The following is a 263,293-nucleotide window of genomic DNA, read 5'->3' as shown; positions in this document are numbered from 1 at the left end:
TACCTCACCTGGCATTCTCAGTATTTCCCAGCAAGTGCGTGGACTCCTGTCCAAATGCTCTGTATGTATCCCCTAGCCTCCCTATAATTGCTTTTGTTTAATTTGAGTGTGAAGCTCAAATCTAGAGGTAGAAGATCTGTATCCTGTTCTGACTCATGCACTGTCAGATTTAGCACTTAGAAAATTCAGTCCCAAACCTTTTTCTCTTGATTCTGATGAGTGACCGCACCAGGCTTCAGTGAGATTGCTATTACTGGCAGGGAGGCTGTTTGAGAAACTGAAACAATCTTCCTGAATAATACAAAAAGGGAGGAAGCAAAAGAATCTCTGCCATCAATAGTTTTTATGGGTTGTTTTTTTTTCATGTGAAAGCAGCCTGTTGTGGCAGGGAGAAGTGCTGAGAAGGCCAAAGCAGGAACCAGTGGTGTGATTTGTCACTTCTCCACTGTGGAAAGCACACAAAGTGACACAAAACCATACGAAGCAGGAATCTGACCTCGTCAGTACTGTGAGTTAATAGCTGTTCCTGTAAGCACTTCTGAGAAGTCTCAAGCAGGTCTGGTCTGTGGTGTTCATTGTCTGATGAAAATTTCACAGATCAAAATCACACAATCATTGTAAAGGACCTGGTCTTCAGTTTTCCCTCATTTCCTGAACGAAATTTTCTTTTTCTCTTCTCACACTGTTATCCACGCATCCATGGGCCCAGCACAGCATCAGCATCAATGCGTAATGATACTCCAGAGAAATATGCAAGCTACAGTCAATTTTGCAGGTATAATGAGGCTGCTAAAATATCTGAAGTGCCACAGCTCACAGCCTGCTCAGATATCTCTGTTCTTCAGCGCTGACAAAAGTATATGCGTGGCTATGGAAGAGACAACAAAACTGGCCTTTAAACCACCCCCAGTTTTTGAGGCTCATTGTCAATGCACCAATGTGATAGTAGTCTTCACATGATAACTGATTGTATCTTGTGATATTTTTGTACATATATAATTTTTAGTATTAAATAAAAAATCAGTCTTAATAATGATTTTTTTGATCTGAAAAGGTGGTAAAATGCCCCAGGATAAAGCGCATTAATTAATAAATAACTCTGTTTTTACAGATGCTTCCTTACTGACCTTCAAGTAAGAACAGAGTGTTCCTTGAGTTTTACTTTAGCTAGTAATCAATTACAGGAAATTATACTTAGGAAACATGCAATTAATTTGCTTTCAATATGGTGATGATGCAGCCATAAAAGGATCATTGCCAGAAAAACAGGTACAGAAAACAGCAACCTGATGACAGAATTTTTCAAACACCCTTTTGGGGCACTTTGTTTGTTTGTGTGTTTGTTTGTTTGTTTGTTTGTGGGAGGGTTTGTTTTGGTTTTGGTTTTTGTTTTTCTTTTGTTTGTTTGGTTGGGTTTTTTTCTGTTTGGATTTTCTTTTTATGTACATGAAGCATACTCCCTGTATAGATGAAAAACTACAAGCCAATCATAAAGTGAAAGTCGTGTGAATGAATGCATTCTGCTTGCTGTAAAACAGCAATGTATTCATTACTTCCAGCTAATACTAGAACCCACAGCTACTACTAGACAACCCTGAGGTAATTTCCATGCTGATTTACTCCTGAGAGAGGGCAGTCTCAAGTCCTGATTTTCAGGATGGGCAATATTTTCAAATTAAGTACTGGACTAGCATCTGGGAGATGAAGATTCAGCAGCACAGGTTTCTTATGTAGCCAACTAGGATTTGATTTCTAAAGACATCATGCAACCCCATTTTTCTATACTTTGTTTGTCCTCTAAGTTAAAATAAAGAAGCAGAGACAGATACAAGGACCAAAAGGAAGGATTTCTTCTTCCAACAATCAACATTTCTATACTTTGTTTGTCCTCTAAGTTAAAATAAAGAAGCAGAGACAGATACAAGGACTAAAAAGGAAGGATTTCTTCTTCCAACAATTGACACCTCTTCTCTTGTCCTTGCCTGTTTTACTACCTGATTGCTCATCTTCATCAGTGGTGCTCCTACAGGGGCAGCTCTGGGGAGATGCTGGTTCTTCTTCAGCTCCATGCAGACTTCTTTTATCAACCAGGGAGACAAAAAGACCAGGGGATAGATGGAACAACCAGGTACCTTAAATGCAAAACAATGGAGGAAAGCTTAACTGAGAAACTTTAAAGGCAGAAGTATGGGAAAGGTGAGATGATTGTCCCTGTGCCAGCAAGACCTGGGCCTATTAGGGGTGACCAAAGCAGAATTTAAGTGGTCAGAAATTGTAATACTGACAGTTTCTGCAGTGACTTTCTAGTCTGGAAGAAACCAGGCTGGCTTTTGAGGCTTAATAATTTGGATCAATGTTACTAAATTGGGTGTTATGCTGGAGGTACTTTATCTGGGGTAGTTTCTAGTCCATTTTTGCTCTTCCTGTACATAGTAACTACACTGTAAAAAGAAAAGAAACAAAACCAAAAGCAAAATAAAACAGATTAAAAACCCCCACCCAAACAAGAAGACACAAAAAACCCTAAAAAACCAAAACACTCTTCCATTTACCTGTCTGCATCATGCCAGGGACAAAATACAATACATCTCCTGTGCCCATGGTACAGCTGGTGGCTGCAGTCTCACATCTTTTCTGTAAGACAGTAAGAAATCCTAAATTTCCTCTTAATGTATCCCTTTCTAAATTTTTTTGTGTTTTACACAAAATTTTTTGTGTTAATCTTCAGGACAAAGTGATGAAAAAGTTTCTCCTGCTTCCTCACCAGGTGAAACTGCTTCTATAACTTACAGGTGGGTTTATTTGAATAGCTCAAGTGTAACTTTACAGGTTTTTGAAAAAGATGGAAACAACTCTGCTGTGTAAATATCTTTAACATTGGTCATTGCAATTTGCAGCACTTGCAGCAGTAGAACACTGAATAAATATCTGTAGATTTCTGAAATTTTTACTAAGAAGTCTTGTACCTGGCTTGTTCTGAAATAATTGTATTTATTTCAACGGTGCTCTTAAACTAAAATGTTTCCTTTTGGTTTAAGAAATCTATTGTGGCAACACAACAATAATTCTAAGTTTGTTTCTTTTTAAGGTAACATTACTTAACAATTGTAGAATTCATTCCACTCTGTTGATCGTTTTTTTCTCACAATTTTCTGCCAAGATGGAAAAATGAACTGACAAATGCCAGGCATCTATGTGTCTGCTTCTCCTCATGACACTGAGAGCAAAGCCAGTGTGCTCTAGGGAGAAGGAAGGCTGCTGGTGATTCCCATGGAACTGAGAAGGGATGTTGGGGGCTACTGTCCCCTCAGAAGGGAGGGTAGATGTAAAATTAATCCCCAAGTCTCTGTCAGTAGCTCCCAATGTTTTAAGGAGGATTTTGTTCCTCATTTTTGCTTCTCAGTTTCCTTTTGCCCCTTCAGAGTGAGCTATATCTATGAATTTTTAGACTTAAATTATTTACAAAATCTTTTCCAAAGTAGCTTGACCACTGCATTCAGTTATTCTGGAAGGGGAAGTTCCAGGCAAACCAGTTCAAAAAGGAGCACTTATTTTCAAAGAAGACAGCATGTACAAAAGGGTAAACATAAACAACAGTCAAAACTAATTGACTGGAATGACTTTTAAATATCATCTTGAAATGGTCCCATCTCTCTTCTGTTGTTCTGTGATTTGGGATATTTTACAGCAGCTGACTTTGTGTGGCTGCCCAGCATCACTGTGGCTCTGCTGAAGCTGTGGAAGCTGCCCTTTGTGCAGCAGTCCAGTGTGGTGTGTCCCACTCTCACTCCTGCCTGCAACCCCCAGTGCTGGCATGTCCCTGGCACGTCACAGGAGTCACAGAGGTGCTGTGCAGGGTGGCCAGAGGGAAACCTCAGTTCCCCCTTCCTGCATGAAGCCTGAAACTGCTGCTGCACATGGAGCTGCTGCTGTTCTTCTCACATGGCAACCTTTCTTCCTTGAGGGGGTATCCTCAAGGTATGCACAGGTTATTTAGGTTATTTATTGTAACCTTTGCGTTTAATGTGCAAGCTGCACTGTGCACTTCATGACTCTGTTTGAGCATCTGCAGACTATGTCTACATAAGCCACCTCTGTGGGCTCTGGGATAATTTTTTTTTTAACAGATTCAGCATTTCCTGATTAGTTTAGCATTATTCAGCTTGTGACCTGTAAGTTTCTGTTGCTCCACAGAACATCACAGGTGTTCCACAAAATTATTTCAGACTCTTCCTCCTTCCCACCTCAGAAAAGATGCCATAAACAACCTTCCTATATAGTCAGGTACAAAATGAAGAAACATGAGCAAAATCAAATAATAAATGAGATCTTTAAATTTAAACTGTTTTTCTGTGTTGAAAATAATAACTTTGTGCTGGAACTTTGTGAATTAGTCCTTCCCTTTTCTCTGCAAATAGTAGACAGTCCTTTAACTAAATAACTTGACTGACATGCCAGTAAAACAAAATTAATTTTCACTTTGTTTTAGATTTTTAGATACTTAGAAATGCTTTTTGCACTTTACTGATATTCCAGCTACAATATAGTCCCAAATTGGGTCGTTAAAATTTCTTAGCAGTGTTTTTTTGAAAAGTGTAGCTTGCTGATACCAAATATGCTAATAATGAGATTTTTCACAAGTTTGTGAGTAATAGATAAAACCTTCAGAAAATTCCTTTATCCCTAGTATTTCCATAATTACCAGCTATGATATAGCAGCTGCATTAGACTTTGCTTTCTGAAACAGAAAGAAACTATTGCTCCATTTCAGGCCTGTGTTAAGTACAACCTACGGAAAGATGTGTTAGAATAGCTCTTAGGGGGTGTGAAGGATAGGTGTTGTGCCTTTATCCCAAACAATACTTTTGTTCTCAGCTAGTATCTTATCAATACATCCTCAGAGAAAACTTGCAGTTAGCCCCAGATGCAGTTCCTGTGGATGAGCAACCTCTCCTAAACCTTGGGATGCTTCCTTCACCCGTGGCCTCAGAGCAGGGCAGGTCAGGGTGTTCACTCTCACGAGATGGAGCCCATCAGCAGCTGAGAACACATTTCCCTATGAAACAAAGCAGTGAGTGCTTGTTGTGTGAAAGCAGTGGATAGTGCAGTCCTTGAGGGAGGCTGTTGTGTCAGTCCCTGGTGCTGAGAGCTGGAGAGCTGGCCAGGCTCTTGTCTGCAAAGCCCAGCCTGCTCCTCTCTGCATCCCAGCCCCTCCTACGGCACAGGGTCGGCCTCCCTTTGTTCCCTTTATCTGTTTTAATCACCTGATGTCTTTGAAGTCACTTCAAAGTTCTCCTGATAAAAACTCATATCCAGTAGATGAAGCTTCTTGTTGTTTTAGGCAGGAAAACTGCCTCAAGTAATTGTCCTGTTCATATCTTGATGCTTCATTCAACATCTGGCTACATTTCACTGCATCTCCTTGCCTCCCAACTATGTGGTTAACCCTTCAGAACCTCTTACAAACAGCAAGCAGGAACGAAGACAAATAGTGAAGACAACGTGTTTTATTACATTTAAATGTGCAACTATTGTGCAAAGTTTGCCAGGCATTGTTTGTGAATATTGTGTAATAATGATTATCACAGGATCTGGAGAAAACTGCTTCTTTTCTTACTAGTTTTTGGCATCTGAACAAATCCACTGGCTTTCACAGTGATTTTCTTACATTTCAGTGATGTGAGATTGGACCGAAGTTTGTGTGTTTGTCCCTTGCAGAAGATTTAGTGTGCCATTGTGTAAGTCAGGATCACCCACACTGAAGTCATTACTCGTGGTCATAATCCATAAATATTCCTTTACTGCTGTTAATGTTGTTATTTTGTGTGAAGTTGTAATTATTCAATACTCACAATTAAAATCCTACTCAGTGTTCTCAAGGTATAGCTGTCAAATGTGTAATAGGGAGGTGGTTTTATAGGACCAAAGCTGAGATGCCTTAGAGCTATCAACTGGTGAGTCTTACCAATACTTCAAATGACTCACTAGGACAAAGAGAAAAAATTTAGGCTTCAGACATCTGTTTTGTCCTAGGTAATTTACTAGAAATGGCAAACTGAGGATTCCCTCAGTGTTCCTTCTACTCTTGGCAGTATCTGCTCCTGTTTCAACTGGGTCACCTTCCAGTATGGGTTTCTGGGAAGGGAGCAGAGATCAGAGCACCACTAATTTAGCTTTTAGTTCTCATGTTTCTCTCTGAATTGCAGCTAACCAAGACACCCTCTTGCTGTTCTCTCAGCTGTGAATATCTCAATCCTAGAGAAAATATGACTCATTGTGTTCTGGGAGTATTCATTTTATCACATCTGTCTGGGAAATTTTGTGCACTCTGTAATAACATCATGTTTATAAACAGACATTCAGTACATGTTTTGATATTTTTTTATACAGTGCTACACTGATTTATTCAAATCACAGTACTTCTCTTGAAAACACCTGGTTCAGATCTGACCTACAAATATCAGTGAAGTCTAATAAATAACTAGCCTGCAAGATAAACTCTTAAGGGAATGCAAACTAAGGCAAAGTGAACATTGCTCAATTCTTTTCTAAAATTTCTTCTCTGAATCTACCCTGAAATGACCTAGTAAATGTCTATGTTCCAATAGAAAGTGGGAGTTGGAGGTCTCCTCAGTGCAAAATGTTTACCTCTAAGGAGAGGAAGAATCAAGAACATGCCCATAGTAAAGACACTGACACAGCTCAAGAAAAGGTTTGACTGCAGAAAATAAAATTTAAATAAAATTTAAAGGGTTTTCACTATGACAAATGACATTTTTTATTCATCTGCTCTGAACTTTTTAGGCTCTTCTCAGAGATGTCACACCCAATGAGGACTCTGAAGTCTGCAAGCCAAGCCTCTTGATTATGGGCATGGCTATCCACTTAAGCACACTCCCTGCTGACTCACCTGAAAGTGCAGGTTACAAAATGTCCTCAAAGGCTCATATTCATTGAAGCAAAATGAACAGGCAGAATTTCTCTGGAGTGATTGTCTTGCATGCTGCACACCTGCCTAATAACAAAGAAGTGGAAGTCATTCAGGGATGAATGCATTCAAAACCTTCTTCTCCATGGAAATAGATGTAAGATTAGTGCAGAATGAGGAACAGGCCTTCAATTAAGTCATGAGGTATGAAATCTGACCTAAGTTAGCTCTTTGCAATACTTTTGAGGCATGTTCATTACTGAAGATGGAAGAAGTGTAATTCATTGGTATATGTTTATCTCTCCCTGCCTGCAAGCCTGCTTGGCTAAAGAAAGGAGTTTGTTTTCTGATGTCACGGGAAAATGCATAGTCCTTCATGAATATGAAAAGTTTTAGTCCCTACTACAGGTCTTCTTGAACTTAGCACATGCTATTTTCTTGACTGTGTTTATCTTCAGTTCTACCTCAGGAAAGAATGTGTAAATACCATCCTTAATTATAATTAAATTGTTCCCAAACTGTATAATTCCCAACATAGAGAAAGCTGTACTCTAAGAAGCAACAAAATTGGAGACAAGGCTGCCCTGTCTGATGTGATATCTCATTCCAGGTCTGCCAGTAAAAAGGAAGGATAGAGTGCAATACAACAGCAAAACTTCTAAAAACAACACAAGCACTGAATAGTTCTTCATTTTGTCTACTAACCCATCAGCCCATAAAACTCAAGCCAAGGTGTGTCATGAGGATAACACCAAGAGATAAACCATAACATTTCTTATCTTACTGATAACAGAACCAAGGTAACTTTTAAAGTGGAATCTCTGAAATGATGAATACTGTAGGATAATGAAGACTGATTACCATCATACAGAATCATGGAATATTCTGAGTTGGAAAGGACCCACTAGGATCATCAAAGTCCTACTCCTGGTCCTGCACAAGACACCTCATGCCTGAGAGCATTGTCCAAACATTTCTTGAACTCTGTCAGGCTCTGTCAGCCACTCTCTGAGTGAAGAAGCTTTTTCTAATATCCAACCTACAGCTCCCCTGATGTAAGTTCAGGTCATTCCCTTGAGTGTTCATGCCATTGAAATGACATGCAACTTGCTTGTTAAGACATTTGTCAGAGAATTTTAAAAAGGAGCAAGCTAACATGAATAAAAAATATTAATATATATATTTTGCTTTTAAAAAATTCATCTTGTACAGATGCAGAAGTTGTGGGGTTAAGAAAGGAAGAGTGGGAAGAGATGTGCACCATGTAACAATATTTCTACTACTCATGTGTGAGCATGTTTTCAGCTTCATATCTCTTCCTCCTGACTAACTCTTATGCTAGTCAGACAACCATGATTATGCCTGTGAAGAGCTGATTTTGGGTACATGCAGGCAGAAAAGCTGATGACTTTGCCTCTGCTTGATCCACCTATTTACAAAGAGAGATCTTAGATATGTGATGGGGTGCCAAGTGTCCTCAAATTTCACTTTTCAGAAGCCTCTGGAGTCAAGGCAATCTCTCTACATACCTATGAATTTGTGTGCAAAAAACCTGTTTGTGGCCAGGAAATATTAAATGCAACATGGTTGAATCCTGTCTTGTATGGATATAGATATATCATTTATCTCTCTGTGTCTTTGTTTATGGTCTACCTCTAACTCTCCAGATACCACAGTTAAAAGGGATAACTGAAACCTGTTACAGCAGACTGAAGTCCTAAACACCTTTGCTTGTATTGTTATATCATGCTTGTCTCAGATGAGCTACTTCTCTGCCCATTCTTGAATATTTTCTTTCTTCCAGAAAGATAAATTAATAAAAATTCCCTTTAAATAGGAAATAGATGGAGTTTAATTTAATCACCACTTTAAACCAGGTCCTTTCTATAACAGAATATTCTAATAGAGGCATTCAAATAGCATGCCATCAACTTCAGGAAAATTCTAGACAAAATCAAGGGAGTTTTTTAGTAGTTGTCTGTGTTAGAGTTTAGAATTCTGTAGATACATATATGTACATATATGCTACCCTGTGTAGAGTGAGCAGAAAGAAAGTACACACTGATTCATAACAGAAAAGTAGAATTTAAATAACAAGTGCTTTCTTACTGCAATCTGGAGATCAGTTTTCAAAATCAGAATGCAGAAGTATCTAACAGTAATTTGATGGGTTTGAAAGACATTTCATGCTTACCTTACACCAACTTAACTGCCATGAAATAAAAGAATTCTCTTCAAGCTAATATTTTGGATTCATGTGGCAGTTTTCACAAGGACTGAAGAGTCTTAAGATCTGTATTTTTCAAAGTCAGATGCTCACTGATGCAGAAAAGGCACCTGTCCCAATTTGGTGTGTGAGTAACTTAAATTACTTACGTATTTTCTCTCACCACCAATGCAGTAAGGAGAAAAACCCTTTAAGCAAATCCACACCCGTGAAATTTGTCCGAAATTACTTTAATTCCTCTCTGATACCAGAAGAAGACTGTAGGTCAGAATGTAAAATATTCTCTCTCTACAAGACGTTCACATCTAATATGTTAGTTCTTCTTAGTATCTGTGTTATGGTATCTTGATATTCAGCATTTTGGTAATGACATGTGCTGTTTGGATCTGCTGCTGGAATGGGCACATACTATTTTATTCTGTGGTGTAGCACTGCCCTGTCCTACAAATTGCCTACAAAAGTAGGGCTCCTGAAAGTTTTGCTCAAATAGTCTCATGTTAGGTGTGTTTTGTGGCCTAGAGCCTGGACATATCAAGCCTTTTTCTGTGATTCTAATAATTGTAATCACTGTAGTCTACTCTTATATTTCCTATTAAATGTGTTCCAAAATTTAATGTCTAAATTGGGCAACAAGTAAGAATTAGAGTCTTTCTCAATCATGAATCAACAGAGGAGAATGAAATATCATCTTTCATGAAAACAGAATATCAATTTCTTATAAAATACTAGGTACATTTACTACTTCACTCAGATACAATTTTTAATGTTTCCTGCATAGGAATGAGGAATACCTTCCTCATAGGTATGAGGAAGTCTGCCCCAATAATTATTAAAGGAAAAATACAAGGATTTTAAAAATGCAAAGTTTGTCCTGAAAGTGAATTAAGTGACTTCTTGTGCAAGCACATTGGAGCATTCAAGCTAGAAGTGGTTGAGCCAGCTCCAAGACTGGAAGAATGACAGATGCATGAAGGCAGTATGCACCAGCCTTACTGAATGTATTTACTTGCAAGGATGCAGTGTGGAGCAAATGCTGTAGAAATTTTTGACGCGTAATTGGTACATCCCTGTTGCCCTATGTGCGCTATATTTATATAGCAAGCACTTAGGGCTGATCTTTATACATTGTATTCACTAAGGCTCTTACGAAAATGTTACAAAAATTTGACCTGGACCACCCCTGTATTTATTGTGAAGCCATTGGCTTCTCTCATGCCTGTACCTCAGAAGCCATTGTCTTCCATCCCAATGATGAAGATGAGTATTGTCCACATCCAGTTCTTTTTCCCTGTCAGGGCCAGATCCCAGATATTTGTATCTATTTGGGCTTCCTTCTCTGTCTGTATGAGGGCAGGGTGCTCCTGTTTTGTGTGCTGCACAGGAATAATAACATCAGAGGACTCTGCTTCTAAAACCAAATTAAGGTGTGGATGCAGGTAGGTTCCCATTAGCCCTGTTGTACTCACACTGATGTCATAGTGACACTTCCAGCCTCTTCCTTTCCAGTTTGAAAGGCAGTTTGAGTTCCTCCCTCCAGGATCCAGTTTTTCTATACCTTTCCCATCCTTTATTTGATTGCAGTCTGCACAGTACTTCCTGGGATTAAGCCTAACTAGAACCTGTTGCACTATGGGAACTTGAAAGAAGTCAATAAATTTGCTATACATTTCAGAACACTAGTCTGTAGCTTGAACCACTGATGCTGACAGGGAAACCAGAGAGGTCATACATTGCTTTTCAATTCCAGCTATATATTAAATATATTTGAATATGCTAGCATATACTGTGACCCATTAATTCATATGCTAAATAACAGCATGTTACAACTGGCAGAATCTGCTGTCAATACTTATCATAATTCTTGCTGGCACGATTTATCACTCAGAGGCTGATAATTTTGACCTTGTAGTTCTTTACTTTAAAACTGTAGAGGCCTATCACAAGCTTTTCTAAAAAAAAGGCTCTGATTTCTCAAGTCTGAAAAGTTTGCTTTTATGAATGACCAAAGTATTTACACACCTTGTATTTTTCCCTGTATGGGTGTTCATGACAAAATAAAAGGTTTCTTTCCTTTCAGGCATTATTTTATCTCTAGGCATGAAGTATGCATCACCTAAATGCTGTCAGGTCTTAAATCTGATATTATTGCTGTCTGGATCCTCTTAAAGATACACTTTTCCACCCACAGTGCAGCACTTTGCTGACAGAAAAAAGCAACTTCTTGTGATTATTATATCTTAGGTTATGGCCAACTGTAAAGTTTGAGAACTGTTTTACTGTGTGTAGTACCACATCTTCTCAGTGTTGCCTGGAACGGCTTATCAAGGATGCAAATACAATGCAGTGTACTAATTAATGCCTTTCACAGTGTGTTATGATATACAGAATTAGGCCTTACATTCATGGCCTTGTATTCAGCAAAATTTATCTAAGATGTCTTCTTTTCTCCTTTGGCAGTTTGTGACTAAGTTGTCTGTCTTTGCTCTGAACTGGTGGAACTGTCCTCTTCCAAAAGCATTTCTTTTGTCAGAAGACTAACTCCCCTCTGTGACTGTCACACTTAGAAAATGGCTCATTAATTAAAAAGCAATTTTGAAAAAGGCCAAAAAATTCTGAAAATATTTTCACATTGACCTAAAATATTTATTATTTTTGTCAGTGAATAAAAGATAGGTTTGCTGTCTTCTAGTCCTGGATTTTTTTTCAGATTTGTCCTTATAAATTTTTGCTGTGTTTTATCAGCATCATAATTTTGACCATGGTTTTGATCTTTTCCTGCCAGTTCTCTTTAACGTTTGGAGGCAAAGCTCACTTTCTCTCAACAGGCTGTCCTAGAAACTAGACTGCTATACCTCACAAAATAAGCCTGTTATTAAGATTTCATCCTTGATTTTCAACGTGGATACCAGATTACCCAACTCTGCAACATATCCACTGTCTCTGCTGATTCTTGGTTTTAGTTTTAAAAGATAAGACAAAACAGTCACCCAGTTATCTCTCTGCAATCTCTCTCACCAAACACTTTTAGCACTGTTACAGTGTACTGAGCATCATTCCTTTGGCTGCACTCCAGATTTGTTTGTTTCATGAGTCTTTGATTTTAAAGTGAGATTGCAAATTGTTACTTACTTTTGTAAGGTGCAAAGAGGTTATAAAGCGTTACTTACTTTTCTAAACTTAATTTTCTGATCTTTATCTTTCATGGGCATATCTGTATTCCAGAATTCTTTGTAGCTCATAAAATCATGCAGCATTTTAATCTGCAAGACCAGTATTCCCACTGGTGTCATTCCCTGCAATTTATTTTCTCTGCTTCTCATACCTGTCTAGCTTCCTCATGGATCACACTTCCTTTTTTGCAGGTCTAGCTGAAATGTGTGATGCCAACAGCTAGCTAATAGCACAGGAGGAATCCCTTTCACCATGAGAACAGGTGTTTGATTTAAATGTCAATTTGCTACAGCTTAAGTTCAAGTAACAGTCATGAAGAAAAGCCTCTGAATACCTTCTTACTTTTGACTCCATTAGGATTTTGATGCTCCAGTTCACAGAGGCTGCAGTAATCCCAAAGCCAGTTGGCACTGTATCCTTTGGGCATTATGGCTGGATAGTTCAATGATCCAGGACATCAGTTTCATGTTGTGCCCTTCTATCTTCAATTGACATGCAAGTCTTGTTATGAAGTAATTGCAGTTTAATTAACATCTGTTTTCAGCTGTGCTCAGCAATAGATTAGACTATGGGCTTGGTTTCCTAGCTAAGCCTGCAACCTGCAGTGACACTCCTGAGTGCAAACTGGTTCCATGGCAGCTCTGTCAACGCACAGGGATAAAATAGCTCTTCATGCAAGTTGTTTGAATGCCAACAAATACCACGCACTGATGCGATTTTAATCCTTCAATCCCTTTAATCTGGGCATACATAAGCAGAGATCTGAGGAGAGATGAAAACATGAGGGCACAACTTGAAAGAGTTTTGTCAGCTGAGTTACCAGGTCTGTGAGATGGTATGAGCTGCATCTGCCATGTTTGAGAACTGGGCCAAGACTTCAGCAGTGATTTTGCCAAAGGAGGATGACAAAATATGGCCTATGTAGGTATTCTTTAAAAACTTATATAATGCTCCTTATTTCAGTCTGCTTTATACTCAGTCCCATGCCAAAACATAGAATACAGAATTTTATAGGGCAAGGGAAATTTTCCAAGACTTCAGCAGTGATTTTGCCAAAGGAGGATGACAAAATATGGCCTATGTAGATATTCTTTAAAAACTTGTTTTATAGGGCAAGGGAAATTTCCATCTTTGATAAGTAACTTTTCAGAGGATTACATAGTATATAAACTAGGGAGTTGTTATCGAATGTGGCTGTTAATCAGTGTTGTGCATTTGCAATATTTAGGCATCCTGAAGAAGTAAAAATATTGAAATATTGAAGGGGAGCCTGAATTTCACATGATGTTGTTTTATGGCATAATAACATTCAACTAGGAGGTCTGGAGTGGAGGTGACTCTCACAGAAAAATCCTATGGCTTGTGGCCTCAGTCTCCAAATATGAACCTGGTCTGGTTTTAAAGCAGATGCATTAACCTAACAAACATATTGTGTAGTGTTCATCTCTCTGAAAGAGCAGGCTCAAGGACCAGATTCTAGTGATAATTAGGGCTCAAATATTATTAAAATAACCTATTTTTTGATGGTTTCTTGATAGACTGGGAATAAGGTACAGAATAAAATAAAAATAGAGTTTTTTAAAAAAACAATTATTGTTTAGCTAAAAGAAGTGAGAAAATTCCTTGTCATATGCATTGACCTTTTATGCAGGTTCACAGTGGAAAAGAAAGATTCTAGTGATAATTAGGGCTCAAATATTATTAAAATAACCTATTTTTTGATGGTTTCTTGATAGACTGGGAAAAAGGTACAGAATAAAATAAAAATAGAATTTTTTTAAAAACAATTATTGTTTAACTAAAAGAAGTGAGAAAATTCCTTATCATATGCATTGACCTTTTATGCAGGTCCACAGTGGAAAAGAGGTACATCAATAAGGAAGTCATTGTAGGATCAGTGTCACAGATAATACAGGCAGCAACATAAGGGAATAAATACAAATTAAATAATTAAAAATTACCTCAAGCATCAAATTAAATAATTTACAACCATCATAAGATATTGCAATAAATTAATGCCATTAAAATCATAAGCAATGCAGACAGGCCAGATGCCAGGCATAAGGATTCAGCAGTGCCTCTTTGGCTGCACTTCAGATCAGTTTGTTTCATGAGTCCAAAAGCACAGACAGAAGCCAGTAACCCAGAGGAAAAGGTCTGACCTTCTCTTCTGCAGTGGCTCTGCTTTGCCAAATTGCTGTAATAGTTTCACTAACTACCTTGTCTTCCAGATAGGCAGGATCTTTTTCCTAGATGCGAGTTGACACTGAGCTGCAGCTGGTGCACTGGACACCAGCCACCTCTTCATCCTCTTCCCATTTTTAAACACAAAAAGTCTTCTTTAGGTATGCCTATTTAATTTTTAAACGTTCTTAGACTCTGATCATATCTGTTGTGAATCTTCCGTATTTCTGTACAGTGTGAAGAGTTTCTGTCTCTTCCCTTTCCACTTTCACCTTGTGGTTGTTTTGATATGCCCCCTCCATTTCTTTTGGTCTCATCACCCCAAAATATGGATAGGTAGACTGAATTGCTGGCACTCACCACAAATGAGGCTGTGAAAATTAAATGTTTCAGTATATTGATGGGTACTGAGTTGCATAGACAGACACAGAGACCTATGCATGTGCTCATGACTTAAGTTCCACTAAAACTCTGAAAGAGGAACATCCTTTTCCTGACATTGTATGACCTTCCCAGAAACAGAATACACTGTTTGAATGGCACTGTTTTGTCACTTGTGGGTGTTTTTTTGCAAGGTTTTATTATAATTTTGCTTGTTCACGTGTTAAAAAAAGCTGCAAGGTTTGCTTTGTTTTTGTGTCTATACTTAGCTCATGATGGGACCTTGTTTTGTGGGTTCTATTTTCAAATTCTTCCCTTTCAACATTGTGGCATGTCTGTCTTTATAAACACTGAAGAGGTCTCATCTAGGTTGTAGGTTCAGCCTCTGTCCTGGGAGCAGAAGTCCTCTATCTATCCTTCATGAGGACTAGAGGGAAGAAAACTGAGCATCAATCTTCCAGGAAGCTGAGCTGGGTACCTGGCAGAGCTTGCTGAAGCATGTATCTAGTGAGCAGCACTGTCTCTGCCTGCAAAGAAGCAGAAAATGTCTTTATCCTGGACTTTATCCTGGTTTACACTCACTCTCCTTGTAAAATGGAGACCAAGCTTTTTAATTTTTATTCTGTAAAATGTGTTCTTTAGGAATGTAAAAAATTGCAGGTAATACTAATCAAGAAATGCAAAAGAAAACAATTATGTTTGTCACATTACTTACTTTCCTCCATCCCACAAGGCAAGATACAGGAGACAAGTGCTTTAGCTCCATCTAGGAGGCAGAAAGACTATTACTGTATCTGCATGAAACCAGATCCCACAGGTTTTTCTCATTTCTAAACTGCATTTTAAAGGCTCCAATGAATTAGTCTTGCTGTATCTCCCCGAGTCAGACTGCCATTTCTGCCATCATTTTTGTGCATGAAATTCTGCAATGCAGAGCCAAAATTTTCCCAGTCTAGCAGCATGTAAGTTAACATTTTATATAATTCAGTCAAGATAATGGAACAAATAGAAAATAAAAAAGATATTTCAAAAAATGGAATTAATGCCTGAAAAGGGGGAAAACATTCTCATTACTTTACTGAAGGGAAAGATCCATTTGAATGAAAACATTAAATGAATGTGAATAAAGCATAAGAAGTACATTTGGCCTTGGATACCTCATTCAAGGTCACACAGAAAATAAAGGATAGAGATGGAGTCAGTCCCCAAAACATCAGGCCCCAAAAATCCTTCTCACACTTTACTCAGCAGGGAATCCATTCTTCCCAGTCAATAGGAGTCTCAAAGGATCATAGAATCATAGACTGCTTTGGGATAGAAGGCACCTTAGAGATCATTAGTTCAAACTGAGCAAATTCATTCCTACAAAGAGATTATATTTTCCATTTTTAGTAAGTTTATTTACTTTTGTGCTGCATTGTCAGTACAAAGGAATAGTGGATTTTTACCTGCCTGATGTAGTAATCTGAATGTCTTCTGACCATCAACAACCTTTTTTTCATTCTTTGTATGAAAATTTATCAATCTAATCAGTAGATCATGAACTTAATTTCCCACTTTTATGGTAGTCTTCCTGCTCCCTCCTCCATGCACACTTTCTACCTACAAGTACTGTCTGCTCCTTATACAAATAACTGATTGCCCATCTTTTGTTATTTTTTTCTGCTTAACAGAGACGTCATTTTGCAATTATTTTCTGAGCTTTAAAAAATGCCACAGAGAATCTCCAGTTCTTTTCACTTAAGCTCTCTGGTGAGCTAATCCAAATTGCACAAGTTTTTGGCAAGCCTAGGAGCACGTCTGCAGTTTTCTGATGTCTTAATAAAATGTAATACATGACTTCTAACACTAAACTCAGACAGACGACAGAGGCAGAAATAGGAAGGTTGCCACCTTCTGCCTAGTGCATTCTGTATAACAGTTCAGTCCAGACTACCTAATTTATTATCATTCTTCATAGCATGTATTCTGTATACACACAGACTCAAAATGTAATTCCTTAATTAATTAGGGATTTAAGGAGCTGTCTAATTTTAAGAACTGTTTCTGTCTACTAGCTTTTCCTTTCTGTTGCCTTTTTTCCCTTCTGTTGCCCTGAACCATGTGCAGAATGGAAGCCGCCAGGTGAAATCCATTGTTAAGTTTTGTCACAATGTTTAAGGTTTTGTCACAGACTTGCACAAAACACCATTCTAACTGAATATGTGCAGACACATTTAAATAGTAACAGCCAGATACCATTTAATTTAATTTTTTTCCTTAGCAAATAAATCTTTCAAACTTTCAGACTTTCATTTCCAAAAAATTGTGCTTTTACTTATAATGTTTGCTGCAAAAATGCATGATGTAGCCAGCAAGGGTACCAAACTGATAAACAGAGATATTAGGAATGAGCAAACCATAATAAAGTCAAGGGCAGAGGACACATGCTGAGAAATCATTTCTCCAGTGAAGCCATGACCTTTAAATTAATGCAGTAGGATTTCACATGTAACTATCCATATACTGAAAATGATCCAATTTACTGGAAGATAATTACCCAGTATGAAGATTTATTTTTCTACTTTTAAAGCCACAATCATATCTTTACATTTTGTGCAAAAGCGTCTTATTTTTGAAAACTTGCATAAATATATATTTTTCCACCTGGGATTTTCTGCGTTTGTTAGATTTGATTGAGTTAACAAGATAATTTTCAATTGTTTGACAGAGTGTCTGCTAAGGTTTAGCTTCTCCATGGTATGACTATGAAATCTTTACTGAAAATATTCAGCAAAATATTTGAAGATTTCATTCAAAGTTATTTGTGAGTGCTATGCAGATATTTAAATAGCTAAATTATCTTAAAATTCAATGTTTTTCACTTAGTTGCATGCAGTCATGGTTTCCATGATCGCTGTTTTAATTCCCACACAAAATCCCAGGATATTTCCCACAGGAAAAATCAGCTGAATTCAGTGAATATTTCAGTGTTCATCAGTATTCATTCAAGCCCTGAAGCTCTCTGCTTTCAGAAGAATGTATCTGGTCAGAGGGGTCATTTTCTTTTGCTTATTCTTAAGGGAAAAATACTGGGCCATACTGTCTCTCCTATTGGCAGCTATAGTGGAAAATTAGAATCAGGAGGTGTATTTGCTCTTCATCTTCTGCTTCTTATCAGGGATCACCTTGTGAGCATTAAAGAGGGAATCTGAAGGATGATGGCAATTTTTAACATGAGGGAAATACAGGCAGAGAGAATAGAAAGTATGACTACACCAGTCCATCTGATTCTGCATCGTGTCATCACCAATGGCCTTTGGGAGATTACCAGGACATCAGGATACTCTGAATGTTCACCACCCTGCAGGTCAAAACTCTCTTAGTGAATAGGTAGAAATGTATTTAATGAACACAGCTTACACTGCATGGAGAAGAACTACCTTCTCTTTTGGAATGACCAGCCACCCTCTGGGTTTATATAATTGCCCTCATTCTTTTGTTGGAAGACATGGTGAGCAACTCCTTATTTGTTTGCATTTTAATCTCTCATATGACTCAGGCTGTTTCACCTAATTCCTCTTCTTCCCAGTCATCTCTCTTGGGTCCTAAGGCCTGGTCTGGGTGCACCAAAATGCACCCTGAAAATAACAAAAGTAGGTACAGCATCTATAAGGGAAGCACTCACCTCTGGGGTTGTAGGGGCACACAAACCTTTATAATGCCAAAGGACTTAAAGTGACAGGAAGCAAGCTGCAACACCTCCGTGTTCCAACTGGTAGTTGAGAATGGATGATGAGTTTCCCATTCCATATTCATACTTTCTCTGGGCTGATTGTATTTGCCAGCTGCTGTTTTCATATAATAATAGTAAACTGAATTTTACAAGATGCTATTTATCATATTATTATTATCCCTAGCTCTTATTCCCCTTTTCTCTATTTGCTCTTCATCACTTCGGTTAACAAGCAACGAAATCAAGAAGTAATGTCTGAAATCAGTGTTGGCTTGTGTCTCAATTAGAGGTGTGTTTTCTGTGCTCTGAAGACTGACAGCTTTAAAGAAACTCTAGTGTACTGAATCAGGATTGCCTGAAGCAAAGTACTGCATTGCTTCATATGAAAATTAGCTTAAAATCCACTGATCCCAAATGGTAAACAGCAACAATAGTCTTCCTTTTGGAAATTCTAGTATGAGCACTAATTACTGTTCTAAGAACTAATAGCTGCTGATTCCACATTGAGCTGAATATTTGTAGTTTACTTTGTAAGTCATAAGATCAGATTTAAGGAATTGAGAGCCTTGAGTGTGATTTTAAGGGACTAAGAAGAAATGTATTTCTTCTGAATGCTGACAATTTTCATGCTCTCCACAAAGGTTTCCTCAATTTTTCAAAGAAAAAATTCCTTTATTTTTTAAGGAGCTGTAGCGAGGAGAAAGGGTTGTGACCTTGAGGTTTTTATGTTTTCCATGCTCCTTTGACATTTGGCCATTGGAAAAGAATAAGGGATGGTGACCTTGCATTTGTCTCCACAACTGATGTAGGAAAACTTTCCATAGTTCATAGACAGAAAGTAATTTGCTCTCATAAAGGAAAGGTTATATAACAAACCTAGCTAAATCAGGGCCAGGAAATACAAAGGTTGGACAAGTTGCTCAATTTTTAATTAAAGATTCAATTACACAATTGTGTAAAGTGCCAAAACCAATTTGTTTCTCAAATTGACTAAATTACTTTTAAAGTTCCTGGTTATTTGGTCATGAATACATCTCTACTATTCATTAACTGGCTAAACTATTTTGATGCATGTGAGTATAATTTCTGGGTACTGGTGGCCTTTTTGCATATACTTCTCTGACCTTATAAATGAGCAAATTTAAACATGATAGGTATATAATGAGATAAGAACTACCTCTTTGTCTCACTGAAAGCCTTTTTGTTGCTGTTAAGTGCCACTGTCCTTGTTAAAAACACATCTCAAACATCTCTAATGAAACCTACTGTGAATAGAAACGATCTAATACACCTGCAGATGATTAAAGAGGGCATCACTGTAAACCCATATGTTCACCAGTTGTGACATAGTGCCTTCTTTGCTAAATGGATTGTGTTAGTTAGCTCTAGAGCGTCCAAGATTCAGTCTGGTTTAAATATTGCTGGTAAGATCTTTTGGGTTAATTTCCTCTTTCTGGGTTTAGGTTCCTCTTTCTCACTCGTCAGTAATTTTCTGTATCTGCGACCTAATTTCTTGAGAGGAGCTGGATGGACACCATGCAGTCCTAACTATGAGCAAAGGAGTCTGGTGTCGTGTACTGGTCACTGCACATATTGTCATCTGTTGTGAGGTTGTTCTCATCTCTTGTCCTGAAACAAGAACATAGTGTCCAGAGTGATCTTATTAATGATACTTATTTCAAGTTGCTCATAATTTGATAGTTTCTGTGGATGTCTTATTAAATCCTTTTCTTCCTCATTCTCAGTCTCTTCAGGACTGCATGCAATGCCTATGTATTTCTGAAAATTAAACTCTAAATAACGTTCTGAAAGGGGCACACAAAGTGTATGACTTCTGCTTGAGTTCTATTTCATTTGGACCAGATTGTCCAAAAAGCTTGAGCAGGCTCCATCCCTGGATGAAATAAGGGAATGAGCAACCTGGTCAGACCTCAGCTGATCTGCAGAAGATAAAACTATAGATTCCTGAGATCCCTCAAACATGAGATATCCTACTTTGATCTACTATATCAGCTCTACTTGATCTAAAATCTTCTGAAGCTTCTAACAACTAAAGAAAACATGGGGTGTAAGCCAAATAAGACTATTTATGCAATCTCAGTTACTCTTAATCTTTCAGTTGAAGTAATGTAATTTTACAATTTATCTACCCATGTCAGCTAATAGCAAAAACAGCTAATAGCTGCTACAGAACATGCTTCTTATCACATACAGAGATTCTGTAACAGATTTTGGAGACAGAATTTGTTCAAGACTCCCATTTAGGTGTTTAGGTGTGTTTTATGTGTTGAAATTTTCTTTTCAGCAAGTGGAGTGAGTTAGTTGAACCAGTATTATGGGCAGGATTCAGCTGCCTCTATGTAGTCCCCTAGTGCCAGTTCAGACACACTGGGAAGTGCGTTATACCTGCTGAGGCACAGATTACATGAGACTTGCATCCCTCTAAAAATGGAAACCAGGTATTGTACCATACACCTACTGAGAAAATACTTGACATCAGTATCTAGGCAGCTGAATTTCATTGTTGGTTACTGCTGAAGGATGAGCTGCTTTCTCTACAGCTTCACCTCCACGGACCCTAACAAAGAATGAGATATGCCTACAGACACTTATTAATTTAAATATCTTCATCTTAGATTGAATCTGTGCATAGATACCCACCTGTTCTGAATGCAGAGAGGGGGCATGGCTTAGCACCATGTGGCATGGACAGGGTGCCATTCTATGCTACCCACATCATCACTGGGGATATGGTTTAAGGGGGAAGAAATGATGAATGTATCACTAGAAGTGTGATGTTTTGCCTTGCTCTCTCCATCAGGGAAGTTGTCGGGATCAACCCTGCAGACACTGTCCTCTGTTGCTGCCTGTACCCTTCCCATTCCTCCAAGACACAGCTCCAAGGAGTGGTGCTGAAAAGTGGGAAGTATCCATGGGTGACAGAGCAGCAGAGGTGAGCCCGATCCCAGCCCAGCTGAAAGGATCCACGCAGAGCCAAGTGGAATGGGGCGGAGCACTGCAAAGCAATGGCACCTTGTGGGATTGAACCAGGGGAGCACAGCGGCCTGGGAAACGACAGGTGGCACAGCACAGATGGTCCAGATTTTGGGTGTTTGCCAGTCATTGTTTTTCACTGTCTTGGGCTCAAGGTTGGGAAAACCTTCTGCAGGGAGCACCTGCTGTCTTGTCTTTGTCTGGAGAACCTTGTGGCGCTGCATGGGAGCACCACCATTCTGTCTTTGTCCCAGCAGCCACACAGAGCCAAGGCAAGGAGGTGAACAGCTTTTGTGTGCAAAGCACCTTCTCTTCCCCTATACTTTTGTCATCTATATTGCTGCTGCTACTCTGTGTTCCTCCAAGGCTGTTTCCTTTCAGTGAATTGTTACCTCAACCTACAGCCTCTGCCTCTGTCCCTCTCTTGTTGGAAGGGGCAGGGGGAAGGAGAGTGGCTTATTTGGAGTATAATTTCCAGCTGGTGTTAGACCACCCCATCATCTCAAGCTGATTTTCATATTTATCATAGTTGATGAAGTATATCTTTGTCTGGGATGAGTGAAGTATTCATAGGCTGATTAGTCTTTGGAGATGGTAGTCAGAAATAAGTGCAGAGACATGTTAATATGTTCTGCTTTTATTTTGTGATTTCTGAGCCATACGAAATGAGCTCACATTTCTTTCTTCGGAGTTTGCTTACACATTGTTATGGCTGAATCCTTTATCCTTTTTCTACCTGTTTAGACATGCAATTGTTTGGACATCCCAGATTTCATTAACCCAGAAATTATTTTCTTTATAAGGCACCTAAAGTAAAATAATATTTCACTTCTTGGTTTTGATAAGGCAGCATGCCCTCTATTCTCATGAAATCTCTGCTTAGCCTTCTGTTTATTTTTCTTGTTTCTGGGCTTCATCTCCTATTGAAAATTGGTGTATTGGCATACTCTGTTACCAGTCAGACTCTTAAGCTAATTCTCATGTACTTTATGGTGTTATATTACTATATAAGCACTTACAGAATGGAAGACGAAGGCAAAAGGAACAGCTGGGTAGCACTAACATTATAATACATATTTCCCTCATAAAAAGGCTGCTATCCAGAATAGCATTTTGAGTTTTGGTCCTCTTGAAACCAGAGAATTCAAGTCCAAAGTCACACTGAGTGTTTTCACAGCACTGTAATTTAATCACTGTAATTGTGATACTCTTAGTGTAGTGCTGTGAGATACTTGCCTACACCTCTAAGTGCATTTATTTCTTTAAACAGGCTAGAGGACAGACCCAAGCAGTATTTTCCTCACCATTCATTTCTCAGCATTGGCCCTGGCGTGGCTGCACATAACAGAAATGTCTCGGTCCCAGCTCAGGAATTAGTGCATGCTGTAGATCCATCCAGTGCAGTTCAAATGTGTCCACCTCCTGGGTTTGTGGAGATAAGGATTGAACTAGGTGTGTCAGCTGGCCTTCAGTGAATGCAGTATCAGTCAATCCATGTTATCAGCCCCTAAGTTTGCCAACACCATTTGCCAGGAACCTTGACTAACAGATTGTTAATGGTGTCAATTATGTCCCAGCACAGCCACAATGTGCTGGGAGCTGGCAGGAAGTTTTGGCATGGACAGCCAGGAAATATTTATTACTTTGAAGGGAGGAAAGAGAACAGGATTTTGGAATTACATTTCATAACAACAAGCTCTTAAAATTTTGCTAATTATTCCTTTTTATTGTTGTCTAATCTTCCTAATAATAATTAAAGTGTTGGATTTAATTCTCCTTTTACAGTCACAGGAGGAGGATTTTCAGCTGCTTTCCAACAGTCAGTTGTGAAGACTCTGCAAAAGCATTTTGTCAGTATGGTGTAGAAGGAGTCACTTGCTTTTAGCATACAACTTGAGCAGCTATCTTTTCACAATGCATGCAGTGGGAGATACGGTGAGGTTCTCAGTCTGAGAGGTGCTTTTGTCCAAAGACTAATGTGAATTACAGTGATAGGACAGAATTTAAAACAAGCCTACAGTGGTTCCAAATGAAGAGTTTGCAACAGGCTGGAATTATTCCCCCTGCAGAGCTATGACTAGCAGTTCAGAGAGCCTCAAGGCAGGACACAGCCTGCTCTGGTAGCACCAGGGACACTGGTCCATACTGGGGTCACAGCCAAGTTCTGGGCACAGGGCATGACAGAACATGAATTGAGGACTCTGACCCAGTCTGATGTGCCATGGCATTATACCAGGGCAGCTCAGCACAGAGAAACTCAGCTGGTGCCATGGGACCACATGATGGTGTGTGCAGGCTTGCTCTGAACACTGGCTACAGGATTGCTGCCAAGAGATGGATCAATGGCTGGCTTTTAAAATTAAATTCAATATCTCTGCAAGAGCTTAATATTCCCCCACCTCTTCTTATGAACTGCTCCAACATTTAATTTTCATCCTCAGGGAAGTGGCCTGACTTCAACTTCTAGCAACTTTGCTATCTCATACTCTTTTCTCTAGGTCTGAAATATTTATCCATATACTACAATGGAAATTACAAGCACACATTAATTGTTATGGAGAAGTAACCTCTATAGCTTCACTCTAAATAGCTGGATAGAGTATGCTTTTCAAGTTTTGCATCCCAAGGCTCCTTTTTTTTCCTGAATCTGCCCTCTTTTAAGACTGTGCTTTGAACACCTTGCAAGGGGTGAAGTGTGAGTATGTAGTCAGTCACTCAGTGTTGGTCAGTTACATGTAAAGTCACTGCTGCTGGCCCTGAATTAGCTATTATATTGTTTAGAAGTCATGCTACATTTCACCCTTTTTATAATATCTAAATACTGGAAATATATGAGCAGATGTCTTCCAAAGGGTTTTTCCCATATTCAAAGATTAATTCCTAATATATAATTCATTAAACTATATGATGTTCACAGAGCATTCTGGCTCCTTTCTTTAAGGCCATTAGGTGTAATTTGTCTGGGCCATATGATGCCATGACCTGAAACTGTTGCATCATGCCAGAACACTCTTTTTGCTCATAAAACAAAAATAAAAATTCATTTTCTACATGTAAATATAAAGTCTTATATTTCAGATGTTGCACTGGTCTACAGATTTTTCTTTTAAAATTTTTTAGACACTTTCTTTTGCCATTTTATGTACTGGTATTTACTTAGAGCCCTTTTGCTACCTCCATACTAGTAAATTAAACATGGTAAAAAATTTAAAAAAAAAATTAAATTAAAAAATATTTAAAAAATTAAAATTAAAAAAAAAAAATTAAAAAAATTAAACATGGTAAATAATTAAAATTAAGCATGGTAAAAGGAAGTCAACTGCCTATACTATTTAGTTGTTATAACCCTACCTGGAAGCCTCAAACAGTAATACTCTCCCAAGTGCTTCCCAGCGTTTAGGATTTAGTCTAGTCCAAACCTTTTTTCCAGAAGATGGGGATTTTTAAATAGCATGCCTATGTTAGTCTTGGAATCTCAAAACTTTTAGTTTGCAAGTTAAGAGGCATGTTTCAATATATAAATTTAACTATTTTCCCGCTTTTTTAATGGGGATATTAAACACAAAGTTAGAAGTGATGACTAATTAGGTAAGGACTAAACTTTTTTAAAGATAATTCAAATATTATTGACTAGTCCAATGACATGAAAAGTTCACAGGAAGTTAAAAAAAAAAAAGCAGCAAATATCAGATAAGTGTCTTGCACATGGAGATTATCAAAGCCATGACCTGTTATCTTCTATACTTTATGAAGAGAGGTGAAAGACTTATTTTAATCTTAGGATGTCTGCAGTATGACTGTAACATATACATAGAATGACTTACAATGTCACATACACTGTAGGTCCTTTACAGCAGGCTGCTATACATTCAGCTATTTCTCCACCTATTATTATTAAAGGATTATTTTTCTCCAGGAGCAGAACTTTGCCCTTGTTTTTGTTGAACTTTGGGAGGCTTCTCTTAGCTCAGTCCTCAAGCCTCTCAAATCTTCCCTGGATTAAAGCCCTCCAGTTTAGCCCTTTATTTATCCTCACCTGGTAACCTACTCACAATCATATTGATTAAGCAGGGTTTGCTGGCTGCCTGTTCCTTATTATCTTCTTGTCTCTCAATAAACTGGAAATAGATTGCAAGAAAATGTGCTCTGAGGCCTTTCCAGGGAATGAGGTGAGGCTGGTCAGCTTACTCTTCTCAGTGTGATTCTTACATCTCGAAGATAAGCATATCTTTAAACTTTTTCCACCTTGCAGAGAATTTCTCTGTCATCTCTGTTATTTTCAGCTGTCATCTACTTTCTGCAGATGATCATCAACCTCCTCATAGCAATGTGCCATTTCAACACTCGAATTAATCTCTTACAATTCCACGTACCTCACAACTTTCAGCTTGTCTAAGTAGCCCCTAACCTGCTGATTCCCCACTTCAAGTTGTTCTCTATCTCAGCAATTTTGCAGAGACACCAAGCCGAGTGGTGCAGCTGACACAGCAGGGGGACCTGGATAAGCTTGAGAAGTGAAAATCATGAGGCTCAACAAGGCCACATGCAAGGTGTCACAGCCAGGCTGGGGTAACCCCTGCTATTAGTAAAGGTTGGGGGATGAAGGGATTGAGGGCAGCCCTGCTGAGAAGGACTTTAGGGTGGATGACATGAGCGGGCAAGGTACATTCACAGCCCCAAAGAGCAGCTGCATCCTGGACCGCATCTAATGCAGTGTGACCAGCAGGGCAAGGACAGGGATTCTGGCTCTCTGCTCTGCTCACTGTACTCTTCCCTGCCCTGGTGAGACCCCACCTGGAGTGCTGCATCCAGACCTGGGGGCCCCTGCACAGAAAAGACATGTACTTATTGAAGCAGCTCCAGAGGAGACCATGAAAATGATCAGCAGGGCTGGAGTACCTCTTGTATGAAGATAGGCTGAGAGATTTGGGGATGTTCAGCCTGAAGAAGAGGATCTCTAAGAAGACCTTATTATGGCCTTCTACTAATGAAAGGGTACACATTAGAAAGGAAAGATGGGGATAGACATTTTAGGAGAGTGATGCAACAGGACAAAGGGAAATGGTTTTATGCTTAGAAAAGGATAAATTTAGACTAGATATAAGGAAGAGTTTTTTACAATGAGGGTGGTGGAACACTAGAACAGGTTTCCCAGAAATTTGGTAGATATCCTACCCCTGCAAAGATTTGAGGCAGGTTTTATAGGGCTCTGAGTAACCTGGTCTAGTTGAAGATGTTCCTGGTCATTGCAGAGGGCCTGGACTAAACAATCTTAAAATGTCCCTTCCAACCCAAACTATTCTATAATTCTACGAGTCTGTTTTCTCAGACTGTTCATGAGAATGACTGAAAGCCAATTTTTACTGTGAAGACTGAGACCCACAAAAAGTATTGAGTACCATTCAAAAAAGGTGCCATATTTTACCAGAATATCCTCTTATTACTAGCACACTGGTGTATTCCTTTCTTCTTATCCTTTAGTAAGCTTTACCTTTTTGCTTTTGTCCCCAAATGCCCATGCCTTTATGACTCTACTTTGATGCCTCTCCTTTTTTTCTCAACTTCTTCTATGCCTCTGGGGCTATGTCTAGTAATTTTGGCCCCTGTATGACAGAACTAGATGCCAGTATCTCAGTATCTCAAAGAACCTCCAAATTATGCCTTTTTTTTTTTTTTTTTTTTTTTTTTTTTTTTTTTTTTTTTTGTGGCTTGAACAGCTGTAGCTGACAATCAAAGACAATCAACTCATGAAGACTGAGTTGGTGCAGATGCAAAAGAAGGCAATCAGTGCAGCCCCTTCTCCAAAGAAAACTATCAAGAGACATCCAGGGTGAGGTTGAGTAATTTGAGAGGAATTAATTCCTGATATATTTGTGACATGATAAAAGTAATGGAAAAAATAATATTAGATTTCCAGTATCCTTCTGAATGTATCAGGATGTTTGTGGTATCAAATGCAATTGCCTCTACCAAATACTCTAATTTTGTCGATGGTTATAACCAGTGCTTTTATAATTTTACCTGTGTGATCTCTGATCTACTGGCCAAATATTAGCAACTCCAGCAGTGATGTCTCTTTTCTTTATGGATGAAGGCCAATACACAATTTTAAAAAAAATACTGTGTTGTCATATATTCTCTTCATATTTACTTTCATATTTTCATGGCTATCTTCCTATATTTGATAGCTGATGTGTTCAGCAGGAGCTAACAGAAAATCAGTTTCTCTGTGTTTTTGAGCAAATGCCATCAGATGGGAACAGAAAAGGAAAAGCAAAAAGTACATAATGTTCTGTTGTTAAATCTCTCTAAATTAGCTGGGTGAAGAAAGAACAACCATTTCTGCCCTGATTAATTTCTAGTCAATAGAAATGAATTTGACATCAGTGCTTCCACACAAGGCCAACATAATTATAAGTGCTATGACAGTCATATGTTTTAATGTTATTTATAAAAGAAAAATGGCATTTCAGTTGACCAGAGAACTTAACAAACCTTCAGAGAAAATTGTTGGTGGTGTTGTTGGTTGGGTTTTGTCTCATTTTTATTTTACCATTCTCTGTGAACTCAACCTGATTTGTAGAGCCTCAAGTTATATGTACCTTCACGCTGAGTCTTTTGATTCAGCATTCAAGTATATAAAATAAGTTCAAAATAAAGCAAACAAACACGTTTTCATCCTTCCTTGCTGAAACAATACTTCCCTATTTGCCAAGGACAGTAAAAGTGCTCAGGTCCCTGACCTGCTTGCAGTGGCCCAGTCCCCTGCAGGCATTTTCCTGAAAAAAGTTGGAGGTTTTGAGTTGTCTCTAGGCAACCTGTTCCAGAGCACCATCCTTGCAGTAATAAACTTTTTTTCCATGTTTAAATGGAATTTCCTGTATTTCTGTTTGTGCTCATTGTTTCTTCTCCTTTTACTGAATACCAATGAGAAAAGCCTAACTCCCTGTTCTTTATGTCCTCCCATGAGATTTATATATCACATCATATTGATGAGATTCCTCTTCTTCAGCCTTTCCTTCTCTAAACAATCCCATCTCTTTGAGCTTCCCTTTGTGTATTAGATATTCCTGTCTCTTAAACATATTCATGGTCCTGAACTGGACCTGTTCCATTATGACCACGTCTTTCTGGTACTGGAGAGCCCAGGACTGGACACAATACTTTAGATTTGACCTCAGCAGAGTTGGCTTGATGAGGGACCACTGTGTCCCATTGTTCAGGTAATGACAGTGTTGACCAATACTGCTCTCACTCTGACCCCTCCAGTGCACCACAAGTGGTGGCCTTGAGCTGGACCTCATGTTGCTGATCAAAACACTTAGAGCCAAACAGTTCATTTTGGTTACATAATCCAACCTTCACCAGTTTATTGAGAAGGATATTATGGAAGTGTTGGATATCTTAACAAGAAGATGAGCAACAACCACTGGTCTTTCCCTAGCTACTAAGCTGGACATTTCATTGCAGGAGGCTATCAGGAGTGTCAGGAGAGATTTATCCTTAGTAAATCCATGCTGACTAGATTTAACCAGCTTCTTGTAATATATATGTTTGAAAATGACTGCTCTGTCATGTTTCCAAGGAGTTGAGGTGAAGTTGCCTGGCCTGTAGTTCTCCAGATTTTTCTTCTTGTCCTTTTTGAAGACAGGAACTATATTTGGTCCCTTCTAGCTGTCAATAGTTTCTCTTGATTGATCTTTCAAAGGCAATTGAAAGTAGTCTTACAATAACATTGGCCAACTTCCAAATAATCACTGTTGTATCACATGAGACCCCTTAGAATCATGGATGTTTAAATATTGCCTAACCTGGTCCTCCTCCTCCAAGGAAAAGTCCTCCTTGCTCCAGATTTTCCCGCTGCTCTTAAGAACCTGGGAGAATCAAAGGCCAATCTTACCATGGAGACTGATACTGTCAGTAGTTCTTCTGAGATTCAGCTCCCCTGTTTCATATGCCTACAGTCTGATTTTATAGAGTGCTAAAAATTGGCAATTCCAGAAATTTTAAACTGAAGTTTTGCTGCCTATTTTTCACTCTTTCACTCTGCTGCCTCTTTCACTCTGCAGATAGGCATCTAAAATTCAGTAATCATTGTCAAAAATGTTAATATTCCTGCCTGGTGTTCTTAGTTGAACAATGTCTCATATGTCTTCAAGACTGTGGTGCTTTGCACCCCATTCTGAAGTGCTAAGGAGCTGTGCTGAAGAACACAACCATCAATCACACTACCCTGATTTACTTTTCATGTGACAGCCCTTGCATACCAAAAAGGTGTATTGTGCATCTGTAATTCATAATAAATTAATTTTATTAAGAATTTAATTAAGAAACAAGTAACAGAAAAGAAGACAAGATTAATATATTTCAAGATCAACAGTTGAAGCCTGGTCCCACAGTTCATCCCATATCAGTGGGCTGCACTCTGAAAAGAATGCAAGTTGGAGGTGATTGCTGTATTCTGTACATCTCCTCTAACCTGGATTTTAATTGAGGGTCAGTGGGCTGCACTCTGAAAAGAATGCAAGTTGGAGGTGATTGCTGAATTCTGTACAGCAATTCTATCTCCTCTAACCTGGATTTTAATTGAGGATTACATGATTGTACAGAAAGTTTAGTGTTCCTAAATGAGAGACTCAAGGTTTAGTAGGATGAACATAAGACTTTCTTTTCCATTCTTTAAATACTGTAGCATAAGGTAGCTCAGGACACTAAGAAAAGTAGCTATCATGATGCCTGTTAGGGTGTTTTTTCTGGTGTATTGCATCTGGACGACTGGAAAATATTTCTTTGATATTAAAGTAGAAGTGAATGAGAAAGAGTAAAAAGTATGTTTCTGTGTGATCATTTAATCTATGTAATGATTCCTTGCAGAACTATATTAATGAAACCAGAAACAATGAAACAGCTAATGAATCTCATAAAATGTAGGAACTTACTTTTTTCTATTCTGGTTTGGTGATAATTTCTTACTATAACTATTCAGTATACACTATATTGAGGGAATATTTATTTTTGATTAAACAAGCCTTTTGGAATTTGAGTCCAACATGAACTTAATTGAAAGCTGACATTTCCATTTTCCACAAAACCTTTCTGTAATTAGATCTATTGTAGAAATAATTACTTTTCCTTTTTCTTACGTATATAGAACTATATAATTATTCCTAAATATAAAAATTATGTGAACTAGTGTTTCTTGGAAATGTTAAATGGACCTTTCCAAAAGTCATTTTGGATACACATAAGTTAGACAGTACCTTAATATTGATTTTTTTTTCTCAAATAACTTCCAAAAAGAGGGTAATTATTCCTCATAGGCTAACAGAAAGATCAAAAATTTGTATTATTGACTATTGATAATTGATTACTGCAAAATTGACTGTGGTTATTGCTAAGAGTTGTTAGTGGCAGCTCCCACCTCCTGCAGGTCTGTCACAAGACTTTCTCCTGCCTGACGTCTGGAGCCAAACCTGGTGCCCCAGAGACCTGGGGTTTCTGCCCAGGCTCTGAGATATGGCTGCCCCTTTTCCTTCTCAAGTTCATCCCCTAGGGAAGCTGAACATTTGTCCCAAACACACAGGACACTTCCAGGACATGGACATGGCTGGCTGCACCAAGAAGCTGCACGTACACAGGACTCACATCACATCAGGGAAGCACAGAGAGCACCATGCCCTCCTCCCCAGGGCTGGCAGAGACAGCAGGTCTCCTGTGTGGGCACACACACATCAGTGTCCATGCTCACTAGCACACACACAGTCACAGTTAGTGCAGCATCACCCTTCTGTCCATTTGATGCCCCTGCCAGGACTCCAGACCTGATTACCCAGGCCTTGGGTCCTTGATTTGCCAGCTGGTCTAGCTCAGGGCTTGCTGCAAACTGACATGCAGACTCCCATTCTCATTGCACAGGCACCCCAAAGCCCCCCATCCCCATGGACTCTACCTGCCTGATGTTCTTGGTCCAACATGGGGCATCCGACTGCTGCTGAGTCCAGCTTGCAGTTTGCTGTTCAATGACAGATGCACACCCCATGCACACCCATCTTGAGATGATTCAGACACTTGCTCCTCTCACCAAACTGGTGCCAGGCCTGTGAGCTGTGAGCCATGGTCCTGCTTCAGCTGCCACTGCTGAGCCAGTGTCTCACCCAGACTGGAACCCCAGTAGGCAGCACTGTTCCATGTGGAACACAGGGTGAGAGCATGCAGAGCTACAGGATGTAATAAAACAGCAGGATGAATTGTGATGATCAGCTGCAGGGCTCCATCAGACAAGTGTGTTAATGGCTCCATTTTACATGCAACCAGCCCCTTTTATACCCCTTTCTATCAGTTTCCCCCTTCATTTCTCCCTGCTCCCCATTCCCGTGCATATTCCCTCATCAGCATGCATAGCTCCATTGACCCCCTTCCATCTTCATTCACCCTCAGGTTTGCAAAGTCAAGCTTTGCTTGCAGCTTCTTGATAGCCCACAAACTACTGAGACTGGACAGGTTTGTTTCTTGTCTTTGTCTCCATTATGCTTGTCTGTCAGGTTTGTGTCTCTGCATCTTCCATTTATTCTTATTGTGTCTTTTTTGCACTGAAAAAAGGTTTGTTTCTTGTCTTTGTCTCCATTATGCTTGTCTGTCAGGTTTGTGCCTCTGCATCTTCTTGTTTTGGTCTTCCATCTATACTTATTGTGCCTTTTTTGCATTGAAAAGGTCCTTGACCACACATCCTTAAGAAAGAAGGTGGTCTCTCATCCCACACATACTTGAAGTTTATTCCATTGGTTGGCTGGATCACATGTCTGTTCCTTAAGGCTTCTACAGAGAAGAGTTCAGACTATTGAGTGAGAGTTTAATTCTGAGAGTTTAATAAGATAATAATTGTAATATACAAATATGTATTTAACCTACTACTGCCTAGTGGTTTGGGCATTTACAGACATGAAAGAAAGCCCCTGACTTGAAGAGTTTATGGTATTTAGATAGACGGCAACTAGAAGAAAGGCTCACTTCAATGAAGTGGAGTTAATCTTTCCAGAGGCATTCTATCCTCAGTGAATGAAGAAGTGCCTTCATAAAGCTATTCAGACTTACTCTTATCTCCCCTGTAGGAAGTCCTTTCTCTTTCAGGAGAAAGAGCCTTGTAACATTAACCTTCCAAGACGCTGTCAAAACTACCAGACCGTTGTCAGTCACCTTTGGGAAAAAATAGATCCATATGAAGGGTTAAACAATGCACCACAAAGAAGGTGAGAAAGAGGAAAATTGTGGGAAGAGAAGTTAAATGGAAGTAATAGAGACTATTCCCAGTGTTTGAGGTACCAAAAAATGCAAAGAGCATCAGGGTCCCAATCTGGGTTCAGTAAAGGTCTGTTTAGACTGATTGTAAAGCATGCATCCTCACATAACCCTAGCTAGAATCTTCATCAGCAGATACTTCCATATCTGTCAGTCTCCATGGCCTGGTTTCTGAGGGAAGCAGGTTAGGAAAATGAAGCATACTTGTGCATGCTTCACTCTAATCAGCAGAGACACAACATGGGGGTAATCTCAGTCTTCCCATTCACACATATCTTCGCTCAGTCTCAGAGAGAATCTCCCTCTTTACTAGGTGGGAAAATTAATGTGACTAATCTCCTCAAGAAGTTTCCTAAAATACAGTCTGGCAGCATGAAAGCTGCCCTTCAAAATATAAATAAAAATATATTTTCTATTTGACTGTTTAAAAGCAGATGTTCTGGTGTGGTTATGAGGTCATATTCAACATACTGTTGATTCTGCAGCATTTGCTCTCAGTCAGTCCAGGAGTCTTGAAATAATTCACACTCCTGATGATATTTCAGGAATTAAATCTCAGGTTAAAGGAGAACTGATAGTTGAGCCACAGAAGTTATACTTGTCTGCATATGGTGCTGGTAAAGAATATTAGTGAAAAAATCAACTATACCTCCCTGCTATATTTGCCAATGGAAGTTCTAATATCAAGGAAAGAATATTTCTTGTTATAAATTAATGTTTTGGGGTTTTTGTACTAGTCATTCATTCTCACAAGGAATAATTGTTATACATTTAAATGACAAACTCCCTTCAGAATCAGCCTTTAAGTTTCTCTGTCTACAGTCAAAATTAAAGTCCAAACTGCTGCTTAGAGTACCCAAACCTGACAGTACCTCAACTTTCCAGTATCCTCTGCCACTCTGGCTGTGTAAGTGTCTAGTTTGTTGAAGCTGGGGCATCCTGCTAGTTTTTTTTCAATTTTAGACACTCAGTGCCACTTTTCTGTGGGAACCCATCTGAAAAAATGGTGAGTGAGAGTTTGTATCTACAGAGGCAATTCATATGGCATGCAACAAATATTCCTTAATACATGTTCACAGGGTCCAGCTTCTCTGGAAACAATAAATAATGATAAATTTCCTGATATTTTCTCTTCAACTGGGACTGAGGAACTGCTTTTACTCACCAAGGAACAGGAGATTTTGACTTCTTTAGAATGAAAGTTTATAATTCTGAGCTTCTTTTTTGCCAGGATATTTTCTTAGAGAAGGATTTTTTTTTCATCCACAGTAAAGCAGGGCCACTGTGGCAAAATAACTCATATCTTTTGTTTCAGAGAGCAAAAGAGCAGATGAGATGATCAGAGGAGCAGGATGATGTAGCCTACTGCTTCCTGCCATCTAAGATATGGAAACCATGCCCTTTATCACCACCACCATCCATGCAGCTCTTCAACAACTCTTCAAAGAATCCAGACTGTGGTTCCTTAGCAGGGACTAAGCCAGCCTATTCCTAGAAAAAACCCTCTGAAACATTTCAAGTGTGGATGTCAGATCCTCAGCACCAACTGTTTTTCTTGTTGAGGAAACCAGAATTCACTAGTTGCAATGTAGACAGATCAAAAATAACTTCTGGCTCAATTGTCAAAATTCTAAGAGGGGTGGGTTTTAAAACCCTTTCATTTCAGTGAGTTTCTTCTTCATTAGCTGTAGGCGCCTCCTCAGTGTGAGTGTGATTTTTTATAAACTATCCAGGGGCACAGAGGTGGGGTTTTAAATTTCAGGTTTATTGTGATGGCCTTAGAATTTATATCATGAGTACTTAAAATGTATAATATAGATTTCTAGCACTGATAGATAAATAGATTTCCTAGTTGTTCTCAGTAGCACAGGAGGACTCTTAAATGTTATTCAAAATAATTTATAAATATATTGCATAGACTCCAAAAAAAAGTGTAAATTATTTTTCTGTAAATTCATATGCTAATAGGTAAGAAAACAAATCAGTTGAATGTAGACATTAAGAACCCCACATAACATTCAATCTGTTTTATTTTTAATTGCCACATTTTGAAGAAAACTTTATGCTAACAACAAAAGATTGGGTTTTGATTGCATGTCTGAGTGAGGTCAGTGTATTTTTATCAGAGCCTCTGCAATGATTCATCCATCTGTTGTCTCATTGCTTTCTTATTCAGAGGCTTCTCCCCTGTACTTATTTTTATATTAAACCAAAAGCAAAAACTAGCCCATTTCTTTGATTTTCCCAATCATGTTACATTAATGAAAGATGACTTTAAAATGTCTAGCTCATAAATATTTGTAATTTAGCATGGACTTCTATATAAACTGACTAAATATACAAAGCAGAGCCACAAAAATTTCTATGTCAATTTTCATTCACTAATAATTTGAGAAGTCAATTAGTCAATTTGAGAAGTTACCTTTTAAGCAATTGGATTATATTCTCTTTTTGTTATAGAAATCTGATCTGTAAAACTCACAAATTAAATGACTGATTTCCTCTCCTATCTGTTGATACATTGGATTTCTATACCTTCATAACCTTTGGACACTACTTCCCAGAGCATTCTCCTGGAGAAACCAGCTGGTCGTGGCTGGGACTGGGACATGGCTGCTGGGTAAAAACTGGGTGGATGGCCAGGCACACAGAGAGTGGTGATGAATTCTGTGGCCAATCCTCAATGCTGTTCCCCAGGGCTCACTGTTGGGTCCAGTCCTGTTTAACGTCTTTATTGATGATCTGCATGAGGTGATCAAGTGCAGCCTCAGTCAGTTTGCAGATGACCCCAGGTCATCTGTGAGTGTTGACCTGCTGGGGGTTAGAAGGCTCTGCAGAGGCATCTGGACACGCTGGATCAGCAGTAGTGTGGCCAGGAGGACCCGGGCAGTGATTGTGCTTGGCACTGGTGAGGGTACTGCTCAAGTGCTGAGTCCAGTTCAGGCCCCTCATGAAAGGAAAGTCATTGAGGGTCTGGGGAGTGTCCAGAGAAGGGAAATGGAGCTGGTGAAGGGTCTGCAGCACAAGTGGTAGGAGGAGGGTCTGAGGGGTTAGTCTGGTGAACACAAACCTAAAGGGAGACATTATTGCTCTCTACAAATACCTGAAAGGAGTTTGTGAGAGGTGCAAGTCAGCCTCATCTTACAAGTGACAAACAACAGGACAAGAGAAAATTACTTCAAACTTGACCAGAGAAGGTTTAGATTGGATATTAGGAAAAACATCTTCAATAAAAGGGTTGTCAGGTATTGGAACAGACTGCCCAGGGAAGTGGTTGATTCACCATTCCTGAAAGTGTTCAAAAGACATGTTGATCTGTCACTCATGGACATGGTTTAGTGGTGCACTTGGCAGTGCTGAGTTAATGGCAATACTCAACAATTTTCAAGATCTTATCCAACTTGAATGATTTTATTAAAGAAGAAATAACAAACCTTCATGGAATAAGAATTTTATATATATATATAAAATAATTCTTTTTATGGTGTTCCACCTACAGATACTGCACACTCATTTAATCACCAGTAATCTAAAATTCAATGCCATTTTACCACTAAAGACACAAAGTTCAATCTCAAGTAGGCTGTAATGTTCTTAACACAAATAAATCTTTGTAATTATGCTAGATGCAGAATTTTGTAAAATGAATATCCAAAAAGTCAGTTTTATCCAAGTTTCCAAGGTTTGATACGTGTAATGAAATGCACTTCCCTTCTCAAACAGGAGCCAGATTTGGGCTGGGAGAAGACTTGCAGAGTATAACAGTGGATATTCCTGAGCTCTGTAGCCTCCTTTAAACCACTAATAACTATCAGATAATTTTTGCTGAAGTGGCAAACTCTACCTGCAAATAGTAACATTTCAACATTTCTGATTTATAAATAATCATTGAAAAATACAAATCCTTCTTTTGTTTTCTTCAGATGTATAATTTTTAATACTAAAGTACTTTCAGATCTATACATTTTAATACATTTTCCTTATAAATACAGCACCGCAATATGTCCAGCACAATATATTTGAAAAGGACTATATATTTTTCATTGATTTTTATATTAGATCAGAGTTGTGTTTAGAGTTTTACAGTTGCTAAGTTTGTTAATGTGTTAGTTGTTTTCTAAAATGCAAAATCATGCTGTCATGCATATCCACATGCATTAAACTGACGTATGAGTTTCAGCCTTTGAATTCATCAATCTTCCTCATAATTTGAACAATCTGAATAATCCAATTTTTAAAATGACAAATGTGTTGTTTGATTATTCAGCATTAAAATCTGATTAAATTCATACTGGCATCCTACCATGTTGGCATAACTGCAAGGACAAGTCTGCAGCAATGAAGGCATAAGACATCTCCATTCCTCTGGGGCCAAGAAGAACAAATTAAAGGGGCACAAAATTGCTGAGGCTGGAAGAGACCTCTGGAGCTCATCTAGTCCCGTCCTCTGCTCAAAGCAGGGTCAGGTAGAGCAGGTTACCTGGAACCATATGCAATCAGGACTTCAATGTCTCCAAGAGTGGAGACTTCAAAATGTCTTTGGGCAGCCAGTTTTGTTCCAGTGTTTGATGACGCTCATTAAAAATAAATTTAAAAAAAAGATTTTTTTTTAATGTTTCAATGGAATTTCCTATATTTGAATTCATGCTCCTTGCCTCCTGTTCTTTCCCTTCATACCACTGAGAAGGGCCTGGCTCCAGCTTGTCTATTACCCCTGACCTACACATTGATACATGTGTATAAATCTTCTGCAGTCTTTAACAATCCCACCTCTCTCTGCCTTCTCTTGTATAACAGATGCTCCAATCCCTTGGTCATATTTGTATCACTCACTCAACCCACAGCAGTGTGCCCATGTCTCTCCTGTACTGGGAACCCTAGGACTGGAAATTACACTCCAGATCTGAGCAGAAGGGTAGGATTTTCTCCCTAGAACTAATGGCAGCAGTCTTCCTAAAGTAGTTAGGATGCCACTGGCTTGTTTTGCCACAAGAGAACTTCATGGAGCTATTCTTTTCCAAGTGCATTTGACTTTTTGACATCCTTTTCCAACTACCACCACCTCTATCATGGTCCTTTCATTTCCTGTAGTAGTCTGATGAGAATAAAGCAGTTGCCACTGAACACTGTTACTCAGTTTCTGGCTTAATCTTTGTGTGTGCTGCTTGCAGATCCAAGTCCAATTAAGAGATCTGAGGCTTTTCCAATCTCAGTTCCTACTTGTGGGAGATAACTTGGGATGCAATTTTCTTCCTTCTTTTGATACTTCTTTCAGAGCAGGAGTTTCTTGCCCATCCTTACTTGGGAAAGGATGAAGAAGGAGCCTTCCTTCTTCTAGCATCAGGAAAAAACCCACGGAGATTTAATATGCTAAATCCATATGCAATACATAAATATGCTAAGTTTAATGTCTCAAGTAAAATTTGCAGTTGCTTCAGTATGGAATTAATTTTTAAGCCTGTGTAGGGGAAGTAGCTTGAAAAAAACTCATACCTTTCTTCCCACTGTTGTACCATTTACTTTGATTTGTCATGTTTTGTCTTTCTCAAACTTGGTTTACCTCTATCTTACCCTTGACTTCCTTTTCTCCAATCAACTTTGCCTACTGCCAGTGCAGAAGTGAGGGTATGCCATTACTGATTTACAGTCTAAGAGATACTGAAGTTCACAAAGCACGTGCCCTGAAGGCTACAAGGTCAGAAAAAGTTCCTATGGTGTCCTAAATCCCATTGCCTTCCCATTTCCCTGTTGTGACATTTATAGTCCTAGTGAAACAACCAATGCAAGGGCACCTCACTATTTTGTTGGTTATTTTTAAAAGGCTTCAGTCTTCTCTGTGGAGCAAGAACATGCCTTCCCAGGATATTTTTTAATGGGATGTAGGCAGCCCCATTAAAATTCCTCAGACTCATACAGACAAAGTGGTTTAAATGCTGATGACTGCAACAAAACAGAGACACTTTATATTTCTTCTGAATGTATAATTCTCATAAGATTTGGAAATACATTTCTAACTCTCAGTTAATTTGGAGAAAAAGTTGACAAAAAGCATTTGTCCAGTCCTGTATCTGAAACACAGTGCTCCAAAACAATGCAAGAATACTGAGTGTACTAATTGATCAATTGTGGGATTGGTGTTTGGAACAATAAAACAGATAACATGTGCATTTTAAAAATTCCCTGTGCCAATGATGCACTTGAGGAGTAGCGAGTGGGAGATGTTAAGACATTCTGAAAATGAAAAAGAAACCAAAAGCCTTCCTAAATACAGCATCCAAAACACCCTGTCTGTATTGTAGAATACTAGCCAATGTTGCCAGTGTTCAGGGTCTCATGTCCTTATGATAGATAAATAATATTTATCATTTAGTCTTCCACTCATCATAAGGATGCATGTTTGCTCCTGCTGAGATACATTTTCTTTGGTATTTTCACTATTGTCTATCAAACTGTGTGCTTATCTACCAGAGACACAATATGACTGGCATGACAAGGAGCAATGTGCGTCTTCATTATTCTAGACAAGTCTCAAAACAGTACCTTGAAAATGTAAATATCAATGTTTCTTTGTTGAAATATCAGATCAAAAACTGTTTTTAAAAAGAAAATAACCTTGTCACAAGATGAGGAAAGAGAAAGGTGGATGGAAGAAAGTCCTGTCCTTTCTCTGCAGTTTTGTCAGTTATGTTACACTGGGCTTCTTAACTTACCTTTGTGCAAAAGAAATGCACATCTTATGAATCACAGCCAAAAATTAGTGAAAATACCACATTGCAGTAATTTTCTTTCCCTCATAGTTTTGAATATATCACTGTATGAGAGGGAATTGAGTTTTATTCAGTCAAATTAAACTAAGTTTCCCAGAATGGTGTTTACAGTGACCTTATCCCTCTCTATAAGTACCTGAAAGTGCTTGTATCCAGGTGAGGGTTGGCCTCTTCTCCCAGGGAGTCACTGACAGAACGAGAGGACACAGTCTTAAGCTGTGCCGGGGGAACTTTAGGTTAGACATCAGAAAAAAACTTTTCACTGAAAGAGTGATTGAGCACTGGAATCCTCTGCCCAGGGAGGTGGTGGAGTCACTGTCCCTGGAAGTGTTAAGAAAAGAGTGGATGTGGCTCTCAGTTTAGCTGATGAAGAGGTGTTAGGTCATAGGCTGGACTTGATGATCTCAAAGGTCTCTTCTGACTTTGTTCATTCTGTGATTCTGTCATCCCAAGTGTTATGTGGATTTTCAAAGCAGTTCTGAAGTGGCAGTGTCAGCAAACAGCATGTGTGTGTCCCTTCACTGAGTAAGTTTTGTTATCAGATGAGATGCTTTATTTTTCAGGTTTTAGTCACATACTTCTAATTGATAAAATTTTGTGTACAGAGAAGAATATAAAATAGGACTGTAAGGGATCTTCAGAGATTGCCTGATCCAATACTATCCATGTTCTATTACCCCTCATCCATCCTGCTCAGATAAGGTTGTTAATCTTTTTTAATAAGCATTCTGAGATGGAGATTTCATACCCTATTAAGAGGTCTATTCCAGTGCTTGTCTAGCCTTACTGTAAGAACATTCCCTGTATCTGAGTCTTCCAGGCTATAACTCAAGGTCATTTTTTCCTTGTTCTATCCTGAGTATAGAAAGGAGCATAAAAATAGATGTTTTTCTTTTCTTTGACATAGATTTTTGTGTACTTGAATGCTGTTATAAAGTTTTCTCTAATTTACTTTTTTTCAGCAAGAATAACTTATTCAGTCTTCCTTCAGAGGTCACATAATCTAACCCTTTTAATTGTTTGTGGTTCTTCTTTGGCTCTTCCCAAGCTGATCCACTGTTTCTTAAACCTCTCCAGCTGGCATCTTGCCAATAACTAATGGAACAGGTCAATTACTTTTCATGTTGCTTGTGTTTGTAATACTAGGCTAAAATTTTGCCTTTTCTCACTGCAGGGTTAGTGCATTTATTTATTCTTTATGCATAAATTTCAGGCCCTGTTTTTAGTGTGCTTTTTATTATTCCTTTTCTGTCATTTAACTTCACTGAATTTTATCCTATGTATTTTGTGTCACATCTTTCTTTTGTTGAAGTTATTTTAAATTTTGATCCTAATTGCCAAAACATCTGAATCTATTCCAGTTTGACATGACCTACAACACTGATTTTCATAGGTTTGCGGGGATGCACAGTTTGTTCCCAAATTGTATGAGCAACAATTACAAGTCTAAAATTGCTGATGCTGAAAAATCTCCATCTCCCTGGAAATGTTTTGGAAGTTTGCCAGCTGACTGAAAACTGTTAGAATAAACATAGTTTATAGATGCATCACATGAATCAGCCTAATGTAGTAGCACAATTCAGAAACCCTTTCTGTTCCGAGAACTGATGGTAAGTCTATAAACTCAATATGTCCAAATTTGATAGTGCTAGTTATCCTAAAGAATGGCTGTAATATTAAGAGTAAATACAGAATAAAAAGGTGTATATATATATATGTTTTTGGGGGTTTTTCAGCTGTTTAAATAGAAGACTTCACAATTCACCTGTGTGACCATGAACTTTGCTCTACATGTGAGCCAGCTAGAGATCACAAAAATGTTGTTTTCTAAAAGCAATCTGTATCTATAATGACAAAATCTCAAAGAGCATAATAAATTTTTATAATTTTAAAATCCAGCTCTGTTGACTGCTGACATTAGTGGCAATGTGGGTTTGATCAGCTGTAAAGCAGATTGTAGGACAAGTTTCCTGTGCTCCTGGAATCTCTAAGTGGAGGGTAAGAGGGTAGGCTGGCAAAGTGAGAAACTTGCTTCCAGTTTCTGTATGTCCCAAGGAAGTTCAAGTCTACATATCTGAACACAAATCCACTTCCAGGGAGTTCCTAAATAATCTGCTTCCGTACCTCACAGAAATTTGATTAACAAGCAGCCAAGAGCATTGGTACTAGAATAGGTATAGAAAGAAGGAAGGTGACTGTAACCAACCAGTAAATTAAGGGTGTGTAGGAGTCTGAGGTCAAGTCCTGTCACCGTAATTTTTCTAGAGAGGCTTCAGTATAAAATGCAGAAATTATCCTAGCAGCAAAAAACAGAATGAGAGGTTTCTCTTTTGTTTCCTGCGTCTGAAGAATCTTGCTTTCTTGGATCAACAGGGCTAATTCTTAGTCTGTCAAGATTTTTAGCCCACTGATCATGTCTCTGTCCTAGGAGTTAAATACTGGTGGAAACCTCTTTAAACAGAGGGAGGCCAACAGTTAAATTTACCATTAAATAATAAAAATTTAATAAGGCTGGCTCTACTCTTGCCTCCTTTTCAAACAATGATTTTTTTTTTTCCTTTACTTAAAGGCACCTGAATTCAGGAGAAGACTTGCTATGTTTCTGTTTCATTTAAAAATGAACCTCAGGCCTCTAGGGAGGTAATTGACCTCAAGGAGAGACAAATTTCAGAAGCACATACATGCTGGGCTTGGCTGGCATAAGGTTAGCTTTCTTCATGTCTGGTATGGGCTGTGTGTTGGATTTGTGCTGAAAGCAGTATTGATAACACAGGGATGTTTTTTGTTACTGCTGAGCAGCACTTACACAATGTCAAAGACTTCTCTGCCCCCCGCACCACCCCAGCAGTGAGGAGGCTGGGGGAGCAGAATGATTTGGGAGGGGGTGGAATCCTCCCTCAGACTTCCTTCCTAGAAAGTCATCAGAGCTTCGGCGATGATTTGATTATAGACACTAAGCCTAAATTGTGTCATCACAAGCTGATTCCATTCAATGGAAAATAAAAAACCAGAAAGCTAAAGCTTTTTTTTTCCCAAGAAGGAACCTGTAGTTCATTCTATGTTATGAATCTTTAAGAACTTATAAAGAGCTTTAAGCTGCATCCTTCCTTTTCCTACCTTCAGTTATAGGCTTCTGTCCTTACGTCTTCACCTCTTCAGAGAAATTGGAGATACCATTTCTTGTGCCTCTAAGCTGGTAATTTATTTTGCTTTAAACTGGATCTGTAAAATGACACTATTCAAAAAAAAAATCTTTCTCTTGTTGTTAGAAGACTCACTGAAGTCAGATGGGGTCATTGATTAGAGGCTTAGCTGTAACCTGGCATAGGGAATTTCTTTTAAGCTGAATATAAAACTGTGATGCTTGCAGCTTGTGTCAAGAGGAAAACACATTGAGGCTCCATGTCTCCACAAAAAAAAAAAAAAAAGCAAGCCATTTTGTACAGAGTAGTGGGAATAAATAACAACCTAAAAGAACTAAGGAGAAAATAGAATGTAGTGAAGACAGCTGAGCAACATGTGGCAAACTGCAGTGAACCACAAAATGTTCATTCAAAACCCATAAAAAACAAATCAAACAAGAAAGGAGTAGAATTGGTCCTACACTAAGAATGAGGAAGGTAATCCAGTATGATGCTTCAACAAAGGAATATTTTATTTATCTTCAGTAATGTTGGTCTTTTTTTTAAGTATTGGTCTGTAACAGGAAATAAGGCTACAGAAACAGAAATACTGATTTTGAGGTGAAAACACAAGAGTAGTGCATTCTGTAATCTCTCAACACTGAAAAAAATAATCAAGTGAAACTAATACTCTCCAGGTAATAATTTATTAAATCACTTATTCAGGAATTTATGATGCAGAAACAAATATTAAGGCATATTCATCCATTGTCAAGTTTTTAGATCAAGGTTTAAAGGAGAGACAAGCTTCAGCAGATATAGTTAAACAAGTCCCTGAGCCACAAAACTGAACACAAACTCTTAAATTTGCCTACTCAAGATCCTGACCAGTATTCTATGTCATGAACCCATCTTTAATTGAAATTGATCCCAACAAGGGTTTAAGGAGGAAAGGGCATGAAAGGCCAATGTAGCTAATTAAGGAGTACGAAGAAAAGAAATCAATAGCACAAAATGCTCATAAACCAAAAACTGCTCAGTAGAAAAAAGAGAAAGTGTGACCACAGTAAAGATTTAAGCAATCTTCAGAACAGACAAGCAAAAAAGAATTACTTAAAAGGGATAGGCTAAACAATATTTTAAAGCTTTAAAACATGTTGGCTATGATTACTGTCCTCTGGGACAATGGCTCAGAGCCCATTATCCTGCACTTCTTTGAAGTTAAAAAAACACTTTCTAAATATTGTGAGTTTTTGCTTGTGTCTGTTGGCTTGTTTTTTAGTATTTTTGATTTCAGGCTTCTGGAGCTATTAAACCTTTTTCTGAATACCTTTCAGCTAGTCACATAAAAGGTTAAAGGTGAGAGAAATAACTAGTTCTCTACCCCACTGTATTTCTGAGCATGTACTGGTAACTAATTTTGATCCTTTAAGAAAACTGGCTGACTGGGAATGTGCCAAGTGAAGGTGGGGAGCTCTGAACTGCAAGATTTCTAGGCTGATTTTTTTGAATATGAACTTCTACAGCCTACATTAAAATTATACAGCAAGGATATAAAATGTAATTTGTAGTGTTAAACACAGAGTTTGGTTTTAAAATAGCAAACATCAAATGCTCACTGTGGGCTGCTCAGGGATATGTAGGAAAAAAACATCAGAGCTAGTGAATATATTGAGAACAGAAAACACTGAGTAATGTCAAAGTTTTCAGACATGGAATATATTTCTGTCTCATTGTTCAATGTCTAATTCCCCTGGAACTCCTATAATCTCTCAGATCATTCATTTCAGCCTAGTTTGGCAAACATTAGATGTCTAAAAAGGACTTTGAAGCAGTTACTGTATCAAATTATTTTTATCTAATGATAGCTGACCATATAATGTGTTTCACAAGATAATTCAAAGCAGTTCACTAGCAATAATGCTAGATTAAGCATGTGCTAAACTGTAATGATGTATGTTTGATATTGTGCCAGCATTCAATAGTCAAGGTTCAATAGACCTCTAACTGCTTTTCCTCTTAAACCACGCTTTCTTTTTAATGTATAGAAAAAGCCTTCTACAAAGTAGTCTAGTTTAGTCAAAGTTAAGAGTTTTCTACTAAACAATCTGTTAGTCAAATTTCCATTTTTACCTCATGCATATGCCAGACATGCTGATCATCCATTCCTTTATTTTCTAAAATAAAAGTATTTTTAAAACTAAAGGTTAGTATACTGAATGCCAGAAATGGCAACTCTGCAATTTCTGCAGAAAAACCACAGTATTTACAAACATTGCATTTTTTTCATATGCAGATCAGTGTTTTTAATGTATGGGCTATTTCTTTGCTGTTTCTTGTTCCTATTTTTATGATATTAAATGCAGCAATTGATTTCATTAAGGATACGTGAGACAAACATTAAATAAATTAGTTGAAAATGTCCATGTCATCCTTTTCTACGTATTCTCCAATTTTATTTTATCTCATCCTTAGTAATAACTGTTACTGACAGATTTTGATATCTTTGGCAGTCACACCATATTTCTTCTACAAGGCAGCACTGAGAGCATTCCTGTAAGGAAATACAGACAGGAACTTTCATAGACACAGCTCCTCTGTTCCCACTTACATCTCTCTACACACAAGGACATCTGATAGACCTAAACTGTATATAAATGGAGCATTTGCACACAATCTTTCACAGAGTAATTTCAACAATTGTATAGTATAGCTGTAAAGAAAGGAAATCCTTCTCAATGCAGACAGTGCATATTGAAAACACAATAGGATTAAATGACAATATCATGGAACAAAACCCAATGTGCTATTGAATACCAATAACCTAGCTCAGGAATCACTAGAAGCTGGGATTTTATGTGTGAGAGGTATCATTATATGCTTGTTGTACTCTGATTCTCTTCCTGGGCTGTCAGCAGCTGAGGAAGAGCACCACGCCTGGGGGCCCTTGCCTCAGCACTGCTGCCTGGCTTCCACTGTGCTGCTTAGAGCCTGGTGTGGCACTGAGACACACAAACATAATGTAGGGTACAGGCAATGTAAGGGCACTTTGTACCCTGCTGCTGCCTGCAGGGATCAGCTCTGGAACTTCAGAACATCCATGAGCTCTGTTGACTTAGAGTTTAGATGATCCACCAGTGTTAGCTGCATCCAAGGAGGGAGCAGCTGTAATCCAGTGAGGTCAGAGTGCCATCCTAAAGCAATTTGCTACTGATAAAATTTCACTCATGTAATTCATTCCATTGGATTTCCTGGGGTGTCTGGATGTAAAAGAAAACAGAATTTGATTCTTGCTTGCATGTTGTGAGTTGGGTTCCACATCTGTGCTCTTTGCATATAAAACAAGCACAAAGTCCAAATTCTACACACTATAGAATTATTACAATCACAGAAATAGATTTTACCCTAAGGAGGGCTGATGTATTACAAACATGGATAAGGCTCCAGACTAAACATGAATATAATAGAGGCTCTTGCATAAAAATACCTTTTATATATGAAAAAAACCCAGGAAAATTAGAAGGGAAAGAGAGATAGTGATAGACTTTCTCTTTTGGTTTCATAAAACATACACTTAGCCACTTTTTAAGAAGTTTCAAATAGCATAGTATGCATCAGAGAATGTTGGTTAGTTCTGAGAAAATGTCAGATATTTACTAAGTTTGTATTCAATACCCTACTTCTGAGAACAAGAAAGAAGGCAAATATATATATATTGATGGTATTGATTTTTTGTGAGGGTTTTTTTGTTGCTGTTGTGGAGGTTTTTTGTTTTACTTTTATATTATATGGGCATAATTCCCATAATTATGGGGGTTATCTTTAAATCACTGTGTTAATGACACACTTTTGGGAAGTAACTCCAAAACAAACAGCACAGAACCAGTTATTTTTAACTCCAGTTTGAACAGCATCTGTTTCTTAGATGAAAATCTACATGGCTAAATCATTATATCTACTGATAAGCCAAGCAGATATCCAAATAATAGAAATAATGAAAGGTTTGTAATGTACATGCAGGCATGTAATTTTCCTAATAATTACCCAACTATTCATTTTTCACCTATTTTATTTTCTTTTCCATGCATTTAAATTTTTTTAAGGGCGAATTTTTCATTGTAGACAGTGCTTTGCCTTCAGAGAACTGGCAGATCACAAAACCTATCAAATGTATTATCAGTTATAGATATGTTTGAATTTGTACAAGATATTCATATTCTTGACCATTTTCCTCATCTGCTTACAGTGAAAGTCATCTCATGATTCAGGATTAGTACAAGGTAACTATAGGCAACAAAAAGAATGATGCAAATCTCTCAGATGTTGATACTTCTGTATTTGTTCTGAGTAGTCTTGCATTTAGGCTTGCTCAACTGCCATTTCTTTTCTATCAATTAATTTTTTTGGTAAACTGTTAAATAAAACCTAGACAAAATACTGAGAAGAACACACTGTAGATTCTTATACCAATATTAAAAATAACAGTAAACTAATCAGGAAGTAAGACCATGAAATACCCTATAACCCATCAAAACCATTTTTACCATCGATTTATTAACAACAGAAATTCAAAGAACAACTTACCAGACAAGAGTATGCTGTACACATTATTTTGCATTTTAAAGAATTAATGGATGTAATATCATCACATTCTATTAAGTTGGTTTATTACTGATAAGACATCCACTTATCTTGTACAATATTTTGTCTTGCATGCTAATTAAAGTTGTCTGAAATAGCAGACTTTACCACATTTAAAAAGCAGAATAGTCTTGCAATAAACAAAAATGTCTAATGCTATTTTATCAGCTGTAACTGGCCAAATTAAAAATGTGAGTCACAGTAGAATGAAAAAGTTAGGAGAACAAGATATTTGCTACAAGTAGTTCAGAATCTCAGTTTAAAAATAGAAAAGAAAAATTAAACCTGGTTTCAAATATTAAATTTGTGTTCAATTATATTTAATTTTCAGCTTGTAGCTCTTTAACTCAAATATCCAAACCGCACAAACAGACTTAGACAGAAAAAAGGAAAATGTTTTAAACATATAGAATTAACAGAAGAAAAAGGGAAATCTTACATTGATGTCTCTGGATTAAACTGAAGGGAATACAGCTTTCTGCATAAGACAGGAAAACAAGATATTTCTAAAGTGGATTCAGAGGTACATTCTCTTCCAGATGTTAGTAAGAATTTGCTAGCTAACATTAGAAATTTCCACCTTTATTTCTGAGAGTCATCTGAGTTATGTGTGTCAAGTTCAGGTTGGGGTCTAATGATTACAGCTCTTAAAGCTCCAGATAGAAGGCACAGGACAATCCCTTATTCTCACTCGGCACCTATTCAAGGTAGGTAAAACTTTTCTGCCTATTTTTAACCAATTTACAAAGACACTACAGTTCAAAACACAGGTTCTTCCAGTTCCTTCTGTGGTCAGGGAAGGCTTCCAGACAAGTCTAAAATTTCAGCTCTTTAGACTTTTCTGCCGTGCTTTCTCTCTCCACTCTGACTCTAGGAGGACGACAATCCTGACTTGGATATTCCAGTTCAGCATCTAAATTATTTTGTTATGCCATAGATAAAGCATATGCCAAGAGAATGCCCTCTATTAAATAGAATCTGGTATCTGTGTTCTACCTTCAGAGGCAAATAGCTTAACCCATTCAGCCACACTTTGAACACTTCCTGCATCTCTCATGCATTCAGTGCAATGGGATTCCAGTGGAGCCAAAGGACTTGCTCACCTATTTGCCCAGAGGAGCTCCTGTTAATGCTTCCAAAGTTGTGCCTGTGTGAGCAATGAGCCATTCAATTTCTGATTAAAGGGAATGCTAGTATTATTAACTTTTAAGGCAAACAGAAATCAGGAGATTTTAATGATAATGAACTCTTCCAATCCCCATGCATGCTCCAGGTTCTTATTCTTACTTCCCCAGTGGCAGGTGCCCACATGGCCTTCAGAGTCACGCAGGCTTCCCAGGGCTTTTCTGCTGAGTTTGGGAAGCTGGGTCATAGCCTATGATTTGTTGGCATAGCAACTACAAAATGATGGAGTTTTCAAGTTTGGGTCTAGTATCAGGGATACCAGCAGAACTGCCACATTGGAATTCCAGCAGGCAGGCTTGAATTTAACCATCATCAAACTTGCAATGGTTTTCTTGCACCATAAATAATCACAGGAAAGAATGAGATCAGTATAGATATTTTTTGTACTGAAAGGTGTAACTGGTTTCTGTGAATGGCTCAATAGACAATAAAAAAAATCAGTTTAAACAAAACATGTCTAGTTCAGCCTTTTTTACAGGTTGACAGCTATAAAAATTAACAACTGCTAAAAAATTAGCCCAATATCAGAGCCAGGACAAAGATGAGCTACACTTTGTGAGAGGTTTTCCTCTGACTGGGTGGAACTGAAGAGGCCTGAAGACTCTTGAAAGAATGCACACTCATGAGGAAAAAAAAGGTGAAAAACAGTCATGCACCTGGTTCAAAGAAGGGTGCTCTACTGACTGAGAAGATGACCAGAGAAACTAAAAGAAACATCCTTTCCCTCTAGTACTGAGGGAAAACAGGCTTTGTGCGTAGGACAGAGAAAAATCCCATTTTTATCATTCATTTATTCTCAAAATGAAGACAGCCATGGGAGTTCCTGTCTACTATCAGCTCAAAAAAGTAATGAATAATGGAAATCACAGAACTCTCACTAGGTTGTCTAGGAAATAATTCAGTGAAAGTAGCTGATTGTCAGTCAGTGGAAAAAGCAAATTATTTAACACATACTATCAAACGTGCCAGAGTTTGAACCTTATTTTTGAAATATAATTGTGCTGAAGGTGGGAGAATTACAAGGGTTGCTTTTAATCATACTTAAATGACATTGTCCTAATGATAAAGTTAGATCCCTTGAGATCAGGAGATCTTTTTTCCTCCAACAGAGGAAAGCATCTTAACTATCAGCAACTGTAACTATTATTTTCACATGCTACTTACATATTCACAGATCTGAAAAGTAATTTTTCTGTGTATCAGTACAAAAGGGAAGACAGGGCCAGTTCCTAGATGGAAAGGTATAAAATAAATCTACCTTGGTTATATGTTCCAAATTTTGCCAGGTTGCATCTGTGTCAGCAAAGCAACAATGTCCAGGTTTATTTTCCAGTCCCAAAGAGAAGTGACAGGATGAGGCTGCCTTAGTATAGTTAAGCTGACTGCAGGATAGGAGGTTTCTTTATTCATAGACTCTACTGAGAATATTTATTTGCCTGTGCTACCTGCTGAACAATTCCCTAGATTTTTTTAGCAGAGGAACTATTGAGTGAAAACCAGTTCCAGAATATTTTTAACAATTTTGAATTGTGGACATTGACATTCCAGTGCCTGGACTCAGACCTTGGCATAGATAACTGTCTGAATAGGTTTTGTCATGGATAGCTTTGGTGAGATCTTTCTTCAATTTTTTAACCAACAGTTTGCTCTTCTAAGCCTGTATCCTAATGTATAGAAAGGCTTTTATTTTCAAATTAAATGGAGTAATGCTGGGTCTGAAATATGTCTGCCATCAGCATGCTGGAAAACTTTCAAATTCTTCACAAATAGAAACATGTTGTAAGCTTCCCATGAGTTGATGGTACTTCCTTCAATCTTCCTCTGTACTCTACCCGAGCATTTATGACCCAGGAGACATTATTGCCTTGTGTGTTATTGCCTAACACAAAAACTCTGTGTGCTGTAAATTTTTGCTGTCAGCCCAATACATAATCCCTTTGGATTCCTTGCCCTTTTTGGTTTTCTCTGTTGCCTCTTTTATACATAATCATTCATAAAATAAAAAGAAAATCACAGGGTTTATTTTCTTATTCACTCCAGATAATATAGGCTTGTCACTTGCACTCATGCAAGTACACTCATTTTTTAAGGTTTTACTGGCTAATCCTTAAGAGAGGGTGAAGGAGGGGAAGTAAATCTTAGTGTGCTAAATGTAGTATGTACACCCTTCTATGCCTAGAGCTATCTGTTTTATGTGACTCTCAACACTGATGCCTCTCTAGAAGTGAAGAATTATTGGGGATTTTGCTGAGGTTTGTTTTTTTTTTTCCTGTAAGGCATTGCCTATCAATTTTATCACCTGAAGTTTTCTATCCCAGAAGGAATCGGCACCATCCCCATCTTTGCCAGTACTTGATAAGGTGACACCTCCCATGGCTGGCTTACTAAGCTCACATCTTTGTAAGAAGTTATAATCCTTCAAAGAATTTGATAACAGTCCTTGGCTTCCTGGGAGCAATATAGATGTGAGAAAAATGTGGATTATAACACAGATTATAATACTCCTTCCTTATAGTTGAAGCTACAGACTAAATATTTTTTTTCAAGTTGCTCCTTAGGAACTTTGTGCCATCTCTTGTGGCACTGAAGAAAAATTTCCAGGATGCTTGGATGGGAACAAAAAACTGGCTTTAAGTCAAAACATTGAGAATGTTTCTGGTTTTTTAAATGGCAATTCCTTAGGCTTTACTAGACCCACTGACACGTTCCTGCAATTGTAGTTTCTGATATTGAACAAGCCTTGAGGCCAGGAGCAAGTGGAAAAATTTAAAGTGGCCCTAAGTTATCTGTTGCTCTAAGAAATTGTGGAACCTCTGTAAGAGAAATCCTTGAGTTATAATAGTTATCTGTCCAGTCATGCTCATGCATTGATGGAAATATTCATGTGATGCTGCACCACACACCGGTCTTCAAACACAAATGATTCTTTGTGTTTCACCCAAAATTACATCAAACTTCCAGGGACCTCTAACTGACAGGAGCTGCACACATTCAGACTATACCTGGGCTATATTAGTGAATTGAAATGCAGTTTGGACATAGTGCCCTGATTTGAAGAGTAAAATAGTTCAGTAGTGTCGATGCAATTTCTGGAGAATTGTGTCTGGAATACTAATTTGTTAGTATAGGCATAGCCTCACTTTCATGATAAATACCACTTGTTTACTCAGATGGAAGCTCCCACAAAAGGCTGTGAGCTGTTGGCGATGGTACTTGGCTGCCTGCCTCGAAGCACAGTGGTTTTCTGTACCAGCACTTATGATGTCTTACATTAAACATCACCCCTGTGAGCACCTGACCTAGACATAGCTAAGTGACTCCTCCATGTTCCAGGGAGCCAAACTGAGCTCAGGAGAAAACTTAATAGGTGCTGATTAAAAGCAGCATCTGTTCAAGCCTTTCCAGCATCTTTCCCTGTGTGTAACCCTCAACAGGTATCCAGTACAGGGAATGGAGGCTTTGATTAGCAGCTGAAATAACATGGCACACACGGTCATAGCTCTGATGTGATCCACTACTTCAAGGAAAGAATATACTTTCCAAAGAAAAGAATATATTAAAATGCTCAGGCTTGTGAATGCCTCTTTTTTTTTTTTATGGACCACATTGCCATACTGATCACAGTCCTGTAGCTCTGAGATGCAAAGGTCTGATGTATAAAATACTGGGAGACATGAGTTTGATTTCCAGCAGTGTGAGTGACTCTGGGTCATTGCATAGGTCTGCGCATCTCTATTTTCCTGCTTGCCCTCCCACATTTTTCTTCTGTGTCTCTTCCCATAATAACTTCTTCCGAGATGACTAGTTGTCTTTTAATTCTGTTTTTTTAATGTTTTCAAGGCTACCATGGTTTTCTTTTAAGGGCTGCATTTTGGAATAAGAACAAGGCAGTTTGTTCTGATTTTCAAGGGCTATGATTTATTACCTGCACTGCTTAATTTCATTTAACGGAAAACTCAGTCCAAACACAATGCATGTAGTACTTGTCACAGAAAACATCAAAGGCACATCTCTTCCAAGTAAAATCCATCCTAACTAAGTAAACAGTGTGTATTCCAGCAGGAAATAAATATTGACACAGCAACATGTCATATGAATGACAGGATGAGCAGCTGGAATCGACAACAGAGGCAACCAGCAGCTCCCTGCTCACCTCTCAGGTCCTTGTAGGCCATTATCCACAAAAGATCTGAGTGCTGTTGGGTCACCTGGCAGTACCAGCTGTACACAGATGAAAAATAAGGACATGAAGGCAGTGCTGATGATTCTGTGATTCGGTGTAGTGGGTTATTTATTAATGTTTTATGCTAGCTCTGAAAAATGGATGATGCCTGACCTAACTTTGAACTCCTCAAAAATTAGAAGCACATTTGAAGTTTAAGTGTTTGTGCAGGTTGAGCTTTTCACATCGGGTGACTGTGAACATTTTTATCATGTTCAGTTCTGAAAGCAGATTTACCATTGTGTTGAGCCATAGAAGAAGGAAATACAAAGAAGGTGAAAATTGGAATGGGCTACTTGAGGAACTATAGAGATATTGCCTAAACAGCTAGGGCTGGAGTTAGCAAAGTCAGCTGGAGCTGAAGCTGGTGAAGTCCATGAATGAAAATAAGAGTTTCTTTATGTACAGCAAAAGGAAAACCAAGAAAAATGTGGGTTTGCTGCTCAGTGTGCTCATCTAATGGCAAAGGACACAGAAAAAGCAAAAATATTCAATGACATTTTTCTCATAGTCGTTTCTGGCAAGGTCTGCTCTCAGGTATTTTGGGTCTAGTTGGAGAGGGTGTGAAAATGACACTATTTACACCAGAGGAAGATACAGCTTAAGGAAGTCTTAAAAAATCTATTATTTGAGATGGGATGAATCCAGTAATGCTAAAGGAACCAGCTAATGTCATTGACATTGACTGGCAAATTTCATTTCTCTATCATCATAAAAACGTCATGACAATCAAGGAAGATTTCTACTGAGTGTAAAAGTCAAAAGAGTTGCACCCATCTTCAAGAAGTGCAAGAAGATCTAGGGACAAATACACAAGCCAGAAACCTGGAGTGGCTCATGTCAGCAGAGTTTGGAAAATGTGTGGTGCCCTGAAAACTGTATGTTGGAAATGGCTCCTCCTCTAGTTCAACCTCCAAATGTACTCAGGCACTGCAAAGGTTTTGCTTAGTTTATTGTATAGATACAGCCAGTATCTATAGATACCAGCAGCGGCCATCAAAAGACCCAAAGCTGAGAGCAAAGTAGTGTTGACTTATCTAGCCTGTGACCCACTCATTCAGGACCAGAGAACAGCCCCTGGCCCCATTTAAATAAATTACAAATGCATTCATTGCTTCACTTATTAGCTAAATGCATGCATAGAAACTACAGGGGCAAGCACATAGACAAGCAGGCTGTAAATGCCTTGCTCACCTGAAGTCAACTTCTACTCTAAGCAGCAGAACTTTTCTCAAACTGGTTAACAACTATTTAGCAGAACATGTGGAGCAGAGGTGAACAACTGAAAGGTGCTGCCTTTGATCTGAGGTACATCCCTATGTGTTTGATATATTTTCCAGATGTCTGTTCAAACCATTAATTCTAAAACGAATATATGATTATTTGAGTACTGCAGTTCTGAGTACTTTGTTAATCTTTAATAACTCATGTTTGATTTGTTTATTACTGCTTAAAAATGTTTGCTTTTAAATAAAAATACTAACAGAAGTCAGCAGAGATAACTGTAAGTTTTTCAAAAATTATATCCCCTCTTAACTGTATTCCTTTCCACAGAGTAGAGAAATATTATATGGCTACGCTGTGTCTAGCAGAGTGAGGGAACAGTTTCTGGGTAATTAATTAATACTAGTTTCCTAGGAGATGGATTGATATACAGGAGGCAGTGTGAACCCTTTTCTTTCTAGGCAGTGTGCTCTCAGCCTACAATATTAAGCTCTGTCAATGGGTCTAGGAGGACGAAACTTTTCCTGTGCAAATACCTTGAATTGCTGAAGAGCAATATAGGACAGTCTCCAGGTATTTTATGCTAGCCTCTCATATTCTCTTTTGGAGAGCTGAGTAAGACCCAAGGAGAGACTTTAAGAATATATTGTTACTACAATTCTGTGAGGCTATTTTGCCTACTATACAGGTACAAATCTGGGGGGATGGGGGTTAATCTGCATATCTAAATTGAAATTTTTATGTTCTTGTTGCTTGATAGCCTCTAAAATTAAGAGCCAAGCAAGATTAAGATGATAAAATATGCACATGATACAGGGCTTCAACACCTTTATAAGTTTAGCAAATTAGCATAATTGATAAGAATCCTCAATTTGAAGTACTGTTATTGTAGTAATTCCCCTCTTGGTTCAGCCCCCTACTGAAGTCTCCCCTTTGCTTCTAGCCCTACATTGTTTATGTCTAAATAAATGGGAAAGTGAAACGACCTTGGTTCACTGAAGAAGCAAGATTAGAACAGGATTCCAGGAATGTGTATGTCTAACAGAGTAGGAAAAGCATTGGAGTTAGCTAAGAAACTATATAATTATACAGTAATAGTCTACAGAGCTAGAAATATATTAAAAAATCTAAAAAGCAAAATCTTTTGGCATCATTCTGATGTGTGCATTTTTTTCATCTTTAACCAAAAGCGAAGCCTGTTTTCTTAATTATTCACAGACATTGCAATCTTATGTTCAAGATGCAATATATTTTTCTTAAATTATTTTGAAGATAATAAGGTAACTTGAAAAACACTCAGTTCAGCTGTAATCATCCATGTTTACTGTGATTTTGTGACAACAGGAGATGTATAGTTTATCTGAGTATAATTGGCTTACTTACAGTAAGCTGATTTGTGGAGAAAAGAAATTTAGCTTATTTTAAGGTGCATCTTATTGCATTATTAGTGGACTCCATAGTGTGTTAATTTATGGGCAATAGGATTTCCACAGGAAACTTCAGAAATCTCATCTAATTTCTAACACAGCAAAGCTAAGCCAAACCTTTAGTTATAATTAGCAGTGACAAGCCTGGATTTTCTTGTTGTATTCATTGATTATGGGACCTTCTAAAAGGTAGTTAAATTTTTTACCTTAATTAATTTTATAGTCTATTTTTACCTTGTTGGAAGAAAAACTGTTGTAAAGGTCTATCCTTTATTTCCCACTACTATTTTCATTCTTTGATTCCTTCTTTTGCCATGAGTGAGAGCAGAAATACATACTTTACTTTCATCCTTCTGTTAATTTTTGACCTTTCTGATTTGTTTCCTATGGTAAAATATTATAATTTTGTAAATAAATTCTTATGGTGTTTATCCTTTTCACCACTTTTTTACAAAGATCTTCAAGACCTGCAATGTGCTTTTTGAGTGATAGATTGACTACCACTCCTGACATTATTACTGATGGGACAACACTGATCTGTGTAACTATACCATACCCTTGTATTTTTCCCCTAATTGTCCTTTCTCCCATACACATATTCATTACAGACCTTCAGTAAACTTTAACAACAAAGTAACAAATAATTTGAGGTGCATTTACAACAGCTCATTTTTCAGCGTAGATTCTCCATCTCACGATCCAGCTCAGTCTTTTTCCTCTAGGAAGAAAAATGGAAAACAAAGAGCAGTTTGTAAGTCCCATAAAAATATACATAAATATTTACACAGCTTTAAATCAACTCTGTTTAGGTAATTGTAGATGTGAGTAGATGTACTGAAGCCAGAAAAAAAATTGTGGGGATTTTTACGCAAATTGAATGATTAACCAAATTTACAGAAAGGAAACAAAATGGCTAAAGGAAGGGTCAGATTTCTCATGCTCTGACATTTAGTTTGGACTTAATGGACTCAGTCTGCATATTTTCAGTGCAGAAGTATCAGGATTTATGTAACTTGTATAAATTTAGGTGTCAAACTTGCCATCCTTCACCCTCTTCACTTATAGCACCTAAAATTTATGTTTTTCCAGGCATTGACACTAAGGAAATTCTGTGAACTTCGTTTGTAGATGAGTAACTAGAAGATGAGGTTAAAGGACAGAGATTTCTATAGATGATTGCAAGCAACAGACAAATGACATGTATAAACATACAGAATCCTCATAAAGCTGAAAATGCTGAGAGTTCATCTGTGCTTCACAAGAAATGGTCTTCACACCTAAAGTTTTGAAGTAGTCAGAAGAAAAAGTCACTAAAGAAACGGCGAAAAACATCTGAGAAGGTCTAAGCATTTAAACAGCCAGCAAACCTGAGAGGAAAAAAGTGAATAGTGCTTTTTCAAATGATACTTTTTCAAGCTCTGCTCATGCTTTGCCATGAGATGTTTAGATCTTTATTTGAGTATCTTGGTTAATCTGATCCAGGCGAAATTAAACTGAGACAAGGATGCCTTGTTTGTGAGCTGTTCTATAGGAGTAAATTAAAAATGTGCAGCCAATATAATTACATCTTAGAAGAGGAAAGAATGAAAAGCATCACAGACTCAGTCTTGTTTATAGTCTTGAATCCCACAGAAGTGGATTTTTTATCTTCACAATCACTGGAAGAATTGCAGAGACTGAGACATCCTCACCCCAAAGCCTTGCTGAAAGGAACTTAAAGGTGCAGGTCTGCTACAATCTCTTGGTTCATACTCATCACTCAAAGCACATAAGGCAATGCCTCACATTTTTAACTTCACAAGAAAATAGGTCTTTCTCCTTTTCAGTGTTGGTGCCTCAGTGTGTAACAGTATTGTGAGAGATTACAATAGTTTTTAATAATATGTCTCTGAGCTGGCAGCTTGCTTATAAATACAAGGAAAAGCAAGGAAAGTTCCTGTGCTGATGGATTTCTCTCTCATGGTCCAAATCAACAGTGATGTGTGTGTTGTCACACATCTGAGCCCATTCAGGCCCCAATGTAGTGCTGCACAATAGGTGGGTATGTCTGCATAGGCTTGGTCACATCAGCTTGGGCTGATTCTTTCAAAACTGCCTTTACCAGCAGCAAAGATGGTCCCCAAGTGACTTCTTCCTTCACCCTCCATAGATAATAGGCTCCTCCTGCAAAGCATACACACATCTTTACAGTATGAAAGGCAGAACCACAATTATCTGAGGCTCAAATACTGTCAAGTGGCAAAGGGAGGAGAACAATCTGCCCATAATTATAAGTAGTGGTATTCTCAGGCATGAGAACTGAAGCTAGATTTGACTTCTAAAATGCAAAGTGACTTGACTGAGATGAAAAAAATATGGGTTTAATTCACTAAAAGGCTCATCTGATATTCAGGCTAAGCTAATTTCTGCAGTACAATGTTGATCTGTATCTAGAAATTTTAACATTTCCTTTTCGTTTTGGCATTTTGGGGGCATTTTATTTTCTTAGTTTTTCAAGCTGAATTGTTGGCTTTCTTACAGTGTTTAGCAGACTAAAAAACTGAGCCAGCCACTGTCTAATAGGATATTAGGTAATAATAATATTCTTTAAAGCACAACCAGTTAAGGTAAGACTTACTGAATCATGCAACTGACAGTAAGAGATGAAAAGAGAAAGCAGTGACCAATTTTTGAGGAGCTGGAGAAGACCACTAAAGGTTTGAGGTTTAGTCAGTCTGTAGCACAGGCTTCTTTTTTTTTTTTTGGCCCAGTATATCTTACAGCCTAAACAATTTTTGAGGAGCTGGAGAAGACCACTAAAGGTTTGAGGTTTAGTTTAGTCAGTCTGTTGCACAGGCAACTTCTTTTTTTTTTTTTTTTGGCCCAGCATATCTTACAACCTAAATAATCAAGTTCTTCACACTGACTCTTCACACTGACTTGGTGTTGAGTTTCCAACTTCTCTCTAACAATATACCTAGAAAATATACATTTTATAGATGCAGTAGTAAAGTGTGGCAGAGAAACAAATCAGTGCAGTCTATGCTGGCAAAACAGTGCACTTTGGCCCCATAGGCTGAAGGATCCTGGAGGACAAGACTAATGAGGAGCAGCTGAAGAAACTGGGCTTGTTTAATCCAGACAAAAGGAGGTTCATGAGGGATGGTACTGCTCTTTACAAATAACTGAAAGGACACTGTAGGCTGGTGGGGGCTGGTTTCTTCTCCCAGGTAAAAGTGATAGGACAAGAGGAAAGGGTCTCAAGTTGTGCCAGGGGATGTTTTGATTTGATATTAGGAAAAATGTCTTCACTGAAAGGGTGAGAAACATTGGAACAGGCTGCCCAGGGAAGTGGTGGAATCACCATCAAGAAACATGTTCAAGAAACATGTAGACGTGGTGCTTGGGACATGGTGTGCAGACGTGGCAGTGCTGGTTTAATGGTTGGGTTTGATTATCTTGGAGGTCACTTCAAACCTTAACAATTCTATGATTCTATGACAAAATGTATAAGAAATTCTATGTTTTTCTTTTGGAATTGAATGCCGTTATGGCTTCAATTTATGATGCTCAAAACATGTTTTACTATCACAAGAAACCTTGCAACAATAAGGGAAATTATTGCAAAGTTCTGCATGTTGCAGCCCAAAGTAATGTATAGCCACCTACAATTTCATACAATGAATGAGAAAAATATTCCTGCAACAGTTCATTGAGAATAGGAGGAAATTAAGCTCTTCCTGTTACCTAAATGAAATATTTTATTAGGCTAGGAAAAAAATAAAAAAAAGCAGGCATGGAATAAACTGCCAAGGCAGCACTAAAATCTTTCAATGCCATGTGAAAATAGACATATCTAAACAGAATAAGAAATCACACCTTAAGAAACAAAATAGCAAGGGGTGAAAAATAACATGAAAACAAATGCTTTTGATTCTTTCTTGATGACAAAATACTTGTCTTTTCTTCTCTGAAAACTTAACTTTAAAATAGAAATCTCACGAGGTCACATTGTAGAATAGTAGCAACAGGTTATAGAAAATCTTTGAATAAAGATGACCTGAGAAGTGTTCTCAGTACCATGAACAGGGTTAGACACAGTGCAGTGTCAGGGTGACTGAGGAACAGCATAAAGAGCAGAGTCAGTTTGTTAAGAACGGGGAAACTTCAATAAAAGATCAAACTGATGTTAGGCACAGAGCCTATCCAAGGAAAAAGAAATCCATTGATGAAACTTTAAATTAAAAAGGGTAAGTTTTTAAACTTACTATCAGAAAGCCAATGTGCCAAAAGTGTGCCATCCATCTGGTAGTGAAGTTACAGAATGTTGTATTCAAATGAAGCATAGTGCATAGAGAAAAACAAACAAAATTCTAACAAGTGACAGAAAAAAACCCACTACTGAGTTAATTGGACCTTACTTAAACAGATCAGAGATGATTCAGGGCATGAATCTAAAAGGTAACAAAGCTTTCAGTTCTGCTAAGTTAATTAGCAAAAATGAAATGATTGTTGAAATGCAGATAGTTTCAAGGAGAACTTGACAGAAGAAAAGCGCATCACAAATGATATAGAAAAACTGGAAAGGGAAATACTCCATTTTTACACTGTATGAGCAACAAAACAAATATAATAAAATTATTTAGGAACTCTTTTAAAAGTAGAAAAGGAGGAGCACTGTAACAAATTGTGGACGTAATTGCTTCTAGTTTCAGTGGAAGTCAGAGGTTCAGATGGGCTCAGGAAAGAATTAAACAAAATTGTTGGGAAAAACATGTAAAGACCTATTTGTTAGCCAGACATAATGACTTGCCTCAGGAAGTTGCTAACTAGCAGCTTGCTCAAAGAGGGAAAGTTGGGAAGTTCATTGCAAACTTGCTTTACTCTTGTGTTCTCCTCTATTCATCTATTCCCGGCCACTGGCAGAGATGTAACCATGACTGGAGGGTTCGCTGGCCTTATGCAACAGGAGGGGTTAGAGACCAAAGTAAGAACTGGTTTGATGAAAGCAACAACACGACACAGTTCTCTTATTCTGGTCTTCTGTCAGGAGGCCAGTGAGCCCAAATAGAAAAGTACAGGTCACAGGCCTCTAATACATGTTGGTGTCATTTAGCTTTGGTAACACTGGAAGTGATAAGTCCCTTAAAGCCATTTTGTCACTGTTCACTTCCCATTCCTAATCTATCTCATCTGCTTAAAATGTCTGTGTTGCTAAAGGGCAGATCCAATGCTTTAATCACTATGAAAACATTGCAGTAAATCATACTCTCTTTTTTTGTGCTGAATTCATTTGAAAGGTCTTTATTTCCTTTAAAATAATCAAAGTATTTATTTTAAAAAGCTGTGTTCCTCTTCCTTTTTGTTTCTCAAAATACATATGAAACCATCTGTCCAGTCTTAGATCACATCACAGATCCTCTGCTATTTCCAAATGGGTCAGAAGAGCATTCCAGGTAAAATAATTTTAAGAAAAAGGTTCTATTTCAAATTATATTTTCTCTGTCTTCAGAGCTCTGGACTGCAAAGTAGCATTCAAACTGCTTAATTTAACAGCTTTTATGGACTTGTAATAAATTTGTCTTACCTTCAGCAAGAATGACTTTCAGTGCTCACATATATTTATGAAGTTAAGAAGACTTTTTTTATATATATTTAAACTTGCTGACTGAAATTAACATTGGGCATGCCTTGACTTAACAAAAAAAAAAAAAAAAAAAGAAAACAGACATGTCTTTTTCAGCTTCCATATACAGTACAGAGACATTTTCAGGAAAGGTGTCTTGTAATTTGTTCTATCTATGTTTGGATTTGTGTCCTGATCATTAAATGTGTTTGCTTTTAAATATTTGTAGACTTGGTGGAGGAGAGAATACTGCAGATGGTACACATTCATTTTCATATATCAAACCCTTTTTTGTTTTGTAAAAGAAATAAAAACAAGTTCTAAAACCCCTTTTAATACTTGGCTGTTTATAAGCACATGGACCAAGAAAAGCATGGTGCAGCAGTGTACTGTTTTATATATTTGCATTGCACACCCTTGGAAATGATGTCTTTAACACATAGGAATGATGTTAGGCAATTCTGTTCCCAGCTGGACAACAGAGATTTCACCAAGAGTTTTAATATTGCTTTCAGTTAATCTGAATTTGAACAACAATGTATTCTTTTATTCTAATTTTTATTACAGCAGCATAACTCTACTGACATGAATGAAGATACTTCTAATTTACAGTAGCATGAATGGGACTAGAATGAGAATTTTTCAAATATGAACTTCAAATATGTTCTGCATTGGTGGATATTAAAAATGAAGATGGCATGAGCTAACCAACAGCTAATTTTTCTTATCTGATCACTACTAGAAACAGAGCAAATTATCTTAGCTTTGACTTATTTTAATGGTGCTAGTCAGCTAATAAATCAATAGAGTGTTGCTCATAGTCTTATTACATTGGGGTAATAATACCTTTGCAAGTTTTTTAATTGTTTAAAACTAGATCCTGCTTAACAGGATCCTGCTTTCTACATTCAAAGAGAAAAATGCCTGAGGTTTCCTAAACAAGGGTAATTTCTGGATGCTTCTCATATCCCCAGTTCAAAAAACTTAGCAGAAGGTTTGAAGACTATCTCTAATATTAAAATTAGTTTTGAATCTTCAACCTACAATTCATCACTGAACCGATGCTAAGACAAGAACAGACCTAAAGGAAACATGATGTTGCAAATGCATTGTGTGATGGAACATCATTGTTTACTTATAAGGGTAACTGATTAATTCCTTCAAAAAAGTACAGTAAAATATCAATTTTTCTTTTGTGGTCCTTTTCACCTCACTATCTGATGGCCACTATCCATCACACCAATGAAATTTATGGCTGTATAGATTTCTAACCCTGGCTTTTTCTTTCAGTCTTCCTTTCTTGCTATTACCTTGTTTCTACTTGCTCATTTATCTCTTCACTATTTAGTTTATAATAGCCCATCTGCTTCTCAGAAACTACTTAGAACTGCTGCCAGGGAGCAGCACTTCCACCTTGAAATATCATTACAGAAGGAAAGATACCAGAGGATATTCATGGGCAAAATCTGGAATTTGACTGGCCAGGATGATGCAAATAAATAAACATTAAAGCAGGCGCTTTTCTACTCTTGGGAGCATATTTCATGAAAGATACAAAAGAACAGAAAAAACCTGTTACATGAGAACAGAGGAAGGAAGGAAGGAAGGAAGGAAGGAAGGAAGGAAGGAAGGAAGGAGCTTACACAGTCTGTCTCTACTGCCAGCACAGCAGGCTGTTTCTCTTAAGTGCTTGTGTTCATGTGGTTTGCTTCCCGACAACAAAATCACCTGCTAAAATGTTCAACAAAGGCAGAACAGAAACTCCACAGCTGAGCTGCCTCTTAAACCAAGTTGCAAAAAATTCAAATTAATTCTGGCCTGAGAAAAGGAGAAAAGGGCTCCTAATTTAATATGGTGTTTGACTAGTATGGAACTAATCCTCTGAATCAAATAAATTTTAAAATGAAAGGGCTAGTCTCTGACAGTGACAGAAGAGAAAAATGCTGCCTATTTGTGTGATTAATAAAAATGTATGTCTGCAATAAAATTATTGTTGTGGAGGGGGAAATGTGTTTGATGAAGTGATAAACTTGGATGCTGAAGTAAGGTTTGTTTATTCTCTATGAATGTCAGTTCCTGTGAGCTATCAGATGCAATAAAGCATAAAATTCTGTTTGATTTATATTCACATAGTCTAATATCATATAATAAGTGATACTGAAAGCCACAAGACATATCTTCTAGGGCTGGTAATTTAATTTCAGTATTTTTGGATTAGTGATGGAAAGTTATGGATTAGAAAAGATATCAATGTATGTGAACCTTTCAGATAAATAAAGTACCAGAAAGTACTCTCCTGAGATAAGAAGGTTAATAGATATACCCTTGAATTTAAGCTTTTTTAAGTGCTGTGTCACCAGTATATTCTTTGGTTATAGAAGTTTGCAAAACCACAAGTTAAGCAGGCTTTGAACTGGAAAAAAAACCCCCAACAAATGAACAAACCACCAGTTAAAATAAGACTTACATAATTTTGAACATTTGCTGTACACTTCCATATGAAAGGAACAGATTTAAATTGTTGCACCAAGCTTGATGCCGATAGTATAATTAAAAGAAAAGATAAATCAGAACCAAAATTCATCAGAGGAATTGATTTAGCTAACACACTTTCACAAATTACAAAGCCAGAGGGGGACAACCATAATCATCTAGTTTGACCTCTTGCATTCCACGTCATGTGATTTTTCTGAATTAATTTTCATCTCATTTAGCACTTATCTTTTAGAAATACATTTGATCTTGATTTTAAAATGCATAGTAAAATGGCTGCATTTGAATACCATGGAGATTTTGTACATGGTGAATATTTTCACTAAGTTAAGTTTCACTCATACTTTAAAACTTACTATGTTTTCACAGGTATACTCATTTATACAACCATGTGATGAGCATGTGTGTTTAGCTGACTACACCTGATCTTTGCATCACCTGCCAGCTTCTTCAAGGTCACTGAGGAATGACTATAACAGAACCAAGAGCTGACAGTAGGAATTCATAGGCTCAGCAATGATTCTTTGTCTACCTTTTCATTCTGGGTAACCCATTTTTCATCTTTATAATGTGTCCTACATTGATTTTTTTACTAGCCTGCTCCCTGATCAGAATGTGTGATATCAATCAAAACAAAGTCTTCCTATTCTCTAGGAATACTGAATTTAGGCAGCTAATTAATCTGCATATTATATTATTTATGTATTTATCAATCAAATTTGTAATCTTGTTGAAAAAATGAATGAGTTTCATGACAAGTTTTTCACAAATTCATGGTTTTTACAAATATTTTTGCCTTTTTAATTCAATTTCTTACTCTTCATAGGAATCATAGAATAGCTTGGGTTGGAACGGAAGCGACCTTAAAGATCATCTAGTCCCAACCCCTCTACTATAGGCAAGGAAACTTCCAGCAGGCAAGGTTGCTCAAAGCTCCATCCAACCTGGCCTTGAAGATTTCCAGGGATGGGATATCCACGACTTCTCTGGGCAGCCTGTTTCAGTTCCTCACCACCCTTACAGTAAACAGTTTATTCCTGATGTCTAGTGTAAACCTACTCTCTTTCAGCTTAAATCCATCTCCCACCTTTTCTTATCACTGCATACTTTTGTGAAAAGTCCCACTCCATCTTTCTCTTCAGGTACTGGGAAACGACAATTAAGTCACCCTTAAGCCATCTCTTTTCCAGTCTGACCAACCCCAATTCTTTTAACCTTTCCTGGTAGGAGAGGTGCTTCGTCCCTCTGATCACCTCGATGGCCCTTCTCTAGACTAGCTCCAAAGGTCAATGTCCTTCTTGTGCTGGGGACCTCAGAGCTGCATGCAGCACTGCAGGTGGAGTCACTCCTGGTGACAGAGGAAGAAACATTACGTCAAAAAAGACATTACTTGATTTTTTTGGAAACTTGAAATCAAATAGTGGAATTACAAACATTTTAGCAGAGGAAACAAGCTGGAGCATGAGTGTGATTGTCTGTTATTGATTACCAAATGGTCATTCTCTAAATCTCTTCACCACTAGTAAAGACCATGGCAAGCTCCTTAAATAGGGCTCTTTTTGTGTACCGAGTAATCCTGCATTCCCACATTGTCAGGAGAGTCTAAATCACTTCTCAATATTCATACCTCAACTCACTAACCTTAGGTGTTTTCATTAGCTGCAGACTAATCTTTCTTTATGGTGTTTTCAAACTCTACTCTTCTAATTTATGTAAGATAGATGCTGATCCCACCTGTATATCTGAGTATATTTCACTCTATAACATATTTAGACTAAAAGGTTCACTCAGGTTCCCTGTGGAGGAGAAAATAAATTTTTTCTTTGTTTTACACAAGGAACTAAAGCAAAGTGAGTAGGTCTATAGAAATAGGAGGAGGTATTCCAGGTGTAGGTATGCTGCATTGAACTTTGAAGGCAGTAGAGAAGGCTGCACACTGATAAAAAACAATTGGGTAGCCTAAAGCACTGTCTAGAGCTAAGCACTCTATGCACGGTGTTAATGAATTAATATCTGCCTCTCTATTATGCTTGTGTTGGAAGTGGCATCATAACACTTTTCTACAGACGTGCAGACCCTGCACTGAAATGCTTGACTGAGCTAGCTGTGCCATGTCCCAATAGAAATGGCACTTTTATCAGACTCATTAAATTATTCAGATATTTAGTGAACAGATTGCCTGAATAAGAGGGGATTTTATCAGTCACAAGTTCAGACCTGCCCCTTCTCCTTCAAAGATTGTACACTTGGCAAAGTATGAAAATATTTCAAGAAGTAATGACCAAAAGCCAGGAAACCTATCATGCTGTTTAACCAGCACTTCTGGGTTGTCTTGAACTGCTTTCTGCCAGCTGAGCCCCTTTCAGAATGGCTGAGGGGCAGTTGCTGTATCGAGATCCCACAATGGATGTTTGAAACATCCTCAGCGCAGTGAATGCATGCTAAACTCAACCTACAGTGAGGTCTCACAAATCTGCAAATCCAATGAAACCTCCCATTTATCTGCTCAGTTCTCTGAGGGATTTTCCCACCAGTGTTGGGAAACCCACAGCGTTCCTGCTTTAGCCTAACTTTCAAAGCAGCACAGAAATGAGGCAGCCTCATTAGCCACTGTTTTTTCATGGCTCCTTTAACCCTGCGCTTCCTCCCACCAAAGCCTTCCACAAGCTCGAATTTACAAATATCTTGATTATATCTGGAATCTAATGTAGAAATGTCTAAAGGGAAGTGCTTGTGTAAGAGAGGGTGAGAAACCGAGGAGAAGCAGAGTCAGAAGAGGGATGGGCAAGCTGGAAGTAGGGTTGGGGAGAGGTGAGGAGCTGGGGATGAGCTGAAGCGGGGGGAGGAGGGGGGGGGAGGCATGCAGAAATGCGGGGGTGCGTGAGGATGCGTGTGCATGGTTTGGGGAACAAAAATCTACATCGTCTGAAGCGGACGTGACTTTTCCGCCGGGGGCGGGTGCACTCCGGCACCTGAGGCATGCAGCCTACCCCGAGCAGCCTTTTCCACGACGGTGCAGGAGGTGAAGCCTCCCCCGCGGAGGCTGCACCCCTTGCCCGGTCGGGGAAAAGGCTCGTCAGGGCGGGTTGGGGACCGACGCGGATCCCCAGCCTGTTCCCGCATTGGTTCCCGTAAGTTCCCGCGTCATTTTTCTCCCCACACCCCGCTTTTCGCACTGGCAACCACAAGCCCCGATGGACGGGCGGGAGAAAGCTCGGATGCTCTGAGAGGGTCTGGGTTTGGGTTTGTTGGTTGTTGTTTTTTTCCCAGCCTCCGGAACAACCACTAGGGATGTCCGGGATTCAACCAGAGGATGGTTCCCCTCCGTACAGGAATTGGACGAGTGGGTCGGAACTAAATGAAACGCGGGAGGCTCTTTTAACCCCTTCCTCCGACTACGATGATGAGGAGTTCCTGCGATATCTCTGGAAGGAGTATTTGCATCCCAAGGAATATGAATGGGCGCTGATCGCCGGCTACATCGTCGTCTTCATTGTGGCTCTCGTTGGGAACGTCTTGGGTGAGTCGAGCTTCCCAAAACTTCCCGTTCTCCCTTCCCGAGATGGGTTGTGCACGGAGCGTGCTGGAAGCCGGGGAGGGTTTGGCACACCCCGCTGGCAAGGCGGCAGTCCCCAGCCGAGGGGGAAAGTTGGGGCTGCGCGGAAGGGGCCCTAAAACCGCTCCCCCTGCGCGGGCTCGGGGCTGCGGCGGCGGCCGCTGGCGCCCAGGGCCGGGCTCGGGGAGCGCGCTGGCGGAGCGCACAGCCGCGGCTGCCGGCCCTGTCCCCCGCGCCGAGGTGCTGAACCCGCCCGCCGCTCCACCTCGCAGCCCGCTCGCGAGGACGCCTCTCCCTCACGCAGCCCCGGCCCGGCGCTGGGGATATCGAGCGCGGGGTGATTCTCCGAACAGAGACAGGGGCACCGGGACGGCGCCCGGCCCGTGAGGGGGCGGCGGGGTCCCCTCAGCTGCCGGCGGACGCGGAACGCGCGGCTCCTTCCCGGCTCGCAGCGGCCGCGCTCCGGCCCCGCGCTCGGAGCGGAGCGGGGACGTGGGGCGGGGGCGAGGCGGCCCCTCCCGGGCGCTCATTGAGGGAGCGAGGCGGGGCGGCGCCTCTCCTGAAGCCCGCCTCCTCCTGCTTCCATTCATCCTTGAAGGAAGCGGCGGGGGCACCGCGGCTGCTCGGCAGCCGCCTCGAAGGGGCGCTGGAGTGTGGCGGAGAGCTGAGGATAGTGAAGGGAAGGAGGGCACGGGTAGGCTGTGGCGGCGGGCGGGAGCGGCAGAGGGGGCTGGCTGTCAGCAGCCCGCCCGCTGCCCCCACCGCTCCTCTCCTCTCCCCATCTCTCCTCTCCGCTCCCCCGAGCCCTCTGCCGCCCACGGCGGGGCTCTAGCCGGGCTGTGGCGCCTGTGCTTGTTTAGGAGAGGGCAGTGGGTGTGCCCACCCCCGCCCTGGGCCGAGCCCGCTCCCGCGGCCCTGCCCCGTCCCACGGCGGCCGTGCCCCCTCACGGGCTGCGGGCGGCCGGCGGAGCGGAGCAGGCGCTGCCCTCAGCACTCTGCGTTTGTGAATGGACGCGGTGTGAGCCGGGAGCCGGCTCCGCCAGGCGGATCCCTGGGCTGCGGCCGCGGCCATTGGCGTTCCCGGTGCCCATCCCTGGCATACCGCCGCGAACGGAGCGCGCTGGGCCCGCCCCGCCATACGGGTCCTTCATTCATGTTTTTCAGAAGGAATTGTGCGTGTCAGGGCTGTCACTGCAAACTCTACAGGCTTCCCGAAGTGGCATGCAAATGAGACTACAGCCAAAGGCAGTATTTTAAAGGCATTTTTAAATTTTCAACGGATTGTTATTTGATTTTTTTTAAGTAATTCTATAACGTTGAGTGCCTGTGTGCACGTTTGCTCAGTCCATTGCTCGGCAGCCAGCTTGATCGACAGTGTAAAGATAACAGCCCTGGCAAAGAGGCTTTATTTTAAACTAGGATAAAAGCTGTCCTTTTTCATGTGTTTCAGCAAAAACTTTTAGGAGAACCACCTGTACTTGCCTATTATCCTTCACAGATACTGTAGACAAGCTGTCCTCTCACCTGTAAAAATTCAAGGTCAAACCTTCAGCTATAGGAGCTTTCGCCCTGTTTACACTTTTCCCCTCTGAAGCCAGGAGGAGAAAAGCTTTTCTCTCTCTGCACTCACAAATAGAGATTATTCCAGTGCAGATGTCCAGCTGTTCTTTCCTTGCATGTGAGTACATTAACTCTTTGCTTGGGATGGAAATTGGCATCTGGCTCTGCACCCGCCTGGATTCCATCTTTTACTGGATGGAATGTCCACCGTTTGTCCTCTGAAATCTCTCTCTCCAAGTTGTAGTACCTGGTAGCAAATCTCTGTCTTAAAATGGACAGAGAAGCTGAACACCTTTCTATCCACTCTAAATCACAGTAAATCCTACAACAGATCATTCAGCTTTGCAGCTGCACTCAGTGTTCTTAAAGGTCTTTTCCAACCCAAATGATTCTGTGATCCTCCTCAAGCTGTTTGCTCCATATTGCTGGTTCCGTTCATGGATGAATTGTTTGTGGTCTCTGCAGGTGCTTGGTAACTGAATACTGTCTCATCTTTATTCAAGAAAGCTCACACTGCACTGATTGCAGGCTCATGTGATTCTGAGGAGAGAAATGGATGTCATCTAATGCTCTTTACAAAAACATTTTTGAGGAACTCTTTTACTACCAGTGGAATCTGAGGTAGAACAGTGCACATGTTGATATCTCTGAGAAACTGATTTCTGCTGCTTGAAAAATCCATATTCAAGCTTAATCTGGGATTTAGTCATGGACTTTCTCAAAGAGCAGGAGTGCTTCTAAAGAGCATTTTAGTGGCTACTAGTGCTTCACAGTATCATTCTTGTGCTTTATGGTATCATCCTTAATGATGCATTGAGTTCCTTTGCTTACATTTGTTGCAGAGCTTGTGGCATGTGGAGTTAATGCTTTGGTTCTATTTTTAACACATCCTATTCAAATAACACTTAAGCAACTGGGAAAACCCTTCCTTTCACTATGTGGTGCTGAAAATTACATTTCTGCTTCTTATTTTGGTTTGTGCACTCACATGGGATAAGGAATGTCTCAGAAATTGTATCTGTGCAAGTGGAAGGCACAGCACATTCCTTAGATATTAGTAATAAACTGGATTGAAGCACTCTGACAATTAATTAACAACCAAGGGTAGAATCAGAAGCTTGAACTTTGATTGACATGTATTGGGTTCTTGAGTGAGAGACACAGCAGGAATTCCACTAATAATAGCATATAACAAGGGCTGCATTAATATTAAGCTTTCAATTTAATTAGGACAGTTGACACAAACTGTCCGAGCTGTTGCACAAACCAGCTAAAGTGAAAAACATTTGCAAGTCTCTGTGTTTGAATGCAGGTTTCAGTATTGCACACAGTGCTTTGTGTCAATGATTCTCTTGTATAATTGGGTTGGCTGCTCACCAGGTATTTCAGTGTAAGTCAAGGAAAAGAAACAGATTTTAAGATGATTTTATGACATATTTACATGAATCTGAAATCTAGATGGAAATATCAGTATGATGATTTGTCCTATTTTCTTCTTCACTTGGTGACTATTTATCACTAGAAGCAGAACAAGTGTAGAGGGCAAGGATTTCCTGTTTTGCAAATAAGACAAAAAATTTTCTTTACTACTGCAGATCAATGAAACTCTTGCAATTTATTTGCACATCTAGTGCAAACGTAGAACTTCTTAATGCAGAATGTATGTTGACTGTAAAGATATTTTTCTTCTTTATTTGAAAACAGGTCATTAAAAACATTGATTGAAAATAGGAAACTAGATAATTAAAGAAGAAAAGGTATTTTTAGGATATCTAGAGATCTCTGGTTACTGATGCCATTCCAGGCTGATCAGTTGCAGTAGTTAATAACTGCAGTAAGACTACAAGGGATTGAAAGGTAGTGTACAGCTACATATATTTAACTCTGTTTATGCATATGGAGAATGCAAATGACCCTTGTTGAAGCTACTCATTCACGTGGGTCAGGATTTTTCTAATGAAATGGTTTCTCTCAGGGAACATGCATTCATCAAAATGAAAATGTGCAACAGAGATCACTTGGTTTGATCAAAGACTGAAGGCAAAACAAGCAACCTTGTGGCATGCCAGCAGCTGGGCTGCTGGGCCTCTTGGCAGGCCTTCTCAGAGCTGGCAGGAGCTGCAGTCCTTAGCACATACAGCCTGCCAGTGCCCAGCTTGAAAGTCCTCAGCACTGCTGGCTTCCAAGGGTAAGAGACCATGCAGTACATCAGTGAGAAGTCTCAGAAACTTTATTTACTCAAACAGTTTGGAGATACTTTTTTTTCATTCCAACTCTGAAAGAGATTGGGAGAGACTTACCCCTGTCTGGATAGATGTATTATTTATTATCTGTTTTACAGTAACTGCTAGTTTTGCTGAGATCTGTAAGAACCCAACTATGCTCCTTTCTTCAAAGAGTTCATAGTCTGACTCATAGAGTTCAACAGCCTCCATTTGATTTTTCTAGGGCTAGAGCAGAAAAAAAATCAGTGAGAACCCAACTATGCTCCTTTCTTCAAAGAGTTCATAGTCTGACTCATAGAGTTCAACAGCCTCCATTTTTCTAGGGCTAGAGCAGAAAAAAACAGTCTATGGCTCTAATATCAGAGTCCTGCTCAATGCCTATGAATAGGCAACTCTCTCAGATGCTACTCTGTTGTAATTTTAAAGATATCCAGTGAATACTGAGGTCTAGGCATACATGCCTATGTTGGTAGAATTGGATGAGTCATGTATTCTCTTAAATGATCTTCATGAATCCTATTTTGTTGCTGTAGATGAGGCATATTTCATTTAATTACATTTTAAATTATTACATTTCATTTTTTTTCAGATTCCTTGGGGAACCTGGCATTGAAACAACTTTGTTTGTAATATCAGCATGAGAGTCACCTTTATCTGTTGGATGAATAACTAGAATGGCTTTATCAGTGTTAAGAAGACAGCACATAGGAAATGAGACAATATGCATATTTTTTGCTACCTAAAATAGAGAAAGTATGAGCTCAGTTTATAGAAGAGTTTGAGTATCAGCTGAAGTACATTGCTATTTCTATAATATAGGGATTACTCACCATTTTTCAAAACAAAAAAAATTTTGAAGGGTTTGGGATTTTGTTGTTGTTGTTGTTGTTTATAAAGCATGTTTTATTTTTTGTGTTGCATGTCAAGTGAATCTTTCTTTGTTTTCTTGGACATAAGCAGCTGACTTACTGCCTGTCTCACAAGTGGAATGTGTCAGAAAAGAACTATGATGGACTGTTCCCCAGGGGAAGGGGTGCCAGGAGCTGAGGGCAGCAGCAAGACTCACAGGGCAGTGCACTCACCAGCACAGTCCCACAGAGGCTGAGAGCTTGGTAGGTCTGAAGATGTTTACCAGGTTTCAGTCACCTCCCAGCAATCACCAGACAAATCTATTTTGATGAAACAGGTCTGAGGTTAAGCCAGAAAATCAAGTCTGTGGATGAGTTTTACAATCAAATTCAGCAAGGCAAAAACCTACTTGCAACCTAGTCTTTGCCTGAGCTTAGTGTGAGAGCCTGAGCTTAAATGCAGCTCTGGGGCAAAAGGCTGACTCCCAAAAGAGTACTCCAAACTCCAAAAGCTCTGTTCCCAGGGGCCTGGTCCCAGCTTGCATGCTGACCCATAGCAGTGCTGGCCTCCAGCATGGACAGCCAGCTCCTGGGCAGGGGGCACAGGTTGCAGAGCCTGGGGGTGCACTCAGCTCTGACAGAACTGTGCTCTTTCTCCTGGTTCTAAGCACAGTAGGACTGCAAGAATTTTAGCCAGTTTGTGGAATATTATATTGACAATGAGGATCTGTGATACTGATTCAGAAGTTGTATAATATGCAAGATATTTGCTGGAACATGTCACTAGCATAGTGAATTGTATTTTCTTTGTATGTCCTCCAGACAAGGCACTCAGTCTTACATCTCCAGTAGAAACAGACATGGACAAGGAAAGGTTTGTCCTAGTCCAACTCATGTTGCAGTGACTGATGGATGCTTTTTGAAGCATATTTTTTTTCACAGCATTTCAGCTGTGAAAGTCCAACTCATGTTGCAGTGACTGATGGATGCTTTTTGAAGCATATTTTTTCAAAGTTGCACAGCATTTCAGCTGTGAAGCACACCTTCATTTTAATGTCATGCAGCTTTAAACTGATTCAGTCAAGTGTGAAATCTTTTTATCATAGTGTCATATACAATATGACATCTAAATTTCTGACTCTTCCACCTATAATAGGAAGTGTGGATAAAGATTTTGTAGGCTTTATTTGTAATAATACCAATTATTATTAAACATCTAGTCAATCAGTATAGTCAGCTCTGCAGAGATGACTGGGTTTGCCAGTTAATGCTGGTAATGATTTGGGGGTGTGGGGAGTGGATATTTTAAACCAATCTGTCTGTCTTAATCAATACAGTTAAATTAGGAAAACTCTGTGGTGGAACCTTTTGCTTCCTCTAGAGCTGACCAAACCAGGCCAGTCTGTTTTTATAGCATAGCTGATCCTCTGCTAATAACTTCCATTTCCATTAGACTGTTGAATGCCTAAGATTATGTAATGTGGCCGAGTTAGAAAATTATTCCAGTGCCAACTAGATGGTTGTGCTTTTACTCCCAGTTGTGATCCACAGAAATAAGCTTCCACTACACAGAATTCAGTTCTTGTTTTCTCCTCTAATGCCTTCATAAGCCAGTTCTTAAGATGTAGAAGTGTGCTGGAGCACACGAGTAACCCAAAACTTTCAACTCTTAACTCTTTGGTACAATAGAACATGTGGTAGGTAGAAAACCTCAGAAAACATATTGCTGCAAGCAAACTAGTGTGGAAGGGGCTAACAGCGGGCCTGTTAGCTAAAGGAGTAAGAAGAAGCTAAGAAGAAAGAAGAAGCTGATAAGGAGCTCTCTCCAAGGCTGTAACTAAGGAGACCAAGAGAATTGAAAGACTGAAGAAAGATAAGAACTTCACAGCTGTACGAAGAATATTTAGAAAGTTAATTAATTCACTGTAACTTTTCATCAATGGTGTTATGTTGACTTATTGTATCCAATAGTTAGGGTAGAAGAAGCATAAACAATTAAAAAGTGTATAAAAGGTCAGCCATGTTCAATAATAAAGTGTTGCCATCTGAGACTGCTTGTGGTCTCTGCTTCGTGTCGTGACCGCCTCGACAACGACAAACTAGTTGCTGTTATCTGGGTTTTTATTTATGTAGATCCTCACTGTCTTTTGTGGGTGACAGTTCCCCATTAGTACATTCCAGTGAAGCTGATATTCAACAAAATACTTTGGGATTTCATGTGTTCTTTGTTATTCAAATACATTTGTTACAGTTTTGATATTTTTCCTGTGTGATGGAACCTACATATGCACATTTGTTTATATGTGATACATAGGGAGCATGACCTAGCCACCTGCTCCTTTTGTCGTGTTTCTGAGAATTTCTTCACACATTTTTGAACACATCTGGTGTTTCCTGTTGATGAGGAGCTGTTGTCTCACTGATAGGCCATGTAATTCCTTTGCTCAGAGTATTGTCTGTCTTTTTAGCTAGCACATCATGTATTCAAGGACAGTCCTTATCTGCCAGGCATTGTTACCAGACACAGGATTTTTTTTTCAGTATTTCCTTTATAATAAACATAGTACAAAACAGTGTATTTTCTTTGTGCCATTCTTTCTATTACTTTTCAAGTAAGCCTGGTCTCATGTTGGTCTCCTTTCTTTCAGATAAAATTAGTTATGTAAAAATGAAGTCATGTGTGAGTTTAGAGCTTAATAGTGGGTAAGAGATGGACAGCCTAAGGATTAGATAGCTCCCTGTTCACAGAAGATATTGCTTTGTTTTAGATCTTTTCTTCTCTTTGCTGTTTTTAAAAACCCCTCATTAAATATCCTCTGCAATTTAAAATGCTTCTTTCTCCTTAATCAAGATCATCAATGAAAATTATTGAAAGACTCATGAGAAGCCTTCCTTAAATAAGCTTAGTGTTAAGCACCTAATTTTTAGACTTCTAAGTCAAAGCAGAAGAATCCCTAATCAGGAGTCATTCATAATGAAGGTAGTTTTAGTGACAGCATTTTTCCTTCCAGCAGTATACATTCAGTGTTTTCACAGGGGCTCTAGCTCTCCAGAATTCCCTTTGGTAATGTATCTACTTAGCCTTCCTTTCAATCTTGTGTTGCTTGACACTCCACCACTCAGATTTTGATTTGCAGGGGGTAATATCACCAAAAGAGAAGAAGAGGAAGAATTCCAAATAGAGAACCAATTTATTGTGAGAAGAAAACAATGTGGGTGGGTGGATTAAGAGATAGAGAATAAATAATGTATAATTCAAAACTATTTATCACATGTTTTGTCACTGGTTGTAAAATACTGTGAAAGAGTAAAGTTTTTTAGAAGCTTTCTGCCTAATGCATTTGGACATGCTGATTACCAGGTCTTATAATCACAGGCATCAGTTCCAAATAACTTCTGGATGACTATATTATGATATTTCAGTCAAACAGTTGTGAGACTGAATTACCAAAGCAAAATAAAATCACTGTAGCTTAGAATGAAATATGATAATTCTTTGTTTACTTCCATCTGGGATTTATAATTCATCAAAAATTAGATAAGAGATAAAGTCATTCCTTTATATATGAAAATGTCAGGTATTGCTGGTTATGGAAATTACATTTCTATTTTGGCCAGGAAGTTGCACTGAAAGATGACCCACTGAATAGGAGGTTGACAAGACTTCTGGAGTGTAAGGGAAATGATTTAGGGTTGAGATGTAGAAAACAAATTGACAGCTGACCCAGGAGTCCACCAGTGGAAGGACTGCAGCACAGTGTTTAATATGCTCAAGACAGCATAAATCTTCCAGGAGACAAGCAGCTGGAGCTGGTATAAAGCAAACTTTATACCAGATGGAGCCTTTTTATTGTTTTCATATTCAGCTTGAGATACAATGAGCTGTGCTAATTGATTAAACACCATTACAGCTTCTAATTAAAATGCCTCAGGACACTAAACCACAGGGACTAAATTTGTACGTGAAAAATACCAATCTCACTATATTGTCATATTAGAGAAGGTTTTTTTCTTCAGGAATATGAGGTGAAGCTTTATTGATGGATTTCTAACAGCAATCCATATTAAATTTTAACTTAGATTTTAACCTTTTTTTTTTTTTTGTCCTTGTTGGGACTTTCCTGTGAGACATTTTGGGGAGTGGGAGATCATCAGTGTTTGGGGAATGGGTCCAGAAAGCAGCTCCGTTATCACAGAACTGTCCTGGCTTATGAAGAGTCTCCACAAATTTTTCCAAATGCTTTCAGCCTGGCGGCTCTAGCTGGTTTCCGAGCCTTTACTGACACTGTGTGGAAGAGGTGGGAACAACAAGTGCTTCGCTTTTTAAAGCTCTGCTGAAGTCTGAAAAAGGTAAAGGGAGGTGTCTCCGGTGAGATGAAGGATCTGAGGCAGTCTAACAGGCATTAGAAAAACAGCTGCTCCTGGTGAAACCTGGCCTGCCTGTTGGTACGTGCAGGAATCATTCTATCTCTGACATGTTTTGTAAAATAAAAGCAAAAATATGGGAAATAATACAATACATTGGACAGGTAATTTGGTTCTATTAGCAGTAGGGAAAAGCATGCAGAGCAGAAGCATGTTTCAGAACTGCTTTTTTACATTTCTCTCCTTTATAATCCTCTTTTCTTCAGTGTCTGTGTTAACACCACTTTGCTCACTTTCTTTCTCAGTCCTGTTTATAGCTAGGAACATCAAAGGCTGCATAAAAGCTTTGCACATAATATTGAAATGAAGTTTTATTAAATTATTTTTACTATTTCACAGATGTTTTGATGGAGGTCTAAAGAGCTTAGTTTGGGCCACTCTCCTGTGCTCCAACTAAACAGGCGTCCTGCTAACACTGTGGTACCTCCCAAGCTTTTTAGGAAGGCTGCTGCTGGCCTCATCTCCTATTTTATTATTTTGAAGTACTTTTTGGTAAAATACACTTCCAACTGAGAATCTTTACTACCTTTCTTATCCTTTCTTCTGTTCATCAAGATAAGTGGACATTCACGGCTCTCTGCTATTTCTGTTTGTGTAGGCAGATGGCATTTCACCTCCATGGAACTTTCTTACTCTAATGTGTTCCTTGAGTGTTTCTATGTGAGCTGAGTGCTTCTCTGTAAAACTGCCTGGTATGAAAATGTGTAATCAGAGTGTATAGAGTGGAGAGCATATGAAATTCTTTTGTTCTGACACTTAACTAGCTGCACAATATTCAGTGGCTTAGTCAAACTGTTTTTCATGCCTTTAAAATAGCAGGTTTTGAGCACAGGCTAGAGAGTCTTTATTGATGAGCTGCTAGAACATTATCAATGAGGCTATTGTCCAAGACTACTGAGTAACCTTGGACTGTAGTAAACTCAGAAAAAGTGAGTCTGGAAGGAATGTATTCAACTAACCATGTGTCATTTAGGACTTATTTATGACTTTTTATCTTTCTGTCCTATTCAAATAACTTGTAGGAAATCCTCACAGTTTTTAGCCTTGCACTGAATGAAAACATTACTAATGCCTGTGGCAGGTTGAAAACAGTACTGCAAACAGCAGAGGGCAATAAGGGCAGAGCAGAGAAAGCTGACTTGGTTTTAAAATACTTCCTCTTCAGAGGCTTTTTTTTCACAAGCTCTCTTTTTTTTTCTTTTTTCTTTTTTCTTTTTTCCTTTTTTTTTTTACTACATTAATGGAACGAGTTTCTGGGATATTTAATTGTTATGGTAATATATAAATATTTATGTAAACTTAAAGCTGATTAAGGTGCTCTTGTGCTATGTGCCGTAAAAAGAATGGGAAATATTTTATGCTGCACAGAAGAGAAGAGGTCAAAAGGGGAAAAACACAAGAATAAGCAGCGAAATATAAAGTAACAAATTCTCTTGCATTTCTGTGCTTGTAAACTATTGGACTTTTTCATCTTCCAGGTGCCTATCCCTATGGATTAGAATTCAATGGAATTCAGGGGTAGTTTCTGTGCCTTGGCTTTCCTGAACACTGCTACACCCTGAGTAGCAAGAGACACAGTCTTTTATGTTACTCTGAGGAACAGCAAGTACTGAAGTTCATCTGAATTCCATCTGTGTTAGGCCAGTGGGATCTGTAAGGTTTAGTACACAACAGGGAATTAGGAGTCCAAGTTTCTCATTCTGTGTCTGATTTACTGTGGGGCCTTTAACAACTTCTGTTCTGCACTTCGCTTTCTTTGTGTCAGAGATGAAAATGGTAGTAATTCCTAGATCTCTGGGGTCTCACAAGGTTTCATTTGCTCCCACAGCCTTGAACTCAACATGCAGAATGGTATGAATTGATTTCTGATACAGCTGGTTGCCAGTGAGATTGACCTCATATTTGTCAATTTAATGGATTTGTTTTACCAAAAATAATGTTTATGTTCAGGTCTTTTTCACATGGACCAGCACAGGAATGGGAATAGGCCTGGTCAAAGACTAAACATATCTGCTTAAACCTTGCACCTTTGGGCAATGACATGCATGGCTGTAAATGATGTACTTGTCTGAACTGGGTAGAGCACAGGACTGTTGAAACCATAATATGACAAAAAAGTAGCCAAACTCTGAACTTTTAAACAACTTTTTATTAATTTTTGCCTGTTGATAAAAAGAAGTACAGAAAAACATTGCCACTTAATATCCAGATCTTCAAATTTTTAGAGTTAAATATTAAAATTATCAAAAGTGACATGGTTTTTACATTTTTTTCCCCAGCATTGCATTTCCAACCCAAACAACATTCCAGAGTGGGCAGCAATGTATTACTTCCCTAGTAGGTGCTGCCTTTGTGCTATCAGACTATAACTGGGGTAACCCCATGCACAAATGACAGTGATAAAGCCCTGATTTGTTATGTTGTAATTATCACGCAATTCTGTATAAATAATTACTTTGGTAGGTACTTTAAATCTTCCAAATGGGAAGAAAATATAATCAATATGATGTTTCCTTTAAGCCTTTAATTTATAAGCCTTGTCTTTTAGGTATTAGAGGCCAAAACTAAGAAAACCTGAAATTCTGTATTCAGGAAGAAAACAGTAGAAGAAATGTACACTGTATTCTTTTCAAAACCAGTGCAGGAACAGTGAAGATTTTTGTAGAGAGGTTTTAATTTGCATTTATGACAGCATGATACATATGTAGCAAAAATTGAATTTATACAAGCAACACAGTCCAGAGCTATCTCTGCAACACATTAAAATATATGAAGAGCATATGTTGCATCACAACAGAGGTTTTAAATGAACCTTGGAAGCCTGTATCTTAAGACAGCTTATAAAATCACCTGGTCTTAGAGAAACTGAAGGCCACCTAGCCTCTCCCTTTTTCTGTGTTCTAGTCTAAGTATGTAAACATAGTCCCCATGAAGAAGTACTTGAATCTCAGCCCCTGACGCTGCCCTGGTAAGATCTTGAAAGCATATTCTACCAGTTTTGGTCACTGCACTCTCACCAAAAAGGTTCAATTCCATCTGAAAGTGTCCAGAGAGCAGCAACAAGGATGGTTGCAGAAGCTCTAGCAATGACTGAGAGTAAAAGATAAAGAGCTCTGAAATTCTGCGGAAATATATAACAAAAATTCTTACATATGTGAAGCATTGCTGCAGGAAAAAAGCTCTTCCTCATTCCTGCCTATGTGCAGAAGAAAAAAAGTATATAAATAGCAGCAAAATAAAAGTAAATTAGACATGAGAATTTTATTTTTTTTTTGTAGGGAAGATAATGAAACAGTGCAACACATTTAAGAGATGTGTGGTATCTTCAAATATAACACATTTTCAAATGTAAACTTGCCAACAGTTGCTTAGTTGTAGTCTTGCTGTAGTTCTGTTGCTCTAGAGACATAAGACAAGATTTGTGGAATGAAGTAATATATTTTATGAGATCAACTGATACAGCTGGAAGATAGACAGAAGCTTTCAGGCACGTCATCCTTCTTAGGATCTAAAGAAGCATCTGATCTCAAGAGCTTATGTGCCTTAAAGTCTGTGTATTTTTTTCCAGCTGTTTTAGACAGTTTAATGACTATAAGAGAGTGTCTTAACTCTGGCAGATTCCATTTTAGATTTGGGCAACATCTTGAGGACCTTTTTAGCTCAATTTTTTAACATTCTCTGATCTGTTTAGCATATCTAAATTAAGCACTGTGCTATATCCTGACAGATTAGGAGACTTTGAATCTTCATCTAGATGTGCATGATGGATGAATAAGTGTTTGCAGGGAAGACCCTTTGATGTACAATGAATTGTATTCTTGTCTTACAAAAAGTATTGTGGTGTTTCTGGAAAATTTTGGGCATCAATTTTTAAAGATCTTTGGGTGAATTAATTTAAAAATCTAAATAATTCAAAAGCTTTTGATTGTACCAGTCACTCAGGGTTTGACTTCCAAAATTATTTTAAAAGTTACTTTTCTGCTACTTTCTTAGACTTAATTATGGCATTTTTAATTCAACAATTTGTGAATTTTGTGTAGTGATTTTAAAGATTGATTTGCCTCATTTCTAAAAGTCTTTCAGTTTGAAAAAGAGCGACATAAAATATACTAAACAAGTTTAAAGGCACATCTTATAAAGTGCCTGCTAGATGCTGCTTTTGATCATCATAAAAAATGTAACATTTAATGCAGCAAAAATTACTTTTATTAACTTAATTCAAATCACAGTCACCCAGAAAATTGTTACAGATTCTCTGCAGATGCAATAGAGATATTAAATCCAGTAAAATATTTTATAAAATTATATTTGTATAGCTTACAAGATTCTGTGTTGTAGTAATTTGATTTAAGCATCATGCTATCATAAGAAAACAGATTAACTTTTCCAGGTATAGATGTGTATTGCTGTAGACTAGAGCCAATGGCTTGAAAGAGAAATGAAGAAAGTTGTATGAGTAGTTAGTGAAGATTAACTAGCAGAGAATTAAGATTCTTTATATATTGGATTATTTCCCACACTGCAGTCTGTGGAAAGCTATTCCTTGTGTATCAAGAATCTCTCTACATGTACTCACTTCTTTCCACTCTAAAAGAAAACACATGGTTCTTGCACTGAACTCCACATTCAGATATTCTGTGTTAAACAAAGGACACAAACATTTCCTTAATTCCACAAAGTCAAATGTTTTCCTACGTGTTTCTAAGTCATTTCCATCTCACTAACTTGTCTTTCCAATTCAGTTTGCCTTGCAGTGTGGAAGAATCATCACATGCGGACCGTTACCAACTATTTCATAGTGAATCTTTCTCTGGCTGACATTCTGGTCACAATTACTTGTCTTCCAGCAACTTTGGTTGTGGACATCACAGAAACGTGGTTCTTTGGGCAGACCCTCTGTAAAGTGATTCCCTACTTACAGGTATTATTTTTCTGTTTGTGTACACATTATCCATGTTATGAAAACCATCTTCCTAATACTTCTTATCCAATGGAAGTCCATACCTGATACTGAGTAGGTATCTCAGAGTACATGCTGAGGTCTAAAAGACTGTTCCACTCGGGAATATGATTATGCATAATAAAGACTGGTTTTCATCCATCTGATTGTTGGACTTTGGCAATGCACCTTTTGGGATATTTTTCAGATGCTCTTTAATTTTGTGATATTTTTAATGATTCAGAAGAGATGTAAAGCAATAAAAATATCTGTAAATAGAAATAAAGTCATTAATATTCTCTCTGTGTGGATCTGAACAGCTACACAAATGTCCAGAACATAGAATCCAGCTTCTGAAAGCAGTATGGGATTTTTTTATGTTTACTGGGTTTGTGTCAAAGTATCCAGGTTCACTGGGACTTGTTCAGCTTGTCTGTCTTAAGCAATAATTGCTTCTCATTTACCCTTGGATGTAACTAGTTTTGAAATAATTTGCATCAAAATGATTGATAAATACCTTTTCTAAGAATAGGTGTATGGATGAACTGACTGGGTAAACTAGAATGACAAGTGCTTGGCGTTGTAGTCATTAAAATTCAGAAGAATTAAGCGGTACTCAGAGTGTGTGCAGATCATCAGCTCTGTGCCTCCAGCACAATTTATATTTGCAGAAGATACCTCAATGGCCAAAGAATCATATTGCCAAGGGCGAAGTTCTCCAGCAGCTATGAGCTCTGCTTGATACAATCAAAATCACAACTTTTTTTTTTTTCAAAACCTCCATTCTAGTGAAAGAAAATCTGAAGACTGAGTGATCACCAAGCATACAAATTCAAACAATAAAACTGAAGTGATAGGTTATTTCCTTTACTGAATAAAAGGTAAATGTCTTAGTCTGCTTTAAGCTGATTGTTGTCAAGGACTTTTGAATGAAATCCTGAGTTTCAATGTTCTTGTAAAAATAAAAAGCAAAATGATGGCTCCAGTATGGTAATATAACACAGAAACCAACAAATATTTTTTTGACAAAGAAAAAAAAGATAAAATTCACTGTCTAATGTTCTACAAGCTTTTTTCAGATAAAGTTTTATACATTCCCAGTTGATGAAATTTTCTATTTCAAAATTTGATTTTGCAACACCTATTCTGTTTAGTTAGCATCTTAATGTGTGAACTGTCTTGGGGATTCTGGTAGGAGTACAGCAGATGAGGATATCTGTTGTAATTCTGTAAGAAGTTATTTTAAAAGGAGTCTTTGTTCTGGGAGTCTGTTTAACAGTTGCAGATAAAGAACTAACTATGCTGAAAATATAAATAATTTTTAAAACTCTGGTGGGAAAGTATGATAAATAAATTTTGAAACTCTAGGTAAAAACCCTACATTTACATTTATATAATATTCCTTTTTCTTCAGACAGTTTCAGTGTCTGTGTCTGTCCTAACACTCAGCTGCATTGCTTTGGATCGATGGTATGCAATTTGTCACCCTTTGATGTTTAAAAGCACAGCCAAGCGAGCAAGGAACAGCATTATAATTATCTGGATTGTGTCCTGCATCATAATGATTCCTCAGGCTATTGTTATGAAGTGCAGCAGTGTGTTCCCAGGATTAGCCAATAAAACCACCTTGTTCACAGTGTGTGATGAGCACTGGGGAGGTGAGTCTGTCATTGACCGTACAAACTGACTTTGTATTGCTATAAAGTAATCAAAATATCAGGAGGTGTTAAATAAAGTAAACAAAATATCAGGAGATGTTAATATGAAGTCAAGTCGTATAAACATAATACAAAATGTTCTTGATTATATAAGCTTTCCTGAAACTATCATTTTTCAAATTTTGTGAAATTTCTGTGAATTTCTTTTGTGTTATTGAGGCATAAAATACATTTTAAATGAAGTTTAAATGAATGAGGCTGACTAGTGTCTTGACCATGTTAATGCTTCCCAGAGGGTAGAAATGTTCCCACCCTTCAATGCTTATGCTTATATAATTCTGTGACTGATGTACACTGAAGGTTGACAAAGACTTCAGTACTTAGTACTTTCAGTACTTAGCCTTAAGAAGTAACTGTGGAAGAACAGATTTTTCTATTTACCTGATATTTTGCTAATTTTTGGCCTTTGACTAGTGTTTATAGGTATCTCCTGGGAGATTCAATGCAAATTACATGTCATTGCAGAATTTGCAGAGATGTCATCGATAGAGGGTAGTGAGTTAATCTAAAATTTGAAATTTGTCATTGACAAAATAATTTAAATAACTTTGTGAAAGTCATCAGTTACGAATTAATCTATACAAGAAGCGTAACCCTGCCATTCCAGATTAACTTTGAATCTAACATGTTGTGTCTGACTGAAGCTGTGAGAAGCTGTAAGGATTGCCAGGGAGTAACTACTTCTATTTTGTCTTCGTTCACAGCAAGTGGTGTGAGCCACCCACCCGAGTGCCTAGGGCTCGACTCTGGTGGGCCTTGGCACACCTCCAAAGCTAACAGAGTGCATGAGTTACATGCTGTGCCTCTGACACTGGATATAATGGCCATCAGTAATACCATTCTTCACACGCAAGAAAATAAAGCCAAGTTTGCCAAAACACATAACTAAAAGGTGCCTGTTTAATAGCCTTGAGTCTGGCTGAAACACAATCAGATATTCTCCCAGAGCTGTCTCTGTAGAAGAAGATTCCAGTCCTGTCAGCAGTTGTGATAAAATACAACTGGCTCACCTGTGCTTAATTATCATGATAAATTAGCTTAAACATCCTGAACTGCTGAGGGCTCTTCCATGTGCTGTTCTGGAAGTTCCTTTCCTGCTAATGGCTTTCACAGAGCCACCAGAGGATTAATGAGAAGACACTGGGTATCACATTCCCTGTTCTTTATCTCCTTCATCCCAGTTAGTCCTCTGGGACAAGGCAAGGGGGCAGAGGTGGCCACCAACTCACTGGTACTCACTGCTGACAAAGGTGTGCTCTAAGTTCGTGGCTGAGAGGAAGCCTCTGTTAAGCTGTATTGTACTTAGTGTCTCATTGGAGGGCACAAATCTGCTCTTTACTTCTGGTATTCTTCCTTCATCTGTGAAAAATTGTGTATCCCCTGCTTCAGGATACTGCAGTAGTTATGTGAGTATTTTCTTTCACAGCATTCATTCCAAGTACAATTTTTGTCCACTCATTTTAGTGCAGAAGCAATTATTCATGCCTTCATCACTTCAGGGTTAACTCTGCAGCAAAGATTCTTTTAATCTCAGCCTAGGAAATGATGTGATTAATTAATTAGGAAGTCAAGACAGCATTTCGTCAGGTAATCTCAGAATTTCCAGATCTGTATTGGCCACTTTTTGATTCCCAATGGAAAAGTGCTGCTTTTGAACTACAGAGTCTGTAGTAGGTTTAGAACTATTTTAAAGATTGCCTCTTGTTCAGTTGTGCTGAAGTAGTTGCAGCCTGAGATGAAGCACCCACTATACAAAAAAACCTCAACAAGAAACAACCAATCCAAACTCCCATGTGCTTGCAAGCCTCTTCTCCTATGCAGTGTAATTGTCTAAATTTAAACCTACTGGTCTTCAGGTGATGATGTGAGCCTTCACTTGTGTTTGGAGAGATGGAGGAATAGAATGTCTGTGTAGAATCAGTTTTTTGTGTCTGGCTTCAGAAAGGGAGTACAAACACTACAATTTTTTAAAAATTATTATTTATATTGAGCATGAAAATAATAATTTTATATTAAAAAGTTTTCTGAAATGGGAAGATTTTCACTTCACTGAAAGATAACAATCCTATTCTTATCTTGCTGCCTTTTTAATGAATAATTCTTCTAATGGCAATACACCATCATTGCTAGTTATTCTGCTGTTACATTTCAGATATCCTTAAAAAAATCTCCATGTTCTAATAATAGCTTATCATAGTAACTTGAAAGAAGAATCTTTATATGCATTAAATTATGAGCAGATTTCTCAAAATTGTGGAATTTTCTAGTAAAAGTAGAGCTAACTGTGTTTTATCAATGAGGATTATATATATATATCTCATTCAGACTATAGTGAATAGAGTGTAATTTAAAAATAATTTCCATTCTCTTGAAAGTTTCTAAGGTTTCTGATTTAGTTCAAAGCATAGAATATGCAGTTTTTCTACTGAAAAATAGGGTTGGAAATCATGAAGGCTCACAAAAAGAAGAACAGAAGAAAAGGGTAAGGCAGTGGTTTGAAAAGAGTGATGAGAAGAAGAAATAAAAAGCTAATATTTTAGAGAAAATAGCTACATTTTGGTTGGATTTTGTTTTGCCTCTTTTGATTATGCAAATATAGAAAGTCAAAGAAAGAGCTCTAGGAGGATGTTGAAGGAGAAAGAAATTAATGCTGCTACAAATAACCCATATTTGCAAAGAGAAAGTGGAGATGTAGATGTTGCATACACTCAGAGACCCTGAGAAAGTCCTATAGGAAAGTCAAATTTCAGAAAGGGATTGCATTTTGGGTGTTTATTGCTTTGCTTAGAACTGCATACAATTAATGCTGTCTAAAATTACAGTACATCTGATAAAATCTTTGCAGAATATAATGTACATCATATGTTCTGAGGATGTTAAACTCTGAATGTTAAAGACTGGGACTGCAAAAAGAGGATGCTCAATAACACTTTCCAAAGTGTTTTGGAAGTCTATTGTAATTCTGGGACCCCAGGGCCATTGAAGCATGAGGTGCTATGGAAGAGTAACTGGAAGTCATGTCCAGGAAGACGTCAGAGATGCCAAAGCAGGAGACAACACTGTACCCTACACAGACTTTTAGGACCAGCTGCTGGAGACCACAAAAGTCTGAGGGGTGTCTGGAGGGAAGGTCTGATCAGTGCTGTGACACTTGGGCTCCTCAGTGGTGAACAAATAGTCGCCACCCTGACTAATAAGATTTGAGCATGCTGTTGGAAAGCTGCCAGTGACTGCAAATGGAGCAATAGTTCAGCCTAAAACAGGGCTCAATTTCTTTATAATTGCTTCTGGCATTTCTGAATGTAAAATTCATTGCCAATTCTAGGCTGAGGGTTTTTCATCTTGAGTGCTGTCTAATAACAATATTTTATTTGGGAATGCAGAAGGATCCAACATGTGACCTATGCAGGCTCACTTAAGGAGCCAGAGTTGGCTACAGCTTTATAATAGTCTGTAATTGCTGTGCTGAATTTGATGATAAAGTGCCAAAATAAAAGAAATGTATATTAAAATGAGTTCACCATGTGTCCAAGTCAGCTAAGTACATTGTCTTAGAGCTGTTCAGGAAGAGAGTGTTAGCCAAAGTGCATTAGCCAAGCCCTTTGCAAATGATAAAAAGAATATGGAGATAATTCTTTCCCAAAACTGCATGGCTCAATGGAAACAAAGGGAAGACTTTTTGTTCCTTTTCCTCTTAGACTATTCATACAATAGTACAAAACCACATTGTCTTAATTCTGGAAAACAAATAGCTGGAAATTGCAGTACTACAAGAAGATTTATACATCCTGTTTATCAAAGTGTTCAGAATTTAATGAAAAACTCGTGGGATATTTTAATGTAGAAGGAAGTCAGAATATTTCTAATACTAAAAGTATGCTGGGTGTTATTGTAAGTTGCTAACTCAAGCACAATATATTAGGTTTCAAGTTTTAATTTTAGTATTAGCTCACCCTAAGTGCCTTGACATAGGAACTTAGCTTGGAAACACTGCATTATGTGTTTGATTTTTTTTGTCCTATGGGCACCCACTTCATAACATCCCTAATTATTAAGCTTTATTTTCAAAATATACACTTATAGTTGCATTGCTTCTCTATGTTGGTAACTCCAGAACCTCACAGGTTTCTTCTTGAGAGTAGGGAACCTGGGAACTCTACTGATGCTCAACAAACTTGACAGTCCTGTTTTTCCCTAGTCTTAAGGAAGCTGTCAGGAGTACCAATTTCATTAAGCACTATGGCTAGAGGGACTATTTAATTTGCTAGACATATCAAAACGTTTTGAGTGTTTATTTCAGTGTTTCAATTTGATTAAATATGTGTATGTATACATGTATGTATATATGTATTTACAGAAATATAGTAAAATTTTGGCAAAAATCCAGAAGCCGTAGTTTCAATCTACCAATTTCAGGCTGGGACTGGAAGACCACATGGAGAGGAAAGCTCTAGAAAATTTTAATATGCTTAATAACCCCTGCAGTAGACAGAGGAAAGCTTGTTTTACCAAACCGATTCTTTATCAGGTGGGGCAATTACAGTGTGTGAATGAAGATGAGTAGAAATTCTGACCTGAATCCAGTCCAACTGCTATGACCACCTGTTTGCTTTATGTTTTATTCTCTCTTTTCAATAGAATAGCAGCCAGAGACATGAGAGTCATTGTTTATTCTTAAAGAGGTGGCTACTCCAGCTAAGAACAATCTTACCCTGTCCTGAAGTCCATTACATGACCATAGAAGGCAAGAACACTTTTCTCTTCTTCTGCTTGGCAGGCAGAGTTTCAGTCAGGCAGGACCACAGACTGATTGATGTTTGCATTCAAGGAGCCTGGAACTCACTTGATAAATGAATAGTATCCTTAGCCAGCCCTCCTCCTTGCTGCTGTGATTGTCAAACAGCTTTAAAGCTTTTCTTTGGCTTAAGAAGCTAAACAGAGTCATGTTTCTTAGGGAAAAGTTCTGCAAAGGGCTTTGCCCTGGGTGGAGGAGGGACAGGTTTCCTTTGATGTTTAGCAGCTGGCACTTTCCAGGTGGCTAAACTTCAAAGGCAAGTGTTAGGATCTTCCTCCAACCTGGTCCTCAGTTCTTTGTAGATAGCTAGGCTCATTTAATGTTTTACTTTACTTGGAATGCTAAATTGGAAGTCATAAACTCCAGATGGCCTTTTAAATATGTACCGTCCTTCTACCTGAAAGGGGCCCGGCTGCCGGCAGAGCATTGATGAGGCAGGTGGCACCTCCTCCTGAGCACAAAGAATGTACTTTCAATTCTGACCTCCTGTGATCCCAGTAAGTCATGTTTCTCCAGTTTCTCCTTAATCTCTCCACCTGTGAAGCCTGCATGTCAATACTTCCCTGGCGAGCAGGACTGCTGTGAGGCTGCATTTTCTGGAATGCAAAAGCAAGTTTGAGATCATCAATCAACATATAATCTCAGGTTAACGCCAATTCTAAAAAACCTGCCCCAAATGGTCTGGCTCCCCCAGGGCCATTGACAAGAGTTAGTAGCTGCAGCTGCTAGTTAGGAGCTGGCAAGCAGGTTTGCTACAGGATCTTGGAGCAAGTAAGAAGTCAAATACTACTCATCTGAATTTTTTGAACCCCGATCTATCAAAACTATCAAGTGTCAGTGGCAGCATCTCTATTACCTTTGCTGGAAATGAACATTGGCTGGATTTTGCTGTAGCAAGTTTCCATCTCCTTGATACTGAACATTTTCTCGGTGTCATCAGGCACTTTCAGGTCCAATGGCAAGTGTGAGATTACTTGAGTCTGCATTTGAGAGTGAGCCTGGAATTTACACTATGGTGTTCTCCTCCCTGCTATGAGAATTGTGGGGCAAGTCTTTCTATATCTTTGTCTGAACAAGCTCTGAAATTCTCCTGACATGCACTTCTTTGATAGGGTCCACATTCTCAGTCACTTTAATAGGCAGAAAATAATTTTGAGGCACCAAAGTTTTGATCTCATGCAACTCTTTTTTTTTTTCTTTTCTTTTTCCCTCTTTTTTCTTTTTTTTTAAGCAACTCTTTTTTTTTTTTCTTTTCTTTTTTCCCCTCTTTTTTCTTTTTTTTTTAACTTTTCTTTTTTATTTTTAGTTTTAAAAGAAATCAATACAGGATTTCACTTGCAGATCTTATCATCCTGAAACATTTGGGAATTCTGGAAATTAACATAAAATTTCCTTCTTTATCCAAGATGCAATGCTTAGGATTACCTTGCAATTTAATAGTTCATGGGGTGCAGTTTCTCTTCTACTATGTGTTGTTACTGTCCAAAATATTCATTCATTTTCTGAGGCCATCCACAGATGTTAAGTTGTAATTAATACCAACAATTGGTAATAGCAAATTGCATTTAATGTTACAAAACAGAAGACAAGTTTTCAGGCACTGCACATTCTGGTGTAAACTACTGATGGAGCTTAAGATACAGCATTCTTAAAAATCAATACACTCACAGCACTTCTAAGATGTTTTCTCTAAGCAAATAAAATTCATAAGTTGTCTTTTGAAAATATATACATGGGAAATTAGAACACAACACTACCAAACTCATCATAGTTAAATCTGAGTTTAAAAACATCTTGGAGATTTCCTAGGTTTGAAGCGCTTGAATGAATTGATTCTATTTTAAAAATTAAATCATAATAATTAATTACTGCATCTTAATCAGATTTATTCTGCCACCAATGAGTGATTTATGAAATGTGTTCTCTCCTCCTCCCATCAGTGTCCTGTGTGCTGTAGTTTGCAGTTGCAGTCTTTGTAGGAGAGGGATTGTTCAGTTTACTCAGGGATATATAGTAGCCTTTGCAGAATTAAAACTAATGACACTTACACAACCTTTCAATATGCCAAGGATGAGATAGGTTGGCTGACTACCTACCTATTTTTAGATAGCAAAATTTTTCATTTTTATATAACAAAATTAATCCATCACTGTTTTAACAAAATAAAACTTCTTAAGACTCTGTACATAAAGTAATAAGATGATAAGAAATCAGTAATGTGATATAGGACATCCTTGAGATAAAAATCATGTTTATAGTAGAATGTATCTAGAAGTGATTAAAAAAACAATCTTGACCATAATATTATTTGGTACATCTTCCTGTTATGTTGAAAAATACATGCATATCTATATGAATAATTTTTCTTAAGGTGATTTTGAAATGAATGTATATTTAAATGCACCTTTCCTATTTGAATTCTCTTTCCAGCTGAGGTTTACCCCAAAATGTATCACACGTGCTTTTTTCTGGTGACATACATGGCACCACTGTGTCTTATGGTGTTGGCCTATTTGCAAATATTCCGGAAGCTGTGGTGTCGCCAGGTAAGTCACTTAGCTCTGGCTCTGTTTAATTGCTCTTCCAGCTTTGTGCAGATTCCCATGGACAACCTCTTCCTTTATAAACTCCATTTTGTCACCTAGGACTTTGCTTTTTATATCCATGCAGGTGTACAGCCACCTTGGATAGGCATTGAGATGTATTGAAAAATTAAGGCAGTCAGAAAGTGAACAGCTTTCTCATGTCTGTGAAGGGCTTTCTTTTGGAAAGAAAGCAAAAGACATCAGAAAAATTGATTATCGGTAGAAGGAAAATCTCTCTCACTGTATCTGAAATGTTTGCCAAAATACCTTAGGTGACTTTATTTATACTGCTAAAATCTCCTGTAGCAGTCAAAATTAAAGAAAGACCTTCTAATTTTGTTAGTTTTATTTTTACTTTTCTTAGTTGATGGCAGGTCCAATCTGAATGAAATGTAAACTAGAAGGTCCAGCTATCAGTAGTGGGAGACTGGAATTGCCTGATGTGAAGCTGGCTGTTACCGATAACATTTATTGTGAATTGATGACAAATCATTGACACAATTTCTAATGTGAACATCTTTTTTTTCAAGATTCAAATAGAAAATAGAGGCAAGAAAACAAGAAATAATGCAAGATATTCCTTCTCAAGTGGCTCTAACATAGTTCATATTTTCATCAACATATGGGCATGAATGACCTCTCTCACCAGCATGTTTGATACCATCCAATTCTGAGGCTGTCCTGGGCAGGGGAAAATACCTGCCCCATCAGGAACATTTTTCATGCAGTTCACAATGATTCATCAGAAAAATCACAAATAGACTTTGTATTTCTAAACATGCATATGATTAAAAATCAAATCTTATACTGACAGAATATATCTCTCGCAAGTAGCTCATAAATGGGAAATATCAAATCCACTTTAAGGCTTTTTGTTATTGTCCATAAGTCATAAGAGCAATTTTTGTCACTTCTAATCAGATTAGGTTAAAGCAGAATTGCTGTTTATCCTGCTTGTCAGCTTTAAATTATTATTTTTGCTTTTAATTTCTTAGATTGATAAGATTAAATAAAAGATGGCTTGGAGATAAAATTTAACCTTTACAGTTTGAGGAGACTCTTCTCCAGAGCAAAGGATTTCTTGCTTAGTTTTGTTATTAAGTTCAGTCTAAACATAGTTCTAATATGCTCTGCCTTGCAGAATCTGTCCTGTATCACCCAATGATTTTATCACCATAATTCTTCTCAGCCTTCTCTTTTATACCTTCTTTACAATCTGCCTACCCTCTCAAGCTCTTCATTAACTAAGTTAATGCAAAGCAATTGTTTTTAACTTACACATGGTTGAAATTGCTGGCTCAGATGCAGAGCAGAAGTTGAATGACTGAAAACCAACCTTTTCTTTTGGGTTCCCCCCACCTCCACTCCCCAGTTGTTTTAGCTGGTCTATTTGCTCTTCACAATGTTTCTTCTCCCTATCCATGTTGCACAGCGGCAAGGTTAGGATGATCCTTTGTTTTTCAGTGGTAAAAAGAGAAATTCTACTACAGGCTTAGTGCTATCAGTGGTGCCAAATTACAGCTGTCTCTGCCTGGCCTAGATGATAGCACTATGTATAAGAGGCTGTGCTAAGTGAAATTAAAACCACTGCACATCTATTATCAACAGTGACTTGGCTGCAGGCATCAGGCACTTTTCTAAGTGCAGCAGGTGTGCTCTAATCAGTCGTGTAGCACAAATGAATGAAGTGCTCTAAAAGTGTTCTTTGGTAACAGTTTCAATAAAAAATCATGCTGTTTACCAGAAATTCAGTTAAATACGGTGATCTTTTTGCAAGGTACAATGAGCCTTTCAGATGTGCATGATAGAATAAACACAACTAACATGTTTTCTATGCCCTACATTTTTTCTAAAGGTTATTTTTTAAAATGTAGTGTGTTGTGCATGCAAATTTTCAGATGACAAATAGAAGACTGAATTACAAGTTATTGTTGCCCTACTTTCTGTAATAGCTCTTAAAATTTCTGATTGTATAAGTCCAGCAAATCTTTGAATTAACAATTCACCTTCATAAAGACAAGCACAATCTTGCAAAAAATACTAGAAATTTTGAGTCATTAATTTTAATTATTACTAAGGAAATAGTAATTTAGAAGTCTATGTTCTTGTGTGGATTTTAAGATTGAAAACAGCGTCTGTACAAATAGAAATGAATGAACTGAATATGATGAAAATGTTGATACACAATTTGTAATATGAAGTTCCTAGTATGCTTCAATTTTCTGATATCCAAATGTATTGACACCAAAGCACATTTCTATTAATAATTAGGAACTTTATCCATTTTCTTTTTGGTAGTTGAAATATACCCTCCTAATCTTTGCAAGTTGATACTACGTTTGAGATATTTTCTTTGGTTATAAGCCCCTTGAAAACTATCTGAGGGGGCAGAGAAAGGTTGCATAATAAAGCAAAACTCTAAATTTTAGTACTTGTTTATTCACAGCTAATAGGCTTTTCATAAAACATCAGAATTACACAAATGGTTCAAAATTCTCTCTCTGATTGATTAATTACTGACAAGCAAATATATGCATTATGCTTCCATGTGTACACTTGTGTATACTTGTACATACAGAATCACAGAATCATAGAAACATTTATCTTGAAAAAGGCCCTTAAGGACATTGAATTCAACCATAACAACAATTGAATTCAACCATAACCACAACACTGCCAAGTCCACCATTAAACCATGTCCCTAAGTGCCACCTCTACTTATCTTTTAAATATCTTCAGGAGTGGTGACTCAGCTGCTTGCCTAGGCAGCCTGTTCCAAGGCTTGGCTACCCTTTCTGTGAAGAAATTTTTCCTTATATCCAATCTAAACCTCCTCTGGCTTAACTTGAGACCATTCCTCTCATTCTGTCACTTCTCTACTAGACCCCACAGCCAAGTCGGGTAAATCCCCTGCAATAGTACTGATGTGCAATTGTCAAGCTGGTAATTGCTGATTTTGTGCAAGGGGCTGAGTTGTTTTAAATCCATGGATACATTAGGAAAAACTAAATGTTATGTAACTTATCCCAAATTTTGCTTCATGGATTTCCTGCTCATTACATGGCAACTTTGCCAAAATGTTCCAATAGTTGTAAATCATGTCTGGTGTGTACATAAGTGCTGAACTAAGGGCTTGTCTGAAGATATTCCCACACACCTCCCCCCACCCCCAGCCAACAAATAAGTAAATAGAAAAAAAACCAAAAACCAACAAAAAAACCCCCACCCAACCCCACAAAACGCCGACATAGTAGGTTTTCTAGAACTATTCTGAATGTGCATGCTTTTTGGCTTACTTTTATCTTTCTTAAGATAAATACAAAATTTGCATAATTTTCAGGTCAGTTTGTCTGGATAAGCCCTGTTTAAAAAAAAAGTTACAATAGACAATGTGAACTTTTCTGATACTTTTGTAGTTGAAATATTTCTCATGAGATTAGTCACTCTACACACAATTGTACTACATATAAATAAATCTGTATTTCTAGCCAAAAGGTTTTCACACTGTATGACTTTGAAAATATTATAAATGTAATTGTAATAGAGTTCTGTGAGAAAGTCTTTCAAGCTTTTCTGCAGGCAGGAAGCAATTTAGAAGAACTGAAGCAAACTTGTTTTACTTGGCTTGTCTTATGTGAGGGCACAGAAAACAAAAAATCCTTTTTTTTTTAATAGCATGGTCCTACATGCAACTCATTGCAACATGTCTTTGACTAATCTAAATCTTCCTGTATCTTGGCACTTTTCCATGATTTCCCTCAGTTTAGAAGAACTTTGCAGAGAGATTCACACTTCAGCTGTGATTATTTCTTTAGCTACTTCATTGTCATATAGGTTGCATACATGAAAGTTTTATGGCACTTAAAGCTATGCAGGCTTTAAATCCTTGTTTTCCAGTGCTGAAAAACTGTTTATTATTATATATTAGCAGCATATTAATGGGAAAAAATACTCTGCTATACAACAAAACATTTAATGTAGAACTTCATAGCAACGTAATTGCAGCAATAGGGTTGGTAATTTTGATTGTCTGAAGATGCAGGCAAGGTATGTGGGAAGTAAAGAAAATTTGAGGAAATCAGTTGATATCTGTGTATAAAACACATTTTTTATGCAGTCTCTCTTGTGTGTCTGAAATTCAATTTGTTTTCTGCAGCTACATCAATTAAATTAATTAAAAAAATCCTTTTTATCCCTGTGAGCTTACATTGTGTATGTCAAGGTGTCTATTTTTCTTGTTATATCTGCAGACAGAATCGGGTTTTTTAAATGTTTTTCAAATCCCCTTCATTTTGTTTGCCTTAGATCCCAGGAACTTCTTCTGTTGTTCAGAAGAAATGGAAGCCTCAGCAGCCTTCAGCACAGCCCCGAGGGCTGGGACAATCAACAAAGTCAAAGATTAGTGCTGTGGCAGCTGAAATAAAACAGATTCGTGCAAGAAGGAAAACAGCACGTATGCTAATGGTTGTCCTTCTGGTTTTTGCACTTTGCTACCTACCAATTAGCATCCTTAATGTCTTGAAAAGGTAAAGTTTATCTCAAAATATAAACACTTGGTAAAGCTGTCTAAAAACAGAATTCTCTGTTACAAGATTCCTTTTATTCTGACAGATACTTTTGAAGGATAAGCTTACTTATTGATTCATAAAGAAGTGGAAAATAAGTGTACCATTGCAAGAAAATATTATATATAATATATATATGTGTATACATAACCTATCCATAGTACTTAAACTAGAGGCCTGATTATGGAACTCTTATTAACAAGATCTTCCTCATGAAAATGATCTAACCTATCTCCTCATTAAACCTCATCATTTACATGGCATTACAGCTTGTTTGCTGTAAATGCCCCCATGGAAGTGCAGTCACCTAAAGCAGCAGCTGAAGGTTAGCAGCAGAGTGCAGTGTTGTGGCTTGGCTCCAAAGGCTGTGAAATGTTGAGTTCAAACCTAAGCTACTCATGTACAGTTTGGAGACCATAGACTAACCTTTCCATTGGTCCTGTGAAGCTGTATTTTAATTATTTATCTTTTTCTCTCTGTGCATTTCGTATGTAATTGTGTACACTCTTGGTTTTTGTACAGTGCCTGAAAGACTTTGGTAAAGTTACATCTCATAAACCCTCTGGAATACCAATAAATAATGGCACATAGCAGAAAATTTGAATATCCTAACAATAATGAGCATGTTATTGGTGCTTTTATAATTGGAGTGTTATTGGAACATTTTAGTTTTTAAGGGATAGTTTCAAAGTTTAAATACATCCCACTCAATTCTGGCCCTCCCCTGAGGTCTAATTGAAATAGTTTTCATTCTCAAATCCCTTTGTAGAAAATTTAGAGAGAAAACTATTTCCAGAAAATGGTTCATGCCACCTACAATATGAAACAGAGGAAATACACTGGCTGCCTCAACAACAATAGCAGAGTAGGCACAGAGTTAGATTTTCATTTAAATGTCAGAAGTAACATGTAAAGAGTCTGGGAAATGCAGATTTCCCTGGAGGACAGAAGCTGCTATGGCAGCCTCAGGTTTGGAGCCAGTTTGATGCCTTTCCAATTCCAGAGATATTTGGAGAGTAGCCTAGAGAGTGTCTTGGAGAGTGAGCCGACAGCCAGGAAGCTCAGTGACATAAGTACATCAAAAGCAGCTTGTCCTGTCTTTCCTTGGCTTATCTGACACCAGATGACCTTAGTTGCTTGGCAGAAAAATTGTGCATCTTCACCATAGTAAAGTCTCAGTTGTGCCACACTACCAAGACAGGAGGCTGAGGGCTGGGGAGAGGATTTCTTTCTCTCAAGTGAGAGAGCACTGCTGAATCAGCCTTTTTGTGATACTGCAAATAGATCATCAGAGATAAAACCAGGCCAGAAGTTGTAAAATCTTTTTAAATGAATTCTACTTTTGCCGTCTTTCAGGTTTGCTTTTCTCTTTCTGTAGGGTTTTGGGGATGTTTAATCATGCTGATGACAGAGAAACTGTATATGCCTGGTTCACATTCTCACACTGGCTTGTATACGCAAACAGTGCAGCCAATCCGATCATTTATAACTTCCTCAGTGGTAAGTTACTGTTGCCTGGAATTCAAGTTCAATGTATAATTTGAATGTAATGAACCATAGCAAAAATTAATAACCGTGTAACTTCAGCTCAGCTCCTCCAGTGGGAGCTAGATCCTCTTGCTAGAAGTTGCCTGAAGTATCCCATTACCCTCAGGCTGTCTACCAATGAGTAACCTGGAGTGTGCCAGGGCCTGACTCCAAGTGCTAGAATGTGACATTAATGTGGTAGAGAAGTTCCTGGCATGACTTTGATGTGAAGCAATTACCATTCCTCTAAACAGTCCTGGATGCTCTCTGGCAGGTAGCACAGTCCGGGGGCTGTCCCCAGCTGGTGTGCTGCATTCAAGTGTTGGGATTTGGAGGCTCTGAGTCTTTAATAGTACCTGCATGGCCAGACAGTGCCAAGTAGGGTCAACTTCAAAGAACCAGCCAGCATGCTGTTTACTTACTAGTATAGATTTGTCTTAGTCTATATTTGTGTCATTTGGCTTGGAGAGCAGAATCAGTACCTAATCTAGTAGTATTGCAGCTAAATACAGGGAGGAAAAACTCTGTTGGATCCTCACTACATATTGGCTTGCTGTAGTGTTTTGTGATGTCTAGTATGAGAATGATCTGAACAATTTCCTCTGAGCCCCAAAAGCAGGGGATTGTCAAACATTGTGAATCTTCTTTTAAAATATATTAATGATAAAACATAAATAAGCTATGCTCTCTCATTTCACATATTAAGTCAGGATTCAATTATTCAAGCCTATATTTACTCAATTATTTTTGTTGTTACAGATGTAAATAATCAGCAGACTATCTATGAGGTTGTTTCTTTAATCTTCCTAGTTTGTCCATTCTGCCTAGCCAAGAATAATTCTGTCTTCACATCACACCTCACATGTCTTCTTAGAAAGGTTGTCTTTTTCCTGTCTTTATCCAAGATGATTAAACTGTCATTTTCTCCTTCTGCATTAGAAGAGTATCTGGGTGGTTCACATTAATTTTGCTTTAGATAACACCTTTATATCCGAATCTATAAAGTTTGATGAAATGCATTTATAGTACAATTTTTTTCATGAGTCATTTTTGTGGTTGACAGGGAAATTTAGAGAAGAATTTAAAGCAGCATTTTCCTGTTGCATCTTTGGCATTCGCAGCCACCATGACGAACGGTTCAACAGAGGTCGTGCCAGTACAGAGAGTCGGAAATCCTTGACCACCCAGATCAGCAATTTTGATAACGTTTCAAAACTTTCAGAACACGTTGTATTGACCAACATAAACACAATTCCATCAAATGGTACTGCATCTATTACCCACTGTTAGTATACTGGTCCCTATGCCTTTTGATCCCATAGAAGTAAATTCTAATTCTGCATCCATCAATACTGGGATCTAAGCACAAAGAGAGAAGGGTGTTTAAAATTAAGAACTGACTGTAAGAAAAAAAAATTAAAATAAATATTTTATAGAATATGCCATAACTTTGATTATGTAATAAGGGAAGAAAATTTCACATTTCAAGTTGTGTTGCAAATAGCTAGGGAGCAAAGCAGTCATATTTTATACAAATATTTTCTTTGGATACCTACTTATTTTAGACTCCTAAGTAAATACAGAACAAGTACCTGAAAGTATGAAAATTATTTTCCCTATCATTGGACTGTGTTTATGAACATCTGTATTCTACTCTCATTTAATTAGCTGAAGTTGTGGTATATTTTATAACAAATGTTTTAATCAAAATTGGGTGTAGAGATTGAACTACCATAATGTCCTTTACTATTTCAAATTATCTGCTTGGCATGCATTCTGGTGTGAGTTAGGCTGATCAAATAAGAAATTCATATTAATTTATTTTCCAAAATTTTTTGTTCTTTTTCATGTTAGGTAGGCTATTGCACGTGTTCAGGAACAGCTGGGAAGCCACTTTTCACTTAATGTAGAAGGAATGGGGTTTTTCATCTGAATTCAGTAATATTGCCATTCCTTTATGTACGACACAAGCAAGGTTACAAATATGAAACTCATATGACAGTGTGGCTGTAAATTATGTTTTACCCTTTGTTTCTCATTTATTCTCTTCTCTCTGTCCTCTGTTCATGGCAGAGGAGTTAGACTAGATGGTCTTTAAATGTCTCTTCAAACCCAAACTATCAATTATTCCATGACTGACTTACAAACAGGAAGCTGTGGTGCTCTGCTGGTCTGATAAGGAACCACAGGGCAATTTACTAAATAGTGCCGATTAATAAGTAGTAGAACACATAAAAATGTTGAAAAGTTTAAAAAAATAAAGATTTATGCATCAGAAAAGCCCTTAGTCTTCAGTCAAGAAACTTTACTTCAAATTTTCAAATGCAATCTGAAACATTTTCTGGAAGACCATTTTATTAATAGATTATCACAGCACAGTGTTCAGAGAGAGATAATCAGAGAGTCAGTTATCCAGCCACCTGATACAAGCAGTGAAATGATCTTAAATTCTTTATTTTATCTACAGATATCCCAGCTGTGCTCAGCCCATTGAAGTCAGCAGAACTGCATCTCCACATACCTGGGATGAACATGACTTCAAATATAGATGAAGCCATGAGGGTTTCTGCAGAAGACACTGTCAAACCAGAGAATGCAGAGTGGGATAAATTTGTCCCTAGCATAACTAAATTTACTTCGATGGAGTTACAGCAAGGATGACTTTGGCTCAATACACTACAACTGCCACAGAGTGTCACATGCTTTTAGCTGTGGTACACACTACAACTGGACAAAGGGGTTCCTTCAAAATAACTGCCTATCCTCTTTTTTCTCAGTCTTACAGAAACCTACTTACCTCAGTATGAGCTAAAGAACGTCTTTACAATTCTTTTTAAAGGTTGGATTGTATCATAGTTTGTAAATATTGTAGATATTTATTTTTATATATTTTAGATTATGTGAAATGTTCTAAAATGTATCATATAAAGAAATATAAGTATTTGAAAGAAGGCGCAAACATCATTTATTTATATTCTCTTTCTATAAATGATTGACTGATGTACAAAGAATGCTTACTTATGCACTAGTGATATTCTGGCATTAATTTGCACTTCTTTTTCTGCAAATCCACTTGTAGTAAGTTCTATGTTTATTATGGAACTTTCACTTCAGACTGATTTGGGGAGAGTCCACATTACTTTTCTAAGTACAGACCTGCTTCTAAGATGTGAATCCAAAGTGCTGAAAGTCACATATTTTCGTAAGATTACATTTAAACAGTCTTTTATTTTTTTTCAGATTTGAGTGCCTAAAAAGTAACCATTTAAATAAAACTTATGTGATGCTCAAAGGTGCTATAGGCTCAAATTTCCTGCTCAGGCCAATAAGAATAACAAGTGTCAGCACCTCTGAAGGACTGGGCATTTTAACTTTGGTAGCTCATTTTAATCCATAATGTGTAAATGTTGCTCCAGAAGATCTCTGAAAATCTTTAACATAGGAAACATTAGCTGTCTTTCATTTTCATGACTTCTCTCTCAACTGCCATTTAATACTAAAGATACAATCAATTTACAAATCTATATATCTATTTATGGGATAATCTCTCTGGCCTGGAGCTTCCTACTATGTATTGTATTTTTCTCTTTAAAGGATAAACATGGTGCATCAGTGGAGACTTAGTCTTCTAGAAGAATGTGGTCTATTTCTTAGAAAAAGTCCAATTATCTGAACCTGAGATACAATTTCCCTGTGGCACTATTCTTGTGTTTCAGTCCAGATTTTTCAAAAGAATAGATGAGAGGGAGGACTTTTGTAATAAAAGGATTTGGCATAGGAAGAAGACAGTCTCATGTATTCAAATGTTTCTATAAAGCCAATTATTAATCAACCAGGTGTTATTTGATTACCTTTTGTAAATATTTTTTCTAGGTTTTTCTTTTACCTAATGTCATGCAATGTATTATCTATCATGGCAACTATAGTTTTATGAAGTGCTCAATCACTTTATGCTTTAGCCTTCCCCAACAGCTGTTTTACTTGACATTGTTGTAATTCCTCCTAATTTACATTGGTGTTAAGTGAGAGAAAGGGATTTGCATTCATTTGGATATTAAAGTTTTCTATTTAAAGAGAAAATGGAGAATACTCTTTTTTAATTAAAAAAGAATAAAGAAAAATATCTAAATAGAAAGAATGTTTAAATATCAAATAAAATAATAGGATTTTCAATATTCCTATGTGTAAGCTTCATTTTTAAGTATAGATATTATATCAATATTATTTTAAGAAATTATTTTGCTTTGTCTCTTCTAAGAAAAATAAAACCTAAATAACTGTGGGAAGCACAGCAGGATCTGATTTCATAGCTATTGCAATTCCTTTACCATAAGAAGGCTATTTTTGTTCTTCAATTGTGGCAAATGCAACATTGTTAAAGAGTGTTGAACAAGATATATATTTTTTCTATATAATTTGAAATGATTGAATAAACACTTGCTGAATTAAAACAATACAGATATGAGAAAATGGAATTTAAAAAGTCCTCTAAGCTTTTCTTTTGTTTAGTTATAAGCAAATAAATAGTAATAAAGTTAAAAACTAGCATAGCAACCCAGCTGCAAAATAATTATCAATAATCATTTATTTAAGATAAAATATCTCAGTCCATGGTTGAAAAATGTCTATTATGCCCAAATTTGGGAAAGCCTCTATTTTTATTTCAGAAAATGTATTTTTAGCTTATCCTTGAATAAAGAGAAAGAACGTAGAAAGCAAAGGCTATTTAAGAAAACTTGGACAGCATAAGGGGAGTATGTATACTTTTCCAGCATAGAAGGTCATGGGTCAGTGTGGAAGGCCAGCAAAATTTTTATGCCTTGCCAGGTGTGTTTCCCAGATCCCTGTGAGACAAACAGAGAAGAAAAGAGTTCAGTACTCCTACCTGGGCCAGCAAAGAAAGAACGAAAATTTTCGATGTTAGTGATGCTCATGGACAAATCCTAACTGGCATCTTTCTACAGAGGAGGTGAATTCCACCTGCTGACACAATTTGTATTCTTTTTGCTGTACCTTAATTCCAGGGGGATAAATTATGTTAGCTGAGTTCGTTCTGAGGCAAGAACATCACTAAAGGTCAATGGCAGTTTCTGGAGGTGTTCTGAGCCATGTTAAAAAGGGAGATTCTGGCCTTAATTTTGTCTTTGTAAGAGAAAGCATATCTTGGTTCTCTTTTTTATTCTTTTTTATTTTCACCTAGATGTCCAGAATTAAAATGTTGCAACATTTCTAGGAATTTCTTTTAACCACAACTTTAACTTAGCAGTACTTTTTGTGTGGAGAAGATAAATAAAATATGAGACATTCATTAGCAAATGATTCTGGGTTTTCTCTGGACAATTTCTATTGAGTAAACAGCATATCTTTCAGACACAAATTGTACAATCAGATGTTATATCAGATTTTAAATTCTAAGGATAGCTAGAGAGCATTAGCTAACTTTTGCTGGAGACTGTGGCCATCAAGCTAAATATTGGTGAAATATGGTTATCAAGATAAATATCTGGTTATTTTTATGAAAAGATTTTTCATTCAAAAATAAATATTTTTGATGAAAATATTCCTATGCTTTTATTTCTTTAGTTTTACAAAATTCAAGGAATACCCTTTTTTAATTAAAATGATCACTGGGAGAAATAAACCCAACAGTGAGCAATAGCCAGAAATGGTGATAGAAATAACTGTGAGAAGAGAGTTTATAATGAATGAACATTTCTTATCCAGCATATAAATATTAAATGTTATCTAAAATCTGAGGCATCATTGGGCTTTGCTACCTCTAGCTGCTTTGTTATTCTAATATTTCCACTATTGAAATGGAGCTAAATAGAGAAACGGAGTTCTCATGCTGTTGTTTCTGCTTGTCCACAGCAACATTAAGCATGGGGTTTAAATCACAGTATATTTGTTCCTGCTGATATAAGTTCTTGTGCCACCATCATTCTGGTGCTTTGTCTCTCAATATATTTCACAGTCTTGAAGGCCTGATATCCTGACCTGTTTCTCCTTTACTGTTGTCAGTGTAGTGATAAGCTTGTGCCTTGCAGTCACAATGAATGCAAGATAACATCTCCCTGTCTCCACCTCCAAAACCACAAGGTTTTTCTTTTTTTTCTGGACTAAATAGAGAGAACCATCTCATTCTCTGACTTTAGCAAAATTGATATGTGTTATTGACCTGGAGAGTGTTTTACAGGATGGAGAATACACCAAACATTTCTTTAAGTCAGACCTCACTCAATGACATATCATAACTTACTGCTGCATATTACAATGGTTCAATGCAAAGGCAAATTTATCTTTCCAGCCTAGATTTTGTTTCACAGCTAAAATTACATTATTCTGTCAAGCCATTATTTCTACTTGACAATTAGGTTTTTCTGTGGCTGTTGGATATATTGGGTGAAGTAATATATTATTTATTGAACAATTAAAAAGCCACAAACAAATATTTGGTAATTTTGTCATTAAGATCTTACACAAATAATGCAGTTTTAAAAACTAGCTAAAAATCTGTGTAAAATAAAATAAAATGAGAAATTACAGGCAAGATCGATTTTTCCTGAACTAAGAAAAATAACCAAACTCTGGACTTCGGATCAAGTTTTTCTTTGTCAGTAGGGACAGGATTTCAAGCACTATATCTGTCTGTCTGATAGCTAAGCTGAAAATTTTATGACATCTTTTTGTTTAGGCATTTAAGGACCAAATACAGTTAAACTTTTGTGAAAATAAGATTCATGAGTAGCACGGGGAAATCAGTAGGGATCTGTTGCTTTGTCTTCCTTCCACTGCAAAAGCAAAGCACACACACTGGGGCCGGCAGGTGTGTGATTGCATCCTTTGTGGTTGACTGCTTCATTGTTAAGTACCAAGTCAGCTGCTGACTTGTATAGCAAACCGATTTTTGAGGTATTTCAGTGAAACACCTGAGGTTACACTCACAGTCCAGTCTGGGACTAGACTATAGATTAATTATTTGTCCTCCTGGTCTGCCATCCAACATATTCCAAAGGACTTCTCTCTCCTTAACGGATCAAGATTGTATTCCACATCTGAGACGAAAACAATTTCACTCCTAAAACAGGTTGAAAAGTGCTTACAGAAGTTGATAGGACATAGCAACAGGCATTTTCCAAGGAGATTACAGGCAGCAGCCAAAGACCTGCTCTGTTAGTTTCTCTGGAGATCAAATGAGAACTAAGCGCGGAGGGAGTGCCAGATCCCGTGGAAGATGCCGAAGAACTCCTGCGTGTCATCTGGCCGCGGTCCGGCTCAGCGTTTGTGGCAAGAGAAGAGATGTAAGCAGAGGGTGTGACAGAGGCAGCCGAGGCCGCTCCCGGAGGTGGGAAGCTTCATTCCCTGGCCGCAGGAGGTGGGCAGAGGCAGAGGCAGAGGCAGAGGCAGGGCGGCTGTCGGCGCTGCCCCGCCCGTGCCGCGCTCGGAGCCGCCCGGAGCGGCGNGCCCCCGCTCGGTTCCCTGCGGCCCCGCTCCGGTCCCTGCGGCCCCGCTCCGGACCTGCGGCCCCGCTCGGGCACCTGCGGCCCCGCCATGGCCGCGCTCCTCGGCCCCGGTAAGTGCTGCGGGCGGGAAGCTCCGGACCCGCGCCTCGCCCCGCGGCCCCGGTCGTCCCTTCCCTCCTTCCCTCCGCACGGCTCCTTGTCCCGCGGTCTCCAGGCGGGGGCCGGCGGTTCGCGGCGGCGGCGGCGGCTCGGCCCCAGGGCGGGGGAGCCCTGGAGCGCTGGGCGGCGGGAAGGAGCGGAGCGGCGGGGACAGCCCGGCAGGGACAGCCCGGAGGGGACACCTGGCAGGGACAGCCCAGCAGGGACAGCCCGGCAGGGACAGCCCGGCGGGGACAGCCGAACCGAACGGACAGCGGCTTGTTCTCTGGCTGGGGAGCGCTGGGCGCTGCCAGTGCTACCCACAGGGCTGCCGACACTTCCTTTGGATTTGAGTGGAGAAAAAGGAGAAATCAACAAAGCTGGTACAGAGAGATTTGGTACAGGAGAATATGATGAGACAAGGATGTTGTATGTTAATTTTTGTTATTCTCCTTTTCTCCTCACTATATACATGTACTATATGCATATATGCCGCTTCTTTTTAACACCCGAGTACTCTAAACTTATATTTCTGTGTTAAAAGTAGGTAGTTCTGCCCCAGCTTTTATTAAAATTAAGTTGTCTTTTATCACTTTTTGATTATATTGAGCTGTAGTTTGCCATTTTGCCTTCAGAGCTTGGTATCCCTCTCCTCCTGCCATTGGATAGAAACCACAGTTTGGTTTCCCCGTATTAATTATTACTTATTTGCATTATTTTAGGATTGCAGAATTGGAAAGTATAATTTCTCCATTCCTCAGTTCCCAGTCTGCAAAATGAAGGTGCTAAAATGTTTCTTTTCCTCCCTCCTTTTAACTTTATGCACCAAATTCTACAGAAAACAGAACTGTACACCTACCTAGTGAATCAATAGGCCTTTGCATAAAAATACAAAATATATCTGTAGATATTTAAATGTGTGTCTTTTGTCAATATGGACCCCTCCGAAACTTTTAGCTGCAACCTAACTCTTAAATGCCCTCAACTCTTCTATGCAGAATTACGCAGTATTCCAAACACTGGAGTAAATAAGTAAAGAGAACAACTGAAGTCATATCTGTCAGTTTAAGGAACTGCATAAGCTACAGTGCCCTGGACTCTAAAATCATATAGGACAGTTTGTTTCATGTAGGTTTCTGGCAGTGTACCCCCTCTGTGCTGCTGAGGAATCAAAGACCCATCCATAATATGTCACTAGACCTAAAGAAGCCCTTCCTTCAGCTGAAGTGCCTTAAATCATAGATTATGCTACTCACCTTTTTATTTTGCAAAAACATCACCTCCTATTTTGGGGCCAGTTTCCAGGTAGGTTCAAAATGGGCAGCAGTGTGAAATACTCCCTAAAAAGTAGCAGGAAGGCTGTGCAATCAGTCCTCTTTTGACTGTCTCAGCCATTGGTCCTTGAAAACTGCCTGAACATGAGGAAGAGAGCACAGAGGCTTTGTGCTGTAAATCCTAGTCAGATGAGTAAATCTTCTGTTGTGTAAGAACCTAAAAAATAGATAAATTCTCATCCAGCAGAATACCTTTTTTTAAATATATCTGTGGGTTTATCATTTTGTTTTGCTTTATATATGCAGTCATTTTGCCCTGTAAAGTATTTGGCAACTTTTTTTTTTTTCTGTCATCTGAATAAATAGTAATTTCAAAATAAGTAAGACATTTTGGAGACAATTCTAGGACTAAAATGTTGTCATAATAAGCCGTAATTGTCCCTATGGATAGGGCCAGCTGCACATTCCTCATGGTCAGGATGTAGGAGCTGTTCCTATCAATATGTCTTCAAGGCTGATGGACAGACACAGCCTAGGAGTGTTTCAGGCTGGAAATCACCACCAGTCCTGCCAGGAACATGCACAGCTGAGGAAGGATTAGCACCAGCTATAATAAGCACATGGGGCCTCTTTCTTGTCTCATAGGCACACTAGATGCTGTTGCACCTGTCAATTATTATGTATTAAATGTTGCTTCATATTTATCAACATGCAGCTGAAAAGTGTTCCCTGCAGCAGCATTATTATACCACTGGTAAATAATTCCCAGAAGGGATGGCATCACCTCCAAACAGCAGTGGCTCTTTAAGGTTAGCAAGAGGGATATTTGATATATAATTTCTTATTCTAAAATGTATAATTGAAAAAAGTTAATTTCTTCTGATAGGATCTGAACAAATCCTGAAGCAATATTTCATGCCTCTTGCAAATGATGTTTAAGGGATTAAACAATGCTGGAAACCACTTAAACACCACATGAACTTACCAGAACATGAGGTGGGGGGAAAAAAGTTATTTTGTCAGAGAGATGCTGTGCTCTTCAACAGCTAAAGAAAACACATTAGGTGTTCAGCAGAAACTTAATTTTGTTGAAAATAAAGACACATGATTACAAATTAGAGGTTGTCTTACCATGGGAATGTTAATGAAAGAGCTAAACTTTAGCTGATCCTTCCTTAACAAGGCAATTTAATTTTCTACTGATAAGTCACAAGCAGTGCTGCTTTAAATTTTTTTACCTTGAAACCTCCAGAACTTTTTTACGTAATTAGCAGGCTCAATGCACTCAAGAAAGCAGATGAAGACATATATGTGAGAGTTGCTTTCAAGAAATGATGCATCTGTGAAGTAAAAATAGAGTGAAGAGTACTGTATTTATAAAATAAAATCACATTTATTATCTAACAGTTGTGTATTTGTCAAATCTCTTTCACACACTCTATTAATAAGAATTCCTAAACAGCTTAGCTTGGTGAGATTTCCTGTGAATAAAGTACTGTTTCTTCTGAATTTTATACTGTCTTCCTTTCTGTAATTTATTATGGATCTCAGAATTTCTATATGCCCATGCACCAATGTCATATATAACTATGGTTACTGTTGTAATACTGGGGTAAAACCAATGCAAAATATGCCACACTGAAACTTTGAACATTTAAATTTAATTTTCTGGTTGCAAAACAGAGGAAAAGCTTTGTTCTGCTAAAATTTAATTTGCTAGCAAATTTGAATCTATAGCAAAACTATAGTAAATTATATTTTTTAAATCTATGTTTAAAGGAAAAGGGTCAGTACAGTATCTACTGCTTTAAATAGTCATTGTATTCTGTTTTTACAGTGTTGTTCATTTACTTCACATGTATATCTACTGTCCAGACTACTGACTGTCTACACTTGAGAGAGCAATGTATTAATGCTGGAAATGGATGCGAGAGAGTCTGGAATGTGGTTGAAGATGCCTGCAATATTTCAGGTAATTCTGCATGGTGTACACACCTAAATTTTGAATTGCTATATACAATTGAGTATTCATAGTTTATTACAATATTGCTGGAGTAACTAAATTAAGTCAGTAAGATTTCAAAGAGAAAAATTATGGCAAAAGACAATCAGTTTTTGAAATCCTTTACAATGGCCAATGCTACTTTTAGTGACAGTCACGCTATCTCTTCAAGAAAGTGACAAATGAATTTTCTGCACTATGAATAAAATCAGAACCTGAATCAACTCAAGAAGTCTGAATTCAGGAGAAATTAGGCTCTTGTGGAATCCTGTTAAATAAAGCTTGTGTGCAACTGGAAAAGAAATTCTGACTTTGTTTTACCCAGTTTGGAGGAGTTGATCTGCCCCCTCCCTGGCAGTGTTCAAGGCCAGGTTGCATGGAGCTTTGAGGAACCTGTTCTAGTGGAAGATGCTCCTGCCAATGGCAGAGGGGTTGAAGGTCCCTTCCAATCTAAACCATTCTATGGTTCTATAATCTAACACAAAACCCAAAACAATGTGGTAGCTACTTAGAGTAATTTTAATTATTGTATTTAAAAATTTAATTATTGTACTAAAAAAAAACAACCTACCAGCAGCATCATTAGTAAGAATAACGTTATTCTGTCATGTGAAAGAATAAGAAATAGATAAAACATTCACCTCTACTGTGAGCTACCTGAATGAATGCCTCTGTCTGATCTGTTGCAGGCATTTGATGTCCCAAATGTCCCAAGTCACAAGACATTATTTAAAATAATCAGAGTACAAAATTCTCTTAGGGATCTTTCTTAGTGTGTCCTTTTCTAGATACTAATCTACTTTGCATAGAATGGCTGAATACTTTTAAAAACAGATGAAGTAAATGAAAAGTACATGGTAATGTAACAGTTAGAACAGTTCCCAAAGCAGCTGGGCTTCAGCCTATGTTCTATTGATTTGTTTCATGTGAAACAAAACAGTTTCAAAAGATATGGCTGCTGTTTAGAAAAAAAAAAATGGAATACGCAGAACTTTCTGGAGATGAGCTCTCTAGAACCAAAACAGAACAAGCTGAATTTGTTTCTCTCACATCATTCACAAACACATTAGCACCAGGACTACTTGCCACAAAGATATACATTTGTGCTGTAGCCTGTTAATCTTGATACCCTGCAGCCAGATGAAGTGGGCCAGCACGATTACTTCTGTGGTCCCCCTTGGGATGTACAACATTGTCCCATAATATGACATTTCTCTCTCTTACTGTCCTATGTACTTATTAGCTGATATTAATGACCTTTGTAACTGGGCCAGAGAAACCTTCCAGAAATAATCATTCTTGTGATTACTTGTTTGGATTTGCATCTGTAAGTTTCCTTAGGATAATAGCTTTTGGCAAGGACTCTTCAGCATTGCAGAGCACTCAGATATTGTGTTGGGTCTAGGACAAATTATACTAAATGTGCTTATTAGGTAGCATGATCCCAGAGCATGTAAATCCAGTCAGACAGCTGATGGTACCTCTCAGACAACCCACAGAAACAGTGATAGAAAACCTACCAGCAGCATCACTAGTAAAGATAACATTATTCTGTCATGTCTAGAAACTTCATGCTGTATTTGCTTTCTTAGCTTCTTTATGTCACTATAGGATAAGAGACAACACAACACAGACACACTGCTGCTCTCAAGGCAGGAAAAAAGGAAGTTTATTTTCTGACTCCAACATTTATAGATTTCCAAAGGTGACAGTGGATTGGAGGGTGAAAGTGCCACCTCTCCAATGACACTGGACAAACCAACAGGCCATCAAATTTCTCCTCCTCCATAAAAGAATGCAAAACAATAAGTTGTTTACAGAAAGTGTGTGATAAAGTTTGCTACAAGAATGCAAACATCAGAAGGCTTAGAAAATCTTAAAAAATCGGGGCGACATATTTATGCAAAACCTAACTACAAATTATAATTAAACTCCTTTGGGGAACAACTCAGTCCATCAGACTGTAACCTCAAAGTTAAATGTGTTGTAATTGGAGATCTATCCAAACTGTGGTCTCACCAGTGCTAGAAAGGAAAACCTCACACTTTCCCCTGTAGTCTTCAAATTCAATTCCCACTGAGATGACTGAAGAGCTGATTAAGCAAAAGCAGAGATTATCACTCTGGGAGTGTCAGCTTCTGCTCTCTCATGCTTCTGTCTGTGGTCCTCTGTACACGAATTATGTACCTATAAATAAATCAAATTATGAATAATGGCTGCCAAATATTAGGTTGAGAGGGCATTTATTTTTGTAAATGCCTTAGAAGCATATGTATAAGATAAAATATATTACCTAGAACTAATCCCTGGTAGAGAAACAATAATTGAAAACCAGTAATAAAATATTTTCTGCTGTTCATCACAGCTGAATCAATACCATGTACAAACAGAGCAATACTGATAATAGGTTATTTCTACACAGTTTTCAAGAAGTCATGCAAGGGAGCCCCATAAATCTGATGTGCTTCCTGCTTCTGTCTGTGCCCTTTGCATGCTGGTAGCCCCACAGCCTCTCCCCCAGCCCCAGCCCTCGGGTGCTGACTCAGCACAGTCAGATCACAGAGCAGGGGTTCACTGAACACAGCCCCTGACTCCCGGCCACGACTTGTCAGTGTCATGAAGAGAGGTGAGCTGAGTGAGGCTGGGGTGCTGTGCAAAATATACTGGGGTGTGGGGGTTTATTCTTCTAGTTCTGCTCACCTTCACCTTTGAAGTCTACTCTGGACCTTGAAAAAGACAGTCATAAATTTTGTGAACAAGCTAATTTTTACACAAGCCCCTCCTGATCTTTATTGCTCTCTTTCTACTGGAATATATTTTTCTGAAATTATTTTATTATCCTTCACTTTGTTGATAAAATACAGAGTAGAATATCCGCACACTCATCTTCATGGGCCATGTCACCACATCCTTTCCATCCCATTTTCATGGTCAGGGAGTACCCTGTGTCTGTGACCTTCAATAAATCTCCTGAGTTCCTTGACTTCTGGAACTATGAGGGTTGAGGTCATGATCTGCTTCTGAAAAACCAGAAGGACAGTTGAAGAGGGGGTTGCAGAGATACAGGCAATCCCAGCCACCATCATCTCCTTCCTTGCTGATGCAGGAGGTGGAGTGGGAGCAGAGGCTGGGATCAGCAGCTCTTGCTGGCCTGGGACATTCCCCTCTAGTAATTACTTGATATATCCCTCAAACCCTCCTTAGTCAACAACTGGAGAAAGGGCAATGCAGAGACTGTTAGGAAAAAGGGGATCAGGACAGGGATGTGAAGTCAGGAATAGCTGATTCTCATTACTCCAGGCAGTGGCAAAATGCACTGTTTCCTCCTGCAGAGTTTTGCCTCCACTGTCTTCCTCTGCTATTTGCGTCAACAGCATATAAGTGATTTTAAAACTCTGCTCACATCAAAGCTTGCCCATGGTGCTGGTGACACAGGACTTCTTGTCACTTTGCATTTTTACTGAGTGCAGAGTCTTTGCTCTCCACACCTGTGGGGAAGCAGCAAGGCAGGAATCGGGCAGCACCATTTGCAGGGCAGAGACATCAGCCTGTGTGCTCAGTAGACTGAAACCAGTCCTCATGCTGCCCTGTGACCTGGCTGGATCTCGTGAACCACATACTGCTTCTCTTACATATTGGGAGACATTAAATATCCATGAGGTAAAGAGAGGAAATGTGCTGGTTTGGGGATCTACATACCTGTTTTGACAAGGTAGATCATGGCTTTCACAGAATAAAACCTATCTAAATTAAATTAAATTAAATTGCAATTAAATTCACTTGTAACATTCTTAAGTAATATGTAACTTTCTTAAGCAATAATAAATCATAGAATCATACAATGTTAAGGGTTGAAGGGACCATAGAGATCATCTAGTCCCAACTCCCCCTGCCATGGGCAGGGACACCTCCCACTAGACCAGGATGCTCAAGGTCTTATCAACCTGGCTTTGAGCGTTGCCAGGGATGGGGCATTTACAGCCTCTCTGGGCAACATCTTCTGATGTCTCATCATCCTCACAGGAAAAAAATTCTTCCTATAATCTAACCTAAATTTCTCTTCTTTTAGATTGTGCCCATTACTCCTTCTCCTGTCACTACAGTTCCTGACCAAGAGTCCCTCTCTGGCTTCCCTTAGGCCCCTTCAGATACTGGAAGGTTGTTGTAAGGTCTCCACACAACTTTCTCTTCTCCAGGCTTTCAGCCCCAACTTTCTCAGCCTGTCCTTGCAGGGGAAGAGCTCCAGTCCTGTTATCAACTTCCTGGCCCTTGTCTGGACTTGTTCCCACAGTTCCATGTCCTTCTTATGCTGGGAACACCAGAGCTGGGTGCAGCACTCCAGGTGGGGTCTCATGAGAGCAGAGCAGAGGTGTAGAATCACCTCCTTCCACCTGCTGGCCATGCTGCTTTTGGTGCAGCCCAAGGCACTCGTGGCTTTGAGTGAGCATCGCTGCCAACTCACGACAGGCTTTTCATCAACCTTTGCACCCAAGTCTTATTCTGCAGGGCTGCTCTCAATCCCTCCTCTGCCCAGCCTGCAGGTGTGTCTGGGATTGCCATGACCCAGGGGCAGGACCTTGCACTTTGCTTCATTGAACATCATAAGGTTTGCATTGGCCCACTTCTCAAGCCTGCCAGGGTCCCTCCAGGGGCATCCCTTCCCTCCAACGTGCCAGCTGCACCACACAGGTTGGTGCCATCAGCACATTTGCTGAGGATGCACTCAATCCCATTACCATCATAATAATAAGATTTTTGAAAATCTTTTAGGTAATAAAGGGTTGATTAATTTACCTTTGTACCACAAACTAGTATATGCTCTTTATTTTCACCACACATACATGGAGAATATGACCTGACATCCTGTGTGAGTGTCTTTACCATTAAGTCCAAGTGCACATGCAAGCAGACTTGAAACTGGGCCAGCAAATTAAAATTTCTGCATATTTATTTTTTTATGTTAACTTCACCCTCATTTTTATTCTCAAAATCCTAAGAAATCAGACTATTCTTGGGCTACATAATATTTGTTGTAATTCTTAAACTTAGGCAGTGAAGTTGTTCTGTGGGATAGGGGTTCAAGGCAATATCCAAAGGGCATTTGTAGGCTTGCACCATCCTCACATGAGAGAGAATCTGACCCATGGCAAGCATCTCCCCAGCCTGGGGGTCTCATCACCATTATTGTGGGGCTGGGTCTGCCCTCTGTGTCCTGCTTCTCACTCCATCACACAGTGATGCTTCAAGCCTGCACTGTGTGTTCCTGTCCCTGTACCAGGCACCTCATTTCTACTACACAGAACCAAAATAAGCCTCTCAGTTCAGGTTAAACTCCTTCCACTCCTAGGAACCTTTTTAGCTTGGTCTCACTGCCTGACCTGCCTAAAATAAAAGGTGTGAGTTTAAGGTTTTATGTACTTTGTAAAGGAGAGCAGATTTTCAGGCAATGGATTAGATCAAATAAAAGAAGCCAATATTGTATACACGGCTTTATTGTATTACTTTGAATATTATTTAAAGTGTGTAAAATATTACAAACCATCTTCTCTTGGCAAAGCATATTATTTTTATTCTTCAATTGAATTGTTTTATGTAACCATATCCCTTAAGCATTCATAAGCATTAATGAAATTATAATTTTAATGGTGAGTTCTAGGTAATAGATGCAAGGCAGAAGACACTGTTGGATGTAATAGAATAATCCAGGTCCTGGCTGATGAATACCCAGAATTTAGAAACTGTGTCTGCACTACAGACGATATCTGTAGCATCACAACTTTGCTTGGGAAACTGTGCAGCATTAATAAAGGTAACTGAACATAAAGTTGGAATTATGAAGACCAAACCCAGTAATTTTGTAACCACCATTTTAAATAGATTCAACTTTCTTTGCATATTCTCAAGTCTAACAAATGCCCCCAAAAATTAATCTTGTCTTTTCTATGATATTCATGCTCCATCATGCATACGAAAGAAATGCCACAAACAAAGCAGTAAAATTTATGTGAGAAATTCAAATGGCTTCTAAAACTCATGTTGAATCCAGTGGAAAGCAAGAGTGAATACACAATATGTGTTGAGGCTTACTCAATGTCCAGGGAAATTTGAGAATCACTGGATCTAGGTTGTGTATATAGACACATTCAGACACTTCTGAATGGGAGGATGAGTGAATGATGACACGGGGGTGCACAGTTGTGTCACACTGTGTTGCAGGAGGACCTTCACTACATCTAGGAGAGGCTACTGGATGTGTGAAACATAGTTACCTGCATAAAGCTGTACATAATATATAGAGTGCATCTTTTAAAAATTCTATTGTTCTCAATGGGCTGAGCTCCCCTCAATGTATTTCGATTTTTCTGAGAACTCTTATCCCTGCGCAAAGTCTATCTCTGTAATTGAGAATTGCTTAGTACATGAAGAAGTTGCAGTTTCTGGTCCAAAGTCTCCTGCCATAATAATTAGCAAAGCTGACACAAGAGAGATAAATCAGCCAGCGAATGAGAGTCTGCAAAGTGAGTTTCAAAGAGATTCCTGGAACTGATCCATCACACCCTACTGGCATCACACAGCATTCGTCGTAATACTAGACTGGACATTCATATAGTACTAGAATATAGCCTTATTGTAGAGGGAATAATAACATCCTGATCTGCCCCAAACTCCTTGCCTCAAACAAGAAGTATGGATATCTGAAACCTAATGTTGATGTCATTGGAACAGTTACTTTTGCTTCTAGCAAAATAACGTCATGTTATATTTTTTTGCCAATTGAGATTACATCTCTCACCGTAATACTAGACTGGACATTCATATAGTACTAGAATATAGCCTTATTGTAGAGGGAATAATAACATCCTGATCTGCCCCAAACTCCTTGCCTCAAACAAGAAGTATGGATATCTGAAACCTAATGTTGCTTTTGCTTCTAGCAAAATAACATCATGTTATATTTTTTTGCCAATTGAGATTACATCTCTCACCACTACAGAAACAAGTTTGGATGTACTTACAGTAGTATTGAGTTTACCTACAAGGGGCAGCATATGGTGTTGCCAGGCACTTTCAGGAGTAATTCTCCCTGTTTAACTTAAATTGCTATTTTCGGTAATGAATCAACCATCTTCTGGAATTGTGATTCTCTCTTTAAAAATTATGCATAAGCTTAAGATGATAATTCATGATATGTCCAAGCTGTAGATGGTTAAAATTATGTGCAATTAAACACTTTATGCAGTAATTTTAGTGAGGATTTTTACTACTGTTTTGCAGCTGACCTGTTAGAGTGGACTGTGCTATACCGCTAACCGCACACAGTAAACATGAGGAAGATTCATTAGTTTGTAAGACTGCAATTATGACGTGTTTACACACCGCTCAGAATTAAGCTAGGGCTGCTTCACTCATTGTAGCGCATTAAGACAAGTACCCTTTTCCCGAGTTTTTGTGCTGTGATGATGATCCACCATCCCTTCGATTCATAACTGCTTGTACCTATTTCTGCAGACTATTTGGAGTCTCCCTCAAGGTCAGCCACGGAACCGGGTGTCCCACACAGGAGGCGCGAAGGCCGCAGGCGCTCGGCGGAGCTGCAGAGCTGCAGTGTGGCGAAGCGGCGCTGCCGGGAGGAGCCTCGCTGCTCTGCTGTGCACAGGAGCTTCCAGAGGGCCTGCCAGGCAGCCGCAGACACCTGCAGCTTCCCCGGGCCTGCAAAGTGCTCCTTAGCCTGGAAAGAGCTGAGGAAAACGGCTCTGGGAAGGTGCACGTGCTCAGAGCCGCTTCAGACGAGATGCATCAAAATCTGGGAGGGAATATTTAACAACCCTTGTTTACAGTACCCTCAGGAGAGCCAAGCCTCAGGAGCCAGTGAAAGCGATGGCAGTGATGATGACTATAATGCTGATGTTGATGGTGAGAAAAATCTGGTCACTGACACAAGTTAGTGCTCTTCCAGCAGCCCGAATGCTTTCATACATAGCAGTAGTGTACAGTCTACAAAAAAGTTTTTTTGTCCATTTGCAATTCAACATTGGAAACATGATCATTTTAGGAGGTTTATTTATAAATAAATTCAGAATCTGATACAAACTGGTAGCCTGAGTGCAAATACTGTGGTCCTTCAATGTGTTAATTTGATACAACCTGATCTAAATCAATCAGTTTCAGTTTTTCACTATAACTAGAAGCAGTATAAGACCAACAAAAATAATTTACTAATAGCAAGAATTGCCTGCTAGCTTTGACTACAGCTCATGACAAGCAGTTAATTGAACTTGAAAACTGGTCCACTGATAAACATATTAAGGCTCCTGGCTTTTATGTATTCATAAGAAATCTGACTTTATAATGAACTGAAAAGCTCTAAAAAACTCTTCTTGAGTCCACATGATCTTTAATTATGTAAAAAATGCTAGGAGCAGCCTTTGATAAACTGTGTTTTGACCCCAAAACTTATGAATATATGTAATAGTGAATTTAGAATTTGTTGGTGGGTTCTATTTGGTCAAACAAATTTGTTTTATTCTTGTTGATTTTTACTCCTGGCACTATGTCAGCAAGACAACCAATACTTTAAATTTAAAAAGCTAAGATGTTATTCATAATTTATGCCTCTACCTCTATCTTTTTCTTCTAGACAATATTAGTATGGAAACAAAATTACAATGGGGTTTATCTGCTCTCTCCAAACAAGGTAAGCCTGAATTTACTTATTAATCCTAATAAATAATTTTAGTTCAATTTTCGACAGTGTGCAACATACCTTCAGATTAAAATGAATACTTTTCACTGAAATGGATGAGCAGGGGGTTAATAGACCAAACATATCTTCAGTTAAGGTACTGGGTAAAGAAGAACCCAAAAATGTAACAGGCAACAATCAAGTAATGTAAATGAAAATCAGGTAACAATTATAATTTTGTCAAACTTACAGAGGCAAATCTTATCTCATTAACATTTTAGGGTCTAGAATTTTCGAGCTATCTTTGGAAGATTTATTTCACAGTCTCGAAATACCTAAACTGATGTTAAAAGCACAAAAATGCCATTTCTATTCTCTTCTTCATTACTTATTACTTAGCCTAGCTGTGGCACTCACATTCTCTGACCCTGATTCCTTCACCCAGAGTTTTTCTGCTGGGAAGCTGAAAGGCAGTGAGGCCTTAGAGAAAAGAAAAACAATTCTTACCTCATTTTCTTTTCCTTTGTTGTGCTCACATATGGAATGTGTTTGGAGACTGTTTACCCACAGGTGATTGCTTGATTGGACTCTGGTGTGAGTTGTTTTGTCTCATTTGCCAGTCAGGGCCAAGCTGTGTTGGAACTCTGGAGAGAGTCACGAGTTTTCATTATTATCTTTTTAGCATTCGGAAGTATCTTTTCTGTATTCTTTAGTTTAGAATAGTATTCTTTAATATAATAGAATATAATGAAGTAACAAAATAGCCTTCTGGTAAGATGGAGTCTTCATCATCATTCCTGCTTCATTGGTGGCCCTGCATTTACAATACCCAGCATAAGACTGCACAATGGGAGATTTCAGCTGTTTCAGGAGGGTTGCTTGTGAGCAATGCAAGAAAGAAGTACGAAGTTACTCCATAGGCTTGAAAGAAGCAAGAAAGAAGGAAGAGCTGGATCAGAGTTTTGGGAATCAAGCTTTATTTACTGGAATTATGCAGGCAGGACACCTACCAGTCATCACTCGAGAAAAATGTTCTTGAGATTTTATTTTTAAAACTGTTATTCATTTTAGTGCACACAACAAACAGGAGCTGTTTGGATGTGAACAGGGAGTGCGTTGAAGATGAAGTTTGTAACAAACAGTTGTCCCTGTACCTAAAAGTTTGCTCAGTAAATAAGAAGTGCAACATGGAAGGATGTCAAGCAGCCATAAGGTTCTTCTATCAAAACATGCCTTTTGAAGTTGCCCAAATGATGATATTTTGTGACTGCATCCAGCATGATGAATCCTGCCACAGAGCCAAAGAACTTCTCCATGGCAAGCCCTGTGCAGTTACCGTAGTTCCACCCCCATCATGTCTGAATGTAATCCAGATGTGTGAAGAGAATGAATTGTGCAGGTGAGTAGAAGTATTTTGCCCACTAAGGTGCTTTTTAATAATGGTTCTGTCAAGCCATCTTTGTTATACTCTCTATATCCCAGCTATAGTAAAATTATTTTCTGCAGTGTATCTGCTGTGTTTGACATCTTCACAGATGTTTGGATCAAGTGTGGTAATTCCAGAAGTAATCCCACAAGTAAACTGAAATGATTAATTTTCAGGAAGGTTTGTAATCTAATGTGGGCTTTTCTTCTGCCTGTATCATGACACTTAACACCATTTCTGCTGGACAAACTATGCTATTGCATATTGTCATTATCCCTTTCTTCGGAAAACACCTGCCTGTCTGCACCTTTGCCCTCCAGCAATTTGCCCAAGTTGTGCAGCAGACCAGACAGAATTTGTTTGGTAAAAGTAATTACCTTCTGAGTGCAGAGTCTGACCCTTTGTACCTGACAGCCACGCAACCAGCTTGGCCTGTTCAAAAATCTTTTATCTTATTCTCTTCTTCTCAAGAATACTCGCAAAAAGCTTTCAAAAATCTGGCCTGAAACATGCATAGACCACCAAACTCATGAAAGATAATGCCTTTTCAAAGTTTCATTTTATATTTTTAAAACAGGATTACCCATATTTGTAGTTTAACCTATTTGCCTCCTTTTATGGACAGTCAATTGGCCCACTTTGTTTTTTAGTGTGGTCACCTTGTGGATTAGAGTTGAATTTTACCTCAAAGTTGTGCTCAAATTAACCTTCTGTCAATAAACCAGGAGGCCAGGAGATGGTTTTGGTTTTGTGCAGATTATTCAGATTGATATCAGTGAGAAGAGCCAAAGGGCTATTAATGTATGTCTGCACATCTATAGACATGTAATGTCATTATGGCTGAATTCCCCATCATTTTTGGAACATTAATGTTTCCTGGCACTGACAATAAATGCATATAATTAGCAAAATTAATCTGTGAATTATGGCTAGTCACATCCAAAAATCAGGAGGTGAATGAAAATAATTCCATTAGAACAGAGGTGGCATCTGCTTTGCGATCTTTTATTGTGTAACAAAAATATTTACAAAAATTTTCTAGCCAGTATTGCAACAGTCCATGCTTTTCCAGGTGACATGCTTGTGGCTACTACACAATATCAACAGCAAATTAATAATATATATAACACATATTATAACATATAATAACATATATCATTCAGGAAGAATATTTTAATAACTGTATGTACAATATACTAGACTTTACCTTTATCATCCCCTGAAATTTAATATGATAGATTTGTTTTTCACTATTATCTACATATTTTTTAGTTAATTTATAATGGATATTTTCTATTGTCATATACAGTGCATTAAAGGCCAATTTTATTCCATCCTAACAGCAATAAATGGGAATAATTTGAGATTATTGAACTGGTTAACAAGTTAATTCTTCATGTCGTTTATCTCTGCTATCTGACATTGGATGTAGATTATTTAATGCAAAATAAGTTGAATGTTTATTCCTCGTTCACACTGCTCAAAAATAGAACCACTAGAACAGCACCTGGTGTGATTTCATTGGGATGACTGGTCTAATTCCTGCATTCACATTTCTTCTCTGAGTATCTGAGGCTGCTGGAATTCACACTGTATTTTCTGGATTCTGGGAAGCAGGTGCTGATTAGAAGTGTAGTTGTTTTTTCTCAAAATCAGAGCAGAATTTATGTCAGCTGTCACTGAATATTGCAATTTTTAATGCTTAAGTGGTACCTTGGAAACACACTCCCTTTAGTGGCATTCATTATATGTCTTTTTATGAAATCACATTTGTTAAAATGTCATTGTACACTTCTTTTGTTTTCCTTTTTTTTTTTCCCTACCAGGAAAAAATACACAACTTTTCGGTCAAAGTGCTGGAGACATGTGACAAAAAAATGTTATAATGACGAAGCCTGTCTTGAAACTTTGCTCAAGGATGACATGCCCTGTTCTGCCACCACTGATTGCAGAGCAGCCTACATCAGCAGCTGGGGCACGATGCTGCACACGGAGTGCACCTGCCAAAATCTGCCTCCCATGGAGCAGCCTTTGTGTGAGCTCTTCCATCACATGCTGCACAGCAAATCCTGCTTCCGTGACTTACGTGAGTAACAGCTCCAAATTCACAGAATAATTAGTTTTAAAGAGAATTAAAACCCTAATCTTTGCTAGATCTTTGCTGCCACTGGTTTCAGGAAGATCTGTAGCTGTGGGTTTTTTAAAACATAAATAAAAACAAAAATTCAGTAAAAACACTGGGTGTAATTGAGATGAAATATAGGTACTTTCTGAGATCCAGTAATGACTTTCATGTTAAATATACATGTCCTTGCCAAGACTTGGGTTTAGAGAATTGTTAATGCAATAAATGGTAATATAGGAGCAAATATTAACGTTTTATTCTGAATCTGCAAAGTGCTTTCAAAGCAAAGCTCCTCTTTATCCCCACATATTCTGTCTGGGCACATCACAGGGTGGTTCTCTATCATAGGGTGGTTCCTGGTCTCCCACAGTATAAACTGAACCTGAAGGTTCATCTTCAGCCTCTGCAGTTCTTCAGCTGCATGCAGACATCCGGTCCATCAAACAGATCAAAGACCAAAGTATTCTCTTCTCAAATTGCTGACTTATCACACCAACTATTTGGCAATATAGATCCTCTTAGGATATAGTTCTCTCTAGGGCATCATGCCCTGTGCCAGCTATCTTCTACATGTATACTCCAAAATTATATATATACATATATATAATTATATATTCCAAAATATAAAAATATTCTTAATTCAAAATTATATATATTCTTAACTGAGGAGAGGTAATGACACCTAAAGATTTCCATGAAAAGAAATGGTTCTTTCATAGTTTTGCCTGTTGAACAGTATTTTGAAAACATATATGGATTGCATGCATGCATTTCATTGAATAAAGTAGCTACTCTTTCAGTTCTAGAAGCCAAAATGGTGCCACTGATAAGGGTGCTTTTTTATTGTGTTACTCAAAGGCTACCCAAAAATTAAAATCAAGTTGCTGAAATATTGTTTTTAGTTTGGTTAATTTTTACTCAAATCCAGACTCTGAGAAAATATTAGAAATCTTATAACAACTCCCCCTGGAAAAGTGATAACATAACACACCTAGACTTCAGACTTCTAGCAGTGATTTTGCTGATGAATATTATTTACTTGCTTGCTTTAGGGCTGAATTTCACAGTCCAAATGAGTGGGCACATCATCATGTTAGTCATTTCTTAACCTACAAAGCAAAAAAATGATTCTCATGTCTGAATAATCAAATAATTGCTGACGAGCTTTTGCCATTCCCTGAAGCAGTCTCAGGATAAAATTGTTTGAGGGTTTTTGTGATTGAAACTTCCCTAACCTAATTGGGACTGAAGAATGGAAGCTTATGTTTCTTGTGTTGTGCAACAATTTCCTGGCAGTTAAACAAAAATAATTTGGTGATCCAGAGCCTTTGGTGGACCAGTACCTACTCTACAGACTACTTCCAGTTTATTTTTGTTCTTGCCTTTTTATTGTTTTTTTTTTTTTTCCTAGATGTCTAGTTGTCATGCAGCTAAACTGATGATGGTGATGATTATAGGTTTTATTATAAAGCATGTTTTTAATGCCATTCTCTGCATGGCAGTACAGAGATGTGAAGTGACCACTGTGCAGGGCCCACCCAACCCCATGTGCTGACTTATTCCTCTGGCCTGAGGGTGATCTTTGGCTCACTTTCACTCTTGCAATGGCAATGGTCTGTAACTCTGAAACATTTCTGGGCAGGCAAACACCCAGGGTATGAGAAGGGGATCTTTGCCTCCAGAACTGGTGTGAACAGACCCACGAGTGGTGTTGACACCATCTCATCTTCCCGCCCATGCACGGCACTGCCTTTGCTACAAGTGTTTGCTCTCGAGGCTGTGCTCACAGGACTGCATTTGCTTCAGACTCAGTAAAAGGCAAGAATTGTGACAGACTGCTGCTGCGTGAAGCAGAAGCACAGGGTGGATCACTGCCAATGTAGGATCAGTGTCTCAACAGGAATAAGACAAAATATCAGTGAGGGAAAGAAAACTATTAGGTTTCCAAAATATTTTAAGTCTGGGTTGTGCTTTTGGATCTCACAGAAAAAAAAAAAACAAACAAAAAACAAATTACAGGTAGGTTTAGTCCACTGTTATTTGGACAGTGTTCCAGGCTGCAAACGTGTGCATTTCTTATATTACAAAAATTTCTCAGCTTGCTGTTCCTGTGAGTGAACAGATGTATACTTGTATGTTTTAGCCTTCTACTCTGTAAACTATACTACTTAAGTAAATCTCCTATTTTTCATTTCAACCAAAGAGACGTATTTTCAGATATATTCATGAAGTTATGCCCACTGAGAGGACAGGCCTTCCAGAAAAAAATTGTTGAGGCCTAGCAACACAGCTGGAGAATAAATTCTGCCTTGTGGAAATTGCTTCAAGACTGCTACCCCTTCTCACCACTTCTGTATTGGTTTGGTGGACCCAGTTCTTTTGGTGGGCCTATTTTTAAAACAGTTTATGTGAAAAGATAATTTAATCTCCTTTGTGGCAGAGAATATTTTCAAAGCATGCTTGTCATCCATAAGAAAAACTGAGCTGGAACAGGAAGAACTATTATGCACTCATACAATTTGTTCATCAAATATCAGTAAACAGTATATTTAAATAGCTCCCTTTTTAAATTATGTGGCTGTTAGCAAATTATCAAACAATATTAATTTACATATTATTTTAAAGTATTTTAAATTGATGTTTTCTTTCCAATATCCAGGTAAAATTTCTATTCAAAAGAAGGGTTTTCACTGGGTAAATACAGAAATGCCAGGGGAAAAGATTTCTGGAGCACAGCTCCATTCTTCTGCAATTAATGGTGAGTTTGGGCAAGTCACTCTATGATTCCCACAGCACTGCTCTCCTTGGGTGGGTTCAGGCAAATGAGCTCGACCTGTTGCTCCTTCATTTGGTCTGGAATTCTCCCTACCTGTTTAGCTTATACATCCACAAAATAAAGTTAATCAGACTGAACCAATTACTCTGACAAATGGTTTTGAAATAGATGTCTCACAATCACTGTACTATAATTGGGGGAAATTAAACTATTAAGCCTGCCAGAGCCTGACTCTGTACAGTCATTAGAGAGTAGTAGTCATAATGTGTAACACAAATTATTATCTTCAATGTCACACCTACTTCCATCTCTCTTGACTTTCTGTAGTAGTTACAGCAACAAAATTAGAAGCCACAGTAAGTAGTCTGAGCAGGGGCTTGTGTTACACTCCATCAGACTCTACCTTCTTCCACAGCAGGAGGGCACACACTATCCCATGGGCTGAAGAGCTGCAGCTTTTACTTCCTTTTATTTCTTTTATTAGAGCTGCTGTTTTCATTTCCATGCATTTACAGTAAGAAATTAAGCAACATAAAGCTAAAGTATATTGAAGTAATATACAAATGTTTTCATTGCTGAAATAATATTATTTTATATTTCCTTTTGAGGGGCCCAATTACAGAGTGAGAACTCTAAAGAGCTTAATGCACAAATATCACCTCTAATGAGAATGACCTGTTCTACCTTGTGCAGGGCAGATTACAATTCTCCAGACTAATACTACAAATTAGTTCCCAGAACTGTTCCTACAGAACATTTTTGACTGTGAAAAAAAAAATTCAATCTCTGCATGCAGTAGAAAATGAAGTGACTTCTAACCTCTCCATCCTCCAACTATTGCTGAAGTGGTCAACATGGATAGGGGATATAAAGGATATAAAAATGGATGAAGGGAATGGGATTCCTGAGACCTATGTGTGCATAATTAAGCATTTGGTTGTAGCATTAGCATTAAAGTTACTTAAGAATCATGCATGTCATCCAAGTGCTCTGCATTGCCAGAGATGAAAGTCAGAGACCCTCAAAGAGTAGTCCAGTTTTTTTGGACTGCATTTGCTGAGTATTGACTTCTCCTTGCCAGTTGCAGAGGGAGCCTGAATCCCTAGCTGGAACGAGACTCTAGAGGTTAAATAATGCAAGTCATGATACAAGAAATACTGCACTAAGTGAGAAAATGCAAAATGTGAGATATTGCACCCCTGTGACTAGTTCTAACTGCAGACCCTTTCAGTGAGTAAAATGCATTTTACATTTCACTCAGAGATTCAGATAAATATTTGCAAGAAGCAGCCTGCACCCAGTTAATTCTGTTCATATTGGAGTCTGAATACTTTCCAAAAACCTTTCCTTGAAGTCTTAACAGAACTTTGGATAGCTTTAGAAAAATAAAAAATGCTGACCAGCCTAAACCATACAATAAAATATTCTTTCTATTGTAGCTGTCATGTATGTGAGATGGGAACTTTAAGCTATAAAAAGTCTCATAGGAAGACAGGTCAAGAAGAAGAATTTGATTCAGGATATCTGCCTGATGGTAAAAGCCATACTGCAAATTGTTTCATAAATCCCACTGCCAAAAATCTAACTCAGTGTCCTAGATTCAAATGCTAATAAATGTGCATTACTCGGGCTGCAAAGGGAATTATCATCTTTACAAAATATTTATCCTTAATGAAATCAAATCCCAAAAAGATTTCAGGGCACAGAGGCAAAACAATTAAGTTGTCAAATATGACCTTTCACATGTGTGAAGACTTTTGAAGACATTTGCTTCTTGGATATTTTCTGCTTGAAAAACAAGAGATAAAATCTGTTGATGCCTCCACATAAAAATCTCAGAAGAATCCTTTACTAAGTTTGTCATTGAAAGATAAAGAAACTCTTTCACCAGATGAAATGAATGGCCATCTACAGATAAACAAGCTCAGAAGAAACTCAGTATGTCTTCAGCTTTTTCTTAGATTTATACTTTAAAATATAGCTTACTGTTCAAAAAACCAGTTAGATTCCTCAATTTAATTCAGCAGCATTGCAAATCATCCCATTGGATTATTATTAATAGAAGGAGTCTTTCACAATAAGTAAGAAATCTAAGCATATATACATATGTTCAAATATATTTGTGAATAAATAGAACCATGGAAGTTGAAAATTATTATTCCAGGTTTGGTGCAAAAAATGTGATACCAGGATTATGTGAAAATCTTGGCTGTATTTAAACACATTCACATTCTCAGGAGGGAGCAGGCAAACAGAGTCATCTTTGGGCTGGTACAACCCTGTTAGCAAGATGTGATGTGGGCAGAGTCAGAACCATACAAAAGTTAATGAGACTTTTCCTGTAAGCTTGAATTTGATCTCATTTTGGAAACAATATAAAAAAGTTACAAATCCAATAAAATTTCCCTAAACTTCTAATATGCCTACCAAATTATTCATCTTTAACCTGGTTTTAGATTTTTCCTATGCAAATGATATCAATGACTTTACAGATCCAAATAATTTAAAAGATTAGTTCCTGCACTTTGTTTTGAAATGTGATTCATGTGGGAAGATAAGGATTTATTTTCATCACCATGGAGCTCTGAGGCTAAGTTGTGGGTTATTTATGGAAGAGGAAGCTAGAAATACAGAACACTTACCCTGTTCTTGTGAGATACAATAAAATTTGACTTGATCCAAAACTGTTGAAATTTCATCTTAAATTGTAGTGTTATCATATATTTCCTACTGAAATGTAGAGTATTTAGATAAACAAGTAATTGGCAGGGTTTATCTGTAAGTACACCAGCTGCTGTGGGAACTGAGATTAGTTCAGCTCCAGTGCCTTTAATGTGTAACGTATCAAACACAGTCTGACAGTTTTATAAAAGTAGGAAAAAGCTGCCCATGACAAGTTGCAGGTAGCCAAGAAACCTCTGAGCAGAGGCTGGTGTTAATCTGTTTGATGAATATGCACTAGCTATACCTAAGCAGGTGGATCCACAATAGAATAAGATTCACCAAAATCCCTTTTTGTTCCTGATAGAACTGAATCAACATCTCTTTTACCAGCAATTCATCAAAAACACAGCCTTCTTTCAGATTTTGTCAAAAAAATAGAAAAAAAATCAGTTGGTCACTTCGGTATTTTGTTTGATTGAAATGAAGCACATTTTACAAATCTTATAAGAAAAAGCTCACAATGTGCTGTTGAAAATTTATTAGCCCATTTTTAATCATCTGTGACTGTCAATATATAATCTGTTAGATATAATAACTTTTGTGGTGACATATTTTAAAGTTTCTGCTTGCCTAAAATATGTGTGAAAGTCACTTTCCACTTCAAAAAAGTAAGAAACTCCTTCCTGCCCCACAACTGCTCCTACACTTATAAAAAGTTTTCAAAAATAGCTGCATGTACAATTCAGACTCAGAAAATGAAAAAAAGGCCTACAAATTACTCTTTTGCTAAAACCCATCATCTTAAGCAAGTGCTGTAACTTGAGAGCTAAGCCAATTGCTGATGTAGTTTTTAATCTACATTATTAGCAGTCCTAAGATATGACTAAGATTGGCCTCACCCCTCTTTATTCAAAAATTCACCATATTAAGTATCTTCCAGTAGGTTACTGGAATAAATGGAATGTTCACTCCCTTTGTGCAAATTGTGTTGGTTTGATCACTGCTTTCATTTTCTTACATTGGAAAACTTGAACTTGGGGTAGTTTTTTGAGAAAAAGTGAGCCCAGTCCTACAATAACTGTCCAACACCCTGCTCAGCTCCTTGTTTTCCTTGCTGTGGAAAACACATTTACTCTCTCTTCCCAGGCTGCTCCAGCATCCATACCACCTGTACTTGGATTATATGATACACTACTCCTGCTGCATGTATGCAGTGCACACAGAAATGCCCCATTTAGGGTTTGTGTGTGCATATGCATAACACATGAAACATATAACAACTGATAACTTAGTCAGAGACCAGAATATGGCCTTCTCACAGCCAGATAAGAGTCTCAGTGCTGAGCCCAGGATCCATCCCTTCCTTAGTGAATGTTTCCCTGGCTGTGTAGGACAGAGAAGCTCGGGAACAGCATTTGGGCCCTCTGCATTTGAATTCCCCTATTAAAAAAAACTTACCTGAGTGTACAAAACTTACCTGAGTGTAGAAAGGCAACAGAATCAGTGCACAGGAAAGTCACAGTAAGGTCTCGTGTTTTATGCTTGTGGCTCTGCAGTTGTGGCCACTTGTCACACCTCTCCATCCCGTGTCCAGGGCTTATATTGCACTCCCAACTGAAATGTTTTCTTCAGATATTTGATCAAAACAAATGGATTCATTACACCAGGGAAAAAAGAGATAATCCTCCTCTGGAAACTAAAATTTGTAACAGCTCCCAGTTCTTCAACAGTTGGAATTTTTAGCACATAAGCCACCTAAGTTACTTTTTGGTGAGAAGCCTAACAGAAAAAGGAAACTCCATGGGAATGGGGCCCAGAAAAATGGTGTTAGGTCCCATTTTAGGTTAATTTGATTCTAGGTGGAGTATTGCTCCACACTGAAATTACAGTAATATGTGAAAAAGAAAAATAAGTCTAGTTGATAAGTAAAATCCAAGTCTGCACTGATACACAGAATAAAATTAATATTTTAAAATCAAAAGGGAGAATATTCCAAAATAATAATCATAGTAACAAACTGTTTCCCTGCAGCAGAGTGAAAAATTCTGCTATACAAATGAAGTGCTATTGGAGCTGGTATTTATGAAAAGAAGTCTGAAAATTGCATTGGATCAAATGGTAAAGGTAGAGTTATTCCTACCACTGACATACATCTAGGTCTTTTCCCTCCTTTTAATTACTTTTGTCAAAATTGATAGATCATTTAGTTCACATATGTATGATTTCCAATACAGATCTCAAATCTGATTCTTATTACTAAGAAAGCAATTTTTTCATTTCTGTTTTCTGTTTTTATTTTTTAGGTGAAACTGTCTACATTATTGCTTACTCTTCCTGCATAGCTCTCATCCTAGGAATAGTCCTGTTGACTCTCCTAAAGATCAGGTAATTTGACAGGGATATTTATCACTGGTTCTAGGAAATTAAAAAAAGAGAAAATAAAATGTTTTGCCTTGGTTAAAAGGCGGACATTGTGATTGTCTTTAAAAACAGTCCAGCATGCCCCAGTGATGGAAAGAACTGACATTGTGGATGTCAGCAGGGAAGAGTGAAATATGATATGTATCTACAATGCCCTCCATTCATGCAGAGATCCTAGGCTTTGGGAGGTTTCATTTCCTGTCCCATGGCAGGGGAAGGTGAAATCTGAATTCAAAAACTCTGTGAGACTACGTTCCTAGCCCCATAGCAGGCAGGGGTAATGCAAAAAGGAAATGAGAATATTCAGCATTATAGCATATTTTGAAACCAAATCGTGAATGCTGCTATTGTAGCTAATATTCTTGCCAAATGCCATTTTTGCTCACAGGAGTCTGTAAACAACATCCACCACCCCTGCCATCCTTTCCCTTTCTCCCCTCCCTCTCTCTCTCCCTCCCACCCTCCCTCCCTCCGTATAAGAAACTGCCCATACACCAATGCTTGGTAAGAAAACAGAAATGTGCATTCACTTAGTTAAATGAACATGGCCTTTTCTTAAATGATACATTTTCTTGGACCAAATTAAATGGCCAGATTTCAAGAATTACACTGTCAGATGATAGGTAACAGAACATGATGTAGCAGGAGCTATGTATAGTGGGAGGGATATTGAGTCAAATTTCATTATTACATTCCAAGGCAGATCAAAGAGGAATTGTAGAAAAATGCAAAAGGCAAGTCAAGGATATATGGGAACAGAGGCTTTCTCTTTAGGTTTGCAGTTACAGGAATATCAGCACATAAAGAAAATTCAGATTTAAAAAATACAGAAAACAGAAGAAAGAAGAATGCATTAATAACAATGAAGGGGATTATTTTATGCCACAATGTTCATCATAAAAAGAGGAGAATTTTGCCACTGATTTCAATTAAGCCAAAGTTCAAACCAGAAGCTGTATAGTTTATTGTTAAATACATGCACATTCTTTGTTTTCAGAGCCTGCAGAACAAAATATGAGTCAAGAAGTCCCTCGCCAGACCATTCTTCTGAAACATTTATGGCCCATTATAAAAGTCACAGATGAACTACTCTGTTGCTTATGCTTTTTATGGCTATTCCTGAAAGCCAGCCTGTTGTACATATGTGATAATAAAATATATATTAGAAAAACTACTATAAATTATGAAATTTTGTAGTTAAGCATACAAAATATTTTTTATATTTATTAGCTTATTTTTAGCCTTTTGAAAGCTGAAAAAAGGGGGTAAAAATGGTAAAGCTGTGCTCTTTCTTATTTGTGTAGATTCACAGATCTGTCCTGAGCTCTACATTTCCTTCATTTTTAGTTGCACATGACACTGGTATAAATGGTATATCAACAATGACAATCTTTGAAGTCCATCCTTTCTGATCTCAACTCATCTGGAAGAAATAAAAAACATCCACTCAGAAACATTTTAGAGACCTGATAAAGGGCACATATCTGGCAGTTTTGTATACCTGGCTCCCAGGTACCACGTACCTGAAGCAACAGTCACAGCAAAGCTGTCTGTAGTTTGATGCTAGAGCACTTGCAGGGTAGGAAGAGATCAGGATTACAGCCCCCTTAAGAACTAAAATGACTCTCTGGAATAATGCTTTGACTCCAAAATGTAGTTGCTGAAAATGTTTTTAATTTCTCCCCAATATGCTTCTAAAAGAAACTAGTGGAGTTTGCCACTTTGAATACAATAACTTTAGAAAGCTTTTTTTTGTCTGAATGAATGCCCAGTGGAGAAAGTCACTTGTTTGGGGCTGAAGTGCCTGCTTCTCAAGAGAGAAGCTGTGACCCATCTCATCATCTGTTTCCTATTCATTGTCTCTAGGCAAGACGCGAAGTGCCTAATTGTCCCCTTGCACTGTCCTGGGAGCCATGGTCCCTAAACACCATCCTGGATCCCACTTTGTGGCTATGAGCTCTGGATTTCTCTCTATAGACGAGTTGTTTTGCTAGATTTAAGCTTCTGTTTACTACCAGTGAGTTGTCTTTGTTAAATATTTGTAGCAGTCTGGTTCTGGTGAGCACAAAATAATGGACTGCAGTTTCTTATTCAGCAGTTACCATGAATAGCACATGTATGGTCTTGTTATAATAGTATTTGATTAATTAACCTTTTTTGGTATGTGATTAGTTTTAATTTTGTTTGAATTATCACTAAATGTAACTCACTCACCTCCAGTTTTGACCATGAGACCAATGGTCTAGGGCCACATCTAGTGCTAGATGACAGATCTAGGACTAGAAATTAATATGATCAGAAAGAACAGAATCCCTGCTCTTCTATGTGACTCTTGCTTCTGGCTTTGGTAGCTTGCAAAGTTATTACTGTAGAGCAAAATCTTATGTGTGCAGTTCTGTTGGGGAGAAGCTTAGAAATCTTAAACAATTATTACAACATGGATTTTCTCTGTCTTTATTATCTGCATAAACCAAAGAAAGTCCTTTTTGTTTTGCAGTCAAATGTTCTGTCATTACTAAATCAGCATTTGAACAAAAATACAGAAACAGAGAAGTGAAGTTTTTTTGTTAATCAAAAAGATCTCCTTTAGCAGTCTAGCAATTTGCAGCATCTGGCTTAACTCTCACCAAAGTTGTGTATTAATATTCTTCATGTTAAAACTGTCAAGTGGGAAGATTTCAAACGGAAAATACTGTTAAGAATATGTTGGATAAAACCATTTCATTATACAGGAAATGTACTTCTGACATGAAACTTGTGCTGGTTTTCAGTCTGACTTCAAAAACCAGTGAATCCTCCATGTCACAAAATTTGAGGAGATACATGTAAATTCAGATTTTACTAAACCTCAATCATCAATAGCAAAAAAATTACCTTCTGTCTTAGAAACTTTTTTTTTCTATCTTACGATTAGACACGAAAAACCCAACTCAAATATGTGCTTAGACACGCACACACACACAAACAATTTGAAACTGGGGGTATGTTACTCTGAGAGACAGCAAGACATTTAGTGGCTATTGTGTTTTTCTGCAATTTCACAGGCTCTCTCCTAAGAGATGACTTAGATGCTTACTGGGAAAAGTACATTCCCTCCACTCCATGTGTACAAAGTAGTCTGTCAATTGTATCTGGGTGTTAGTTATTAAATAAAGGAATTTCTGCTGGGATGATCTGTATTCCTGTGATCCTGATTATACTCGAACTGGTTCATAGTTTTCTGAACAGAGAATCATAGAATCAGTTAGTTTGGGAAAGACTTTTAACACCTTTGAGTGCAACCATGATGGAAGAAAAAGCAGTATTTTGTAAGAGCTTCATTATTCAAATATTTTCCCCTGAAGTATGACATCTGCGTCCAATACCCAGATGAAGAAAGTTAAGTCTCTTGATGACAAGATTCCCAGGACACATGTAATTTTGTAGCATTCATCCTCTTTCCACTGGAGCTGAGACATCACAAAGTGAAGAAATGAAGGCTGATTGGGCTAGAGGGAGAAAGCATGAATTTTTGCCTTTATAGCACTCTCATCTGAAAGGGAGAAGACTGGGTTCCAGTATTTTCTTTGAAGATTGTTTATACATTTTATCTAACAATTGTTTCAAATTAAATGTGTGATGATTTTTTTGGGACAAATACACAGGACTAGCTCTTCCTTATGCAGTGTGAAGATACAAGGCTGCAAAGCCCAAGTTTCTACTTCTGTCATGCCATAGTGAGTCTGGAATTCTTCAAAAGGAACATTTTTCCCTGGCTGTCTCACCTGCTTGTCTGGTCAAAAGAAGAGCTCCTTGGATAGGCATGGGCTCAGCCTTTTGAGGCTGTTGTGGGAATCACATCCCGGTGCTCTGGGCTAGACATCAGACCAGGCCAGGAACACAGAAGGTGGAAGGAAGCAGCACCAACATCAGAAGATGGTGCCGTAAAACAAAGAACACCATTCAGTTCTTTTTGAAAATGACTGTGGCTGTATTTCCACCAAGGAAAATACCAACCCTTATGTTCAAGCTAGTGAAGATAACTAACTGCAGGTCATGTTGAGGCACTTCAAGAGTAGCATGGGGTAGGGAATTTTGCTGTTGACTTTGCCAAGAAAATTCCCCCATTAGCATTTTGATGTTTCAGACCACATGCTGAAGTGATTCAGTCTCCCATGAAGTGTGTAGGGAATCTTAGACATCACTTAGCACAGATTTCTACCCTGCATTGGAACATCTGAAGTTAGATAATGCCTCATTGAATTTTTCGAACTCCTACGTCCATTCCTGCCTGTGGCTTTTAATATTTAGTTAATGGAGGAAAGAAATATTTCCCCAGTAACTTAAAAGAGATTTGTCTGCTGTAAAAACACACAGGAACACCAGATTAAAAGGTAATCCTAAGAAAAAGCACTCAAAATGGATTACAAGGTAACAAAGTCAACACAGGCATACACGTCAGTGACAGTTCATATTTGCTAATGCTGTATGCATGAGCTGGTTAGTCAGAGCTGCTGAATCTGGCATAATACATGAGCATATCAGTTTCAATAAACAGAGAGACAGATTTTATTTCAGCTGTAACACCACATATTGCAAAATCACAAATGCATTTAACCGGGTGGATACATGACAGTTCCTTGACAAACATATCATCTCTTTGACATTGGTTTCAAAGGACTAAATTGACTTTGGCTGTAGTCCTGCCTGCTGTGTTATTGCAGCAATGAAGATCAACACTGCATTGCAGCAGGACTGTAGAGAAAAAATAATCTTCAAAGATATAACAAAAGAAAAGGTGATTAATTTTGATCAGCAAGTCAAGAACTGGAATTCATTCACTTCTTGCCACTCTTATACTTGTTTAGCCACCTTTGTGGATACTTCACAATCAGTGAAGCAAACTGAAGGCAATGTCAGAAATCACAGAAAAATTCAGTGGCAGAAAGTACCGATTTTCTGATATCACAGTAACTAAACAATATTTCTACCCCTTAAAACAAACTCAGTGAAAAAAAAGGGCAGATCTTATATATTCACACTAAATCTTTGGATAAGCATTATTTCATTTCAACAACACTGATTCCAAACATAAGAATTTTGTCTCACAGACTTGTAGTCTTCATTTGGTGACTCCTTAATACAATAATAAAAGTTTTATGAACTCAAATGACACTATTAAGAGAGGAAAATTAGCCAAAGCCTCTCTGGACTTATTCACAACACCAGAGTATTTAGTTCTTATTTCATAAGCTCTGGTTATACACAAAAATGAACCATTAAAGTGCTGGTCCAGAGCCAAGTTGCCCTAATACATAAAAGTTTAAACTACAAAGCAAGCTGCTGCTGGAAGACATTAGAACTGTATGGGATCTATGTCATTGCTGTGTTCTGGAAGGCACTAAAGAATGATTATGCCCATACTACTGAAAGTGATCAACTTTTCCTCCAACAAGGCACACCAGTCATGCCTTCAACAATGCAATATCTTGACTTAGAATTTTTATAATGACACTGTGATAAGAACAGCTGCTCATGGAAGCCAAACACCTGGATGCAAGCCCTCCAGAGCCAGTGGGCTATTTCAGAGTAAAGTGGCAGCAATGTATTCAGTTGGGGACAGACAGTGATAGGGACTAGAAGAGCAGACATCATTAGTGATGGTTCACTCTGAATATAAGCATAAAGGTTTAGGAAGTCAGAAGCACTGGAGAGCCTCATCCCATGTCTCAGCATGTTTTTGAAGGGGTATAGTCTCAGCTGTTTTACTGTGTGCTGAATTCAATGCTGCCAATGTGAGTGATGCATGCTCATGGCATGGCTATTGGATTAGCCTTTGCTATTAAAATAAATTGATGCTTATTTTTTGAAGCCAAAGATTAGGTGTCAAAATGTTCTGCATAGTCAAAATTATGCCATCCCAGGAAAGCAGAGCAACAGCATTTTACAAACCTAAAAAACGTCAGTAGGCAAAACATGAGATGTCTCAAGATTCTCAGTCTTACTACAACTAAACAGGGATTTTATAGGGACTGCTCCCCTGGACCCACAGACCTAAATTCATCCCAGGTGGCAAATTTGGCACATAAACACTGGGTTGGGGTTTGCTTTTTTTTTTTTTTGTTCTGGCTCTATGTTTCTTTCTCTCATAACAATCCTGACAAACAATCTATTTGTCTGTGACCTCCACCCTGGATTACAATAACTCACGATGTGGTTGAAGCTGAACATGTGGGTAAAGTACAGGCTCCAGATGTGACTGCTCATCTTTTCCAATGCTCACATCATTACAGAATAACAGACCTGCAATTAAGGCTCTCCACAAGTTTCCAAGTAGTTTCTAAAACAGACCCAATAAAGAACTGAGGCATTTTAGGTTGTTCATCCACATGATTTAATAGGTACCCTGTTATACTGCACGGAGAGAATCAAGAGCCTTGAATCAAGAGCCAACTGTCTGCAAACCAGACAGTCCAGATGCTGAGAAGCCTAGGATGCCCTGTGCACAGAGGCATAAAAATGGACACTATCTATCCAGTTCCTTACTTGGCTGATAATTGAAGGCCTCACCACCACCTTCAAGAAAAAGAATGCTGCCATCTGTTGCAGAGGCACTGACATTCTTTTCTTGGGATTTTTCTGGGTTTAGAAATTTTTAATTCCATTCTACCCAGTGGCACAAATTCATCCAGATTTATGAGCAAGTGTGTTCTTTTTCAGTTCATAATCACAGGATTAGCTGAGTTGGAAGGGACCCACAAGGATCATCAAGTCCAGCTCCTGGACCATCCCCAAGCGTCACACCATGTACCTGAGAGCATTGTCCAAACACTTCTCAAACTGTCAGGCTGGTGCTGAGACCACTGCCCTGGGCAACAGTTCCAGTACCCAACCACTCTCTGGGTGAAGAACATTTCTGTAATATCCAACCTAAACCTGCCTGATACAACTTCAGGCCATTCCCTCGGGTCCTGCCATGGGTGTGTATTTAATCTCCCCAGGCTGAGCAGCAAGTTCAGTCTCACTTCAGTTGTTTAGTCTCACATTCAGGTTTGCATCACAACTGCGTTTTTTCCAAGGGCTGACATCACTTTCAGTCTTTGAGAAGCTCAATATTGTTTATGTTAATTACACATGCTTGCTCAGAGGGTCTTGGGTGGAACAAAATTCATCAGGACCTACATGAAACCTGCATACTTCAGCTCAAAATGAGCCAATTCTGTGCCTACAGAGAAAACTAAACAGGAAAAATTATTATTAAATAGGAAAGTATTACAGTAAAGTTAGTCACCTTCAGGGGTAAATGACACATAAATTAGGGAGTTTTTAAGATGTCAATTCTAGCACCATGTTTAGGCTTAACTGTACTGCTGCAGTTTCCTTACCTCTTCATTGGGTCTAATCCATTACAGAATTTTTAAGTCTGTGAATGGTTCAAGACCTGGTTTTATTTAAGTTCATGTTTTGATATATGAGCTATAGTGGCTGCTAAATAGCAAAGTCCCAGCTGAAACATGGGGAAAAAGAGGAAAGAGCTTTTTTGTGGTGATCCAACCATGCATCCAGGGCAGGTCAAGAAAATCAGGATGTTCATACTTTCAGGAGTACTTGAAAGTCTTCTTACTAGAATCTGCAGGAAAGATTCAGTATTTTGGAATGATAGGCAAGATATTTCTTGCCTCACTTGAACACATTTCTTTTTTTGTCCTTTGACTTGTACCAGGAGAAGAGTGAAACAAAGTAGCTTATATTAATTTTGACTATCATTACGACATAAACAGAATAGGGGTATTATATCAAATTTATAGCTTTGTGTTGCCTGGAATGCAAAGACTGACTTTCTTAAATGATGCCATTCTAAACTACACAACTGGCTAAAAGATCTCAGAAAAATTCACTTTGGTATTTCAAAGGCAAACTATGACTCAGCTGTAACTTGGCAGACTTGAGTTCCAGACGAAAAATTATTCAGCCTTTTCTTATGTGTTATCTTCCACTTTCTTTCATCTTACCTTTTGACAAGATTTCACATTTTTGAGGAAAATTTGGAATATGGGTGAAGACCACAGTCCAGGGTCATGTCAACAGGCTATGTTCAGAAAAAATATATATCAAAGTACACAGAGAAGTACAGACAGGTCCTACACAACCAGCCAGTAAGAGTACTGAAGTTTCAGGATGAAAAACATGACAGTATTTTCATGGCATGCTTGAACATTTATATATAGGATAAGGCTCTTTGAATTTGTCCATTCATTCATTATTGATCTAATCTATTGATTATTGAAGAATGCAGTTCATTGGCATCTTGTTGAACTAAGGCATTTAAAAGAACAGTATCATTATCAGTAGAGCACAAAAAAATTCTAAGTGGTCTCCTTTGTGTAAGCTAGTCCAGCAAAATACTATTATCCTAAAAACCTGTGATTTCGGAATGAGAATATCAATTCATAGCCTGCAGAATGAAAAATCTAATTTTTTGATGAAACCTTGGATGAAAATGTAGCCCCTTCTACACCACTGTGAACCTGAATGATGTTGAAAACCTTGCCAATTTTTATTTGCTTCATATAATTAGGTTTTAATAAGTTGACCAAAAAATGCAAGTACAACAAATTTAACATATGTAACAAATAAGGAAATTTGCTGGAGGATTGGAAGGATCTGGCAGAGTGCCACTCACCACAATGTTTTGGAACAAGATAAAGTCATCCATAATTTAGCAGATGTTAAACAAAATTTAAAAGAAGTTCCATTGCTAAAAAATTCTTACAGTGAATTCAGATTTGGCTCTGTGTTCATAACACAGTGACTTGACAAATGAAAAGTGAGAATTCAGATAAATAAAATACATAATAGAATGGCCACACACAGTGTGAGATCTCATAAACTACTGAAAATATTTGTACTGTTCTGAAAGACATCTTGATTGAAATTTAACTATGTACTCACTGTTTCTACCCGTTTTTCCTGAAAAGAACTAAAAATTCAATTTAAAACATGGTAAAATTTCCTGGTGTTTATACATTTTCTTCATCTGTAGAAGTACAAAGTACAGGGTTCTGCACTACAATTGTTTATTTTTTACTTACAAATCAGACAATTCCTGACAAGACAGTACAGTACAATAACTTTTCCCTTTAAAAACAAATTATATGTCGGTTCTATTTTGTTTCTTTGATGCAATGGTTTTCTTGGTTTTTTTCCTAAAGCAAATGTCCTTGGTCAAGGTAAATGGAAAATATAATCAAGCTGTAAAAAGAAAAATCCATTTAATTGATAGTTCCAGTACTGAAGGAAGCTTGTGCAACTTTTGAGTTTGTTTTCTTGTTCAAAGCTTTGCAGATGAAGTTTCCAGCTTCCATCACGGCACAAAGATTTACTCCCTAAAAAAGAGGTGAAAAATGTTAAGAATAATAAATGTACATGTTGAAAATGCTTAGATTCCAAGTTTTTTGCTCCAGGGTCTAATTTTTGCAACAAAAGGTCTGATTCATGTTATAGGTCAGTAATGGGGATCAGTAAAGCTACAGTGATAGTGATTTACAGATAGTTACAGCTTCTAGTTGTTTGAAAGGTTCTACTACTTTGAGAGTGATTTCTTGCCCCATCAGCAGTGGACCAAATACTGGAGTAATATCTTTCAACCTCAAAAGAATCTGGAATAAAGAGCTGGAACCACAAATAGAAGTTAGAAGAAAAATATAGAGTCTAAATATGTGCTATACTTATTTATTATCCAACACTACAAAACTTCATGCAAAAAGCATGAGAAAGGATTCAAAAAGCAAAGACTTATGTTTTGCTATTGCACAATCTAAAATTTAAAATTAAGCAAAACCTAAATAGAATCACCATCAAACCAAACAAAAGAAGAAATAAATATTTGATGGTGAGATTGTCTCCATGGGATTTGCTATCAACCTTTAGGACAAGACGTATTCTTGCTTGGTCACCAGATTGTTAACAGATTGATCAATCTTATCAAGAAGCCTAGGACATGGTATATTTCATATAATCCAACTATTCTTGCTTAATTGCTTCCTTTTGCTATGAGTCAGTTGGAAAGGTTAATGAGTATTTTGCCCAAGGAAAGCTATACTAAAAGCGTAAGTCTAAAGTGCACAGAAATGTAAAGTGAAATGCATGATTTCTCCTCCTTATTTCAAAGAATTGTATTGTTTCAAAAGAATAAACACCTTCATGAAGAAAAGCTACCCCAAAGTGTGTACAAACAGTTCAAAACAGAGTCCACTTGTACAGTGGACACTTGTGACTGAACAATTTCTGATATCTATCCTGAACTCCCTAAAAAGCAAATGAGAGCAGATAAATGCTTACAGTGAACTCTGTAAGGAACTGAATACGCTTTAACAGTGCCCAGGGAAAGTGCAATTCAGAAACAAGTTCTGCAATCCTTTCATGTCAAGGAAGTCCATTGGCTTGTACACCACACTGAACTGCAGCCTACAAGCAAGCGATAAGTTCCAATGAGCTCCTCAATAATTCAAATCTTATTTCAGATATCAGGCATTTGGATTTCTTTCTGTGGTAGTTTAATTGCAAACAACACACTTTGTAGTTTTGGCAGTTCTTTATATGTTCTCCTTTGAACTTGACTCTCCAAGTCCATGTGGAAATTAAACATAAAGTAATGGCAATGCCTGAGTTAGCACGAATTCATTATGCCACATATCCAGATAAATGGGGACCGACAGGAAGACCAAAGAGCACATTTATTGAAGAAGGCAGTAAATGAGTCCTAGGAACACAGAATAATTAACATGCCAACCAGCCAGGGATACTAAATGAGTGCTCTTGAGGTGTGGATGCTCACTGGTAAGGTTCATTAAAGCACAGCACAGGGCATGTAAGCTGCTCTGCCCTCTCCTCCAAGAACAGACTGATAATAAAAATGACTGTGAAGCCTCCTAGCCAGTAACAGGTTCTGTACAATTTTGAAATATATGAAGCGGATACCTGAGAAATAACAATGCCCTGTGCTTAGGTGCCAAACACCACAATTTTTTTCAACTTTGAAGTCAGAAAAATTTACAACAAATTAATAAGCACTATGAGCCAAATCCAAGACTGTGGCAAAAGCTGAGCTCTGCTCAGTCTTTCCACTGTTGAGATGATCAGCCTTCTGTCGCAATGTCTACAGTACTGAATTTTTTGTGGTTACTGAGGCAGAGCAATGACACAAAGTAGCTGCTACTAAGTTCCTCATAGCTCCAGGTAGGAAGAAGTGGATTATTCAAATTATGTTAAATACATAAACCATTTCTAGTCTAAATTGCTGATGAAGACAACACCATTCCTGTTATGTGTCAAGCCATATTAAAGCACTGAATTTGCAAAAACTACTATGGGCCCTGAATACTTTATTGTACAGCACAAATTATTGTGAGGTACAAATTGTATGTTTCCTAGAATTTTTTTTCCCTTAAAGTCTTTAAGTAGAAAGTAAAAATATCTTACTGTGTTGATCCCCAGACCATTCAGCATGTAGATCACATCCTCTGTGGCTACATTTCCAGTAGCACCTTTTGCATAGGGACAACCACCAAGTCCTGCAACAGATGAATCCACCACAGCAACTCCCATCTGGAAAATAACAACACAAAAAATGAAGCATCAGCACAGAGTATTATTTATAATTTTTCATAAATGGCAGGCCATATGTATTAGTTACCATGCATAAAATACACATTTCTCCACAAATGGATGTGTTCCTTGGAGGAAATTTCTTATAATGGTTTTAGTCCTGACATCTTTATAAGGTAAGACTTTTCAGACATAGGATATGGAACAAAGAACTAATGGCCCGTTATATGCGATTTTGGCAGATGATTGCTATTTTATAGAAAGAGGTTTTAAGTCTTTTCTCTCTTTATCTTTCAACGTGGTGCTTTTAAATAACCTGCATCTAGTATGAAATGTTTTTATGCAAAAAAACCCCCATCAATGGAAGTTCCCACAGATATATATATGTATAGGTTGAGCTTGGGATATTTTTAAAAGAATACTTGGTGCACAGTGTTAAGCTTTCTCATTTAAACAAGACTTAAATTTACTTGAAAGACTTGAAAAAATACTCAGCTGTGGTAAATTAATATTTGTTTGCTTTTTATTTTCTTCCTGCTGCATTCAAATGTCTTCTCTCTTCTGATCCACTCAGTGTATTCATGACAAAAAGTAGCAAACCAGTTACCAACTCCACCCAGGAGATAATATTACATTTCCTATGGGATAAAGTCTTCTCTAGCAGACTGATAAGGGAGGAGGCAAAAACGGAGCCAGTGACTTCCACTGATATGTTTACGGAGCTTTTTCACCCTCTTATTCTATGATTTGATTTTTAAAATAAAGCTGAAACTGGAAAGCAATCGTTTTCTGTTACAATATATTAGGTATGTGATCCAGGACACACTGGGTCTCCCTTGTCAGAGAAGGCTCTTCAGTCTTCCCCTGCCTCTGGAGGCATTCAGGCTCTACAGATAATCAGAAGCAGGCAAGGGAATTAGGCAGAACAATTATTAGGTCTTCAAAGAACAAGCTCCTCTCTGCCTTAAGAGCACTAGAGGTTTCCCTTCCCCACAGGAATAATTTAGACAGACATACACCAAAACTGTAAGACAGGTCAGCCAGACTGAAATTCAGGACAGGAGTTCCTGTGCAGAGATAAATTTTCAAAACGCTGACTGGGTACAGAGAGATTCAGAGGTTAAGCCAGAGGTTACCCACATCTGCAGGTCAGGAAGTTTGGTTTAGAGGTCTGACTGCACAGATTGCTGATCCCCCTTCTGAGGAACCTCCTGTCCCTGCAGGCTGCTCTGGGAGCCTGAGCTTCTCCTTCCCAGACATGCATACAACTCGCTGGCAAGGTCAGCAAATGATACATCCTGCACGTTCCTGCAGTTGCTAAGTCTCCTTTCCAAATATACCTAGTATTGGTTTTTTTAGTTCTGAAATAAACTACCCTAATGTGGGTTTGGTTTTTTTTTTTTGTACTTGCTTCTGGTTTTAACGGTGCACTCCATAATTTTATCATTGGCCTTACAGACTCTGAACTTCCAACATCTCTGGAGAGCAATAATAAAGGAAGTGTTGTCCCAGGTCCTATTCTTGGACAGAGGATATTATCTTGGTCTAGGTAGCTGCTCAAAGCCTGTCGTAAAGACCTCAGAGGAGTTGAGGTACATAACTGTGACAGGCAAGAGAATACTATTGAATATTGCTCACATAATAAGAGTCTCTAAAAAGAAATACTGTACTTTAACGCACACTAATTTGTGACTTATGGAGTGAATCACCAAAGTGCATGTTTCACATTTCAGTCACTTGTCACACTCTTTTTTAGGCCACCAGTCAGAAAATGTGTTATATGACACATCTGTGTCCAGTACTCAGAGGATATGCATTCACAACAGCTGGTAATTCTGTCTCTTTTTGCAAAAGCTGCTAAGATTCATGCATTTACTGTAGAATTCATTGGCCCCAGCTCCACAGTGGCAGCTCTCAGCTTGCAAGTGTCCATGCAGACACACACACAAGGCTTCTTATTGGAAAGATGCAGAAAAGGGTGTCTAACAGGTGGATGTACAGGTTGATGCAAGCATGATCCCAATACTGTGCCCGCTCTCTCAGTTTGATTTTAAGATTTCTGTCAGAAATTATTGTTTCAGAGAGGAAAAGATAAAAGAAAGTGTCTTGCATGGAGGTTTTCCCAATCTGTCATAACTGCTAGAGCATTCTTCTTCATGCACTCATGTTCAATAACTTTCAATGGGGATAAAACTATAGGCAAATAATGTGGTGAGGTACATCAATGCTGTTAAATTCACAAGGAATATCAGCAAACTCAGAAAAAGTTTCAGTAGTTATTATAAAAAAACTTCAGTAGTTTTTATAAATAACTTCAGTAGTTATTTTTAAAAAAAATTATAAACAGTCACTTTCTAATCCCAAAAAATTATCTCAATAAATTCTTGTTCTTTTGCACAAACAGGAAAAAAGTATTTGGTAAAAAACAGCCAAAACCGCCAGTAGTCTGCTCCAGTCCTTCAGAGGGCACCCACTGTAAGCAAAACTGTAACAAATATCCTCCAGCATTAAAAGGGCATGTTTAAAAGACATGGAATTGACACATATTAATTCTTGATATCCTTGTACAAACACTAGTGATGGCACTGTAATTCTGAATTTGCAGTGCAAATCTCACAGCAGTGGGGTACAGGTGGCTTATAATTGTTTGTTGAAAGTGTTGGTGACTATAGGGTGACTACAGGATATCACAGCGACTTGAAGGTAACATGAAACACCTATCTGTGTCTAGCCACACACTTGTATTCTGAGGCAGCCTAGTCTGAGTTATTCAAAGCACCCTCACTGGAAGCTGGAATAAGCTCAGACAATTTATCTTACTGTAGATGCAAGAGCATATAAAACCCTGATGCCTTCTGCTGACTAAGCTGTGGGAGCAGTAATTTCCACATGACAGACAGTGATAATTGCTCTGTCTTTTAAATCATTGACTATTTTGGCTAAATATAAAAAAAAGGAGAAGGTCTAATAACACCTTTACATTGGTAGCATCCTTGTGGGGATGGCTTTAACCCTAGTACAGGACACTTAATCCATTACTTCCCAGAAACAGTGCATAAACACGAAGTCTCTAAAATTGTATCTCTATCAGGATATATTTGCTGTTTGAACATTAAGCCACTGGTAGACAAGGTCTAAACATGGCATATATAATAGAGCAACCCTGACTGACCTCCAAATCTGACAGTTGTTCAATTCAGTGATCTTAATATGCAGTGAGCAGGTGTCTCTCCTTTAAGATAATGTCTTTTAAAGTTCTCTTCACAATGCTTTTGAAAGGATATCTACTGCAATGTACTACTATTTCAGCAACAGGGTCAGCTGCATCTGTCTGCTCTTGCATGTTGTACAGACAGTTATAATGTGTTTGCTGACTCAAGTGCAGAATCACTCCAGTTCATCTTCAGTGTGGCCCCATTAAAAAAATAAATCCTTAAATAATCCACACGTTAAGGTCCAATCTAGCAGTGCTAAAAACAGATGTTGGAAAACATCCCTCAGCAGTGCTACTAACTAATTTAGAGGTTGATATTGCAGCCCAGCCTGTCCAAGCACATAGTCTGAAATAGCACCTAATAAATAACTTCTCTGCACCTTTGAGCAGCTATGAAGCTGTTTTGTTTTTGCAGCCATAAAAAGCACAAGGAGCTCTAAAGTAAAACCTAAAAGTTGACAAAATATGTAAAACAAGGTGTTTTCCTTCATCACATCTTCCCTATTTGTCAGACTTTTACAGGAGACAATGAGTTTCAATCCTTTTAGCAATCCAAGCTTGAAAAAAATTCACTGTCAATATGATGTTTAAAAAGTCCACAGTCTCACTGTCACTTTCTGACAGGCACTAAATTGTGGTGACATTCATGAGAAGTTGTACTGCAGCTATTTCATAGGATATGTCCTAAATGAGCACTCACTGAGCTGCTTCCACATGGACGTGTGGGGGTGAACAATGGCTTGGCTTCCAGGACAACTACAGTACTTCAATATTTTTTGACACTTTTTGATAATCACAAAATTCCTGACAGTGGTTCCTGAACACCTTCCAAACTTTAGCTTTGGCTAGCTTTAGCTTACTCTCTAGAGAAGGCAGAAGATTTTTTGCTCCTGTCCCATGCTAACTTCCTAATTCCCCAATGAGAAAGCAAGGAATTAAATTCATCACCTTTGTCAAACAGCCAATTTTAACAGGAAACCATTATTGCCAGTGAATAATAAATGCTTCATGTTTCTCAGTTTGCTTTACTAGCTCCCCATAACTTCTTGTTGGGACAGTCAGTCTCCTTCCTCACTGATCTTTAAACCTGGTTTGTCTGGCAGAAGTTTAACTTTGTTTCTCTCTTAAAAATGGCAAGGTCAGCATCAGTAACTCCAGGAAAGTACGTGGTATAAATCAAAAGCTATAAATCAGGTCTTTCATAAATTAGGCTTCTTCTAAATGATGAGATTTTGAAAGCATAATATCAAGGATATGATGCTTTGGTACGGATTAAAGAGGAAAAGATTTGTGCCACAAAGGGGCCACAGCACTGTGAAGTTCAGTGCCCAGAGCCTTAAAGATAGGGCATGTAGATACTGCAAAGTATCTAAAAGCTGCATTCGTTCAGCTTTTGTTCAAGGAAGGGAGCAGGCAGGGAGGAAGGAGTAAGATATGCCAGGTCAAAGGCTGCGCACACAAAAGGCAGTACAGGACTAATGCTGTTTAATCCTGCAGCCCAGTCAGTGCCTAGCTGGCACCCTGGGAGTAGTGTGCTTCTGCCACTGGCACCAGCCTGCCACCCACCACTACAGGGCGTGCCAGTGGCAGAAACATCCTCTCCTGCAGAGAGACAGAGAATTAGCCAGACTCTGAAATGACCATGCCAGTAATGCTTTGCAAGGTTCAGCCACTACAAAGATCCTTCCCTGATTTACATGGGCAAGTTGTCTCAAATCAAAGCTTGCCATTCTCCTGTATTGCAATATAATAAATGTATGCAAATAAATATTATTTTGGTATTCAATAAATTAAAAGCACAGTTTTCTACGTATAAGGCAATAAAATGGGATGACATTTCTCTGTGGAAATCTGTGAATGTTATCTGCATTTCCTTCCTGCTTTTTTTTTCTCTGCTTTTGCTAAACGTTAACACATCACAAAACTGCTTTTGAGTTAACACCATCCCTACTGACCACAGGGTGTCACTGTAACATTAAAATACCTAATTTCGCAGTTCACGTCGTTTGAAAATTAATACATTCATCGGGGGGAAAAAAAATCCTTTTCTTCCAAAACATATTGAGATGCAAGCAATTTGTGGGCAGACGTGCCACATAAAATAGGTTAATACTGCATTCCTTTAACTCATTGTACACATCTTTTCATATTGCTACTGACACATTTATTATAAGCAAAGCTGGCAATGACATCTAGAGTTAAAGTTCCCTAACACTTTCCATCATAAGGCCTCACTTTCAGTTGTTTATTACTTTGTCAGCCTTTAACTGCTGGAACTTATATTTTCCATACCTTGTCTCTGCCTCAGACTGGATTGTTTTGAAAGTTTCAGTGAAAAATGGGCTTGGTCACTTCCGGGAACAAGTTTTGGAGAAGAAAAACACTCTGTTACATTAATATTCAATAAGTTTTACATGAGTTTCTTGGAGGTATTTTTGTAGCTTTGCAGTCTCAAGTTTGACACAGAAGGGATACTGATCTTAAGAGATCCCAGTCTGGACTTAGTTACAAGCTTAGGGAAGTTCCACTTTATTTACCACCTTGTCAGGAACTGGTCAGTCTGGGAGTTAAAATGCCCAAGGGTCAAGAGAGCAGCAGCTGACCATGAGTTTTTTCTTAAGCTCAACAAAGAATTGTGAAGCAATTTCTCTGAGACTGAGTTGGAAAATCTGTGTCCCTGACTGACAATGCATCACCTGCACAAAAAGCCTGAGCAGTGAGGTCTGTGTTGCAGATCTGGTTCTTCAGAAAACATTCATGGATGTTTCGGGGGGAATCAGTTCCATTCAACATGAGACTGGTTTTGAGATTTTGGAATGCTAATAAAAATCCTTATGCTATAAGACAATTAATGAAGCAGATGTGCACAAATCATTATTTTTATTGCCTGTGCGGGCTGATTGTGCTCCTTTTATGAATATGTGCACTCTTATATTTAAAAACACTGGGGTTTGCTGGTGTGGGGCTGTGCTCAACTCCAGCTCTCCCTTGCTAAGGATCACAAAGCTGCAGGGGGAGCAGGAGGCACGCCAAGGTCTTGTTGGAACCCCTGAAGATGCAATGATCATCAAAATATTAAGTGACTTTCCAGTCTCCCTTCCTTCCCTCCCCAGGCAAGCCAGGGCATTGCCAGATGCTGCTGCTGACTCAAAGTGGAGCAGCTACTGCTCCAGATGCTCTTCAGCAGAAGTTGCTGGTCTCAAGCAAACCTGTGATGGTTTAACAATTTATCTGCTTCCTATGCCATGAAATAATCTGATCTATAAACACAAAGTATTTGTTCTATAGACAAAAGTTTGAACACAGTCAGGAGACCAATGAAATACATAGGGAAGAGAAGATAATAATCTTGGGATCTGGAGGGAAAGGGGGAACTAGACAGAAAAGTTTGGGGTAGGTTGGGATACAGCTGTCCAGTCCAGAGATGCAAAAGCTGTGCCAGGTTGCCTGTGCCCTACATATCATCAGGCAACAACAAGGTCTTTCTCATATGCTACATGCCACTGTAAATGAATAAAAATAAACTAGAAAATAAACAGAGGGCTTTGAATGGACAGGGGAGGTAAATGATTACTAAACTCCATGGTAAAGTTACTGAGGGTAGTTTTAGGAGAGGAAAATTAAGCTGGGACTGGACAAAGAATGCTTGGAGCTGCTGACTGTTATGTCCAGTGATGAAAGAAAAAAAAACCCACTTCCTTCCATGGGTGGCTCACAGAGGATAAGCTGAGTAGACAAACACCCACTAAAATTAAATGGCTTAATTATCATAATATGGGGCATCATCTGAGAATGAGCTGAATGAAGGACAGAACAGGAAAAAATTGATGTTTGAGGTGCAGGCTGCAGGCAGTGTCCTTCTCTGTGCGCCACAACACTGAAAAGGGCAGAGAACTTCTATGAAGAATCAGGGAAAGGCACTGATTGGAAAGGTCTAGTATTTGAAGTACATGTGGCAAATGTGAATCTATCAATGAAAATGGCATGCGAACATGTGAATCTATCAATGAAACGTGCATCTATCAATGAAAATGGCAAATCTGACCCAAGCATTTTTCTTGCATTCAGGGAGCATATAATGAAGTTAATCTATCATGTGTACCCCTCTTACTGTATCTGTACCTTAGAAAGAAACTACAAATTATTTTGATCTTGTTTTTTTGTCCTCGCTAGCTTCTGCCAATTCCCAACCCTTCTAGTTACTGGAAGATCAACTTATGTTGAGCCACTCTTCAGCTTAAGCTGGGTGACCAAATTGTTCCTGGAGGTGAAATTTCCCTCACTTGTTATAACCAGCAAACTTGCAGCATTATGCACTAAGTGGCAGTGGACACTACCTTGTACCAATGTGAGCAAACGAAACAGATTGATGACAGAAAACATCTATTGCTTTAAAATAAATTTGCAGCAGTGACAGCATTTATAAAAACACAGGGAAAGTAGAGCAGAACTAGTTTCATTCCACAGTATCACTATCGTATATCAGCATCAGGGTATCCAAAAGACCAAAATAACAGTATTTAAAATGCCATCTGACTTCAATTCAGCCCGAGTCTTCATGCATTGTTACAGTTTTTCATATTATTTTCAAATGTACTATAAGGATATGTAGAATTTTGAATCCTAGTTTGGTCTTTACATAATCCATAGTATCTTTTGCATTTTGTATTAATGCATAATAGATGCTTTATACTTGGAATACATAATATATTTTTATAGCAGTTATTTTCTAATGCAAGAGATTCCTTTTACCATTTCTGGAGATAAATCTCGCAACAGAAATGAACAACTGTGCATCCTACTCAAGCTGAACATTTATATATCTCCATCATTCACTATTACTCCATATTAGATTTCAAGTCAACCAAAAATAATTGGTACAGACAATGCTGTTAAATAAAACCTGCACTTTTTATTCAGACTTAACTACTATTTCAAATGTCTCAGTTCTATTTTCAGAATCCCCTGAGTGAAACAATACTTTATTCTCCTTTAGTATGTAAGATGTACAGAGGTTCAGAGACTCTGCTCACCAATATTCATTGACAAACCACACTCAGCATAAGGAAAGGTGGATTTCCAAGATGTGTGGTAAACTAACCTTAGAAAAAAGTCCTGGCATTCATTAAATCTTCTGGATTGCACAGGTGCACATCCATCTGCTCCCATATATATTAAAAATAAGAACTGCATCCTCCATTTAAATGCTTTAAACTTATTTACAGCTAGACTGGAGACAATATTTATCATAACAAAGTATAAAGCCAAATGTCCTTTTTCTTCAGGAGCACCAAAGATTAACAGATTAGAATGTTTTCCACATGTCCACTTTACTGTCAAGAGAATATTAAAGAAGTTTTCCAGCTTCCGCAGCTCAGCCAGATGTCAATGGATCCCACAGTCAAGCAAAATTGGCAGAGTAGCCTTCTCATGACCCCGGCATTGTTTTATCAAGGATCAGTTTAAAAGTATAAAGGGCCCATTTCTTGCTGAGATCTGTAATGTTTTTCAGCCCTTTTCCCCTGCAATTACACAAAAGTGCTGACTTTGTTGAACTACTGATATGCAGTAGTATTTCTTATGACTTCTCTCACACTGTGCTGTAATTGCTGTTTATGTTGGCACAAGAAAAGTACCACGTCTTGTTTCCACTGTACATTTCCGGACTCTGGTTTCAGTAACATCAGTGTAGGATATTGTACTGAGCATATGTTTTGTTGTGTAAACATTAGCTGGTAATTTTCCCTGTCAATCTCCACAGTATGGCTTCTAATTACCAGAGGTTGAGGGGCTTCAGATGGACATTTTACAAAATATTTACAGCAGCTATCCTGCTTCTTTTTTTTCTTCTTCACTGCTATTTGTGTTTTGAAAATCATTGCAAGAGTAAAAACTCCATCAAATGGAGTAAACAACTCCATCAAATGCCATAAAATAAAACCCAAAACCAAATGTATTCATTCTTGTGCACCTCATTCTCTAGAGTAACTAAAGACCATTTTCCCAACTAGTTAAGGAAAAATCATGGCAATATTACAGTAAACATAGAGTAAAGTACGAGATATTTCTGTTTGCTTGCAATTTGATTATTCTCTTGTACTTTTTTTTTTAAACAAGGGGAAAAAATACTTCTATTGGCATTTTTTTCTTAAAATTCATTCTTGCTAAATAGCCTGTGAACTTGCAAATGGCTGTGCACATCCTTATTTGATTCAAGACTCAGACAAATGTACTTAACAAATGGGACCACTATGGTCTTGTAAGAAAATCTACTGCAAAAATTCAGAACTAAGGAACAATCTCCCTTTAAGAGCTATGGAATATATGTTTTAGTCATTCATCTGTATAATTTTAAGGAAGTAGCACTTTATATTTTGTGCAAAAAATACAGTGTCTTGAGTAGAATTCCAGGATGGGAATAGTTCCAGTAACAATAACTTCAGTAACATGGGCAAAGAAGATACAATCAAATAGGGCATTTTTTGGCCACCCTAGGCAGAGAGAATTTTTATTTCAAATAAAATTTTCGTCACAATTTTCATTATAATGTAAGAAACTGTTTTTTTCAAAGTGTGATAGTTTTTAATCTTTTACTGTTCCATCATAATTGGATCAACTTCATAATGTTCATCACATCACAGTACCTTAGCACATTACACTACCTCCCCTTCAAATACCTTGATTAATTAAGTGGTAGCATTAAGGTGGGGGAGCCATGAAATGTATAATGTCTTGAAAATATTTTGCTCTTATTCTGATAGCAGTTCCTTTTTATATAAAGACATCTGTAATTGTCTATCCAATGTATCTGCCGGCAGTACAGCTAGAATACTTATTTTGTTTAAAAAGGTATTCAATTTAGCACCTTGTATTTTGCTATAGATGCATGTTTTATTGTTCTGCTAAATCGACTTTTATTTTGTTTACTTGGTTTATTCTTCGGAGGAAAAAATACTCCATCAAGTAAAAAATTATTTCCTATTGTTGCAGCTCTTAGTGCAAGCAAAATTTAACTTCTATGAACATTGGAGAAAAACAAATCTTTCTTTCTATAAGTGTTTACTTTATGCATTTGAATGGACTCTGTTAAGCAAATCACATAATTTGCCTCTGGCAATCTTACCACATATCATTTGCACTAAGCAAAAAAGAAGAAAAAAGTAAACAGGCAAACATGCAAGCTGGAGTGTATAACACTACCATTCATTTATGTTTAAAAATAATTTTAACAAATTTTATTTCTGAATGCCTGGCTGTTTCAATTCATAGTGCAATATTTCAAAAGAAAAAAAAAAAGTGACAAATTATTTGACTCAAGAGACTGTTTCTGTGTTGCTTCTGCACAGCACAGGAAGAAAAAAATGATTGTCATACTTTAGGTACTACATCAGCTTTGGTTTCTGTCTTAGCTGAAGAGTCATCTTCAACTTATTCCACTTATGCAAATGCTCACTTGTTCTCCCAAGCTACAAAGATCCACCCAACACTCATTTGGAGTGAGTTCAGAACTCCAGCCCTCTGGTTACAGTTATCTACAGATTTTCTGCCGTTTAATTCACCTTAGAAAACACCCTGAGATCTTGTTTAAAGCCACTTAAGTCACTTGATACATCTCAAAATAGGAAGTAAGTCTCCCTCCTTCCCTGCTTACTAGATGATAATAAAATTCTTTCTGAGGAGCTGTAAATATGCAAGAATGGCCAGAGGTTTAGTTCCACCCCCTCAGCACAGCTGTCTGTAGAGCTGCCCAAAAAGGAAGGAAGCAGCATCCTGTAAACACTTCACTTCCCTACTGGAGACCCTGGGATTTGTCATTCCCCACGTCTGTTCCAGCCATGGCAAACTCCTCTGACCCTTCCTTAGGTCTGAAATTCAGGTTCCATGCATGGCCTCTTTTTCCAGCAAAAACTAGAATACACACACTCAAATAATGAAAGGTCATGAAAACAATAATTTCCAAGAGGGACGCATTGAAGTGATTCAGTCCTTTTTTTTTTACAGTTGCTATTAAACTTCAAGAAAAACTACTTCAGGGTAAAAAGGGAGAGGGAGTAATTCCCACCAAGTAGAAAAATAAACATGTCTAAAAGCCATTTATCTTCTTCTAGCTGATGTATTCAGATTAAAGTTCCATATGATTATAGGGAGAACTTCTAAAAACAAGTCAAGCAACACTTATAGACAAAAATTATTTTCAAAAAAGAATGCAAATTAAATGAGGAATTAAATGCTGAAAAAATGGTTTTAAAGGTACTTAATTGTATCTTGACCAAACTTTTGAAAATCTGCTGTCACAATTCTTTTTTAAATTATGTTGAAATATTGTATTTTATTTCTGTCATTGCTCTACATACCTTTTTAGTGTCCAGCATAAAGTTCAAATCCCCAAAGACATTAGAAGCACACTCAGAGCTGACCAGAACCTCTGAAATCTCATCTCCAGAGACATCCTTAGATGTCATTATGGAATGCCATTTGTGGAATGCCACAAATGCTACTAGGAATGAACAGAAAAAACCTCTCTTTTGTGTGGCTAATGCACAGGAAGCTGTGCTCTTTTGTAGCCATGTATATGACCAAACACCAGAATGGCACCAGGACTGGAATTCAATTGTCCACTGTGTGTAATTCTTGCATAGTCCTTGGCACAGCTTTGCCCAGGGGCAGACAGAGCTCCACCAAGCAATTTCTGGCACAGTCTGGGAACCAGCACCCTTTAGGGACCATCATAGCTGTCAGTCTGGATTTTTGGTTTTCAGGATGCAAGCTTTACATAGCAATAATGCCATTTGTGGAATGCCACAAATGCTACTAGGAATGAACAGAAAAAACCTCTCTTTTGTGTGGCTAATGCACAGGAAGCTGTGCTCTTTTGTAGCCATGTATATGACCAAACACCAGAATGGCACCAGGACTGGAATTCAATTGTCCACTGTGTGTAATTCTTGCATAGTCCTTGGCACAGCTTTGCCCAGGGGCAGACAGAGCTCCACCAAGCAATTTCTGGCACAGTCTGGGAACCAGCACCCTTTAGGGACCATCATAGCTGTCAGTCTGGATTTTTGGTTTTCAGGATTCAAGCTTTGAATGGCACTGGCCACAGTGCCAGAAAGGCCAGGATCTGCAGAGCATGGCAACCCTTTAGAGGAGTGACACAGCAACAGCAGGAATGCAAACCCTGTGGGGACATACAACTTCATCTCCAAAATTCCCAAGGCAGCTGATGAGATAGCAATTGAGGAAGGAATGCATGTTGTGGCAGGGGGGCTGAGAAGGGACAATGGGATGGGCCTGCAAGGATGGGTTCTGAGATGAGCCAGTTGTTCAGGACTGTATTTGTGGAAATCCTATTTCATTTGTTGTGGAAGTTGAAAGGTGTGGGTGAGACAAGCAAGACACCGTAAAACTACAAGGGACAAGTAACAATTGTGGAGAACTGGCTTGTCTTTCTGTGGGTGAGAGAGTGCTTATGTAATGCTGAATAAGGCACAAGAAACAATCTTCAGACCAATGAAAAGTCTTTATTTTCCAGTCATCTAGATAATCAAGACTTTCATTTTAGGAACTGAATCAAACACTGTTGTAAAATAACAGTTATCAGTTCAATTTCTGATGGCTACAGGCAGTCATCTCATTAAACCTACAGCCAGTCCCTATCAATCATGTAAATAACCACCCCAAAATACTACCTTTTATGCATGCAATCCAAGGCACAACAGAAATATGCATGGGGAATTTGACACCAGTGTGCCCTCACCATACATTTTATGCATGCTAAAGATCAGTGACTTCAGGTTTTTAGTGCTGTATTTTCACAGCTTCTGAAAGTACTAAATATTTATTTTAAATGTGGCTTAGCATTTTGAAAACTATTTTATACTAATTTGTTCTATAAACACCTGAAACCCTTTTTTTTAACCTTCTTACATTTCCAGCATTTGGAAGTAATTTGTTTCTAGTCCAAAAAATGAATGTCTGTCTCTAACAAAAAGAGCTGGATTGGTGCCCAATCCACTTCAGAACTGGATGATGCTGACTTTTAGCCATTTAAATAGTCAAGTTAAACAAGACACACTTGGGATGATAAAAGGGGGTCTGTAAAGAGACTGCTGCTCTGGCTATGTGGACTTAAATCTATCAAACAATGACTAGGAAAACAGTGAAAGAGAGAAAAAAAATTAACATAAGTACCAGGGAAAACATTGGGGTTAGGTGAATGCAGGAGCACCATATTTGTTCACATCATTCTTTCCTCTTGCCAGTGAGCTGCCAGCAGGATATTTACTCTGCTTAAGCACTGACAGAGGCCAAGAATGGCAAAAAGGAATTACAAAGGGCAACAAGAACTTAGACACTACCAGGCTATGTGGAGTATTACCTTGAAAAGCAACTGTTAATTTTGTATCTAAATTATATTCTATGCAATTTTGTGTGAGCTTTTTTTGCAAGTTCTACTGTGCAAATTCTTATAATCTGGAAAAAGGTGAAAAAAACAGAATTGTCTTATCATATCTTGTTAATACTAGTTCCTTCCCCTTTTTCAAACTATAGTTCCAGATAGGAATGTACCACTGACACTGCAGAAAGAAATGTGCAAATGAATGCCACTTACAGGGTGGGGAACTCAGAAATTAAAGCACTCAAGACGTGATTAGGCAAAATACAATAAAACAGCATTCCAAGAAAAAGAAGTGTGCAAGGAGGACACAGGCACAGAAAAAGAATATTTGGGGCAAATTAATTTTTTTAAATAAATACACAGCCTCAATACTATTTGTATAGAAATGATCTTTGCTTTTAAGACAGAAAACTAAAACCACTTCAGATTTTATTTGTATAGTTGCTGCAATGATTTTCCATTTATATTCCATTTAGACATAGAGTAATATGTACAAATTTGCAGAGACATAAAGAATGATGCATAGATTTGCATGTAAAAATCAAATGTTTAAAAATACTTTAGAAGATACTTGAGGTTTGATTTTAAGCCAAGGAAAGTCATGTCTATTGTTGCAAGTCAGCTCTAGTGAATAATTTAAAGATGAGAAAATCTATACCTGATGAAGGCTTTCTTTTCTTAGTATCATGAAACAGACTTAGACTTGAGGTTTGTTGGCTCAGTAACTAGGTCTGAAAGCTTCTGAAATCCAATATTACAGCATATTACAGGCAGCTGAACAATGTACACTTCTATTATTCATTAATCCTTTATAGTAAGCTAAGTTTCATTTCAAAACCCACAAAACCATACATACAGGCTACCTATTGGTATATGCATGTAAACAAATCTTTGCCTCAGGAAATTTCACTGCTATTTCAATACACAATAACAAATATATTCCTCTTCCTATCCGAAAATGTTCAAACAATAAGAACCTTGAAGCAAAGTCTACTATTTAGGTTTTCCTCAATTATACTGTAACAGTTATAATAATAGTAATAATTTATTTGTGGACTCTCAGACTATCAAGTTTTTCTGAAGCGTAAGGATAGGGGTCAAAAACTTACAGTTCCTAAGAAATTGCACACTGTGCACATTCTGCAAAAAGCAGCAGAAAGCAATAAAAATACAGCCACTAATTCTTTTATACTGATCTAAGAGAAGAGTAAAACTAGGGTTGCTAATTCTTTTGTACTGATATGAGAAAAGAGCAGGGGTGGTGCTGCCTGTTCATTTGTTTAATTCTTTATTTTGCTGATATTACAGGCAAAAACATAAAACCAGCACAAAAAGAAAGAAAAAAGACAAAATACATCTGTTAGATTTTGAGCATGAATGCCTATGTTCTCATTTTCTTCCCATATGTAGGTCTGATTTATCCATTTGTGCAGTATGTTTTTTCATTTACAATAGTAACTAGCTGACTGCTCACAGTAGCAATATTATTTGATAGAATGCAAGGTTTTTTTCCCAACTTTCTCAAAGTAGACAACCTCTTTTGAAGTTTTCTTCAGAGGAAGAAAGTGAATATTTTGCAGCCTGCTACCTTTGCATAACGCACCTCCCATTTTCCCCCTAACTTCTTTGCTGTCAAATAGAGTACTATTCACCTAAAATTCCCAAGGCAGCTGATGAGATAGCAATTGAGGAAGAAATGCATGTTGTGGCAGGGGTGCTGAGAAGGGACAATGGGATGGGCCTGCAAGGATGGGTTCTGAGATGAGCCAGTTGTTCAGGACTGTATTTGTGGAAATCCCATTTCTTTTTAGCTTTCAATCTCAAACAATTCTAGTCTCATGCTTCCCTAATATAATGTACTTTTTTGTCTCCAACATCTGCTTTTTTAATTGCTAGCTTTAGCTAAGTGCTATGTCATTTCCACAGGGAAGGGGGAATGAAAGGAAACAGAAAAAAAAGGCAAATTGATGTTTTCTAAAGAATTTTATTTTAATGACAACATTTTGCCTAGCTTGCTAACAATTTAAAAGTACTGTTTATACTTTCAGACCCAGAAAATACCCAGTAAATGCCCTGGATAACTTAATTCTTAAAAAAATCCAAAAGTAGAAATCTGGGAATACCCTTATTTAAAAAGCCAGGCATGTTGCAGTAAAGTCTCTTGCTATACCTAAAATTTTGTGTACTTCCATTCTCTTATGTTTGATCTCAAACATTTTCTTTTGCACGTTTTAGAATATTACAGAGATTTCTGTTTAAAAATTGTGCTAGCTATCCGTTTCTCACAACTAAAATCTAAAATTTGAAAAAAAATAAAATTCTACAAGTTAGAACAATTACCCTTAACATGAGCATTACAGTATTGCAAATTATTCATTTAAGCAGGAAAACCTAGGATCCACAAGCCAATATATCCACAACTCTGCTGATGGATGCTTTCCAGCTTAAAGAAGTTCCGTTTCATAATTCCATTTGTTTCCTGCCATTTAGCCAACTTTCCACTTATTACATGCCTCCACACCTCAATATGAACTTCCAGTGCAGAGCACTGTAAACTGTTTCCTAAAAAATCAAAGCATATGATGGCCATTGTACATCCTTTGTCTTCTTTGGCAGTGATTGCCTTGAAGAATTCCAGCAAAATACTGAAGCATGACCAGCCCTTCCTGAATTCTGCACGGCTACCCTCAGTCAAGCTGAATTTTTTTGTAATGTCTCCATATCTGAACCTTGAAATTAGTTTCTGGAGATCCCTGTTAAGTCTTCTGCAGCTTCCTGGCATATATTTGTAAACAGCAGAAGAGAGCAAACTTGTGAGGTCTGCTGAAGCCTTTCCATTTCTATGCTTTCCTCAAAATAGGAATGCAAGCATATTAAATTTTTTTTCAAGATCCCCAAATACATGGATACTTCATATGGCAAGTCTATCCTGTGCTCACATTGTCTTCAGAGTGCCAGGTTGTGCAGGATAAAAGAAATGGAAGGTTACAGGGCTCAGATAATTTGATTAGGCATATATGTATTTTGATCACTTGCTCACTTATATACCTTAGTTTTTAACCTAAAAAGTACATTCTACACAAAACTTGAAATCTATTATGTTTTTAGATTTCAATTTCAATAATTCAGTTTTAAATCTTCAAAAAAACTATCTGTACTTGTCTGATGATCTTCCTCTGTTTTTTTTCTATGACCTCCCAAAGTTAAAGAGATAAGCCTTATTTCAGTTTTACAAATAAAAAAAAAAGTAAGAAAAAGCCGTGAGTACAGTGACATGTCAAATTAGGAAAGGACAAGCCAAGATGCTTGTTATGGTTCCTGTCTCCTGTACCTCCTTAATTCCACACAGTACCTGCCTATTAGCTTAGGAAAACAGCCTGTAAGACAGTGTTGAAATTTTAACTGAACTGTCATGATTATTTTCGCTCTGCTAAAATTTAGTTCAGATATAAGTAATTTAATTGCCAGGTAGTGAGTGCCGCAGCACACTGCTGAAAAAACCCCAAAATACTAGTATCATTTAATGCATTATTGAAGCAAGAATTTTGGCAGGTCAATACAAGTTCATTTTGTCAGTTACTATAGAACTCCCCAAAACCAGTAATTTTTGATGTGTGTAGCAACAGGTAAATCTGGCTGAACCAGCTTCCTCAGCTAAAAAGTGCATATTCACTGTTACAGGAGAAATTCCTAGCACAATGAGTACACGCAAGTCTTCACACTTTTTCACAGTTATTTGTCTATTTTCTCTACCTTAAAACCTTCTCTACTTAAAAAAAAAAGAAGTGTCAATTCATTGTACTGCACTATAGCTCTGGATGATTGTTCTTTTCAGAAAAATAAAAACATAATGTTACTTACCAATGAAGAAGGTATTGGTTTGGGGTTTTTTTTTTTTTGATCAGTACATAAATCTTTTGTACTGCACTATAGCTCTGGATGATTGTTCTTTTCAGAAAAATAAAAACATAATGTTACTTACCAATGAAGAAGGATAAGGTATTGGTTTGGGGTTTTTATTTTTTCTTTCTTGATCAGTACATAAATCTCGTGAAAACTAAAATAAAGGTATTGTGCTTATAACTTTTTACAACATAGTTTCATAAAACTGTACTTGAAGAAAATTATCCTGTTGTTTCTTTTTAAATCAAGAGATAAACTGGTGACTGTATACATATTTGTATGTATAATTCAGTAAAAAGGTAATAAATAACCAACAGAAACTCTGAAACAATTTATCTGGAACAACTATACACATGCATTTGCCTTTTTCCCATTCAGTCTTCCATCACTTTGATCCATATTTTCATGCCATTTTATTATTTTATTTCATCACTCCTCTATTCTATTCAGCTATCTAACTTGCTTGGCTTCTAGCTATAACTACTAGTCATTCACTGGGATAAGCTAGGATGAGCCCTCATCCTTGTACATGTCTACTAAAATGTGCCAGACAAATGCAAGGCGATAGAACTGACTGCAGGATACAAATGTTCTGTGAATTTTCTAGTACAGAAGTGTTCTTACATATGATGTATTTATTTGGAAATGCATCACTATGGGCATTACAGGTATATTGTCTTATGTCAGTCACAGAAATTCAGATCTGAAATCTTAAGAAGAAAATGTCAGCAAACATAATCTGGCACCTGACAGAGATGTTTCAAAGCTCTCAGACACCAACAACAATTTCTCAGGCTTTCTTGAGTCTGTTTTTTACCAACAGAGCTCCAAGTGGAGAACTGTTAGGGCTTTGTGTACACCCAGACACCAGGAAATGCTTTCTGAGTTTAACTGAGTAGGAATATCTTGCCTCTGAAAGACAAAGCCCCCAGCTGAGCTCCAAGACCAAAGCACATGAGACTTGCCAACTCTCAGCACCCACTCAGCACCACCTGCCATTAAAAGCCATCCTTAAAGCTCAAGGTATTGTTGCCAATCCCTTCTCTAAAGACTCGACTGTCCTAAAAAGCAGCAAGGACAGACGACTCCATAGAAGAAGGCAAGCAAGGAGTCATAGTCATAGCCAGGCAGGGGCAGCAACATCACCACAAAACCAAAGCCATGAAGCTGAGTCAGAGATTTAAAACTGGAATCAGGTCTGGACACAACAACCAGGACCAGACAAGATCAGCCAGGTCTGAGGTAAACCAGTAAGTCAAGCCAGAGGTGATGATGAGAATGAGAATCAGGGAGGTACCAGATGGCACAAGTGCAATTGCAATGCTGCTGCAGAGCAGCTCAGGCAAGGGCCAAGCACCAGAGCTTCAGGTTTAATGCCACTGCCAGGTGGAGGGGGAGCCTGCACTGAGGATCCTTAGCAGCAAGCTGCTCCTGGACAAGAGATCTCAGCAGCAAGCTGGCCTCTAACCTGCACCCGAAGGGGGCCATGACAGCTTGTGACTTCAACCAAGCTCAACAGCTATAAAAACCAAACCCTGCATTAAAAAAAAAAAAAAAAAAAAAAAAAAAAAGGACAGATACACCCAGGAGATCACTTTAGGTGGAAAATTAATCTCATCCAATGTTTTGCATGGAAGTTCATGTAAATCATGGAAGAGGGAATTTTAAACACAGGGGGTTTTTAGCTGCTTAACTGAGGCTCTGCCATTTCATGCTGCTGGCTTTTGTAAGCTCTATTCCCATAAAAAAAATGGTCCTTGTAAATTAATAAACCATGAACTTCAGCACCTACATTCAGATTCCTCTCCTGTTTCTGGCAGTTAAAACAGCCAGGCCAATACTGAGCACTTTTGAGTGAACCTAGATTTTACTACATGAGGAAACTGGATGCACAAAAAAAAAAAAAATAAATGCAGTTTAGTGAGGGTCTGCAGCATACAGCAAGAGACTAGAATCAATTTAGTTAAGTGATGAAGGGAAAAGGTCAGCAGTCAGCCATTTTTATTTGGATTTACTTTTCTCTTAAGTTTATTTCATCTTTTGAATTCAAGGATCTTAAAGAAATTAATAAAATGTTATTAAATATTGTAAGCTCTCTAAAAGGGGGTATATTATGTTTGTAATAAAAACCTGTACTCTCAAATCTGGATTTTGCAGTCTGAACCTTGAAAGTTTAATTAAAGGCTTGATAAATTCTGATTTTGGTACTAAAGTGGGGATTTTATATTAAAAAATCCTTTTTCTGGAAAAAGACAGAACTCATAAAATTAAGTTTCATTTAGCATGTAATCAATCTCATTCATCTCTCTGTGTCCAATAGGGCGAACATGATTACACAAGGTGGTAAAAATCCTTGGTCTTTCTAAGTCATTAGGGTTTTATAATTGTTTTCTTTAAGTTAGAGTTGGATCCTCATAGTGTAGGGATCAGTTCATTTTGATGAATTAAAATAGCAATTTGTATTTGTTATAAAGACATACAAATCTATTTCTGGTAACTACACAAGTTTTACAGGAAAAGAGTTCTTTAACACTTCCATTAAACACTTTTCTTTCCACGCCCCTTCTGTACACACAACAGAAGTCAATTGTCAATGAAACTCAAATCTCCTTAGATCTTAGATAAGGTAAGGTCTACCTTAGCAGGGCCTCTCCAGAAAGAACTTTCCTGACCCATCTTTTTACCCTTCCTTGGAGGTCTGTAACAATTTCCTATAAATGTTTTACTATTTCTGTTAGCTATACTATGTGTTTGCCACATTATCTAATGCACACATGTAATTTTACTCAAAATACCATAACCTCTAACCAGATCTTTACATAATTTCGCATCTTCTGAATTGTCTTTTTAGTAAATTCTATACTCTGGTAGTTTTATATTAAGCCATGTAACCAAGAGCCAGTCATGTTTCTACTTTAAATGTTTACTGGTTTCTTTTGAAGCATCACTTCATGTTCCTCACATTTTTACACACATTATTTTCATAAAATGAAGTGAATTTCCTTTCTATCTGTATTATTGCTCCAGCAATTAAAAATATTACCTATACTTTAAAAGTTGGCTAATCTCTCTCCCATCTTTCACTACCTATCCTTTTGCTAAAACAACACACATAAAACTGAATACTAAAATTGCAAGACTACTGCCCTCCTAATTTCTTATACAGATACGGCCTGGCCTGTCAGTTCTAGATGACTTTGGATCAGTCCCAAATGAAAGAAAATATTCTGGGTAGTATAATCCTGCATGAAACCATGTGATCTGTATAAAAAATCTCTTACTGAATTACCAGCAACTCTTTCCACTCCTAGGAGATCTCCCATCGAAGCAATGCCTGAATTAGTGCAGAGTGATTTGTGGCTTTCCAGCTGTCATTCATTAATTCTTAGGAAACACAATATACAATACAACAGTACTCAGCCTGGGGTTGTTCAGCAACGTCTTAGGAAGAGTGTAATTTGTCTGCTGAATGTTCTTTAAATGTGTTTTCAAACAATAACTGTAGCCTATTATTTCTATGACCCCCCAAACACATTTCACTCTTGCTGAAATATTGTGTCGGTCACGCAGACCCATAAACGGGGAAGGGAAAGGAATTGTGTCTGAGAAGAGTTTGGTTTAGGAAACAGCAGCTGAGTTGAAGACAAGGGCTTTTATTCCAGTATTCTGCCATTCCTGTATCTTGGCAGAAAGGAAAGCACAGGCAAGGTTGACAGCAGGGACTAGAAGTGACCTGGGCACTTTGATTAGCACTTCACCATACAGCCGACCTGTAATTTAGGAGTTCCTGTTTTAGAAGGAGTATTGCTTTAGAAGGAGTTACAATTCACTGCTAGATGCCTTGGGTTTTTGACCAGAGACAAGAGAGGACGCTGTGAAGTGCAGGACCTGTTTGAGGATACAAAAGCCTGGGGACCTTCTTCTACGTGAGCCAAGGAGCTGCTTGCACAAAGCCAGTCAGAGAGACTGTGTAATGCCTGCTTCATCAAGGACTTTTGGCAAACTCTGTGACAAGTTCAGCTCAGCCAAAACCACTGCACCTTTAGACATGTACTTTAGGAGACCTTGACAACAGAGGGAAATTTTCTGGTAGGTCTCAGGCACCCTTGCCTTCCCAGAAATCTGAGAAGGTTGCATAAGAATTTAATGTTTAATGAATTTAATGAACTTGAATGTTAAATATCCTAAACTGCACATTAGGTACCTGAGAGATTTTTTTTTCCTTTAGCTCTTACAGAGTTGGTTGAAGAACTAAACAAAAAGATAGCAAGAGGTAAACATGAGACAAGAATCACTTCCAACAAATGTTGGAGTTAACAAAGCAAAGCCATTGTTCATTGTTTAGTAGGCACCATGACAGCAATTATTTAAAAGAAGGATTTGAAAAACAATGCTTCAAGTATTTTTATGGCCAACTCCTCCCATGCTCAGGGGTTTACATGCTTTTAGCTATTGCATCTGTAACTGAAGCTAACTGTGAAATTAGCAATTTATTTATCCCATGGTACATACATGTTACATTTGTAACAGTAAAAGTGAGTAAGGGTGAACAGAGAATGCTGTGAATAAAAGCTAGAACCTTTCTTACGAGATTTTGTCATTCCCTATTTAATCAAATATCTGTGGATTCCCATATGGAAACTTTCCTTGTTCCTTCTTGTGGTATATGCCACTAACACTGTTAACACAATTGTAGCTAAATAACATAATATGAGCTCTGCCAAAATAACAAGTCAGACAAAGGAAACTTTGACCAAAATGACTGCCTGAATTGCATGCAAACAGAAGACACCATTAAGTATAACATAGAACAATAAAGGCCCACAATTTGTAAATAGCCAAGGACTCTGTAACCCTTAGTAAAAGTAGGTCTCCTTAGCAAAGCATACGCATTTGAAGATATTTCTCAAGACTGTATCTTGGCAAAAACTACATTAGAACTTGCAGTCAGTTTTCTGCATTGTGTCCTATTCTGAAACTTTTATGGAAATTAACTCTGATAATTTAGGCACAGATTTGAAAGCTGATTAAATAAGATATAAAGTTGTTTCTAATCTTACTTGGAAGGCATAACTGATAAACAAAAGAGAATAATGAAGGCATATGAATAGTGATAAAATTATCTAGACTATTCTGTGCACGTAACTACCAATATTTTAGATTCATCTATCTGAAATCAAGATGTAATTATGCATTATTCCATTTTCTTTTTAGACACATGCACAAAGTAGAAATTTTAGTTTAGTGGAAAACAAACATACAGCTGTTCCTAAGAAAACTGGAACCTTAGATAACAGAAAAAAAATTATTTAATGTCCCTCCTTCATCTAATGTCAGTGAAATGCAATAATCATAACTGTTTCTTAGTGATTTTGTATGGAATTGAAGGTAATTAATGTAAGAGGTTTGACATTTCCTGGTAAAAGCAGCAGCAATTAATACCAGTACACAATCTGATGCTTGACAAATATTTTCCAAAAGTTTAGTGAATGCCTTTTTGCTCTTCTAATGATTTCTTTAATAGCAGGATTTTTTAATATTGCACACTGAATTAAAATCAGAATACTATTACTGGATATTATAAAAGGAAAAATCAAGTCACCTGCATGGCTGTGAGGATATTGGCTAAGGCCTGGCCATAAGTGTCATGACAGTGAACAGCAAGAGCACTCAAAGGAATTTCTTTCATAACAGCTTCCAGCATTTTTTTCATACTTCCAGGCGTCCCCACACCAATTGTGTCTCCCAGAGAGATTTCATAACAGCCCATGCTGTACAGCCGCTTAGATACCTGATTGGAAACAGAAAAACACCAAGAGGTCAAGATGAAAGAGTACAAAATAGGGTCAAGAACATACACTAGAAAGGACATACTTCTGTACAGATTTTGGATTTTGACCTACTGAGGTGGATCTATTTATCAGAAACCTATATTCATTCTTGAAAACTGTCACAGAAAAAGAATATCCCACAGATTCTCTTATTTTAAAATTGTACTTCTGCTACATTCTGTACATGGAATAGCTAACCAATTCAAATCCATCAAAAACTTGCTTGCTGACTCTCCTACAGAATCCAAACGAGCAAAATTTTAAAATCATGAATGAAATTTCTGTAAAGCCCTTTCCTAATATTTTCTTCTCTCTGGGGACTTCCCATCTGTTTGGTTTTCTCCATGTACTTTTCAGCTTACAAGTTGTGCAGGGCAAAGACCTGTGCTTTCGTTTGCATATTACATGAAGCCAACAAAGATAATAAATAATTAACAGAAATACTCATTTTTCTTTCTCTTGGCACTTAAAAAATCAATGAAAAGTGAAATTTTAACGTGCTGCAGTCAACATTAATTTTGCTTGCTTTTCATGAAATCAAACATTAAAATAATAACAAAGTAAAACTGCAACTTAACATTCTAGTCCTTAAGTTTTAAAATTTTTCTTAATATCAAACACAACCATATACAAATAGGTTTTACTTATGGTAGCAGAGCCCTAAATATTTCTGGAATTACATCTTTGAGGAGTTCTTTGCATGAGTGAAAACTGAGGTCTGGCTCCACAATTTTTGCATGGAGAGAAACACATTCAGAAGCACAAAATCATATTTTCATTGAAAATATTGTTTCAGGAATTGAATGCAGGAGCTTTCCATCTATTTTTGTTGGATTCATTTGGAAAGATTCCACCTAATTTTCAGCTGCTCAACATGTTTGTCCCCTTTATCATTCCCCACTGTGTATGAAAGATCCCAAAAGACCACTGCACTGGAATGGAATTCCAGTTTAGAAACTAACTGTTTAGAGATGAAAAAATACAACCCTCGTCCAAAAAGACATCTTAAGTCACACTGTAGTCTGCTGTTAAAACAATTCCAGGACTCCATCAGTAGGATTGCTGTGAGCATGTCTGAGGAAGTGGACAAAGTGCTGCACCAGCAGTCTCGGAAGCGCTGGATTAATACTGCTGTTCACTTAATTCAAAGAACAGCTGAAAAAGAACAGCTGAAAAAAAGAAATAGTCTGAATCATCCTGTTTAAGGCTTGGAAGTGCTATGACCATTGCAAATGTGGTAAAACTGTGCTTTAAAGTCAAATTCCCTGGTTCATACACACATAAGTTCAACGTACATTTTAAGACAGGGACATTCACCAGAATGCAAAACAGATTCATCTCATCCATATTTTTATATCATCAACACATGGCAAGCATTTTAACTAGACTACTGTTGAGAAAGAAAAAGGATCATCTGCAGTTAGCGGTGGATGACATTCAGTTAAATCCCAAAACTTAGTGTTTCTTCAAGATCAGGGCAAAGAAATGTACTGCATTTCCCCCGCTCTTCTTTTTAATGCATGAATCAAAGTTTTTCTAGGGTAAGCATTTTAATCATAACTTGGACTATATAAACTGCTAGAAATCATATTGCATTCACTTCTTTTTCACACTCAGTCCTTAGGTCTTTCCTTAATGCACAGTCCTGAAAGATGGAAGAAGCTGAGCATCACCACTGACTGGTCACGATCTAAACTGAAAAAGAGATCTATATTTAATTTATAGCTTGGAAGCTGAATGGGAGTTTTTGTACTGAATTTTCTATTCTACCATAGTAGAAGGCAGCTTGTTAGTTATAGTTTCGTAAGTTTTCAAAGAGGATTTTTGGGCGGAGAATGTGGGAGAAGAGAACACTATTTTTTCTATGTAATCAGGATGTGATTATGAGCTTTCAGCTTTGTTGATTGAACAGGGTTGTGTTCTGCACCACTGAGCAGTTTTGCTATGCATATGAGTCTTGTGCTACTCCCTTTGGAAACACTGCTTGACACCAAGCATTGATCAAAATGGGAACTGGGGAACCAGCACTGCAACCTCTTAGGCACGTGAACAGTCCTACTCCTGGAAATAATATCAAACCCTGTACTCCTATATTGAATACAAAAGCCGATAATCCAGTCAAAGATTATTTTAAGCAACTAACAATCTAAAAAAAACCTGCAGTTCTTGTGCTGTAAGGGAAACTTTAATGATCCCATAATATTCAAACAACAGTAGGTACGTTTCCTATAGTTTGATCAGAATGCGTCCTGGACAATATTTAATTTAATGAATTCACTGCTTCAGGTTAAAAGGAACCTAAGGAAGAAATAAGCAGACAGAAAGACAAAACCAGCCAAGTATATGAAGGAATTATATGATAATGAATTATACAACTGGCTTCAAGGATTTTATACAGTGTTTCTGAAAACTTTCAAGCTTTATCTGCCTGAAGTTGAAATACTCAAACCACAAAATGATAAATGGTTAAGCAGTGACTTCCTTTCAAGAATCAGCAGAGTAATAAGATAAGACTAGGCAATTTATTTTAAGATATGAAAGCTGTTTGTTTGTTTTAAATAAAGAACCATACAAATATACCTGATAGATTCCAGAAGTCTGAAGGCAACTGAATTTTGCATTCACTCAATAACTTTGTGTAAAGCAGTTACGTATCTAGTATTCCAGAAATTAATGTAGTCTGCAACTAATTAATTAATTAATGTAGTCTGCAATCTGTAATAATGCATGTAGTCTGAAATAATCCACCTCTTGTAATTGCTTTTTGCTTCAGTTAAAAAATATTTTGCTTTAAAAAAATTGAAAATGGTCACTGTTACTGACTGCAGGAGAAACTGCCTAAACCTTTCAAACATAGCTGCTGATTGCAATACACAGTCAAAGGAGTCAAAATGCTCCCATCCCAAAAAGATGATGACCAGAGCAGCAGCTCTCTGAAATAGTTTAGCAACTCAAAGAGTATAGTGATTTTTGTAATGCTGATTCTGTGCATGTATTTATATAAAAGCTGTCAGATGCTTCTATATATACAGCAGTGCTTGATGAATCAGGGATGGAATTAATAAATTTAATGTGGTAGCTTTTATTCACGAACACATACACAGTGGTATACAGGTATGCAAGAAGACATTTATTAGGATGAAGATAGAAAATAAAATAGCTGTGTGAGCAAAAGTTTGCAGGTCTAGAAGATTAAATAGCAATCCCACTGGCAAACTGATAAGGAGCTCTTCTGTGCAAGGAGAGTCAGTAAAAAACACGCAATACATGGAAAGAAGCCTGTTGGGGAACATGGCAAGCAGTGTGTCATCACTGCTCTAACTAAAGCTGTGTCATTTCTAACCTTCACTTCATAATAAAACAAATACATTTGGAAATACTGACTACCTTCCAAATTAGCTTTTTCTTTTTTTTTTTTTTCCAAAGAGTCTGAGTATGTGTGGATGCTGTGGGAGAAGTATTATTACAAATTTCATCTAGAGTGTATACTAGAAGAAGATGCAGGAGAACAGGACCTGAAAACCACCCACACAGAACATAACATATCATGAAAATGTTGGCTAGTTGCTAGTGCTACAAATTAAAAAATAATGGTTTAGATATTCTGCTGGATCAACAAAAACAGGTGATTAAGTGTAACAGAAAAAACAAGCCTGTCTCTAGGTGGAAGGCCAGCATGTCCTGTCTAAAGCCTCCTGGAATTTTTACTCCACTTTCTTTTTTTCCAGTCCGTTTAAGCTTTGATGCCTTCTTTGCCCTCCTGCAAAACTTTTACACTTCTGTTTCACTCATCTCTCTTCTGGAAAAAGGGCTGGATTAAGATACCTTCTCCCTTATCTTATATGCTAAATGGAGAAAAGGGGTAGGGAGGGCAGGTGCAACTTATTCCATCGTGGCACTAGAGCAATTTAAGAAATCGTACTGGGGGTGAGTTTTGGTTCATGTCAATCACATGACCCTCACCAGAAGCACAATGACAACACAGCGTGCTTATTCCAGCATAAACTGGATTTAAAAAGCAAAAAACTGAGCAGAAAACCCTCACAGTCCACTGACATATGTGCTTGAGTCTATTTTCTTAAATAATTTCTTTCTTGTTAGACGAAATAGTGCATAATATTTTTTCTCATGACTGATAACAATCAAAATATGCTATTTTCCTCACATTTGACTGTATATGGTTAAGTGAGGTTATGCACCAAGTTTTAGTATTAGCTAGGTTTTTTGTTTGTTTTCCTTAAATTTTATCCATTAAAGATCTTTTTATGATTAAGTAGAGAGAATTACTTATAGATATTTTTTAACGTATTTTTGATTAATTAAAAAGACAAGCCAGAAATTCTTTCTTACTTCTGCCACTTTATCTGGTACAATGTTTCCTTCATATGGGCATCCCAAGGCACAGGACACATACCTATAACAAAAAGAATACACAATGTTCTGGTTTTTATAAATATATATATATATATATGTATTCATCCACACTACATTAAAAATAGATTAAATATAATTTTGAATGCATAAACCAATCAATGTACAATAAAGATTTGAATGAAAAGTTAAAATTACATCAGATGACAACAGAAGGTTTATTAATTTTCCTTTCAGATTACAGAACAGCAATGCAAATCTTTATTTATGCTCAATATATGTTACAAGTTGTAAAGGACTGCCAACGTGGCCAAGTTTACAGTGTTGTAGGAGACTTGGTTTTTCTTGGTATTTCCAGCTGAAGTTGCAAGAGTCAGCTGAAACTTGGCCTTGCCTTGCCCTCACAAGGTATTCAGAGAAAGATATCACTTTCTTCCTTGTACTACTATCCACATCATAGTGAGAAACCATGGACACAGAATACTCCTGACAACCCCACAGTCTCATCAGAACTGTAATGAGGACATAAGTCATCAGAACTGTGGTGAATGGGGAAGCTTTCACACTCTCTCTGTACTGGCATTTCTCTCCCAGTGCCCCAGAAGAATTATAGCTCCATTGCAAGCTGTAATTTAGGCATGCCTTGGGACAAGAAGAAACTGAGAAGCCAAACTGTGTCCCCTCAGCAGCTATTGGCTGCACAAAGAACAAAAACTGAAAGCCACAACCAAACTTCCATTGTTCAGCCCTAATGCTCTATTAGCATAGAATTCAGTTTAAATTTCCTCTTTTTAATTACAATTAAGACCCATGAAATTCTAATTAAACTTCTAATTGTTTATCTTAAATTGATCAGGAATATGATTAAACTTACCAGAAACATCCAGTCAAAATAAAAAGTGTGACTGTAAAAGGATTTACAACAGATTCAGAGGCCTGCAGAGCCCCAGTCCCAGTGGGAGGTTGCTCAACTGCTTAACAGGAGAACAAGAGCCTTCATCGATCTCCCATCATTCCCTTTCGCTCAACACTGAAGGATATAATGTAAAATTATACACTGTATAATGCAAAAGGGATTGAACAGATGCCAGTTTGTATGTAGTCAAGGTCCATGGGGTAAAGGATGTATTGTTTTTTTGCAGTTGAAGGAGAAACTGATTGATAGAATGTGAAATTAGGATCAGTAACAGGCAAAAACAAATTGTGAAAAAAATGTCCATATTTTAATGCATAGAGCATATTCCATCCCTTATATGAAGGCATGTTACTAGAAGTAACAGTAAGAATGAAGCCAACCTTAAATCTAGAAAGAGCTTGATTAGCTCTGACAAAGAAATGGAAATGAATTTTGTTTCCACAAAAGTGGTTGGGTCCATTACATCCTGCTCATAATTTTAATACAGATGCCTACTAGGCATGATTTCAATTATCTATATGTCATTATGAAAACCAGGTTTTTGAAACTTGGCCACAGAATTCATTAACTATCAGCCCCAATTTAGATGCCACTGTTTAAATTCCAAAATTCTGAATTTTCATATCTACATTAAAGATAATGTAGCTACTGTTAACAGTTAAACACTGTCCTGATTTTCAGTGACACAGAACTGAAAAGCAATTCAGGATAATTTCCTTAATTTTTTTTTATGCATACAGTTTTTCAAATGAAACTAAGCGTGAAGAATTTCAGACCCAAAGGATTGCTTTTTACATAACACTACAGTGCCTAGAGGTAGTGACTGCATACACCTACTGAAATTATTTTCAATATCAGCCACAGCATTTTTTATGAAGTGATTAAGAACAGTACTAAATAATAAGTAAATGCAAAACATAAAGTACATATGTGCACATGTTCCCTTTACTTACATATCTTTACAGGTTCCTAATGGCTGCATATGTCAGATCAAGAAGACATGCATTTGGTAGTGATAATGTGGCATGAACGACATCTGGGATGGAGTAGGGCAAACAAAAGTAAAAGCAGGCCAAAAGGTATCTAGAGAACAACAGAATACTCCCTGTGGTTCACACCAGACAGCAGAAACTTGCCTGAGCTCACATAATTCAGCTGGGCCTGCTGGGGTATGAAAGTATGCGGTGACCTGAGGAATCTGCCTGCTACAATACACAAATCTGTTTGAGATTATGAACTCTCTGCATACTTACACCATTGCGACTAGACTGACATTTTAAACAAGGAAAATATGGTAGATACAATCTATCTGGGCATCTGATATTCAATATTATACTGGAGAAAACAGGGATTACTAAAAGAATTTGACAGGAAAATTCTCTTCCTACCAGAGAGACAACAAAGTCCTGTGAAGAATTAAAAAACAAATTTTCAGTAGAGTTCATCAAGAATGAGCTTGGCAGAATTTTATCTAATATTTTCACTTAATAAGTTGGAATAAAAAGTAAAGATGTGACGATAACATTAAATTTGAAAGAAAAATACTTAAAATTCAGCTATAAAAGAGCAAAGTGCACTTCAGACATATATCAGGATAAGCATTTTTAATAGAGGACATAAAATAGCAGACAGAATCACCAAATAAGCTGAGCTGGAAGAGACTCACAAGGATCACTAAGTACAGCTCCTGGACCCTGCATAGGACCATCTCCAAGAGTTACACCATGTGCCCGAGAGCATTGTTGAAATGCTTCTCAAACTGTCAGGCTGGTGCTGTGACCACTGCCCTGGGGAGCTGTTCCAGTGCCCAACCACTCTCTGGGCGAAGAACCTTTTTCTGATATTCGACCTAAACCTCCCCTGACACCCCTTCACCATTCCCTCAGGTCCTGCCACAGATCACCACAGACAATAGATCAGTGCCTGCCCCTCCTCTTGCCCTCATGAGAAAGTTATAACTGCAATGAGCTCTCCCCTCAGTCTCCTCCAGGCTGAACAGACCAAGTGACCTCAGTTGCTCCTCATACAACTTCCCCCTCCAGGCCCTTTGCCATCTTTGTTTCCCTTCTTTGAATGCTCACAAATATCTTTCTTGTATTGTGGCACCCAAAACCACACACAATATTCCAACTGAGGCCACCCCAGTGCAGAGCAGAGCAGGACAATCCCCTCCCTTGCCCAGCTGGCCATGCTGTCCCTGATGCCCTCAGGAAAGGGTTGGCCTTCCTGGCTGCCAGGGCACTGCTGGCCCATGTTCAATTTGCCATTGACCAGGACCCCCAGGTCCCTTTCTGGGGCACTGCTTTCCAGCATCTCATTCCCATCTGTCCATACATCCAGGCTTGCCCCATCCCAGGTGCAGAATGTGGGACATTCCCTTCATATGGTTGGTGATTGCTCTAATTTGTCATTGTCTCTCTGCAGGGCATCCCTGCTTTCAAGGGAGTTGACAGCTCCTCAGAGTTTTGTATCATTTGCAAGCTTACTTAGTATCCCTTCCAGTCCTGTGTCCAAGTCATTTATGAAAATGCTGAAGAACACAGGACCTAAGAGGAAGCCCTGTGGAACTCTTTTTGAAAAGGTCTTGCTGCAGTCTTACAGGAAATGAAATACAATTTGAGTCAGTTGCAGAAAACTACACGCAAGCTGGAACACAGGCAGGCAAGCACTGAGTCCTGTTAGTGGGGGTACAGAATGCCTAGCATGTGAAAACACGATGTCTGTGTGAAAGAGAGAAAATAATCATGTGTCTGGTCTGAGTATTTGCCAGGAAATCTAGAATTAAGGCAGTGCTGTGTGGGATGTTTTGTAATTGCATTTGTGTGTTTCCAAACCATTAAGTGGATGTGTGAGGAAATATGTTTCAATACAAAGGCAGATCTGTTATCTACACATAAATTTGTCTGTTACATTTTCCTTTTATTTTTGGGTATGAAAGAACCCAAAGGGCATTAAAGTCACAAGAGAATACAGAGCCCCAAGACCTCCACCCACATGACTGCAACATGGGAAACAGCTTTGAAGGGCATTCTGCAGAACTGCTTGGAAAGAAGAAAATTACCAAAACAGAGCCACAGAGAGCAGCAGAAGACACAAGTAAAAGGAACAGTCTGGTCAACTGCGGCAAACACTACTGACAAATCAAGAAGAATGAGGAGAGACTACTGTTTCCGAGATCTTGTCATCAGGGAGTTTGGTGAGAGTTGCTGCAGTTGCAAGCAAGGAACAGAAGCCAAAGTGTAGGAGTTAAAGGAGGGAATCACAGAAGAGGGTCTCTAGACAGTAATTATAAACAGCGCCTTCAATGAGCTTAGGAATGAAGAAGAGATAGGCGATGAGATATGATATGAAGAACCAAGTAGGGTCAAAGGTGCAATTTTTAAGAGTCAAATGCTTGCTTATATTGCAAGTGGAAAAGAGCCAGAGGACAGTGAGAGGTTAAGAAAGAGAATAAGGGAGGGAAGAAATAAGAGGAAGAACAGAACATGGGGTCACTGGGGCAAGTGGAGGGGGTACAGATGGAAAGTAGACAAGAAACTTCTGCTGCTCTGACAGTGGAGGAGAAAGGACAGAAGGAAGTATCTATTTTTCTTAGGAGAAAAAGCAAGATCCTATGTGAAGAAAAACAGCAGAGGAAAGAGAAGAGTTTGAGCAATAAATTACAGAGGCAACTGGGATTTAATTTGTGAATTCAATTAAGTTGGAGAATACAGCTGTTTTCTAAAAAGATAGCAGGACTGAAACTAAAAAAATATACCATAATGAAAAAGACTGTTCCGGTCTCAGAATATGCACCAGAGACACTCCACTGTATGAGAGCAGAAGCAAATATCTGGGAGTTCACAAAGTGGAATCTGCAATGGAAGTGTTTAATTCTAAGTATGTGCTTAAATCTTTGTTGAATCAAGGCCAGACGTAGTTTTAACTAAGTCTTCAGCGCACAAAAAAAGAAAACAGCCCATGAAGCCAGAGATGGAAAGAAGGACTTGCAAGTGAACACATTGACACATGATGCTTTAGCAACACAAAAGTATATGCTGTTTTGCTCACTCAGGTTTTGAGAAATCAGAATCCTTCTCTTTAAGTGACAAAAAGTTTTCTACTTGTTTCACCTGGCACAGTTTACCCAGTCTCTCATCTGTCTGTAGATTTCACTGCAGATCAGTATCACTCAGTCTTCTACTAAATTGTTTCCTATGCATATAAAACAAAAACAAAAAAACCACACAACTTGACTGTGTAATATTTTGCACAAAAATGCTGAATAGCCTCTGGAGATGGGGAGGGAGACGGAAGAGGAAGAGAGTTTTCAATTTCTTCCAGTATGCCAAAACCAAATTTCAATGTTCCACAAGGTCCCCATGTACAAGGACCCCATGATCAAGGCCACTAGGAATGGTGATAATCACATCAGCCCAGTGCCTGTGAAGTGAAGGATATAAACCACAAACAGGGTATATGAGCAAACATTTCTTAACCAAAGTGTGTTAAAAGGAAAATGAATCCAAGCAGAAACTGAACTCCATGTTGTAATCAGCCCTTTGTCAACTTGTTTCAGCAGGAGTCCCAGAGCCAGATCCACAGCTGCTACCACAGCTGGAAGCATGAAGCCTCCTGAGAAGCCAGTTGCAGACTCAGATGCTGCTGTTTCCTGTTTATTATTATAGTGTAAGTTTGCATATAATTTACCATGTTCACTGCAGATGTATTTATTTTTATTGGATGTTTGTGCTAAAATGTACATGCCTATCATTTGATGAATTCATAATATTAAGGTTGATCTATTCTGTCTCTTTCCAAAGAAAACCATTTATCAGAAACAGGGAGTCTTTACTGCAGGGAGAGAAAAAAACACAAAGAAGTGAAGGGAGAGAGAAAGGAGATTCCTCCAGAAATACATTCTCCAAGGCAAGTCCAAAATGTGTAAATAAAGCCAAGATCTTTTTTTCACATTTGATTTTAAAACCCTCCCCCCCCGAAAAATAAAAAACGAAACAATCTCTCCATGTATTTAGAGCCCAGTTATAAGTAATATGTATCCTTTTCACAGTGAATAGTGCAGAAAAAAAAATTGTTAATATTTTTAAATGCCAAAACCCCACTATTAAATTGTGAACTATGATAAGATAAAATACTGAACTACGTCCTACATAATAGTTACTTCTCTTAAAAGTAACCAAACTGTTACAATAATGAAGGACCACTAAACCATTTAACTTCAATAATTCTCTCTAGTTACCTATGGAGCTATCAGTAACATACTATCAAGCACATCACATTGTTAGCTTATAATGTCATATTAACATTTCACATCTGATTTACCCTACCCTTTAGGAAGACATGGGAATATTTTTTACTTCCCACAGAGATCCTTCTTTTTTTCTTCCTTTTTTTTTTTTTTTTTTTAAGCAGCTCTTTTGGCCTGCTATTAATATTTTTTCTCTGTAGGTACAAAACAATGGCTAAAAGTTGGTAGAAATTTATTCCTCAGGAAAGCCTTCACATAGTGCAATCATCCAGTATGACAAAGTCAGTACAATGGCTCCAAGATCCTTTTTTCAGCTGTTCCCAGTAAGAGAAATTCACTAAATCCCTTATCCCAGCAATCTCTGGCTTCTTAAACTTCTCCAGGGCACTGATTCCAGCTGGCTTAATACTGTGTAACCCTGTAGATTTGTTTACCATCCACATACAAAATAATGTTCCTTCCAAGTCTATTAAATGCTCATCTACATTTTGTTGTTTCTATAACCCCAACTATAGGCTCACTTATAGTGACATGAAGGTGTTACACTGGTTTTACTATTTAGAAAAGTGGTAATAGTATAAATACAATATTCTCAAAATAACTGTGAGAATGCTGAATTTCACAGTGTAGTCTTTACAATGGGCAATCTAAAGCAATGAGAAAACACATGCATTTGAGCCTTAAGTATTCCAGAATAACAGAAAATAGGAGCTCTGAGTTTCTGGCTGTATTTGTGAGGCACATACAGCTTTGAACTGTATGATTTGTGCAAAACCGAATTATTGAGTTTATCTCATGGTATTTCTAATTACATCTAAAAGATCTGCTACTGTAAGGCCATCCAAATATCTCAACTTAAGTTAGCTGGGATGGACTGTAATACAAGAAGAAAAAAAGAACATTGTTGAACTGAATTATAAAAATCTGATTATCTTGATAAACAGGAGTTTTAGATAATCAGGATAATCAGGATAATCTTTATAAACAAAACAGGCTTCACTATTAGTTTCTAAAAACAATTGCTGCAAGTACATTAAAACAAAAAGAATATATTCTTCCACATCTTTCTTTTTCAAAGGAAATCCCAATATCATTAACGCAAGACAAAGATAATTAAAATAAATTCTTTAAGTCTTGATTATATTTTGTTTAATATATATTAGCATCAAAGTGAAACAATAATTATTTCCTATAATTAACAAAAAAGTATGTTGGAACCTGTAAGCTTTATTATAGCATAATATAAAAGGTGGTAGTAGTAGTAATAATAATAATAATAATAATAATAATAATAATAATACACAACAAGTGTATCAACCAAGTAAATCAACCACTATTAGAATTATGTACAAACACAGATGTAAGCCAAACAGTGATACATTTCAAAATGCTTTTATGTACTGTGAACTGCACCATACAACTTATTTTTAAAAGGCATAGGACATAAACAAAGGAATTACATAGAGCAGTTCAGAATTAATGTGTGATTGCATGTGCTTTAATTTATGAAGCAGCGGCTTTGTAAGGAAATGCCTCTAGAGGTATTCTACAGCAATCATTTGCATCTGTTTTTTTAACACTGAATCTCTAAATATTTGCATGCACATTCACATTTGAACAAATGGCCTTAAAATGGCTGTTCACATAAACATTTTTCAGGTCTGGGACATAAATACAGCTTTTAATTGCTGACCATGGAGAAGTGTTTTTTTAGTAAAGGAAAAAAAGTACAACCTTTCAGGCTTATATCCCTGGCTCATTTTTTGTTAGGAATAAGGAACTCCTATATAGCATTGAATGTTTCAGAGTGAGATAGTCTGATTTTATGTCATGGTCAGGACCCAAAGCACCATTTTTGGAAAAGAGAGAAAAATACCAGTCCTTACTTCCTTTACTGTTCTATCGTACTAATTGCAATTCATTCCTGTGTTTTTTTTAATTTTGGAATTCATAAACTCAGAAGAATCTAGCTTCATGGCATACATTAATGTGGAAGAAACTAACTTATTCAGAGTTTACTTAACATTTTCTTCATACCTACATTCATGATACACATGTTAAAGGACAATCCAAGTGACTACTTCCAATTACCATTTCCCACAATTTTTCATCAATATTGGCTGTTAAGACTTAATTTTTAATCACTGAAGTTGTGATATCTTTAACAGTACCTGAATCATGCATTGCAAGGTGCAAATTTAAAACCAGCACTATTTTCTGTCACTTTACATGTAAAACACACATAGTAGTAATTAGCTGACCACACAGTTCATAACTGATTTGGCTGAGTGTCTTCACAGAGTGTGTCCCAGATGTTATTGTAAAGTTTTTATGCATGTATTAAAAAACTCCCAAACTAACTCAAAACTCCAAACAAAAACCAACAGAACCCCGCCCCTTTATGATGCTAATAAATGGTCAAACTTCTAAGACCATATGCAACATTTCAATTCTTCGTAAACATTTGAACTGATTTAGTAAACATTTAGAAAACTGAGGACTGTGCTACAGATTTTAAATGTGACAGCTTACAACATAAATTTTTTGGATGATGATGGAGTCAATGTTAGTGCAGCTGTAGTAACAGTAAGACATGCAAAAGCTAAAAGTTTAGTTTCAACTGTTTGAGTGCATTTTTTATAAGATTCAAGTATTGCCAATGATTTATGCCCAATACATAAATTGTGAATTGCCAGTAAAAATAGGAAATACAATTTGAACCCCTTAAAATTATTTTTGGAAGTATTTTTCAACTGCTCAAATGAGTTAGGGCAAGGCACTAAATTATCCATTTCCTGCAAATAAATAACACTTTAAACAATAATAGTGCTTTAGAAAAAAAACAAAAAACAATCTTGGTATTGAAATGAACACATACAGTTTAGGCATATTTTTATTTTTATTACTTTAGTAATTGTAGCAAAATATTTAGCCTACAAAATTTATATTAGAATTTAAAATGTGTAGTCCTGGGATCTTGCTTGAGAAAGGGCTGCGGGTTTTGGTGATGTTTCTTTAAATCAGCCAATGTCTAAAAGGGTAATTAAAAACTAATTCCACCAAGTAAAAATCTTTGTATAGTCAACAGCTTCATCCTGTGATACCTTGCAGCACAAAGCCTATTGTTACATTTCCTCTATTTCTTGTACTTTACACAAAACACAAAGTCCTAATCCTTTGCCTATGCAGAAGTAGAAGGGGATTCACTTGTTCTTATTCCTGATATCAGAGACACTCATCCACAGCCTAGCCTCAGACAGGCCACCTATAGAATGACCAACACCAGATGGACCTAAACTCCTTTGCAGCCAAAAGGATGGATCATCCAGACAGTGTTTCATCTTATCCTATGGCAGGTACTTTTAAAAAGCACATACATTAGACCACAGCAAGAAGGTTGCCTAATTCCCTCTAGTAACTACTAGAAAATTTAGGATGACAAGCTCAGGCTTGTTGTGTGGTCATGTTCAGATGTGCCTCATGCAACAGCTAAAGATGTGACCAAAAATCACAGACTTTAATAGCTAATTCTTTTTTGATTTATTTCTAAGAAAAAGTCACCTGGATTGCACTGAATATTTCTGCGAAATCTGTTTAACTTTTATGTTCTGATTATCTTTTAACTTTTTTCATTGAGAAAGAGAAACACAGCATTTTATTTCATTAAATATAATTAAAAACACCAGAAGTCTTCCAAATGTACTGCAATATTTGGGAACTAATGAACTACTTTCTCTCAAGTACTAATGAATTCCCTATAGTAGTGCAGGCTGTTCTACCTGAGAAAATCAGAGTTTAATTTTCTAGAATTAAGTCTGAAATGTCAGACTGCTTCCATAACCTCCCTCCTCACAAGCACATGAAATGATGTAAACAGATTTACTTGCTTCCTAGATTTGGTACTCAAAACTGATGATTCTTCTTTAAGGGCATTTTTTCATTTTTTTACTAATTGAAAGTTTTAAGTCCACGTTTTAGACCCTTTTTCAATTGCTGGGAGATCTACTATTTAAAAAAAATAAGTCCTTGTGAATCCTCTATTTCCATATTCAGGCTTCTGCTGTTTCTTTTCTGGTTTTCACAATTCTACTCAAGAAAATACACTGGAGCTTTAAAGAAAGTAGTGAAGTAAATGGACACTAAACAATCCCTTTTGATTATTGCTTCTGAGCAATCATTCTGTCTTGATGATTTCCAGTATTCTTGGCATGCATACTTGTAATTCCTTAAGTCTAATAATTTATCTTAGTCCTAGTATTTTGTTAGGCCAAGACACCAAGCATCCTAAAGGCTCATAGTAGGAGGCCAGAAAACCCTGTGTTATCTTGGCAAACCCAGATCCCAAACCTAGTAACTCTCTAGAACACATCCTGTAAACTAAAGATTTGTCCCATCCAGGGGGGGAATTTCACAAACGGGGAATATCACAACATTCATCCAGGTCTCCCATTAGGACATCCTTGTTAGATATGCTAATTTGCAAAGTCCATAAAACTGTCCACTGATTTATTGTGTGTGTTTGCATTGTGGCACATTCCACCTTGGTGAAATGGTGCACCAATAAGGAAGGATCCTTATTAAAATACCAAGGTAAAACCCCTTATCCCTTAACTATGTCTGACTCTCAATTTTCTAAGACCAGGAAAAGGCATCACCACAAATAATCACCAAAATTAAATTATTCTGTTAATGGCTATTTGACTCTGAATGATGCACTTTTCCTGTAAGCCTCAGCAAGAAAGCTGGAGTGCACTTACATGATTTTCATTCACAACTTTGAATCTGCTCACTTTGTAGTATATCTAATATCAAGCATTTCCCTGTTGAAGTATTCTGTAACATACTGGACCTGGCATGACAGACTCAATAAAATTTTCCTGCATATACTGTACAAAGTTTATCTTATGTTTGCATATTGCACTGAAACTAGAGATAGCTCTACTGGACATACAAAGTAAGCACTTTCAAAATATAATCTGATTGTATTTTCCCTGAGTTCAATTATATCCTTTTTCTTCATCTCTGTACTGTTTGCTTCACCACCTGGTTCTTGATATTCCTCCCTTTTATCTCTTTGCCTTGTTTTTGTTCTTTAAATTATTACTTTTTTTGCTGTGATGTTCTTCTGTTTTAGCTTTTCTGCCTCCTTTCTCTCTCTTCTTTTTTTTTTCCTTTTATTCTCTTTCTTTTTCTGTGTGAAGAAAAATAAAAGCCACATGGTTTGTCAGAGAGTAGATAATAAATGTTTGGGAATGTTATAGAATCCTGTCATAGGAACAGCTACTTCCATCACATCAGGGTATTGGTGCCATAATAATTGCTTCTGGTATGTCACAAATGCAATAGACAGAATCTGGGGAGGGGAAAGCACCATGCTGCCACTTTTTTAAATGTATGAAAACTAGTGCACAGAAGATAAGTTAATATTTTAAGCAGAAAATCAATCTACACTATACCACAGGGGCTCCTTCATCACCTACAATTTACATCTTATGGATAAGTTGCAAAGTCCTTTTTTTGACATCCTCCATAATTATCCAAAAACGTCTACAATACATAGGCTTTGAGGATGGTCAGTTGCCTATATTGTACCATTTAGTCAATTTTTTTTAGTAAAACACAGGAATATAAAACAGAAAATATCTCCTGACATGCCTAGACATCTGAAAAAAACAGAAAACAGAAGTTTAGTGTAAAAGTGTTCACAAGTGGATAAGATTTGTTGTTATACACTTGCTGTTTTGTCTGAATTCCCTTAACCACACTTGTCTGGGACCTAAAGTTCAGGCATCTCTGAGCTTAATCCTCCTGGAGAATTCAATTTGCTAGTTATGTTCTCAGCTCAGAATTCAGAATTTTAGAAAAAATATGATGACCAGTGGTGGCAGACAGCTTTTAAATAACAGATCTCTTATAGGAAAAGTGTCTGAGGGAAGCAAATAATGACTCTACTGGTAGATTAGCAACTGGAAAAAGTATTTAAACTCTGGTACAAGTTACTATTTTTTAATTCAGTGAACATCCCTACCTCTCTATTCAGTGATTTTCCTCCTGAAATATACCCAGGCTAAGGAAAAGGAATCAGAGCATTTATGAGCTATCTTTGGTTGGCCCTTGTGTGCATGTGAAAATCATAGAAACAGAATATAGTTTGGATTGAAAGGGGCCTTTAAGATCACCTAGTTCCAACACCTCTGAAATGGGCAGGGACACATCCTTCCAATAGATCAGGTTGCTCAGAGTTCCATCCAACCTGGCCTTGAACACCTCCAGGGGTGCAGCACCCACATCTTCTCTGGGCAACCTGTGCCAGTGCCTCAAGATACTCCCAGTAAAGAATGTCTTCCGAGTATCTTATTGAAACCTACTCTTTCATCCTGAAGCTTTTCCTCCTTGTCCTGTCATTACAGTTCCTGATGAAGAGTCCCTCTCTGGCTTCTCTGCAGCCCCCCTTGACCCCTATGAGGTCTCCACAAAACCTTCTCTTCCCCAGGGTGAACAGAGTCAACTTTCTCAGCCTGACCTTGTTAGTGACATGCTCCAGTGCCTCTGCTGGACTTGCTCCAACAGTTCTATGGAGCTTGGTATGCTGGGGAACCACAACTCTATGCAGCACTCTGGATGGCATCTCATCAAAGCAGAGTAGAGGGGCAGAACGCCCTCCCTTGCCCTGCTGGCCATGCTGCTTTTGATGCAGCCAGGACACTACTGGCTTTCAGGGCTGGGAGCACACTGCTGGCTCAGGCTGAGCTTTTTGCCAACCAAAACCCACAAATCCTTGGGTTGGACAAGATGATCTCCAGAGCTCTCTCTCAACCTAAACCATACTGCTGTTCTGTGATCCTCTGGGGCACAGTTATAACTAGAAGTCAGATTTCCCTTTCTCCAGACAAATGCCCAAACATCCACAAACTGTTGTGAAAAAACGTGTGCAGTAGCATCACCTCATCACTATTTCTGGAGCAAAGAGAAAAACCAGTATTTATTCCCAGACTGGTTTTCACATACGTAGTCTGTGAGGTATCTACCTCTTTCTATTTTCAAGTCCAGGTATTTTCTGAACATGATGTAGTTTACACTACTAGTAATCCTCAAGGAATCACACTGCTGAGTTTCTCCTTGAATCTATGTGAGCCCTTCTGCATTCACAAGGACATTCACAAATAATCTTAGGTAAGTAGTTCTTACCTGTGATGCAAAGAAAATGGAAATGAAAATCTATACTGTTCAACAGAGAGTACCATTCAGGATAATTTTAAGTTGAAAAATAAATGCTGGGTAATTCTCAAGTTTCATGCACTGGAGACTCAAAAATTTCAATGCCTGGGTTTTCAGGATAACTTATATACAGAATAAGTTTTTTCTTAGGAGTAAATTTGTTTTCTCACTTTTATGCCTTAATGCTGCAATGTATGTAGCGATATATTACGAATTCTATAAAAAAATAAAAATTTGTAGGGCATTTTTTAAGGTGCTAGTGTTACAAATTCTCAACAGCACAAAAGAAATTTTATTCTGCCATCTGTGACAGTAAAAACTAATTTTTATAATAAAATCTCATAAATACTCCCTTTATATTTTATTTTCCACAGCAAAAGAGTTACCATCAGTAGTTAAAAATGCAAGAATAACTAAATATATTCAATCCTAAAAATAAAAATCACAGAAAAGATTATTATTACAATTCATCTATAATGTAAAAATTTGGCAATGAACTTTTCTACTGGTACCAAATAACCCCTGTAACAATGACTCCAGTATCTCTGTATTACTTTAGAATCTGTATATTTACCCACGCACTGGAATATTCATATTCCTTGCTGATTTAGTGACTTCTTCAAACCTTTCTATGCTTTCTTCAATTGAACAATTAATATTCATTTTGCTAAAAGATTCAGATGCTGCGCCAAATACCGAGACTTCTGTAGCTCCTGCTGCAATCTAAAAAACACATTTCAAGAAAACAGAATCATAATACTATATTAAAGTATTAGATTGAGCATTTAATACTGTACAACATTCTAAAATTTTAAAGTATATTAAGTATATCATCCGTATCTAAAATCTAACTTTAATTCCAATTTTTTTAAGCTATAACATACAAACAGATTGGATCAAATATTGAGATCATTCACTATGGCATATTTCTGCCTCTTCTTAGCAATTAGTTAAACATGTTTTTAAAGTGATGAGTGATAAAGGGAATAAGATGTAGGAATTCACATGAACCTGCTATACAAAATCAGTTATTAATACTTGTATATATCTTTTTAGAAAAGGAAAAGATCATACAACAACTATCACACTGTCTGTTCCTCCTGAATACCAAATTCACTCTCATGCTTGGGAAAGCTTTCTGTGCACGTATGCCTAGAGCAGGAACAATAACCAACAGGGATTTCTTTGTTAGAGCCAGCTCTAGGATCAAGAGCTCCATTGGTCTTGGTGTCACAGTCGATAAGGACAATATGGAAAATGTGTACATGAGAGTCTGCTGAGAGAAATCTTAGCAAACACCAGTCTAGAAAATGTGTAAATGTGGTGACTTCACTGAAGGGGCAACTAGCCTGAGCTTGTATTCAGTACCTCAGTAAATCAACTAACATGAGGCAAACTAGAAGGCTGAAAGCCAGCTGATAGGAGAAGAAAACATTTTAGCTTAATAGTTAGAATAGTTAACTAACTCCCACTCTCCAGTAAGAATAATACTCTTGTTCAATAAAAAAGTATGGAGCTTTTGCCCTTACTCTCTGCTTCTGCAGGATAATGTCTAAAATTCAGCAACCCATACAGGGACAAATATTCTTTCAGAGGGAAAAAGCCATCAGCAAGGAAGAATGTAGAAATCATCTGCAAATATTTTTTATTGTTTTCCCTTCATTATATCATTAAATACAGCACAGAGATAAAACACCATTAGTTAAACTCATACAAGCTACCACTGAGACAAAGTTGCAGCACTATACTCTGACTGTTGACAGCTAAGTCAACTATGCACAGGATTCTGTTTCAACAGATATTTCAGTAGAGGAACTGAATGACAGACTAGACCACAAATGTCCACCAAGCATTATACTTTCCAAATACAGCCTGTCCTACATCAGGACAAAAGCATAAGCATTAAAAATTTTCAAAAAACAAAAGAAGCTGTAAAGATTAGACTAACAATGTGTATATTTTAAGAAGATTGAACTGCTTCATTTTCACTCCTTTACACACTTCAAGTCTATGATTTTTTCTATTTTGGAAATTTTGACTATTTTGGAAGAACTGAAATAATTTAAACTTTCAAATCCAACCAAAATGAAATCCAGAATTGCTATAAAGCTTTTTCATTTAAATGAATCATTCCTCATTGTTCTTCAGTGTTTTCCACCAAGACACTCTTCAGAAACTTTTCTAGGGCCAACAGGTAAAAGAGAAAGAACTGTCTTGCCCTTTATATACAAGGAACTTACAAAGTTCCTGGTCAGTGCCTCCACTAAATTATGAACTTAACATCACTCTGTGAATTTCCCATTTTTCATAAAGAAAATTGGGAGTTTTCAGTGAAAAAAACTATAGCTTATTTCTGACATTAAATAGATAGATTCTGGTACTGAACTGAAAGTGTCTGAAACATAAAAGAGGTAAATGTGGACAACACCTATGAAAGCACTCACAGCAGAATGAAAACCTTGAAGATTAGGTGTGAGAACGGGATATTGGACTCCAGGATGCCGTTCAATGCCCCTCATTACTTCTTTGTGATCTGCCATCTAAAATAAATAAATAAATAAATTGTATTGATCAGCAGTTATTTTCTGATTTTATATAGCTAAATAGAAATTGGTTTAGACTGTGTTTTTGCCTTCATTACTTTTACAGTTCACATGAAAAGTCTAACAACAAGGGGGTTAAACTGATTTTGTAGAAATACTCTTTTGTAATTTCTTAACTTTTAACTATTTGTGTTGTAATTTTTTTTAGATCTATGTGAATATAGAACTGGGGCTAAGACTTCAACAGTGTTCCTTTGTGCATATCTGTAAAAATATAATTTGCATCATAAACTGACAGACTTACAATCATGCTGTTCATGAAGTGTTACAGCAACTTGAACTTTGCTTCACTGGCCTTAAGAGGTGGAATTAACAGAATAACTGAGATTTAAGAAACATAGAAATCTTTAAAAATTCAGCACTCTGATAAATGCAACTTGACAATGTTAAGCATAACTGAACTTGAATTACTCAACACAATAATCAGAACATTTCAAGACTAAACACATCTATTCTTAAAGAGACAGCAAAATCCAGATGCCCGCATAGTGGAATGTTTTAATATATTCACAAGTTTCTTTCTGAAACTTCTTTATTGTAGCAAAGATCAGAGTACTTTTTTTCCTTAGTCTTCCCTCACAAAAGAAAAGCTGCCTTTTTAAGATACTTTTACATATTTACTCATACATTCAAGATTAAATATACTCCTTGTACTGATGAAGATGAATGAATAATAATAAAAGGCAGATTCTTTAGAGAAACACATTTTCTTAAAATAAGTGGGTTGAAAACAAATATTTTTCAATGGTGTGCACACCTGAAAACAATACAAAATAAAACATATCCCTCTTATTTAATGTCTTAAAGATTCTGAGTTTTAAAAAAAGAATAGTGCACATTAAATGCTTTTTAAATGAGTTCTCCTAAAAGCAAATCTCTCAAGCAAACACTGTTAAATTGGATTTCTGTTTTTTTCCACACTGGTGAACAGTATTTTGAGAAGTACCATGTAAAAAGATATATGAACTACAGAGCTTTCATTACTCCTTACTTTCAGCAGATGCCTTCTTGATAGCTATGCAGTACCACAATTCTAAATACATGGTATTAAATTATACCACACTATTAACTAAGAATACTGCTTGTAGCCTGGAATCTTCCTGTCACCATGCTTCCTTCTGTGAAAATGAATGGATTACAAATATCAGAAAAAACTATGTATTCCTCTTCAAATATAAGCCAAATATGTATCTATAAGGAAGTGGATAAATGGCACAAAAGGTGTTCTATAGCCAGACACAACTCTCTTCTTATCTGGAAATAAGTGAAAAAACAAAACTTTTTGTATTTGCTTCTATGTGAAGTAAATTGTTCTGATAACCTCACAAAAAACCTCTGTCAACACCTTAGTTATTTAAGAACAATTTTTCATTCCTTAATTTAATATAAGTAGTAGCTACATTTCTCAGGGCAAAGAAAGAATGTCTGAAACCAAATGATAAATTGAATGGCAAATGCTGGAACTAAATTCACTCTCCACAATTATAGCCTGTCTTAAAATATACTGGAAAACCAAAATGACACTTTTTCAACCAGTATAAACCTGCCAGATCCAAATAATATTATAAATATTAAATCTGTCCCATTACTATTTTTTCTGTAAGTAAAATCCCATCTTTGCACATATTGCATGTTATAAGATTTTAAATTGTAATAAAATACTTCTTTTCCCAATTTCTTTAAAAATAAGCTTCCTAATAGTAGATATTTATAATTTTTGGCTATTTATGTTATAGGTGTGGGATCCTGTTTTATATGGCACCTTGCTACTGTGGAAATTTTTCTTTTAGATTTTTCAGTAAAAAAATATCTTTGCCAAAAACAACAGTGGATGGGAAACCATAAAAATTTAAAATACTGAAACAGAAATAAGTGAATGAGTGATCTAAACATAACTGTAAATACTATTCCCATGACCTATGAAAAAGAGAAAGAAGAAGCAAAGTCAAGACTGCACTGTCAAAGCAACACAATCCTATCTTTTAAATTAAAAAAAAAATTAAACACTAATAAAGCCATTAAAACAAAGTATTCAGTGAATGAATTTGAGATAAGAAGGGATTGCTAATTTTTTTCTAAACTGACAAACCTCTGCTAAATTTGGTACTCGCAATGGCTCACAGGAAAAGGAAATAATTAAACAGGAAAGGAAGAAATACACTTTTGCTTTAGACATTTTCTTCTAACATTTGACAATGTTATTATTCTCTGTTGCAGTAACTGACAAAGTGTGATGGCACTTAGAAAAACTTAACCTATTCCCTTTTAGCAGACAAGAGACCATTGCCCCTGCATTGATGCCAAAGAAATTCTGCATTGTCACTATTCTCTTCACCTTTCCTATTACCCTTCTTCTAGACTCTTTGGTGACCCTGAGAACACTGAAATAAAGCAAAGGAGTCCCTCAGAGTGCTGTACAATTTACTTTGTTAACTCTTGAATAAGCATGGCTGTACTAGGTTTTTCTCAAGAGAAAAGCCTAGAATACAGTCCAGGCACAGGATGTATTCTCAGTTTAAAATGACAAATTTTATGTACATTTTGTCAGATGTGCAACATGCAAGAGACATAGTTAAAACTAAAGTATTTTCTCAAATTCATTAATTTCTTGTTAATTAATGTAAATTTGTTAATATTTGTAAATAACTTGTTATTTGTAAATAACTTTTATGCTCCTTGTCAAATATAAAGCATTCAAATGCTTCTATGCAAACAAGTGGGCAATTTCTTGAAAAATAGTTTAAATTGTATAGACAAGTACTGACTTACTTCCATGTTTGCAGAAAATAATTAATTTGCACAAACAGGCGCTAAATACTAAACTTCAGGACTGAGCCTGAATTTGCAGCATTAAATCTCAAATGGAAATGTGACACTGTAATGCCAATGCAGTTTTGCTGCCAATTCCAGAAAGGCTAGGTTTCTGCTGAATTCTAACAAATGTAAAAATTAATTCTGGAAAAATAATAAGCAAATTTTTATGATTCATCAAAATTTAAGTGAAGTTCCTGATAGAGTGTTAGAACTCCACAATAAGTAATATGCCTAACTACTACTACTACATATACAGAAGTCCCAAATTTAGATCTTCCAAACACACTTGCCAATGTGGAAAATTACATTTCATTTAGAGAAAAAGAAAATAACATATACCACTTTTCTTTTTTACATCAATGACTACTAGTTTTAGTAAAGTAGAAAAGAAGTAGGAACAACATTATATTATATTAATGATGTGTCACCATTACATATTGAATGTTACATAAATAAATGGAACGGTATTTAAATTTAAATAGTTGTGAACAGAGCTAATTTTACATACCTGAGGCACCCATTTGGATGAAACAAAACTGGTCACTTCTATTGCAGGCAGGCCTGTTTTGGAAAGCTGGTTGATTAACTCAATTTTTATATCAGTTGGGACTATCACCTATAGATATAGAGACATACTTTAGCCAAGTATTTTATACATAAGAAACTTTTTAAAGTGAAATATTCCCTGTATATAAGCAATACTTTTTTATAAAATAATGAACTATTCTTACACATTTTACCATAACTCTTCTGTTTCCTGACAGTAGGAAGTATAAGGAAGGTATAAGGAAGGTACTAGGCAGTATACATGATCATACTCCATTTTCTTCCCATCACAAAAGGAAGAACTTCTGTGTAACTGGTTATAGATCTGGCCTCATTATTAGTTATTAATTGAACACCAAACTAGAAAGAACTAAAAAGGAAATACTAACAGCGTGACCAGTGAAAAATGGGAGGAAAAAAGCTCCATGGCTGCAGCAGAGTAACTCGATTGTGCTAATAGCACTAACATCTCTGGTATCAGTAACAATGACACATGTGAGCTTATCCTCCTGTTCGTGGAAATAGATGACTGTTTCTATACATGTACGCTAAAATCTCTTTCAATCTTCTTCCATGCTTCCCTACCACCCTTCAGGCAAATAATGCTATCAAAAGAGTAATATTTTTCTGCCATGTCTCTTCAGCAGGAAACATGATAAAACCTATTTTACTATTCCTTCTACATTAGCACTTGAAGCAGAAACACAAGTTGCAAAGATAGTCAGTGTTTCATAGTGTTTGCCAATTATCTCATGACAGAATGTTATTGACTGACAAGACAAATTCCAGTAAAATGAAATGTTGAGTAACAGAAAGGCTAGTGTAGCCAAGTGTAGAAAGAAATTATATGATCTAAAAGCTGAGTAAATAGGAATACACTTTCATTCTAAATATAAAGGTAAGTTATCAATATGAAAATAGATATATTTAATAAGACAAAATGAAAGAAACATAATTAGCAGGATGTAAATGCTCTACTTAATGAAAACAACACTAACACCCATGTCAAAGCGCACACACACACAAAAAAAAAGTTACCTTCTCATTTTGTAATCCATCCCTTGGCCCAACTTCTACAATCTTTATGTACTCAGGCAGTCCAGATGCTTGAGGTTCCTGAAATAAAAAGCAATACTGAAAAGAAACCAATTAAGATCAACACCAAGATAAAAAGATACAGATTGTACTTGTCCTTTCATATGATTCTGGGTATAAAGTCATATTGTCAACATTAAGTTTGCTCAGCACATTTAAAAATCTGTGAGAACATGTTCCACACCTTGACCTAAGGAATAAAAGTTAAAAACAGAAGTTAGTGAATGTTCCACTGCTCCTTTGAGGTCACGAAGGTTTATTAAAAAATGTATATAGAACCATAAATGAACATTGAGTTTTACAGTGAGAAATATTTCCATTTCAAAAATCTTTCCAATGAACAATCCAGCCCTCCAAACATATAACTGAATGTTCTCAATTTAACTTAACAGGTACTTCTCTGTAAACGTTTGCAAGACCTGGCTATAAATCTGAAAAGAACATAGCAGTCAAGAAATGTTAAAGAGATTATTAATGAAAAATGAAAATTATTTCTCTGACTGAAGATGAAGGTTTTAAAAAAGGATTTAAAGGCAAAAGGAAAGCCTCTAGTAGATAAGAAGGAGAATTTTTCAGGTGTAAGAGCAGCTTTGGAAAGGCAGGAAGCTGACAAGGACAGGAGGGAAGGAAGGCAGCAGTAAGGTCAAAGGGCTAAGGAGAGCATGGGGAACTGGAGGGGGAGGAAGGAGAAATGAGAACAGGAAAGCAGGTGAAGGGAAATGAAACTTCCTTTTTTATTATTTAGCTGCTCTGTGATTGAATCAAGTTGACATGTGTGGCAGTTAACGTAAACTGGGCCTATGAGCCCTGGAACAGTTCAGAGCAGTTGGCTGGATTGAACCAAAAACTGTGTGCCCTTAAAAACACACCCCAAGGCTAATTTGGGGCATGCTGTCCATGCTCAGGAGAGGACAGGAGAGATACAGGCAGCTTTGCCGGGAGCTCTGGAAATACCCTGTTTTCTGTATTGCACTGAGTACAGAAGCCAAACCAGTTCTCCATTCCAGTGCTGAAAGCCTGAGCTGGGATCAGCATGAGCTACCTGCAGGACAGCTGCTCAAATCCCCACCACTTCTCCCAGGAGTTTAACGCCACTGGAAGGGTGACACTGTCAGCACAGGGGGACAGCTGCTGCCCGTGGGAGTAACAGCTGCCCCAGACTGGAGACGCTCCATAAATACAGCTGCTAATCTCACAACATCCACAAACAAAGGAAAACCCCATATTTTAGTAGTATCATTGGAGTTGTTTAAACCAAACAGCTGCTAATTTCTCTTCAGTAATGGAAAATGAGCATGCCAATGAGCACCCTTGGTTTCTCCCTGCATTCTTGGTGCCTGTGGGCAGTTCTCTGCAGGACTTGCCAAAATACAATAAATATATTTCAGACCATTTACTGTGTATTTATCTGAGCCCAGTAAAAAGAATAGGAAACAGCTGTATAGCATCTATTTGATCACATGGAACATCTGGTAAGTTGAAACTCTGTCAGGCCCTGCTAAGCCCACACTCACTGACAGTATAAACCTACTTAAATGTGAAGGTAAAACCTTCACATCTGCTGCATATTGTTCCTCTTAAGTTATTTTCACAAATATGGCACTGCTTCAGCACTACAGGCATAAATCTGGGTTATTTCATGATTATCAGATCCTTCTTGTTGCAAGACAAATGCCACAGCTGTGTTATGAGTGAAGCTGTGACTGGAAAATAAAAAGAGAGCTAAAATAGATTATGTGAACCAAAGCATAATTTAGAGCATGAAAAATGTCCATAAAACTTTGAGAGCAAAAAGCGTTCATTTTCTAGGCCAAATCTTGTAAATCCTATTTAGTGCCTACTGTGGCAAAAATTTGTGGAAATCCAGAGCTGTACTTGTCTTTTCAGATCAGTTCACATAGCCCCATCAGGTGATGTCCGCAGCCCTTGGAGTTCATAGGGGTCAGAAGTTTGGAGGGGGTATTGCAGAAAGCCATTCAAGTACTGGTTTTTATTTTCTATCCGTGATACTACAGATGCACAATCTCTTTGAACCACAGTCCAGGCCTCTCAGCCCATGATTTTCTCTACAACCTCACTGTTCACTAGTCAATCTCAACTTGAATTCATTGTTCATGGAGTGAGAACACTGAGAACCATATAGGGAATGACTCCCACATACTGGAAACTCAAGGCAGTACTATAAACAAATCTGTACATTCTTCAAGCTGATGAAATAACAGCTTAGAGTAAACTTCTTGGCTCTGAGTCCAGAGGAGTCTTGCTTTGCATCGTATTTCATCTAATTTTATTTCTGGTATATTGATCGCTCCTATCTTCAACGTCACTCAGTTTCTCCAGTATGGCATCCAGTGTTGTAGTGTTGTACTGAAAATGTCTCCTGTGTCCTACAATTATCAGCAGATATTAGCACCTTCATACTTTCCTGTGAAATCTTTTGGACTATCATTACCTTATTTTAGTACTAACATGTATTATCTCAAAAAAAATTAGAGTAGAGCTATAGAAGAAAGATGCTAAGAAGAAAGAGGAACTCCATCAGCAATGTCTTTCCAGTCTAATAAATCTGCTTTCAACATTATCTCCTATTTCCTCCTCAGCCAGTTTCTTATTCATCTCACACATTCTGTTCTGCTCATCCTTCTCCCCAGCATAACTAGTAATTTCTCCTATGCTGCATTGATGAAGCTCAGATAGGTTTAGGTCCCTGTATACTATTTATACACTTTACAGTCCCTTTCTGCTGGATAGAACACAGAAACAAATTGGAATAATATATAAATAAGAGTATGTGTACCATCTTCTGCTAAAGTGACTCTAGCATTTTTCTATGTGGCCCAAGATTAATCCAAGGAGTAATGGAATCTCACTGTCCTGAATGAATACTGTAAGTAGCTGTTGGGACATTCTTCCAAGAGAGAAAGAAATATGTACTTGGCAAAGCTGTTGGGAAGAAAAAGGAGAGTCCGCTTTCTAGGAAGTTTTCCGATCACAGTGCCATGCTTGCAGGACATTACTTAAATAACATCTAAAGAAATCACCCGAGCCACGAGTCATATTCTGTGCCAGGCTCAATGCCATCTGCACCCACTAGTCAAGCTTCAAGTGCACAGAACACACTGAAGTCTCTAAGAACTTAGGCAGAGTTTAAACACTTCTCTGTTTACTACCTGGATGGCATCAGACCTCAACCAGGACCTGGGCTTCATGAATTGAAGGACTCATTTCCCCAAACTCTGACTGTAGCATTTCAAATGTACACCACACCCTTGGGTAAAAGGAATGACTTTCAGAACCAACGAGACCAACTTAGAGCATTTCAACATCTTTAAGTATGGCATTAAATGCCCTACAGATAATAATTAGAAAATAGAAATAAATAGAAAAATGCAAACCAGCTTTCATATTTTAAATGAATGAGAAATGGTGAACTTTGCAGAAATACAAAAGTTCCAATTTTAGTACCACTAAACATGTCAGGTATACAATTTTGTTTCAGAAAAAATATTTACTAGATTGAACTATATGAACGATTTTTATGTAACAATATATGAAAAGCAGTAATGGCAAATACTTAGGGGCGACTTATTGAATAATACAGGGTCTCTGTTAAAAAGTAATGACCACCAAAATATCATGTTTTAAATATCAAAAAGGAAATAGCTGACATAAAAGACTAAGAGCCTGGAAAATTTGTTTTTCCATGTATCAAGCCTTGCCAAGGGAGCACAAAAAGCATATAAAACCACAAAAAATTGCCTCTCTCAAAACAGAATGCAGCCAAAGAGTATTTTTAAAAGAAACAGAAAAAGGAAAACCAAACCATTTAGCTTGAGACACTGAATGCCAAATTTCTGTATGGAAACATTTTCTCTCAGCTATAAATAGCTGCAAATTTAGGTTCATTACAGAAAACCCTAGTAACTTTTAATTAAAGCAGTATAATCTCCCTAATGTAACAATAAATGTAAAAAGATTAAATAAACACACTTTTTTAAGCTCTGTCACTACTTCACAACTTCTACTTGAGGTGCTGAGGTTCTTTTAGCCTTCTAATTTTTATTCCATGAAGGTCATTCCTAAAATTACCCAGAGCTTCTCAAAGGCAACTGAAAAACACAAAAGTAAGAGAGAAGGATCTGGAAGTTCAGGTCTTTTCAATCCTTCTAAGATAAAGCTCTGCTTTCCTTTTCCACAAGGTGGTGTTCTGGCACAGAGGACAACTGAACAATGGTAGGTCCATCCTGTACAAAGAATTACTCAGGAAATCAGTTTTCAACAAGAATCAGCAGGGAGGTGGCATCATAACTCCATTGTGTATACCTGCAGTGACATGGAAAAATGCCCAAAACCCGGGAGAAGGCTCTAAGATAAATAATATGATTGCTGGAAGCAGAACAAAGAAAACTGGTCAATCTTCTGAACACATAGATGTCTCTAAACTTTACAAGACATAGAGGAAATAAACAGGAAGAAATTAAAATTCTTGTTCACATAGTTCACACTATTAGAAGGCAGATATAAAACATATTAATTCCCAGCTTAACTAGAGAAAAATTGGAGAAGATTCAAAAAACAGTGGGACACACCTGAGGAATATCCCTCGGTAAAGATAAACCGAGTATTCATTCTAGAACTTCTGCTGCATGCTGCTGACATGGCTACTGGGAGAAGAGTAGCCATGAATGGACTATGACTGGCAAAAACCTTCAACCCCTAAGAATCTTTCATCACGTGAAATTTTCCTATTATATCACTCCATATTCATGACCTGAATGTTAACACAGACATGCCAAAACCAAAGCAGCTACAGCAGAGTATAAAATTCCACTGAAATCCCAGAAGAATCTCAATAAAAGCAATGCATAAGATAACACTTAGGACCCTCCAAATTGTTTCTGATGCTGACTAAGTAAGAAAATAAAATGACAAAACTGATCCTGGCCTATAAACTAGGATGTCATAGATAAAACAGTAGCCTGACACTTAATGAGAAATATTGGGCCTTCCTACTTCAAAAAACAACTCAATCAACTAGAGATTGTCCACTGGATGGCAAAATATAAAATGCAAGTAAATCATTACAGAATAAAATTAATTAAGTGCAGAGTTAACTCATCCGGAATAAACCAAATAATTGTTGAGGTCAGAAGGTTTGTTTGAGCTTATGAAAGAGTAGTGATTTACATATATCAGGAGATTGTCTGAACAGGGAGAGAATTCACTGTAAGGATTTCTATGGTAAAATTATAGCCCTAATATTTCTACTGTAATTTACAATTACTATTAAATTCCAATGTAATCTACTAGTATACTACTTCTTATTGTTGCAGGGTTGTTTACAAAACAAGTAAGAAATATGATTTTAAGTAAAAATTAATTTAACTGAATTATGAGACTTATGTTCACATTGCTGGAGTGGCCAGCTGTTTGATCCAATCCTGTTTACAAAGATTATTTTAATGGTAAAGGCAAAAGTGATAAAGTACAAATAATATTAACTAATAAACAAAGAAAAAACTATTACTTTTATTTAGAAAATGGAAATTAAGATTTGGGAAAAAAGAATTCTGTCAAGTATTCTGATGAGCTGGCAAATCAAAAGGCAACAAATGACATTACTAAGGAATGCCCAAAAGACTGAACAAAACCCAGTTGCTATGTTAAGAATACTATTATTACATGAAACTAGAACATTCAAGTCATACTCAACTACACTACTCATGGACATAGTTACAAACTTCAAAAATCAAAACACCATCTACAAATCACTATTCCTTTTGCAAATCCTTTACAACAGGACTTCCAAAGCCACAGCAGATCTAGCAAAGGTATTCAGATCAAGGTTAAGAAACCTCAGCTAGCATCAGTCCAACAAAGAGTCATTTCAGAACATCTCTTTGGAGCAACTGGCATAATCTCTATTCTTCTGCCCAAACTACAGCCTAGAAGCAAATCAGACCAATTTAATTCTTGCCTCCTTGTTTTCCCATGACTCCCCTGTAAACAGAGTATTCACATCAATACAGACCTAGACCCATGGACTGACTTCACAGTTTGATCTTGGATCCCTCTCATCACTATGGACCTGCCTGACAGGCACAGGGTTGCATGGCCAACTCTGTTTACCACCAGCAGACTAAAGCCTGACCATGATTCACTGACCTGAGCTCCCAGCTGTAACTTGGTGTTGAACTTGGGACTTCCCTTAACACCACAAACTCACCCAATGTCCTGAACTTGTGCTTGAACCCCTTCTAGGCCTATCCTCTAGGATACACCTCTAGGCCTACACTTCTCACCCCACTTGGCTCCTGTGGGACTGCCTGTTACCAGCCTCAGGGCTCTCCCCACTCCCTGACAGAGAAGTTTCTTATTCTAGAGTTCCCTGTAATATCTGAACCTTGTTCCTTAACATCCAATTCAGAGACATACTCCTTGAGTACTTCTTTAACCCAAGTCAAACAGGCTGGGATTGGAATACAGCCTATTTTTCCCTTTCTTTGACCCTTTCTATCAGTTGCACCTAAAACAAAAGCAAAGTAGTTGCTAATGCTTAGCACCCTAAGGATAAGCTTTGTTGATGAAGGCCAGAAATATCACACTTCTCAGATTAGAGTAGCAACACTCATAAACTACATCTGAACAGTTTTGAGTATTAACTCTCTCTGATTTATCTCCTTATCTGCTGAAGGCTACAGCTATGGGATGCTATGACAGTAATCCCAAAGAATAACACTTTATTCAAGTAACAACAAGGGTTTCATAAGAAAAAATACAAGAAAATTCAACTAGTAGTAAAAGAGCTCTGCCTGATACACAAACAGAATGATGTTTATAAAAGATAAAACTTGAGCATAATATGCAATTGTGCTAAATCACCTATCACATAGACAATTGTCACAGAGGTACTAAGTTTGCAAACCAATTTCACAGCACAGTACTTCCCCGGTCTTAGCAAAATGCAATGAGATGTAGCAAAACAAATAAGGAACTCCTTTCTGTAAGAAAAACCACTTCTTTCAGACAAACACAAAACAGCACATTTTCTAAAGATCTACAGAGTTAATAAATCAATATAATCTCTGTCTACAGAGTCTGAGAGAGGGAACAGGAGGAATTCCTCACTTCTCAGACTATTTTCCTTTATATTAGATCAGAAGAGATCAACTCTCACATACTTTGGATGAAACACCTGCTGATTATTTTCTATGACTTGTAGTTTACTCTCTTGCTTACACTGAATGTTCTTAATGGATGGGAAACCATAACCTGCAGCTGCCTCCAGTACACAATTTACCTCATATAACCAACTGAAGTGAACTCAGCTTGATCTATGAACACATAAACTGAATGCCTGGAACTGTCTGTTTTGTTCAATGGAGAGTGTAGTCATATATTTGAATACTGTTTGGAGGTATCTACTTTCACTTTTATTTTAAAAGCATAAGAATAAAATGCAATAATAGTACATTTTTAAATGTATAAGAGGGTGAAAGTTGTTTTTTGTTGTACTTTTCATATCACAGGGCAGACTAAACTCAAGTTCCTTCTTAGATTATTACTAATTTTCCCCTTCCACGAGGAAATGCAGAGTTCAGAAGTAGTAAACAAGCTTAAAGATTCTTCACATTTTTTTAGTGTGTCGTGGGTTTGAAATGCATTCAGAAACTACTACTTTTAGTCAAACAAATGACGTGTTACCATACTGATTTTGCAACAATATTCTTCCATATTTCTTTATGACTTTCTCAGTTTCTTCATAAACTGGATTTTCTTCTTGATCTCTCCATTACACAAAATGTAACAGTGTTTCTTTCAAAACTGATGAGCTACACTGAACTACTATGCCAGACAAGTGTTTTTCTGAGTAGCAGGATATAAAGCCATGAATTGTTAGCCCATATTCTTTAGCTTTAATCCTTATTAAATCCTTGCTTTGTAAGTTTTCATATATCATTTTCAACCCCCAAAACTGTACAAAGTATAGATCTGGTGAAATGACAGCACACAACCTAGCTGGTGGTGTTATCTCAGGGACACAGTAAAGGCTATGATGGATAGAAAATCAATAAAGCAGTATTTCCCACTTTATATAACAGTCATGAGCAAAATCTATTAATATAAACATTCACAAATAAACATATGTAAGTTCTGCATAAAATGCAATTACTAGTAGTATTTCAAATAATATAAATAAATATGGGGAAATATAAGCATATAATGATTTAGGATTTATTATTAATTAAGGCATTTAATTTTTATTTTTATAACTCAACAGAAACAAAGCAAGTGAAAGTATACTGGAAAATATCTATGAAGCAGTTTTGATGTGAAGATAGTTACAGACCCCCAGAAGTTTTTCCCTTTAGTAAGCAAAGGGAAGAAATGTGAATTATATACATTGCATTATATGCATTACACATTTTAAATTGATCATCAAAATCATGAGAGTCCATGCTACATTCCAACTATGCGGCCAAGGACAACTTACTACATGTCAGTACAGAGTCACACAGATATCTCCTGGGGTCACAGCTTAAAATTCACCTAATGCAAGCTCAGTGGGTCAGAAAATTCCACAGGCATATGGCAAGCTAACAAAACTGCTGTTCTGACAGCTCTTCAAAGAAGGAAATCAGGAACTGGAGACTGAGTGTCTAACAGACATGTCAATTCTCCTGCTATGATGTTGGATGCTCTTAAAAAAAAAAAAAAGAAGCTGCATTACAGGACAAACAGAAAGATAAAATCAAGCCCAAAGATTGTTCACTACCTTTGAAAACAAAAAAATACCATCTTTAATATTCATGTCTATATTTCACAAAAATTCATTCATAACCTAACAACAAAAATGACAGACCACATTTACCAAATAATGGTCTCCTTCATGAGACTGAACTTTCTGAATTTTCACTGATGACTTCTAAAAAACATTTGATGCTGTTTTCAACATATGCAGAGTACATGGAATAGCAGAGATCTGAATACCCAAATTACAGCCAACAGGTCATGCAATATAAAAAAAGCACATAGATGTGCTCTAGTCACAGACAATTTTTGATAACTTGAAAAATAATGATCAAGGAATCTATGAGTAGCATCAGGTGGTAGCAGAAACATAGACAACCACAGTTAGACTTGTGTTACAATGAAATCAATAATAAATGGGACTAGAGACCTCTATTATTAACAGGAGGCCAACACAGGCAGTCATTTCAGGAAAAATTAAAAATGTATTTTCAGGACATGGTGTATACATTACCTTTTTCTATTTCCCTAAATGCTTCTCTTGGCTAACAAGCAGCATTTCTCCATTGACCAAACTGATTTACAGCCAACTCACTTTCATCCATATCCCTATCTTGGTCAAAGCCTGGAAAAGCAATTATACTCTGCCATCTGGGCTGGATGAAAAGGATACAGAGAACAGAGATCAACAGCGTACTGATGACACTGGAGCCAAAACCTCCCACACTTTCCTTTACTATTATTTATGGTAATAGTATTATGGTGTGTACGGTGTTTTACAGGCAAGACTAAAGACAGAATTCTAGAAGGGAGAAAGAGTGGTGTTTTTCCACACACATTGAAAAAGCAGAGGCATGATCATCATTACAAATCCAACATGTGCAAGTAATTTGCTCTTTAAAATACTTGGGGATATCAGTGGGGGGAAAATGAATATACTGCCCATCCACCCTATCAGGTAAGTCTCTCTAAATAACTCATTGTCAATAAAAGTGAGTTATGCATAGATCTTTAATAATTAAAATTAAAAGCTGAAAGTAAATCAACTATTCTCCATTACAATTGCAATCAAAATCATCTTCTGTGTCCAAAGGCTGGGCCTAAAAGATCAAGTAAATCATGAATTTAAGTACAGGTGGCCCACCACTATGTTTTCCATAGCTCTCTTTCCAAAAGATACTGATTAAAATGACAGTATTTTAATGGCTTTTTGTTTCCTCACTGTTGGCAAATCATCCTTCAGGAGAATTTGAGATTTGTAGTTCTTTAGAAAAATAACATCTGTAAAGCGTTACCAGAATAATTTCCCAATAATGGTAAGGAAATTATAACTTTAGCACTACGCCATTCATGATGTTTTAAAAATCTTCCATTTTCACTATGAAATTAGTCAAATGTGAGCATATATAAAGAATATAGTTTTCTTCCTATTTAGCTGAAAATAATTAAGGGCGTTAAAAAATTTCCTTACATGAAATTTAAAAAATATATCATGGAAACATGAAAACATTGAAGTGGAACAAGTAGAAGAAAATATATTGGTACTGGAGGAACTATGACAAAGACAAAATCAAATTGGGAATATATCACTTCAGACTCTTTGAGAAGATTAAGGGTTTTCATGGCAAAATGATTGATGATATTTCCCAAATTTTATTGCTTTCACTTCTAGACTTTGCACATTTAGGAAGTTTGAGTGTTTTTTTTTTTAAACCTCCAGATTCTAAATAATAAGGTGGTCAACTGATGAGAAACAAATTTATGTAGCTGTAAAATTAGTAATAAGACCAGTATTAAGTAAGGACAAAAAAAAAAAAGGGAAAAAACATCTAATAGTACTAATATTAGCTGTACTTTCATTTTACTGTGACACATAAACATAACTGAGGGATTTTTCCAGTGCCTGACAATAGATAATACTAGTTATGGACTAAATGGCAATACAGCCAGACCACTCAATAAGCTCAAAATATCCTGAAATGTTCTTAATGATAGGACTCAACTGGACTTTAAAAATCCTTAACTATCTACACAGTTATGCTACAGGTGTCCTAGGTATCCCTGTGCAGTCAATGTATATATCCACATAAAATGTCTTAAGGCTCCCTCAACACAGCATGCAGGACACAGGACCTGTGGCTTTTTGGAAGCTGGAGATAAAGGAGGATATTATAGGGCATCTTACACGGTGTCAAGAATGAAACATGGCCAACTGAATGAAGGCACTTCTCAGCACTGTCAGCAATGGCCAAAAGCTTATTCAACAACACAGCAAATGGTAGGGGCACACGTCAGAGGCTAAGTGCAGGCACCCTTGTGCATTTGGGATGCATCTGACACGACCTCTAGCCACTGAGCCAGAAGGCACGAGTCTGCAGTAAATCCTGTTCAATACCTGCCAATCCTATAAGCCATCTCAGCTACCTTAGGGCATCTCACACGGCACCAGACAAGAGTGCTTAGGAAATTGAATCAAGTCATGAATATCAGAAAATTCTCAATCACCAGTTGATTCCTCTCTGCATAGCCAACAGCCAGCTGGCTTAGTAGCTTAACTTTCCACCATCTTCATTCATCCCATTTGGGCAAAAGTGGCGTGCCAAGGCCACTGAACTGGCCTATAATCTGTCTTCTCTTTCCCCAATAAAATATTCATGTACACTGCTTTATTTTCTATGAAGCTAATATATAGTCCAATTCAAATTATGTTTCCAGGGTTTTAAAAATTCAGCTGTGATCAGCTGCAGATTCTGTTAAATCTTTTCCCTAATCCCAGTGTTCCACATGACACACCTTCATCACTACCTTGTTCCTCCATTTCTCACATACTAACACCTATATTTAATCTCATCTTAACTACTTGCATTAAAAGTAAGCCCTAAAGCCACATACAGTTCCTTTCCAGATGCTGCTGTTGAATTATTTCCCTATGGGTTTCACCTAACATTCCGGCAATGTCCTCTGGCGCTTCAGTCCACACATCTCATCCATTCAAAGCCTTTAAACTGCTTTTTCCAAGAAACTCATAAACTAACACCTTTATTCCCATACAAAACAGCTAACATCTGTGGACAAAAAAAAAAACCCACTCAAACAAAGAAGAAATGTCTACCCAGCACAGTTTTTTCACCAGTGCACCTTTTAGCAGTTTCTGCATATAATAAATCTGTGTTTTTGTCACAAGAGCTGCTGAGAATGACTCTCATAAGAATATTTAATCCAAATAAATTCAAATATAATGCCACAACTGGAGTAACTTTCATTCATTTACACCAAACTGTAAAATAAATCTCCATTTAACAAGGGAATTATCTAAAAATAATATTGGCTATAAAAACATTCCAACAGTAAATATAATTTCCTTCTTATCACGTGCAGCATCTTTCTCATCTTCTGCAATATTAAACCTTTGTCCCAAATGCTAATCAAAATCTTCACCACTGACATGATACCTAACCCAGTTAAGTTATAGAAGTTAGGGAAAAAAAAGCTATGAGCTGATTACTTCTAACTGTAATAACTTAAGTTTGAAAGGCAACCCTTAAAACTGTCCGGGAAATAATTTTCTGAAATGTAAACCACGCGTTTAGCAGTTTTCCTCTGAAGTGACTCCTTAAAGGCCAGATAATAAAATATGTATCTGATTAATAACACCTTATATAATAAAGTTCTTATTATTCATTGTATATTATGTCCCTATCAACATATTACAAAATATAAAAAATCCTTCATCTCTACTGCACTGCTTAATTTTAAAGCGTGTGCACCATTGTGACATTTCTACCCCAGAAGGGCTATATAAGCATCCATTAACACAGCAGTAATATTTCCCTTTCTCTGAAAAGCACAAATCCTGAATCTGTTTTACAGGTATTTAGCACAGTATGAAAGTCTGATTTTGATCATGCTCTTATCACAGAAATTTCTGATCAATCAAGAAAGCAATTTCTCTCAGAATTCCAATGAGTTTTCCCTAAGTGACAGAAGATAGATGGATTAGATAGACACAGAGAACCTTTTCCTACATATTTCTGCATAATTTTTATTCCCACACATAAAATTATTATTTTTCTAGCATTTTCTGAGGATCAATTAATTGATGAGCCTTACTGAGTGCATAGTACTTCATAACATTGTATGTCAAGGTCCACATCTGCATTATCATGTGCACCAGCAAACTTTTAGGGTGGCACATTTTGCCCAGCAAGTTCACAATACCACACAACATCATCTCTTTCACACTTCATCTATCTTTTAAAATTTACATTTGGGGGGAAAGAAGGATGTTACAGAAAATATTATATCTTTGTTAAATGAATGAGAGAGATAAACAATAGAAGAGAATTCAACACAGCCTGAGGTACTAAATAATTACTTTTCTGAACCTCTCCACAGTTTCTTTAAACATAACTTCTTTCACATTTGACACATTAAAGATTCTCAACAGCCTTCAGTTCCTAAACTTTCAGAGAACCATCACCTTGTTTAAACACCTCAAATACCTATGTAGTGAAAGAAGTAAGGATGACAAGAACTCAGCTTTATCTCTGGACTATACCTACACTGCACCAGTTTCTTACTGCATGCTATTCACCTATAAACTGAAATTCCAACACATGCTTCCATAAACATGCGAATCTTTCAACACAGGTGCTGCAAGAGTTGAAACTCCCTTTTTCCTCAGAAGCACCAAAAAACAGTCCTATCATTAAAATGTAGAGAAAACAAGTAACTTCACCCTGGGTACTCAGCATTCCACCCTGACGCATTCCAGGAACTCAGCATTCCTTCTAAGTGGAAAAAAACCAACCTAAAAGCCACTGCAGAGACATCAGTTAATGCTGTTTATTAGTCAGCATATCAGAAAGTTAAAAACGAGAAAATTTGATTAATTAGGAGCAGTAAATGTTTTGCTTTATGAAAACTTCTATATCTGACCAGCTGGTACAGTAATCTTCTAAGGTGAGATTTCCTTACCTAAACTAAAAGACAGAAGATCCACAAATTGTAAATAAGAGTCTTATTAAAAGATATTCTAATTTATTTCAGTAGGAATTGAGATCTGAGTGATCTTCGGCAATTCACTTATCTTCACTCCCAGCCAAAGCAATGAGAAAAGACTTATCTCAAGATGCATGAATTGTAAAATGATTATTTGATATGTGGGTGTCTTAAATCAGTCCTCCTCCTTGAGCTGGCATGAGAGTAAATGAACATCACAGTGCCCATATTTAGGCTTTGAAGGAGATGGAGGTGGGAAAAGTCATAAACGGGATCTCAGCAAAAAGTAGATATGGGGTCTGAGCAAAAACTTCCTGTGCATTCTTTTACTTCCCAAATTTGCAAAGCAAATCCTTTACAGAATTTCCACCTTTATTATAAAATTTTAAATTCACTTAGTAATCCCAGTATAGCAGAGATCTCTATCAATTAAAAAGCTCCTGTTATCTGTCCAGTATTTACAGGCCAATGGTATAAAAAACTGAAAGTCAGTGACGCAGCTTAGGTGAAACCTACACTTTATCAGCTTTGGCACCCCTAACAAACCAACAACTCAGCCGTTTCGGACTTACTCTCTTCAATGTTCTTGAGAGCCTGCTCTGCAGCATATGAAATACCTGACTGAAAAAGTTGGCATGAGTCTAGTGACTTGATCTTCTGAAGGGGAAACTCCTCTTGACTTCAAAGAACATTTTAGAAAGAGCTCAGCATTGCACTCCAGTTCAATTCAGCGGGAGGGTGTTTTATTTACTATCTTCAGTGTCAGCATGTATCATGTCATTTGTCATTTCCAAATCCAACAAGAAAAACCAGCATGGTGATACAAACATAACAGATTGCTATAATTTGAATTATAATATCTTCCACTTTATTACTCTGTTTATTTTATTTTATATATATAATAATTATATTTATATATAATATATAAATATATTATTTCTATTTAGTAACTTTTTATGCTTTAAATCTTATAAAGACTACGAAAATAAATGTTCCTTGGAATCTGCAACAAAGAAAAAAAAATTCCCATTCTTGGGACATTCTTGTAATATACTCACTGAGAAAAAGATCCCATTTAATGAGTTCTGTATTGACAAGGCCTCTGCATATAGAAGAATAAAAAAGAGCTGGGAGAGTGTAGGACTAGAAACTGGGAACTTCAGTGATCACTCTTAGTGATCAATTAATTGGTCTTAGTTATATGAAAGACAACACAAGGTCAGCATGAAAACACAGAATGAGGTAAAAATGGTGGACAAAGGGAAGAGGGAAAAAAAGATCTTTGTCCAATGAAATTAACATACTTTCTCTATAAAGATTTCATTAAGTATCTTTAAATAAAGCCATCCCTTGAAAGAGTTAAGAAATGAAACATAAAGTCCAGGAAAACTACCTTGTGTTTCCTCTACTTACATACAATTTTCATCAGATTAAAAATAAAAAAAAAAAATTAAAAGGGTATAAAAAATGATGTACAGTAATTGTCACAGTAAATTAATTAATTTGCAATATTGTTGTCAGCAATTTTTATAGTACTTCTTAGCTTGAAAAATTAAATTAAAAACTGAAAATAGCCTAAATAGTTATTTGATGAGAGCCTGCAAATGTTAATTTATTCCTGGAATATATAATTACATGGAGATAAAAAGAACATGAAACACAGTATGTCTCAAATCAGTTGCTCTGAGGTGTACCTAAAATACTCAAATAAAAGAGATCTGCTGTCTCCTCCCAGACTGCATAACACCATGTGCCTCATTTTTGATGGTGTAATTTGCATCAAGAATCAAACATAAGTGAGGAAGACATACATAATTGTCACATGGACTGTGGGTTTTGTTGTTATGCTTGAGTTACTTTAAAAATAAATTTGAGAGGTTTCTAGCATATGTTTAAAACATGACAATTTGTTACTAAATCTAAATTAGCACATTAAAACTGAAAAAGTAAGACACTTGTGTGCATCTCTTGATCCAAGAGTGTCATGCAGTGAGGAGATGAAGAAATCTTAGTGTGTGCATTTTGAGTCTGAATATTTAGGCACGTAGCACATAAATCATTGGAATCAAGTCTCTGAAACAGAAGTTAGCTGTCTAAATTAGAGGACCCAAGTTTTTGCTCATTATTTGATAAATTTAGCACCTGGCATTTCTGTTCCCCCCCAGTTATAAAACTTTCCAATGGTAATATCCTGAACAACTGTTAATGATTCTGGATATGCATGCCATATGACAGCCTAAGTCTGTGACAGAAATCCTACAACATAACATAGCACACATTAGCATTATTTAGACAGATTACACTTCCTAGAGTCACAGTTATGTCCAGCAAAATAAGAGACTAGAGTCTTATTTTTGTCTTATTTTTGCTTTAATTGTTGTAAGTGTAGGTAGCCCTTACCAAACCATGACTCCTTATACATTCTTATTTTACTATACCCCTTAGTACACCTAGCTAGTAGTACATAAATGCAATGGTTTAAGAAAAAGATGCTTATAATTTAGTTGTGTTTAGCCACTACCCTATTGCAGAGTAGAATACCCGGTTTAAAGCAGGTGAATACTCACACCGAAGTTGACACTCTGACCTTAACAAAGTACTGTAAGCCAAGCAATTTAAAAAACTCATCATGGAATTGTCTATTTTAAAACATTTACATATCAATCCTCTACTTCTTATTATATAATCCTTAAAAGTTCTTAAAAACCAAATAATTTTCACTACTATGGAAACCACATCATATAATCCTTTCAGTAAACCTAAATCATATCCTCCTTACTGTGATTAAAAAGCTCCTAAAGAATTCTACCAATGGGTAATTTGTTTTTAAATTTCTACTTTATATTTATTATATGGCCTGAGTATAGGTGTGTATTTGTGGGTAGCAACATCTTCCTTTATTTTAAACAGCTGATTTCTCTTCTTCCCACCCTGCCCACACATCCTCCAGGTCTTAACACTAGATATCAAACATACCCAAGCCATTTTACATTTCACCTCCCTTCTCCCAATCAATGCTCCCAAATCATGCTCCAATTCCAGTGGTGCAAGACCTAATTTATCCCAGCTGGAATTCAATTTCTTGAACATGACTAACCAAAATGGAACAGATACAGTTTCTTTGCAATGTCATCAACATCTCCCTGTTTGACTGAAAACACTTGATCTACTCTGTCTGAGGACCTAAATCGATTTTTTTTTAAACAGCTATACTGGCAACTCATTGTCATCCAATGATTTGTGAGGATTCCAAGGTTCTTCTTCAATCTCTTCTAACAATAAAGTCAAACTTGCTAGTTTGGGTTATAGGTCTCAAAGCATCTAATCATTCTCTATCCTTGAATTTCATCCCAATCTTTTACACTTTTAGCCATCCAGCTCTTCCCCTGCTGTGTTCTTAGCACATTCCTAATGCATCAAAATTCTGTTCTAGCCTATGTGAAAACATTAAGTCTGGAGTATAAGACCAATGTCAATTACTCTCAGACCATCTTTTTTCCAGCAAGAAGGTTCCTGCTAAACCAGAGGACACCAGCAGCAGATTAACACCTTCCCTGCTGCTCCCTGAGCATTTCACAAAGCAGACCACAAAGTACATTACACACTCTGGTCAAATCCTGTGAGTCACCACTAGTAATGACCTTGATCTCTGCAGAAATCTCACCAACACTGCAGGATCTACAGCCACCTCTTTTCTCTATAGACACCAGCACATTTTACAGTTAAAAAAAAAAAAAAAAAAAAACAACCCATGTCTTCAACAAAATTACAGAAGTCTGAAGCAAACAGGTTTTGGTTTTTTTTCAGAAATTCTTCAGAATTTCTGGGGGTTTTTTTTCAGAACAGTTGTTTTTCAGAATTTTTTCAGAATTTCTGAAGCAAACAGTTAAGAAATTAAGAATATGGAGAAAGATGAACACACTGCAACAGGAGGAATGTGGTGTGTCATTGACCAATCAGGTGTTCAGTAATTTTTTGATGCAATATAGACTAGTCTAAATAAAACTGAAATAGGTATTAGTAACTTCTACAAATACATAGTAGAAAATTCTGTTTACTGTCTATTTAGCCACCTAGCCAAATTACCTATTACTTTTCATCCCTCATTTTTAATAACCTTACTACTCAAGCAAGTCTATCTTTTAAAGTCAAATATTGTTCTAAAAATACTGCAAAAATTGTTGGCTAAATGAAACAGAAAAAAGAAGGGAAAACAAAGACTAAGATATCCCACTACTCACTTTAGAACCCATTATTTCACCTCCAGTAGAACTTCAAGTGGTTAAACCTGGACAGGACTACAAATTAGTCAGCACAGTATATAACCAATTTATTATATATTTGGGGTCTTTAGACAAAATAGAATGGTTTTATTTTTATAAGAGCCCTGGCAGCAACATTTACATTTTACTTGGTGCTTAAAGAAAAATCCTGAGGAACTCCTGAAAATATTTCAGCAGGTAAATAAACTCTTTATCAGCCATGAAAGCATTAGTTCTGGGAAATGGTTCTTGTACCTAAACCCTCTTTCCTATTTTATTCCTTGGTGTACTCTCATAAATATCATTGCAGTGGTGCTGCCATAACTTTCTTGCATAGGCTGGTCATAAAAAAAAAACCCAAAACAAAAAGACCAACAAACCTTTTACAACCATTACTTGAGCCAGTATAGTTACAGATCACATAAAAAGAAACACTTTTTTCTTGAATGCAATAGGTATGGAATGCACTCCTCCATAAGGAAAACCTTTGTGGGTTGTTTAAGAATACATGTGAGAAATATGGAAATTTGAACAGATTCATGTAAAATCACAACACGGTAATGCAGAAGCAAATGAACAATGACCAACTCTGTATTTAATTAGTCTACTGTGCAGCTCAAACCCACATCAATGTGCATGGGGAAGATGCTTGCTGTATATTCTCATGGTTGCTGCTTACTGATGAAGACATCCTCTGTATCCTTGGACGAAGGAAAATGGTGATGAAAATAAAAGAAGAGCATTGCAAAAATTAAGCAAAATTACTGTGCAGCTCAAACCCACATCAATGTGCATGGGGAAGATGCTTGCTGTATATTCTCATGGTTGCTTACTGATGAAGACATCCTCTGTATCCTTGGACGAAGAAAAATTGTGATGAAAATAAAAGAGCATTTCAAAAATTAAGTAAAATGATCCATTACAATAAAGAAAACTTTTCTTTTAATCTACTCTTTTCTGAGATGTTAATGATTGTGTTTGACTGCAAACCTACTCTGTTGCAAAAGACTTTTCAAGTGCTTCATCTGATAGGGGGAGAGAGAATGACACAATCAAGTGGCATCTCAAGGTATTTTGAAGGAAACTTGAAAAAGTTAGATCTTTTGAAAGAAAATGATGCACCAAAATGTAGCAAGGGCACGTGAACAGAATTATAGTGCTTTGCTTCAGGCCTAGTACATAAAAGTCCATTAATTCTATTTTATTTTTTTACCATAAAAAAATCCACTTAAAAAAAAAGTTGATTGTTTTTCCCCCAAAATTTAATGCTGGACAGACACTATTCCCAGGGAAATATGATACCTGGAAGCTGTATGGGGCTTACCTACACAAAGCCCTACGCTCCCAACAATGTTGCTTTGGGTATTCCATATATGCATCTTTTGAGATATAAGGCTCAGAGCATCCAAAGCAAAATTAAAATGCTGCCAGTTTTCATACCACTCAGAACATTTTTCATCATCTCTCCACCTCTGAAGTCACATTGCTCCATAGGAATTAAATTTGATCAAATGCTTCATCTGATAGGGGGAGAGAGAATGACACAATCAAGTGGCATATCAACGTATTTTGAAGGAAACTTGAAAAACATTTAGATCTTTTGAAAGGAAATGATGCACCAAAATGTAGCAAGGGCACATGAACAGAATTATAGTGCTTTGCTTCAGGCCTAGTACATAAAAGTCCATTAATTCTATTTTATTTCTTTACCATAAAAAAATCCACTTAAAAAAAAAGTTGATTGTTTTTCCCCCAAAATTTAATGCTGGACAGACACTATTCCCAGGGAAATATGATACCTGGAAGCTGTATGGGGCTTACCTACACAAAACCCTATGCTCACAACAATGTTGCTTTGGGTATTCCATATATGCATCTTTTGAGATATAAGGCTCAGAGCATCCAAAGCAAAATTAAAATGCTGCCAGTTTTCATACCACTCAGAACATTTTTCATCATCTCTCCACCTCTGAAGTCACATTGTTACATAGGAATTAAATTTCCCTTCCAAAGAGTGCAGAAAAATGGAAGATGATAACAGAAGGCGCAACAAAAATCTATCTGAAAATAGAAGGATGCAACAAACAAGAGCTGCTCTTTAAAAAACAAAATTAAAAATTTATTTAAGTACAGTTTATTTTGTTCTAGGCTTGGCTTATGTTTTTGAAGGCTTGAAGCATTGACTGATTACTGGAGCTGGAGTTGGACTGAATGACTGTTCAGAGAGGATATGCTGGTAACTTCTTCTCCTACAAAGCCACATTTAGGGCAGTCATGGCCTGCGCTGTTGATTTGGCACCTGCCCGGGCGCCCCAACCAACCTACACTCCCTGCAGCCAGTGTCCACAGCTGCTCACAGCTCAGGGAGCGGAGGGTGAGCAGCCACCTCCACTCACGCGTCCGTGACAGCCCCGGCTCTCTCTGCCTCGCCCCGCACGGCTGCAGAGACGCTTCCCCCGACAGCAAGGGCACCCAAACTCGTCCCACACTGCCATTTCATCATTTTCACACCGGGAATGATCACGCGTGGCGAGGACCACTGCTGAGCGGGCTTGCCACTGCCTCACCGCTGTCCCAGCGCCACCCACCCGTGTTCGCACTGCCGGGAACACGGTGTAACACCGGCCGTGCGGTGCGGGGCGGACCAGACACACCCCAGCGCTGCGGGGCGCTGGGAAAGGGCCTCCCCCGCTGCTCCGGGCAGGACGGGAGAGGGGAGATGGGAGACAGGAGAGGGAGCCGGGCGCTGCCAGCGGGCAGGGGCAGCAGCGGCGCGGGGGACGTGCCTGAGGGGGGGGGCGGCGAGGGGGCGGCGGCGCCCCGTCCTCCCCCTGGCGGCGGCCGCGCCCCGTAGGGCCGGCCTCGTCCCATCCCTTGACCCGCGCCGGGCGGTACCTGCGCGGCTGGGAAAGGGCCTCCCCCGCTGCTCCGGGCAGGACGGGAGAGGGGAGATGGGAGACAGAAGAGGGAGCCGGGCGCTGCCAGCGGGCAGGGGCAGCAGCGGCGCGGGGGACGTGCCTGGGCCGGCCTCGTCCCATCCCTTGACCCGCGCCGGGCGGTACCTGCGCGGGCTGCGCGGCCGCGGGCGGCTCCGCGACACACAGCTGCTCCTTGAGGAGGTGCTGGTAGCTGAGGCAGTGCTTCAGCGCGGACGGCACCGTGCCCATGGCTCGCCCGGCCGCCGCCGCCGCAGGGTGGGCGCAGCCTCCCGGCCCGCGCGCGAGCAGCCCCGCGGCGCCGCCGCGTCCCCTCCCGCGCGGCTGCGGCGGCCGCCGCCGCCTCACGCCCGCCGGCCGCGGGGCTCGCCCCGTGCCTCTCCTCGCCTCCTGGCCCCCTCGCCTCCTGCTCCTCCTCGCCGTCTGCCCCTTCTCGCCTCCTGCCCCCCTCGCCTTCCCGGACGAGGAGCCGAGCAGCCTGCAATCGCGGGGCGTGCGTGCGGGAGAAACCGCTGAGGAGAGCCGGGAGGGCCGAGCGTGGGGACAGCAGCCGAGCTGCCCCGCACGGCCGCGGGACACCGGGCCCAGCCCGACCTGGCAAGCAGGTGGGGAAAGAGAGGTGCAAGGAGAAAGGATAGGGCTGCTTCCACACCAAGCCTACGTGTCCTGTTCGGCATCCCTGGGCTGTGCAAACGATACCTGATAAACCAGATCGTGCTCGCTCGGGCAGTAGGTGACACGAGGCTTCGTGCGCACAATGGCATTTCTGCTTTCCGTTTAGACAGCAAAAACTTAGAGCTTTACAAATGTAATACTGTTCAGGTTTCGACAGCTCCCTCCACAGCAGCAAGTTGTATTTTGTCTGCTCCCTTAGGTTCATTGTGTCAACCAACTTTCCAAACTCCTCTCAAGCGAAATTTGTTTCTAAATCATCCAATTTCTGGGGTATCAGGGATATTTTGTTAAATTTATTAACCTTTCCGTCAATCATTTTCTACAAAAGATTATCAGGTTTACCACCAACTCTCTGTTTCAGTTGTTCGCTGATAGATATGATGCTCTCAAAGCCCCATTTTTCTTTTGCAGTTTTGCGTTTCATCCTTATTGTTGTGTGCATCTAAAAATTGTATTTCCATAGCTATTGAAAACCAAAACTGGATGCTGATTGATTGGCTGGGAAGCTTTTGTTTTTTGAAGGATAATAATGGCTTTTCAGAAATAAGATGTTTAAAATCCAGTGTAAAAATTTAAAAATATTACTGGTGGTCATCTCTGCAATTTCAAATCTGGCCACTGAAAAGTGCCAGGAAGTTTTGTCACTGACTGCTAGCTGATGCAGCTAGTATCTTTTCTGTCTTTTCCCAGTAAAATATTTGTGAATTCAACATTGTTTTATTTTCACAGTTCAAAATTCCACTAAGGTTTCCTTAAATGCTGACTCTAGGTATTTGCTTTGGTCTTGTTACCTGTATAGTTAGGAATGAAATATAGAGAAGCTGGCAAAAATATCATGCCTTCCTTTTTTGTCTCACAGTAAGAGAAAGAAAGTTTATCAATGATACGGTAGGTATATGTGAAGGGAAAGTCACTTTATTAAGATTAATAATTTCATTTTCAATTTTCTGTACACTTCATAGCCAGCTGGAAAAAGGATGACTGTAATCACAAGTTAGGAGTATGTCTGTGAATAAAATGTACCTCTCCTACCTAGCTCACCTGTTCTCAAGTTACTCCAGTTCCAAAGTCAAATTTCACATGGCCTTTAATTATCTTTCTTACAAATACCTTTGAAATTATCTGCATTGTAATTCTCTGCAGGTAGCTTATATCAAACTGCTATTTCTCCACATTAAATCCCTTCTAATGATATTGTTTTTATGTCTGTTACTGTTTTGTTTTTGTAGGGCTTAAAACCTCAGTAGCCTCTTCCAGCCTACATCCAGCGTGGATGTTTCCTATCACAAACCTGCTTCAGACTCAGAATGCCACCACATATATTCTAAAATTCTGAATTCCCGTGTTGTTGGGCAGAGAAGGAAAATATAACAGATGCATTCTAAAGTAATCCCAAACTGAGTTCAAATGCAACAGTTTCTCATTGTTTCTTTTCTGTTCTACCTCTTATTCTCTCTGCAGTCAGAATTTGTTTTTCACCCTTGCCAGTTTTGCACTGAATTTGTCAACTAGTCCTTCTAAATGCAAGGAGTTGTTTCAAAAACAATAGACGTATAAATATAACATGCTCATCTGAAATGTGCATGTTTCTTGGGAGAAGGGTGTGATAATCTTTCTATTGAAAACGGGCCTGTGTGTTAAAACCTCTAGAGCTAAAATGGATTGTTATTGCTGAACACGAGCCACATGGGACAGCACAGAGTGAGAGATGCTCCAAGAGGATTGCGTTTTAGGCACACACAAGCATCTTGATACTCTGCTTGCAGAGGCTACAAAACTATTTCACCCACTTTATGAGTTAACATGAAGGCAGATACCCTTGTCCTGTGATAGCACCAGTATATTTACTGACTGAAGGGTTGGCAAGGTCAGGTAAAAAATAATGGGCACTTCTGGCACATCTTTCTGTAACAGCATGTGGGCCTCTCATGGTCTGGACTTCTATGTGCCCTGTGCTGTTCTTTATTTTGATTCTGCGTATCTTTTGTTCAACAATGGCATTTTGGAACAACTTCAGTTTACTAGAACACATGGAAGGGCTCAGATGTGTTTAGTGCTGTATCAGGATAGTGAGTAGAAATTGTGCACAACTGGCTTTTGGCTTCCCATTTGTCTCTTAAAACTGTTTATCATTCTGATACTCCTCTGAATTTATCATTGTCATTGGCTCACGCTGTGTTCTGGTCAAAGGTTTTAAAACGTTTATTAAAAGGAATGCTTTTGACTAAAATAAATAATCTCTCATAGAAGTCATGCCATCAAGCTAACCAGATGGGGAAAACAGGCATATTTGTGTAGTATGCAGAGTAACTCCAAACACTATCACAAGAGATGTTTCTGTACTCCTTATTGTTGCCATGCAGTTACACAGGTAGTTGGCAGTCAGATCATTAGGAGTGGAAACATAAAGCTGTTGGATTTCCTGCAGTGTGACACAAAACCTTGGCCAAGAAAGGCATGGTAAAAATAGGTTGATCGTTTATAAGCATCTAAAAGAAAATAAGAAAGTTGTTTAAAGAGTGATTTGATGACAGCAAGAAGGACAGAATCAGAAGCAAGGGAGCTATTCATACTGATGATAATCATAAGTGCCAAACTGGCAAGCAGCCAAAGTGCCTACTAGGCAGGGATCAAAGACACATATGGTGAGTCTCAAACAACAAGTAAGCCATAGAATTCTGGCAAGCATTGCAGGAATAATATGCTCCAGCCCTGACAAAGATGAGGGCTAAAAGAAAAAACAATGGGGCTACCAATGCTGGATCATACCTCAGGGAAAGCAAAGCTTTCATCATTTCAGTTTTATTGGAGAAAAATGTAGATAACTTCTCACATATGGTAGGTCTGGTTGATCTAAATTGATGGGAAGTGTAACACAATGTTAAAAAATATCCTTTACCGTTGTGGCAGTAAATCAGTATTCCATTAGCTGCAGCATCATTCAGAGACAGCATTCTTCAGAGAGTTAGTAATAGATTTACTTTGCCAAAATAAAACTATATCCCAGGTGATAGACACCTGGCATTTGAAACAGACACAATCAAGAAGAAAAGTCCAAATTAATGTCTTGCCAGATGTTGGAGCCTGTTGTTTTCTATTTTTTCACTAATTTGGTCAGATGGCAGGGTTTATGACAACTAGATCACAATGTAAAACAAGCAATCACAAAAAGGGACACATTTTAACTTTATTCTCATGCTACTCTGCAGCATCAAAAAGGAAAATAAGGAAATTCTGTGAGTTCAGACCTGGTTTTGTAGTTATACATCCATACACAGTGTCATTAAAAAGGGGACGTGTCATAAGCTGTGATATTTTACTTTTGTAAAGGTCGCTGACTTTTACACTGGCAGGAATGGTACTCGGCAGCCCTTGGGTCTTTGGGTGGTCTCCAAAGTACTAACCCCGCATAGCTACCTAAAATTATTATGAGGCTTATCAAGGACAGCAGAGAATTGTAGCAGAAAGTGCTTATTTATGGATAACATTTTCCATTTGAGATATTTTCATAACTGACAGAAATGCTGATGAATGTGTTCCGTGTCTGACTCCATCATTTAGACTGTGATTTCTTTGTCTCAGTGACCTGACCTACCACTTGACAGTATCAGGAGAACCTATGAGCCAATTCCTGAATGGATTTTCAAGGTGCTACTGTGATATTTAAGAATATCTTTCCTTTTCAGAGCAAGTGTTTTGCCTCCTGTTATACAGACTTTGTTTCCATCTTTTTTTCACATCAATATACTTAGTATCTCCATCTCCACCTAGTCTTCTCTGCCAATAAATGCTGATGTGATTTCTTATAGGGATTATAAGGTGCAATATGCAGTAACCTCTGATTTCCTTCCTCTCTATATTTTTAAGAGACAACAAAATAGTATTGATTGTCAGTGAAGCCGGTTTTCGTGTTTTTCAGAAAAACCCTCTTACATCATGTAGGATAAACTATAAATTACTCTTAGAAAATGTTTATTGGATAAATAAATGCTGGCAACACTTTTATGCTATATCCATTTTTCGCAAATAGAGGGCTTTTATCAGAGTTTAGTCAAAACAGGACACAATAACCTCCTGAAAATTGTACCTGCAGTGCATTCTGGGGGTGGTGCTTTCCAACCATTAAAAAAAGAGTTAAAGACCTGAACCTTTTCTGTTCTCTTAGGGAGCAATTCTTCTAATTAGTTTTAGATTTATATTTCAGTTTCAAATGAACCATCTTCTACAAACCATATGCAACTTCTCTATTTCAAACTTGTCCAGCAATTAAAAATTAATTAGGCATTATCCAATAAAGCACAAATGCATGTGGATGCTACGAACTCTAAAAACTAAATTTAAATGTTATTTTTTTTAATTTTATTCTTCTAATTACTAAGTTAATGTGCAAAACATATTTTGTGGGCATACCAGGAATAAGTGTTAGGGTTTTTTGAGGCATTTGCCATATAACTGAACTTTTAAAATTACTTGCAGTATGTCCCAAATTGCTATAACTCATCATTAAATTATTCCAGAGCAATAGCAAGAGTTTAAATTATAGTATAGTGACCAGTATGACACTAGAATTTTTCCATTTCTTCTTTCACCAACATTACTCAACTCAGGACAAAAAAAAAAGAGTTTTCTGGTGCAGTATAAATGTGCGTAATTTGGCAACTAAACAGTAAAAAAGGCCGAGTTATTACTTAAGAGACAAAGCAAAGTTTGTGTGTGCACATAAAGGATGTGCTTGCCAAGGTAGTTTGCTCATGTTTAGTACGGCAGTTTAGTGTTTTTCAACTTACTTCATATCATTTTGCCTAAACAATGTGCAATTAAAATATATCCACAGTAACTGAATGCAGTTTTTAAATTATCAACACAACAAAAACTTTTGGACAAAGTACCACTGAATAATGAAAAATAAATTAGAATAGTGTGTAGTGTAGGATAAAAACAAATATCACATGTGCCATAATGCAAAGTAATCTGAGATCATCAAGTAGATGTGTGCATCATTTTTTTTCTCCATTTCTGTTTGTATTTAACTTCAGAGTCAGATTGAAGTTTTCGGTTGAGTCCTATGATCTAAAATCCTCTTTAGTAGTATGCATAAGTAGGACAAAGAATTGTATTTTTTGGCTTCAATAGTAAAGACTGAATCAGGCAAATGAATGCTGTAACTCTAGGGGAAGGGCTGACATAGGAATTACTGGAATGGTATTGACATTCAGAGATTTCCTTTTTAGCAGAATGGTAGCAACAGCACTATAAAGTGAAAAAACTTGGAAAAAGTCAGGTTTTTTACATCTTGTTTTGCTATCTTCATTACTAATGCAAGATTTAGTCACATAAAAATTGATGTTGCAAACTACTTCATGTTGCATTTGCAACAAGAAACACATTCTTGAATCCACAGCATTTCTAACAAAAATGTATCTGTAAACTTCATCTGGGCAGAAAAAACCTATGATACCTTTAAATTAAAATGCTCATTTCATTATGTGAGGCAGAATGCATATTACTTCTGTTTTGTTTAGGTCTCACAGTGTTGCATAAGAAATATTCTGTGAAACAGAACAGGTCTCTTTTTCATAACAAGTATGTCATTTGCAGTATCAACCATTCCATGCTAAGCCTTAATTTTCTCTTTCCCCGATTTAAAATACAGTTCATCTCCAAAGCAGATGTTTGTATACCAGGATGAGAAGAGATTTTTTTCACATACTACATCTGGGAGTTTTAAGGTGTATGTGTCAGTTCATAGAATTATCAGAGAATCATAAAATTGCTTAGGTTTGGAAATAATTTTAGAATCATTGAGTTCAGCCATTAACCCAACACTGCCAAGTCTATCACCAAAACATTTCTCTAAGCATCACAATCACTTGACAGCACAAGAAATAGAATTTTCTTAGGAAAAGTCATAATTTTCTCATTTTTCTGACTGCAAATAACGACTTTCAGAAGTGTTAGTGTGGCCCTAGTACAACAGGGTGCTAGTTTTGGGATGGAGTTAATTGTTTTCATCACAACTTGTATGGTGCTGTGTTTTGGAATTGTGATGTAAACAGTGTTGACAAGACACTTATGTTTATTCCTGATCATTGTCAAATCCTTCTCTGTTTCTCTCAGTGGTTGACTGGGGGAGGGCAAGAAGTTGGGACACAGCTGGGACAGCCAACCACAAAATGATCAACATACTGATAAAAGCTGAGGAAGGAGGAAACAGGGTGACATTCGGGTTTAGCATTTGTCTTCCCAAGTAACAGCTGTATGTGATGGAGCCTTGCTTTGCTGCAAATAGCAGAACACCTGCCTTCCAATGGAAAGTGCTGAGTTGATTCCTTATTTTGCCTGGCTTGCATGCACAGCCTGGCTTTACCTTTTAAACTGTCTTTGACCCTTACATATTGCAGATCCTAGTGCAGTGAGATTCTTTAAGATATATAGTTTTCCAGAAGGTCAACAGGTAAATATACTTTTGGACTTAAAACTATTGTGTTTTGGGGTTTTTTGGTTTGGGTTTTGTTTGTAGTTTTTTGGGTTGGTTATTTTGTTTGGTTTTTGGGGTTTTTTTGGGTAAACTTTTTTGTTCCTTTTCTGCTCATGCAGAACTTCAGTTAAAAATTTTGAGGTGTTTTGTGTCATGTCAAGGAACATCATTTGACACAATGCCTCAATTTTTATAAATCAGATTTGTTATTCTGAGCTCAAGGAGTGCACTAACAGAGATTGAAAGTAGTATGAGTATTTATCATTCTCTTTTACTGGGTGTTTTAAGAAGCATGAGCAAGGGGGAACAGGTCACCATGGTGTGCCTGAAGACCCAGTGCAGGCAGGAGATACAGCATTGCAGTGACAGAGGCAGTAGGACTGCTCCAGTGCTTGACAGCCAGGAAGGGGAACTTTAACTTTCTTTCACAATTGGTCCCAGAGAGACTTTGGCTCTTCAGCCTCATTAGCATCCATTTCCTGCTCCTTCCCATAGTGTTGTCACCACATATGTTCATGAGACAACGACCTTGTGTTCCCATTGTAAACACAGTGGTGTTTACCCATGTTACATCTGGACCTGATGTAGTGACCACTCTATTTAAGTTGCCAAAACTTTTCTGTTACAAAAGTATGTACAACTGTTTCTAAAAGGACAGAGATCTCCATGTCTTGTAGCAAGAATTTGGAGTTTAACAGCGGTATAGCCTGGAGTCAGGAACATATCCCCTGTTGCCTCAGTGAATATCACTTTAATTTCTAAAATGTTGAGAAATGTGATTTTTCTAGCTATGTTTTATTCTTTTATGTTTGCCAGAGACTAAAGCAGTTTAGTATTCCAGTTGTTCTGAGCAGATTTTTCTCTTGCATGTTACTCCAGCATGGGAAACAATACTGAACCTACATCTGGAGCCCACATAACTCAATTTCTGCCACTGCTCCACAACAAACACTCTCAAAGAGTAAAACTTAGTGAGACACTAAAGAGGAGTTCTGGAATGAAAATAAAGCTTCATGCTTTTGGGTTTCAGACAATCTCTTAAATATGAGGGTTTAGGATGAGACCTCCTTAATAGAGAAATAATCCAACATCTGCCTACTGTAGGGGTATTTTGCACCTTTATGTAAAACATCTAGTGCTGTCTACCATCACGGACAGGATTCTCTGCTTCAGAGATTACACATTTGATGCATACGTTTTTTATAGTATGGATAGAAAGTTCATAGGATGCTAATTCAGAAAATGTGAGTTCTAAAAGAATTTGGTTATACCTGTAGACTGTTTTATTTCTACTAAAACAATGATTTCCAGCAAGAGATCATTCAGGTAATGTGTATAAGATGCTAATGGTGAACATATGAAAATATAACCACACTTGCATGCTTGCCTTGAGACTGACTGTATCCAGACATCAAATAAAACGTTTCCTATCCCAGTTTATCAAAAGAGAATAGAAATGTGGTTAGAGAAAGGTAGTCAGAAAAAAGATCCATTTTTAAAAGCCTATTATTGACAAAAGAATATAAAATATAGCCAACCCTGTTCATTTTAGACAGAAAAAGCTAGGAGAATATGGTAGACAGCGTACAGGATCTCTTGCTGTTCTCTGTTTATCTGTGACGAGGAGTTAACATTGTAATTATGAAGAAATGCGTGCATTGTTAAAAACATTTTAAGAAAACCAAGGAAAATTTTTGTTTGCCATAGTTAGATATCTGAACAAATCATTGCCATAGCATTTGAATAGTGATATGGTACAAGGGGAGTTCATTCAGCCATTCTTAGAGGGAAGAGAGGTCAAAGCCAGCTTTAGCAGCAGATGAGTAAGTGGGGATCTCTGAAAGTGGAGGTAAAATTCTAACCAGGCATATATTTCTACTTCAAGGGATAAATTTGATAAAGGCTTCACCCAGAAAACAATTGTATGGAAAAAGCAAAAAGAGCTGAAATGTCCTTTCTGCTGGAAAATGTGCAGCAGTCACCTAAATTAATGAGCACTGCCTGATTAATAATTCACCACCATTATTCTCATTAATCCTGTAGTCTGTCCAGACAGATTTAGGATCATTCTGTAGAAATATAAATCACCTGTTTAGGGCTGTAATTGCTGCATTATAATCAAAATGTGGTTTGTCTGAAATGTACAGCCATGAATTATTGTGCAGCTGGTACTATATACAGACATGGAATGAAACAATTCATTAAAGAATTAAAGAAATACTAATTTTTTATTGTCAGTAAGCCTTAAAGGTCTTTATGAACAACGGCAGTGATTTGGGATTTCCAAACTACGAATCAAAGTGAGAGTGAATGAAGTCCACAATCAATGAGATGCACATTCAGGATTAACTGGGCATAAGTGGCCTATTATTCTACACATTCCAACAAAACATGGAGACTTGGAAAAAAAGGTGTTTGAAAAAAAACTTTATAAAAAAATATAATATGCCTTGCTTAACTAGCTTGTGTTGCTAGTCTGAGAGAAAATGGGAAGGAAATACTGAAAATGTATTTCCTAGGAATAATATCTTAAACAGTGATTCAGTTTTTAAAAACAAACTGCACATTTTATTTCCATACCATTAAGAAAATAAAGATTCCTTTGATTTCTAATACATCATCATGACAAATGAGAAAATTATGTCTTTTTAACCAAGGTTAAAATTGAATGTGCCACATTTTGCCTTAAAACTTAAAAACAAGATCTATGTCAGGCAGAGCGCTTCAAACTCATTACAGTGTTCTTATTACAGTGCATATTTAGGCAATTCTTAACTTGTAGGCATTATTTTCTTTGCATAAGATATCTTGGAGGCTAAGTGCTCAATAGAATTCTAAGAAGGACTACTGTCTACCTGCATGAAAAGATAGCTACAAAAGAAAGTTTATAAATATAATAATTATTTACCCAGTTGACACTAGGTGGAATTAGACTTCTACTTAGAAGCATATTTGTAACCAATGGGTTCCAGATCCTGAGACAGGTTACTTCCTAGATAGACCTTACAGCTGGTGTTAATTGTGTCTCCATATGGACAGAAAAGGTATCTTAATTAATACAGCTGATTTAAACAAAACACATAATGTGCACCAATATGCAATGTCATGTTTTTAATGTGTATACCGATCAGGTCATAATTTTAAAGATTTGATTCCTCCCTTTTGTGGTGCCATAGGTAAGCCCTTCCTCTGTAGCACTACAAAACATAAGACTATACAATACCTGAATTGGCAAAGTAAGCATGATAACATGAACAACATTTGCTCATTTGTGATTTCACCTAGCAACACAGTGACAGATGACAGCACAAGTCAGTGAAGTTGATGAATCTGTGGCTGTAATAAAGTCAACTTGCTCCTGAAAATGCTGCCTAGCAGTAAAGGATATCCAGGCAACAGGGGACACCTGACTTTATATGAGATATGAATCAAGACTTTGATAGTAATTCATCTTTTGGGGTGGCTGGGGGATAAGCAAGCAGAGCATCCTATTCTTGGTGTCACTCAGTACTCTGCAGAAGGAAGAGAGCTCAGTAGCAGCTGGTCATTGGGCTGGCTCCCATTCTTAGCCACTGGTACACTGCTCTGTGCAGAGAAATACCCTCAAAGCTATCATCCTGCCCTGTGCTGCCAAAATACAAGTGCAATGTAGAAGGAGTTATCTTGTCCTCAGAAGCAGGATTTGCCCCTAGGCAAAGGGAAAAAGGAGAAAAATATGAGAAAAAACCACTTTTTCCCCCTTGCAAAATAGGAAATCCTGAAATCCTGTGTAATGACAAGGTAGTTGGCCTTTGTACAGATGCTGCATCTAGGGTCTGGAGGAAGACAAGTTGCCACATGTTCACTTTTGCTCTACTCTTGCACTACCCCAACAAGTATTCATAGAATCACAGAGTCAATTAGGTTGGAAAATATTGTTTTGCAGGAGCAAGTTGCTTCACAGAAGGATTTTGTTAATGGAATAAGAAGTTTAATGTTATAAAAAAAAAAAAGGAAAACTGTTTTGTCTAGTCTTACCAGGTTAACGGGTAAAGCAAACACATAACTTGGTTCCTCTGGAATATGATCCTGTAGATTTCCATGTGTTGCTGTTAATTTAATGCTTTGTATGTACTTTTACAGCTGGATTCATGAGCTGAAACTGTTAAATTTAATTTCTATCAAGCTAAATAGCTTATGGTCTAGTTTTATTATTATTCATATTTCTGAACCTTAAGCAATAAGACATTGCCTGTAGGGATGTTTTAAACCCACACGTGACTAATCTGCCCCATGAGACCATGAGCAAAGGAGTGGCAATATATCCATAGCTGATCCCCAGTGACTTTTTCTCATTATTCCTGCAGTCAAAATAGTATAATTTTAAAATTAGTATAATAATAGAGAATAAAGCTTGGTGACTAACCTGACAAACTGTTTAAAAAATTTAGTAAAGCAAGGCAAGACTGAAAGATAAAGTGGACTGGAAATCTTCTTGGAATCATTCTTCACCTTTGACAGACTCGCCTGCTGTGAAAGTAGATAAAGGACATTTCCCACTGAGATGTAAACTTTTTAGACCCTGATCTACAAGTCACAGAGTGTGGAAACCAGTCTGAGATGGGCCTTACTCTCCAAATGGAATTTATTTCAAATAATTCTGAAATTCTGTAGACATTAATCTTAGGGATAAATATATTTTCTCAAATGAAGCACCAGTCTTCTAATAAAACAACAATTCTCTTTCATATTTAAAGTCAACGTAAGTATTTTTCAGCCAAATACCAGTTATGCTTTTTTTTTTCATGAAAAATGACAGACTGCAGTTGTGTTATTCGATGTATGAGTTATGCTCTAAATTACAACTTTCAATTTGACCCATTTTGTTTAGAGGAAAGCCTCTGTATGGATGAAACCTCCCTCATGTCAGATGAATGGTTCAGAGACTTGCCATCCAAATTTCACAGCTCAGCAAAATTGACAGGCCCAGGTCTGTGATAATCCTGGTGTAGCCAATCAGAAGCAAAGTGGAACAGGAAAGCAATACTAGGGATGGTTGCTTAGCATTTCTGCAATATATTTGTTTTTACCAAGGTGCAGCTGGTTGTGCCACATTGTAAACCAGCCTCTTACTGTAAAGCAAAGGCAACAAACCTGAAAACAGCAAACCACCAAAACATGCAAACAGTATAAAAAAGTGTACATACACTGAAAAATGTATGTTTAATATCAACATAATGAAATGCAACTTTATGACTGTGCTGCTTAAGGACTCTCTTTGGGAGGTGCTGAGCACTCTGAACTTAAGACATATAACATTTTATAATGAGGAGCTGTGCAAGGCAGAAAGAAAGATATGCTATCAGGTTTCATTAACCAAAATGACAGTGCTTGAGTGCATATATCCTATATACCAACTCTATATGGAAGCTATTAAAGTCCATAAGTCCCTCAACACCTCCGGTGTCTGAGCAGATTCCTTATTATTATTTTGTTCTATATAACAAGGCTGTTATACTAGAAAGCATTAGCTACTGTGTTTAATGTAAAATTTGGAAATCTAAATAAATGTAGCAATTTGTATATAGGCAAGATACCTCTTGATCCCAACTGGATTTTATAAGCATGTCAGTTAGAAGATTATACATAATGCACATCAATAATGTATGTTAAGTTTAAAAGTATAGTTCCTTCTTAATATGTGTGAAGATGTACTAGATTAGGATTTTCAATAATGTGTTTTCTAGGGAGAAAACTTGCACATGTAAGTGCATGCACATACACACACACACACCACACACACACTTGGAAGATGATGTTAATATTGAGACATGAGCTTGCACATAATTCACATATATTTCTACCAACATTCACATATTGATGTATCTACATTTACTATAACTAAATTGCACACAGGATACTTGTTTACCCATGGAAGCAGCACCAGGCATAACCAGTGAACCATCCTTTAGAAACTCTTGCAAGGACCAGTTTCCCTTATGGCTTCTTCACAATTAGTTTGGCAGTGACTCAGGTTGATAAGCATGGATGCCTGATATCTTTAAGCATTGTAGTTTACAAGACGTTTGTGTCTCATGCTCTGTCACAACAACTTCTAGTTTTATTTTCTGATGAACAAAAGAGAAAGGAAAGAAAGGGCATCCATGTATATTGCCCCATCTTACTTATTCTGCTGTATATTTTGCATAATAAAGCAAGGTCAAACAGATTTTTTGTTTGATCAGTCCTTTTGATTTAATGTCTCCCATGTGGCGATGGGGAGTGTCAAAATCTGTTATATAATCTCAATAAGTTTTGTTCTTCTTATTCTGAGAATCATCCCCAGTGGTTTAGTTCAGCCAGAATTAATGATTTGTTCTTTTGCAATTATATATTTTGAGCCTGAAACCTTCCATATTGCCACAATGAGAACTGATTTTGTTGGGTGCCAGCAGTGTCAAATAACCCAAAACACTTACTTTTCCAAATTAAAAAAGATAACTATAAAACTATTAAACATATATTTTTATATTTTTCCTCTATTTATATTTTGAAGAGGTATTTCATTTTTATTGTTATTTTCACAACAAAGTACATCTAAAATACTGAATTTATAACTCCAAAAGCCCAAATTTTAATTATAGCATAGCAGCAGGCAGTTCAGAAAACTGGCCCCTTTAAACATTTTAGAACGGCTGGAAATATCATCTGCCAAAAGCACATGGAACACCTCTTAAACAGATGCAGATCAGTGTGCTACAAAGGACACTGAATTCAAGTGCCCTTTAAAACAGTTATCCACCCTTAAATACAAACTGACATGAAAGCCAAAAGACATTCATGAAACTGAAACACCACAGCTTGGACTTCCTCAAACTGTGTTGAAGAGAAAGCTGGACTGTAAAAAGTCAAGAGCTGAGCTTCCATTGACCTTTGCTCTGCCTCCTTAACTGTGAAGAGTGCAGTGCTTCAGGACTGTAGATAACTATAGTCATGCTTCAAGAAGAGATATTCCAGATTCAGGATACCTGCTAATGTGCATATAAGTACCAGAGAGGAGAACAAAAGCAAATCCTCAAAGGTTACACATTTCTACTGGCTATTTAAGCCAAATAAAGAATATCACTTCTGTTTGATAACAGAATTTAAGCAAATCCTCAAAGGTTACACATTTCTACTGGCTATTTAAGCCAAATAAAGTGGTTCAGGAATATCACTTCTGTTTGATAACAGAATTATTTTTTTTTTCAAACTCCATACTAGTTCCTTTTTTTTCAGTGGATGTTCTCCTGTGCTGGTTTCACAGAAATGTTACAGGAGGCTGAAGGATGAAAAACCACCCTCATTTTTGTAGTCCAGGTTTTTTTCTGTAGGTTGAAAGCGGTCATTTTTTCCAGAACTCATATTGGAAGGAAAAGGACTAGCATGCTCCATTTCTAAGCCCTTCTCTTTTTCCTTCCTTCCTTCTTTGCCCTTTTCCAGACACCAGTTGCAAGAAGTTTCTGTATAGCCTCCCCAGGTTGTGGAATTATTGTATTTCCTGCTGAGTTTCACCAGCAACAGCAGAAGCAAATCAGTTACCATGATCTCAAGGGAACTACCTAAGTTATGTCTTGAACTTACAACAATCTTTTCTGTAAAGATTTACAGAAAATCCAGAAAAAGTATCAAATACTACTCTCTCCTAGCTTTATTGTTGATCTTACCAGGTGCAAAATGGAGTCTCATAGATGTATATAAACTTCTGTTGTGCATGTGAAAGACTTTTACAACTTAAAGTTTACCAATTCCTGTGATCACTGCAAATAAAAAGGCAATTACCTGGTAGCTTTTTGATTCATAATTTACTTATTTTTTAAAACAACTGTTTCTCACAGCTCAGATTGTTAAGAACTACACCAAATTCTTCCTATAACTGTTTCCAGCCATTGAGATTTGAACACAAATTCAAATTCACTCTGCCCACCCTTGTGAATCTCTACAAAGCACTTACAAGCAAGGTGTGGGACCAGAAGGCCTTCAGCTCTTTCTATTGAAGAAAGACTGCAGAAAGGATAGCTGGTAAAATGATTAAGTAAAAAGAGCAAAACTTTCTTACCTTCAACAGGTAAGAAATACAAGTCAGAGAACAAGGGAACCAAATGCTTCTCAGGAGAGTCACAGAAGGGTTCAATTGCTCCCACTGACATGAAATGAAGGTAGGAGAGAATGTCAGAGAGTGGGAAATAGGTGATCAGCATTTCAGAACAGCTAGGAAGCAAGAATCCCACTGGAAGGGACATGACCCACAAATATGATCATTACATTCATTTTTCAAGGACAAAGAAGAAATGTTGTGAGGTACTTCAGGGAATATGCAAAAGAGAAAATACAAGTAACAAGTTGTAACTGGGAGAGAGGGAGAGACGTCCTCTCTACCAGTGGGCTTTCAATTTTCACCTAGGTGTGGATTTAGAGAGTAAGGGGGTGTTGCCAAGGTTGGGGACAGTTCTTTATTTTGTAAGAAGGAAGGTCCTGAAATTTTAAGATTTTGAATTGTGGAATGATACTAATAGTGTCTTTCTGAAAAAGAATCCATTCATGATATGTATCTCATGTCAGAACATCAGTGAAACTGGGTTTGATCCCCTACTAAGTTAGCAGGGGGAGATGTCCTTTTTATCAGCAGGCAGAGCTTTTAAAACCTATATGGAATCCAGAAGGTTGCCTATACATTTTTTGTAAAAAATACTGTGAAGAAAAGATGGAGATATTCTCTATTCTGTGCTTCCCTAGTGCTACACCTTCCATAAATTATGTCATTATATTTGTGAAAGGCTTTCTCCAAGGTTAGAGGGGGAAGAGCTGAAGCAACTATAGATGAAGGTAAAGTCAGTACTCAAAGGGAGTGATAACAGTGTCTGCTTTTAACATTCCTCAGTATCCTCTCCTTCCTTGAACTGAGGCCCCCAGTACTTATTATAGCAAAGTTGTTCTCTTCCTGTAAGCTACATGTAAGAGTTTGATTGCTTCGCCATACTGAAGGAAAAATACATACTTTGAAGAAAGCACAGTTCATATTTTAAGGTATTTCATCACTCAAAACCACAGCTGGCCAATACCAAAAGAACAATCAAGAGACTAAGGACTGTCAACAAAGAACAGTTCTCTACATCAGAGGATCAGACACATTTGCACTCAATTAACACTTTGCTTAAAAATAGACAAAGATAAGCCCTAAAGAGTGTGGTGCCCAGCAACCCCATCATTATATATACAATAGCAATGCATAGCAGCAGTTATCATCATGCCTTACCACTCCATTTGCTATAACAACAAAAACATCCACTATCAATTCCTTATCATGTTTGGATATATTTGGAGATATTATCATAAAGCTGTCTCTGTGATACGGTCAAAGGGATGATAATCTAGTTTGTTTTAAAAGTGAAATTTATATAATCTTATTCTTTTCTACTTAAATTCCTTACTAAGTGCTGATTAAGCACAAGCCTCTGTCATGTATGGGTAGGAAAGATGGTTTATGTCACTTTCACTATTCTTGAGGCTCAACAGGAACTATTTTGACTGTTCCAGAAGTTAGCTCTGTTTCAAAATTACACAAGTGTGTGCATAGAGCCAAAGATACAGGAATCAGTGGAGTGCAGAAATGCCGGGGACTATCACCTCTTCAGGGCGAGCCCACTTCTTTTTTTATGGCTGGAAGTCAGTTGGTACATAGTTTTTCATTCCTTTTCTATCCCCATGACATGTGGATTTAGGCACACAAGAGAATTCAAACCTGCATAGATCAGCTAATCCAGCAGCTGTTTTGCAGCACCTGAGTAGTGCAAACCAGAGAGAATTAGGCTGAGAAGAAAACTTGTATTATAGCAGGTCACAATTCAGTAAGGCATTCATCCTCACCTCAAATATTTCCATCTGCAAAGCAGTATCTGGACAAGGCATACAGCATTTACAGAGCACTCAACAAAAGAGTAAACTCTTTGTCATTTTCTATGGCAGCTTTCTAATGAAGGAAAGCACTTGTAGAACAGCAGTAATAACTTTCCTTTTACAGAAGTACAGTTCACTTGAGATGGTTCCCACATGGAGAAGAAATGCCTCAGATTTTTTTAGCATTTACTTGGCATTTGGGACCTATTTATTACTTCATATACTTGGATGTAATGGCAGTTAACACACAGTTATGATGGGGAAGTGATGTAGGATTCTAAAAGATACAAATTGCAGTACATATTAAACTTTAATTTGCTGCCAATCTCAAGTCCTTCCACTTTTTTAGGCTGGAGGGCCCTTCCAGTAGTGGTGGACATGAGCTATATTAGCTGTTGGTCAAACCCAGCACTGCTAGACAGCTCACTGGGGGAATAATAGCAATGTGTTCTCTTCTCTTTGCACTTTTCTGATGCTGTGGAGAAGACATGCATAAATAATTGCAATTTTTGTGAAAATCCACATGTATGATACCAGGCTTCCATAGCCAGCGTAGAGTTGGTGATTTTCAACATTTTCTTTTGTAGCAATATGTTCTCTAAATCTTAATAGTTTTACTGATCACAGTGAAAGTAGTGGAAAATATGACAACTAATTATAAGATTCAGTGCATTATTAAGACACCTGAATTTATATGCAAAATAATATATGAGAAAAATATATCTACATGCAAATGTCTCTCCTTGTGCTAAGCACATGAGCTCCAGTGGCAGCCAGGAAAAACCTTAGAGATGAAAAAGCCATGCCCAGCTCCAGGCACAAAGAGATCACTCTCTAGACTGTGCTGATTAGATAACTGCTATCACACCATCTTAAATACCCTTACTGAGATTCAGTTGCCTAAATTTAATGTGCCTGCTTACAAAATTTGAGATGCCATAGTCCCCTGGATGCCCATCAGGAAGACTTGTCTCCTGCAGGCCCTGTGGCATCTCTCAAACATGCCACAGATGTCTTAGACATCTCCGAGCACCTCAAATTAAAATGCTATAAATAGGAGATTGTCTTCAGCTTCATCCCTTTAAAAGTTTGGGATGCTTAATTACAGATCAGAGAGATACTTCCCTCTCATGATGTTTCAGTTTGAAAACTGAGAGCAGTTTGTTTTTTTCCTTTAAGGAAACCAGAACAATCAAATACCTTCTATTTAGTCCATAGTCCAGTGGTAGCAATTCACATCCTGCCTGACCAGAGCTGAGCACTTGCATTTGACTGCAGAAGTTCCTTAGCCATCATTATAATTTTTCCAGGGGTAATATGAATCAGCAGGATGTGGAGTTACTGACTTATTCAATCACAGCCACTGACTAGAAAAAATTTAATCAGGCGGTGGAAAACATTAATTAAGCAGGAGAAACTGACAGCTCCTATTCCCTGAAACCTCTGAAGCCTGACAGTTTAGAAACCCTGTCAGCCAAAGGATGGAACTGAAACCACATTTCTCAACAGTGATTAGTGCATTGTTTACTGTGGAATTAAAAATTAAATATCTGCTCTCTCTCCGCCTTAGGACTGAGTTGTCTGTGGGTATGCTGAGAAATATAATTTGTGATACTAAAACAACTTTGAATAATAAGTTTAAATCCATAGGAATTTTATATACTTCAGTTAGTTGAGTAAGGAGTCAGAAAATCTGTGCTTTAGAGTTAAGGAGGTAAAGAGGCATTTGGGTATATAAATTCCTCTTTAATCTCCCTTAGCCCAATTCTTAAGTAACTGAATAATTTGTCAGGAAGGAAATTGTCTGGTTATAGAAAGAAGTTGATTTAAAATGTATAAAATCTTCAAAACCTTTTAACCTCAAGTTAGAAGTGAATTATCACATTTTGTATATAAAACTGTTGTGAATTAACATTTGATTATTCTGTCTTCTACCTTAAATCATTATACTGCCTAGGAAAAAGAAACATCAAACGCAAAAACAAAAGCAAGCATATTCTTATTCTATTATTTAGTACTGAAGTATAAAACTGTAAGAAAATGTCACTGAGAGCTTGCTGCAATGAAGTCAGCTAATCACTACTGAAATAAATATAGATTGGAAATACAAGGGAACCTGGAAAATAACTATGGTTATTTTTAGATAATGGCATCCTTCCACTCCTTGAATGATGGTACAATAACCTTCAAGTTGGGAACTTACAAGGAACGTGGACTGAGATCCATGCAGCACATGTAATCTCAAGAAAGGACAGTTCACAGAAACACGATCCGAAATTTTTCTTTTGTCTTTTAGTATTACCTGCTGGAAAATGGTATAATGATTTCTTTCTCTTTTTAATTACATTTTTCTTGCCTCTCCCTTTAGAATATGTGTAGTTTTTCTGGTAGATAACAGCAATTAGGAATGCACTGGCAGTCTAATAGTGATAAAGCACATGAAGTCTAATAGTTGTGTTCATGAATACGTTTATGCTACTGAAGGGTTGCTCAGTGTTCAAACAATACACATATTTAGTGAATTATTTAACTTTTACATATTTTAACAAGAAACACTCTGTGCTCAAGAGAAAAAACAAGAATACAGTATGAGCTGTATTGTACTCAGGTTCAAATGATGAGCATCTTTCAAAAAGAAGAAAAAAGTGGTCTCTTAGGCAAGAATGGATTAATTTTTATCTTAATCTGGTTTATAGAAAAGCATTTCCTCCTCTTTGATGTGGTATATGCTAAGTGAAAACATCATGCTCTACCCATCAGAATCATGCAAGTGGTCACTCTTTCTTTTGCAGTGATGTTACAAAAGGAGATAGCCTGCATGGCTGGAAGGTATCCATGATATTAAACAGTTCATGAGGCTGTGAAGTGCTGAGAGCAATCATGCAGAGCAACAGGCCACAGGAATGCAAATCATCCACCAAGCCAAAAGTGGAGCTAGCAGGTGGCCTCTCCTATTCATCTGATGTCAACACACTGTTCAGATCAAGCCCTTTTAACATCTGGGTAGGCCCACTATTGCTTTTAATTAAATATAATACAGCCATTCAATGTTCCCGCATCCATGAAAACCACGCAGTAAAAAGCATATCTTCTGCACACTGAGGGTCACTCTAGCTATATAAATAAATAGTACCATTTAACTTAGATTGTGAGATCGTTTAAATTTCATATACTTTCCATATACTGCTCAGTTAGAGTTCTGACATTTCAGTGACTGACCATATTTCCGTGGAAAATATTCCTGCTCCTTCAGAGGATTTAGAAGGGGGAAAAAAAGCCTTCTAATTAACTTATTCTACCTTTGAAACATTTCCACTGTAAAAGATTTTGAACAGAAACATTTGTTCTCAAAATTAGTTTACAGAGAGAATTTAACTGTGTTAACATATAAGCCATGGAAACTGTCATAATATCTAATTAAATTATTACTGACGTTCCAATCAGTAGCAAAAAACCATCTGTAACTGTAATTCTACTACAGAGCAAGTATAATTGAATCTATTCAGTAATGGGTAGCAAGCTATTGCATAAGTGTACTGCAATCCTTTAAAAAGCTAGAATGCTTCAAATATCTTTTGCAAGTATAATAAACCTTTTTTTTAAGTGGAAACATGAATATTCTTCTGAAGATCCTTTATTAGGATTTCATTTCAATGCATTTATGATTACATTAGTTCTTCTGTTTGAAACAGACTGGAAAAAATAACTGCCACCATTCAGAGCCCAGGACAGAGAAGCTTGTAAGTGTGTTTTCCTTCTATCTCTATGGAGAGCAAACGGTAACAGCATGCTTCATTTTGATTTCAGGAGATAAGCAAAATAAAGCACACAGTGGAGTGTTTTCTTGAACAGAAACATTTTCCAGAACTGGAGCCAGAAATGTGTGACAAAGCTGAAGTGCATTATTGTAAAAAATTAGGAAAATAGATGACTTGGGAGGAAAGTAATGGGATGTGAAGCATTTAATGTAAGGTCGCAAGGTCAACTGTTGGTAATGGACTGGGGGTTTTTATGTGAATGATGGCTGCTGGGTAACTCTGTGTAAGAGAGATGGATGTCCAGCCCCTAATGGGCAGATGTGGTCACCCCAGAACTACATCACAGTTACCTTTTTCTCTTTCTCCAGTCAGAAAAGGCTGCATCCAACTGGAATCTCAGTCTGTGATGCCCTTTTTAACCCTAACCCTAACCCTTTCCCACCTGCACTGAGGTAAACTGATGTTTGGAAAGAAGCTTTGCCTGAATTGGTCTACTTTCTAATTTCACTTACAACATGGATATTTGCTCTCCCTTCTCTAAAGCTGAAGTTAGTACTGAAACAACATTTTCTCGGGAAGAGACAACAAAACCAGCAACACATCAAAATTCTGTCTCAGCCACTCTTTATGTCAGAGGTTGAATTATAAGCAGTAATTATTTTCTACTTCCTTGGGCATGCTATCCATCCATAAATTCCATTTCATTAATTCAGATGCTCAATAGCATATATTACAAATAAACAATGTCTAGTTTTCATTCTTTATTCTGATATAAAAGCCCATATGTCTGCTAACAACCATACTACATACAAGAAAATGGTACCTCAATAGCACTTTCAGAGCAAACATCAAGTTTCAGCTGCATAATCTGTTGTTTTGCAGAAGATTTTATACCTAAAAGCCCCATTAAATGCTTTCAGAATTTATGACTATATAACATTTCCCAATGTTAAGTTAGTTTAATTGTAAGCAAAAATATGTTGTCCAAATATGTCGCTGTCACTGTGTAAATAAGTTTATTGGCCTGCTGGAATAAAAGAGGTTTGGAGAGTGCTGCTCTTACTGAGGTCATGGGCAAAACTTCCATTGAGGCCACCTGCCCCAGAGTTAGGTGTGGGGGAAATGAGATTTTCTTTTTCTTTTATGGACTATGGAGCTGAGTTGTGTTGGGTTGCATTGTGTTGGGTTATGTTGGGAGTGGTTGCCTGCACTGATGAGAGGGGAAGAGCAGAGAAACTGCTGCCCAGGGCCTTGACATTTCTGAAAAACTTCAGGGAAGGAGGCATCACACTGAATAGAGGTCGGCCTATTCAGCTAATGGCTCTTGAAGAAGAAATATATAACAATAATGCAAATTACTCCATTCTGATCACCTGGCAGCTGATATTAGGCAACAAGAGAAAACAGATTTACCAACCACATAGTTAAGGAGCAGTTATATGTGGTTATGTAGTTCAGACATCTAGCATTGAATTAAAGCATAAACAGAAAAAGGACATTATAATTCATTTTGATAACTTCATATAATTTCTACATTTTTCCATTTTGAAAACATCTGTTTCACATATTATTAATTTTTTTTATATAAGGTAATTTAAATATATAATTAATGAAAGATCTTATCATATATCTGCCATTTTAAACAATTTTTTTACCCAAATATGCTTTCTATAATTTGCAATCTCTTCAGCAAAGACAGAAACACCATCTGAAGTAATCAAAAGGAAGTGTCTCTTTAAGTATTGCTTCAAGTATATCTACAAAATTTTGAAATCTCAGAAAGATAGCAGAAAAAAAAAGGCTCCAGATTTGCCTTAGTTTATAAACCAGTCTGGCAGCTAAACTTATTCAGAGTGTTTGTTATCTCTTGTATAAAACTGTAGTGGTTTTGAAAACAAATCATTAGAATAATTTTCACAAGCCTTAGGAGTTAATTTTAAATAAACGTCTCCTACCAATGTATGTCTTAAAAATCCTAAAGTCACTTTAAAAATTGGTATTTTGGAAGCTGTCTTTAGAGTGCAGATATTCCACCTTCCCTTTTAGGAAGGTTCAGCACCTTTCTGGGACAGATTGGTCTCTCTTAGGTACTTCAATAAAATATGTAGGCTTTCAGATTCATTATATTGAGGCCTCTATTTTATTCATTTTATTTTGGAAGTAATTATGTTTTGGAGGTGTTATCTCTGTTAAATACTTTGTGAGTTGTTGTACATCTGTCAAATCTATTTTGCAAATATGATACTCTTCAGAAGAATTCTGAGGCATTCATACAGAATTCAGCTGGATTAAGTGCTGCAATGAAAATGCTGCCCAAGTGTATTTTATACTACAGTAAGAATTCAGAATTCAGTTATACCTATAGGAATATATTCTATGGCTCATTATCTGGGAATGCCAAAAATACACAGTGTTTTGGCAGAATGACTACAACTCTGCTAAGTTAATGACTTTGAAGAGGAAATTGAGTGAAAATATTACATACAGCCTGAATTTCTTCCTCTGGTTTACCAAACAATGGCAATTACTTGATAAAAGTATGAACAAAAAGGTTGGTATCTTTGCTATCTCTATACAAACTTTTCCACTACAGTTATATGATTGGAAACGTAGCTGAGTTAAAATAAGAAAAAGAATACGATAGTCAGGGCTAGTACTCTGTAAGAACTATGCTTCTGCAGTACAAACAAGAAAGAAGGGTAAAGAGAAAGAAATTGCTAGACAGAAGGATGGATTGCCTCAGTATTTCATTATGAATATGTTTTGAGAAGTAGCAATCTCAAATTTTTACTGTGTTTGATTAGCACTGAGTAAGAAAAATAAGTAACATTTCTGATTGTAGTAAAGTAACATTTCTTGCCATTTACATCATTCACTCCTAAGTAGAATTCATCGATAGTCTCTCCCCCTTTTAGCTGCAGTGAGTTCAGTTTTACTGGTTCATTGACTACTTGAAGACTTCATATTCAAACAATTTCAATTTTACCATCAGTTTGAACTACATTTTGTTGTTTTATTTAGATGTTGGATTTATGATCCATTTAGGACAGTTCTATTTTTAATTACCTTTTCCATTTTCTTTATTCTTACATTATAATTCTGCAAAATAGTATTTTTTTATCAAAATAACATTACTGTTAATATTAAATGTATTGCTGCTGAGCACATAAAGAACAAAATATACAAAATCTGACTGAGAATTTAATTCCTGTTAAATAGTATTATCATTTTATTTATAATTTTGCACCTCTTAATCTTTAGCAGCTTTACTATTCATAACTTTCTGACCCGTCCTTTTGTCTTTATTAAGAGCAAATGAACACATTCCTTTCTTATCTTTCTGGCATCTTGATACAGTGAAACATTTTAAACTTTTAAAAGTTTTACAATGTGTTATATGATAGTTCCCACATAGAATTGCCCATGTCTTATCTTTAAAAGAGTTTAGAAAACTCTGTATATTTACCAGATATCCAAAATGAACTTACAGACAAGCTCAGAATAGATCTCCTACAGATTCCTCAGTCTGTGGTTTTCAATAATAAAGGGCAAGGATTTTAGGGGGAGTTGGTATTTAGTAGATCAATGAAGTTAGAAATAACAGATACACTTAGAAACACAGAACGTGGCTGACCTGAAATGCAGGCAGCAAACTTCAAATTAATTGCAGACTGATTTTAACTGATTTTTATTTTTTCTGAAATAATTATATTGTTCAGACTATTTTAATAAAAGAGTATGTCACCAACAGGAAAACTTACAAAGTTTACCGTCCTTGAAGAGCCAAAAGACACATGTTAGGGAAACCTGTTCTCTGAAGGATTGTAGTTCAGAGTTAGGAGGGTTTTATTTTAATGTAGTTGAAATGTAGAATGTTCTCTTCTATATATTACAGTGAACAACTTCTGTCCTAAGTTTCGTCCAACAACTCCTTGCAAGCCAATAGTTATGTCAGGCAGGTAGATAAAGAAACCTTTCTAATGTATTCAGGACACCAAAACATCAGGTATAAGGGGGCAAAAATAAGTTTGGAAAGACGTACAAGTGAATACAGAGATGAGTTGTTCTCCAGCTGATCCTCTGCATGCAACAAGCTGTGCAATTCAAACTGCAGTCCATTGTAATGTGCACTTGGTGTGAGTGATGTTCTCTTGGGCACATTCTGAGAAGAGCATATTGGTGTGGCTTAACTACATCTGATTTGCAGGTGCCAACTCTAGGAAATGAAATTCATGACACTGAGTCAAGACTCTGCATTCTCTATAGAATAAATTGAGACAGACAGATTCCTTGGGAATGTGTGGATAACATTAGCCTAAATGAGGATGAGGGACAGCCAAAGGAGAGTGCTCAGACTTCTGACCCTCATCCATACTTCACCTGCTCTTTAATATGGATTCAGATGTTGAAACTGTTATTCTAAAGTGTTACTATTTTTTTATGCAAATTGTTGGTCTGTTCTTCAGATAAGAGGTGAAAGTAGTACTGTCACCATTCAGTCATATTCTGATGCCTATAGTATGCAGCCAAGGTCCCACCTTAACTTGAAGCGATTTGGAGCTTTATCTTCTTCAGCCAATTAAACCCTTTAGTGACTGTTTTGCTGAAGATGAACCACTGGACTGCCAAGAACACAAACTGGGGAACCTAAAGAAAGTATGTTTCCCAGTGAGGGTAGAGAGACACTGGAATATATTGTCTAGAGAAGTTGTGGATGTCTCATCCCTGGAAGTGTTCAAGACCAGGTTGGATGAGAATTTGAGCACCCCAGATGTCCCTGCCCATGGCAGGGGGTTTAGAACTAGATTAATTTTAAGGTTCTCTCCAATCCAAACAACTCTATGATTGTACTAGTGCTGTGCACATAAGAACAAGAACATGCTTGCATTTTTTATCTCTATGCTTTACTTGCATAGAAAGAATCAAGAAAATAATCCTGATAGCAGAGACTAAAACAGATAATTTGTCATTAGATTATGCTGATAGATTTGGCCAGAGAAATATTTTTTAAATCAGTGTTCAGATGCTAATTCTTTCTTCAATGAATTTGACAAATATAACCATCATCATTTTCACTTTATGAAGAGCTGTGTTTTAACAGATTGCAAGAATCATTGAGTACACTCCACTTAATTCTATTGACATGAATAAAATCAGAAAATGTGAGCTTGTGTCAAACAAAGTTCTATTAATTTTCATATTATTAATATCTTTTGGCTTGTGACTGTCTATGCTAATTTTATGGATAACAGGTTTTTTTAATTAATGTTCTGTAAAGATTCAAATAAAAATGAGTAACTACATCAATTTGCAATACATTAAGATAAAAATATCTATAGCATTCAGAAACAAATTTGGCAATAAATTGTTATGCTTTGAGTGAACAATTCAGTGTTTGGCTTCAAGATCTTCTTAACACTTCTCTTACCCAGGCTCCTCTGAAGTGCTCAAAATATGCAGAATGATATATGGCATTCTGTTTAATCACTGAGCGTATGAATTAATGGGAGATGGGAAAAGGGGCTATGAAGTGTATTTTTATGGTCTACACTTTTTTACTCATGTTTAAGCAAACACAGACGAGCTCAGCATTGTATATTCTCTTACTGAAAGAATATTATAATCAAGCTGATATTCTTCTCATTTATATAAGCATGGGTGCTTTTTTTCCTGTTTTGGAGTCTTATTGACTAACATAACCCATCTGTGACAGCTGCTGTTGATAAAAGCTTTTTAAAAGCTGCTCTACTTGAAAACATCATGTGCTGTTTTAGGAGTCCTTCCTTTCACAACACTAAAAATTATTAGAAATGATTGATTGGCTTTTTAATCTGGTATTTCCAGTATCTAAGTGATTAGGTTCATTATAAATGGAAGGCAATTCTAGTAAGAAGAAGCAATTAAACAGGATTTTTTTCAGCAGTTGATTGGAAATTTATATTAGACAGCTAATAGTTAATTTAAAAAAATAATGGTTCAAGAAAATTTTGTAAAGCAGACACAGTAATAAAAGGTTACATGTTAGGAAACACAGAAAAATGCACAATGTGATTAAAACTTGTAAAAAGAATCTGATTGTGTTTTATACCAATGCAAACTAAACAGCATTTTCTATATTTACATTTTATTAAACCATAAATAAAATCACTTATTTAAAATATATACTAAAAGGGTGGAAATGCCATTTGGTCTGGAAATTCCTAAATTATGAGTATCTGAATAAGCTATTCAATTTCTTTTATGTATGAAGAATGTCTGGCTTTTTCATTTTAAAGGAAATTTAATAAATAAATAAATAAATAAGATAAAAGAGAAACCTGATATAACAGCCCTTTGATCTCTCACTAAAGCAGACAAAGCTTCTTCCACTTGAACAAATGAAGTAACTTGATATCACACTTGGATGGGTCTTCCTCTTTGTTGATTATCACTGGAAGGGATAGGTCACATTGTTAGCATTTCCTGATAGCGGCGTGATAGCGGGGACAAGTGTTGGGCTCTGGATGGAGAAGAGTTGCCTTTGGTGAGTAAGGACTGCCTGCTGTGATGTACCCCTCCTGGTCCTTCTGAGCCACCTCAATTTTGGCCTCTTCACCAATCAGTCTGAAAGCACGATTACTGAATATGATTACTGAATGAGCTTTGCTATAAATAACCTTACTTTTTCCTTCCACGAAGACTCTTTGTCCTAGAGGGATTTGCATACCCCATTGTGTGCTTTTCTGGTCAGGGAAGCAGCTAATTGGGCTACTGAATGTTGAGAAATATCAAAGAAACGGCTACAATGCACAGGCAGATTTGGAAGAGCAGTGAATTCAGTACATCAGAGAGAAACAGATCAGTGCAGTAATTTTAGCATGTTACAAATAAACATTTTTAGGTGCATATATGTATTGCACATATTTGGAGACATTGGATTGAGTGTTATATAGTATGGATGCAGCCAAGTCATCAGGTGTCAGAGCTAGAGGGTGGTTCCTGGCCCTTTTAGATCACTGAATATTGGTCACAAGCATAATGTGGAGCTATCAAATGCATGATGCTTTGTGAGGCATGTCCTAAGGACTCATAGGATGGGTGTCAGCCACTTGAGCTCTGGCAGTAGTAGAATCTGGAGCCCTGTCAATCAAGGGACACTAGAGTGGAGCTTACAACCAGCTGATGTTCCTTCAGGTGGCTGTAGCAGCAGCAAACAAAGATGCAGTTGCAGAGCAGATTGCAATTTCTGATGTGTTCACTTAAATCTTAGCCAGATTTGGACACATTATCAGTGAAAGAGTATTCACCAGATTAGCAGCTGCCAATATGCCAGCAACTGAGCTGGCAGACACTCCTGCTACTGCGAAGGCATCAGCTGTCGCCGGAGAACTGGATTCTTTAATGTGGCAAAAGTACTCCTTGTAAAGCAAAGTATTGGTGTCCTTAACTTTCAGGAAACTACTGAAGGGGCTTACCTGATAACTTCAAATAAATACACACATGACCCTTACAAACTTCTGAATCCAAGGCTGGCTGTTGACTTGAAATATGTCGGATAGAATAGTTCATTTTTGGCAACTGGAAATTAGATTTTGTAGTGGAAAGTGCCAGGTAACTTTAAATAAACAGAGCTGCCAGCCCTGCTGGTAATAAAAAATTGTACACACATGCACTTCCTCAAAAACCTCATTTGTGCCTGTGTGTCTGCTCCATCTGCCCCTGGGTAGACTCAGCAGAGCTGGCCAGAGGCAGATGGGAAGAGGGTTACAAGAGCAAGAATAAACAATTCAGAGTCAGCCAGAAAATGAGGCTCCCACCTCTGCAGATGTTGCTCATAGGCTGTGGTTGTGCAGCATGTGTTAGTGACAAACTTGAGAGCTGTGACTACGTAGAATGTCTTCCAGGTCATATGTGTGCAGACATGACCAAAGACAAGCTGGACACCAGTTCTGCCAATAATGAGGGTGGCACCATTCCTTTCTCCTCAGCACTAAATCAACCCCTCTGCAACATTCCCCGACTGAGCAAATAGCTGTCAAACAGGACAAGGTCCTCACAAAGACAGATGTAAAGAGGCACACAGAGTATTTCATTGCACCCCTTGACATCATTCCCATTAGGCTAGCTGCCATTAAGAGTGGATAGAAATGTGAACTGTACTTCTTGAAGGGTGGGTGGCCTATTTAATGCCTAGACTAGTATGTGGTTATTAATGTACCCTCTCAAAACAGAGGAAAACCACTAAAGCTGCATGTTGAGGGAGTTTAAGGGAACTCCCATAGACTGACAACTTCAGGGAATGCTCTCTAATAAACACAGGTCCCTAAGAAACAAACCAAATGGTAATATATTATGAAAATTAAACCCACATTATTAAAAGAAGGACTTTATGAAAGTACTTGGACTATTTTTCAGGTTTCTTGGCTCACACTTTCCTCCCTGCTGTTCCAGACTTTCCCACAAGCATTGTCACAGCTATAGGATTCGACAGCCCTTCATCTACTCTTGAGATTCTTACAACTTTTTTTTCCCCATTAAAAACTGCACATAGAGCTCTTTACTAGTGCCAGTTTTGTTTTCTTTTAATTTAAAAAAGCAGCTTATAATGGGAAAACTTCTCTCTTGAAATGAGCAATAATAGTAAAAACACACTAACATAGAAAGAGAAAATACCAAAAATATTCTTTTTTCTATTTTGCATAATTTTTTTCCTGGCTTGCACTTATATTGCTTATTTCAGTTCACTTTTTGCAGTGGTGGGCTCACCTTTCTCTCTATGATGGTTTTCAATGTCACCACTGATAGCTATGAGACGGGAAAGAAAGGAGAAAAGATCAAATTTAAGCAGTAGTCAGATTCATGGCTCAGAAAACAATTGCTCTCTGCTTTGGACATTGTGGATTAAGTACTTGTTTGGGCTGTCTGAGAAATGTGTAGGTTCTAAATGTTGGAACCAATAATGCATTTACTAGTACTTAACTACTACTCTATCACAGCTGCTCTGAAATAGCTAAGCAACAAATAGTATTGAGATATAATTTTAAACTTCTTCTTATAAATAGTGTGAGAGACTGTTCTAATACTCTGTTACTTTGATAAATGGGCAAAAAATGGAAAAGATTGTCATGTTATAAACCGTTAAGTCTGTTGCAATTGGTACTGCATTTTAATATCAGAGGGCTGAGTCAAAAAGAAGTATTTGCACACATTGTGCTCTAATTATAAAACAGCATGTATTTTTTTTCTTTTTTTTTATCTTCTAGGATCATGACACAGTTAACTTTTTTGTTCCTTTGTAAAATAAACTATGAACAAGTAATGTTCCCTGGTCTCCTGAAGACATTTAAAACAGCAGCAAACATCTAAACAATACTCAGGACATTGTTCTCATAAGAGTAACAGCTGTTGTCAGGTCATATCTTTCCAGAAGAGTGAAGACAGTACATTCAAAGAGATAATGTCCAAACATGAAGTATAACTTTGTATGAATAAATGTGTTAACTTTATTCATACAAACTTTAAAATAATTAAAAGTGCTAGAAGAACATCTTAGTGGTGAGAAGGTGTCATTTTCTTTCTTTGAGAAGTTCCATTTCAGTCACCGAAAACTATACATAAATCCTGCTGAATATATACAACAGCTTCATTTGGTTTTCTTCACACCAGATATTTTCACAAAATATCTGGTGTGAAGAACCTTTCTCTATTTTTTTTATCCAGTAATTCAGGGGTTAAAGCAGTAATCTAGGCAGTAGCCAATGAATTTTCTGGGTTGAAGGATTTTAACCCTTACCTTTAAAGAAGGGCTAGAAAATTAGAAACCTTGTGGATGCAAGTGGTATCTTCTGTTGAAGCATTACTGTTTTATACACTAGATCAGGGACTGAAAACCAAGCAACAAATAGTTGTGTGAATAACTTAACTAGAACCAGAATTCATATTACTAAGTTAGGAACATCAATCAGCCCTGTCCTATGCATTTCTGGGGCTGGCTCCTCAGCCTCCTCCCTCCTGCAGACCCATCACAAGACCAATGTTGATACTGTCCTGCAGAAACAAAATTCATTAGTTTAGACTTGATTGCTCATTTCTATTCATTGTGATCATGCCTTATCTCCCAAGCTGGAAACCACTGGTCTAAGGTTTACAGCATTCATCTGGAAGAGGATGATCAAAAGTTGAATTTCCCTAGCAGCAGAAGACAGGATGGTGCTGGAGACTCAACCTTAGCTTGCTTGGAGGTATGCTTTTCCCGGGAATATGATGTTCCTTACTTCTTAATCACTGAAAGTTCTCCTGTTGGTAACTTGTACCTTCCATACTGTGGTTTTTGCCTAATACTTCTTGACCAGTCCTTAACTGACCAAGAAATCAATCTTTTTTCTCCCTCTGTTTCAGATCCTCTCACCAGGCACACTTCTTGAAGTTTAGCACTACTCACTCATTCTTCCCAGATAAATAACATCTTCTAGACCTTAGATAATTTGCTCTGCTCTCCTTCCTTATTTGAAATACATTTTTTCTGAAGTGTGAGGCACAAAACTGGGTACAGCAAGACTTGATCTGAATAGGATTATTTAATGAGCTCTTCAGTTTGTTAATCACACATTGGAAAGACCTTTTTTTATATTTCAGAGACTCCTGAAAAATTTTTGCTGTGTACATGAGTTGAATCCATCTTATAGAGGTTTCAGAACCTTCTCCCCACTCCTGCCACAGCTCCCAGCAAATGCTGTGGGGGCTGATGATTAATTAAACCCAGCTGGCTTTTTCCTACATCTGATAATTCATCCTGTCACAACAACCATGGAATTTAAACAAAATGAAACAGTCATTAAGAACCTGGGTTATCCTATGGTAATGGTCACTAAGAAGTAAGCGGTCCTTAGACCAGTGACTAATCCAGCCAGTTTTTAGACCTTTCCCTACCCAAAACACAGCATTAAATTTCCGTATTAACTCAACATAATGTATCCAGGAAATCATCACCCAAATATTTAGGGTGTGAGTAGCAGGCTGTGCAAATAATTGCTTTTTCTATAAGACCACCGAACCAGAATATACAATGCAATTCTTATTTCCTCTCTCACTAGTCGAAGTAACATTAACAAATTGTTTCTGAGATGTTTTAGGAGTTTAAACAGGAGTTCACAAAGAGTGGCAGTGAGAACCATCACACTGCATTCAATTGGAAGAGGCTTGAAACACTTCAAAAGAGAAGATGGGGGGCTTGAGTAGGACATCTTTTAATCAAACGTCCAAGCTAACGTGTTGCAGCTTACCTATGGGTGCACTGACAGTGGCAAGAGAGTTAAGAATGGCACCTTAGACTTGCTGTGACCAAAACCATAGGATTGAAAGCATTTGCAAATTTATCATTGCTAGATTTTGTCTTTATTTTTCACTTGGCAGGAATAATTTTAAAAATGCAATTCAGATTTGCAACTTTTTAATAAATCACCTCAAATTGTATTTCAGAAAAGCAAATGAAGGGGTAAACGTAATTGTTTTGGGAAGAAATAAAATCATCCAGCTTCAGTAGTTAGACAATGTAAGCAGAGTACACATCTGAGCCTCTAGTCACAACGAAATACTGAGAAAAAAGCCTGCAAATTTATCATGACAGTATAATAAAAATTTAGACAATATAAACCACTTTAAACTGCTATAAATAGTAACTTCTACTTAAACTCACATGCGGATAAATTTTTCTTAGAATGGAGGGCAAGAGATTAAAGATGTTCTGCCAAAAAACAGGATTAAAAGATAGAGTTCAAATGTATATTTAGGGCTGGGAAAGATGAGGGATGGTAGTGATTATTTTAGAGCTCCACCAAGCACCTTTGTCCAATTATTCAAATGCTTTCTTTTTCAGAACAGCTTGGAGGAGTCCAGAGTTGCTGGCTGGCCTATGGAGCAGATGTAAGTATTGTTGCTAGAGACAGTTAATCTTATTTTCTTTAAACTTGGTATTCTGTAGAGTGAGAGTGTATTACTCCAAAATATTGAGTGCAGGTACAAGGGCTGCATAAACACATCGAGACTTTCCTTCATAAGAATTTTGAAAATGTATTCTTTCACGTCGCATTTTTCTTTCTCTCACTGAGACCCCAACCTTGAGATTCCTCTTTCAGAAAAAAAAAAGTTTGGGTTGTCTCCCTAAGAGGCCCATTTCCCTGATTGCTTCAACAGTCTAACCCTGATGTCTGTTTTTCTTGAATTCCCTACAGCCCTGCCTGTGACAGTTTAAAAGATCTAAAATATTTTGGCTAATGTGAGGCAATCTTCAAAATTAGTATTTTAGCAAATACTTTTCATGAAGCTAACCATCTTCAAATCAAAAATATTGGTGTAAGAAAACTCCATCTGGAGGTTGCTGGTTACATCAGAAGGTTCTCATGGGAAAGATTTAAATAATTACTAAGACCAAAAAACAGTAATAATATTAATAGGTTTTCCCTCTCTTTTTCAGTACATGTGAGAAAAACTATTGGAAGAAAATGCTGGTAGGCCATGCTCTAATTTTCTCATTGCAAGAAGATGTTGGTTATTTGTGTAATCAAGAATCCTCAGATAGTTCCAGAATCTTGTTGCATTTTTTTAATTACATCAGCTTCAAAGTACAAAACCCACTCCAGGGGATTTCTCTTCAGCACTAGAATAATTAACTCAGTGGTAGCTGTACCACTAGAGCAGCTATTATCATCATAATGAGACAGCCCAGTGTTTGCTTTAACAAACAAAAGGTTTGGGTCAATATAAAATGATTGGCTAGGTCCTTTTATTTAACTCTTTTCACTTAGTTAAATCTTTAAATTAAAATCTTTTCAAATGCAGAAATAAGCTTTAGCTTTAAAAGTCCCAAAACAAAAAGATTTTCCACTTTTGTCTCTATGCTCTGAATTCATTGACATTTGCTTGTGGTTTCAGTCCTCATGAAACTCCTGTTCTGCATGAGTTTACAAGGTCAAAACGTTTCAGCAGACGTACTTAAACACAACGAGCAAGTCAAATTTGTCTTCTTTTTGATAACCTAAGCAGATTGAGGGGGTTTAGACATTTTCTTCAGCTCTCAAATCAAACTCTCCAGTTTCTGAACATCCTATGCAAAATGCAAGCACCAAAGACGTCTACGATTTTTTTAGTATCCATTTCATGGATGAAGTTGAAAATTAAAAATCTGCTCCCTAGAATGTCAGGAGAACAGGATAGGAAAAATGATATTGGGGAAAATTCAAAGTATCAAAAGCTACTATAAACATAGTGGAACTAGTGTTCCTTTTCAGCTGAGGTTGACCATAGATGGTAGGAAGATTATGGCTGTATCTGTGGACAGTGAATCAAGTTTTCTGTGAACAAGTTCAGAGCATCCTGCACATCTCTTTGAAGGCAGTATGAAGACTTTTATCTTTTAAACATCACTAATAGAGCACTGATTTCAGAAAGATGGTGCCTCATTTTCAGAAGAAACTGATACTGAGTAAGGAAGAAGCAGTTTCTCCAAGGATTGTGATGGTGTGCATCTCGGGTCTCTCTGAGGAATGAAGGTAAAGATACAGAAATGTGAAACTGCCCATTCTATTTGATCAAACATATCTGCTTCAAACTCTACATCCCTGTGGATTAGATTCAACACTAAGCACGTGCTGCCTTGAGGGCTCATTGTGTGTTTACTGGTATTAATATAAATATGTAATGGGAATTAAGGAGGTGGCCTGGAAATCAGCACAGTCTGAAGCTTCTTGCAGAGGAAGGGGAAAGGGTGTAGTCTTCAGGCACACACTCTTTTGACAAGTCTGCCATTAATCCCATCTCCTGTGGCTCCTTTGGAGAGCAGCTGTGGCACAGGCCTAAAAGAAAAAGCAAAGTGTACCATGAGAAACAGCCCAGCATTAGCGTTCCAAATTTTATGTCCCGGTAGCCCCACTACATTGATCTTGAAGACAAACACCTTCCTTCTGCACAGACAAGTGGACAAGATTCCTACCACTGTTGTCAGCCTTATCTTGATGATGATGATGATGATGACAATTATTATTGTTAGTGGTGGTGGTGGTTTTCTGCAACTTTCTTTCTACACCCCTTTCTTTTTTTTTTTTGGCATCTTCTTCTGTTATAAATGCTCAGACCACCCCATTAGGTACACTGGAAGAGTCAATCTTCCTGACATGCCCTGACAGTTGAAAAACAGGCAGTTAGAGGAATAAAAATGTAAACATAATTACAAATATATAGTTTCTTTACCATCATTCTTTTGGGGTCATTACGGAAATTGTGCATTTGTTAAGAGTGAGGTCCTTAAATTCTTGGATCATGATCCCACTACGATGTCAAAGTCAGTTAAATCCCCAAATTCCTGGCTTTCCATTAGCTCCAGTAGACCATCTGCGCCAGAAATGTTCACCAGAACAGTTCCATTCCAGAAGGGGTAAAGCACATCTCGGGCAGGACTAAAAAGAGCAATTCAAAGAGCAGTGGCTGCTAGAATGGAAACCTAACCCCAGTAAAGCCCATGAAGTATAGCGGGGCCAGGATTTCACCCCAGCCTCCTTCTTCCTGCTTTAAGTGTGTGATTTGGCAGGGGAAAAGTTCAATTGAAGGCACACAGTTAGGCTATACATACAACAAAGAGGCAGGGAGGGGAAAAAAAATGCAACACAAAGGATTACTTTAAAGTTAGACATCAGCTCCTTTAGCTTTACACAATGAAGGAAAGCACATAGGTTTCAACAGGATAAAAGCAGACTTTATTTTGTAAAGAGATCTCAGGATGAAACAAAGGACTGTAATTGTACCTCCTATCTGCAAATCTGAGGTGGTGAAGGAAAAGAAAGTGGGTGGATGGTTAACAAGAATAGCTTGAAACCATGCTTTGTTAACAGAGTAAAATTAGCTTGCTGAGAACCTTTAATTTCCACATAACTTTTAACAGGAGCATTATTTTACGTACCTCTATGGTAGAGACCCCATTTACAAATTTGCAACAAGTAACCACTGAACTTCAGCTAATTTTTCTCTGTTTTCTGTTTCATCTGCTTAATTAATGATAATACATCTGAGGTGGGTTGCTAACACTTCTATAGCTGAAAGTTTGTCAGCATTTCCATTCTAGGCACCTCAGGCTTTCACATTGGATTAATTTCACTCTGTGAAATCAAATCTGGAAAAGGTTTAGAGATAAAAGTATTGTCTGGTTTTCAAAAAAAGCATCATTCATATAGCTCTGCTTGAAATGCTGGATGAACCAACTAAAATTAAAACAGTAGAGGATTCAATTCACATGTCCTTTTTAATTTGCTGGTTTTTGAAAATCTGAAAAGCCACAGATGGGTCAGACCAGATATTTGTCCAAGCTCCACATCTGCCTGCTTAGAGAAAAGTGATTCCTCTCTGCCCCTCCTGCTGTGCCTCTCAGCTACTGCCATAGCATTGTCTTACATGTTCATCATTGAAATGAGTTATGTGATTTCTCTTTTTTCTCTTTTACAGTTGCATCTTAGACATATACTGTACTTGACACCATAAAACCTGCTCCTAAGTACAGTTATATTATTGTTGTTCATTCTGCCATGTTTACAAAACATCTGTGGTGGGGTGTGTGCGAAGGTGCTTCTACTGCTGAACATTTCTGTTTGCCTGATGCTTAACACCAAGGAAGTGGTGAGACCTGTCAGTGCTGCCATCCAAAACTAGAATTCACAATTCTGTTTTAAAAATCTGACAGCTTCTCTCTTTTTCTTTTCTAACCTTTTCCACAATCTTCCAAATGCAAGATGCAGGCTATCCCTGTCATCCATTTCAAAACTTGATCATTTTCTGGCTGGCAGCCCCCTCTACAACTGCACTTTCAAATTTAGAAATAGAGATTTTCCACTCATTTTTTAGGACTTTTCTACTTTGTGAAGTGAATGTCATTATGACTTATGTCATGGCAGGTGTTCATCTCCCCTCACCTTCTTAATGCAGGAAGCATATGGGGCATTACCCACAATAATAACCCCACTGAATGTGTCTACCAGCAATGATGACTGCAAAGCCAACTGGCCAGCCTGGAGTTCCCTTTCATAAGGGAAATTCCGTGGGAGTTATGGGGCTTGTATAATAATAGCCTTATTCTAGAATATTTTCCTACATGAACTTCATGTTCAGGTTATGGACTTGGGAAAACATTGTTTTTAAAGAAAGAAGTAAATGTTTCAGAATAGCAATTCAAGAACACATCAATTCAGATTTAATTTCAAATTGTCATGTTTTGGGGATTGTAGCGTCAGACTCTTGATCTTATCAGACTGTATTTTTCACACATTTCATTCTTTTTAAAAATGTTTTATTTCATTTAAATTTATTTAGCAGATCCCTCTTTGGAGCAGGAAATCCCAACATTATTAAATTCAAGGACTCAAGAAAGGAAGGTAGAAAAAATATGTTATTTGGAAAAATCTGTTGATTAATATTGAAGGGCTCTCTAACCAATTTAAAATTAAGATTAATTTGAATCCATGTAATATATGGAAACTCATTCTAAAATTGAAACTTGAGAAACTGTATTTTAATCTTGAAAAGTTTTATTTCTTCTGCTACACCAAAGTGAATGTGTATTTACACTCTGAATTATACACATGACTCATCCTCCAAATAATTTTTTTAGAGTATTCATTAACTGTACAGGAATACTTTTCAAACATTTTGTATAAGCATTTTTTTTTGCAGCACAAGAATCACACTATAAAAATGCAATACAAACCATATAATGTAGACAAATGTTAGGGGTTTTACAGTGCTTCATTATTTCTTGGAATATTTCCAAAGAATTTTTTTTCCTTTCTAATTTCCCTTTCTAATTTAACACATCAGTCAGTTTTTTCTTCTTCTGTGGTTTTAGCCAAACTGTGCTGCCCAGTCCAGAGTGTGTGGTGTAGTTTGTACTCTGCTCTCAGACTGGGACAAGGAAATCCATTTCCCTGGTAGTGAGAAATAGAGGTATTCCAATGTTCATTGGAAGTGCTAGTCTAAAGAAAGTTTCTTGCTTGGCCAGAAAATGCCTCTACACTACACAGCACAGGGTGAAGATTGACCCAAATGCATAGATTTCACAATGCTTTCCATAAAATTTTATGGTACACCCCATCTGCATATTCTCCTACTCTCCTTCTAGCCAAGAAATATTTGCCAAACAATCACTGAGATAACATGTGAAAAACAGATCATGAAAACTCTTGCTTTCTCTTTTCTCAACTACAAGAAAATGTAAAAGTACAAAATGGACAGAAAATAAAGATGCATAAAAATAAATTATTAAATTTAAAATAAATATTGAGAGCTTCTCAAAGGTATTTATTAGCACAGCTGAGGGTCTTATGGTCAGAGACTGTGAGTTGGGTTAAATATGACTTCTTACTGCTGCCATGCTCCTGTAACAGGGAATGCTGCACCACCAGACAACCCCCTGCAATGGGATTGAATTGATAGCAATAAACTTGTGCAGAGGTTTACTGATATAATGCTGCTTAAAAACTTTTCTAGTGCTAATTCCTGTGTTTTCAATAATCTGTAAGTTTCCTCCCATTATATGTGCTCAGGCATTGTTACAAAGATTTAAGTGCTATACTGGAGGAAGGTTGAAAATACTTCTATTTTCTTAAATCTTTGGAAAATTATCTTAAACCTCGGTGACACATACTGATCATTTAGATCATTTTAAAAATGAGAAATTTAAGGACCCTTATATGTGGGGAGGAAGTTATGAAAATGCAATACAGGATGTCTAACTGTTCTTCTGTATTAACCATGCTCTGCCCAAGGGTGCAAGTATTGCTCTGATTTCAGTAGCCTGAAAAGGTTTCTTTTGCCTTTTCCCAAATTTATAATTTCCCAAAATTATAAAGAGTTCCCAACAACAATACTACAAGATCAGGACAGGACAAGACTCCATGCTATATTTGAGCGTAGTGAATATTGTAGCCACAAAGACTGAACAGTATCTTGACGCTAAAACTTAAGCTTTTTTCAGACGCCAAATTTGACTTCTACAAATGGTTTGGCTGTTGCTTCATTATGAGAGTTCAGTAACACATATAATGTGTTTACAGGGAAAATGTGATAGAAATTTTTTAAATCTACTTTAAACACCAAACAGGTACAGATTCAGTAAAGTAGTAATCATAAAAGGAACAGTAGATTTCAGAAAGCAGGAAGAATAGTACAGTGTGACTATAAAGATTCCTCTTGACAGACTCTGCTCTCACACTGATCAATGCCTCTGTATGAATTGTCATTGCATTGCATTTTAAACTAAGAGATTTTTATCCCCCGAACTTTTCTGGATCTACTTACTGCAATATTAAGCAGAATATAAGTTCACCACACGATTTCCACCATTTTTAACATTTTGTGGTCTTATTTCAGGCATGCAGAAGAGACAAATCAGGTTATCATCAGGATCAAAGGTTTTGTGACAATAAGGAGAAGAACAGAGATTGTTTACAGAAGCTAAAAACTAGATAGTTTGCTAGTTAAACACCACAGCATTAAAACTTGTGTTAGGACTCAAAAATGGTAGCATATGTACTTGATGGGAAGTGGTCACAGCACCAAGCATGTTCAAGGAGCATCTGGATGAGGTTCATACTCATATAGTTTAGCTTTAGGCAGTCCTGCAAGGAGTCAGGAGATGGACTTGATGATCCATGCAGGTCCCTTCCAACCTGAGAGATTCTGTGAGAATACCTACTCACTTTTGATACAAACTGCTGCAGAAGTGCTTGGTAAGGCCCAAACTGTATTGTAAGCAGCTGTCAAATTATCACACTGTCAGTCACCTGACATGCTTGGTCCAACCACTGTTTCTAATCCACTTGCAAATACTGGTGAAATAAATACACAGTGTCAGAAGATGTTCTTGCAAGTCACAGAATCCAGAATGGGTAAGGTTAGAAGGGACCACAATGAGTCCAACTCCCCTGCTCAAGAAGGGCCATCCTAGAGCACATTACAGGGAATTGCATCCAGATGGTTCTTGAGTATCTCCAATGAGGGAGGCTCCACAACATCTCTGGTTCCCAGATGTAATCATTTGTGGTGATGTCCTCAGATTCAGGTGGAGTTTACTGTGCATCAGTTTCTTCCTGTTCCCTCACTAAGACGAGCCTGGAAACATCCTCTTCTTACCCTCCCTTCAGATACTCATAGACATTGATGAGGTTCCACCTCAGACGTCTTTTCTTGAGGTGAACAGGCCCAGATCCTTCAGGCTTTCTTCATAAGAAGTGGTCCAGTCCCTTAATCATCTTTGTAGCCCCCACTGGACACACTCCAGGAGCTCCGTGTCTCTCTGGTACTGAGGAGCTCAGAACTGGACACAGCACTCCAGATGTGCCTCACCAGGGCTGAGCAGATGGGCAGGATCAGCTCCCTCGACCTGCTGGCAGTGCACTTCCTAATAGAGCTTGTTGGCTCTTGTAGCAACAAGGGCACACTCTGGCTCATGGACAGCTTGTTGTCAAACAACTGGACAACAGCTGGATCCCCACCTCATTTCCTGAAATGTGTGTCTCCTAGCATTTTCATTGGATATTTGGGCTTTACTAGTCTAATTCTTGAGGATTAGAAATATACTGGTAGATGTCCAGCCTCCCTCAGATCCAGTCCCAGTGAATTCTTGCAGCAATGAGTTGCACCAGCTAACCATGAATGGTATGAAGAAACATTTCCATATGTCACTTTTCTTTCCAGGTGCTGGCAGGAAATCACTCTGTTTTTCCTTCTTTATTTCAGCCAGTTGATCTTTCTGCTGAACAAGGTGATCCACCCAGACCTAGCAGCTGTGACTTGCTGTGATTCACACAGAGAGGAATGTGGTGATAAATGGGATTTTTCAAGTCGGAAGAAGATCCGTGGGTTTGGAGGGCTGATCTACAACATGCACCATGGCTTTGTTTGCAGTCAAATTCTGTTTTAACCTGTAAAACTAGTTTGCAGTTTGGAAATGGATGATTTGTCATTGAAGTATTTTTTTTAAGTGTCATAGGTATTTTTAAAGCAATTGCCTGTATTCTTTTGATGAACCTTGCCTGAAGACTAATGACTGTAAACATTCCTGCATAATAAGAGGCCTCATTATCAGATTGTCAGCAATTGTCTTGGCAATAAAAAAAATGTACAGTCTTCACGGCTTGAAGGAAATGGTGTTTTTTCTTTTGCTTTTATTTTTAAAAAAAAAAAAATTGGTGCACTGAATGTGCTGATGCTTTGGTTGTTTTTTCATTTTTTAAAAGTATGTGTTTACCACACTTTCCCCAGTGACATTATGAAATAACTATGTTTTTGTGATACTAGGAAGTTATGAGGTTTGCAAGGCAAAATTTGGATGCTTATAATGACACTGTCTGTTTTGTTCTTTTTTTTTTTTTTTTTTTTACAATGAAAGTGTCCTCTAAGGAGTTTATTCACATGCTATATATTTGTTGAAAGTTGTTGTGAAATCTGGCTTAGTCAGTAGCATGACCTGATTCAATTGCCTTCCCCATCTCAGGCCAACTAATGTTATTGGTCATTATTAAGTGACTAACAGTGCTATATTAACTTCTACGAGTTTCTACCACAATATATAAAACACAGGTAAAATCACAGAGAATAGATTAATCCTGGAAACCACAACATGCATGGCAAATATTCACCCATACTTGAGAGGTTAATTATGTATACTTTTATTCCACATACTTTTGTGTATAAAGTATCCATTATGTGAGCAAATTTTTTCCAAAATATTTTTGACGGTTTTGCCCTTTTGTCATTATGGAACATTTGAAGGAGACAAGCCTGGGGTCTCTTTTTTTTTTTCTTCCAAGGAATAGACAGTGATACAAAACAATTTTTCTTCAGTCTTACTCAGGGAAATTTTAAAAACAATGTTAACTGAGTAATAAGTGCAAAATCAAACAAAAACATTAAAAACACATGCATTAGAACATTCTGTAAATGAAAAAGAAATATATAAAAAACCCCAAGAAGTTACAGATAATACAAGACATTAATGGGTTTTTTAAAATTAATTGTTGGTAGTTATGTAGACAAAACTTTTTCTCTGTCTACAATCAGTGGGAGTATGGATAACCATTTATTACATTTAGAGTATTTTTGGCTTTGTACCACAACTGCTGTCAGCAAAGGCAGAAAGCACACATGGCTGTTTCTCTCCCAGAGATACCATAGCAGCTACTGCACCTGATATGACCTAGCCCTGCTGCAGTCATGGTCTTTGCATGCCCACAAACTCCGCTATTGATTTCACCGTGCTCCTTTCCCAGCAACTTGACACTGTGGAGCGCTGGCACCGTTGAAATCTTTCAACATGGAAGCTCTTCATCACCAAGGTCAACAAGGAAGCTACAGTTTCAGGAGCTGAAGTCTGTAGCATGATAGTTTTAAATCATCTCAGTCCTGTAGTGACTGCTAGTCTCCTCACCTTGAGCCTCACTGTACCTGCTGCTTTCTGCTCGGTATGTTTGAAAAGAACCCAGTGATAGAGTCTTCTCTTCCAAGACATGCTGTTGCTGACTTTCTGTTGCAGACCCACCCCATCTTAAGGGTTTAAATGCACAGAAATGCTACATTTATCCACATTCTTGAGATGCTAAAAGATATGTTATTTTAGCCTTTTTATGTTAAATGAAGAGTAACCCCTAGGAAGACTTGGTAACCTGTCTTTCATTGGTTAGAGCTGATTTTCCCTCAATTAATTCAAAGTTCATTTGCTATTTTAATGCAACCCAGTAAGATTTTATTCTGTGGGAGGGCAGTACAATGGGGAAACAGTGAGGTTTGACTTATAGCCAGAATTAGCCAGAGAATTTCTGGATTTTGGCTGCACTTGCTGTAATAGCAGATTGGTCTACACTGAGAGATTTATCAGAGCCTGCACAAAATTAGAAAACCAAATCTGTTTATAGTGAAAGCTTCTCTATCATGCCTAAGCCTGCTTAGGTGTTCCCTGTGCAATCCACCACTACCTGTTTCCCTCAGATATCTGATGACCGGATCACAGCAAAGCATCTGAAAAGTCATTTGTTTTGGTCCTTTGGATCAGTTTTTATGAGCATATTAAAATTAAAACCAAGACAGAGAAAGAACAGAAAATCTAGAACTTCATTCTCTTAATTGTTTCTCCATAGCCTAACAATTATTCATGAGATAAATTACTGAATTTTAATATACATGGCAAAACATGTTTCCATTAATATTTGTGAATGAGCTACAATTATGAAACTGGTTTTCTGTCTCTGATTTTTTGCCAAACCTCTTCTAGGCAGACTATTTTTGTCATGGGAATTGGCCATAAACATTTTATGCTTAAGCATAAATTTCAGATAATTTATTCTGGATTTATATCAGTATATCTCCTTTTAGCTCATGGCATTTTCCTTATTTAAAACAGTACAAATCTCAGCAGCATCTGACTTAGTAAAGGGAACCATGGAGGTTCTGTGGATAGTGAGAGTCATACTTTTTTAAACAAAAAAGCTGTCTGCCTATGTCAGTACTATTGAAAAATGTTTTGTGTCATAATAGTGCATAAATAATAATTAAATCTTAGTCTGCTGTAAGGGATTTCAATCATCAATGTGTAACTTTTTTTTCCACTTTTCTCACACCATTTGTGTATTCTTTTTATAGATGAGCAACTTCTAAAAGAGTTAATGTATTTGCATATATAAGTCAAATTTAGAAATGAGAAACATGAGAAAGCTATTTCATGGAAACAGCATCAGGAAATTGTGGAGAAATAAATATTATATCTCATCTCTGACCATGAGGTCATACTACACCCAGTTATGAAAAGTCATATTTATAAGCTCCTACCTCTGTGGTTTTGAAGGAGGGGGAGGGTATTCTCAGTTTGCACACTGCAAATCACAAAACCAGGGGATTCACTCTTATGGGAAGAAATTTGTGAGTTATATCAGTCTAAAACTGGATACTGCTCCTAAAACCAGGTTTACATTATTAAAATACATACATAAATACATAAATAAACCGAAAGCTACACAGGGATAGAAGAAAGAAGTTATTTGCACTGTAGGAAGAAATCCTCAGATCAAGCAGCTTCTTTCCAAAGTGTGATTGTGGAATGCAGCAGCTGCTCCAGGTTCTGCTAACTGTAGAAGATTCATGACCAGCAGATTAATTTACTTTTCAGCAATTATAACTTATCTTACATCAGCCTGTTTACAATTTCTCTGCCATCTACATGCATTAGCACCAGGTTAACGTGCAAAACATGCACTAAATTATGTCCTGGATAAATCTCTCCTGCTAAATACCACAGTCTTTGTCCCCACTTCCTGAGAATAACCTTTGATCTTCACATCAACAAAAAAAATAATTACTATCTTTGCCCAACCCAGGACAAGTAATTTCACTCCTAAATAAGTGCACAGCTGGAGACAGATGTGTTCTTCTCTCTAGGCAAACCCTGCAGGGTCTTCCACAAGGCTTTATATCATACTTGTCATTCGTTTATCAGGATCCAAATGTTGTACACTGAAAATGTGTGTAAAACATTCTCAGAATTTCAAACAATAACAAATCAGAATGGGGGAGGGGGAGAAAAGGCTGCAGGAAAAAATAGAAGTCTCCCAGCTGTGCAAACTTAAGTAGCTGGATTAGCAGAAAATGCACTCCAAAAGTTACATTTTTTGCCATCTTCAGCAAAAGTTGATTCAATGAATATATTATCAAATTTTAAATTCAGTGCCAAACTAATGAGAAAATGTTTCAAATCTTCCTTTAGCATGCACAAAGACCCCAGACTATTCTGTTCAGAGAAGTCTTGGAACTCTTTTTTTCCACACACCCCCCAATAAACTGGTATTTTCTGATGAAGACAAAGAACTCCTTAAATCTTTTGTTTCTTCAGTTAAAGAAGATTTTGTTTTGAAGCATATGTGCTAATGTTTGATTCTGGCTTTCCCTTCTATTTAGTGCAATACAACACTTCATGTCTCTTGTAGGTACTCTGGGTTTTTTGTTCCTTAATCATATAAAAGATTGTATCATTTTTGCTACATTAGGAAAAAGAAAATTAAATAAGCAATATCATTTAGGGAAATTATTTATTTCAAGTAATTTTTGATGGTACAATTAAAAGGAAAAATTTAAAGGACAACAAAAATACAACATATAGATGAAATATTTTAAACAGCAACTTGTGAAATTTAATATTACAATAAATATGAATATTGCAATCAATTATATGACTACTGATATATAATTTATTAAAGATAAACAAACATAGCTGTATGTCCTAAATGGAATATAAAAACCTTTAAGCCAATTTAATGAGCCAACTGATATGAAACAAAACTTTAAACTATGTTCTGAGATCAAATGTCATATGAATTTGATCCCACATAACATGTGCAAATCAAAATGAAAAGAAACATGAAGCTAAGCATTCTGGGTAATTATTTTTTTTCTTTTAATTCAGAAATCCGTATTCAATCAGAAACTATCAATTATATCTAAAAGAGGAAAAAATGTCCAATTTTACAGAATTTTTTTTTTTTTGTTCTTATAACTATTTACTTTGTCTTGAGTCTTCCCTGGTCTCTGCAGGACAGTCCTGGATTGCTGCTCCTTTACTCATCATAACCTTTTCCACCTGACAGTGGCACCTCTCCCAGCTCTCTTGAAATATCAGGGTGAAATCAAGTGGGAATACAGTCTGGAGGGAAAAAGGAGAAACAGCCTCTTAGCAAATTACCATGTTCAATTGGCTGCTTTTTCTATACTCTGCTATTTGAGAAGTCTGGCCAGATCCATCTTCTCTGGCTGAAACAAAGGTCTTATCCTTGCTGAATGTTCTTTCTCATCCTGGGTCTGTTGCCCTCTGTAGATCCATATTAATGAATAAAGTCACTGAGGGCTCACCCTGTGGCTCCAAGGACAAATGGTTTGGCAGGGTGATGTCCACAGAGCTGTCCACTGTGTACTTGTGTCCCGTGCAGGACAGCCTCACCCTTCCTGCCTGCTGGCAGCAGTCCCCTAGCACATACCATCCCTGAACTGAGCCTGTGAGACACTGAGCATGAGCCAAAACCATGTCCAGAGAAAAACCTGCAGTTATTAACCAGCAGTTTGGACATGGACAGTAGAAGAACACATAAATACAATGATCCCATGCCCTATCCCTGTTAAGCTGGAGCAGACAGAGTTACAGTGACTAAAATTGCCTTTCTGCTTCATGAGATATATTTCAGGTGTATATATGAGGCAAATGGACAAAATTCCTGTGAGCATTTTCAGACCTAATGTGCATGGTCTTACAATTTTTTAGTTATAGACAATTTTCAAACAACACAGTCACAAGGAAAACACAATTTTAACTGGGAAGCATAGAACAGAACTAAAGCTAACAATGCAGGACAAGAAAAAGCTCCCATACTTTTAAGCTGGTTGCTGAAATACAGTCATGGAAGCAATTCCTTTACTTTCTGCAGTGAAATCTCCTAAAATAGTGAGCTGAGTCTGATGAAAATTAGATCAGCTACTATGTAAGGGTCTCACATTACATTTGCCAGAGAAATCCAATAAGCTTTCTTGGTCTACATCTCTTTAACTTGTCTGTGAATGGGAGGCTTCACAGTGACCACAGGGTTCAGAGTCCAGATTACATACCCTGAAGCAAGCAGGGAGTATCACATTCTGCATAAAACATTTTTCAGCTAATATGACAGGCAATGATACTTTCAAAAGTTTCTAAGGGACTTAAAGGTGTAAGCTCCCTTTCCAGCCAGGACCCTGGTCTGTATATAGGGAATAGTCATGAAAAAGCTAAGCACCATAACCCCAAGGGTTTGCATATCTCACCATCCCCAAGAGTAATCAGCAAGACTGAAGCTGCTGTCTCTGAAGAGAAACTGATAGGAGAACTGACTAAGCTAAGGAGCAGATACTGCTAAAGTAATTTTTGAAGATCTGCCAGAAAAGAAGGCCCTGTGTAACTGGAATTCATGACATGAATTCCTTCATGAACTAATATTTTTCAGTCTTGGGCAAAAAAAAAGTGTGCTATTGGTGCTAAAAAGTAGTCATGCCAGTGCCAGTGCTCCCTTTTGCCCAAAAAGCTGAATGCTAGAGAGCAAGATGTGGTAATGTGGGGTTCAGAGCAGCTTGAGCAGATTACAGCCCACATATCCCATGTGAGTTCTTCCGCCATGAAGGTAATGATCCTCATAATCATAAACATATTTTCTCTCCTACACGAAGATTTAAGTATGCTACTGAAAGAAGAACAATTCTGTCAGACAATACAAAGACCATTTCATCCCAAAATATCCTTCAGAAGAGAAAGTAAACTTGTAATATCTAGTTAAGCCACGTATGGCTGAGAATGGCACATCATGTGGCACATACCTGGGAAAGCAGAGAGGCATGGAGGAGCTGCAGGGATAGTCCATGGGTGGAGGATGACACTGGCTGCCCAGATTCCCAGAGGGTGGTGTAAGCTAAGCTGGATGCTCAGTGGGGTTCCAGGAGGGTCTGGCAGTGTCTGCTTCAGTTCTTGAGTCACCTGCTAGCACAGAGAAAATGTGGGGTGCACAGTAGCCCATGTGATAAGGTCAGGGGATTTGGCCTCCAAATGAGAGCCCAAATTAAACTGCTCATGGCAAATAGAGCAGATGGTAAAATGAATGTGCAAATCTTCCATGGCTTAAGTGACTGGAAACAACCTTCACAACCACTGGGGTGAAGAAAACATCTTTATTCCTGCTTTTTCCATGTGGTGTAATCCAGCCTTTGCTGATGGTGGGTTTCTACAGCAGAAAGGCTGAGCCAGATGGTTCTGCCCACCCTTTCTCCTACATTCACCTGAGCATTTGGCTGGCGGTGTGTTGATCCTGGTCAGCATACTGAGGGTAAAAGCACCTTTTTTCACATCCAACGTTTTCTGTCAGACTTGCATGCTGAAATGATTCAGCACAGAGAAGGCCAAACAAACAGAGAAAGGGAGAGGTCAGGGCCCTGGCAAAGAGTGGGTCTTGGAAAAGCTGAGGCAGGTTATGATTGCACACCGGCCCACTGAGCCAACAAGGAAACAGGCAGGGAATGCCTGCTGCAAACATTAAGGCATCAGCTACTAAGCAAGTGTAGCCAGTACTGAAGAACTCCTCAGGGGGAAGTATTTAAGCATTTTATGGAACTTTACCAGAAGAAATTAGACTTCAGGCAATTTATGGATTCAGTGATGCCTATATTAATGTTTATCTGAATTTGCGTTTGGATTATAGTTTTTGCAGCGTTTAAATAACATTTGGCTTCCTATATAAATTTGAGATTTCTAACTCATTATATCAAAGGTACTTTTGAAAATGTTATGGAAATCCTTAATTACCCTAGGTTTCTTTGAGAATTTTACCCATTCTATTTCCAAACCATTCAAGACTAATTGTAATGGCTGTAATAATTTCTGTTATACAATAGACTCCTGATTCCAAGTGCCATATATTACTAAGCACCATGTTATCTAGAACTTAGCTAGAGCCTTTTTGAAAGACATATTGTGATTGAGTGTCATAAATTCTGTTCTCTGCTAACTATTATTGCTATAGTGCTAGGATAAGTGGCTGAAAAATACATGTCTATGAATAAGTTTTAATTACATAACTTACAGTGCTTACGGTGTTAACTTAGCCTCAGACAATCTTGTTTCCCAGTTCTTAAGAAAGACATGAAACCCCAATCCATAATGTCTTGCTCTCCATATGGCACTTTTATCCAAACCTTAATTAGATCTCTCTCACTTTCTGAGTGAGGCCCTAAAGAGCATGCAGCAAAGCCAACAGTCTGCCGTTCTTATACCTTTAATTATTCTTCAGACATTTGTGAAGAAGGTTAAAATGCAATTTTAGCAGTTGTAGCAAAAAATCTGTTAGCCGAAAGGACAATAGAGGATCACATTTTATGCATTTTCATGCATTGTATTTTATTATTAATATCTTCCTGTGAATGTCTGATCACTGAGAAATGAGAAAAAATGTCTAAATATCAGGTACAAATAAGAGAAAGGCTAAATTCTCAATCTCTAGTTCAATAGAATTAAAACAGAAAATTTCATGGGAACCAAGAGGAAGAAAATTTATACTGGCATTCTGATCAGATTTCCTATTACCTATATTATAATTATAAAACCTATATTAATAATCACCTATTAAAATTGTTAACTTACAACAGGTGTAGCTTTTCATAAAGCAACAAGAGTATAATAAGAAATAACCAAATTTTAAGACTCTTCCATTGCCAGCACAATCCATGGGATTAAAATCTGGGGTTTTTTTGCATCTTTCCATTATTTGGAAAGATGCAAAAATTATCATTGAGATTAATGCTTGCTGTTGAATCCAGGTTTTCTTTCTGTGCACACAGCACTGTATGATGTGGGAAAGCTTCATTTTTCTCTGCTGCAATAAGATGACAGTGTCAAAACTCCAGGTGATACCAGCCAAACATAATAACACTGCTCCAAAATGCACAAATTTTAGACCTAGCTCGAGGACCAAAGCTTCTAGTCTTATGCATGACATCCCAAAAATTAATAAGCAGAGCAGTATACAGTAGTACCAAAGTACAAGCCCAAGCAATTCTGTTTTCATGCAAAGACAATGATGCCTTTTAACAATGCCTACTTGAGCTGATACAGGTGGATGAACACCAGCGCTCAGCAATCCCAAAATAACAGCAAAACTTGAACACAGGAGGCCAGGGGAGCCCTAAAGCATGTGTTACATGTGCAGTCCTTCAGGGAGAAGTCTTGTTCTACTCTTGAACACTATGCTGCATACTGCAGCTGTCTGCAGAAGCCACGAATCAGCCAAGCACAGACCCATCACCCAGAGAGACACAGCTTTTTCCATGTGACTTTTACCTATCTTCCAGGGAATTCAGAAAGATGAAGGCAAAATGTAGAGCTTGGTGCCATCACATTGTGTTCAGGTCTTTCCAGCAGTATACTGAGTCCATAGACCAATTTGTTTGCTCAGCAATTCTTTGCTTTTTTGAAATAGATGGAGTGAAAAAGGTTAACATCCTTTCCAAAGACCAATCATGTATCCCAACAACAGACGTTTTCTTTATTTATACATGCAAATAAAGCACAGGAAAAACAAATATCACATGGAAAGACACACAGACATACAACTGTTGAGAACATATGTTAACAAATAGACATCTAAAACCATTTTTCAATGATAGTGTGTGAAGAGGAAAAGTGCTTAGATATCAAAGACATGTGCATGGGAGAGTCACTAATGTATCGAATGCAAATTTAATATGCAGAACAGTTCACCAGTGTAAACAGGGTTAGAGCGGGGAAAGAAGAAAATTAAGATAATTATGAATTTTGGGGCATCTATATTCTTGACTAAGGGCTTTTGGTTCCTTGAGGGGCTCTGATCCTACATTTTGTTGTGCAGAAGATGAAAAAAATATGTATAGCTAGAAACCAACGTAAGAACTAAATCCATCTGGGGGTATCATCTCACGAATATTTTAATTGAATGCAGAGTCTGTCGTCCTGCTCCAAGCTATTTTCAGATAGTTCTCTTTCTCTTGACCTTTTAGATGAGGTCTACAGTTACATCTACCTTTCTTTTTGTTCTGAAAATAAGTGGAGAAATGGCAGCAAGGAGTATTCTGATCCAGCAAGTTCACCGCGACTTTGGAGAAAGACTTCTAAGTGAGCAATTGTAGATGGCTCTGAGTGTGCATAAGCCCCAGCTACTCAGTTTTTGGTGACACTCAATATCCCTATGGAGCTATGCAGTAAAGAATATTACTATAACCAATGACGGATACTTCTGTTGGGTTTATTCACTTTTATGTCATGAGGGGAATAAAGATCAACACAACTACAATGTCTATTTAGGCATTTATTTCTGTTCTTTCTGCACATGTAAAATTCTGCAAAGACTGTTACAGTGCATCCCACTAAGTCACTAACTAGAGAAAATTGCTCTCAGATTCAGTGAGTCATCAGCTCTCCACATTACGTTTTTCAGACTTTTTCAATTTTTCTCAAAAAATTCTGAGACCATGAACAGTAACATTTCATAGACAGGAGAAAGTCACTTCAAGGGACTAAGCAAAAAAAATAGCTTGAGCAAATAATTTTCTTTTTTTATGACTGAAGAAGTTATTTAGAATTAAAAAAATTTAGTACCTTGAAGTGAGAAAATTAGTGAGAAAATATGCACAAACAGGACTATCTGTTATCTGATCCCCTCATTAATGTTAAGGTTTTTATCCTCTTAATTTTCATTTGATACTTGTAAATGTCATTATTGTATTACAAATGAGAACTGAAAGAGGCTAATAAATCTGTGAAAATTTTGGTTTATCACAAAAGGGTATGGCAGATAAGAATTCAGAAACAAACTAACAACAGTATTTAATGCCACAAACTGCACTATTTTTGCTCTGCTTAATGGATCTGAATGTCAAAAGATCTCACAAAGCCTAGTTAATTTCCCTTGTCCTTTACCAATGCATGACCAATTCACGCAGATATGGGCTACTTGTTTTCCAAAGTTTCATTGTGCATCAATGATAGAAGTGGGGAAGCAACCCAGAACTTTTAAGCCTATCTCATGTTCTTGCACCAAGGAAACTTCTAACTCTGGTTTTATACCCTTTAAACTATATCTGAAGTTTTAATAATTTATATTAAATGAACTGGATAAGTGACTTCAAATATTAGTGTCTAGACTTTCCAAAATTAATTGACTAAATTGCTTTGGTAGTCAGCTGACAGTCAGTCCTGTCTTTTCTCTACTATCCGGATAGAAATTGGAAGAAAAGACCCACATGTATTAGAACATAGCCAAGAGTTAGTGTGTCTGATATGAAAATGATACAATTTACTCTTGCAAAATCTATCCAACAATTTCTAGCAATTTGAAATCTACATCTTTGCTCATAAGCAAAGGTTAAATAAGGTTAAAACTTTACTAGCTTGGCTGTATTTATACTGTAGTAGACTCTTCAAAATATCTAGCATACAGTCTTGACCTTGGAGGAGACTGAGAATGCAAGTGCTGTCAGTGATTCTTACTTATGCAAAACTGAGTCAGCATCAAAAATGTCAGCAGAACACTTTCTGTTTTAATTTAATTCTCTCAACATTTTCATTGGAAATGTGTGTACATTTCAACACTGGGCTGCCAAATTTAAGGAATTCCCAGCTCTGCACAGATGATTGCACTGTATGGTTAACCACTTCACTGCATCCCTGGAGCACTGCATAAAGCAGGGGAACAGCCACCTTTTCACAGAAGCAGGACCCTCACAGTTGCAATGAACCAAAGACAAAAGTACTCAGAAGTACTCCTGACAGGATGTTAGTCAGAAGATGGTGCTATTATAACAGAACTTTTAAGGCAGCTGAGTCTCCGTGGGAAAAAGCAGAGAAAGCAAACCCTGAGTGTAAATTAAAAGCTGATTTCAATGTGAGCTGATGTTCTGCATCTCACTGAATACTCCTCACAGAAATGTACTCACTGGGACACCCTTTAATTCTACACCTTGGCTTGCTTGTGTTGAGGGGGCAATGCACAGAAAACACATTTTAAATTGCCATTCACAAACTTTTGCACACTCATTTCAATAATTTCAGCCCTCACATGACAAAAAATAGATTTTTCAACCCTCACATGACAAAAAATTACATTTTTATGAATTTCCACCCCACATAGTGTATTTCCATGTCAATATATAGTTTCTGGCTGAGTTGGTGCTGGTACTGCAAAAACCTGGAAATAGGCAGTAATATAATTTCATAGCCTCTGAAGCATTATTAGCTCAAAAATCTACACAGAACCACTGTTTTGTGTCACATAGAAATGGCTTTGAAAGCACTTCCTTTTGTCTTTATAAGGGGAAAATTGGAGGTTGCACAATTCTTCATAAACAGAATACTAAATCTTCTGCAATGTGAAAAGATTGCATTGTGACCGTGAAGGAGAAAAAGCTGATGTTGGGAAAATGAGGAAACAAATATATAATTCCTAAAGCATTTGGTTGCAAGTAAATGAGCACAGTAACTACCTACAACAAACAGGTGATTAGAAATGCATAAAATTAGAGCAGTCCACAGGAAAGCTAATTGTTGTAATTGATATAATGGGTGATATGGATTCTGTAGTCTTTGGGCAATCATGAAAACTAGATTATAAAGGCAGAACCACTAAGTAGAAATGACCACAGATGTATTTTACTGTCTGACAGACTCTCCTCCTTGCTAGAAAAACCATAGTACTGTTCTTAATATCCAGAATATAATGAATGTACACGCATATGAAGAAAACCAAACTGGGGACAATGTTCTCATGATGATCCAAATACATTAATGGGAGATGTTACCATTCCTGGCTGCACTCCAGTGCCCTTCTGAGGAAGGTTACTGTATTGAGTAAACTTCTAGAGGAGCAATCTGTTAAAAAAAAAATTCAAAAATCACATCTGTGAAATGAAACAGCCCAACAGCCTGGCATTGCTTGAAAATTCAAGTAGACTGCTCTCCTAGAAGGCTGGTAGGCCTTACTTAGTGCTTAGAGTCAGGGCAGTGCCATGTAACTAATGACTGCAAGGAGAATGATCTAACACCTGTATATCATGTTTAGTTACCTAATTAAAACAATTTAAATATGTACATTTCACATTATTTCTCCCTTAACAATTATTATTTGGCTCATTTCTTACAGCTTTTTTCAGCAGCAAAGGTCAGCTAAGGGAAAAGATTCAGAGGAATGAGAGGAAAACATTGAAGGAAATATTTTGCAATTAGCTATTCTTAGTTTTATTAGTAACCTAGCTATTCTAGAGTAAATCCAGAGGAACTCTGCTGCTTCTACTGCAGTGTGTATTTACATCATGGGAAAAACCAAGAGAATGGGAAAAGAGACAGTCAGTGGAAATGGGGTGTAACATGATTGAGGAGAGGGGTCAAATTCTTTCCTGCCAAAAATGAGCAAACCTCTGTGAAAATGTCAGTGAAGCTTCACTCAGAAATGTCAGGAGAAATTTTAGCTGGAGTGGGAATTTCACAAGGAATAGGTTTCTGGTTTTTTTGAAATAGAGCCATGTCTTTAAGCACTTTTATGATTAAATGCAAGCATTTTCAGTGGGCTCTACTGTGCACCTTTCTACAAGACACTTCTGTTTCCCTGCCGGACAGCCCCTGTGTCTGCACTGGGTTAGGGAAGGGAGCCCTGCAGCTCCCAGGCTCCTTTCCACACACGTGGGCTGCTGGCTCCTCACTGAGCTCATCAGTGCCCTGCAGCCACCGCCCTGCCAGGCTGATGGGGCTTCTGCCAGGTGCCAACACAGTCCTGGCTTCTCTGCCCTAAGGGCCACTTACACAGTGCTGCTGTGAGCTCTGCAGATCTGCAAGGATCTTTTAAAAAAACTTATTAAATACTCCTTTCATGATTGCTTTTAAAACTTCTAATTTAAGTTTGGGAGCTTCCACATTCAGCTCAATTTTGAAGCATGAAATTAATTTCCCATCATTTTAAGTTAACTTCAGCCATATTTTGTTATAGATGTTTGAGAGAAAAGAGTAAAAGCATCAGGCCTTATTTATAAGGAGAAGACATCTGAGAATTAAGGAGTTAATTGTATTCTGGCATGAATACCACTCTCATTACCTCACTGTCCAATATGGGTAAACAGAAAGAATCAGAAATATGTTTAAAAGTATTTCAAGGGCACTATTAATTTTGATAGATTGTGTATGTACACATACAAAATATCCAAGAATATGGATCTGGTCCTTGGATATATGTCTTGAGGTACACAGTATAGGTCCTGCTAATTAGAAACTCTTAAATTTTCACTAAATTAGTAGATTTCAAAACATGAAATATTTTCAGGCTCAGTAGTTTCCTAAAAACTCTTTATGGGGAATAGAATTAGCTATACTAATTAAATTTTCAAAGATTAAACCAATTAGGGAATTTTGTTTCTTGCTAAATGTACAGATCCCTTTCACAGACAGGTTTCATGGAACCCTATTTACTTACATACGTATTTTTATCCACAATAATTCATACCAAGATAGCAAACCAACAGAAATCCAAATGCATGCAAAAATGAAAGAAAAAATAAGCAAAAAGATTTCTCAAAGTTTCACATCCCGGTTAAACAAGTAACTGACTTGGCAGGTCTTGTCTTTGTTCTGTCCCTGCAGCACAGTCTAGGAAAGAGCACTCCCGGTGGGAGCTGTTAGTCTTGAATAATAAAACAGATAACATGCAGAGAAGGCTGAAAAGAGCCATTGCAGAGGTTAAGGGAGAAACACTAATTTTGGAAAGGAATCCCAGTGGTGGATGTAAAATTTGCCCAAATAAAATGGAACACATGTTCTTGTGGCAGAACAGCTCAGCAACCAAGAAAATAACCAGGCATGAAAAGCTTTATTTTCCAATTAGATCAGTTTATGGAGTTT

General features: G+C 37.6%; 3 protein-coding genes across 6 annotated transcripts; 2 read left to right on the top strand and 1 right to left on the bottom strand.

Annotated features, from left to right (window-relative positions):
* Window positions 1–66,591: 66,591 nt before the first annotated feature.
* On the top strand, window positions 66,592–99,126 carry HCRTR2 (hypocretin receptor 2). The gene is made up of 9 exons (XM_039728564.1): window positions 66,592–66,712; window positions 66,852–67,101; window positions 80,938–81,116; window positions 82,549–82,792; window positions 90,078–90,193; window positions 94,538–94,758; window positions 96,176–96,297; window positions 97,388–97,588; window positions 98,792–99,126. The coding sequence occupies exons 2-9, from the start codon at window positions 66,873–66,875 to the stop codon at window positions 98,983–98,985; spliced, it is 1,506 nt and encodes a 501-aa protein (XP_039584498.1). The 5' UTR covers window positions 66,592–66,712; window positions 66,852–66,872; the 3' UTR covers window positions 98,986–99,126.
* A 4,749-nt stretch (window positions 99,127–103,875) lies between these two features.
* On the top strand, window positions 103,876–129,648 carry GFRAL (GDNF family receptor alpha like). The gene is made up of 10 exons (XM_039729290.1): window positions 103,876–103,897; window positions 107,037–107,171; window positions 112,858–113,010; window positions 114,711–115,142; window positions 115,840–115,896; window positions 116,956–117,283; window positions 119,137–119,396; window positions 122,095–122,193; window positions 127,179–127,260; window positions 128,294–129,648. Exons 1-10 carry the CDS (start codon window positions 103,876–103,878, stop codon window positions 128,379–128,381), a joined length of 1,656 nt encoding a protein of 551 aa, XP_039585224.1. The 3' UTR covers window positions 128,382–129,648.
* A 2,079-nt stretch (window positions 129,649–131,727) lies between these two features.
* HMGCLL1 (3-hydroxymethyl-3-methylglutaryl-CoA lyase like 1) lies at window positions 131,728–208,297 on the bottom strand. Of its 4 annotated transcripts, none has more exons than XM_039730250.1 (9): window positions 208,117–208,297; window positions 186,984–187,061; window positions 185,908–186,015; window positions 182,427–182,522; window positions 180,557–180,705; window positions 166,580–166,643; window positions 162,001–162,189; window positions 138,757–138,882; window positions 131,728–136,661 (listed from the first exon to the last, which is right to left on the bottom strand). In XM_039730250.1, the coding sequence occupies exons 1-9, from the start codon at window positions 208,219–208,221 to the stop codon at window positions 136,548–136,550; spliced, it is 1,029 nt and encodes a 342-aa protein (XP_039586184.1). In that variant the 5' UTR covers window positions 208,222–208,297; the 3' UTR covers window positions 131,728–136,547. The 4 variants fall into 4 exon arrangements, with proteins under 4 accessions (XP_039586184.1, XP_039586175.1, XP_039586190.1 ...); XM_039730241.1 differs by having other exon boundaries at window positions 186,984–187,079; window positions 208,117–208,260; XM_039730256.1 differs by lacking the exon at window positions 208,117–208,297 and having other exon boundaries at window positions 185,908–185,960; window positions 186,984–187,044.
* Between the last annotated feature and the right edge of the window lie 54,996 nt (window positions 208,298–263,293).

Source organism: Passer montanus, unplaced genomic scaffold (assembly GCF_014805655.1).
Source record: "Passer montanus isolate IOZ18808 unplaced genomic scaffold, ASM1480565v1 scaffold11, whole genome shotgun sequence".
Lineage (NCBI taxonomy): Eukaryota > Metazoa > Chordata > Aves > Passeriformes > Passeridae > Passer > Passer montanus.
Note: the sequence above shows the minus strand (reverse complement) of the source record. Positions and strands in the feature narration are given on the sequence as shown.

Coding starts and splice junctions, on each gene's coding strand:
- HCRTR2 (XM_039728564.1), top strand. CDS start 66,873: ATGTCCGGGATTCAACCAGAGGATGGTTCCCCTCCGTACAGGAATTGG. Junction 82,793..90,077: donor GTGTGATGAGCACTGGGGAG/GTGAGTCTGTCA, acceptor TTCTCTTTCCAG/CTGAGGTTTACCCCAAAATG. Junction 90,194..94,537: donor GGAAGCTGTGGTGTCGCCAG/GTAAGTCACTTA, acceptor TGTTTGCCTTAG/ATCCCAGGAACTTCTTCTGT.
- HMGCLL1 (XM_039730241.1), bottom strand. CDS start 208,221: ATGGGCACGGTGCCGTCCGCGCTGAAGCACTGCCTCAGCTACCAGCAC. Junction 186,016..186,983: donor ATGGATTACAAAATGAGAAG/GTAACTTTTTTT, acceptor CTATATCTATAG/GTGATAGTCCCAACTGATAT. Junction 180,706..182,426: donor TTCAAGGTTTTCATTCTGCT/GTGAGTGCTTTC, acceptor TGTGTTTTTTAG/ATTGCAGCAGGAGCTACAGA.
- GFRAL (XM_039729290.1), top strand. CDS start 103,876: ATGGCCGCGCTCCTCGGCCCCG. Junction 117,284..119,136: donor GAAGAGAATGAATTGTGCAG/GTGAGTAGAAGT, acceptor TTTCCCTACCAG/GAAAAAATACACAACTTTTC. Junction 119,397..122,094: donor ATCCTGCTTCCGTGACTTAC/GTGAGTAACAGC, acceptor TCCAATATCCAG/GTAAAATTTCTATTCAAAAG.